At 42.4% G+C, this 288,358-nt stretch overlaps 3 protein-coding genes across 27 annotated transcripts; all 3 read left to right on the top strand.

Moving 5' to 3' along the window:
- Positions 1-68,509: 68,509 nt before the first annotated feature.
- EPB41L3 (erythrocyte membrane protein band 4.1 like 3) lies at positions 68,510-219,036 on the top strand. Of its 24 annotated transcripts, none has more exons than XM_063326595.1 (27): positions 68,510-68,562; positions 149,123-149,319; positions 154,934-155,131; positions 174,907-175,011; positions 177,432-177,474; positions 181,464-181,539; positions 182,998-183,216; positions 183,536-183,623; positions 187,133-187,285; positions 189,298-189,395; positions 190,723-190,898; positions 193,047-193,267; positions 196,890-197,456; positions 201,679-201,732; positions 203,820-203,855; positions 204,017-204,082; positions 204,567-204,758; positions 208,135-208,209; positions 208,613-208,714; positions 209,460-210,188; positions 210,727-210,849; positions 211,379-211,768; positions 212,827-212,958; positions 213,397-213,495; positions 214,705-214,785; positions 215,051-215,167; positions 216,425-219,036. In XM_063326595.1, the coding sequence occupies exons 3-26, from the start codon at positions 155,078-155,080 to the stop codon at positions 215,159-215,161; spliced, it is 3,990 nt and encodes a 1,329-aa protein (XP_063182665.1). In that variant the 5' UTR covers positions 68,510-68,562; positions 149,123-149,319; positions 154,934-155,077; the 3' UTR covers positions 215,162-215,167; positions 216,425-219,036. The 24 variants fall into 24 exon arrangements, with proteins under 24 accessions (XP_063182665.1, XP_063182659.1, XP_063182664.1 ...); XM_063326589.1 differs by lacking the exon at positions 68,510-68,562 and adding an exon at positions 117,326-117,466 and having other exon boundaries at positions 149,102-149,319; XM_063326594.1 differs by lacking the exon at positions 68,510-68,562 and adding an exon at positions 117,739-117,895 and having other exon boundaries at positions 149,102-149,319; positions 211,379-211,462.
- Positions 219,037-245,629: 26,593 nt separating this feature from the next.
- ZBTB14 (zinc finger and BTB domain containing 14) lies at positions 245,630-253,005 on the top strand. Its single transcript, XM_063326614.1, has 3 exons — positions 245,630-245,743; positions 248,097-248,180; positions 248,457-253,005. Exons 2-3 carry the CDS (start codon positions 248,178-248,180, stop codon positions 249,798-249,800), a joined length of 1,347 nt encoding a protein of 448 aa, XP_063182684.1. The 5' UTR covers positions 245,630-245,743; positions 248,097-248,177; the 3' UTR covers positions 249,801-253,005.
- Positions 253,006-265,394: 12,389 nt separating this feature from the next.
- AKAIN1 (A-kinase anchor inhibitor 1) lies at positions 265,395-283,201 on the top strand. 2 transcript variants are annotated; one of them, XM_063326616.1, is made up of 2 exons: positions 265,395-265,626; positions 280,267-283,201. In XM_063326616.1, the coding sequence occupies exons 1-2, from the start codon at positions 265,611-265,613 to the stop codon at positions 280,455-280,457; spliced, it is 207 nt and encodes a 68-aa protein (XP_063182686.1). In that variant the 5' UTR covers positions 265,395-265,610; the 3' UTR covers positions 280,458-283,201. The 2 variants fall into 2 exon arrangements, with proteins under 2 accessions (XP_063182686.1, XP_063182685.1); XM_063326615.1 differs by lacking the exon at positions 265,395-265,626 and adding an exon at positions 278,470-278,569.
- The last annotated feature ends 5,157 nt before the right edge of the window (positions 283,202-288,358 follow it).

Consider the following 288,358-nt stretch of genomic DNA (forward strand, 5'->3'; position numbering starts at 1 on the left):
GAAGTAAGAAATACTTGGTCTAACACCTTAAGGCAGTCTTCCCTGTGACAGCACAGAGCAGCAGCCACTGAAATACAGCCTCTTTTAGTAGAGCTCTGGAGGTAGGTAGAAAGTAAAAGATGAAAAGCATTTGGCAAGAAAGATCCACACATCCACTCTTAAGTTCATTAACATCACTTAGCTCCACTCACCTCCCTAACCAATTGATTCCCATTTTGAATGCTGCTCACCACTAGCTTCCTATCCTCTTGGATGCCAGTCTGCCCAGTCAGCAGCCCTAGCACAGGTTTTTATTACTGAATTATTGTACATCCAGGCTCCTTAGCCCATATAATGTTCCTCTTGTTTTTTTTCCCCCGCCCTCAGGCTCTCTGAAAAAGCCTCTGGAATGTACAGTAAAGCAGGTAATTTTAAAATAAGGCACATACAAACCTGCCATGTGCATCTTGATCCTGTTTAACTGTTGCTGCCTGTATGGGCAGAAGGGTGTTTGTTTTTTTTTTTTTTTTTTAACTTCTATGGGTTCTTTTGACATCTTTCCAGCTAGGCATTCTGCTTTATGCACAAGCAGATCCTGTGTCACACTCATATGGTGTTGAGGTTTTACTGTTTTTCATTCCCTTCCTGTTGTGCACCAAGACCTCCAGACAAAGGGCTGGTCTCACCAGGTTCCCACCTCTACCACGCGATGCCTTCCCAGACACCTAAAGGCCTTCCCTCCCTGACCCCTCATGCCAAGAGGTCTCAAGTTTCCCTGTGTGGTACACTAGGACAAGGCTTAGAGACAAACCCTGCAGCATACTGGCTCTATTTGCTGGACCTTTCCAGCACTCCAGCCTTCCTGACCACAAGGTTGCTTTCCTTAGCCACCTTTCAATATCCCCATCTTAATTCACAGGGCCCCAGTGACAGCCCACAGCTTGACTTAGACAAGAGAGCAGCTTGGAAAGGAGCTAGGCAGATGTTTTGTTTTGTTTTCTTCTTAATAAGATGTCCTACCAGCTAACATTTTCCAGCTGATACAAACACAGCTGATCTGAAAAGCTGTGGTTTCTCAAAAGGCAGCAGCTCAGGGAACTTTACATCCGTTGAGTTAGTTTGTGGTAGTAATACAGTAACACAGTAGTAATACTATTTGCAGCCATGCTGCTTTTTCTCTTCACCCCATGGCAGACACACAAAATTTCAGCCTCTGCAGCATCACATCTAGCTTTTGCAAAGATCTTTCCTCACAGGTATTGAGAACAAGCCAGAAAACGATCAAAAAAATTCTAAGAGATTATGTGTAGGCTCTACTAAAACATAATTATTCACAGCAGCAGCAGTAAGGCTAGCACATTTACAGAAAAAATTAACTGTACTTGAATTTAGGAGGATTCTTACTTTTTTACTTCTTCTTCTGTTCCCAGGTGAGCTACTATTATAGTAAGGTGCATAGTTTGAACGGGAAGAAGAGCTCTCAACAGGTCAGGTTCTTTAGCAAATATGAGCTCTTGGACATCTTCAATTCTGTCCAAAATCTACAGTGCAGTAAACAGGAGACAGGAAAATAAGTTTTCATTTTAGAGTGCTCAGGTATTACTGGAAGAATTCAGAATGCTGAAGCCTTACACACACAAAAATGCAACTCAAGTTTAAGTTAGGAATCTGCAAAACAAAATCGCCCAGATCTATCGTATAACAACTTTCAGTTTTGATTTCAAAGTTAATTTTTCAGGAATTGATTGATCTGTTTTCCTTTTTAAAGCCTACAAGTTAAACTCATAGCTCTCATGTGAACGAGCACCCCTAGATCTTTAAGTAGGTCTGAATCCGACCCTAAGCATGTTAGAATAAAGCTCAGAGCACTGTGTAAATATTAATGGGATCTTCATGCAGTTGTCAGTTGTTAATAGACTGTGGAAATTGAAAAGCATTTCCATAATTAATCTTATGCCATTTTCTGATTACAAGTTTGATCACAGACTAAACTGATGTCTTTTCCCAAAAGGAAACTGTAACAGCAAACAAAGTAGATCAACTGGGTAAACGTGCTGTTTCCCGAATTGGTATTTTCTAGAACTGCATGGCCAGTTTCTGGCTCTTCTGGGTCTATTTGTGCCTTTACACACTGACTCCAAAGAAAGATTTTTTTTTTTTCAAAATGATCTGTTAAGGTTTATAAGCTAGTCACGGGAACAAGGCAGGAGGGAGAAGAATTCAATCACACAGAGACTAAGCACCTGGTGGAAGCCTTTGTTACAGCCAAGTCATTTATAGATTTTCAGATTATTTCACTGAGCAAATTCTGGCTTACATGCCTAGGTGCTCACACATGTTAGAGCTCCACTTTATTTTTACATAGGTTGAAACAGCTGGGTCAATATGTTTTTGTTTTGCAATCTTTCTACATAAAGCCTTGGCAGTCTTTGTGCAGTCCAGTAAATAGTCCTACAACCTGCACAGCAGAAGAGATTAGTATAACAAGTTTTGATAAATGTCAGGATAAAGCCACACACAATTAAGAGAATCCATTTGAAGACACAAACAGTAAGCTCCCTGAATTCAGATTCTTATGGTACATTTGTCACAGTGGAAAAAGAAATGACTATTACATTAAGGTAATTCCCACTGCAACTGAGGTACAATTTATTATGGCCTGGTATTTACAGCGCACTTGCTTAGATCATGAAAACATGGAGCAGGAGTCAAGCCATCAAGTTGTCTGACCACATGAACTAAAATCTTTGCTTCGATAGACTAAGTATTGACAGCAATTCCACAGAACAGCCTCATGTTCTCCCTTGCCCAATCTTTCTAAGAATACTCTTGGAATAAGAAAGATCCTTTTGCCTCCTCAATTGGAGGATCAGACAGCTGGGAAGTCAGGTTTGAGTGAAATTCCTTCATGTAGATATCTAACTATTGCAGAGCAATTTTAATGTCTTTTCTTACAGTTTTTTTTGGTCAGATTCACAAATGCACCTTCAGAACTTTCTGCTGCTTCTGCCATGGGAACAGTCTACCTTATCTCTACACCTTTTTTTTTGTGCATGAGTCTGTAGCACTTTTCTATAAGTGCTACGTTTTTGGTAGAATGGCTACTTTTTTTGGGTGGGGGACAGGAAAGAAGCACTTGTCATGGAGTATTGAAAGCTTGAGACCACAACATTCCCAGATCCACCCCAGGCCAAGCTCATTGCTGGAGGCTGGACATCAGCCTCCTGGAGCCCTCTTAGACACAGAGGGAGAAGGGCTGCTGCACCCATCAAGACTGCAAGAGGGTTTTTCCTTTGCCCTGTTGAAAGGGAGGAAAATGGAGACAGCCTTAGGTCCCATCATCTGGAGAGCTCTCTTAAATTTTAAGGGAAATTAATTCTACCCAAAAGACTAACAGCATCTTTAAAACCCTTCTGTAAGGGACTACAAGGCCTACAGTATAACAGGCAACCATGTTGTATATTCAGGGGGGGTCATGAACCTCTGCTTTAGACATAAAAGCACCTGAAATTGTTGACAAATTATAAGTATATGTGCACATATTTATTTACTCACCCTTCACATATACCAGGCCTACAGTACTGTACCCTTCAGTGTTTCCTTCAGAGGCTCACCCAGGGACCCAGGGCTGTCTCGGGTCACTCTCACCCCTAAAGGTAGCACTTAAGAGAAGCATAAACTGGGAACATCTTGGGCAGAGCATCCAGACTGAGACATCAGAGCTGCCAGATTACCCGAGCTGGTGTGAGAGCAGGGAAATCTGGAAGAGCGGAATTGAGAGAGAAGGAAAGGAGAAAGAAGAGAAGAACATTCATAGAGCTGCACAAGATGTGATCACAAGCCATATATTAGGACACTCCAGTCTCATTAAAATAGCAGAATAAGCTAGGCATTCATGTCCCCTCAAGCTGTTCCATGATCTCATTCCTTAGATGGCTGGAAACTTTCTACTTTCCAGCCTAGATTTATTCTTTGCCCACTTTATACCCATTTGTTCCTCTGCCAACATTGTCTTGCAGCTTACACAGTTATTTTCCCTTCCTGGCATTTATCTTCCTGATGTGCTCTGCACTTCTGTTCACCCCTCAAAAGCCAGTCATATGTAGGAATCACTGAAAGTTATATCGGGCCATCCTCCAGATAACCTTCAGAGATTATTCCACCCAAGACAAAGCCAGAGCAAATAATTGCCTACCAAGAGGAAGGCACCTTTGACATCTCCCTTTAACGCATACGTAGGAGTTTCTACACTTAACTAAGGTAAAAACAAAAACTCAAAAGCCTGCCAAAGTAAGCTACTGTACTGCAGTTCCTTATCATGCTGGAAAAAAAAAAAAAGGAGAGATGTACAACAGATAGAGTCATCCTACTTAATTATTGCTTTTCAGCAGTGTAAATACAGTCATGTCAGATAGTGCATGGAAACCTAAGCTAGAAAAAAAGGAATCAAGTTATATATTGCAATGAACAATATCTATTTGGTTCATTGGTAAAAGCACCATAAACTAATCACAGAAGCTTGTAGCCAAGGGTTACATTTTCACTACGTTCATGCAAGCTAACATTCAGGTTTTGCCTTGTGCATTTGCTTTGTAATAAGAGATCCCAGGAGGAATATATATCATTAATAATTCACACAATTTATGCTGTTTCTCAGTTCTGCCCATGCTAGCTGGGACACAGCAGTTACCGATTCAAGTTAAGACTTTCCTCCTGCCTGCCTCTGCTGGATGGAACAGTCACTTTCTTGTCTTTGCACCCCAAAGCTTTTCTCTCTCTTTTCTCCATAGTCCACTTGAGCACAGAATCACCTGTTGCCCCTACGTCGAGGTCCACTGCGTGGGGCATGTTCCACCTCACGATGCTGCTATTCAGCAACAAGAAGAGAGCCCCAGACAAGAGGGGTGCAGCATGTGCTGGAACAAAGCATCAGGGCTCTGTCTGCTTTTGCATACCCTGAGAAGCCACTAATGAAACATTGCCATTAACAAGTCAGTTATCTGTAGGGGAAGCTGAAGGGCAAAAAACCTGTTCCTGGTAAATGTACTGACAGCACAGCTTTGGGAACCGGACACTGTCACTGTGTCCCCTTCTTTTAGGAAATTTAGTGTGGGCTTCAAAACTCATGCCAGCAGAATGGGAAAAAGCAGCTCAAGGTGAGCCAATATTTTCCCTCCTTCCCCCTGCCCTATACAAAGGGACATAGGGTTATGCGGAAGTTAGGGGGTTTCAAACTAGTCATGCATAACTAGTTAAAGAAAATAGTGTGAAATCTGTCTTTTGTATCATCTTTGGAATTTATTTCCATGGATTATAAAACAGTGCCTGCAATATCCAAGCCCTGCAAGCCTATCTTGACATATTTCAGAAGAAACATTTACTGTGGTAATTGGAATGCTTTAGGACCTCTAGAAGAAAATATTTCTATTTGAACTTCTGCTGTTTGCTGTGTTTTGATTTAACAGTATGGAGGTGAAAGATTCTGATGCTTTTTCAACACTGCTGCAAGTGTGGAAATCACAGAGAATATAACACCTGGATGAAGTATGAGCATGCAGACTCCACTCAGGGCTTCTAGGGATTAATTGCCTACCTAAGACACAAGGAATGAGTTTGTTGGGTAAGAGATGGAGTAGAGAGAATAAATCTATTCCCATTTTCTCTTCTGTGGAAGAGAAGGAAATTCTAATCCTCAATTGTGAACTTCAATGGGGAAGACGACAAACAAATCAATACTAGTTTCTGTTACACTAAATGTGACTGTAAAACAATGTAGGATAGGACAATGCAAGATGGTGAAAGCCACGGCTTTCTCCTGGGAGAAGATTACAGAACATAAGATATTACTGAGGAGAGACACATACACTCAGACCTTATAGAAAGGACAAAGTCAATCCTCACAGTGACCTTTTTTCCCGGCAGTAGTCAAAACACTGGTGTGTTATCTACAGTGTTCGAGCTACAAATCCAAAGCACAGCACTGTGACGACTGCTATGGGGAAGTTAACTCCATCCCAGCCAGACCCAATACACACACTTCAGGTAAGGGACCAGAATTTGATCACTCCGGGCTTCTTAACAAGCTTTGAAACCAAGGTAACTTTAAACTTATCCCTAGCTTCTTATTTAAGGGTTTTTTTCAGTTTTGATTGAACAGCTACTTCAAAATACCTGATCATCTGTTATCGGAATAGAGACAAAATAATTTGGAGTCTCTCGTGGGCGTTTCTTAGGCACTTCTTGCCCCAGGTCTTCCTTCTGGTCTTCCACCATCTCCTTGAGTGCTTCTTGGACATCACCTTGCTCCTGCCTCATCTCTGTAGCTCTCTGAGCTTCTTTTTGTGGGGGCAGGTCTGATTTTAGCTGTGCCTGCTCTTGGCTTTGGTCCTGCAGCTGCTCCTTTGTCACCATCCCATCCAGGTCTGCTTTGTCTTTAACCTGCATTTCCTGTAGCTCCATCACTTCCACTCTTTCCTCTTCTTGGCTCTGGTCCTTCTGGGGTTTTGTCACTTCTTGATCCTGCTTTTGGCTCGGAGCCTCCTGTGGCACCAGCTCCACCACAGCCAGTTCTCTCTCACCTTCAGATCTTGCCATTGGCTCTCCCCAATTTTGTTTTGGGCTCAGCTGCTCTCCATTCCCTAACACTTCCTCACTTTGGTCCTGGAAGCAGGTTACCTCCTCTGGGTCATGACCCAGCTGTAACTGAACAGTGACCTTGACACCAGCCATTGCTTGTCCCCGCTCCTGCGGCTGGACTTGCACAGTTACTTGTGGGAGAGCTGGCCCTCGGCCATGCTGCTGTATCTGCACCTGCACGGTCACTGCTGGGGCCTCCCATCTGGGGTTTGGCTTCAGAGGCCGTACCTGCACAGTCACCTCCGGGGACTCCCACCCCTGGCTCAGCTTCTGAGGCCGCACCTGCACAGTCACCTCTGGGGCCTCCCACCCCTGCTCCATTTGTTGTGGTCCCATACTTGGGGCCATGTGTCCTCGTGCTGTCTGCCTCTGCAGCTGCACATGGGCATTGTCCCCTCCCTGGGGCTGCTGAGCAGAGGGCATTGGCTGCGCAGCTGAGAGATGGTCTCCTCCTTGTTCCAGCTGTACCGGTGACAACAGTTGCTGAGCTGCCTCTGGAGTTTCATCGGTCTGAATCTGCTCCTGGACCATGTCTTCCTGCCTACTCCTACCCAACTCTCGTTTTACCACCTTCATCCTATGACACCAAAGCTTTCTTCTCCCACGATGGGGATTCTCCAAGATCCTTCTCCTCTTTCTTCGGGGCTTGAAGTCATTTTTTAAAGGAACTGGAAAACAAGGAAAAAAGTCCAACAGCTATCAAAAAAAGAACTGCTTACAATAGTTCACTCTGGGCTCATCTCTGAGGTTTGACTCACTACAGGGACTTCCAACCAGGTCAAACAACTCCATCTAAAATTTGCTGGAGACGCCACCTCAGGATTAAACCACTGCCTCTAGAGCACTGTGTGCTTGACTTCTGCCCTTGCCCTGTCTCACATACTTTAAAGTATGAGTATGCCATTTCATAGCACACAGCAATATGGAGACATAGGCCTTATCAAGGGACTGCAGGTACATTACCTAAAGGTAGTTAGAGAACCGGATTGAGACAATAACCTGAGCCAAAGACTCAGGAGTTGAATACATTCAGAATCATGTTTGCCAGGGAAGCTTTGATTTCCTGTAACAGCAACACGTTCCTATCTGATCAGACCAGCACACACTAACTTTTTTCCTCCCAAGTACACATTACTGTTTTTTCTACCCCAAACCCCTGCCATGTCCACCTTTACCTTAACATCTCACATTGATCCCATCTCATTTCTGACTCCTCTGCAGTAAAGTTACAGAAGAGATGCTTTTCTCATCCATACTGTCTACATACAAGCAGAAAAGGCACTGGAAGACCAAAGAGATTTTTGTACTTCTTTCAGAGGCAAAATACACAGAATCCCAAAGAACCATGAACATTTCTTCATCAGTCAGTGCAGGTCTTCTGATGCAATAGATCCAGCTGTACTGAAGTGCCACTTTTTAAGGAAGACATACAAGCAAATAGATTCTAGAGACCAATTGAAATTCATCTGTATGGGGAAAAATCCTTCAATCCTCAGATTACAACCTGTCTTAACTTCAAGTTCTTCTAAGACATGGCAACAATGAGTTTTTCCCCTATAGCTATAAAATTGTAGGCAGCTATATTTTTCATAAATCTGCTCTCCAAGACAACCAAAATGTTTGTTCAAAATTCGCAGGAAAACCAGACCCCTTTCCACCCCCACAAAACCTACATCCATGATAAAGTAAAAATTAAATAGGCAAAGCCTAAAAAATTCATACACACTCTAAATATTTTAATATTTGGCAATTCAAGACATAGGTAGTACAGCTGTCTCCCTATATGAAAAAAACCCCACATTTTTGCAGCAGAATAAAGATTAGAAGCTTAAGAAACTCACCCTGAATACATATGAAGACTATTATACTTTCTTTCAAGAATCCAGATGTGGAGGAGTTGTTCCACAGAAAAGGCTAGTTTTAAAAAGGAGATTTAAATGCTTGCATATATTTCATATGCAATTTCACTAATCAGATATCTCCATTTTTTTGTATTCAGTTACACTCTAAGAATTTTGTTGACTGTATGTCAAATCCAATGCCTTAAAAAGAGACTAATGAAGGTTTTTTTTAAAATGCAAGAGACCAAATGCTTATGGAAATAGACGGATCCTACCTCTGGAGATGAAGCACTGTGGGCATAAACTAATTATAAAATCAGCTATTACCCATGATATTTGTGCCTGGGCTCCAATGGAAGATTTTTGTCCTTCTGGAAGAGCATTTAATCAGGGATATGCCGAGTCCCTGATCAGCCACTGGATGATCCTTAATGAAAGGCAGAATCTAGCCTAGTACTTCATCCCGAAACAGCATGAAACTTACTTTCAAATATCTCTCTGACATCAGCTTTGAGAAAAGGAAGCTCTGCCATTGCTGTCATGTCTTCTCTGTCCAAACGGGTAACTGGAAGAAAAGAACAGTATTGAGGTCTCCCAGAGAGTCCCTTCCAACCACGTAACTGCTGTAGAACACGTGCATTAAAGTACCTGTAATGGGATAGGAGCTGCTGAAACACTATTATACTCCTCTGCCTTCCTCACAGTCAAGCTACTTGAGAGAGCAAAACCCTTTTCCTCTTTCAGAAGTCATCACATAAGCAAAGCCTCAAGGCTATACAAAACCTTAGTAAGTACATATGAAAATAGTTCAATCAGATTCAGAGAATGCAGCATCTAATTCCTCCATAAACAAGTATTTAGATGCACATAGATCAATCAGAAATAACATTTAATGCACTTGGAGTGACAGCAGGATTCATGCCAGTAAAACTTCATAAACCCCGCCGAGGTATTTGTCTCACTAGCGACACACAGCTGAGGCGTAGTGCAGGGATTTAGACAAACCCTTTTTTGCACTCAGCCTAAGTTGCTGTGTGAAGATTTGTCAAAACCTGTAACAACTTGTTAAAACAGGTAACAAGCTGCCATAGCGGTGGACATTTGTTGTTGTTTTTTCCCCTACGCTAACACAAGCATGTCAGCTCTCTTGCATTTGCGCCTGCACAGTAGCCTTCTGTGGGGATTTTGCAGACTGTCTCCAATGTAGCAAAGAGAAACATGACAGCTCAGGCAGAGTATAGGAGCGTATAGAAAGAAGCTTCAGCATCCTTTACAAGGTGATGGGCGTTACTATGTTTTTCAATACACAACATCAGCCTTGCCAATATTACCGAGTTCTTTCCCTACGCTGTTTTCCTCTTAAACCTTGCTTCACGTGTGCACATCTAGTGCAAACCTTTCTGTTGCCATCCCCTAAAAAGAATTAGAGCTGCAACTGTTGCCCAGCCATCCCTACGCTATTTGCAAGTCCACAGAATCTTTACAACCGTTCCATGGCTGTCATCACATCAAGAATTAAGGGCTCAGGATTTTTCTGCTTTTACTTAGTACAACCTGAACCCCTTGGAGACTGATGAAGTGGTAGCATCCTGGTCCTTCAAGCACTTCAGCACCTGTGTAAAAAGAAAAAATGGCACAGGTGGAAATCCTGAGTGCTAGCAGCATCCCAGAGGGCTCTGAGCTTCCCCCAGACTCCCTCTCCCACTGTTGCTAAGCCCTGCCAACCCATTTAGCCCAGGTGATAACAACAAATACTTGTCCACCTGCAACAAGCCACAGCACAAGGCAGGCAGCTAAGAGCTGAAGACTGCAATTTATGCAAAGAAGAAAGGTCCCTGCCACTGTAGCATTTAAAGAACCCCAAAATGTGCTTTTAAAAGCCCCACAAAAATTCTGGAAGACCACCCAAGCACATCCAAAACATTTAAGAAGAGGACAGTGCTTTCTTCAAATAAGTCGTTAATTCCATTTTCAGCCTTTTGACAGAACTTGTGCAGACACCTGCATCCCAACCAGCGGCTCTGAAACAGCAAATGCATAAGTTCCTCCCACCCTCAGTCCCATGCCAAAGTCTGGCAACAACTACTAACTGTGCCTAACTAGCATCACCCTTGATCAAAATAGGGAGGGACTCTTTATCAGGGAGTGGAGTGATAGGATGAGGGATAACGGTTTCAAACTGAAAGAGGGTAGATTTAGATTAGATATTAGGAAGAAATTCTTTACTGTGAGGGTGGTGAGGCACTGGAACTGGTTGCCCAGGGAGGCTGTGGATGCCCCATCCCTGGAGGGGTTCAAGGCCAGGCTGGATGAGGCTTTGAGCAACCTGATCTAGCAGGAGGTGTCCCTGCCCATGGCAGGGGGGTTGGAACTAGGTGATCCTTAAGGTCCCTTCCAACCCAAACCATTCTATGATTCTGTGAAACAAGGAAACTTGACCTGTCCCATGCAGATGTAGACAGCATTTAGCCAAAGAGCTCAGTCTACCCCTCTGCTGTTTCTCACCTCCTCAATCTTACAGGAATCAAATGCTCAGTGTGGATGACAACACATAATTAAACTCTGCTGCTCTAAGCTTTAATTTTTTAGTGTGAAACAACTCCCCTTTGCCCAACTGATTACTTTGCCAGTGTTAAACTACAATACCATACAGAAACCCTGGAAGGCAGGCAATGTTTGCCTCTACCCAGAAACAGTTTTTGCCCTCCAGGGAAGTGCCACAGGAAACTGCTGACTGGGTAACACTGCCTCAGTACCTCTGAAGGATGGCGTTGAAGTCTGCTATGGCCACCCTGCCTCATGCAAAACAGCCTCCCCGAGCCATGACAACCACTTTTACACAGTTCTGCTTCACCAGGTAGGTCAGAAACTCCTGAGCTGTGTGACAGATCATGGCATGCATTTTTGCTGGCACAGGTCCGGGAAGCCTAAAATAGAAGTCTCTTTATGGGCCTTGCTTTCTGCCCAAAGTCCTTCCCCTCGCTACACAGTCACAGGAGAGCAGGATGCAGATGCAGCTCAACAGGCTGATGGGCAGAGTTTGCATCCCAGTCCAGAGACGCTGCTCGGACTGCTGGGAGACAAAGGGAAGATTTGCCAAGGTCCTGGTCAAGTGTAGATGCTTCAACTAAATGGCTGCCTGGGGCCTCAGTGCTGCCCCCATCACTCTTCCCCATAGAGCTATCAGTTTACTGAAATAATCTGATGTACATGAAGAAAAACACATTTGGAGCAATCAGACCTGGGAGTGGCAGGAAAACAAGTCTTTCTCTAAACAACGTTGCCCTCTGGCAATCTGTGCCTAAAACATACAACTTGTATAACTATAATCTTCTAGAACAGCTGGACAAGTTACTTTCCTCAATCTTATGATATATTTGAGTGGTCATCAGGCCTTATTTCCCCCAGAAATAACCACATGCTTTGCAGAGTGGACATTTCAGGCAGATACTTGGATAATTTTCTTGTTAAGATGCCTTTTCAGCATTCAGCTCCCCCACTATTAAGTAGGAGAAGAGGAAACGGCAGGTCAAGGAACCTGCCATAAATACTCTTAGAAACAATATTTCCATATGAAGTTGCATCATCCTCTAAGTCATCACAGTATGCCACAAAATCTGTTCATTTTATTGCCTATCAATTAAATCTAAATTAAGTTAGATCAGGAGAAAACACATAGAAATTACTGTGCCTAAGTTTCTCCTTCTTACTGGTTTATTGCACCTTCAGAAGTGTGAAATTTTGTTGCAGTTGACACCAAACCATAGCAGGAAGAACTGAGGAACCAAGTTCAACTACAATAAACAAGTCATCTGTAGAATATGACTTTAGCTAGAGAGCTCATTTTACTGAGGCATATTCTATCCCATCTCACCTTACCTTTTGCTAGAGGTTTAGTACAGGGGGAGGAGGAAGGGTGAAGGTGGGAGGGAGTACAGAGCCACAGTTAAATAACAGAGTAGAGACTGAGTGATCAAAACCATCAATGTTCCCAGATCTGTACGTACAGGTTTTTTTAAGAGTCTAAACACAGCCAATTGAGAGCAAAGAAAATTTATCAGTTGCCTTCTGTGTGTGTGTAGCGTTGTCTATTAATCAAGAGGCACTGAGGTTCAAGAGGTTCTTGACATTTTCATTCATTAGCTCTATTTTCCCAGTATGAAATTGGCAAAAAGAGGCAACTTACACCTCTCAAATATGGTGCTGTATTTGATGATATCTATTTTTGTCTGACTAGTAGGCCAAGTAACAAGTGACTAGGGCATTCCAAGCTATTATTTAAGAGAAAGCCACTAATTCCTTACGAAGTCTGTAAATTTGCAGGGTTTGTTTACCTACAGAGGTGAAGCCAAAGGAAAGGTGTAGAGGGTGAAAATAAGAGAAAGGGGAGCTATGGACTGAACAATACTTATGTTTAGTGGAGAGACATTAGAGGCAGATGCACCCACCCTTCATAGAGGCAACACATATTTTACAAAGATACTTTTTCCTTAGTGTCTAATTACGATTCAACATATTGTCAGACCACACTGAATGAATTGTTCCCAGAGTACAGATGAAAGATAAGAAAGGCTTGACTTGTATTTAATGATCCACCATTAACATATCTGTACGTGGGCAGAGTTTCAGCATTTTAGCATGCAGTATGCTTGTAATAGTGAGGACAGTGTCTTACAAAGACCACCACTACCTGGTGGAGAAGGAAAGCCAACACCACTCCTCAAGTGGAATGCAGTTATTAGGTTTTAAACGATAGTGTGTAGCTTGCTTTATTAGCCATTGTTTAAAACACTATAATTAGAAAAAAAAGCGTTAGATATGCAAGATAAACCATCCTCCCTTGAATAATAGTGCTCCCCTGTGAGTTATAGTGATTACACACTGTGTTAAAGAGGTTTTTGTAGAAGTTTCTTTATACTGACTAAAATCATACAGCAATGATTGTGCCAGATTCCCACTGCAGCAAAACCTGATACACCCATAAAACACATCCCAGTCATTGCTTTTCTTTATCAATATCTCTCAGCAGCTATTAAAGAGCTATTATCTTTAATGCTGTACTGATCTTTTAACAAAGGCAGATATTCTGTACCTTCTCAGCTGGTTTAGATTGTAATCCCTGCTGCCCCCACTCCCTGAGTAAAGCAAAACTCAGTTAAGGTGAATTCATTTAGCCACATTAGTCTGCATTTCGAAGTGCATCTATACTCCCTAGAATGAAGCAAGAGTGTTATCAATGATAAGCTTAAGATAATTTGCATAAGATAATCAGTTAGCATACACTTGAGATTACTTTGGTTTTTGGTAGGCATATCATTTATGCAGACAAACATCATTCTTTAAAAAGCTAAGATTCAATCAATTCTGATACATGAGAAACTACAATACCAGGATTGAAGTAATAATTAAAAAGAAAGAGGTTACACACAATCAGCTTGCCAGCATGCTCTGCAGGGACGTCCCAACTTTGTCACTCCTTCACAAAGGTGGCACTTAAAAACCCTCACTAAACAGAGAAGTGGGAAGGCTAAACCCAAAACTGATTTGGGAAACCCCTGTTCTTGTGAGCAAGGTTTCCTCCTCACTCAGGCAGAAGTTTCAGCCTGGCCATCCACACCTGGACACCCCCAGCCATCAGCTCATCCAGACCTGGCACTCCCATGTCCCTTTGGCACCAGCACTTGTGAAGCACCCATGAACTGAGCCAGCACTAGGCAGGATGAAAACCTCCTCCCCAAGTGCTTCTGTCTTTATTTCAAAGCATTTTTTGTGTGCCAAGACAGGGCTTAACACCATCAGCTTTACACCGTGGATTTGACACAGCACAGTCCAGATATTGCCCCCTTACTCTATCACAGAGAATTTCTTGTTGCACTTCTACAGATCCCATTATCTCAGCAATATTTCACAAGTCAGAATACTTTAAGTGTCTGCTTTCCAGCTATCAATTAAGGAGATAATCTTTAATCAGAAATACAGTGCATTACATCACCTCAGCCTCTGCTTATGATGGCCTCCAGTAATATCCAGCCAGAGCGATTGTCTGCTATCTAAAGGATTTACTCAGTAAACTAATGGTTCTTAAGTACCTCATATCCACTTGGAAAAGCAAATATAGATTATTTGCTCCTTCAAAATAAATTATCTGCAAGCACACAGGAATATCTGGAAGTCTCCATCTCAAGTGACTGAGTACCCAACCTTGGAGAGAGAGAATACCATGTCTGAAGAGCTAAGCCTTTATTACAAGTTTTAATCTATGCATATTTCCAGACCCTGCACACGCATCCAAACCACTTACTGTCAGGTCCTTAGCTCATGCCTGCCTAGAGCCTCACTAATCAGCCAATTAAACACAATTTGAGCAAGAAGTGCAAAGGGACTCAGGCTAGCACATTCTTTCAGCTAGCAGTGTCCGTGGCAGAACACAGCGCAGCCAGGGCACCTGTCAGCCATGCAGCAAGTGCTGCAGGAGAACATCGACCACCACGCAGCATCCAGGCTCCCTTCAGCCACAGCAAGGGACGCAAGCCAGGCTGGAAGCAGGCACAGAGCTGCTGAGGGTCAGGACGCTCCTCTCCAGAGGAACATACCTGATGGACCAGAGAAAGCATCTCAAACGCATAAAAAAAATATCACCTCATCTTATTTCTTTTTACTTGTATGGGGACTGAAGATTATTTTAGGGAAACAAAACTGTGCCTATTTTACAAGTACCATTAAAAAAATGCTCTTTATTTAAAGAATAAGAAAATAAGTTTATTTTAACCTTAAACTTAGTTCCTAGACTTCTAACTGTCCAAAAGACATGGCAGGAGTCACTGGTTTTGACACCACACATTATATATAATAAGGTCTGCTTTGTACATATTGTATAGCCAGGAAAAAGTATTAGCTGGAAAAGTATTTTAGTGACACAGAATTCAAGTTATGTGAGAAAATTACATTTTTGGTATTTAAACAAGAGTTTTAAATCAGTAGCTTAAATATTTCTTTGCAAAGCGACTCCTATTAACTATCTTTTGCTTCTTTAATGAAGCAGTTGAAACCACATTTTCCATTCTTCACTTGGAGCAATGTAACAATACATATCTGGCTGCAAACTTGCATACTTTTCAATAATGTTTAAGAATCAGTATTGCACACACCTCCTTGGGAATTTTTTAGCCTTGTCTAATAAACATGATCCTGTGTATTGGTGTATGTAAGCAGAATGAACTGCTTAGTCAACGTGGATGACTTTTCTGCCGTGTAAACAAAGGTTTCTGCAGAGTCCCATTCCTGTTGCAGTTCACCCTGCACTGAGGGACGGCAGATCTATTCAGAGGTGAAAGGTAATGCTTTTTTTTCCTCCCAGCATCTCTACCTGTATGCTCAAAGGAGAGCTCAGCAAAATCAAAGTATATGTATGGTCCAAGAAAATGCTTCTATTTCAATAAGTAGCTCACATTATGCATGCCTTCTGTTAGAGGAACACAGCTCCTTCTTCCAAAGATGATATAAAAGCATCTGAGCAGGGGGATGGAAACTGTGACGTAAGAGGCAGCCAGTGGAAAGACATATGGAGGCAGAGAAATAAGAAAGATATCAGCAGTTGGCAAATCTCCTCTTACATTTCACATTCATATGCTCACCACATTTAGACACAAAGACTGTATCTAACACTGCAGCACCAGCAGAGGGTCTAGGGTTTTTTTTGCATTCTCCAAAGAAGCACATGCTATTATAGACATAGCCCTGTAAAGCACAATAATCCTGCATTGCCAATCTGCATTTTGTGTTAAAGCCAGAAATAGTGACAACTCACTGGACTACAGTGAAATTACACAATACATTACTATTATACCATCGTGCAAGTATGAACTGTCAACTACCATCCAATTTATACATTGTCTTTGTGTCCTGTGAACATATAGCAGAGGGAATTGAACTCAGCAAAAAGCCTTTGTGATTCTTGACTGTTATCAAGAAAGTAATTTTCTTCTCAATTTGAAGAATAGTTATGTGGTCTAAAGAAAACAGAGTTATCCCTGAAGCGCCCTTTTCTATTCACTCTAGCAAGATGATACCCATTAAGGTTTCCAAGTTTCCTTTGTGCTTTTTTCTGGTTAGGTTTTGGATTTTTTTTGTTTGATTGGTTGTTTTTCTTCTTTGGAACATATTTCCACCTGTATTACTGCAATACGACCAATGGAGAGAGTCAAGAACTACTGCTTTTAGGCCAGGGAGTGCATACTGTAACATGCTTCTGTAAAACTCCCCTTGTGGTGCTGATGCCCTTTTGTCTGGGGGACAAAAGAAAAAGAAGACATTTCCTTCAACAACAACAAAAGAACTAAGAGCAAGCTACTCCCAGTTATCACCATGAAAGCTGTACTTGGACTGTAAATCTCAAAAACTGAAGCCTCAGTATTGATTTTTTTTTTTCCTGGTTTCTCTGTTAGCAGGATGTGTTGGGAGGGAAGGATCCCTTGGTGTATACAGCAAAGTAACTACCCGCAGCATCTGCTCCAGCTTTCTTGGGATGCATTAGGAAAGGAGCTCACGGCAGGACAGGGGGGAAGGTTACCTCTGCCTGCCTCCTGGCAAGCTGCCACGAGGCAATTCAAGTTTGCTGCACAAATTTAGTCTGGAACTATGCAATGTTTTACTACAGCACACAACACACCCAGAGTTACGAGTTATAGGATGACACAGCGAAATTACAGGCATGATTTTGGACAAAGCTCAGTTCTGTATTTAGAAATGCAACTTATTGACCTTCAGAAGCAGCAGAAAGCAGTAAATGCAGAGCTTTCCTCCTCTCCATCCCCCAATATTTATTTTTTTTTTAATAAGCATGGGTACTTCCCAGGTGACAATGAATCTTTGACAATGAATTCCCAAATGTGACAGCTAAAAACTGACCTCTCACTGCAGCCTATTAGCTAAACTTGCATGTAATTATCAACCATAAGGTGTTGAGAGCCTTCTGCTTGCTACAGTTTGGGACACAGACACCACTTCTTAAGCATCCTCTAAGAAGCCGTTAAGGCACAGGCTTGCCAACACTTGAGTAAAACATGAGAAAATTAACTGCTTTGATATATTTTGTGATCATTGTTGAGTCTTCAAAGAAAAGACAATCCAGAAAGATAAGATAACTTTTTTCACGAATGAAATCTTAATTTGCTGGGATCCTCTTGGGGATGAATAACAGTTCTGAGTATACATTATGCAAACAGTTCTTACATGCTGTGGTTTGTGCAGCATGTCAGAATTATTGTAGGTACTTACTACCCTCATATTCAAACAAATTAACGTGGCACAAACCTCTTGGAGATATTTTCATTTGCTATGGCCAAAGTTCTCTTGTGCACTTGAAGGCTGGTCAGATACCCAGAGAAGAGGAGGGTTTTTTGTGGGTCAGCCATTTCCACCTCGAATGTGATGCTACATATATGCCCTGCGACACACAAGAGGATGTCAGGAGCAGAGAAGGAAATTTACAGCACTTGCTAGATGAGATACTCTAGGGAACAAAGAAATGGAAACTTTTGAAATGGCAAGACTGTTTCTGTAGAAGTTCCAGCAAGGCTATTATTCAGAAGCGTCCACAGGAAAAGAAAATATTACCTAATGGTACAAGATAAGCAATTGTTATATATTACACATTCAGCATGTGTATAGACTTATGCTTTCTTTAGAAACTGCTTTTAGTTTTGCTCAGTCACTGAAAAGAGAAACAATACTACACTCTTAATTAACTGCTCAAATGAACTATAAAAAAGTTATTTACAGGAGTTATTTTGTCTTTATTATGGATTCTTAGGAAGCAGTAATTCACCTTTCTATAGGAGGAAGGAGGCACAAGAGAGACTACGTAAAGCTATAAACACTATTAATTACAGAGTAAGGCACAATATCATTGAGAGTTATGGAAACTGTCCCATCTCCTTTCTTCCTTTTGCTCCTGACAATCAAGTTTAAGAGAAAGAGTAATCGAACCTTTCCATCAAAATTCTGGTGTGGGTTATATCCTTGCCAAGAATGAACTAGCATTGATTACTTGTAAGAAGTAGCAGTTTTAGAGACACTTTAGAGGCATGGAATAATCCCAGAACCTCAGAAATTGGGCCTTGAATGAACAAGCAGCTGCACCACCAGCATGAAGGAGACAAAAGCATATGATCAGTAGCTTCAGAAGCAATTCACATAGATCAAGAAGAGACATCAACTGTAGTTGATCTATTTAAATTCATGAGATCGTATTTGGAAACATGGAAGAGAGCTGCAAGAATACAAATCTCTTTGAATTAAGTCTTACAGAAAATTTATCTTTCTATAGTCTGTTTAACATCTTAAGGCAGTCTGACGCCATTACGTGCAACATCAGTATGAGGAATAATGAACACCACAAAACTAACAATTAATAAAGAAGCCCTGAAAAGAGGGTTCTGGATTGAGAGACGGCTGTTTTTCAGAATTAAAAATATGGCAGCAAGAGTCTTAAGTTACAGTTTGTATACATATCTACAAATACACATGCTCTGTGTATGTATACACATATATTTATATAACCTAAACATACATTTTACTTATACAGACTGTTGATATGTATCAACATTAGAATATAAATCAGCTCACTCATTCCTTAACTGCAGAAACCTTTTACACTGCACGTCCATATGTTCCTTTCAGCAATAAAAGGATCCCAAAAGAAAGGAAAGACTATCTAAGAGAGCAGCAAGCACTTATCCCTGTTAGCAGTCTGCAGAGGACCCACCAATCCAACTCTGCAGATCAGAGCAAGCAACTTAAGGAACTATTTTTCCCCTCCCAATATCCCCCTTTTGGCTTCTGAGATTAAGACATCTCCCAAGGCCATGCTCTTATTAAAGCAGTTAGAGAGCCTAAGGAAAGTCACAGCAGACTTACTACGTAGCCAAGTGGAAAATAGGCAAATTGGATTTAAGACAGTTGTTACACAGGTGAAAAGGAACAGCAGCCCCAGACAGGCTGTTGGGCAGCAAGACAGAACAGGCAGCCAGAGGCCAGTAAGAGACAAGGACAAAGGAACCTCCTCTTCTCATTACATCTTACCCCAGCAGCTGTCCCCAGTCCCTCAGCCACACTGTAAAACCACAAGACATCTCTCCAGAGGTGATAAAATGCCCTCAGCTCCAGGCTGCCCTCCCTCAGGCACGTTACCCAGTACTCTCAGGGCAAGGTAAACCTGCATTACCAGTGCTCATCTACACCTCTTGGGCCATCAAAACAGGAGATTTACACTTCAAAGCTACTGACTTGGCATTGTTCCAGTAAAAACAGTTCATCTTGAAGTGGTTATCAAAATCAAAAACCTAAAGGACAACCTTAAGGCTGAGAAAAACTTTACTGTCCTGCTTTTTTGAAAAGCATCACAACAGCAAATGCTAAAGCATAAACAAAAACAATACACAAAAGTTACAAGTAAGTGGGACACTTTTGTCATTAACTATTCCCAGTGGCTGTAGTTTATTAGGCCTATAATCAGTTTGTAACAATCTTGGATTTAGGTTATTATTCAAACTGCATGTCTTTGAAGGCCTATTAAAGACAACAACAGGATAGCCCAGCATACTAAATAGCTATATCTTAGAGGGTCAGGTTTCTACAAACATACATTAACCAGTAACTTGGTGTTCAGGACCAATTTTGTCCAAGGACAGACATTAGTTAAATAAAAAAATAAAATAAAAGGGAAAAGAAAGTTATTTTTACGATCCTCTCCCCCCGCTCCCTTTAAGGGAGGGGATACAGATTCAGTTCAAACAGACCTGGGTTCTGCTCCTCTTGAGTTCCCTAATCACTTTAGTGTCACAAGTAGACACAGACAAAAATATTGAGAACAGAGATTTAAAATAGGAAAGATATAAACAATTCATAACCTAGATTCATAGCTGACTGCTACCTCCTGCCATATAAGCCAGTACTAATGGACAGCACTACATTACATTTTATACCTCAGGGAACATATTTCAAAGGGAGATTCCTTTAGAAGTAAAAACAGGGTCATAAGGTACAATACAGAACCATAATAAAAAGCCACAAGACAAACATGCTGAGCAATTAGGTTTTCCGCATACAAAAGCGGCATTTTACCCTCACTAATGTCAAATTAGCTCAGACCACACCATTCTCTGTCTCCTCTCTCCCAACCCACAAAGTCCTATTACCCTTAACCATTTTTCAAACACATTTGCAGGGGATGTAGGTTGCCATTTCTCCATGCACAGCACATTTGCATAGCCAACTACAGCTCTTTAGAGAGCAAGGCTACAGCCAGGAAAACAGTTATGAAGTAAAATTTAACTAGCTACTTATTTACCTACCTGCTAATAACAGTACTAACAGCTTACATAGAAGTCCATCAAGATGAGCACTTCAGGCAGCAACACCTACCAGGCTACACACACTTAGAACTTTCAACCAAAACCTATAGGCTAAGTTGAGTTCCTGGGATGGGTTTTTATAGCAAATCCAATTCACCTGACCGAGCCTTTCTCATGAATGTGATGCACCTGTGGTGAATAAAGTGGTCATTCGGGAGAAAAAGACTGAGGTTGAGCTGATACAAGTTGCTGCTTATCTGATAGATTGGAAAGGCAGCAGGACAAACATTGATACAGTTGAAACACCAAATATTTTCTCAAAAGATTTATTGCTTCAGCCTGTTTTCTTACATAGAGCACCTGAGGCTCTTGGACACTCTCAGGTAAGTGTTAATGAATAAACGCCTAGGGCTGGTTGTGACCTACTTGTATAAAAGCTCCTCCTTCACTATGCTCCCTTTTTTTCTTTTGTCCTGCATGTGCTTTGAAATTCGCTGAGAAGACACTCTTGGTGGCATTTAGAGGTGAATTCAAGCTGAGAAGGTGTGTGATAAAGCTTTGCAGAGAAAGCAGATTCTTTAGTGTGTTGCTTCTAAAGGGAGGGATCCAATTGATTTGAGTTATGGCTTTTTCAGCATTTTGAAATTAGTAAATTGACTAGTATTAAATATGTACCCCTAAGCAAGCAATGTGATTAGGCAGAACAGTGAGTGTTTAGCTAGCAGTTCTTGTAAGATTAGGCTGTGCTTCGAGAAGACAGGGAAGCTAAGGCAGTAAATAATGGCGTTGCACAACTTTCTGGTATTACTACCAAGTATTGTTTTCTCTAATCATGCTTCAAAGGAGGAATGCCAATCACATTGCAGGAGATATCAAGTCTTGTACCGTTATCCCTTTTGATCACTCTCTCTCTAGCATATTAGGGCATCCATATTTTTGTAATCATAAAAAATAGATTACATTGTATTAGGTCACAATAACTAACGCCATCTTTATACGGTGCTGACAAGTATCTTATGAAAAACATTTCATTCAAGCTTTGTTATGCGTCAAATGAAAGACAGATTGACCAATAACACAGGAAGATCCTGAAATCTTCTTACACAGTGAAACCTGAAATCAAAGCTATTTCCTTTTCCAAAGTAAATACAGTTATTGAAGGCATTTATCTGTAGTAGTGGGCCCAGATGGCTTATAGAGGCCAGGGCTGGGTTGTTTTCTCTTTACCCTGACTTCTTAGCCAGCTTTCCCTCTGCTTGCAATATTGGTGCAAAGGACACCTCACGTGCACTGTGCCACCATCCCTTGGCACCCTGCTCCTTGCCAGAGACAAGGGGCAATGACCGGATGAAACACTCAAAAGCAACTGGATGACTCCAGGAGTTTGTGGATGCCCCATCCCTGGAAGTGTTCAAGGCCAGGCTGGATGGGGCTTTGAGCAGCCTGGTCTAGTGGGAGGTGTCCCTGCCCGTGGCAGGGGGGTTGGAACTAGATGATCTTTAATGTCCCTTCCAACCTGGACCATTCTGTGATTCTATGACCCATGTAATGTTCAGCACAGGGACTGGTGATATATACCCAACATGGTGAAGTAAATCTCGTGGTAGATGATCCTCATGGGTGGAAACCCTCATTGCTGAACCTGAGATGAAGTTAGCTGTGCTACTGCCATTTGGACTGTGATTGGCGTGACCTTATCCATACCACTGATCTGAGCCAAACGGGGCATCCTTCCCTGGTTCCCTGTTGGGGCTGTGTGTGGGACCCTGACCTCCCTGGAGCCATACGTGGGCTGTAGCTGTAATGGCTCATTGCGCAAGTGAGGTGCAGCTGTGTGGTGGGCTGTGAGTGCTATCAGCAGTCATTCAAGTAGATGTTTTGTTTAGTATTATTGCTTTGTGAAGTTTGGTTATTATTGTTTTATTAGTTTTGTGGATAAAATGAGTATTTGAACTAAGCAAGGGTTCATCTGTGTCCCTAGAGCAGTCACAGCCCTGCTAATTGGTCTCCTGTCGGAGCACGCTAATGAAATTTGGTGCCTGCTGTGTGGGCAGAAGGCACGCACGGTTTCAAGAAGTGTGAAGGCACAGCCTGGTGGGCAGTCATAGGCCGTCCTGTGACAAGTTTCTGTCTCAGAAACAGTCTACAATTTTCAAATGCTCCCAAGAAAGGAAAAATGTATTTTAAAGGCTTGTATTATTTTTTCTTTACTCTTCTTTTCTCCTATCACACAAACATATTCCTGGATTTGGACTAGATCTGCAATAAAATATTTTTATGGTTATCTAAATGGGTTGCTCCAGAATTTAATCACTCACTGAAGACTCATCCTTTCCCCGTTGCGAATGCTGTCACTTGAACAGCTGACTCAATTACATTTTCAGGAAGGTAGTTTTGGAAAAAAAAAAAAAAGCAACAGTGCTGGAATACAGTGCTTCTACTCCTCTGTGTTTTAGGTTTGAATTAACTATGTAGGGTGTCCTCCAGAAGCCTATAATGATTAGCTGTTCTGTTGTGCTGCCTTTTGAAAATATTATCAGAACAATCCTTGCCTGGAGAGAGTGTTTTCAGAGAAATACCTTCCTTTTGTGTAGAAATTGCATGCCCTTTGCAGATTTGATACCTTTCTCTACCATTTATAGATATTGTGGTGAACATTTAATCTCAAGGATGTTAACCTTTCTAAACTTTGAAGTATAAAAATCTTCTATTTACAGGCTGGTCTCTCCTTAAAGGAAATCTTTAGGTTTTTCCACGTTGAACGCCTGAGCTGCCACTTTTCTGTTCAAATCAGCCTCTGATGGGCCCTGGCTATGAGGAGGTCAGAACTTTTGCTTAAGTGAACCCCAACTACACATCTTGGTCCTCGTGTTGGGCACGCAGAAACACCTAATGGCAGATGGGCAGTTAGCTTGACTCACCAGTCTCTCTTTTTGCTGTGTATCGGTGATAGGTTTGATTGCCTCTCTAATAGCAGACACAGAGCAGGTCTGCACTTACGGATTTCTGTGTGTAGAGCGTGTGTGTTTGGGCATGAGGCTGGACTTAAACCCGCACCAGATGCAGAACACAAACTAGCCTCTGTAAAGTGCCTTATGGAGACACGGAGGAGGGATGGTGATGTTGATGCTGAATCTCCTGCGTAATTTCCCACTAAGCGCTTGTGCAGCATGTGTAAAAGCGAAATCAAATTAGATGTCTCCTACCAGTAGCTGGTCTTGATTTAAGCAGCTGTGCGAGGAATGAAAAAATCTTTTATAATATCTAGCTTCTGGAAGTGGCAAGGGCCTACATAATAGAATACACAGGGGATATATACAATGCTAATGTAATCGCCAAGAAAGAGTTAGGAAAATTTTTTTTCTAGCCGTCATTCCTTCGCTCAAAAGCATGCTCACTTCTTAATTACAGTCTTGTGAGATTATCCTTTAACAAACAGCTGTTCTGAAACTGCCAGTAGTATCTGGTATCTTTTCCTTTCTACTGTGAGTCCATGCTCACAGCACTCTTAACAGCATATTTCTCTTGGAGCGTATTTCTCTGCTTTGGCTAGCTAGAGTGTCACTTTCATGGCCCTATGTGTAGACTGGCCAGCCACCTCTTGCCCCAGTGGAGAATAACGAATGTGTGAGGTTAAACAGAAAAACAGGCAAAATGTTTAGGAACCCTTTTTTATTTAAAAAAAAAAAAAGAAAACAACAACCCCACCATCCAGGTATGAATAGCCAAAAATCACATAGGAGATGTAACAGTTAATTTTTCTTTGATGGTCTGTCTCTAGGGACATCATTCTCTGATTTTCTCCAGTTCCTGAAGAATAATTTGGCTGCCTGTGCAAGCTCGATTTGAGTGTGATTCCACAGCTGCAGAAGCCCATTGATATGTGGTGGTGAGCAAATCACCGCATTTTTTTCAGGGCTCAGCTGTTTAAAATATACTGAATGCAAAATCACTGGTAAGTTACAATGTGTTTAAATTACTCTAATTAAAGCTTCTGTAGTATGGCACAGTTCATGATATTTCATTGCAAATTATAGCTCATGTACCTACCGTGGCAAGCGGGCGTTATCCCTTATCTCTTTATTCAAAAACTAGAAAGAATGGGAAGAAACAAACTTTTCAAGCTAAATTGCAGACTAACTAGCTGAAGTCTTTTGACAAATTTTTTAGCACCTCTACAATGAGGCAAACAGTTAAATTATGGGTCTGAAGAGCTTCATCTGATGGTGGGAGAAAGAGAAATCCTTCCTTAGGAAGGCTTTGGTCTGTTTCTATTTTTAACAATTTGGCTACACCATAGAAAAGGGTGCATTTAATATTACTCATCAAGCTGCATACCATACTTTGCAGATTGTAACTCTTCCTTCTGCAGACAGGAGCAAGTCAAACTCATTAGTGGCAAGTAGATGTTAAACTAGTGGGGATGGATATTTGGGAAGGGTTGGTTTGGGGATTTTGCATTACAATGAAGACCAGCAGGGAGAATCTTAGAAAATGTTTTCCTGGCTTCACTGAAGGTAGATATTACGGAGTTTCTAGAATGCCTTTTTCACGTTTCTTGCTAAAGCTTGAATTGCTTTCCTGTCTCAGCATGGCCAAAGACAGGCCTGTGTAACATAATGATTCATTGCAAAGAAACTTCCAAGCAAGTGTCAACAGTGGTTTCCATCCAGCCAGGTTGCAGTCACCCAGACTGGGTAAGGACTTGCCCATTCCTGCTGGAACAGTTGCCTGGGCTGTAGTAGACATCCACCACAATGTCCGCTCTGTTGCATACAAAGTGGCACAGTTTAGTTGTACATTTAGACTAACTATTTAGATTTAGTGATCTCAGAAGGTTTGGGAACCCTGTACGTGACAAACTGCTAGCTGTGTAGGGTGTAGAGGTGACATAGACATATTGGTACAGCACTTCACCCATGTGGACATGGACTTACAAGCTTAGGGTTTGATGAACACATACTGCATCTAGGCCTGATCTGGCTTGGCATGAGCGTGTAGAAGCTTGTACTTCTACATTTGCCTACTCTGAGACAGCCCCATGTGAAGAGTTTTGGTTCCAAGTCTACACTCGGGGTTTATGAGTATCTTTCCTTTCACATATTGAAATTGAATTATGATGACAGAAGGAGGAAAAATGGGAACGCAAACGTACACAGCATGGGGAAGGAGGTGCTGGGCGCTCACAAGCAGCCCCAGAGCTATGGTGTCATTGGAGGGATGGATTGTTTTTTATGATTGGAGCACTGTAACCGACGACTGCAAGCCCTTTAGGAAGGATAGCCTGGGTGGACAAGGAGGAGACATTGCACACTGTGCAGAAGAATTCATCAAATGCACAGAGGACTGCTATGAAATAGATAACAGGTTTGTCCAGAGCTTATGAGTAGGCAACAGAGGGGACATTGTGGTGGATGTCTACTACAGACCGTGATCAAGAACAGCAATTAAGCAAAGCTGAGTATCTGGAAGAAGTCTCGTGACCGCAGGGAATACTGCCCTGAAAGGCAAAGGAACTCAGAAGAGCTGGTTGATCTTCATAGGCAGCCTTCTCAAAGGGTAAGAAAGGACTGTGTTAGTGATCAAGAAAATGAACACATGGAGGCAGGGACAGTCTACCCAGAGGCAATGCACAACTACCATTCAGAGTTATTCCAGGGAGAAAGTTTGGAAAGCCAAGCACAGCTGGATTTGACACTGGATAGATGTGAAGGGCAAGAAGATGACCTTCTATAGGTACTTTGGCAACAAAAAGAATACCAAGGAATACGTTGGCTTACTCCTGCCTAGGAGCAGGCAACCTTGTGGAAAAGCACTTCGAAGAGACTTTGATTCTCAAGGCCTTCTTCGTTTCAGTTAGCAAGGTTTCATCTCAGACATCTTAGTCTCAGTTCTTAGTAGCAGCATTCAGAAAAGTGAAGTAGCGGAGGACAATGTACATATTCCTTCCATGATAGAGGAGAACTGAATTCAGGGATGGAGCTGAAGGAGAAGGCTAATGTCACACAGAACTTCTCTTGGTGTTCAGGAGAGGTTTCCTGTGACTGGTGAAAGAGGAATCTTATGCCCACTTTCAAAAGAGTAATGAAAGAACAGCTATAGCCTGGTCAGTCTCACATAAGTGAGTGGGAACATTATGGTGGAAGTCCTCACAGAACCCCTTTCCAGGTACATGAAGGACATAAAGTCTTTGGGAACAGCTAGTAGAGATTTACCATGAGCAAATGGAGAATGACCAATGTGATTGCTTTCTGCAACAAAAATTATAGGCTCTGTGGATGAGGGGAGAGCAGTGGATGTTGTATACCTTTACTTTAGCTTTTACCTTGACAGGATCTTCCATAGTAAACTTGTAGGCAAAGTGGTGAAATACAGACTGTGAGGATTTACTGCAAGTTGGATAAAAAACTGGCTGGGCTTTTGGACTAACATAGTAGTGGTCAGTAGCTGGAATTTCTGGCAGCCATATACAAGTAGTAATCCCCAGGGGTCATACTGTTTAATGTCTTTATTGGTCATCTGGAGGAGGGGATGGAGTGTGCTCTTTGCAAACTGGTGGGTGATACAAAATTTGGGGAGAAGCAGCTGAAAGACTGAAAGATGGGACTATTAAACTGAGGACCCTCAGCAAGCTGCAGCCGTGGGCTGGCAGCAACCTTGTGATGCTCAGGAAAGACAACCATGGAGTCCTGCACCTCAGATGGGATAAGTCCGCACACGCATTGGGGCTGACTGGCTGTGGAGCAGCTCTGCAGGATGGGACGTGGGATTCCTGACAGACAAGTTTAACCTGAGTCAGCAACACGCTTTTATGGCAATGGGAACTATTCGCATACCTACATTACAGGACAGAGAAGAGGCTGAGCACAGTGCTTCTTCCTCTCTTTTTGGCACTTGTGAGACCACATCTGCAGAGCTATGTCCAGTTTGGGACTCCCCAGTAAAAGAAATACATGGTGATGCTGGAGCACGTCACAAAGATATCTGGGGGCTGGAGCACAAGACATAGGAGAGGAGAAGTAACTGGCTTGTTCAGCCTTAAAAAGCAAAGGAGATTAAATTCCTGTCTACAACTACCTATGGGGGTGATTACAGAGGGGATGGGGATCGACTTAGCAGCACATAGTGACAGAGCAAGAGGCCGTGCTGCAGCCTGGGTCAATCCCAGTGGTTAAGCTCTGGAACAAGCAGCCCAGAGGGGCTGAGCTGCCTCCATTCTTGGAAAATCTCAAACCCGCACTGACCAAACCCAGACTGTTTCTTAATATCTGCTTCATATCTCTGCTGAACACCAGGGATGAATATTTCTTGTCGTAGTCCTAAAAAGCACGCAGAACATTTGATGATTTTCACCCTTATAGAAAAACTTTTACATGCTTGGATAGTCTTTTCTCTCTCTTCTTTCTCAAAAAGGTCCAGTTCCTTCATCTTTTGCACTTCAGATGTTTGAAACTGATTCTCCCTGGGTTGTTTTTTTTTTTTACTCCTTGTAATTCTGTCTGCACCCTGTGGTATCTAGAACTGGACACTGGGCCCTGGCTGCTGATTGTAGGCACCACATGAGCCGGAAAACAAACCCAAAACCCTGCTTCCTATGTCTTAGGTATGATGCTCAGGTGACAACATACAAAAATTCAGGGTTTTTTTGTTGAAATAGCATCACAACATCGGCATGCATGCAGTTCATGATCAACTATACGAGCTAGTTCAGCTTCCGCAGTAGAGCTATTCTGCTGAATGGTTCCTACTCTGTGGGGTTTTTTCATTTCCCATCTCGCTCCTCTGCAGTTTCATGCGTTGAGATTCATTTCACAGATTTCAGGCAGTACCCCCAGTTTTCAAAGGTGCAGAGTTTGTGATGCTCTTTTTAGAGTGCTCCAAATTGACATTTGTTCCTACTCTGAGGTGGAAGTTATTTACAGAAGTGTTGGATTGTGGCGCTGTATTACCCACTACCCTAAATTTTTATCTAGCATTGAGTTTAGCTGCAATGACAGAATTCTTTGGCACTGAGGGCAGATAACCAAGACCAAAAAACCCCCACCATTTCATGACACTTTTGACTTGTTCTTCCTGGGTATTGAGTTTAAGCTTTCTGTTTTGTTCTCCAAATTTATTTTTTGGAGATACTTTCTGAACTTTTCCTGTTCTCAGACCTTCTCTGTTATCAGTGAATATTCAGAGAGAATTGTTCCAAGATTATTTTGGCTTATTTCCCTAGACTCTTTCCTGGAATTTCAGCCATCCTGACAATTAAAATATCTTTAACTCTTTATGAATATTAAGTATTTTCTTCCAGATTCTGGTCTGTATCTTACTGCTCTGCTGAAAATTGCATTAAATGTCTCGTCACAAATAACCCTAATTGCAGATGAGATACAGATCTAAAATATACACTCACTTAAATCAATGCTTAAAAACCCCAACATCAATAGATGCTGGTTTTGCTGATAATTGGCCTTTGTGTAAACTCTTAAAACTGTCTTGGTTCTCTTGGATCCTTCTCCTTGCCTTTTCTCCCTACAGCTTATATTAAGTATGTAGCTGTGTTTCTTTTTACCGACTTTTGCTTTTTCCATTTTGTCTCAGAAATATCCTTTACTTCACATTGGTCAATGCTTAATCTTCACATTGATATTCAATTCAAACTGGACACTTCCTCACTCTTTCAGTACAACCATTCACTAAACCTTTCTCCAGAAAGTAATCTGACATAACGGACGTTTCACAAGCTCCGTGTGGGCTGACATTACTGAAGCTATGCTTTATGTTGTTAAGGTGGAAACTGTGCACTTGTTTTTCAGAACAAAAGCTTGCTCTTGGTATTGATAGGAATTTTTCAAGACAGGGATTTGGTCTACATATTCATAACAGAGCCAGTTCTGTAAGAACAGTAAGAAAAAATCCACAGACATCCGGAAGACTAAAGTTACATAATTTTTTAATTAAGCATTCTGATTTGGTAGAGAATATGCAAAGGCTATAAAGAGGCATTGTTTAGGAATGTATTACTTAAATACAAATATTCAGAGCCTAGTATTCACATACACTTCTCTCTGTCCACTGAATGGGTGCAGCATAATAGCTAAGGACAAAAAACTGATAGAAGGGAAACAGTCTGTCCTTCATGGCTAGCTTAATATGAAGCAGAAGGAAACGGAGAAATAATCTTCATAGTTCTTATTGATCTGCCTTTATATTGTTGCAAGCTAGAAAGCCAAGCTATTTATTGACTGAACTTTGGATAGCCACCTCTGATTAGCTCAGCTTTCACGAGCATATCTTACAGTTCAGTGAAAATGCAGCATGCTGTCAGAAAGTGTAGGAAGATGTGAGGTTACAAAACAGATGTCATTTTTCTTCTTTACCAAATAAATTCAAAAATATTCAAGGTTAACCTTATCACAGTTGATGACAAAACAGAAGGTGTTGACATGCTTCTGAACTTACACTTCTTTTTTTTTTTTGACAAACGAGCTAAGATATTTGTCAAAGATTGACAAAATACAAATTCACAAGAATGGAAATATTCAAACTACAATAATTTGTCTGTATGAAGTCCTGTTTGCTTGCTGAAGTTCTCAGACCAAATATAATGATGGTCCTACCTTCATCTTTCATTTGCCAAGCATACTTGCAGAGTAATGTCATTTAAATTCCGGCCTGGCATCCTCTGGTCACAGAGGTTTCTCCCTGGAAAAATCTGAATTTACAAAACACGTTAGTTTGGACTCTGCATTGGTAAATTAAATGGGGTTGAGAGACCTGCTCCCAAGCCATCTTAGGCACAGTCTCCAGGTTCACACAGGTGGAACAATGCAGGCCTTGATGTCTCACACTCCGGAACTTCTCATCTGTCTATAGCAAACTCAGGAAGAAAAAACTGCAAATACGGCTGTGCTACCAAGGAAAGCCTGGGGTCATGTACATCTCCTAGACCCATTCCATGTAAGGAAACTTACTATTTTCCTAAGAGCTTTGGTTAGAAATTAGACTGTGCTCCACACTCAGCGAAAATAGATCTACAACACCCCTTTGTTGATGCATACAGAGGAGATGGAAATTTTCTTCAGACTCCAGATCTAGACATAGGTGTAACCGTGAACATTTGAGCAAGACCCATTAACTAGGTACCTGGTGACTTGAATATTACTAGAAGTAAAGACATACTCTCATTTTCAACCTTCTTTCTAGTAGAGAAAGGATTAAAAATAGTAAAGCTCAGTTCTACAGGAAGAAGAATAGAAGAAAATGGAACTTACAAATAAGTGGAGTAAAGCAGAAAAAAATTAAATTAGGAATAAATATATAAATTAAAAACATTAACAGCAGACAGGGGTCAAGTCTTCTTTTAAAATCCCATAATCCAGCACTCAAAATCTCACATACCCAACTTTAATTTTTAACTCCAGGGTCTTTTCTGCCCAGCTAATGAGCAGCTAATGGCAGCTAATCTATCTTAACGCTATTCAGGCTGCTTTTCCCCACAGCTGATCTGAAACACCTAGCTGGCACTGCTGTCTTTGGGTGACAAAGAAACACCGTGGAGTTTCAAATCTAACCTCAATGACCATTTATATTTATCTAATCAGATAAAAATCCAGGGCCCAGAGATTTTCATCCTCCAGTCGATGCAGAGCACCCATTTCCCTCCCCTGGGATGATCAGCCATGGAGGGATCCAAAAAGGCAGAATCACAACCTTTTTCCCTCTTCCTTTGGAGCCCCAATGAGAGTTACAATTTCCCATGCAAGCCCTCTCTTCTGAAAGAAATTTGTTTCCAATTTATATCGCATCAGTTGCGGTGCTAGAAACTTGGTGGACTTTTGCTGGCATTTTCCTAAGCTCCTTAAATTCATCAAGTCTTAAATCCAGTAGATAAATATTCACAGGATTTTCGGTTTAAAACTGGTCCTTTTGGGGTGCTTTTTATGAGCAAACTTATAAAAGTGCTGGCTGGAATGAAATGCAAAGTAACAGCATCTTGGATTAACAAACATCAGTTTTAAAAATAGCTGCTTTTAATTACTAAGCTCTAAATCAGAAAGTCAGTGCAACATCAAGGGGCTGCTCTTCTCTATTGAATGTGAATAATATTTAAAAGTGAGATGTCTTCTAACCCTTTAATTTACACCTTCTAGGGACGTTTCTGACTCACAGTTTTAATTTCTCCCTATTTTTTCCTCCATGGGTTGCAAAACACATTTCAAAGACTAGAATAAGTGTAGAGACCTGATCCAAAATTCCTTGGCAAACCTCCCTCCTATTGTGAGGAATATTGGCTGCCAAGAGTCCAAGACTGCACTCTGTAAGGACAGAGTTTTTTCAACACTCCTTGATCACTTCAAATATCTCTTGAAAATCTGGTCTCTGTATATCAGGTGGCTGAAACTTTCCTGTTTGTATTGTCCCACAGAAACATTGTTTTATCCTTAACTTGTACATTTCAGAAAATGAGAGAAACGCTCAGCTTCTGTATGGTTCTTGTACCCAAAACATCGATCCTCCGTGTGCCCCAAACTCACATATATGAAAAAGTTTGCATTAAACATTACCACTATCGAGTTCTGGTATTCCTCCCAAAGATATAGGGGAAGGCAATTATAATTATGTAAAATCAGTTAACGTAAAGGTACTTTTTGCAAGACTCATAGTCTCAGTGTTACTGCCACAGAGCTTTCTGAGATGAATGAGATGATTTTCATTCACAACTGAGACAAGCATCATTCACTTATTTGTTACATCCTGCTGATGACTTGTAACTTCTAGTAGGTGAGGTTTTTTTCATAACTAATGGAAAAAACATTTCTCAACTATGATTTTATCTGAAGCCAATTGATTCCAGAGGTGGAAAAGGCAGTCGGTGTGGTGGGCGATCACTAACCTTTTGACAGTACATGGTTTGGTATGGGGGAACGTTTATTAAACAATGTTAACTTGACCTAAGACTGACTTTGAAGTTTGATCTCTAGCAGGAAGACCTATCTAATGATTAAACCATGGAATTAGGCTCTTAGAATCATAGCTAATAAAAGCCTTGGATACTTATAACTGGGATGCTGCAATTCTTCATTCTAGACACATGCTGACCACAATGAAATCCAAGGGCTGAGGGAGATGATTTAAAGCCATTCACTGAGCAAAAAGCTGCTTCCAGCCAGCCCAAAGAAAGGGCTAGTCCGGGAGCGAAGGCTGGACTCTGACCTCTTTAGAAGCTAGGTGCCTGAGGGAGGCATATGAGGTGACTTGCAGCAGGGCAAGATTCATTGAACCAGAAGGGGAGGTCTTAAGGAAGCTGACTCCACTTCTCTCAGCTACGGTATGCAGCTGAGAGCAGGCAGCTTTTGGAGAGCTGTTTTCGCCTGGGCAGTCACAGAAGAGAAGAGTGGGAATGACCCTGAGATCAGAGATCAAGACCTGGGGATCCCCACCCCACCAGGGCTGTGATTTAGAAAGTGGGGTGCTGCGCAGGGAGGGCAGGCTCTGCCGGGAGGAGAAGGGAAAAGGAGGGTCATCGTTTGCCCCTTCACACAGCAGACTGAGTTGGCTGAACGGATGGGAGCACATATTGATGGCTCTTTTCTCTCCCCTACCTGTAAAACAAGTCTGGAAGCCTCAGAGAAACCGTCCTCCTGCAGTGGCGTGCTAGCACTCCCAAAAATGCTTAGCACTTTGCTAGCCCAAGAGAAAGGAAGCATTGTTAGAGCACGTTAGTGTTTAATGTGTTCTAATGAATCTTTTTTTTTTTTTTTCTGTATGTACAGCCTTTAACATAAGCTAAAATGGTGACAGTAAAGCCAAGAAGAGAGCTTTAGAGTTTAACAAAACTAGCTTAAGAATATGCAAATTTGGTGAGACTTTTTTTACAATGGATTTAAAAATAGCTGTCAGAATACCCTTACCATTCACGGTACGGTGCCGCATAATGATTTTAGTGCCACCACCAGATTTTAGACATCGAGACCTAGATATTTGAAGACATTTAAATACTCACTCCTATGTAGGCAGTGGGGTCTTGGGACCCCACTTGGACCTCAGGTTCAGCTGCCTAAGCTGCAAGAGCCTGTTCAGGTGCCCGACGGTACTGAAATTATCTGCACAGAATAGCCAGACATGATGTGGTACCTCCAGGAACCCTGTACTCTGCTGGAGAGGCAGCTCAGGAGGACACCCTATGGGCAATAGGATAGATAGCTCCAGGCATTCACGGCGAGGCACCTGAACCACTTTTTAGGTTTTTTGGGGAGCAGCCTTTGCTGCAGGTGCAGAGATGCCCATGCCAACTCTACCTGGATGCTGCAGCGAGCAGCCTGCCTCAGCCCTGGCTGGGGACTTCCCTACCACACTGGGTTCTGCGGAGGAAGATGGTCACAGTAGGGAGGATCCGTGTCCAAATTCACAGCTTTCCAAGGGAGAAATATTTTTCTTCTGATCTGTGAAACCTAAGTGAAAATTCAGGTCCTAAAGATTATATTTTATTATGTGTTGATAAAGCACCACAAAGATTTTCAGTGCTTTATTAAAGGTTTTTAATATGGATGATTGCATATATCCCAGCCAAAATCTTCTCCATCCTACATAGGTATTTATCTCAGCTAGCAGATTTTGTTTGCTCAGATCCAAATTAGAAAGTATTTAAAGCAGATAGCACATCTCTAAAAATACACTGAATTTACAATGAAGCCTTAACATTCTCTTGCTAAATTTCACACATCTCATTTGATTTCTGAAGAGAAAAGATAAACACAGAAATTTCCTTCAACAGTTCTCATGCGCTGCTTGCAACAATAAAAGAGGACTATTTCTTATATTACTACCATGTATTTTAAGTAGAGGACAAATGGCCATTCCCTTTACAGGCAAGGAAGTCAAGTTCCTGACTGCAGTTTGTGCCAATCTTTTTTTCCCCTTTATTGGTAATGTGAGCTCCTATGCAAATTGAACGGCGGCTGTTCAGACCGAGTTGAATACAACAGAGGAGGATGGGACGAAATTACTTCTGTCTGTCTTAACAGGACTTTTTAATAAGATTTACTTTATATGGCCTCAAATCTTGCCAGGTTAAATTATCACTTTAGCCGTGTTCACATTCTTGTTAATGTATTTTAACTGCAGTGCAAAAGGTTAGGGTAATGGGAAGAGCTGAAAGCGGAATGGTTACAGTGAAACCCAATTGCTGCCTGTATTTAGATAATTTTCCTTCCAAGTGACAGTCCATTAAATCTCTAAATTGTTTTATTTGCTACTTAAGAAAGTCTTTGCTTAGTCTTTGGGTGTCAAGAACTAATGAAAGAAGCCTTAGAAGAAAATCTGCAAATTCTGTAAAAGTAGAACTAATATTACATGCAGAGTTTGTACAATGTTATAATTTTTGACTTTGCAGAAAAGTGAGACGTGGTATCATAAAAGGTATTTTTTACAGATATTATAAATATTTATTTCTCCCTTAATTTTTTTAAAAAATAATCGTTTCAAAATTCAGGTTTAGCAAAATGTCCTAGCCGTTACTTTAAAAAATCATTCTCTACATTAAATATATTTGGTATCTTGGTACAATTCCATTATTTTTGCTACTGAACAACAGAATATAAAAAGGGTTTCAATTTTATTGTCACACAGGTCTACCTTGATTTCTATCACAGAATCCAATATAAATAATGTTTTGAAACACTCAGTTATCCAAAACTTGCAAGGACTTCTGTAAATCAATTTATATGATACCTCCTCTTCCCCACTCCTCTTCCCCTCTGCTTGATACAGCCTTGGAGGTGCTAGCTCTTTACCTCTTCTCCATCTCATGGTTCTTCCAGCCACAGTGGCTTACTGCAAATACTCTTCACCTAATTGGAAAGATAACAGGAATTACCGCAACCGTCTGATATGCATCTCCTGAGTTATGTGCTCATAACCAAATGTTATCAACACTCATCAGCTGAAGAGTTAAAACTGTCATTATGCTTTCATGTTTGAGTACATTATGCTCTCATATTTGTGTATGTTTTTCTGTATGTTTGCAGTGCTGTCCCACTTGGGAAGAAATACAATTTTGTCTAGTGTTTAGAAAGCTACTTCTATGGAGCGTTACAGTTTGGTGAGAAAGCCCAAGATGTCCAAGTGCATTGGGATTTTGAAATTTCATGCACGGGTCTGGCCTTCAGAGAGTGCTAAGAAGATACTCTTGGGGAAAGAATGGAGCCCTGAGCTATCCACAACAGGTTTAAACTAATGAAAGAAGAAAGGATGAGTGTGTGGTCTAATGTCTGTGCTTGGGAGTATGAGAGATTTTAAATAAGGAAAATGCAGGGTGCCAATATGATATCAGAAATTATGTGCAGCAAGTTTTGAACAGAATTCTTAATTACTTGCAGAAAGAAACAATATGCAAAATACCTGTCAAAGGCTGCAGAATAAACTTTCAGTTATCATGTTAAAAACATAAATTAAAAACTTGCTTTTTATGACAGAGTGGGAAAGTTTAACTTTGTTTACAGTTCCAGAAATATCTCATATCAAATTTATAGGATAGTTTTAGTTAAACCAATTCTTTTTAAAAGAGCCTGGCCCTAAAAATGTAACAAGTCAGTAAAGCAGTAGTTAGAAAATTCTATTTTCCTCATATTTAACGCAGCATTCAATTCGATGTATGTCCTATAGATAGGGCCTCATTTCTCTCCTAGGATGTGTGGTGTTTCCTACCAGCCATCAAGACAGATCTTGTGGATGGTGTGTACTGGCTTGACAAGACATTAACAAGGAAGTCTATTTCATGTAACATTTAGCATTATGAAATATATACTTTACGTGATCTTCTTTCATGACACTTGAAGCTATGGATTTTAATGAAGCACCACAAATCAACAGAGTAGCTAGATGTAAAAAATGGGCTCTTGCTTTTTTTTTTTTACCTTTTCCCTTTTTTTTTTTTTTCATCATGAGTCAAAGCTAGGCTGACTGAAATACACAAATTTCCCTAGTTTTAGACCTAAGTTGAATGCTGATCTGGATTATGGTTCTTACAACTGGTACCTCAGTAGTCACCGGCTGCATTTTAATATAAAATTCAAGCAGCTTGTAAAAATTTGCAGAGAAGCAAAAGACAACACCAGTCTAGAAACTTTGAGTATGACCTGTGGAGATCTTCTGGGCCAACCTGCCTGTTCAAGCAAGGCCACCTAGACCCATCTGCCCAGCACCATGTTCAGATGGCTTTTGAGTATCTCCAAGGGTGGAGACTCCACAATCTCCCCAGGCATCCTGTGCCAGGGCTTGGTCACCCTCCCAGCAGAAAAGCATTTCCTGAAGTTCTCTGAGGCCATTGCCTCTGGTCCTGCCACTGGGCACCACTGAAAAGAGTCTGGTTCCATCCTCTTTGCATCCTGCCTTCAGGTATTTATAGACATTGATGAGATCCCCCTGAGCCTTCCCTTCTCCGGGCTGATCAGTCCCAGCTCTCTCCGCTTGTCCTCACAGGAGAGATGCTCCAGTCCCTTCATCTTCTCCGTGGCCCTTTACTGGGCTGTCTCCACTATGTTCGTGTGTCTCTTGTACTGGGAAGCCCAGAACTAGACCCGGCACTCCAGCTGTGGCCTCACCAGTGCTGATCACTTTGACAGAGATTCCGTAGCAGAAACCTTTGATAGGCAGCTACCCTGGGACAGTCTTTCCACTTGCCATAAAGATCATTTGCTGCTGTCAGTTTGAGGATTAGTAATGCCCAAATGCTCAATCCGAAGGGTGGGAGGAAAAAACAAAGGGGCTGCAGGTTTCAGTATTGACAGAATTGTTCTGTCAAGAAGAAAATCCTTGTTGCCTTACTTGTACTTAGAAGGCTGACGTTATTATTCTGGTCAGTCTGACCAGCCTGATGTTCAAGCGAATTTTCAACACATTTTTACAAGTTGGATTCTCTATAGGCTCACAGCAGAGCAATCTTAACTGCTGATTTTTTTTTCCTTTTAAGTACCAGGTATCAGCTAGCTAATGCCGTCTGCCATTATTTTCCGAATCTATGTAGCCTGTATAATCTGTATGAGTTCCTTAATATTTTGCTATGTGAAGTAATTTCATGAACTATGAAACTCAAGAGCCTGCAGACATAGTCAAATCCACTTCCACAGAGCAAAGAAGTGTTACTTAAACACATGCTCAAATACGTTACTGAATTTGGAAGCAGTGTTTGTGGTGTGTTATCCCCTCACCAGGAAAATACAGCGTGGAATCATCAGTAGAGACAAGTTGCTCTCAGCAGGATCACAACGATCCACACTTCTGCATTATTTTTATTGTTTCAGAATTTGGAGTATTTAATAGGAGCATCTTGGTCCCGAACGGTGCCCCACATATTTGTGGTCTCCCATGGGAGGAGAACCCATCGACTGCTCTGGTTTGGTGCAAGAATGGCCACTGTGAGGTAGCATTGGGTAGATGTCCCGGTCCCCTGAGAGAAAACAGCCTTTGGGGAACCACCTCATGGGACCTACAGCAGCTGCTGAACGCGGGAGGCTGCTGTGCAGCCACCTCTCAGCCCCAGTCCACCGTCTGGCTCGTTCAGCTGGAGACACTGCTCACAATGATACCGCAGTGAGACTTCTGCAGTTAGGCCCACAGAGATGCTCAGGTGTGTCAGGACCCTTTACTTCCCCTCTAAGCACAGGATGGAAAAATGGTTCTGGAAACTATATGGCAAAGCGAAGTGAGCAAATGCCTGCCTACGCTTTCCTTTTATGTAGCACCAGGCTGGAGGCTACAACACTCGCCACCACCCCAGTGAGCAGCCAGCCCTGCTAGGTGCTCCATGAAAAGCGGAGTGGGCAAAGTAAATGCAGTACATTTGGGAAAAGAATTTTGTGCTGAGATGAAATCATCCTTTCAGAATTTTCTTTTCCTTTATTTTAATTGTGGGGTTTTTTTCCTAAGAAAAAGTAACGAAAAAATATAACCTTACTATTCGCAATCCAAGTAGCATGGAGCATTTCCTGCATGAAAGCTTGCCACAGTCTCTAGGCATACCTTGGAATAAAAAAAAAAATAAACCTAATATCAGCCCAGTAAATATAACTGTATTTATCTTAACAATAACCTCTTCTTTGTGACACACCATTTTCCTTTCCCTCCTTGCAACTTCAAGAAAGAGCTTGGGAAAACACAGTTTTGAAATACCTCTGTGTGCGGAGCTTATTGAATTAGTCTGTTCCTTTCAGTATAAAAAAAAAAATAGATTAAAACTCAAGTCATTTCATGGTCTGAAAAGAGCGTCAATAAAAGTGAAATAATGTTTGTACAGTTTAGTAAGGTGGGTTAACCTTTCAAAGAACACAGCAAATGCTTTGTGGAAAACAAAATTACATTCACGTGTCCTTTTGGCTTCGCAGAGGTAGTTTTGTAATATATCGTGAAAGAGCTGCAAATACACGTACTGAATGGCAAGTATGCTGACCGTTGCCCCGTGGCAGGTCTACGGAAGGCAGAGTACACAGCAGAACTGTCTACGAGACTGGTTGCCGCGTCAGTTTTGACATGTGTTTTGGAAGAATTTGGTCTGTCTCTAAAGCAGTGTGATCCTCAGTGTACAGTCGCTTTGGAAGTGTTAGCTAGTCCGCGTTGTGCCGAGCACACTGATGCTTTGAAGTGTCAGAAGCTGCTTGACATATTTTAGCAATACATAAGCCCATTTCCTTTGACGGAAGATTCAAGACAAGGCTGTGGGAGAGTGACATTTCTTCTGGAAGATTACACCCATTGCTATATTAAGTGGCGGAAAATCTTCCAGTCACTCCCGCCTTTGAAAATGATGATCTAAAGACTGAGTCAATGTGCTCGCGTTCTTCCCCGGACTGGGTGGCTGAGGCTCAGGAAGTGTCTCCGTCGAAACAGACTGACTGTGGCCATAGGAAGGGAAAGCTCTGGGCTTGAAAGAGCCCACAAGTGTGTCTATCCAAAATGGGGAAGGCAGGACAACATGGTACAGCGTGGAGAACTCCGCACAGTTTAATCATTTTCCTGCACTCATTTGTTCTGTTCCCTGTAATAGCTTATTGTAATCTAAAAAAAATAAATTCCTTCATTATGACTGTATTTTTTTCCATTCTGTTAATTTGAGAGACTTTTACAATTAGAATTCTTAAACCAAACTCATTTACTGTTCAAAAAGACAGAATTGCTGCTAATTAAAGATAACAGTAAATCAAACGCATAAAACAATCACATTCTGTACTGAATATGATTACAACAGCCGATGTATTGAATACTGTGAGATATATCCTCTATTGCTGATGAGAAAATATGCTGTGTCTTCTCCGATATTGCAGTTTTGCCCCCCTGCTCAGGTAGCATTTATTCATTTTTTAAAATACTGTCATCCTGCAGATTAGTCGCGGCCAACGAGGCTGTTCATAGTTTGGCTCTAATTCCCCATTATGATACAGCACTTTGTCTTAGGCGTCGCACTGCAAGCAATAGTGAAGATGTACTTTCTACCAGAAAATGATGCACAGGCACCAGAGCCAATCCTTCTATTGACACTGTCTGTTTAAACAGCTACGGATGGTCCATCAACCCCCTGTGCTAACAGAGAACGGCACACAGCTCTCATCGTGTCTCTTCAAAGTTTTCTTCATCCTCCAAGTTTGTTTCCCTTACTGATGATTATAGCAGGCCACAACGGAGCAGAGCTGGTTAATAAGCAAGGCATAAAACAAATTAATTATTTAAATTTGGAAACACGCTAACTCAAACAATTCGAGTGGCATTTTTAGGTACTGAATTAACTGATTAACATCCAAACTTTTCACGCCTCTGAAGAGTCAGTTCAGTGGTACCCAGCTCCCTGTCTCGATGATAAACAGAGACACATATTATCTTGGCATCGAGTTAGATGCCAATTTAAGTCTGCTAGCTGAATTCAAACTCCCCTTCAAGAAAATCTCAGAATATATGAATAGTTGCTCAATAAAACAAAGCCTTGAAGTCTGTTGTTGTAACGGTGAGGACACTGATAGTGACTGGACTGAACTTACTCCGGGGAATACACCATTAACCTCAAAGCCTGAACATAAGCTCACTTTACTCCATGTAAATTAAACGAGAATCTAGAGAGTCATATAAGAAGTAGTCAAGAGGGTACAATTTGGTCTGAAGAGTAACCCTCATTTATGAGGCTCTGTGGATATACGCTTGAACCAGCTTAACGTGAATAGTCACACTGAAGTGTGAATTTCTGGAGAGTCAGTGACCTTCATATTTCAGACCATTGCTACTAGCACAGAAATAAAATAATAGAACAAGCATACAGCTCCTCTCTTGGGGGACTTAGAAATGTTTTAGGACACTTTGGCTGCTGGCAGATGTGAACTAAGCTAGAATGATAAACAGTCTTAGAATCATAGAATGGTTTGGGTTGGGAGGGACCTTAAAGATCATCTTGTTCCAACCCCCCTGCCATGGTTCTCTTTGTAAACACCTTTTATCTGCCCAGCTTGCTGTAGCTAAACCAATGCAAAAGCCAAAGCTGTGCAAAAGACATATAAGTTCTCCTGTGAAAGGAATACTTCTGTTCCCTTCTAAGAAGCAAAACTACTTTTATTCTCACTTATAATAGACTCGGCCTTGCTCTGAAGGCATAGAAGGAGCATGAAAAAGGTGCGTAACTTTCTGTTGCCAGTTTTGCTCACTTTCAGGGCTCCTTGAGCTATCAGAAGGGGACAAGCATATTGTTCATGAGAATCAGGCCCACTATATTTAATAGCACAGAGGAATATTAGAAATCTGTTCAAGAATGAATAAATCAAGCAAAAAAAAAAAAAAGCTAAGCATTAATTAGATTTGGAATGTATCACACATCTCCCAGATCAAGCACCTTATAATTAAAAATGAGTTTACATATTTCAGTTTTCCCTGTATGAAAGAGTCATCCACTCTATTTTTATCTCCAATTGTTCTTGGCAATCCATGCCAATCTGGGAATGCTCTGGATTTTGGTCCAAAACCCTCCAGTAAATGACCTCATTAAAAATATAGCACTATAGCATAAATTGGCAGAAAATGGTTGCAGCTTCCAAAAGGCTAAATCTCCTAATATATCCAAATACTTTGGCAACTGGAGCCAAATGTAGGTATAGATGGAGGGTGTCTGCTACTTATGGACATAGAAGTGTTGTGATTTAAGCCCTGTTTGTTTCTGCATTTTTTTTTCTGGTTTATACTGTCACTCGATTGCAATGAAGCTCCTGCTAGGGCTGCTTTTACAAAATGGATGTTTAAAATCCACGAGAATAAGTTGGGACGGCTATGTGCTTTACACACATAGTCTTGTTTCTGTAGCTACTTTTAATCATCATGATACAAAAGCCATGGATTCAGAAACATGCACAGCACCATTTGTATGAGAGGTCCCAGGTCACTTTTGTTTACATAAAACAAAAAAAAACCCGGTGCCGATCTCATTCACATTTCTCAGCATGTGTGACTCAGAACTAGAAACATTGCTATAAATAACATGGAAAAATGTAGATTGTTACTAAAAGCTAAAGGCTAATTTTTCCTTAGAAAATGATCACTCACGTACCAGCATCCCTGGTCTTCTGTTGCTCAGAGCACCAACGTATTACATCTTCAGCCTAAACGGCTCAGAAATCGTGATGTTGAGACAGCGTTTAAAGGTTAAGATTTCCTCTTGCATTTTCTATCAAGTCAAGCAAGAGCAGGACAAATTCTTTTTTTTTTTACTTCTGTGACGTAGTACACCTTCCTATATTTTTATAGATTTAAAGGAAAGGGTTATTTTTGAAAGGAACATAATAAAAGCTTCTTTTGGAAAATGTATGTTTACAAGTTTAAACAGAAATGCCGACAGTTCTGGTTATGTGAAATCATTAAAGGAGTATTTTCCATTTTTTCCTGGAGTATTTATTCTGTGCTCTTGACAGTCCTTTTTGGCATCGTTTCCTTCAGCATTTCCCATTACAGCCAATTATTTTATTATGTCAGAGTAATACCCTGGAGTCCCTTTGAAACGGAGGTTTCCCTGGGCTCAGGGACTGTTCTTGCTGCAAGGAGCTGATTACTTCATTAAGAAAGATGGAGTAAGGGCTCAGTCCTGAAAACCCAATGCAGGCTTGCTGTTGTGTGCCACGGCAACCCCGAGGAAAACACCAGGGAGCCCAGTCGCTCAGGCAGGGGTGCCTTGCTGCCTGCCAGGGAGCGCGTGGTTTCCTCCATGGTCCACCTTGGTGCTCCAAGCTGCAGACTGAAGGGTAGGAAGATGTCAGCCCATGTGCACGTGGCTACCTGCTTGCTCCAGCATCTGACATTGAAGAGACAGCCTGGAGGCTTCCCATGCTTATTACCCAATATGTAATGCATGCCCTTGGGAAACACTGGGCTTGGCATGCAGAAGTGCTGATCATCTGGTTGCAGGGGGTGGTGGGTCGACCTTGGCTGGCTGCCAGCTGCCCACCAAGCCGCTCTCTCCCTCCCCCTCCTTAGCAGGGCAGGGGTTGCATGGATGGATTGGTGCAAAGCGTGATGGATCCAGTGCAGCAGCAGGTTTTCTTCTCAGTTGCATTTCTTTCATTTCCCCCTCAGACCTACCAGTCACTACCTTCACTTAATTTAAATTAAATCGGTTAAAAAGTGATCTTAATGTTACTTCAGCTGAAAACTGAGCTGGGGCCTCAGAGTGCTTCAGTGGAGTTCATTCACAGCCATTTGTCTCTCTTCTTTTTTTTTTTTTTTTTTTTTTTACTGGAACTCCTGTAGTGGTCCTATGTTTCACCCACAAAGAGCAATAATCGTTCTTCATTCAATGCAAGCACTATCCCCATGGGTCTTCTTTCTCCCTGTGAGATCCTACACAGTGTGGACATGTTTTGAAAAGGGGAGTTTAAGCATCAGCTCTTTTTCACTGTGGCTGTGGCTAATCAGGAATGGCAAGATGTGATCCTCATAGGTGCCAGACAGAAAGAGAGAGCATATACATTTGGTGTTTCTAAAACAAGAAAATATGAGTGCATCATTTAGGCTATTTATCCTCTGATCACTTGTATGCCTTCCTATCCCCCCTCCTCCCTTATCTCCCCCATGTTCCTAGTCCACAAGGCAGCTGAATGAATGGGGGGCTTTCAAGGCAGTAAAGAAGGGAAGAAAGAGAGACGACTCAGGCTGCGGTGGGATCGGTGTTACCCCTTCAGCAATGGACTGACAAAAATAATGGTCCGCAAGAGCCCATCCTAATCCCTTAAGATTTGTTGGGGAAAAAAACTCAGTCTCTCCACCTTGCTAAAGCAGAGCGTACCATCGTCTTCAGCATTGACATCCAGGCTCCCCAGTCCCAAGGAGGGAGCCTTGGCTTAGAGATCCATGGGAGAGGACGAACATGCCAGGTGGAGGAAAAGAAAGGCTGGGGTCAGGGCAAGGGAGGTGTACGCTCTCCCTATCCAAGCACACAGACGGTTTTTAGGAAAAAACATGCCTTGGAAGTGTATTGACTTTTTCATGGAGTGTCCCAGGGGAGGTAGAGCCACAGCTGCTGTGTCGGGCCAGTGCCTGTCTGGATTGCATTTGCTCCACCACCTGTTGCAAATGGGAAATTATATTGTCTATTATAGAACCAATGACGGACTTTAACAGCAAGCAAATAAGCACGGGCATGGCTGCAGCTCTGCTGGCTCGATTTTGACCAACTGCAACTCCATGAAGAGAATGCCCAAGGGAGAAGAAAGGACCTAAGCCCTATTAAGAGACTTTTCAGCAAAACGGAAGAGAAAATTTGCTGTTTACCCATCCAGATAAAGAATAAGGAAGTAAATAAATAAATAAAGGCTCTAGTTTCATTCTTTTCTGCTTGCAAAGAGATACATCTGAACTCCGGTTTTAGTTCAGAGGATTGAAGTTTATTTTGAGACACTGAAATTTATACAGAAACCAACAGGTTTTCCTGTCTAAATAAAGTATGGGAGGAAAAGCTGTAAGGCATACGGTAGCCTTAGAAATCTTATATGCATGTTCCAGTGAAGATGGGAGAAAAACAGCTACTAATGCCTAACACGTTGCTGAATAATCCACTCCGTTACCATGATAGCCGCACTGGTACCTTGAAAGAAATCGGTCTTGTGTGAATGTGGCATGATGAATGACAAAAACAACCTTGGATCCTCAAAGAGCTGCAGAAAGAACTAATCAATCATGTTCTGTTTCATTCTTTTTAAACAACTATTGTTGCTGATAACAGGTAAGTAAATAGAATTTATTCTCCCAGAGGAGGAAAGCTGAATTAGTTGCCTGATGATAAGCTCCCATACTGTGAGCAAAGTGACTGTTTGCAGATACTTCAAGCTCGAGGGTATGTGTACGCTGAGAGGTATCCTTTCTGATGAAACAGTGCACGGGGTTTTAAAGGCTGTCCAGCTGATGATGCTCCCTCAGCAGGGATTCACAAGCTGAATTTTGGTGCCTCCCTCCCTTACAGACCTAGTTTGGCAGCGACGGTGCTTTCCATTCGGCCAGGCATTCCCTGCCTGGGAACTCGGGACTACTTCACAAATGTGGGAGTCAAACCCTTCTGTGCAAGTCTAATGCTGTAGACACTGGAAAAAAAAGTCTTCTGCAAGCTTCCATATGTGGAGTGAATCTGTTTGGCCCGGGGAAACAGGGCTCGGGTGCTCACACTCAGGTGAGTGGTTGCCTGAGTAACTGTGAGTGAGTGTGAGTGCAAGTGCGCGTGTGGGCAGGGGGAATTTGTCTCTTGGCCTGTGTACTTGCCACTGGCCAGATTTGACAGCAGTTCCAAAGTTATGCAGTATTCAGGTCCTGAAAGTTTCATGAAACTAGACAGTAATATAGGTCAAAAGACCATCTTAGTGCTTCCTCCGAGGGGAAGGCTGTTATGTAAGTTCAACCCTTACTATATGTACGGGCCAAATAAAATAAACAATGACTGATTTGCACTGTAAAAAACAACAAAAAAAAAATAAAAAAAACCCCAGAGATAAGGCAGCTTGCAAATTCAGAAATCCCTGTAGGAACTGTCGCTGTAAGAATTTTATGAACGATTAGTTACTCGTCAAGTCATTCCTCCCTTCTGCTCCTCCTCAGATAGTTCCCCTGTTAACCTACTACAGCTCAATAGATGCATTTAATTACTGTGGAGCAAAATAAAATGCCTGCTATAGCAATGTGCTTTACAAGAGCTGCAAAAATTGTGAAGACTCATTGCCCTGTGTGTGTGGAATCAGGCAAAGGTCTTCTGGGTGAAATATTACATGATCACTTAATTAAAGACTGTCTAACAGCAAGCACACACATGGGGGTATATTGAGTCCCTGTTAATTCTGGATGCTTTCCTTAAATTCTGAGTGCTTTGTTCTGCAGCCTTTTCTTTTCTTTTTAATAAAAAGGCTCATTTGGAGTTGTTCTGGAAGGCTTAATGATTTCTTCAAAAACCAGGCATGCACCATTTGAACTTTAGTATTAAGCCAGCAGTATTGTTTATCCCCGCAAGTACAGCATAAATCTTTGCTTCCTGATCGCTTTTGCTAGTGGAGCAGTGGGGGGTTGTGCTAGGCTGTAAGCCAGCCGTTTGGAAATGAGGGAAGGTGAGATTCACACATTATTATTGGATTTCTTAGATATTGACTGACACGGCAGAAGGGTGGAGATGCTCCTGGGATCAGCTTGGTTTCTTGGAGGGCAGAAGACCCCAGTGGATACAGACTGTCTGTCCCCATGCTCTCCCTTTTCTCTTCCCTTTGCTCTTCCCCTTATTATTTAGTGTTTTATGTCCATCCATCTCCACCACGCCTCCCTGCATCCCACCCTTTATCCCTTATGTGCTTCTTCTGCTTCTCCAGTCCTACTCTAGCCTTCTTTTCCCATGAACAGGTCATCCCTCAGCAATGCCACCTCCTCAGATGCACCTCCTTTCAGGTTCCTTCCCACCTTCAATCCTAGGCAGGGGCTCCTGCCCCTTCAGCTGGCAGGAGCCCCCACCCCAGGGTGATGGGCTCCCTCCTTCCAGGGCTTGCACTCGTGCAGAGCCACACCTGGCTGAGGAGCAAGCTGGCCACAGGTAGCACCTCAGAATACAAGCTGCCTTCCCCAAAGCTCTGACAAGAACATCCAAACTGAAATAATTCATTTGTCATGTGGGCCAAAGGAACAGTTAATGGTGAGGCCAGTCCCCTGCCTAAAGGAGAAAAAGAAGAGAATGATCATAGTATTTCTTAAAATGGGCAAGACAGTAGATTCTTTCCTCAGCCCATCCACCAAAGCCGTTCTGTTGCAAAAACACTGACAGGGAAAAAAGTCAGCTGGCAGGAGATGTTTTTTCACATGGATCGCTTCCCCAAAGTCACTGGAAAAGGCCACAAAACTGGCCATCAGATGGAGACTGTCATCTGCGTCACAGTGGGTGCTGCTCTCCGTTCTGCCTGGCGTAGCAAACCTCTTAAGGCAAGGGGGCAAATATCTTGGAGAAGTAATAATGTCAAGCGTTTACTTTGTTCCTCCTGCAATCTTTTTGCCAGGAAAATGTTTTCTGCTCAAATGTCCAGTGTATCTTCTAAGACGTTTTGATAACCTCCCTTCCCTCAAAACCTATGGTAGGTGTCATGGCCATATTTGCAGGCCAGTATTTGCAGAAGCAATGAGTTGCGGGGCTATCTCACTAGAGGAGCTCTGAGCTTGGCTGAAAGGAAGTCTTTTGTGATTCCCACCCTCACAGAGCCACATAATGGTAGAGAACTGCGATCCAGAAGCTAAGCTTTCATTAAAGCCAAAATAAAACTCATATATAAATAGAATATGAACCAGGTCATTCTTGCCAATCAGAGTTTGCAGACAGTCTGAAATAATAGCTCTGAGCAATATATAAACTGTTCCCATTCTTCTCAATGTGGTGCTAACTAGGAAATCTAATTATCACAATTTAAATGTCAGCATCATTAAATATTTTGCTACTGAATACTCTAGCAGAAACATCCAGCTAATGTGCTCTTATTACATTCCCAAACCACCTCCCACATTCTTCACTGTGTGCCAGATGCACCACCTGTCCTCTGCCCAGCCACCAAAACCTCCAGATTCCTCCTCAAAATTCCTAGGCTACAAGGTAATTCAGCATTGTCAGTCTGACAGCCTGGGACACATCTTGGAAAGGAACAGTTTGGGAGAAGATAAATAAAATTCAGTGCTGAAATGAAGAACACAAGGAGTACTTTGCAGGCAGTAAAGCTCATTTAATTCAATACAATGCTGAATTTAATATTCATTTTTATATTCAGTGTGACACAATAAGATGTTCCTGATTGCATTTATCTGGAGCTGCCATGGCATTTCAGACAGTTTCATTCCAGTTTGTGGAAGAGCTGGTTACAAAGATGTTGGCTAGAAAAATAATGCAACACATAAAGGTAAATATTTGTCGTAAAAACAGTAGATGGTAGCTGCCGCTTCCCCAGTACAGGCACTTTTCACTGATTGTCGCATATGCTGTGCCAGAGGCCATATTCCACCTTGAGCAAATGGCCTGTTAAAAACTAGAAAATAAACTCTTGATTTATTTCACCATCCACCCAAAGTCTTTTTTTCAGTTGAAGCTACGAAGCTTTGCTTGAAACACTTGAATCAATTGGTCGTTTCAAATAAAAATCGGACTTTCAGACTTACTCTTGATCGGTGGCAATAATAAACTACATCGTTTCAGTTACAGATATACAAATTGAAAATTACGTTGAATGATCTCCCAGATGGCAATCTGACATGGAGGACTGTAGCCAGCAAAGGCTTACTACATCTTTTTATCCTTGATGACAGTTGTTGTCCATAGGCTAAAGGAAAGCTATGAAGGCCTGAAGAACAAGAAGTTACGTTACTGTGCCTATGCAACTGCAGTAAAGGCAAGCTTGAGAGCACAAGAAATGGGCAGCTAGAGAATAGACTAACAAGTGGGAGGCCTGAGGTCCATCAAAAGACGAGCAGAAGTTCACAGATGACTGGAAATGCCACCAGAAGCGTGTGGGTAGGGAGATAGGAAGAGTAGGAATATATGGTAAAGGTACATGGCACAAACAGAGCTCATGCGGCTGGTAATGACCTAGAGAGTGTGTGCTTGATGTGTGGACAAAAATAATGATCACAAAAAAACATTCTATGCATGGAAAAATGGAGACGTGAAGTGTAAGAGACAGTAAAGGTGCCACAGTATGGCTCGGAGCTGCTGAGTAGCTGGATTCCCCTGCAAACTCTGTGGCCTGCAATGCACAGCACTGGGCTTTCTGTCTGCTGCAGTGCCCGAAGGGTGGTCCGTGCACCACAGTTCCTTTGCCAAAGCACCTCCTGCGGCTGGGGCAGGCTGACCTCCCAAACACCTCCTGAACATGCCTGTGGCCAGTGGGTGAACAGTTCTAATGGACCTCAATGCCAGGCAGCTCTGTACTCGGCACTGGTGAGGCCTTACCTCGAGTACTGTGTCCAGTTCTGGGCCCCTCTGTACAAGAGGAACATTGAAGCACTGGAGCGTGTCCAGAGGAGAGCTACCAGGCTGGTGAGGGGTCTGGAGACCAGGTCATATGAGGAGAGGCTGAGGGAGCTGGGCATGTTTAGCTTGGAGAAGAGGAGGCGGAGGGGAGACCTCATTGCCCTCTACAACTGCCTGAAAGGAGGTTGTAGAGAGGTGGGTGTTGGCCTCTTCTCCCAGGTGAATAATGACAGGACCAGAGGGAATGGTCTGAAGTTGCGGCAGGGGAGGTTTAGGTTAGATATTAGGAAGAATTACTTTACTGAAAGAGTGGTCAGGCACTGGAACAGCCTGCCCAGGGAGGTGGTTGAGTCACCATCCCTAGAGGTGTTTAAGAAACGTCTAGATGTGGCACTTCAGGGCATGCTCTAGTGACAGAGATTGTAGGTTGTTTGATTGGACTCGATGATCTTAAGGGTCCTTTCCAACCATGAAGATTCTGTGATTCTGTGATTCTGTGATAATATTGGTCAATAGGACAGGCAGACCTAGAAGGAGCAACCAAGGCTATTTGAGGAAGGGCACAGGCACCTAACTTCGGATGCTAGCAGAGGAAGGTGCCCAAATTAAGAGCTGCAACATGAAGAATGTGCAAACAGGGCGCCCACCTCATGGGGCCACCAGCGGCCACCGCAGGGAGCATGCATTGCAAGCCATCGCTTCTCTGAGTGCTTGTAATGTCCATAAAATAAAAGAAATATTTTATAGAACTTATCTTTAAAAATCACGGGTTTAAGATAAGACTAGGAGGTAGAATTACAGTCCTGAAGAGAAAGACTACACCTGAATCCCTGACTGCAAAACACATTTGATGTGAATGTCACCAGGCACGCCGCAGAGATGGGGGCAGTCAGTGACACCTTCAGACTGATTCTCCAGTGTCTCTTGCATCAGTAGAGGTATGAACGTCTGCCCCAGGAACAACACAGGTGCTGCAAACAACAACCAGGTCTCCGAACTATTGCTTTCTTTCCAGATGTTGAGGTGAGACCCATGCTACTGAAAGATGTCTCCCTGCTGATGATGTCATCTTGGACGGGAAGATAAAAGACAGCTTTTTATGTCAAGGCGGGGGTAGTTATCACAATCTGTTTCTCCTTTAGACAATATCACTGCTGTCAAGATCAAATTGAATGCTTTGTACTTTCAAATCAGGAAATGCAAGTTTCTTCTCAAAATCATCGCTAGGTGAGATTAAAATACAAACTGCAGTTCCCTTTAAAACAGAGGCCAGTACAGTCTGTGTAGTTGTGCCAAACTTTTCCAGCTTGCCAATTTGCTTGAAATAGGGGAAGTATAGTTTGGATGAGTACCCACTGTGTGCTCAAAATAGATCCTCGTTGTGCTTTTGGAAGTAACTAATCAATGAGCACTTTAATATAGAGACTTGATTTCCCACCAGTGTCATCCCTCCGTATAACTGGCATACTGCACTTCAAAACTTCCTTCTTTAGGTTCTCCACAGAGGCCTTTATTCACTCAGGCTTATCAGCTCCATATGTCCTGTACTGATCTTAGTGTCTTTTAACCAAAAAGTGTAGCGTGGCCTACTGGTTGTTTTGGACTACCTCCAAGGGCTAATTGGTAGCTCTTCGCATGTAGCTTTGCCATCACTTTTGGAATGATAAACCAGTGGGAAGAAAAAAAAAAAAGATTGATAGCCAGGCCACAGAGACCAAAGATCCTGAAGTTTGCCAGCTTGGTGAGGAACCTTATAAGAACAATTTAAATGAGAACAGCATTGGGTTTCTAATGGTATTTTGTTCTTGCTCTGTTTTCTCATCTCTTTCCAGTCTGCTAGTGCTCAGAGTGGAGACCGTGTGTGGTCCCACCGCAGCCATCCAGAAGGAGAGAATTAGTGGTCTGCTCCATGACATGATTAAAGAAAACAGGCTTATAAAATAAATACCAATTTAGTGGGATATGAACTTTGTCACTGGGAATGAAAAAGAACCTCAAATTCTAAAGTACTATTTAAAAATCTACCGATCCATAGAAGAAAAAATTAGAAAAACAACAAGATATTCTGTAGAGGGTCAGATCTGTTTTGCATCAGTCTCTTAGGGCTCTCCAGGGAAGAAAAGTCTCCGGAGGTGAGGGGAATCTTAGCTCCCGAAGCAAGTTTGCAGCAGAGTCTGGAACTGATCTGTGAGTCTCACAGGATGGTGCTGGCTGGAAGTACAGTATTTCCAAGTGAGCAATGCTTTATTGTGTGCCATGCTGCAAATACTTTTGCTGTTCTGATCTTACCAGACTGTGAACTATTCTCTTTTTTACTCCTGGGGGATCTCACAAAAGAGAATTATAAACAAACAAACAAAACCCTTCTCTTTGTTCCTGTGTCCTCTGACTCTTCAGTGAAGTTCTCCTCCTGTGAAGAGGAGGCCTGAATTGGAGCTGAATGGGTAAGCTGAGCTGAATAAATACATTTTGATGAGTTGGGGTCTCAGAAGTCCTCAGCAGTAGAAAGTGCATTGCTATAGATCCACCAAAGCATTTAAAAACTATGTCCAAGGCTCTCCAAGTACTGGTGATATTTGACCGATAACGAAAGTAATTTATTTGGCATCATCCCTTCCAGGAAGAAAACAAGCTAATGGCTTATTATTTGATAAGTGATTTCAACGGCAACATTTCTCATTCTCGAATAATGTTTTCATCCATAAAGGAGTATCAAATCAATGGTCGAGGTCTTTGCTAAAGCGAAAAAAGGATTTGGAGACTCTGAAAAGTCCTTCGCTTAGCTCAAATAGTTTGCATAAGCAATATGATGATGTTTCCACTTTGAAAACCATTTTCCCTGAAAATATGAAAAGTTCTTAACCAAGAAAGTATCTGTTACCTGGTACAGCTTTTGCTGCAATAAGTATTTCTTCCTGCAAATGGTCTACTAATCAAAACACAGAATGAATATGCTTTTTCTTCCACCTATGTATGTTATTGTAGTCTTACTTTGTTCAGAAACTTTAAAAAGAATTTTTTTTTTGGCAAATTTTCTGTCTTTCCAAGTGAATAAACATATATATATAAAAAATATATAATGCAAAATGCATACTTTTAAAAAATTGCTTAGTTGTAGATATTGGAGGAATTAGGATGGTTACTGCATCATTTATTTTGCAAGGAGCAAAAAATGCTGGCCAGAAAGTAGCTGAGTCATATTTACCTCTCTCAGGTGCCAGCCTGGAAGCTAAAGGCACTCAGAGATAATTGTAGGCAGCTCTAAAGTTATCTCCAGGCCAAGAGGGCTCTGCAGTGCAGTGCAAAGGGGCCATTTCATGGAATCATAGAATAGTTTGGGTTGGAAGGGACCTTTAAAGGTCATCTAGTCCAATTTCCCTGCAATGAGCAGGGACATCTTCAACTACATCAGGTGGCTCAGAGCCCCATCCAACATGACCTTGAAGGTTTCCAGGGATGGGGCATCTACCACCTCTCTGGGCCACCTGTTCCAGTGTTTTACCACCATCGTTGTAAAAAATTTCTTCCTTATGTCTAGTCTAAATCTACCCTCCTTTAGTTTAAAGCCATTACTCCTTGTCCTATCACAACCTATGTCCAGGCCCTGCTAAAAAGTTTGTCCCCATCTTTCCTGTAGGCCACCTTTAAGTACTGAAAGGCCACAATAAGGTCTCCCCGGAGCCTTCTCTTCTCCAGGCTGAACAACCCCAACTCTCCCAGCCTGTCCTCATCGGAGAGGTGCTCCAGCCCTCTGATCATCTTAGTGGCCCTCCTCTGGACCCGTTCCAACAGGTCCATGTATTTCCTTGCACTGAGGACTCCAGAGCTGGACACAGTACTCCAGGTGGGGTCTCACCAGAGCTGAGTAGAGGGGTAGAATCACCTCCCTTGACCTGCTGGCCACGCTTCTTTTAATGCAACCCAGGATATGACTGACTTTCTGGCCCGCGAGCACACGTTGTTGCCTCATGTCCAGCTTTTCAACCATCAGTACCTCCAAGTCCTTCTTGGCAAGGCTGCTCTCAATCCCTTCATGCCCCAGCCTGTACTGATACCAGGGGTGGCCCCAGCCCAGGTGCAAGCTGTGAGTCTCATTTCCATAAGACTCCAAGTGTGCTGCAGTGTAGCCAACACGTCTCAGAGCAACAGGCTGCGGGCCCTCCACTAGCACCCCGTCCCTCTAACCATTGCCTGTCACCCCACAGCTTGTCATGGACAAGCCTGATATTGCCCCCCTCTCACCTCAAGCCTCCTCAAGCCCCCCCTAGCTTCAAGCCTGGAAGTCTGGTGCCATGTAGGCCATCCCATTACTGAAAAACTCAAAACTGTGGTGGTGACACCATCCACAGAGCCACATATTCACAGACTGGGCCTGTCTGTTTCTTACAATGTCGCTGCCTACAACTGGGAGGAGAGAGGAAAGCCCCAAAGCCCTGAAGTCCCAAAGCCCTGAAGTCTCTTTTGATCCCCCTTGGACTATGTGTTGCAGCTTCATTGCCACCCACATGGAAGAGCAGTAATGGGTAATAGTCTGAAGGCTGCACCAGGCCAGGATGTTTCCTAGTGATATCCTAATAATAATGACTGGAAAGATGAGGGATTTCAATGGCTGTTTGTTAGACTATGAAGCAAGTTTGATTCTCAAAACTTGTTTGCGTTTACCAGCAGTACAGAAGTTCACTGGTGGAAATTTTTATGGAAAAAATATGGCAAAATATTAATATAAAGTATTTTTAAAAAATAAACAGTAGCATTTGTAACAGCTAAGGAACAGAAACCTATCAAATACCTCACAGTATTTGACTAAACTGCTACTAACATAAAGGGGGCCTACAGGAAGGATGGGAGGGACTCTTTATCACAGAGTGCAGTGATAGGACAAGGGGTAACGGTTTTAAACTGAAAGAGGGGAGATTTAGATTCGATATTTAGAATTACCCAGATGCGCTGTTTGCTTATTAACCAGAGGAGATAGAGTTTTCCATTTTGCTGGAAGCACACAGTGTTTGGAATCATTCCTTATCTCTTTTTGTCCAAAATGACAATGTAGGAACCTAGAAATGTTCCCTCCCTCCTATTACACCCATGTGGGAGGTGGTCTGAAGTCTGAAATCTGCAGGATGCATTTGGTTGTGCCAAGCAGCTCTCACATCTCTTAAATCCTAAAGAGCTATTGTCCAAACCAAACTGGAGCTTTGTGGAAATAATAGAAAGTGCCCACATTTCACAGCCTGGAGGTTTTAGAGTTCTCCACAGGATTAATTCTTTCTTAGGACCTTGTTTGGGCCTGGGGTACAGTGGGTAAAATTGCATTTGGGTTTGACAGAATGATACCCACCTCTCTCAAGTCTGAGCTGGGCCATTAGTATCTGTATCAGCTGCATCGGCCAGTCACAGGCTGGAACAAAATTTGAAATATGCTTTAGGAGCAATTGCTGATGGCTTCCTGCCTATAAGCAAGATAAAACAGATTATATCTACAGTCCCAAGGCACTTTTTTCATTTTGGTATGGTAATATTTCCTAAACCAAAATACAGTTAAACCGAGGAGTAGATAAAAATGGATAGAAAACTATCCCAGTTCATCACATTGTCTTTTGATACTATTTGCTATAGATATGTTTGTAGGACTGAGGTTATAAATCTAGGATTTTAATTATAGAATTCTGAAGTTAGGAATATTGAGTTTATTCTGTCAAATCTTTAATTCTGAGTTGTTCCTCCCCTGTTAGTAGATGGAATGGTTTTGCCAATGAATGCTATTGATTTTTTTTTTCCATTTTGGAGTTCAGTCAAAAATATTTTCATTTTTCAGAAAAAGCATTTCTGCAACAACTAAATTTGTTTGAGAGTTGAACTTCTACTGTTGCTTCTACTGCAAATCCTTGTTACCTCATGGCAAAATTATTCCATGTGATTTATTATCTCTATAGTGACTCACTTTACAAAAGGTAATGAATAAAAAATTATGCAATTCCTACAAAGTCTGGTATCGATGTAGAATGTTTTAATGCAATATAAATTGAAAGTTTCCACGTAAGACTTGGGAAAAGTTTTGCTGTTTAGGATGGAACAATCCATAGCACCACAAATAATGACTGGAGGGTGGCTAATGTGATGCCCATCTACAAAAAGGGTCAGAAGGAGGATCCGGGGAACTACAGCCCTGTCAGCCTGACCTTGGTACCAGGAAAGATCACGGAGAGGATCATCTTGAGTGAGCTCTCACGGCAAGTGCAGGGCAGCCAAGGGATCAGGGCCAGCCAGCACGGGTTTAGGAAAGGGAGGTCCTGCTTAACCAACCTGATTTCTTTCTATGACCATGTGCCCCGCCTTCTGGATGCAGAGAAGGCTGTGGACTTTGTCTATCTGGACTTCCGTAAGGCCTTTGGCACTGTGCCCCACAGCATTCTCCTGGAGAAGCTGCCGAATCATGGCATAGATAAGTGTACTCTTCACTGGGTTAAAAACTGGCTGGATGGCTGTGCCCAGAGAGTTGTGATTAATGGGGTGAAATCCTCTTGGCAGCCGATCACCAGTGGTGTCCCTCAGGGCTCAGTTTTGTTTAATATCTTTATCAATGATCTGGATGAGGGGATTGAGTGCAGCCTCAGTAAGTTTGCAGATGACACCAAACTAGGTGGGAGTGTTGATCTGCCTGAGGGTCGGAAGGCTCTACAGAGGGACCTGGACAGGCTGGATCGATGGGCCAAGGCCAACTGTATGAGGTTTAATAAGGCCAAGTGCCGGGACCTGCATTTCGGTCACAACAACCCCAAGCAACGCTACAGGCTTGGGGAAGAGTGGCTGGAAAGCTGCCCAGCAGAAAAGGACCTGGGGGTGAAGGTGGACGGCCAGCTTAACATGAGCCAGCAGTGTGCCCAGGTGGCCAAGAAGGCCAACAGCATTCTGGCTTGTATCAGGAATAGCGTGGCCAGCAGGAGTAGGGAAGTGATCGTGCCTCTGTACTTGGCACTGGTGAGGCCTCACCTCGAGTACTGTGTTCAGTTCTGGGCCCCTCTGTACAAGAGGGACATTGAAGTGCTGGAGCATGTCCAGAGGAGAGCTACCAGGCTGGTGAGGGGTCTGGAGACCAGGTCATATGAGGAGAGGCTGAGGGAGCTGGGCATGTTTAGCTTGGAGAAAAGGAGGCTGAGGGGAGACCTCATTGCCCTCTACAACTACCTGAAAGGAGGCTGGAGAGAGGTGGGTGTTGGCCTCTTCTCCCAGGTGAATAATGACAGGACCAGAGGGAATGGTCTGAAGTTGCGGCAGGGGAGGTTTAGATTAGATATTAGGAAGAATTACTTTACTGAAAGAGTGGTCAGGCACTGGAACAGCCTGCCCAGGGAGGTGGTTGAGTCACCATCCCTAGAGGTGTTTAAGAAACGTCTAGATGTGGCACTTCAGGGCATGCTCTAGTGACAGAGATTGTAGGGGGTTTTTTTGTGTGTGTATGGTTGGACTTGATGATCTCAAAGGCCCCTTCCAACCATGAAGATTCTATGATTCTATGAAACTCATCTTCAGTGTGAGGAAAAATTCCTTGGCACCATCGTGCTTTCATCGCAGTAACCTTTGGTAGTCAATATCCATTAGCTATTTTCCTTCTGTCTTATTATAAATCTGAATTAAAATCTCAAATTCTTCTCCAGTAACCTGCTGTATTAGCTTTATTATAGGCATGAAATTTAGTCAATAATGTTCTAATTCAGGTGAGCACTTAATGGTTACGTTTAAAAGTAATTTTGTTCTTTTAGATGTTTTACCGAGCAAGGTAAATTTTATGGAAAGAGTCTAAAACGTATTAAAACCAGTTTTGTAAATAACATAGAGATGTGAAAGTTTCTCTTATCAAGCTAAAAGGTTGCGGAATAAATGCTAAGTGACAAGTCTGACTGTAATATTAATTTTGAAGGCACAGTACGTCCTCTGAACTGGCACAGCCACAGGATTATTGAAGAAATGTTAACACTAAAACACATGGTTGACCTTCTTCCCAAACTGCTGATCACGCTTTTAAGGCTTTATGTTTTCCTGCACAGGTGTCAGGCTCAGCTCTCTGCTGGGGTGGATCACGGGGGCCCCATCAAAATCCGTGCCGTACACCCCTTTACACTACCCACGACTCTGGCATATGGCGTGTATGGCACGGGATGGGCAGGTGTGGTTGAGAGCAGCCGGGAAAGATTTTTAGCACATAAATTCGTCTGTGAAAAACAGACTGACAAAACGAGTCTTAACCACTGCAAGCAAGACAGCCTGCTAGATCAGATGTGTAAGGTGTAGCGTAGTGGGAGACAAATTGCCATAAAGAATTCACAGAAAAAGTTACAGCTTTCACTAAAATAATACATGCATGGAAATGTGTATCAATTTTTATTCTTTAGGGACTTTATATATTCTTTAGTCTTTACAGAAGTAACGCTGAAGTCAGAAGGCCTTCCTGCAGACCCTTCCTGCATTGTTAATATTCCAGGATACAATCCTGCTGCTCTTTACAAGCTCTTTCCTATTGCCTCGCTGGAGTGATGACCGTATGATGACCATCCAGTATTGCTCATAAAAAGCACATTAATAACAGGTAGGGGTTTGCTGTGTAGTTAGATTTTTGTTCTTCACACCTAGTCTCCACTTTAATATTCAGGTTAGAAATCATAAGTAAAGCAGGTGGCTGCCTTCTGTGGGGCCAGCTTTCAAAAGGGGACAAGCCGTATCTTTTCCGTGCAGATTCACTGTCTCTCCAGCAACATTTGAAAAATTATGGCTTTAGTTTTGGAAAGCTTTTATGCTCCACTCATACAACTAAGAAAGATGCTACTGGTGTCAAAGAAGAACTGAACTTAGATATATCCGCTTCACTGCTTTGGCAATTGCATGCATTTGCTTTTACTGTGTGGAGTTAGTAAATCATATAAAAGAGGTCAAATATGTAAACATATTTGTAGTTGTTGAGTCTAATTGACGCTATTCTGCGTTTCTTAATGCATTACCTATTGTTTGCAGGATCTAGTCCATTCTTCAGCTCATTTGAAGTCTTTTGTTTTTTTTAAGTAGGGCCCTCATGAATGTTAATAATCTCTTTCTTTCTATAATAAGTAAGAAGCCTATTTGAGGTCCTGTTTTAATCATTAGTTTTGATCCTTTTATTTAAAAATGAAAATTAACTTTAAAAAAAAAGATTCCACATTGATACTCACCCAAGACAAACATTATCTCTCTAAGGAATTATCGTCTTTCAGTCTCTTTCAGTCTTTCAGTCACTAATGGGAAGGGGCTGGACTAATTTTCTGGATTTTTTTAATGATGCATGTACCGGTTGCTTTTCCGAAAACTTTTGCAGCTGTCAGGAGCTTAAACTCTTCCTCTCCAGAGCTGGAAATCTGTGGTCTAGTCAAGGAGAATAGTATGGTCTGAAAACATGTGTAAGTCCATTAGATACTCCTGCTTCAAGTACATATTTTTTTAATATAACATTTGGTGCAGATTATCGATCATCAGTATGTGCAATGGTCCTTTTGTAACTGATCCATGATCCGTGCTGTAAAATCACATATGGCAACCTAACGGGTTGCAGTAGTAACTGTAGCGGTAACAGTAAATGCCATAGAGAAATGCCATAGTCAAAATATAATGGCTGCCAGGAGGCACTTTTACAAATTTTCTGATCCTCAGAATGTTTTCAGCTCACTTGTCATCTTTATTTTCCCCACTATAAAAGCCTAAGCTTTAATGAAAATAGTAAAATAGCATGCTCTGCTCAATTTCTTAGGTTTGTGGCAGCTCACGTGGAAATAAAACCAGCCTCACCTACAGCTGGACCTGGCCCTCCCTGTCCATCCTTAGCCCACCTGTGTCAGCAGATGCAGCGCAAGCCCCGTAAATCACAGTGCCTGCCTTAGCACCAGCTCTGACTCCCAGCCCATCCAGCCAAACTGGGACAAAGGAGTCCCCAAAATAACCCTGACAGCGGACATTTCCAGCAGCGGTGTGCCCAAACTCTCACAATTCAGAGTGCGTCCTTCACAAGGCAGGGCTAAAAGCAGGCACTGCCCCCGCAGCCCAACTCTTTCATGGGATATCCAGCCCCGGGGCGAGGACCGCTGGAGGTCCTGCACTGTGTTTTGAGCTCCCACTGCTGCACCAGGGCTAAAACACAGGTACAGTTACTATAGCAAAGTGCAATTATAAGTCCTCACTATTTCACATTGTTTAAAAAAAAAAAAAAAAAAAAAACACACAAGGAAAAAAAGAAGGAAAGAAAACCAAGACAGAAGTCAAAAGCTAGGGAATCTGCAATTCACATTTATAAGATTCCGATCTGTCAGCTCATCCCAAACTCAGGGGGATCTGAATCCTTCCCTCCTCCCCTCTCCCTACATATCAAGGCTTTCCTCCCACCTCCCAGGGCTACGCACACTTCCCACCTCAGCTCTTACCACAAGCTTCCCTCCGCTTCCACAAACCGTGTGCGGGAGAAGGCAAAAACGGGGGAGCTGCCATGCCGTGCTTCGGGTATCCGAGTCCTTAGCATTGCAATGGGGTAGTGAGAGGCAGGGGCTGACAGGGGATATGCCAAATAAATACTCCAAATAAACATTCATCTGTCTTTAACTATGAGGCACCTGTTCGCTGAGAGGATTAAGGCATACATTTCTGTCCCCCTGCGTTGCTAGACTTCTTCTGTGAGCGTTGGCACAGAAATGCGGGCTAGAATTTTCACCTTCAAATTGGAGCTATTTTTGTGGTATCAGTGAAAAAGCCCAGATTACAAGCAACCAGCTCAGACTACAGATTCACAATTTCCACCGTCAAATTAAAAAAGGTTCAGTCAGACATGACAAAAAGCATTTTCTACGGGCTTCATGAACACGTTCATAAGGGAGGATGGCTTTTCAACAAACTGAAAAGGGACATATTTAAGGGAAATGTAATAAAACTTTGCTGCTTTGATACCGTATATCATCCTGAAGGGATTTATCATGTCACTGGGGTAGAGAGCGTTGCTTCTCTTGAAGCGTTTCCACAGACAGCCCCAGGAAATCAAGCTGCGACACACATCTGGGTAGCTCCGTACACAAATGGCACCGCACTTAAAGATGAGGAGTTGGCAAGAAAAAAGCAGTAGTCCATGCATGATTACTCATTTCTGCAAACTCTCAGTTCAACAAGAACAGCTAAAGTCAGGTAAGAGGGATTTTTGGCATCAAATGTTGGGGTTTTTTTCATGCCACAGACAGTCCAGACGCAAAACCTTACCCAGAGAACCACCTAAAGGACAGTAAACTAATATTTTACCATTTCAAAAAAGCTGCCAAAACACACATCTTCAAAAAGCATAGAAGGAAATGTGAAACACTAGTAGCATGGCATGATCCAGTGTTTGCACTAAAATAACAGGTGTGGAAGATAAATATGTTCAGAGAAATCAGAACAGCTTAAAAAATTCATCAGGCTGGAAGTATTTAAGCAGCTGAAAGAGTTATTCATACAAATTAGATGTTGCTTTACTGTTTATGCCTAAAGGAAGAAAGGTTTCATAACTTTGTGGGAGAAGCTGTGTAGCTCCAAGGTTGCAATACACATCTTTTTCAGGCTGTTTTTCGAGAAGAGCCCTAATTGATAGTGGGATGGGACTCTAGCTGGCTTTATGGGAGACTGATTTAAGCACTGTAGGTTACATGACGTTGCAGTTAGATAAGGCTGCTCCCTGCAGGAAGCCAAAGTTCGCAGAGTTCTAGGGTCGCTGCAAATCGAAATCGTTTTTACGGGTCAGGTAAGCACTCTCTGTTAAAACACCATATTTCTTTTCTGCCGAAACACAGGAGGACTGTACAGTTAGAAGCAGCCTTCTTGTTTGTGAGATGTTTTTCTGGGTTTTTCAGAGTCGGAAAGAAAAAAAAAAAGTCATTTATTCTTGGCTACCTTTCTGGGGCCACACACACGCACTGCCTGTCCGGCTGCTTGCTCGCTTTGTGCTTCTTTCCACCCACAAGCTAATGCAGAGCTTCAATCAAATCAATGCCCCGTTTCCTGTTTTTGCAACCAGTTTCCAGTGAAAGCCCTCTAGCCACATGGCCGAGCTTCCAATCCAGCCTTCCTATATTGTGTTGCACCTTGGGCGGTGGCTCGTCTTGTTTCAATTACCACTAAACAAATGAGGCTTTAATTTCTCTTTCATTTCGGTTGAAAGAAAGACGATCAGCATGCCCTTCCACTTCAGTGTGGTCTGTGATTGTCCAGACTTCACACTTGCAGGCAGCCACCACTCCTGTCACACAACACAACATGCCTCTTGCATATTCAGGTCAACCAGATCAAGGACAGATGTTTCTCTGGTTTTACTGCGCTTTTGGCCTGGACTGATGAGCCATTATAGGCCAGAATGGCCGACCCACAATACTGCCATCTCCTTCATCTTGACATAGCTTTCTGATTGGAAATTGTCTAATTTGTTCTAATTTGAAACATGGGAGCATACGCATTCCATCCCAAACTTCGAACAGAAATACTTTTATTTCAAACTGAAGAATATACCTACTTTGCATCACTAATTGGGAGATCCGTGTGGATTTATTTAATTTTTCGATTAATGCAGTCATAAATTGGATGGCAATGGATGAAAAAATATTCTTTCTTCTACAAGCATAATATGGTTTTAATACACTGGTATGTTGTTGATGATGTGTAACATATTTTCTTCCATCGAAGTCAGAAAATGGAATTTCAGTGGAGTATTTTGCTGTTTTCTTATTGAGAAGTAGGAAGAGTGCCGCTCTGTGGGGCAACTGAATTAGTCACAGAATCACAGGGTGGCTGAGGTTAGAAGGGACCTCTGGAGGTCACCTGGCCCAACTCTCCTGCTCAAGCAGGGCCACCCGGAGCCACTTGCCCAGGATCATGTTCAGATGGCTTTTCAATATCTCCAAGGAGGGAGACTCCAAAACCTCTCTGGGCAACCTGTGCCATTGTTCGATCACCATCACTGTAAAAAGTGTGGGGAGGGTTGTGTTCAGGTGCAATTTCATGTGTTTCCATTTGTGTCCATTGCCTCTGGTCCTGCCACTGGGCACAACTGAAAAGAGCCTGGTTCCCTCATCCTCATTCAGGTATTTATACACGTGGGAAAGATCCCCCTGAGCCTGCTCTTCTCCAGGCTGGACAGTCCCAGTTCTCAGCCTCCCCTGATGCCTCAGAAGCCAGCATCCCTTAATGATCTTCAGGGGCCTTTGATGCACTCTCTCCAGTGAGTCCATGTCTGGGAGCCCAGAAGGTGACCCAGCACTCCAGCTGTGGCCTCACCAGTGCTGAGCAGAGGGGAAGGATCACCTCCCTCGACCTGCTGGCAACACTCCTCCTAATGCAGCCCGGGATACCATTGGCTTTCTTTGCTATGAGGGCACCGGCTGACCACCAGCTTGTTACCCACTAGGACCTCCAGGTCCTCTTCTGCAGAGCTGCTTTCCAGCTGATCAGCCCCCAGCCTGTACTGGTGCCTGGGGTTGTTGTTCCCCAGGTGGAGGACTTTGCATTTCTCCTTATCGAACTTCACGAGATTCTAATCTCCGTCCTGTCGAGGTGCCTCTGGATGGCAGCACAATCCTCTGTTGTACCAGCCACTTCTCCCAGTTCTGTGTCACCTTCAAACTTGCTGAGGGTGCACTCTGCCCCATCGTCCAGATCATTAATGAAGATGTCACACAGTATTGGTCCCAACATCAAGCCCTTGGGTACACCTCTAGTGATTTGCCCCCAGCTGGACCTTGTGCCATTGATCACAACCCTCTGGGCCTAGGCATTCAGGGAGTTTTCTGTCCACCTCACTGTCCTCTTATCTAACTCATACATCAGCAGCTTACCTATGAGGGTCTTACAGGAAACAATGTCAAAACACCTTACTAAAGCCAAGGTAAACAACATCTACTGCTCTCCCCACATCCACCAAGCCAGTCACCTCATTGTAGAAGGCTGTCAGTCCACTTGAAATGTCGAATAATGTATTTCTTGCTATTCTTTTCGGGGGTCAAGCTATGGAGGCTGCAAAACCAGCATTTCATATGACGGGATCCTAATTCACCGTAATTAATTTAAAGTCTTTCCTGCACAATTTGATAGATATGCACTACAGATTGTTATTATTCTGAAATTCATTGAAATTATTCACTAAATAAGGAGACAATCAATAAGCAAGGAAAACTCAGGTGACATAGCAATGGCTCTGCCATTTTTTGTTAAAAAATTGCAAATGACATTTTCTTATCAACAGTGAAAAACTGCTCTTGTGACGTGGGGAAAGAATGATGCTAAAGTAAATTCCTTTCGCTGAACGAAAACATGGTTCAGGATGAATTTAAAATATTAGACGGCATGATGTGGACACCTAATTACAGTCATAGCTAGCTATAAACGACCAGTTAGATCATCTAGTCAAGTCCCCTGACGATGCTAAATTGAATTTTCATGCATTTTGTATTGTTTTAGGCAGCCTGGGCACTTGGAGTAAATGTGATAAACATATTTTTAAATAAAAGTAATTCTGCGGTGTCTCAGGAGTCTGGAGAGAGAGAGAAAGAATTATTCTATCAAACCACTCTGTGTTGATACTTCAGGTTAGCCTCATTTCAGCTTTACAAGTAAAAGCTGTCAAGCTTTAAAGGAGGCCTCACTGCACAAAGAAATCAATGATAAAGTGCACATTGATTTCAATAAATCTGTTTCAGTCCCAAAACCATATATTTGCTGGGGCAGGGACGCTGCCTCTTTCTGTCTTTTTGTCTTTCAAACATCGTGTGCGCTGATAGTGTAAAAATAAAGCTGTGGGTAGCTCTAATCTCAGATAATAATGACCTCTGATTCGAGAGCAATCCTCAGGGACCGGCAAATTATAACAAACCCTGCCCTGGTCCTTCTAACAAACCCCATCGATTTAAAATGACCCGGCGTGAGCAAAGCTGCTTCTGTGGTGTATAGTTTCATTTGCTGGAAAAGGAGCGTTTAAACAAGTGCTCTTGGGTTTTCCTGTAAGCAGGGAAGTTGTCAGACCAGAAAACTTTTCAGGAACCGATTTGCACGGCACGGGAGCGAGGATCCGTGCCGCAGTGGAAGGTCTGCGCGATGCCCTTGGAGGGCAGAGGATGGCAGGGACCATGCAGAAAGGCCTTTCCTCAGAGAAAGCGCCAACTGCACAGTATATTACTGTAGTATTTATTACTGCAGTATTTATTACTGCTTTTATGTGAACCCAAACTTAATTGTAAATCTGTGCCTCTGGCCTCATCCTCAGAGCACAGAGCTGAAGAAGGGCTGGACTGCTCCTTCAGAGCTTGAAGAACAGCCACCGCCAGGCAACCTTCTCCCACGACTTGGTCTCCCGGCAGCGTGCTAAAAAGCAGTGGCAGATGAAGCATTATTAATTAGGTTCATTTAAAGTAAAAAAAAAAAAAACAAAACAAAAATACACGACTGCCACACAAATAATACGGAGGGCCCATAAAAGTTTGGATATATGAGGCCAGCTCACGCTAGGAAGTACTGATATGTGTGGGAATAATGATGCTCTCTGGTGTAAATGGGTCTTTAGAGTGATCCTGTAAATACTTCCCCTCGTTCATCACCCGGCGCTCACAGGCTCTGCTCTCTCCTGAGCCGCCCCCCTGGGGCTTCCATGTTCGCATCACGGTCAGAGACGTATGTCCTCTCTGTCGCAAGGTTTCAACTTTATGTCACCTATTACCACAGGTTGTCATACCTGTTACCGTAAATCAGATTAACATTCTCCTAATGCCGCTTCTGTGAGGGAACCTTCGCCAAGGAATTTCAGAGAGGGGTGCTTAGGATGGCAATTTTAGTAAGGAGAGATGCCTGTACAACGTGCTGAAAGCATTAACCACAATATAAGCAAAGCAAAAAAATGCCTAGAGCAGTTACAGCCTATTGAGTAAATACGTAACGAATGTATGAAAGCCACCTCCTGAAACGTGGCTTTGGAAATATGAGCAGAGAGTACCGGAGGAGGGTCAGCGTGATTTATTTCTGTTTTACCTGCCCCAGAACACTCTCATTTCCTGATGAACACAATGACTTGGCACAACTTGAAGCCCGGCAAGTCAGATTTCTCTCAGCAGACATCCTGATCACTCTGATGGATATTTTAGGAAGTTGCCATTAGTTCCTTTAATTAATGCCTCCCCGACAGGGACTGGCGCGGCCTTTTCCCACATCAGCGGAACAAAATATGCTTTGGCCATTTTGTCCAATAAAGACGGGCCGGGCGATTGCTTCCGAATTGCCTGAAGCCAGTTCCCCCAAACCCCCAGGTACCGGCTGCCATCCGTGGCAGAGCACCAGCTTCCCCTGAGAGCCTTCCCACCCCTAGCACTTATTTTATACCATTTTTTCTACACACTTCGTTTCTTCCCAGAGGCCCCTTGACCTTAGAATGGGTAAGAAACCCATTATACCATGGGGTGCATCATCATTCCTTTCTGCAATAGCCAGTGGAAATCTGCATGGCGTGATTCAAACCACTTTCCCGCTCACAGTTTCACTCCTTGCCTCACAGCCCTTCTCCAGCTGGGAAGCCCAGCCTCACAGTCCCCAGCTGGAGCCGTGTCCCCCCAGTGTGACAATGCCAGCTCTCGGCTGGTGGACACCCGCTGATGCATCAGCCAGGGCTGTGTCCCAGCTCCCCGGTTCCCAGTCTCCCCTGCCATAGACCGGGGACTTTAGTTTCTATGAATGCTTTGCCAAACAGCAGAAAAATCAAGTCAGGCCATTTAACTAAATTTTGCCTCTGGCTCTTTGAGCCCATCACGTCTTGCATATCAATTGGCAAAGCTGTAAAAGTCAATAACTGTACATAGCTCCCCAGTTAATAAATAAATAAATAATTAAATAAATGCAGACGTCCAGGAAATTTGCTCGCCACACAACTCCCTTCGATAGCAGGATATTCTCGCTGAGCCAACCTAAGCATAACTTATCGCAGAAAGTTATCTCGCTTGCCGAACAAAAAAAAATTTTCCTCGTTGGAACTTCAACCTTTGCCACTGGCGGCTGGCACCCCCATGCCCCTGTTGTGAGGAGATCCCCCCCACGGGTATCCTTTGAACTCTGAAAACTACGAGTGGTGGATTTCAGCAACAATTTGCACCGCGGGCAAACTTCAGGCCGAGGTGCCAGCAGGCGCTGTTGGCTGAGGGCCAAGGGACGCCGGAGACCTTCTCACCCCAGCCCGGCGCTGCTGCGTTTGGGAGGGAGCCCGCCCGGGAAGACAGCCTTCCCTGCCACCGGGCAGAGGGATTTGCCAGGCCTTAAGCGCCAGTGCAGCGTAGCCGTCAGACTTTCTAATTGCGGCGATTCTGGCTGCCTCCCACGGGGAGATAAGTCAGCCTCGTGGTGACTTACAGACCTCTTTAGGGTCAGGTATAAGCTTGGCGTTAATGACTTAGGCATGACACCCAAAGTGGCTGGCCTGGGGAACACTCTTCCCGTCGCCCGGTGGGACGTCTCACAATCACTTTGCCCAAGACAAGCAATGCCTGAGCTGTTCTGGCTCTTCCTCGGTGTGCTTTTCTCCAGGAAATTTCCCGCTTTTGCGTGGGTATCCCCATCACCTCCAAATGTGGCTGAGGGTTTCCCATCCTGGGAAGCTTTCATTCCCAGAGCTGTGACCTCACTTCTCCAGGGGCGGTCGCTCCCAAATCCAAGGGGGGATTCCCACTATCTGGAAACTGCCTTTTCACACTCCTGCCAGTGCAGCTGTATTATCATTTCTGTCCCACACCTCCTACACACTGTCCTTCCCTGTGTCTAGAGCACTCTCGTGCAAGGGCTACCTATAATTTAAACAAAACAAAAAAGGCAGAAAATTGCTATGGGCCACTGAGGGAAGGAGACCGGTAGGATGGGGATCTCGCGTTTTCTGGCCCGGGAAGCCCCGGGGCTGCTCACCCGGCCCCGTCCCTCCGCTGTTGCGAAGAAGTTGGTGGTTCCCCCGGGTCTGTCCCGCAGCGCTGGCCCGGTGACACGGCGCCCGGGCCACCGCTGCCGCCTCGGGGCATTAACCGCCGGGTTGGGCTCGTTCGGACCGGGCGGCAGAGCCTGCATCGCGCCCTCTCGGCGCCGGCGCCGGGCTCCTCGTACGCCTGATGGCACAAAGTAGCGCCGCGGAACCGAACCACTTTTATAATTTTCCCTTTTTTTTTTTCCCCTAAGAAAGAGGAAAAAAGAAAAAAAAAGGACCGCGGAGAGGGGGTGGCAGGATAAGCCGATACCCTGCACCGCTCCCCGCCTGCTCCCCACCGCCAGCTCCGCGGGCGGAGGGGCTCCGGTCCCCCCGCTTCCCACCGCTCCCCGGCCGCCCCCGCCGGGGCTCCGGGCGGGCGGAGGCGGGGCGGCGGCGGCGGCGCCAATGGGGATCCGGGGGGGGCGGGCCGAGCCGTGCCGTGCGGGCTGCCGGACTCCGCTGGGCGCTGCAGGTGGGAGCCTGGCTCCGCGGCGGCGCGTAACTTCGGCGGGCCGGGGCTGTCGGCGCCAGCCTTCCCCGGCGGAGAGCGGGAGGAGGCGCCTCCCACAAGCGGCGGAAAACACCTCCCGGGGCAGGCTCAGGTGAGGAGCCGCCGTACCTCGCTCCCCCGCCATCGCTTACCCCGGGCCGCTTCTCCCCTCCGCCCGGCCCGGCCCGGCTCGGCGCAACGGGGCCCGCCGGGTCGCGATGCGCAGGGGGACCGCCGAGCTGTCCTTGGCTTGAGGTCAACGGGGAGGGCCGAGGGGCGTGCGCTGCTGCCCCGGCCGCCCCCGCTGCGCACCGCACCGCTCCGCTCCGCAGGGTCTGCGGCGCGGGGTCGCCTCTTCCCTTTCCCCGGGCTCCGCTTTTTCCTTTTAGCTGTTTGGGGTGTCCGCCCTCCCCCCCCCCCAACCCCCCCGCCCCTTCCCCGCCGTGGGTTGTTTCGGGGTGCCCTCGGGCAGGGCTCGCCCCGTCTCCGGCGGCGGAGCGGGCTGCGCGGTGCGGTGCGGTAGTGCCGCAGGCGGGTACGGCTCTGTGCCGGAGCCTGTCCCTCAGCCGCCCTTCCCGCCTCTCCCCCTCTCTTTCCCCTCCGCGGAGGAGCGCGGCATCTCCGGCAGAGGGGTTTTGGGGGGGCGCAGAGGCGGCCGCAAAGTTGCGCGGGGCTTTGCGCGGCGGGGGCGGCTGCGGAAGGAAGGGGGGGGGGGGTGGTGGATGGGGCGGGGGGAGCCGCGCTGCGCTGCGCAGGTTGGAGCGCGGCCGCGGGAGCATCTGCGGGTAAGCTCAGCCGGTGCTAATGGGGGGAGTGTGTAGGGGGCTGAAGCCCGTTTTTGGGGTGGTTTAGTGTGGGCTTGTGGCCAGTCCTGATGAAGCCGCAAGGTTTTGCGGGCGGGCGGCGGGGTCGGTGCGTCTTTAGCGTTAAAAATGTTTAATAGTGGATATTTATGAGGTGTGTACCCCCCCCTTCTCTACCTTTTCGGATGTTGAAAAAAAAAAAAAACAAAAAAAAAATCAACAAAAACTACTCAGCCGGCGACACTTACATTGCTGTAGTAACAGCAGTTCATTAGAAAAGTGATACTGGCAGGAAAATTAAAAGTAGTAGTAATAGAGCGGCGGGAGTGGTTGCGGGAAGCGCCGGGGCATCGGCTGCACCGCGCTCCCCGCCAGCGGTGGGGGGGATGGAAAGGGTTCGGGAGGGGGGAGCGCGGAGGGGCTGCTCGGGAGCGTGTGGGCATGCGGGGGGCCGGGGCTGGGAGCGCAGGGTGCAATGCAGAACTGGAAGGACCGAAACTCTGCATTTTTTGGTGCACAGTTCAGCGCTGGGTGGCCATTTTTCTAATTTTTCCTGACGGGCTGTTGGACCCCCAAAAATGCTCGTTTGGGACTTAAAAAGACACCCCCACCCCCCTTTCCTAGAGCTGTGTAGATGCCAAGCGCTTGCATTTTTGGATCCCAAATTGGTGATCCTTCCTCAAGCTTTAAACCTCATTAAAATGTAGCTAACCATTAGTGAGAAGGATTTCTCCCCCCCCCCCCCCCCCCGCCCCCACTGCTCTCTGTCTCTCTGGAGTTGGTATGGTCGTTCCCCTGTTCTTTCCAGGGAAGGATTTAGTGCCTGGTGTGATGGCTGAAATGGTGACACGCAATTCAGCGTGCTGGCAGACGCTTACCTTTTTTCAGAGTTTGGGATAGGTTCAGGCAATATTAAAAGCTTGCTAAGAGGATACCGTTATATGGTTTCCTCCATTTTTGGGCTATATTAGAAGCAGTCTAAAAATATTGGTTCATAATTCCTCACACTGTGACTATAAGACTTTCAAAGAAACATTCTTAGATAGGCTTTGTGGGTTTATGTCTTTTTTTTTTTCTTTTTTCCTTTTTAACCTTGGAAATTGTTAGTCCTGATACCCACTAGGAATCTGCTCTGGTATCCTTGCTCTTGTAACTTGGAGGCATCACTATTAATTCTGAATTGAACAGTTTTTAACATCAAATTCTCATTATTATGAAGGGTTGGGTATTTTAACAAGAATTCCTGAAGAGATACCCCCTAATGTTCCTAGAACACCCCCAGCCTTTGCCAAGTGCCATAAACGTGTGCAGTTAATGTCAATTTGTCAAGAAAATGGCCTTGTCTTTGACTTTTTTCTTTTTTTAATTGGGAGACAGCAAGAAAACAGATTATCAGTATCTCAGTACTACTCCTGTCCTTCCTGCAGCAGCATTTGTCTCAGCATATGAAGTTTCTTTCAGAGGTAAATGTTATAGAAGTCCCTTGCTCAAATATTGGTTGCACATTACTGCCCAGAACTAGCTGAGGAAGGCACTTTACTATCTCGCGCAACCTTATCTGCCGTTCCACAACTTCATAACAAACCCATTGGAACATGAAATGACCTTGGAAAGGCATCTTTCAATCTGACACGAGGCATTCTCTTACGGGGAACAGCACTGCTCCACGCAAAGCTGATATTTTCAGATTGATGCTTCTAAACTGATTTTTTTTTTTTTTTTAAAGAGGGGAGGGAGATGGGTGGAATATTGAATTTGAAAGGAAAATATTTTTTTAAAAACAAACCCACTCAGCTGAAGTTGAAGCACCACTCAGCTGAAGAAGAGGTATATTAAGAATGTACATACGATAGTGACACTTAAGTCATGGGTGAAAACAAGTCTTCAATTTTAATCAAAGGAAAACAGCATTTCCTCTGCCAGTTCTGATTTGCTCATTCATGAGATCTTCAAAAGCCCAAATTATTAGTGGGACTAATTGAAAGCTAGTTGCGTGTGTTAAATGGAGAAAAGAAGTGATGAAGTCTGAAGGAAGCTTTACATTCATTTGTATTGTTCTTGACATCGTAATGCAATGCTTCTATGTCAAAAATATTCGAGAACCCTTTCAGTCCCCAAAATGCTGTTCCTCTGGAAAGGCTGCAAGAGCACTTGAGAATTAGCAGCGGTGAAGGAAAGTCTTGCAGCTGTCGAGGGAATTAATGGAGGTGGTGTCTGGCCAGTAAGCTTAATGGGGTTTTGTCCCTCATGCTGGACTTGACACTTCAGGTCTTGCGAAAGGGTGGTGGACACTTTCCTGCCCATGGTGGTTTTACCTTTCAGGAAGATGGTGCCTCCTCTAGAGCAGCGCCTGCTCACAGCCACCCACAGTGGCCTCGGGAGCTTGTGGTACGAGTGCCACCTGCTGGGTGATGAGTACACTTTATATAAATTATGTATAATTTATATATATATATTTTATATATGTATACATACATATACTATGTTTATGTGTATGCTTATTTACATATGGGTGTATGGCTTTTTCATGGAGATGTTCTTGGGTGAACCTACAAAACCTTGCTAAGACCTGACGTTTCTCACCTTCTGAGGACTTACCACAGCTTGCGTTCTGTGAAACTCAGATAGTGCTTGGGTTTTATGTTGCGAGAATGGAGGAGAGATTTTGATACTGCTGATGTTTAATGCTGCCTTTGCTTTACTGGAAGCACCTGGGAATCTTCAGTTGTGTGGCTCATTGGTCATGATGTGATAAGCTTTCCCAGTTGTCTCGATGGTCAGATATCAAGTTGTGAAGGTAGGGCTGTTAGACCTGAGGTGGAGACCAGGCAAACCAAACTCAACTTTACGTTATGTATGACCTAAATCTCCATAGCACTGTTGGTTTCATCGTTTCTCATGTCAACTATCTTGTTTCCATTACATTTTATGAGCATCCCATTTTGATACAAAATAGCACTTCTCATTTAGGTTAGCTGAAGATGTGTAGAATTTGCAGGACATTGCTGGATGGTCTTTCCATTTTAAAGAACACTTTTTTTTTCACATGCACACTGTAATAACGTTTGCATAGAAAAGTAAAATGTAAAGGTTTGATTCTGTCCTAGAAGTTCCACTGGCAGGTGATGTCATAAATCCGAATCTGACATCATCCCCAGCAATGGCTTTCCAATTTCCATTAGTTTCCATCTCTCCTAGCCCGCTGGAGCATTGGCTGGGATGTTGTTTAAATACCAGTTTGATCCAACTGGATCCAGAGTGAAATCAGTTGCAGCATCAAGGCTTGTGGCTGTTCTGTGTTGTACTGACAGTATTAGGGAAAGATGCATAGCCCTGTTTTTTGGGTTCTTGTTGGACAGCCGACCTCATTAAGGCTTTATTGTTTATTTCTTTTGTGGTGCACTGGTGCCAGATGAGTCTTTTAGCCTGTCTATGGATTAGGAGTGAATCCAAGCTGAACCATGAAAGTTTTGAGGAAACTTTCAAAAGCTTTCAGCTGGAAAACATATATTGATGTACTTTTGCGATAAATGGATAAAATGCTTTGCGTGGTTTTGGAAGTGTGTTCCTCTACTTGAGAGCTGTACGCTGGAGAGCGCGTAACAGTCAGGAATGAGTTGATGGAGCAAAAAGCATGTAGTGTAATTGCAGAGTTCATCTTAAAGTGTGATTTCAGAAAAAAAAGAAAAGGCACCTGGCATATCAAGAGGGATTACAAGAGAGGCTTTTGAGGAGGGGGACCCACAGTAATAATGCATAACTAAAGTTCACTGTCCCCTAAAACATTCACAGTTAATTTGATGCTTGAAAAATTGTGATTTCAGTGTCTGGTGAAGAAGCAATTGACCCTAAAATTGCTGCCTGAAGCTGAACCAGCGTTTTCAGTTTCATAACCAGTGTCATGCAAAAATAGCACGTGAAGAGGAGCAGGGGGAGTGCAGAATGTCTCTGTGGTCTTGCTCTTATGTGTCTCTCCTCACCCTGACCAAAGCAACTGGCATGTAGTGTAGGCAGTGGATGCTGCTGCGGGTCTCAAGGCAATTTACATCCCATCCATTCATCCATCCCATCGTGGCATTATCATGACTTCCTCGCCCCCCCACCCGCTCCAACCCTTCTGAGCTGCTAATGGAAAGCTGCCCCTTACAACGTGTCAAACTTCAACAACCACCTTTCGTTCTCACTCAGAAATGCATATGCGGTGTTGTCCATGGGGATGCTGCACTACTATCCCTCTCTCCCACCCCCTCCCCATCCTAAACAAACTAGTTCAGCAGCTCTCCTGCTCAGATTCTGCCAGTTTTGAGTCATCCACACTCGTTTGTTTTGTTCCTTCCTCCTCTTTTTGCACACCACGTTTCCACCTACTCAACATCTGCTTTCCTGTGACCTTTTGACCTCTCATCTCCTGATAAATTCATTAATGTTCATCTTGCTCTGTGCCACCATCAAAATCTCACTTGCTTTTAATTTCAAGACCTGTGTTTATCCAGGTCACTCAATGGTCATTTCAGTCCTCAGGAGTATCTTGTCATAGAATGGTTTGGGTTAGAAGGGGCCTTAAAGATCATCTACTTCCATCCCCGCTGCCATGGGCAGGGACACCTCCCACTAGACCAGGTTGCTCTTGGAGTCATGTCTGCTCCAGTAAAAATGTCCTCCCAGTAATCTCAACTTCCCTTGCAGAGGGAAAAGGCATGTGATTTCTTGAGGGCAATCTGTAGCTGCAGTCGCAGTGACAGTGATGGTGCATGGTCACATCTCTGGGGAAGGACTGCGGTTCACAAGACTGACAAGAGAAATCAGAAACGAAGGCAAATCCTTTGCAATCTCTCTTTTCCCTTTCCTCTCTGATATTCTTCACATGAAGGCGTTGGAAAGGCTCCTTCTGTAAAAGCACTCCTACAAAAACAGTAACAAAAAAAGTTGCTCGCCAGCAAAGTGGTAAATACATGAGCAATCGTCATCCTTCTTCTGCAGTCTTTCGTGCTGTCTTATTAATGGGCCGTGGAGGCAGAGGAGGAGGTAACTCATCAGCCATTATCCATAGGGGAGCTGCAAATTACTTGACTGTGCCAGTTATGTTTTCCTTTTTGACACCAACAGATAAATTTTCCTTCACGTGGCATGGTTTCTGCGGGGATCAAAAAGAAACCATACCAGGGTCTCTGCGGGTGGTTTGCTTCCTCGGGATTTCTGGAGGCCAAAATGCTGCTCTGGCCCCAGGTCCCTTTGCTGGGACCCAGCAGAAGATCACTGAGTTTTGAGGATATCAGTATTCCTGAGAACAGTTGGTGTGAAGAATTTGGATGGTCGAAACATATGAAATAGGAAGATGTCCCAATCTGTCACAAGAGACTTTGCAATGACCTTTGGCTTCTTGGCATCTCGTCAGCCTTGGCGCTGTTTGAACAATGGTCAAGCTGATGATGATACAGCTGCTGGGAGAAGATGTCAGCGTTTCCGTCACCACTGCCACCACCTACTCTCCACTTCGGTGCTCCCCTCATCTGGTGTCTCTGCACTTGGGACCTTGTGCTGTCCTTAACTTGCAAATGCGATTGATTTCTCTAGTCAAGAGAAGAGCACGCCTTTCACTGCCGTTACGTGTACATGTGCAATTTGTTTAGGGTAGCCCATAGCAATTGGCATTTTGTACAGATGTCTTCGGAGCATTCCCTCTCCAAAGGAATAATAAGGAAAACCCCCAACCAAACAAAAAAGCAAAAAACCCACATGCTAAATGGGTCGAATGTTTTGGAGCAGTTGCCAAAAGAAATCAACGCTGAGCCTGGGAAAGGTGTAAAATTCGTTCTTTGGCTTTTTATTGGTAGGAGAGAAGTGACACATACTGGGTTTGGTCACCCGGACACTGTTGGATGTCCAAATCCCCAAAAAATTGTTATTTCAGCTTGGGTGTTCTTGACACTTTGTAGATGTATAACCATGCATACATACTTAGCTGTGGGGTAGGCTGCAGGCCCCTTCATTGCAAAGAATAAATTATCAGTCCCCCATCCTGAAAATCTGCAGTCGCTGGGGCCTGTGGCAGTTTTGACTGACTTCCTTGCCAAACGTTACATCTCTTCATCAAGGGTTTAGAAATGTCAGCAGTATGAGAAAATAATACACCTTTTCTGTATGTGGCGTTGCCCGCCTGTTACTGCCTGATGGGGGGAGGTACAGTGAAAGACTTATTTTTTTTTAATAATATTTTTCCTCCTTACAAAAATCTTTCTGGTGAGACCAGCCTTGACAAATCATTATTAGACTGTAATTATTATTCGTTTATCAATATGACATTGTTATTGTGGGGGTTTTGGGGTTTGTTTTTTTTTTTTTTTTTAAGTGCGAGGGGTGTGGGTATATGTTCAGTCCGTTCAGTGAGTTATCTGAACCTATTCTACAGTGCAGACTTTACAGAAAACAGTAGTGTTGTGCTGTTCCTTGAATCTCAAGTGCTCTTTTTTTCTTTCTTCTTTTTCCCTTCATTTTCCTGCTGATTGCTGTGACCACGCTGCAACCATGGACTTCACAAACTGGACAAACGGCTGCCTCCTGGAATACGGATGATTTTGGTGAGTCCGCAAAATGTGTTTCACTTCCTTATGCTTGCTTGGGAGAATGAGGAAGAAAGTTATTTATGGGAAGTTGGGCTTGATGAAAGCTAAATCTGCTTTTGGGATGTTGGTTGTGTAGAAGCAACAGGCAAAGCTTAGTGAATTTCAACTTTTTTTTTTATGGAGTGGTTTGGTTTTTTTTTCTTATTCTATTTTATTTTTGGCAAAGGTGAAGGAATTAACATGCAGTGGATTAATTTGAAAAAGTGCCATTTTATAAGATTGAGTGTTATTGCTTTTGTAATAATTTTTAAATGACTTTTCTGTAAGACATACTGTGAAGCAACGGCTTAGAACATTTTAATTTTTCTTTTCTGGCTTATTCAGTTGTTTCTGCAAATAGTTCAGACAGAAAATGATTAATTCATTGGATGGCTTTTCAGAAAAGCACTGTGCAGTTCTTCCTTACTGTTCCTGGCACCAGTGTTGCCGGTGGTGTGAACTTTAAGAGATGATGCGTCGATGGTCTGTTTGCATTAAATATTGTACCAGAATTTTTTGTGAAAAAAGGATTTCCATCCCAAGTAGTCTCTGGTGAGATCTAGTAGAGGTTTGGTTTTTTTTATTTAAAAAGAGACAAAGCTCAGTCAGGGTCATATTCTTTGCTCGTGTGCAGAGGGCTGACCTGTGGAATACCAGTCTGGGGGGTACCTGCTGCTGCTTCCCAAGGATGAGGCTCTGGCACTTTGGACTTTCAATTAAAGGTGACAGGACAGCTGCAGGGAAAACACTTGCTGCAAACGTATATCAGCCTGGAGATCTGCTCCAGAAGCACGGTTGGAGGTGGCAGTGTTCACCCAGTACGGTCTGTAGGAGTAAAGCTGCCTCTGAGCACTGACTGGAGGTGGTTGGCGGCTTAGGAGCCTCGGGATTTATCTCTGAGCTATTTAGACCTAGCAGGAATGACTCGTTACTACTAATAGGCTCAATTAAGGAAAACAACTTGCTTCACCTCTCACCTGTGTGGTGTGGTGACAGCCTCGCTTATGCACAGCCTTATGTTTTGAGGGAGAAGGGAAATACAATTTGGGTACGGTGCCGGCTGCCCATCCCGTCCCAGGGAGATGTGAATGTCCCCCGGTGCGGCGGTGTCCCTGTCCTGGGGAAGGCGTGGGAGTGAGCGTGGGGCTGGGTGCTGGCTGCTCCCCGACAGATTGCAGCCGGGTTTAGCTGGTGCTCGCTCCTTCGGTGGGGGGTGGGGGGTGACAGCCCCTCTCTCCATCTCCTCCTTCCTCTGCCATCGCCCAGTCTGTGGCACCTGCATCTTGCACTGATACAAAGAGCCTGAGGCCGAAAGATGGGTCTTTAAACTTAAGAGTTTCTGCTCAGGCGCAGCTCTGGAGAAATCTGAGCTAAAACCTGATATTTTACTTTTGAGCATTTCCGAAGTATTGCTGCTTAATCCTTTTTATTGATCCATAGCTTATGCCGGAAAGCCCTTGTCTCAAGGCAATATTCAGAGTCCTGGAGGATAATGGCACTAATCACATTTCATATGACCTTTCAGGCAGGATGAACATATGTTGCACTGCTGCATTTTTCTCCTCTCTTAGTTCCGGTTATATGTCTTTTATTCCTCTGCAGCGTGGCTTAGGAGTGCAGTTAAGAAGCCCTGTACACAGTAATTTCATAACTGAGTAGCAGTAAGGTCTGTAAGTGGACTGGCTGCTTCGGATTGCCGTGCTTTGATGTGCTAAGAAGCCTTGATCAGCCTGAGAGAGTAATAGCTCCTGTGCCCAGGAACAGAAGTAATGCATATTTACTCTGATGGACGCGCTACCCAAAACTCTTTGAGCCTGAAAACTAGCTGAGCGCATTCCTTGTGGCTTTGCTTTTTTTTAAATGTATTTTTTTGGCTATTTTGTAATGTACATGTATAATTGGCTGTTGTGTTGCACCTGTATAAAGAGATGCCGCTTTGATATCAGGAAGTGCAGTACTATGGGCCCTGAAGTGCTGCCGTCACCACGGCACATCAGGAGAAGTTTGACGTGATCACATGGACGCGCTTTTCCACCCAAGTTTTATTCTTAGATTTACTTTTCACTTTAGCTCTGATTGGGTTACATTTGAATTTTTGGCAAATGCAGTCAGTAAAGTTTAAAATCTGAAATGGCAATCTAAATCGAAGAGCAAAGTGTACTTTGCATAAACAGATAAATATCAGAGCTAAAAGTATAAGGATCGATTGCATTTCACTAAAAGAGTAGAACTGATGTCACCTCAGGCTCTTCCCAGCAGTGCATAGTGGAAGGACAAGAGACAGTGGGCACCAGTTGAGACGAGAGAGGTTCACACTGGTTACAGGGAGAAGCTTTTTCACCCCAAGGACGGCCAGCCAGGCGGGGGCGGCGCAGGTTTCCCAGGAAGGCTGTGCAGTCTCCGTCCTTGGGGCTTTTCAAGACCCGACTGGACAAAGCCCTGAGCAACCCAGTTGGATCTCACAGCTGGCCCTGCTTGGAGCAGGAGCCTGGACCACAGAACTCCTGAGGTCCCTCTTAGCCTGAATTGTCCCGTGGTCCATTAAAAACCACTTGAATTTAGAGGGGGCCTTTATGCTTGGAAGATGAGTAAAGCGGCAGGGTCACGGAGGGCATTGCGATAATGGCAAGAGTGGTGGTGGCTGTTGTAACAGGAGGAGGAATGCAGCATCTGGCTGGGCTCATTCTGGAGTGCTGATGTCTGGGGCCCTCTCTGAACATTTGTTGCTTTTGTTTTTTCATTGTGCAAAGCAATTAAAACCTACCACTTGCTGCTTCTGAAGAAGCTGTATGGTTATCGGTTGGAATTGTTCCAGCCTCTGTCTGTTTTACACCAACAGTAGCTGTATTGCTAGTTTGCAAAATTCTGGAGATAATCAGTTGACTTTTTTTTTATATCAGTTAACAAACCTCACTTACCTCGTGGGAGCAGACTTCAGGAGAACTAGATTCTTCATGTAGAAGGCTTCCAGTCTTTGGGGGATTTCTTGTTTAGTTGTTTTTTCTTTTTTAAAGATTGGGCTATGGCTGTTCGCAGTCCTTCAAAAACTATGTGGGAGTGCGAATAGGAGGCAGATTAAAACCTATGGTTGATTGGACTGAAGGGGAGTCAGCTGCCCAACGCGAGGTAGGTGCTTATGGGTAATGATGTGAAGCCAGACAGAGCTCTTGGAGAGCCGGGGGGAAGAGAGAAGTGCTCAAGACACTGAGGCAACCTTGCAGCTTGAAATAGGTGAGCCTGTGAAGAGGAGTGTGGATGGGTCAGAGATGGCCACAGAGGCTTTGGAGGAGCAAAGGGCTGCCAATGGCTTAGGCAATGCCCCAAGTAATCCTTTGTGTTTTCAGGAAGGTGGCCTGCAACATTGAGTTAGTCGGCCAAACGCTTGAGAACAAACATAAAATGTGCAAACCCCCCTATTAGTAGTGTAGGGCTTATGAATGCACCAGTGAATGAATTTAAGTGTTTAATCAGATTTCAGTTCCTCTGCTGTATTTCTGGGTTTGTTAGCTTGATTCTTTTTCCTCTCAGAAGGGAGTTAGTTTAATTTATGGACTGACTTTCCTTCTTTGTGTTTGGAGGCGATACAGGTGAATACGGAAAGCAACAGTTGAAAACTCCAAGTGGGATTTCAAAGCTTTTCACTCATTTTTGCACTTTTTTTTAACCGCTATCCTGTCCGCTTCCACCCACGTAGCAAGTGAACTGTCATTATTGCCCGTCCTGCCCCAGCTGTGGTGGGGTGTGGTTGGTGGGTGAGGTCCTAGTGAGGCCCTCAGGATTATTGCTGCAAGAAACTAAAAGCTTTTAGATTTTAACCTTAACTTTACCTTGACGGTCACTGCGCTGCTCCGTGTGCGTGCACAGTGACTATCTTCACAGTTACATTCGTGTAACTATTGTGACTTTATGTCCGTTTTTCCTCCAGTCTGGACTACTACGCTGAGTGATTTGCCTTTTTATTTTGATTTCTTTTATACATATGCAAAGTCTTTGTATTTATTCTTTTCTGTTGTTTTTTTTTTCCCCCCGTAGCTGTTCATTTTCAGTTGTTGCATGGATAATAGTGCTGATGAACAAGTATTTAGTCTGACACATAAAAGCATAGCTGTAAAGAGAATGAAGCAGAGAAAATTACAGTGACAAAGGTTCCTAAATTATAGTTGTACAGGAAGATTGTGATAAGGAAGTAGTTAAACATTACTATTTTGTCAAACCTGCAACTGTGGCTGGTACTTCAATTGTCTCCTCCTTTTGCTGACACTTAATCTGTGCGTTCAGCGAGATACTCTTCCTGCTAATAAAGTCCCTGTTTTATTGAACCGAAAGCCTGTGGAAGTAAATGGGCGTGTTCTCCCAGATGGTTTTAGGTCAAGTGCCAAACAGATGCTAACTATTTTCCGATTTGCTTTTTAAAAGAAATGTTAGGTGCTTGCTGTACCCACTGTTTAAATAAAAAAAATAAACAAAACCGAGACACAAATCAATCCGCCCGTCTGAGAGTGTTCCATTCAGGTATATTGGAGAACATACATAATGTAATAGGACTAAACCAGGATATTCACAAACAGAAGTGTTAATGTTTGATCTGGCCGTATGCGTGCTACAGCTGGAAAAAGCCCCTTGCTTTTATGGCAGCAGCGTGTTTGCTCGCGAGCCTGACAAACAGCCCGGGCAGGCGTGAGCATCGTCCTGTGCGTGCTCCTTGGTGGAGTGGAGCCGTCGCGTCTCAGCATGGTGGTGAGTACCAGCCACCATCTCCTAGCAGCAGATCTTGCCTTTAGAGACCTTTGCTTGGTTTCAAAGCATCTCAGCAGTAATCTACGAAACCCTGCAAGACCGGCTTTCGTCCGCAGGGGTGTAGGACCAAGAAAATGTGCTGTGTGGGCCTTCCGTAGAAATAAGGAATAAGTAGGGCCCTCTAGGGAAAACTTGCACCTTTCTTCGTAGGCGCTGTATTTTTCCTTCTGGAAATTGCAGTTAGGATCCAAGTTGATGAACGTGTAACAGTTTCCTTCGTCTCTCCTCCCAGGCGATTCAGAAAATATCCTAAGGCAAGCTGGATTACTGTGGTTAATGTTGTTTGAGCAGGATGGGTTGCTGTTTGTGAGCAAAAGGTAGTCTTCTGTGCTAAAGCTAGCTGCCTCCGTGCTTATCTTAACCTTGACGAAGCTATTACCATAGGTTTGTTAGGAAAAGAGTTAGGTGAAGGCAGTGGCCCGGACTGAGCAAAGGTTAAAGCAATCAGCGATAGCTCGGCTGTCAGCAGAATTGCGTTGCTGGGAATCGCATCCGAGGCTTTGCACAACTTTATTGTCTGCGCGACTTTTCGCCGTTCCCGCGAGCATGTCCTTCGGCCAGCGAAGGAAAGGCCAAGGGTTGTCTGCCTGTGATTTCTGCCTGCCCTCTGCATTGCGAAGCTGGTCCAGAGTGTGGCCAAAATACTGCAGAGGTGGCAGTTGTTTGTGGTGGAGCCTGAGATAAATGGGTTTATCCAGTAACTGTGAAGCAGCTCAAGTTGGGTCTTGGCAACCTGGCTCACTTCCCCCCCTTGCCCCCCCCATCAGAATAGTTGTACTAAGGTTTGGTGTTGTTGCATCCTATTTTTAATGCCAGAGCTCACTTGCCTCTAGTTAAATGTGTGGTATGTTTCATTTGAGAGTGATGGCGTCTGATCAAGCACCACAAATAAGCTTTGCTGTTAGAACTTATCCAAACCAACTGAAACAGGATTCTTCCTATTTAATATAAATTTATGTGTGCAAAGTGCTCATCTAGTCGGAATCAGTAGAGCGCATTGTCAAAATAAAGAGATGTCAAACTCGGTCATAGTTCTCTCAACCCAGCATTGCGTTTGTCATATGCTACTTTAAAAATCCGTATGCGCCTAGTTTCTACAAGTATTGTGGACCTTTTAACCCAAGCTAAGGTATCTGTAGAGGAATATTAATTCTTTTGCAGTTGCCCAGCATTAAAGCCTGTCTCTTTATGCAGAGATAGAATTGCCGGCCAGTGTATGTTTTTGCGGTAAGGACAGTCACCGCAGCTGTTTGAGTGCTGTCATGTTTATGCATGACCAGATATCGCAATAGGCTGGTAAGAATTTGCTGCGAGGAGAGCTTTCATTTCTCAGTCTTGGGAAGTGGGCTCCATCTAGCGTTTAAATGCAAGATGAGACTCCGGTTCCTTTTCTTGAACGTCCTTGCAGCCTGGATAAAGGACACAGAGGAGGAATTGCGATAGGCATCACTTTCCTTGATGATTATCTCGAATGAGACATTTCTTGATACAGCCTGTATGCGAATGGCAACTTGAAACACCGCGTCTGTCTTGCACGTGCACTTGAAGCTAAAGTCATCCTTTTGTGAAATGGCACACGGCTAAAAAGAAATTAAACCAGTATGGCAATAATGTGATCCTGCGATATTTTGTGGTTGGTTCCTATATATATTTTCACACTACTTGATGTGGCGTGTTAGAAACCAGCGTGCTAGTCTATAGAAATCAGAATTAGAAAGCTAATTGCGGAGCTCTTTTAAGAAGTAATGAATTTTGAAATGTGTACTGGATATTAATATCCAGTCAACAGAATAGTTTCCCAATATGTAATGCTTCTCTAGAGAAGCATGTGGGCTTCTGTCCTTTATTTTTATTGTTTTCTTAATATTACAGTTTTTGTAAAATTTAATTCTCTGGTAAAGGCTACTTAATTATTATTTTATTATTATTATTAAAAAGGATATCACATTTTGACCTAATTTAAACTAAAAAAGTATTTGGTGGTTATTGTCTCATGTCTTCAGTGCCTTGATGATAACTAATCCTGTGAAACAGACAAGATGCATGAAGAAAAATTTTTTTTCATGTGTTCAAGGTGGTGTTAATCATCCAAGCAACTTCTGGGTTTTTTTTGTTGAAACTGGATCAGACTGAGAAAGTTGAAATACTTAAGACTGAACACAGATTTGCCTTCTTCCCTGAGCTTTTACGCTCCAAACTGAAGAAGTGGGGACTTGGAAATGTTTAGCCAGGAGGCAATGGCAGCAAATCTGCAGTGAGGAAAACCTGGGCGATCTGAGGACTGTATTTAATTATCGGTACAGTGGAGTTTTGTCCAGTTGTGTGTTTTCCTCTGGTTAAAGGCAGATTTGAGGCCACTTTAACAAGCTTTTAGCCTGAGCTCTCTGTTACCTTGCAGCCACGCTTTGAGACCGATGAGGGAAGAGGCAGGCGGGCGCTGTGCCCGGGCTGAGCATGGCTGCGTGCCTGAGCCACCGTCCCCTCCCTGCCTGCCTGCGTGGGGATGTCGCAGACCTCTGCTGTGACTCGAAGGCACAGTGGGGTTGTGTGACTTGCCCCCCCCTCCCCTCCCCCTCCCGGCGGTCACTTACCTTGAAGGTTGGGGTGCGGAGAGTTGCAGAGCCACCTGCCCCTTGCAAAGGTGGAGGACATCCCTGACCCAACTCACAAGACGGCTCTTGGCTTGTTTTCCATCCGTTGCCAGAGCGGTGCGGAGCAGGGGCTGGGATGCAGTCCCACATCATTGGCAAAGGGCCCGTTATTGTTTCATCAGTAAAATATTTGGGGTCTGGGCTTTCCAGTTGACACTTGCGAGCTGAGCGCGGACAAAGTTAATGGGAACCATCTGGTGCCAGGAAGGAGCTGTGAGATGGTTCCCTTCGCTGTGTGGAAACAGGGAGCTGTTGTGGCAGGGTGCTGGGGCACCCGTGTGTCTGCAACGTGGAGGGGAAAAGGTCAGGAGTGGTGGCTGAAGAGGGCGCCCATGGAAGTGGGATGCAGGTGGTGAAACCCCCCTGGGTACCGGACAGCGCTGATGAGCCCTGGCACATCATGGGAGCCTCCCGGTTTTGGACTGTGCTTGTTTCACTGGGTGTAGGAAGGCGGTCAGCAATTGTGGAGGGTGTTTATGTGTATGTACGCATGCTTTCTTGAGAACTCTTGTAAGTTTTATGATTATTTTTTTTTCTTTTGAGACACTGATGTAGCTGTCGACCTCTGATCTTCCAGTCCCATATAGGTGTAAACTTGGTCTCAACCCCACAGAGACAGCAGTGTTGGAGTGGACCTGCTGGACGTGAAATACTGTCTTCTGTAGACAAAACCTATTTCTTGATCTGTTTAATTTTTTTTTAATTTAAAATAGCACGTTAGTAAATCCCATTTATTTTTCCTTTTTATTTAGTTTCTATGTTTCTCCTAGAGTGGACAATGAAAGCAAATGTAAATGGCCTCTGGGTCTAACACTGATCTAGTAGATCACTAGATATCTTGTGTTGTTTTTTATTCACATTTTATTACTGATTTAGAATTTGAGAAATGGTTTGACTGCGATTTAAAAAAAAAAAAAACACAAAAAAAACCCAAAAAAAACCAAAAAAAACCCAAAAAAAACAAACCAAAAACCTTGGAAATATTTCTGTTGCCCTTATATTCTGTAAAAAGCCTTTTCTCTCTTTAAACAAAATGAAATTTGGTCCAAATCTGAACTGCTGCTATGCCTTTAAAACCTATCTGTAAAACTCTAGATGGAAAAGACAAGGCAGTATTTTTCTTTTTGGAGTGCCTAATAATACAGTGTTGGCAATTCAAGCACTGTACCACGCACAAACTGGTGTGCATGGTAACCAACACCGTACTTCTAGCTGGGGCTAAAATTGACCACAAAGGCAGTACAGGGGGTTTCTGTTGTCACTCACCAGTTAATGGGATGGGACATCTTGCTCATGTTCTTGCTTTGAGTCTGCAAGAGGTGGGCTTTGAACCCATGCTTGCCATGTCTAACGCTGCTGGTGGTCATGGTGGTGGTGTCCACAGCCAAGGCAGATGGTTGGTTTGGTGCTGGCAGGGGAGGGAGGGTCCCCAAGGAGTTGTCCCCGTCCCCCAGCATGGCCCCATGGCGGAGCTGCCAGTGCCTCCTGATCAGGTGTGAGATTGTTTGTGGTGGTGCAACACTACAGGCTTGGGGAAGAGAGCAGCCCTGAAGAAAAGGATTTGGGGGTGCTGGAAGACAAGAGGCTCAACATGAGCCGTCAGTGTGCACTTGCAGCCCAGAAAGCCAATCGTATCCTGGGCTGCATCAGGATAAGTGTGGCCAGCAGGTCGAGGGAGGTGATTCTCCCCCTCTACTCCACTCTCGTGAGACCCCACCTGGAGTACTGTGTCCAATTCTGGAGCCCCTACTACAAGAACGATATAGACGTGCTGAAATGTGTCCAGAGAAGGGCCACGAGGATGATCAGAGGGCTGGAGCACCTCTCCTATGAGGACAGACTGAGAGAGTTGGGGTTGTTCAGTCTGGAGAAAAGAAGGTTCCGAGGAGACCTTGTAGTGGCCTACCAGTATCTTAAGGGGGCCTACAAGAAAGCCGGTGAGGGACTTTTTAGGATGTTGGGTAATGGTAGGACTAGAGGGAATGGATTAAAACTAGAGATGGGACGATTCAGACTGGACGTTAAGAAGAAGTTCTTCACCGTGAGGGTGGTGAGACACTGGAACAGGTTGCCCAGAGAGGTGGTGAAAGCCCCATCCCTGGAAGTTTTTAAGGCCAGGCTGGATGGGGCTCTGGGCAACCTGATCTAGTGGGAGGTGTCCCTGCCCACGGCAGGGGGGTTAGAACTAGTTGATCTTTAAGGTCCCTTCCAACCCTAACAATTCTATGATTCTAAGAGTGGCTGGAGAGCTGCCTGGCAGAAAAGGACCTGGGGGTGTTGGTCAACAGCCAGCTGAATATGAGCCAGCAGTGTGCCCAGGTGGCCAAGAAGGCTAACAACATCCGGCTTGTATTAGTAATAGTGTGGCCAGCAGGACTAGGGAAGTGATTGTCCCCCTGTACTCAGCACTGGAGAGGCCCCACTTCGAGTACTGTGTCCAGTTTTGGGCCCCTCACCACAAGAAAAACACTGAGGTGCTGGAGCATGTCCAGAGAAGAGCAACGAAGCTGGTGAGGGGTCTGGAGCACAAGTCTTACAAGGAGCAGCTGAGCGAACTGGTGTTGTTTAGCCTGGAGAAAAGGAGGCTGAGGGGAGACCTTATCGCTCTCTATGACTACCTGAAAGGAGGCTGTAGAGAGGTGGGGGTCAGTCTCTTCTCCCAAGTAACGAGTGATAGGACAAGAGGAAATGGCCTCAAGTTGCACCAGGGAACATTTAGATGGATAGTAGGAAAAATTTCTTCACCAAAAGGGGTGTCAAGCATTGGAACGAGTTGCCCAGGGAAGTGGTTGAGTTGCCATCCCTGAAGGTATTTAAAAGACAGGTAGAGGTAGTGCTTAGGGACATGGTTTAGTGGTGGGCTTCACAGTGTTAGGTTAACGGTTGGACTTGATGATCTTACGAGTCTCCAACCAAAACAATCCTATGAAGCTCAATGGAGGAGGGAGAAACCTCAGAAAGGCTGCGTTTGGTCATGATGCTGAACTACAGACAAGGGGCTCCTGGCACCAGGGGAAGCTCTTAAAGAGCAGGTGCTGCTGCATCCACCAGTTCCCTCTGCTGAGCATAGAAGAGCCTGAAGTGACGAAGCAAATGCTGAATGGTCCCTCTGCACCACAAAATGGCAAAGTTGAGGATAATCTAGAGGGGAGATGCTTTGCTGTACTTGTGAGAGCTATTGCAGGGTTTATGGCACCAGTTAAAACGGAAAGTCTTGAGAACATGAGGTTGGAAAGGTGGTTCTGGCACATGAAAATCAGGTCTGGAGCATTCTGATCACTTCTGTCACCCTGTTAGGTGAGGAAAGTGCTAAAATAGAGAAAAGGAGTGGAAAAGAGCAGAAATGATTGATGGTTTCAAGCAGTGCAGGTCATGAAGAAGATGTAATTAGTCCTGGCCTATTTAACCTGAAAGAAAAAGAAAGCTATAAATAAAAGATGGGAAAAAAAAAAGGAGAGGTAGAGTATTAAGACGACTACTTTGGACTCAGTATCTCCAAGTAAAAGTAATGGTATAAAATAGTTAGCCATCCATGTGTTTTCATTTATGGTGGAGGTAGCAGGTACGCAATGCACTGTGGAAGTAAATAATAAGGGTAGGCAATTGGTGTCAGCTAATTGAAGGGCTAGGCAGTGTGTTTTGAGAGAACAAGAACGGGATGAGAGACTTGGGGCTGTTCAGCCTGGAGAAGAGAAGACTCTGGGGAGACCTTATAGCAGCTTTCCAGTACCTGAAGGGGTCCTTGAGGAGAGATGGGGAGGGACTCTTTATCAGGGAGTGTAATGATAGGACGAGGGGTAACAGTTTTAAACTGAAAGAGGGGAAATTTAGATTAGATATTAGGAAGAAATTCTTTACTGTGAGGGTGGTGAGGCACTGGCACAGGTTGCCCAGGGAAGCTGTAGATGCCCCATCCCTGGAAGTGTTCAAGGCCAGGCTGGATGGGGCTTTGAGCAGCCTGGTCTAGTGGGAGGTGTCCCTGCCCATGGCAGGGGGGTTGGAACTAGATGATCTTTAAGGTCCCTTCCAACCCAAACCATGCTGTGATTCTATAATATGCTAATACATCAACTAACTAGATTAAGGGTGTTAAGATGTCAGGATCCTTAATTTAGATCCTTATTTCTTGCCTGAGGAGGGCAGCCTATGGTGTGGTGTGCTCCTGGCTGTTAACATTCCTCTGCATGGTGGATGCAGCACCTGTGTGGCAGTGGATGTGTGTTCACCTCCCTTGCACTTTCTTCTTTCTTTCCCCCACACAAACATGAGCCAGCCGGTTTGGGAGCTAGACCTAACTGGCACTTAGTTTTGCATTGGTTTTGGTTACCTGACTCGAACTCCTTTCCCCCACTGCCAAGGACTGATGTCTTTCGTAGTTAGGCGTCTTTGAGTGTAGCCTGTTGGGCCTGTGCCAGGGTACCATGTGACACTGGAAATTTATGAACTAGAAACTTGCTGCTAAAAGGACATCCATTTCAACTAGAGGAAGGGAAATCAGGAAGGCAACTTTACTGCCCTGAGATTGGGAGGATTGCTTTCATGGCCTAAACCGTTGCTTTTATCATTAAATTATCTTTTTACTCAGGGAAGAGATGGATCTCCTGACATCCGTCCTTCATAATGTGCCTGTAAGAAACAGTAACGACCATCGTTGTATTTTAGCTCTTCTCGCAAGTTTGACATTGTGAAGTGATTTGCGTTTGGTTTTTTTTCTATGTTTATGGAGGCATTAATGGTTTCTGAAGGAAAGATTGCTCTAATTTGTGGACATTAAATTGGTAAGATTTTGCCTGCTGTTGCTGACATAATTTCTTCTTTGTCTGACCTCATTCACCTGGCATTAAAATCTTATTACTGGATCTCAATTTTAAAATTGCAACAGCTAATAGGGAAAACCTTTGCTTTAAGTGTTTTGTTGGCTTGATCTAATCTGTGTCCTTAATGTCCGCTGTGGGACTGGATCCAGCTCTTCAGTGTCGACAAGTGCTTTTTAGCTTAATTTATTTATTATGGGGAAAACAATTTAAAACCTTCATTATTAAAGCCACTGTTTAAAGGAGAAAGTAATGAAATTGCCCACTCTGAAGACACAAGTTATATAACTTAATATCTAAACTTAAATAGCGTTATTAAAGCCAAATGTCCACCGTTAAACTCACTTGATTCTCATTTTTGTTAACGAAACCCAAGGAGGATGCCTTCTGACATAATGCTTTGTAGTGCAGTGGCCCAAAAATACGGCTCTGCCTGCCGTGCACTTTGCAGGTTAACGCGTAATCCAGGCTTTATTAGTTTGCTTTGCCAGACTGCCCCTGCCCTTGCGGTAAGTGTCCCTCGTGCTTAAAGCCCGAGCACGTTTGCAGCTGTTATCCTTAAAAAAGTAGGCATAAGGTTAGTTGGAGTTATTTGTGATCTGATTGCTTTGTCAATAGCAATATAAAACTAGATCGGACTGGAGTATGCAATAGCATTTATAATGTTGGTGGTTTGTTTTGGTTTTTTTTTTTTCCCCTTCCTCTTAAATTTCTGCTTGGCTCTGAAGTTATAAAGGGGCAACGCTTACCCGAAAGTTTTTGGAAAAAACTGGGATATGATCTTAATTTGACATTAAAGTGCACTTGTTCTCACGTATCAGAAAAAGAGAAAAAGTTTTGTAAGTCTTTTTTTTTTTTTTTTTTTTTATGCACAACACAATGTTGAATTCCTGAAGATTTGTTTTTCTTGGTAATTCTGATTAAGGGAAGAATTGGCAGCTAGTTAATGGTAGGGAAAAAGTGCTGAATTAATGTTGTAAGAGGGGAAGAAGAATTTCATTATTTCCAGAGATGATTTTACTTTTTGTTTGATTTGATTGCTTTTATGCTTTGATTTGCATTAACATGCAAATATTTCTTCCGTGCTGTGCTCAACGTTGAAAGAGATAAAATAAAGCAAATGAAGGCGATGAAGACAAATCTTTCTTCCAAAGGAAAATGTAAATGTTATCAGTACTAGGAAAATTAAAAAAAAAAAAAAATAAATGCAGAAAGGTGCAATAATCAGAGTTTTGAATATTTAAAGATCAAGTTTGTCATTACTTCAAACTAGCTCAATCAGAGCAGGAAAAACACAGTATTGATAAATGGTGATGCCTCCGAGTGAGATATTTGAGATGTTATTGTCACCAAAGTGTATTTATAGAGCTGCCAGCAGCACTTCAATACTAGCGCTGCACAGGAGTGGTGGTATCTTGCTTCCTGGTCTGACTTATTTTAACTGCTGTATTTGAATGTGTTGTTTATTTTTGAATGGGAAATAAACCATCGCTTCTGGGATTTTTAGAAAAGAGGACTTGGAGATAAGTTCTGAAGTACACTGGTATTTCATTCTCTGGAAGAAGATGGGTAAAAAAATGCATAGGAAAACTAAAATATCTGATGATGTTCTCAAAAAAAGACTTCTTGTGTGGGGGAATCGCTTCATTTCTTCCTGCCCTCTATTAAGTCCTAATGTCTGCCATTTTACTGTTGAGAGAAAGTAATCTTTTTATTCTTTTACAAAGGAGATGTTCCTTGTAAAATCTCTGACTGCACTACATCTCAGATCAGCCTGATCGATAACTTTTTACATACGTCGCAGTAAGCATTTGATGGCTTTATGTTTAAAATTTAGTGTGGCTGATGTTATAGTGGTACTACTCTGTATATTATTGAAATGGCTTGCTGCAACACTTCCAGTTTACAAAAAAAAAAAAAAAAAAAAGGAAAACCCTTTTTTCCTGAAGGCTGCTGGCAAGAAAGTGGATGGGAGAAGGGTGTGCACTTAAAGAAGGGTCACAGTCTGGAGGTAAAGCAGAAAATGCAGAGGCCATCATGCAACTAAAGGTTAATTAGACAGTGTTCATACATATACTCTGCACCTGCTTAAGACAGGGTATGGGAGTAGTCTCATTAATGTCAAAAGGCTTGAAGTTAAGCAGATTTATAATTGTTTGTTGGATTATGTCCCAAGCTCGTCTTGCAAAAATATTGCTTCTGATAGATTCCTACTGCTTGATACAAAAAAAGGAAAGAAAAATCTTTGAGCCACCTATTGGACGGCCAGAAAAAGGAAACGAGACAGAAATTGGGAACCCCTTTATTGACAAATGCAGTCTCTCCCCTGAAGCACATCCATAACTCCCCAGAAGGGTGTTCCCCCCTCAAACTCCTGCCGTGGTTTTGCCTCCCATCGCCTTGCCACGTTACTCGTTGTGACACTTGGATGCCTCCTTTGGATCTCCCCCACTTCCTTCTGTCAATGATTAACTGCTCTTGACCTACGCTTGCCCTCGTGCTCGCCACCACATCCAGCGCTTCCCGTGTCCCCCTGCCATGCCATGGGGAGCCCGGATGCCTCTCACGGGGCTCTGCCTGTCACCACCTCCTCATTCAGATCCCGTCTCGCTGACCGCTTCGCCCCTTCAAGTTGCTCGCCCCGGGCAACTGCGTGGGGTGCAGGGCTGACGGGGCGGGTGGCTCTCTTTGCACGGGCATGCAAGCGGCTGGATGGTTTCCCATTTTTCCCATTCTTCCCTCGAATCCCTCTTTTTCTAATTTAAATGCTATGTTTGCATTTACCAGCTCTTTTCATTTTCTTCCTACTCTGATTTTTGTGGCTGTCCCGCATCTGAAGCGGAGGACTGCAGAGCCATTGGGAATTTCTGATTGAGATCGAAAAGGAGTTTGAGATGCTCTGAGAGAAACTGCAGAGAAACACAAGGCCCGGGACCCCAGCGGCAGCACTAGAAAGCTTGTTTCTGTTTGGATGCCTTCCTAGAATGGCTCTTTTGAACTTATTTAAAGTTTAAAAAAAAGGAAAAAGGAAATGAGAACTTCCCTGTGAAACTTCCTGTGAAAACCTTGAAACTTCTTACGATCATAGGCTGAGAATTGACTTTAAAGTAACCTAGAAGGCGAGCTGTCTGGCTTGCTGTTACTATCTGGAGTGGTCACAGCTTTTGCTGTTTAACCTCTACAATGTGTTCCCTGCCCTTAATGAATGTCTGATGCCAACATTAAATATGTAGATGATGCCTCACAGGGAGAAGAAAATCATTGCAATAAGGTTAACATTTTAGCTACTAATTTGTAGTTTCCAAATGTTCATGTTTACGGGGAGAGATTTTAATTATTTCATTTTAACACAGTTAGATTTGTTCTTGTGTCTGGGCATAAAAGAATCCTTAGGTTTCTGGCTCATCACATGTATTCGGTAAATATTTTTTTCATTATATCAGATTTCTCTGAACTCTTGAATAGGAATGCCCTGAAGTTCAGTGGCTTAACTGTTATTTTTCTTTTGCATATGTAACTTGTTAGATAAATGCATTTTTCATCCATGGTAGGGGCACTATGCTTTGCAGTAAGAGTTGTACTTTGGCCCGCAACATGAAGATCTACTCATGTATTGAACAAATGCATCGCAACGACTGATGAAAACCACCTCCCCATGAAGTGCTGCTGCCTTCTCCTATGTCTGTTGCCTTCTGGAAGTATTCTTTTTAAGCACAGTTAAAAGGCAGCATGGCAACAGCCCGGGTTTTATTTCGGTCACGGAGAGGAACGACACTGACACGCTGCAGAATGTGTCTGGCAGAAAGTGCCCAACCATTTTGACTTTTCAGGATGAATTAATTCTCTCCTTCTCCTATGCTATAATGTTTTTAGCTTAGAGCTCTGCTGGTCCAGCATAAGCGCATCCTTCCCTCGATTCTTCTTTCTGCCATCAGGTTCATGGTCCAGCTCCTTCCCTCCCTCTCGTTGATCTGCCCCTGCTCTCACTTGGAGATTTCTTCAAGAATGAGAGCTGAGAAAATACTGGGTAGCCCTCTTGCTTTCTACGTTTTGTTCTTCTTTTTCTCTATTAAACAAAAAAAAGATGATTCTTGCCTGCTGCCCTTTAAGTTCTGCTTTGCCCCGGCTCCTGTACAAAATACAGCCAGGGAAGGACTTTTAATAGCTGTCAAGTTTTCAGACCAGTACCTCAAATTCAAGGAATGGCTCTTGTGAGCTTTTTATTTTCCTTAAAGCTCTCTTTTGTGGTGACACCCAGAGAGAAGTGGCTCTGGTTATGGGCTTGCTGGGTATCCGTGGGCTTCTCCCGCCTGCCCTGCTGTGTCCTGGGAACCCCCTCTGTCTCCGGTCCTGTGCCTGGGTTGCGAGCCCTGCCTTGGAGCAGCGACTGGGAGGGATGCAACTGCTGCTCCTTCATGCAGTGGCATACCTCCTCCTGATACTGAAATTAATAAAAAGTTAAGAGGCGCTTGCATAGGAGAGAATAGCATTTTATAGTTATTAATCAAATCCAAAAAATCCTTACTTCCAACAGCAGGAGATTTGAGCTCTTGGACCCAGGGCAGAGAGAGATCTTTTCTGCACAGTCGTTGCAGCTTCTTCCATATGCTTTCCCCATCTGGGGTGGTGTGCCTTGAGTCCAGTGATTTATGATGATGATTACTATTATTATTATTTATTATTACTAGAGATTTGAGAAGAACATTTCTGTCCCATTGGGGTGCTTGTACTCGGTACTGAGCGGAGGGACATCTCATCTCTTCTTGTGGGTCTGAGAGAAGGTAAGAGGTTCAGCAAAGGCAAGTGGTCAGGGCACCAGTAGTTGATGGGAGGACACTATAGCAGCATGAGACATTTTAAAAAAACAGTCCCAGGTTGCTGTTGATTTTCCCAGGATCCTGTCCCGAGAGATCCATAGGATTCTGGGTGATGTCTGTGGCCTCTAGCCCAGCAGAGCAAGCTCGTCTCGCTTAATAACAACCATCTGGGAGGACCACTGGCAGGGATTCCTGCTGGCTAATTATCAGCCTTCAGCATCTCCTCGGACTTTTTCTGAGCTGAATAGGGGACTAAAAAGTAGCTGAACAAGCAATTTTTGAAAATATTGTATGTGAGAAGTTACTTCTGCTAAATAAGCATTTGGCCTGTTGAAGTCATTTTGTATATTTTTATTTTTTTTTAATTCTTTAGCTTCATGCCATGTGCTAGAATTAACTAGAATTCTACTGAGCTGTTTTGGAAGTTTCCCTGATAAGACTACATCTGTGTATACTAAATAATAAATCAAATTCAGTAGGAATAGTTCTTTATTATATTAGTTAACAAAAGATGCCTTTAGATTCATATGCTTGAAAGTGATTAACACACGATGCAAAAAACAAGTCATTTTCTGATTTGTCCATTTGTTCACAAGCAGATTCTGTAATTCTACGTTGAAATGAGTTTTCCTACCTAGCCTATATTGTAGCAAAACATAAGTTATAACACACCAAGAGGAAATGTAAACAAATCGTCAGCTCATAGAGTAAGATCCGCTGATGTTTAGTTTTTTAGTGTTCCTTGTTTTCCCCCCCCCCTCCTTTTTTTTCTAATTTATTAGAGGTTTATATAAAACAATGCATAGCAGAGAGATTGGAGTCTCATATTCCTCCTGAATCCTTCCTCCTGCCCCAAATTTGTAAAACGCATGCACAGAGTCCACCAGATGATTTGACAATGATGTTCGCAGAGGTATTGCTCAGGTTTCTGCATTCCATTGTCGGATGTCACCTCTGGTGGCTGCTGAGGAGAGGGCGAATAGGGCGGCTGGTGACCGGTGGCCCTGGCCATCATCGCCAAGGGATGGAGGGAGGAATGCGTTAGAAATGCCAAGCGAGTCCCAAGCGCTGGTGGCTTTGCAGGGGAAGGAAACTGCCTTTATTTAACTCTGCAAAGACTGCAGAGAGTCGTCAAAGTCTCTGAAGCTCAGAAAGTTGTTCTAAAAACTGTTTAACTCTTTACTGTGAATATTTGGTATAAATACATCTGTTTAGTTTGAAAAAAAAGGGCAGTGGTCTGTATGCATTTTGTTCCTGAATTTGGCTCCCCCGGATTAGGGTTTTTGCTCTATTTCTTTATTCAGAAATAGTCCCCCACCCTCTTTGCAAGTGTAAATTGCTCTTCTGTAATGAGATCAATGGACCTTCACTGATTTACAGTAGTAGAGAATAATTTGGCTCATTATGCATTTGATGAGATACGATCTGGGAGGCTATCTTTGCATGGACAGATAGTAAAATAAACATTAAGGACTAATAAAAAATGTCATACCCTCCACCGCTGTGCTCTCGCTGTGTATATAGGGATATGTCATTACATGCAAGCGGAGCAGAAGTATCCCCGGGTCAGCTCCACGGGTTGCCCAGGTGAAGGCTTTTCTCTTCTTCCTACTTCTGTTGTGCTAAAGTCTGTTTTGTCAGTCAAGGTGGCAAAAGGCTCAGGTTTAGTCTTGGGTTTAGCACATGTCCTGGCAAGTGCAGCTCTTTTTACACAGGCAAAACTGATTTTTTTTTTTTTTTTTTTTTTTTGTGTCTAGTGGAAACACAAATCCTAATGAAGTCTCTTAAAACAGCACCAGGCTGATGTTAAGGAGGGGTGTTTAGAACCGTAATCAGGCTTCAAAATAAAACCAATCACCTCAAAATTGGTTGTTTCTGCAATTTGGTTGAGTAAGTAATCAATCACCCTGTGACAGCCAGCTGGCTCCAGGCAAGGCTTTCACATTCCTGTGGTTTCGGTGCAGATCCTCAAAACCTCCACCACTGTGACAGCTCTGGCAACTGGCTTGTGCTGCCTGGCACTGATGGTCCTTTGGGAAAAAGGTTAAATGTGCTTGTTTTCTTTATTTTTTTTTTTTCTCCAAAGAAAATATGTTGCAGTGGTATTTTCTGGGATACTGGTAAATTACATGTGTTCCATCCCTGGTGGTGTGACTTCTTGAAAGGGAAGTGAGAGAATTAAGATGAAACCACTTGTGAAATTCAAGGAAGTGGGGAGTATACTTTAAGAGTAGTAACATGTGAAATTATGTGAAAGCCCTTCTCCATAATCTGTTTTAAGAGTTAAATTATTTTTGTTTCTCAAGTTTATATATATGTCAAAATTAGTAACAAAGTAATATAAGAAAGTTAATTTTTCTGAAATTAAAATTTCTGCTATTAAGACTTCTGTGGAAAAGAACGTATGAAGGAGCCCTGCTGCTGGCCACAGTTACTGCATATTCTTTTCCAAGTACTTGAAAAAAATACTTTGTTTTCTTATGTGCAAGTATTTCTCCCCTTTTCGTAACACTTTCTATAATGAATTGGATAATGTTTCTGGTTTATTCACATCTTATGTGTAGACTTTTCTGGACTGACTTCTTGCTCTGTACAATACATGGGATGTTTTTACTAAACACGTTAAGAGGAATGGGCAGAATATATTTAAAGGGACCACCTTGAGCTTGTAATTTTCATCCTTAGAGTGTAAAAATTCAGAGCACTGTGAGTTTTTCATTCCATAGATGCCACTGGTGAGTAGGGTTGGGTTATCTCTGTTCTTAGTAACGGCAGAGCTCTTTGCCCGATTTTTATTTTTGTTTTTTTTTTTTTTTCATGGAGAAGAAATAAATGATGCTTTTAATACTAGAAGGCAATGTATTTTGCACGTTTTGTGGGTTAGGAAGCACTCAGGAAAACTAAGATGGCTTTGAGGAGGTGCAGTAATCCTCCAACCTCCTCCTCAGGAGGCTTGGGTTTAATTTCTAGGCTATGCTACTTCAAAATAACCCTTTTCCTCTCCTCAATTAGTGCTGATGACCAGACCGGAGTGTTTCAGCTGCTCAGTGAGGCCTCCCTGCTGGGAATCGGAGACGTGTTCTCTGATGGCAGTGACTGCGGATGAAACATCTGCAATGGCCGGGCAGTCCCTCCGCGCCTGGGGCCACTCGCTGCCGATACTTCCCTTGTTTATCCACTAGCCGCTTGGAAATGGCTCGTAACGGGGCTGGCATCTGTGCCACAGAGCAGCCCTGTGGGAGAGGTGACGTATGGACCTGCTGTGCTTCAAATCCAAGGGTGACGTCTCCCTAAATCAGAGCCATTAACTTGCTTAAAATATCTACTGTGTTTTGCGTGATAATGTGGCTTCATCTGATGTGGGATTCAGAAGATGCTTCTTGTCCACTGGCACCAAAACTTCCCTCAGACACGTGGCCGGGATGCTTGTGAGAAACGCGTTTTTGCAAAAACAGCAGAGATCCTTCTCGTGTGATGGCCAGTGTGGGGTCAGCTCCAGGCATGGGTTGCCCCAGGACTTCCTAAACTAGGTGGGACCGTTGTGGGCTGTCTGGTGCCTGCAGAGGTGTTTCAGTGACGCCATGGATTTCGGTCGTTGAGCAGGACCTTGTGTTGTTGTGCATTGTACCATTTTCGAGCTAGAGTGGGAAATTAAGGCTTGGGGGGGGGGTTTCACCTAAGGGAGAGGCCATACGCCACTGGGAGGTGGCAACAAAGGCTTTCAGACCTTTTCTTTGTTTTCACAGGAGTTGCAACTGGACTACAATGCACAATCTTTTTTCTTTTATTATTTTTCATTCTACCTGAACGCCTCCTTTTACTGCTGATAGTGATGGGGGAGTACATGCAGATCAGCAAATAAGCCCTTGTGTTTTTTCTTAGAGTACGCTTCACCTCAACACAAATGTCATTCATTTCCTTTGCTGGTACACAAATAGAAAAGCTTGTCCCAAGTTCTGCATGAGGTTCGTAACTAGCGTGAATCAGCATCCTAGTACAGCCCTCATGTCCTTGGCAGCGTACTCAGGTGGCACCCAAGCACAGTGATAGCAGTCTGAAGGTGGAAGGACCTGAGACACCAAAGAGACTGTGCAGCATGTCCTCGGAGCTGCTCTCATGGGGCTGAGCTTCAGTACCTTCTCTGGTGTCACGTGTGATGGCAGGGGAAAAGAGCTCTCGGGGAAGATGCTCCCTAAGTGTGGTGCTTTTGGAGGTTAAACCTATTACCCTGAGTTATTCTCAGAAGCTACCCAACAGCTAGCGCAAATCTTTCTCATCTTTGGTGGTAAGTGGTATGATCTGAAATTCCGTGTGATAATTGGTCAGCTGCATTTCTTCTTGTTCCTGACAACTTCCCTGCGCGTGGAGCATGCTGTAATCCACTAGTCTTGAAGTTCATCAGCCAGTCTGGGCACCTACAGTGAAAAACTATCGTGAGGCTGCTCTTCTCGGGTGCAGCTGAAAACATAAAATGTTTGTGTATGAGAATATGCAGAATAACTTGTGGAAGTGAAAAAGCAGGTTGTTAAACATTTTTAATAAGCTTTGTAGGTCCATGGTCTTTACTTGCCTAAAGATGTTATTTTTCGAAATCTTTTATGAGAATCTGTTTTTTGTTTGATATGTCTTTCATTTTGTGCTGTTTAAAATTTCACAAGTATGCTCTGCTTCTGTGGAAAAAGGTGCTATAAGCTCCAGATGTGATTTTGTTCTCTGCAGAGGTAAGTTTAAACCTAGTTATTCCTTACAAGCTTTGAATCAGCCATTCTTCCTTTTTTTTTTTTTTTTTTCCCTCTTAATACCTAGGCTGATGAATTTCAAAAGTAATTCAAACTTTGTTTTCCAGTTCTTTTCCTCTTCTGCTGGCAGCTGTCAATTCTGTCGCTGTGGTGCATATCAAATCACAACTCACCACAGCACCTCAAAAGTGGGCGTGCAAAGCTCTTGCGATGTGATGTTCCTCAGGATGTACGCCTTTTGGGTTGAGAATATGCCAGTCGAATATGAAGTCATTGAGGACTGTTGACCTGAGAAGCCTTAGAAAACTTTGATTTCATTATTTTTAAAAAAGAAATTACCCACTCCACCACCCTTTACTGATCACTCAGAAAGTCATTACTCTGTTGCTGCTTTTTTATGCCCTTTGCACAACCTTTCAGAATCATTTGCTTTAGAAAATTGAACGATGAAACAGTCTTGACAAAATCAAATTGAAGGCTCAAATAACAAAGGGTGCGATTGTAATGTTCCTGCTGCTAATGAAACGTAATTTAACAAGTCAGTTCAATAATTTACTTCATAACCCCAGAGTAAAGTTTCATTCAGTGGCTGTCAAATTTAAGATACCCCAAGCCTCGCAGATGAAGCAAAGACTGTGTTTATAGCCCATTTACACTGGGAGCCAGACTGTCAATGTGGAGCCCTGCCAGCTTGGGCCAGATGAGAGTCTGGCTCCATATGGAGAGCACGAGATCTGTGTTTTTTCACAACTAGTTTTTGACCCTGACATCCAATCCAGTAACCACAACTGCAGCCGAATTGGTAGCAAACAGCAATTTCTATTTTTTTGCACAGTAGAAACATGTGTCAAGTGTCGATGATGAGGTCCATGTGCTGTTATTAGTGTGCTCTGGGAGGCTGGGCAGCCTTCCTCACATCGCTCTAGCTGAGGGCTAGATATCGCATGCAATCACACAAACCCCCCCCCCGAGGACAGTAGCATGTGGAGCTTTAGTGCTTTGGGAAAGGACAGAGGATGAGGAGGAAGCAAAGCTGGCCAAAGCAGGTACACAGAGAAGGGACATGGTTAAACTATTTTTGTCTGAGGGCATGGCGAAACTGTGATGCCCTTGGCCTGGGCAGGTGATTACATCCCAGCTGAGATCACCAGCAACTGTTTTTGTGTGGGGCCCCACACTAACCTTTCTGAGGAAGAAGCCAGTCACGTCACTTACTGGAACTTAGTGGGAACTTAGATGGCAATTAGCATCCTAGCATCAATACTTTGCTTCAGTGGTGATGCATGAAGTGATTTACCTTCCATGAACTTTTTACTTGACAAACAGTTCTCTCTGTTGTGGGCAAAGAGTCATTAAACAGGAATCTCAAAGGGATGAGTTAGCTAAGTGTTCCTTTCTCCAGCTTCCTGCTTTTTCTTCATCTTTCATGTCTGATATTAATTTGGTTATTTCGGAGACAGCCATTTTAATTGATTAAGTAGACCCGAAATGTTGTTGATGTGTTGCCAACATTTTTAACAAGATGTTCCTTCAAAAAATCATCCATCAGCTTCATGTTCTTTTCAGAGGAGGGGAAAGAAGAAACCTATCAATTCTGCATCCTTCACCTCATTCCCCAAAGGATCAATCATTTCTCTTCGTTCCACGTCTGGTTTAGTACTTCCTACCGTGCGTTGATTTTTGTGTGCCTTCACATGAGGGTAGTTAATGCTCCCAGAAGCAATGCTAGAAGAAGCCTATCTTGTTCCTTCTGCAGGGAGGTGGTTTGGGGACCTTTTTCAATGAAGGCTTCGGGAGCAGAGTTTGCACTGCGTTACTTGGGCTGCTTTTGAGCTCCCCAACTGAGCAGCAGACGGCTCAATCCTAGGCTTGGACATGAGCTGTTAAGAGGCATGCCAGGATTCAGGGCTGGATGGGTGGACCTGACAGGTGACTTATGCTCCAAAATATTTTTTCCCCTGTTAAGTGTAAGTGAATCCCATTCATTGTTACAGTGCCATGCAAAGGACTGAATTTTTGAGGAGTTAGCAAGGAGGAACCAGAAGAAGCTGCATTAGTGGTCTAGGAGGGAACCCTGCGAAGCTCAGCAAAGGAGGAGGGAATAAGCCTAAGCAACAGCACAGGCTGTATGATGGCTCTGCAGGAAAGGACCTGCAAGTTCTTTTGGTGGAACATAAGTCAGCAGTGAAGGCCAACCACAGGCTGAGTTGATTAAAAAGAGCGTGTCAAGAGAAGTCTCCTTTACTCGGCAATGGACAGGCTGCATCTGGAGTCCTATGCTCAGTTTTGGGTCCTGCTCCCATGGAAGAAAGACTTTCAGTCTTAGAATGAGGGCCATCAAGATAGCAAGGAAGCTTAAAGGACAGAATGATGGTCCAAGAGAGGAAGAAGTGTGGCTTTATTTGTCCTGGAGAAGAAAAAAATCAAAGGAGAATCTTGTGAATGGTTTATAGATAAGATGGGTCAGACTTATCTTGAGAGTGCGTCGCAGCAAGGGGAATTCCTGCTAGCTGTAAATAAACAAATTTCACAGTAAGGATGCTCAAATATCAATGCAGGTTGCCCAGAGAATATGTGGACTTTTCATACCTGAAGGTGCTTAAAACTGGACAGAACAAATGCTTAAAACTAATTTTGAAGTTAAGCCTGCTTTCAGCATGAGATGATTTTCAGAGGCCACTTCCAGTCTGAATTATTCAATGATTCAAATAAAATCCTGTGCTTTATAAATTTTGGGGGGGGTTACATTTATTTATTTTTTAAGCAGGAATGACTGCTAGTCTGGTGTTTCTTCAGAGAAGGTGTTTTTCCACCCATAATTATTCCATATTTTAAATACTAACCCATTTATCCAAGAGGAATATGTGCCTCACCTGGAGTGGAAGAGAAGGGATTTACTTTTTCCCAAGCCAAAGTTATCTTAATCTTGTTTTCAGGAATGAAAGGATAATATATTGCTTTACCTGTATTAAAATACTTTGACAGTCCTTTCTCAAAAATTCTATTATTCTCGTGCTTTCAGGCAAAGCCTATTAGCCTGGCAGGGTGCATGGCTTTTTGACAAGGCCGTACAGAGTGGAATAACACATGAAAACTTTGTGCTCAATGAGGATTTGAACAAGTTGATATAACTAGGGTTGGATGGAAGGAAAGCCTCAGAGTGGAGAGTATGACAAGGATCCAAAAGTGGGGGAAAAGAAGGGAGCAGAACAGAAACAAGTCAGAGGAAGGGACCGAAGGGTGGTGTCTTTGCCTTGGCCCGAGCAGGACTCGTTCAGTGGTATGTTTGAAAGCCAGCCAACCTCCCATTTACTTTTTGCAGAAGGCTGTAATAAATGGGACAAGGCAATGCAGGTGATGAAATAGCAGAGTGGGCTGGACTGATCGTTCAGTCCTATCCATCGCCCCAGAGCTCCCTAGTGATGCTGTGTCACTTCATCTGAATTTTCCCTTTTCTGAGGTTTGAGCTGAGATTTGAGAATCACGGTGCAAAAACGATGAGCTGTAGCTGAAACGTATTGGGATTGTGCTAGAAGATACCAAGTGATGTAAACGCTCTTCCCTGGGTGGCGCAAGCTTGGTATCCCAAATTGATGGATGCTTTTGACTTTAATGTGTGTGGCTCAGTCTCCTGTGTAAAATGGTGGCTGGGAAGATGGTGATTATCAGTATTGATGGCTATTCTTGCAGCGCTCATTTATCAGTGTTAAGCACTACAGGAAAGTATGCGAGAAAATTGATAATTCTGTCTTCATAGCTCAATTCCTTAAATACTCTTCACCCTTTACACTGGCTAAGGCAGCAGTTCCTTCCTGGACAAAAAATAAAAGGGAACAGGGTTGGAAATAATGCATCAGTAGAAGGCAACTTAATTCTGGCATTTCTTAAGTGCTGACTTCTGTCATAATAATGTTAATTCAATGTATTCTGGTGGGTAATTTTATCTATAAGATTGTATTCCTTTTTCAGCTTTCTCAATTTTCTGGTTGTAAAGCTTGACCCTAGTGACACGTTCCTCTGCAGCTCGGCAGTCTTTATATCCTCAGCGTTATCGATGTAAAAGGAGAGGGCCAGTTTGTCCAGGCCAGTTTGTCCTGGCCAGTTCACTCAAAAAAAAAAAAAAAAAAAAGAAAAAAAAAAAAAAAAAAGTCTTTCAGAGGCCTGGTGGGCCTTTCTGCAGCGTTGGGCTGCCACCATGCCTTTCACCTCGCTGATAGTGAATGCGTATTTCTTCTGCGTTTTGGCTCCTGCTTATGATACTGTTAGAGCCTTTATTTTTAGAGTTGCTATCTTTTCCCCTGCTGCCATATCTGTCTGCAGAGTATTGCGCTCCTGCCAAGTTACGCTTGCTCTAGACACAACATAAACAGAATTGCATGTAAGAAATGTGAAGTTGCTTGGATTCACTGTGAAAAGTGGTTTTAGTTTCAGAATAATTTCACTTTAGCCCTGTTGCTGATCTTAATCCTGGCTGTCTAAAGCAAGGGTTATCTGTTGTTGGTGGTGCACAGGGTATGGCTGCTTTAGCTCTTGTCACTGCCTGGAGTTCTGAGACGGTACAGGAAAAGAATTAATGATGTTACTTATGTGTATCAATAGGAAAAGCTTTTTCATTTTCATACTGACACATGAAAATGATTGCTACAACTGTTAAATTGGGAGTGGGAAAAGGAAAAAAAAGAAAAGATGGGGAAAAATGTTTACCTTTTTTTTTGTTTTAAAAAAGGTGGCCCAAATAGTAGATGGTAATAAGGACAAAAGATTTTATTCAGTGTCCCCTAAGGTCTGTCTTATCCCAAATCCATTAATTTTCAGATTATTAAGACTATCATGCAAACCACAAGGAAAAAATTTAGGCATGTTCTGAGAAAGTAAAATACTTCTGCTTGCCGAGGCATTTCTTTGATGCTAAGAAAAGAAAAAAGAAAAAAAAAAAACCACCCAAACTGTGTTAGTTCACACAATGACTGTTTTCGGTTAGCTCTGAAGAGTTTGAGGTTGAGCTTCAATAACATGTGTTACTCAGACATTGCTTTGATGACCTTTTTTCTTTTTTTTTTTTTTTTTAACTTGTTTAAGAGTCACAGAAACAGAATTGAATCAGTAGTTTGGATGGTTCCTGATATCTGATCCAGTGCTGGCGCAGAAGGATGTAGCGGCACATTACAGCTATTATGGTAACAGAGTCCCATTGAAAGCCAATTTTTCTTAAGGCTGTTTTCAGAAGAGACATGTAGATGTTATGAAAACACATATACATGTCAGTTTAAAAAAAAAACCTTTCATCGAGAGACATCGAAGTAGTTGAATATAACGAAAATTTTAATTTTATTCCTGTTTCTCTTCTGTGTTGTGTGGGACCACCTGGTACCTGGTGGGACTAAAATGGGTTTGACTCTTCCTTATCTAGATAGCGTTCTGGTGTTGGGAGGTAAACGTGGTGCCACAAGCAATGATGAAGGGAAGAAATTTAATTAATTAATTGCAAAGCAAGGCACAGATGAGCCCTAGTCCAGAGGACCCTGGCTCTTGGGGAGGCGTGGAGCTGCAAGGTTCATGGGTGACGTTCTTCTCTAGGACTCATCAGAGTAAAACAAGCTCTAGAGAAGAGGTCCCCAGCTGCTGATCCTGAGTAAGTGAGCCCAAGAAAATGTTATGTTATCCTTGACGACATGTGGAGCAGTGTCATACAGTGATTCAAAACAAACAAAAAAAGGTTTATGTGGCCATTTGTGTGAATCTGTGAATATTGGCAGTGTTTTTGTTGTCCTGAATGACTTGCAGACTCATTTCTGAAGCTCCTGGTAAGAGCAGCCCTGGAGCCATAGGGGCTGCGCCCTGTTGTCCCCTCTCCTTGGTTTAGGGGCTGGTGGCAGCTCTTACCCTGCCTGCCTCCTTGCCCACACTCCTGCCACCCTGCAGAAAGGATGCTCTGCGCACATTCTCTCTGTGGCAGGGGATAAAAATTAAGCTTGGGAATGAGCAAGTTCTCCTCTACAAGAAAGGGTTGGTGTGGCAGGATTGGTGAAAACTCTGGCTATTCTGTGTCTGCTCGCTGTGTGCTGAGATAAGATAAAGTGTGAAGTGGAGCAACCTATTTAAAAATATTTGTCATAGTTAAAGAGAAAAACACGGGTATAAAAGAGGGAAAGACAAGGTTGTGTTATGGCCTGCTTGTGCTCATGTAACACCCATTTAAATTCCCATTTATATTTTTCCTAATACACTCGTCTCCTTTTTGCCTCAGAGCTATTTTAATTGAATTTGCTTGTTCTGCCTGCCATTTAGCTGCGAGCTGCCCTGACTAAAACCAGTTCCAATGCAATAACAAACCAAGCTGTTTCACTAAATTTCCGGCGTTAAAAGCAGCTGACCTTCATGTGCTGCAAGGGGTGAAGTGGGGCGGGGGGGCAGGGTATGGTGGTGTCTGATGGGTCTAATACTGAGCGCTGCACGCAAAATCAACTTGCGAACATAACTTGGATGAGAAATTATTGTAATTGCACTAACTACCCATATTAAACACAGTTGCTGTCTTTTCCCTGCAAGTGTGTGTGTGTGTAACTTTCAAATATCGACTGCATTTGGAACTGAATTATCAAATGGGCTGTAATCATATGCTAGAATACATTTGGGATGAGTATATATTTTGTAATAATTACTTCATTACTAGGCATAACATAGCTGTTTCTCTTGAATGTGCTTTTTTTTTTTTCATTTATTTGGGAAACAAAAAAAGAAAAATAGAGACACTTTTAAAAAATTCATCAATGAATACACCATTAATACTGTTGGGTAAAACAAAAATAAGGGGATGGCATCAAAATTTTATTTTCCATAGCCCATATTTATACAACAGTACAGCTATTAATTATCTTTGTCTAGTTTGTGAAACAGAACAGTCAGCCAAAGTACTGTTTGACACTGTATTTCTGTTGGATTTGTTGGGCCAGCTGCTTGACCACCAGGACTGTTGGATCGCACAGGGCAGTAACACACCCTTGTGTCATTAAACTGATGAGTTTTCCCATCCATTTTGATGATCCAGGACTTCAACCATTGAGTTGTCAAGACAAGACCTGTTCTGTTGCAGGAGGGAGTATCATATTTGCTTATGCATAACTACTGTAACAGATGATATAGACGTAACTGATTTTTTTTTTTTTTTTTTTAACCTCTGCTGTATTCTCTGGGACTCCTGAGAGTCTGTTTGGTTTAGGCTCTTGTGGAGTGACTGATAAGATTTTTCAAACAGAGGTTTAGAAAGTCGCTGTTGCTTCTCGGGGGTTTGGTTTTTTGAAGTGGAAAAGAAGGTGTCAAGATAAGGCATTTCAGTAGCACCGATGCTACCAAGGATAACCTATGTGCAGAAAGGCAGAGGGTCTGCTTATTTATGTATTTTATAATGATACTTTAATTCCTGGTTTTATAAACAACACAACTGTTCAGGCAGAAAAGTGATCTTGCGAAATCCGATATGATTATCGGATGCTGCCTGAGAGCAGAATATGCATTAGGAAATGGGTATGGAGGAGGGGGGGCTGCTTCTGCCTGGCCCCTCCTTTCCTCCAACCAACGCGCTCAGGTTTCGTGCAGCTTTCAAACCAGACTTTAAACCTGTTTTTTTAAGAAAAATGCTCGGTCTTGCTTGTCATAGCAATAGAAAGATTTCCAATGATAACTTAACCTCCTAAAATCACTTACTAGTGAACATAATAGATGTTCAAGTAGGTTGGCGCATTCTCAGTGTAACGATGGACACTTGGACAAAATGTCTTGATTATGTTTTTTTTCTCATTCTCATGCGCATGATTTAGTTTGAGTTCCTTTTATGCTAGAAAGTAAACTTTACTGAAGTACAAAGAAGACTACAAACAGTAAAGAAAACTGTAGAGATATAAGAAGCCTGGATAAGAGCAAGTCCAAATCGCTTATACTGGTTGTCTACTGGGGAGTCTTGAGTTATACAACACTGGGTTGCTGTTATTAACTACAAATTTTTAGAAAGTTAAATTTTTTGTGAGTTAAGAAATGTCACACAGCTTCGCATGATTCATCCCACCTCTCCTTTCCGTGTTTAGTTTTCTTATTCTAGTAGCAGACGGTTACAACACTCTGCTTCCCTTCCACAAGTTACTTTACTGCTCTTTGGAGCCGTGAGGCTTAAGCAAAACCAGGAGATGTAAAGACGTGGGTGGGAGGAAGAAGGAGAAATTGAAACTCTCAGAAGGACCTGGTGGTTTTTATTTCCCAAAATATCTGTATATAAAGAGAACCTAGTATAGAAACTGGTATAGGAACACTGGAAATTTGGGGAAGAGAATACAAAATGCAGTTGAAAATGCTAGTACTGCTATGTTGCAGTGCCTTCAAAATGCTTTCTCTGTTAAGAATTTAGACTGGTTTTAATCCTTTCCACTAGTAGGTATTTCCAGCTCATCTCTTCCACAGAGCTTGGTTTTCTTGGGTTAATTTGTTAGTGGTTCTTCATAACCTGCCAGGGTTGACCACATCCTAGTACTTAAAATCCACGCTTCCTGCAATGGGATCTCTTTCCTGGTGTATCATCCAGGAGTCGTGTTTGGTCAGGTACCCGTGACGCTGGCTGTGTTCTTCATCTCTCCAGACCTCTTGCTGTTGGGGTTTGCAGTTGTGGAGATGAGTTCCCACTATGGGTCTTCAGCTTGGTGGCCCAGAAGGTGGAGATGCTCCGCGGGCTTGTCCAAGCTTGACGTTGGCTGCGCAGTTGCGAGCAGCTGCTGTTTCTCTCTCACGTTCCACTTCCAATGTGTCATCTCTGTGCGCACAGCTTACTCTCAGGTATTTGGGATTGCCTAAGTATAGCTATAAGACTTTCTGTGGGCTAAGGAAATTGTACCCCAACCATTCCTTATCCTTAATTTAATAAGTTTTACACTTGGTAAATAAAGGCTGTAGATGTTTCAAAAATTTCCTTATTTTTCATCGCTTTCTTTTTCTTTTGTAAAAAAGGAAAACCAAACTACTCTTTTTCTTTTATTCCTGTAAATCTTAATTTTGTTTTCAGATAGTTTATACAACTAAAGTTTTCATGATCTGGAGTGTGGGCCTCCAAGACAAATTCTGAAGGGAGGATCTTTGGTAGTTGTTTCCTTCTTTCAGCTAATGGAGTGCAGGTCAATGTATTTCGAAGCTTTCATTTAACCAAGCAAAGGAATATAAATACATATTTCTTTTAGAGAGAGAGTTACTTCTGGCTTCAGACATTAAAAAAGGTAACAAGAAGTGGTTAAGAGCAGTTGCTGTTCTCCCAGTACAGAAGCTGAGCATATTGAGGATCAAAGAGATAAGAAAATACGATGTAATGTGCTACATAATCTTACCATAATAGCTCAGTTTGCCTGTATATAATGCATGATAACTGCTGGTCTATGGCAAGTTTTCCAGATGTCGGAATTGCCTGGTGAACGTTGCTCTGTTCTGCTAAGTTTATGGACTGATGAATTCTATACAAACTTTAGACACGCCGCATACTGTGATATCTGGGAAGTTGCGAAGTGAAAATTTTATTTGATTAGTCTACATACAACTGATAAATGACAATATGGAACCTAATTTTAGCTTTAGAGAGACTTTGAAGAGGTAAGTGAATAAAATATCCACACTGATGATGCAGCCTTTGCAAGAGACCTCACAATTCGCTTGCATTTCAAGATCCCAGTCAATTACAGAAAAACAAAATTTTGCTGTGCTTTTCTTTGTAAGTTAGTCATTGGGGAGTTTAAGGTTGGAAGTCCTTACTTTAAATGTAGTAGTGGACATACATCAGAGTATTAGATGCCATGGAAATTGTGGAGCAGAGAAAATGTATTTCTCCCAAACAGTAGACTTTTTATCATGTTATTCTAAGATATGTTCATTATAAGTTGTTGTTGTTATTAATTGTTCCTCAAATACAGGGGGGGAAAAAAAAAACAAAACACAATAAAAATCTGCCAGCAAGGAATTTCCTGATGGCATGAAAAGGCTTTTTCTTTGAAGCTCATTTCAGAGTACTGCACAAAAATGGTCTTGCTGTCTGAAGGGTTTTGGCACTCTTGCACCCCCAAAAATATATTACCACAATCATGGTGGAAATTTGAGGCTGATTTCTCCAAGAATAAGCTGCTCTATCTCCTGCCTTTTCGGTGGGGCGGAACATGAGAAACAAGAGTTTGCATTTCCTCGTTCATCTGTATAATCACTTTCAGGATCTTTCTAAAGGGTGCCCGAATCCCCCCCAAAAGGAGAAAATAAAACAGGATTTTGTATGGTGAACGCAAAGCAGAGGTCGTGTGGCACGGGGAAAGACATGGAGGCTCTACATACCATGAGATATTGCTTATAGCATCTTCGATGTTAGGCATTCAAATCCACCCTGTGCAGCAGTAAGAAGACTAAAGAGGGATGGTGGTGGTGTAGCCATGGGGGTCTAGAAGAGTTCAGAGGCAAACCTTTCCTCTCTCAGGGAAACGTTTTGCTTTGGCGTGAGCTCAGCCATTAAATGGCCATAGCCAGGCAGGTAGCCTGTTTGACTAATGGAAACGTATGTTTTGATAGAGGATCAGCATGTGCAGTTGCTGCCTGTCAGCATGCATACAGCTACTGCATATGCTCTCTCTTGCCTGACAGAAAGACCTAGAGGGACGGTCGGAGCGCTGGGCTTGGTGGTGGTAAGGGTGGAATGTAAAGGACAAGGAGCAGTAATAAAACCTTAGGAACAGGATACTTCCCATGGTTAATTTTCCTCTTTCCAACTTTTCTGCCCAAAATGTGAAAGGAATGTAGGAGGGCAACTCATTGAAGTCATCTGAACCCTCTGAAGGCTGTTTTATGAGTTCATTTATTTGGCTTGCTGACATTTCTTTTTAATTTCTTTCTTCCACTTAAAATTTAACTCTTAGACTATGGATTAGCTGCTGTACAAAAAGCAGTAAAATGGCCCGAACATCCCAAAATGGTTTCAGTACCAAAGTCAGAATTGGAGGATATTGGTACAATCTATTCCAAACTAATTAATAATAGAATTATCTTAAAATTGCAGAGGAAACAACTGTGCTGCATATTGTGTAAATGCAATGCTTAGTATCAATGCCACCGTGTTTTTCTGTTGACAAAATGTTTGTGGCTTTCATTATTTCTGCAGTTATGTGTCTTGTCAGGAGAAAACAAAGTTTTTTAAAGTGAAAATACTCCCTTTACAGCCTTATTGCACTTACCCGACGCCTCAGGGGAATTCCAAATACCATGAGCTCTGGTTACTTTTGTTAAGAACACCGATATTTGATGATAACGTGTTAATAGGTGCAATGGCAATTGCAAATTTTTCCTAAGCAGCTTCATGGGTCAAGGTACCAAATTGCAGACTGATGTGATCAATCATGATATCTCATCAGAGAAACTGAGGAGCAGCGCTGTTTGTAAGTCCTGACACTATTAACGTGATTTTTTTTTTTTTTAATCTTGCAATAGAGATTCCAGTCCCATTTTTTCTGTCTGTTACTTTGTTTTGGGAGAGGACCTAGCATTGAAACCTTGCTAAGTGGGTGTTTGACCGATCTGATTGGTACGTTAAAGAGGACCTTGGAAATAATTTGACGCTTGAGGGGAAACGAGTTCAAATGTGGGGGAGAGCACAGCCTGGATCTCTTCACAGGCTTTTTGTAAATACAGTATTTTTATATTTTGTCTGAAACCACTGAGACGTGCTCAGCTTTAGCTGTGACCAGTGGCACTGTGTTGGCCCTCTGATATGCCAAATCAACATTTGCCTGTTCCTTCGTTTGGGTTAAGGGATGGGGAGGCAGTAAACTTTGTCTGTTTTCACACAGAAAATTGATACTTTGTTTTTTCAGCAAAATCTTTGTTTAGGTTTCAATTGCAACCTTAGGAACTCCAGCACACAAATGGCTTTTTTCTTTTTTTTCCCCGTTTCTTTTTTCTTTTTTTTCCCCGTTTCTTTTTTTCTTTTTTTTTCCCCGTTTCTTTTTTTCTTTTTTTCCCCGTTTCTTTTTTCTTTTTTTTCCCCGTTTCTTTTTTCTTTTTTTTCCCCGTTTCTTTTTTCTTTTTTTTCCCCGTTTCTTTTTTTCTTTTTTTTCCCCGTTTCTTTTTTTCTTTTTTTTCCCCGTTTCTTTTTTTCTTTTTTTTCTCCGTTTCTTTTTTTCTTTCTTTCAGTGATGTCAGGAATTACTACATTTATTTTACTACCAAGAACAAATTGTGCACCCAGAAATCTTCTGGGAAAGAGGCAGAGCACCTCTTCTAAATGCAGGGCCCTTACGTAAGCTTGTGCTTTTGCTATCGGCCTTATTTCCAAGTAACTCTCTCTCTTTTTTTTTTTTTTTTTTTTTTTTTTTTTTTTTTTTTTCCGAAGCAGGCGAGTTGGCCCGATGCTTAAGGCATCGAGGATGTTGCTTGGCAACTTCGGGCTGTGCGCGCGTCTCTTCAGGAGAAGCCGGACAGATGTTTGCGCACAGGCTGACTGGGAGCAACCCGGCGGCGACTGAGCAAACCCCCTCCTAAAATTATTGGTTGAGGAGATGTGTGGTAAATTAAACATTTGCACTGTGAGAGGCTGTTCGCGGGGCTCCTTATTTGCAAAGCGTAAAAAGCTTTTCAAAAGGGTGAGAGGCTGAGATGCCTGCCTTGGATATTTTTCAGGGCCCAGGGGACAAATGTATATCACTTGTCATGTGGGTGAGTGAAATTTGTTTAGTTTAAAGCTGTGAGTTGAAGATGATGACTTGGTGGTGTTTGTTTTTTTTTTTTTTTTTTCTTTTCCCTCTCTTTTAATGTAACAGTAGCATTTTCAAGCTCTTAAGAGGATTAGTTTTCACAGATACAAAAGCAGATCCCCCCTCCCTTGGTTGTTTTTGCAGGTCTGTGTCCAGTTAGCAATTAGCTGTATTTCAGGTAGAAAGAAACCAGTGGAGTGTGACTTTCTGCTACTTTTCTATCCCAGGATACCATATGCTGGGTGGGAGCACATAGGGCACCTACCTTTAACGTATGCTAGTATATTAGGTCAAGGGAGGTCATCCTCCCCCTCTACTCTTCCCTGGTGAGGCCACATCTGGAGCACTGTGTCCTGTTCTGGGCTCCCCAGTTCAAGACAGACAGGAGAGAGTCCAGTGGAGGGTGGCAAAGATGACCAAGGGGCCAGAGCACCTCTCTTATGAGGAAAGGCTGAGAGACCTGGGTCTGTTTAGCCTGGAGAAGAGAAGACTGAGAGGGGATCTCATCAATGCTTATAAATATCTAAAGGGCAGGTGTCATGAGGATGGGGCCAGGCTCTTTTCAGTGGTGCCCAGTGGAGAGGACAAGGGGCAATGGGCACAGACTGGAACACAGGAAATTCCATCTCAACATGAGGAGAAACTTCTGTACTTTGAGGGTGGCAGAGCACTGGAACAGGCTGCCCAGAGAGGTGGTAGAGTTTCCTTCTCTGGAGATATTCAAAACCCACCTGCACGCGTTCCTGTCCAGTCTGCTTTAGGTGAACCTGCTTTGGCAGGCAGTTGGACTAGATGATCTCCAGCGGTCCCTTTCAACCCCACCCATTCTGTGATTCTGTGATACCTTGCCAAGGGAAAGACATGAAGAGCCTGGATCGGTATCCCCTGATTTTTTCCCTCCGTAAGGACTGATAGTGAGAGTCAGTTGCAGGGGGAGTAAACTGTCGAAGCAGAGGGAAGGGATGAGCTTCTCCTCTTTTCACTACCTTCAACTCAGCTTTACTGGCACTATCCCATCAACTCAATGTGAGACTTAAACTGTAAACTGAATTAGAGCATGTTTTTAAAAGGTAATGTGTTTTGAAAGCACCTGAGCAGCTATAAACATAGGGTGGAGGATCTCCTGGCTGTCCTCAGAGGCGGTCGGTTGGTCACAGATGGACTGGTCCTTGGGAGCCCTGTCAGGCAGGGGCTGAAGGTTCAGGATATAATTTTGAGCAGTCGCTGACATAAATAAAGGCTGGTGGCCAACACCACAGTCTGACGCCAGCACAGGCTGGCATGTCTGCCAAAAGAGGCGGTAGTGTGACTCGTCCGTCATCCCCACTTCTTGTGTCACACCCACGCACCCCCTCCTTTTCAGTCACATATTGATGAGATCTCATGGGGAATCATAGAATCGTCTAGGTTGAAGGGACCTTTAAGATCGAGTCCAACCATCAACCTACCGCTGCCAAAGCCACCACTAAACCATGTCCCTAAGCATCATGTCTACCCAACTTTTAAATACCTCCAGGGATGGTGATTCCACCGCTTCCCTGGACGGCCTGTTTTAATGCTTAATAACCCTTTTGGTGAAGAAATGTTTCATAATATCCATCCTAAACCTCCCCTGGCACAACTTAAGGAATTGTGGTGAGGAATTGATCAAGTTTATTGTATCTTCCCTTTTTAGTTTTAACTAGGATGGGTTTGCCTACTACTTCCCATGGCCTTGATAAATGCTTTCAGTGGCTTGTAGTGAAAAGGGCAAAAGGAGGTGTGAAGGAACAGCCAGGAAACGGTGGGGAAATATGGAGACTTTGCTCCTGGTGGTAACACAGACCTTCAGCTGGCTGGGAAAGTGTGGGAGATGGTGGGATGGGGACAGGCTGTGTGGAGCAAGGACTACGTTTGGCCAGGTGGGCTTGGAGCAACCAGGCACAACCTGGACACAGACCCATGCCCTTGGTTTGTGAAGAGCAGCCACTTCTGCTGGCTGTTAAAATACTGTGCAAGGAAAGAAGTTAGGAGCAAGAGAGGCAGCGTACTGGGAACAAACATGCACTTTTCTAACTAGAGGTGGAGAAATTGCATTGTATATTTTGAGGGTTTGTTTTCTTGTTTCCTTCAATAATCATATTTGGTAGATTAAAACACCAGCCCTTTCCTTTTCTGTGGGTAAAGTTTACTTGTCAAATATCGGAGCTGGGTTTTCTACTCTTCTGGCACTCTGAGAGGATAAAAATGGAGAGGGATCGTTTGACAGGAAAGATAGCCAAGGCGCCTAAAATTCTCCTGCAGACATGCTGGGTGAGAAATATTTTCATTGTAAGGAATCCATGGAACTAAGGTAATCTTTTTAACCATGAAAGAAAACCTGTGATGTCTTAGTATGTGTAACTTGTAAGACAATACTTGTAAGACGTAGGATAAATGTGTTCATTCTTGAGCAGGACTTGTTACCTTTTCTTAATAACACTTTAGTATTATGATAAGCATAGATATTCATTGTACGTTAAAAAAGAACCTACTAGCACTGCCCTTAATTGCTTTTAACCTTCATTAAGATGAGAGGTGAACTGTGTTGGGTGCTATGCAAACACTCCTTAAAGTGGCTTCCCTCCCTGGTAAATCTTGCAGCTTACAAAGACAAATGATATAAAAGCAGTCGTGGGCTGTGCCTATTAATCCTGGCCACTGAGAGTTGTTTTATTATGGGTGTCATGAGGAACAGGTATCTTAAAAAGAGATTTCTAGAAGGCGGTTATGATTCAGGATGGCTTTTCTGTTTCTGATGGTACTTAATAAATACCAGCATTGATTGATTCTCCTTTGAGGCAGTGAGGCTTTAGCTTATGCTTAAGATAAATTCCTGCTTAAATCTTCCTCTGAGTTAGATGCTTCATGAAAAGAAGACATAGAAGGGGTAAAGATAGTTTTGTAACTAAAATGCAAGACTGAGTTTACTGGTGTGGAAAAGGGGGAAGGAGGGTATCTGCTTTCCTGTTTAACGCCCCACAAGAGGGGAAAACAGCTTGCACTTTGGGAATGAGAACAAAAAGGCAGAGTTTCATGGACTGAAATAGATGGACTCAACAGAAAGCACCCCAGTAAAGGAGGATGGCCTGTGTTGACCTTGGTAGGGGTGGTCGTCGTCTAGGAAGCCCTCAGTCCTAGAGTTGCCAATAGAAAATGAGAGTTGTCCTTGTTGTCTTCATTGTTAGGCTGTTTCAGAACCCTCCGCAGAACAAAAATAAGTTTGTGTTAACTGCATATTGCATATTTTCTGTATTTTCTGTTTGCTGTAGTCAGTGCATATGAAATCAGATGCACCGATTTGCTATTAAAACCATATTAAACCACATTACTGATAATGCATAGACAAAATAAATTTAAGGTGAAAACCTAAGACAAAAAGCTTCAGTTTATTACACTGTCTTAAAACTAATTCTGGTCTGCTTTGGGCACAGCCGCAGGTATGTCTGAAAGCATCTCAGATCCGTAAAAGTTTGGTTAGTTTTGGTTCACGATGGGGGTTGGAGAACTGCAGCAGGAGGTAATCGCTTGATAATCCAGTTAATGCTCTCAGTCAGAAAGTAGCTACAGATATGAAAGTGGCAAAGGGCAGTGCTGAATTAATTGCGGTAAATCTTCTATAGGCAGGATTTCAGTTGCAGAAGCACTGTGGCCAAATTTTACTGATTGTTCCTTCAGTAGTCTTAAAACGAGGTGGATTTGGCACTGACAGGCAGAGCAAGACTTACTTCAAACGACAGGCCAAATAAATCCCTGCACTGAGGTCAATAAACCCGTGTCAAGAATAAATCTGAAGTGCTGTGTCACTGGAGTTGCGCTAAGGGGGTAGCTCACCTGAAGGCTTACTTCCCTTGTATTTGAAGGCAATGGTAACATTGGCTAATTTGAGGTCTGTGGGCATTATGTTTGCAGTGAGGGAGGACAGAAATAGAAGATTTGGTCTGATTTCTAAATCTTACCTTCATCTGCTGTCTCACAGTGATCGCTCTTAATTATGAGAATTTTGTTTCATTGCCATGCAGACAGCTAAGCTGCATGAGTCATGGACAGAACAGTTTGCTTTTAATAAATGGAAGTGGATACGGTAATAATAAAAAAAAAAAAAAAAAATAAAAAAAAATCTGTTTGACTCCAAACCCATCTACCCGTCTAGACAGATAGTGCCAAGCTCCTGTCTGCTAAGAAATATCTTCTTAATAATGCTGTAATAATGCTGGTACTTTTACAGTACTTGCCATTTTTTTTGAAGTGCTGTACCCAGCTAATTCATCGTTGGCTGGGCTTGAGACAGCCTTTTGCTGAGTTTGATAGCATTTTTGTGTCTTGCTTTTCTGTAATGTGCTATTTTGAATGCCATGTCCAATCAATTAGGGAATCACAAGAATGTTTTGGGCAGCCGTTCCCAGGGCTGGGCAATAATCCTTGTCCCTGCTCTTCCAGGGTTGCCTATTCATCCTTTCCTGGCAGAGACCTCGTGTCTCCCCGTTCCCCTCTCCTCTTAACAAAAAAAAAAAAAAAAAAAAGGCCTTGTCATGGCCAAATATTCTTTGCGGGCCCATTTTCCTTATGGCTGCCCTCCTCTGACTGGTAGCCCATGGGGAAAGGGGGTGCTCCTACCTCTAATTTACCTGCGTCATGTCAGAGGCTGTCTTTGCCTTTATTCTTCCCTGGCTTTTCATGCCAGGAACAACTCCTTTCCTTCCTTTTGCAGGGCTTTCCCAAACAAGTTGTGTGTGTTCACCGAAGGGGAGAAATGGGAAAACTAAAAGTGATGGATGTATGGATAGAAAGGAGGGCAGAGCTTGCTGCCTATTTTACCCATTTCCCCAGTTTAGGATCAGTTTCCTGGGTGACTCTGACTGTTGCTGATACGGTTGGGTGCTGATGTCTCAAGAGCTATGAGCCTTCCTCCCCAGAGGATGGGGTGCTGGGAGCAGCCTGGCTTCCAGACCAGCACAGAAGCAATTTGGATGGACATCTAGCTCCTTGCATGGGTAGGAAATGAAGGATCCTGGCCTGGAGAAAGTGTAGGGAAGGTATGTGGCACAAGAAGAAGGAAACTGCTTTAGAGGGGAGGAAGATGAAGAGATACCTCTTGTTAAGGACAAATGAGGAGTAGAGGGTTGGGAAGCCCCTGGCTTGGAGGGTGGTAATGGGGTGGAGAGAGAAGGGGCTGGGTGGGGGTGGAGAATGGGGCACGCTGGATATGGGAAGGGGAAAGGGGATAACATGGCAGGAGCAGGCTGGCAGAGGTTTTCTGCAGGCACCAAAACTGGGAGGAGATGGCAGGTGGGTAGTGGCACGCAGGGACATTGTGTCTGGGGCAGCAGGATGTGAAGGGTTCAAAGGCTGTGTGTTCTGGGCAGCCACGAGCGTGTGCCATCCCGCCCAAGCTGACGCTATTTTTAAATGAGCAGAATGTTGGGGTTAAAAACTTCCCTGCAACAGGCAGCAATAGCCGCCTGTCTGCTTGCGAGGCGCTTTGTGGAGGGGAGAAAGGACTGTCTTGGGCTGCACCAAGCCTGGTGCCTTGGGAGTTGAGACAAACAGAAACTCGAAAAACATTAAACATCCAGGTCTGAAGCACCACCTCCAGAAAGGCCAGAAAATAGCAAAAATAAAACTGCTGTCCCATGGCAAGGCAGATCAGTCTCTTCTAGTGCTGCCTGGACTTGTCATCCGAGCTTTCTGTCATGTAAGTGAGCACAGGGATAACCCCAGTGAAGTGCGGGGGGGATCATTCATGTTTCCCACCTGTGCGAGAAGAGTATGGATTCAGGCTTGCTGTAAATTACTGGAAGAACAGGGGGCTTTTAAGTAACAACTAAAAACTGCTGATTCATGGAACCTGAACTTCCATGGAGCTCCCATCTTACAGAAGGCAAGGCAAGCCGGCCAACTAACCCACTTTGTAATTAGAAAGTAACATCTGAAAATGGAAAAAAATAAATCATTTAAAAATACTGTGAGTGTTGAGAACTCTGAAATTTAGGCCCACACTGGTAACCCACAGGTACCAGCTGCCTCATACCTGTTGCAAAGATTTCCTGCTTGCAGGAACAGCCTGTTAATACCACTTGATGTTTTGAGGTTAAATCCATGTGCTGAAAGCCCTCTAGATCCTTGGATGAAAGATGCTATTATATATGCGGTATATCCACAAAAGGGATCAGAGAGTATATGGTACCTGGGGGGCAAATCCCCCTGCAGTACTGCTCAGGGAGGACATGTGTTGCTGTGAAGCGCTGATGCTCCAGCCGCGTATCTCCGTTTAAAAGCAGCATCAACACCTTCCTCTGTTACAGGCAGTACAAGAGCTGCAAAAGGTTGAGCTGGTAAATCTTGCATTGTTTTTCAAATAATATTTCTTAAGTCTCCTAGCTTGCTTTTGAGACTCGATTTGATTCAAACCATCTCAATCCTTTTCTTACTTTTTTTTTAAAAAAAAAAAAAATCAAACCCTGTTAACTCTAGTGTATGTCTCAGATGTCAAGTTCATTCCCTTGTGATTCATGATGATTTCCAGAGCTCCTGGTGGAGAACAGCGCGCAAGTCTCTTTATTTCAGCTGCATGACTAGAAGTATGCCCTCTCTTAGTTGATGGCATGCATTTTCCTTTTGAAGTCTCTCTCCTTCTTATGCATGTTGCAGCGTGCCAGATCTGCTAAATGGCACTCCTGCATAGCAGGTGAAGGGTGTCTGTGTGCGTGTGTGCTTCTTGCTACGATTCTACATTAAACACAGAGCAGCGCAGTTTTGTAGATCTGAGAAACGGTACGTCTGCTGCCTACTGTCAAACCCTCTTTCCCTTCTTAAATCCCACAGAGATGCTGCTAATCAAAGGAGATTTCCTCCCCCGATTCATATCAGAGGCCTGAATATAATTTGGATCTTATAATTTTTGAGAGCTCTCAAAATACACTATCTAATGAGAGAATAAGCCTAATTTATCCACTGCGTTGCAGCAGGATTGAAGGTGCAGCGTGACAGCGTGTCAGTCTATGGCTCTCCCATAGCCAGCCGTCGCTACCCTTCCCGTGGACAATTCCTCCCCTGGAAAAGAGCAAGTTCAGCCACCTCTGGTCCTCATGAGAAGGGAAGGAGCAGTGCCTCTGAGCGCCGTGGTGCGGCAGAGTCTCGGATCCAGTAGCTGCTCGTATTGCCTGTAGTTAGTGGCGAACTCATTTACGTGCTCTAAGAGGAGCTACGTATTTACCAAAATGAAGTGGTGCAAGTAGGATTATCCCCCTCCCAAAAGGCTTCTGTACGCGCTGGGAATTTTTGATGCTTTCTGACATGTGGTGTGTTGCGGTCTATGTTGTAGTAAGAGCTCCGAAGTCATTTCAGTTTTACGTTACCTTTTTTGGATTGGGAGTCAGTGAGTGGCAGAGACCTCTGTTTATTTCTCTTTCGGTGATGCTGTTTGAGTGAAATAGAGTCCAGATTGTAAGAGCATGTGGTTTGTCACTGGAAGTTAAAAGTGAAAAAGTGGGTACACCCTGCCCTCCCAGCAAAAATCCCCACGGGGAAATCAAAGCCGGAGCTTGCCAGCACCCCAGCTTGCTGCTTTTAAGTTCACAGCCGCGCCTCTCCATCGCTAGGGTCTGCCTGCAAACCGCAGCGGCTAAATTCATCTGCCTGAACAGAAGAATTCATTTAGCCGAGCCAAAAACCGGCCGGATCCCTCCGGACGCAGGTGGGGATCCCGGTGCCGGGGGTGGGGGTGGGGGGTGGGCTCTTTGCTGTGTGCCCGGGCAGCAAGCCCTCGGCGGGGGGGATTGGCTCCAGAAACCTCCCGGCATCCAGCTTTTGCCGTTCTCCGCGAAGTGGGCTCTTTTTTTTTTTTTTTTTATTTTTTATTTTTTTATTTCCCCTCCTTTTTTTTTTTTTTTCTCTCTCTCCTCTTTTTTTTTTTTTTTTTTTTTTTTTTTTCCTCCCTTTCCTTTTTCCCTCCCTCTCTCCGGAGGAGCCTCCGCAGCCCTGATTTGCTGGGAAAGCGGCGGAGGCTCCGGGCAGAGCCGGGCTGCGCTGCCGCTGCTGAGGCCGGGCCGACGCCGCCGGGCGCACCCCGCTCCCCCCCGCCCCGCTCCCGGTACCGCCGCCGGCCGCCCCCGTCGCCTCCAAGGTACCTTCCCGCTGCCTGCAGTGTCCTCCCCGCAAGGGGAAGCCGAGGATATGCCGTTTTGGGTAGCGGGGGGGGGACGCGGGTAGATTACATTCCCCCCCCCCGCTTTTTTTTTTTTTTTTTAATATATACGTGTTTTTATATATATAAACCTCATTCCTAGGAGCCATTTTTAAGTTAGCGGATGCGGGGGGGGGGGGAGCGGCGTGTGCGTGAGGCCGGGATGCCGGGGTGGGGAGGGGGGGGTGGAAGGGGGAGGCGGTAAGCGGTGCCTCCCCCCCCCCCCCCTTAGAGCGAGGACGGTGGGTCACAGGGCTGCTCCCGCCGCAGCTGGAAAGTCGGGGGGGGGGGGGGGGGGGAACGTTGCAATTTGAATTTTTTTTTTTTTTTTTTATTTTTTTAGGGCTGTACGCATTTCTCTTGGAAACTTCGATGGGCGGCAAAGGGACGGGGGTGGGGTTGGGGGTGTATGAGTTGGTAGGGAGCACACACACCCCCCCTCACCACCACCACCCACCCCCCCCCCCCCCCCGGGGGTGCCCGCTGCTGCAATGCGGCGGGTGTGGTTATGTACGGAGCACATCGCAGCCCCGGACCGCTGCGGTAGCAGCGGTCCGGGGCTGCGATGTACTCCGTACATCAGCCACGTAATTCTGGCTTTGCAGTTTCTTGATGTGTTGGTTTTGTTGTGTTTTTTTTTTTTCTTAATTATTATTTATTTAATTTATTTCTGTGCCCGAGGAGGAAGGCGACGATCAGCCCCCCCCCCCCCTCCTCACCCACCGCCGTTTGCCGGCGTGCGCTTGGCTTTTAGGAGGCAGGCAGGGATGGGAAGATGGGAAAAGTCTTTTCCCCCCCCACTCGGAACGTGTTCCCCACACACACACACACCCCCGTCGCTTGTGAAGCGGAAGGGAGGCGGGGGCGGGGGGGGGGGGAAGCGGCTGCGAGGTTCCCGGCTTTTGCTGTCAAAAGGATGGGGAGCCGGAGGCCTTGCTCGACGCGGAAAAAGCTGCGGGTTAGGTGTGTCCCACGTGCCTCTGTCCTTGTGCAGTGTGGCAATCAGAATGACATCTTTATTTTTTTTTTATTTTTATTTTTTTTTTTTTAAATTTTAATATTGTCAGCCTGTTTGCCTGCGTCCACGGAAAGCTGGGAGACGCCTATGAAGAAAACAAGTATAACTAAGTCTCGTAAAAAAAAAAAAAAAAAAAAATAAGCAAAGCATGTAAAGGTTTTGACCAGTAAGGTCTTAGTCGGAGGTGATGGAGTGCGCGCTTTTCCTCTGAATCTATAGAGAACAGTCCTTTTGTAGAGTGTTAAATGGTCAAGATCACCCCGCTGCATCACCGATGTGGTTAAATTGGCGGGTCTCGCTGCACCTGCATGTGTACATGCATAATGTAGCGTAGGCGAATACTGCTGTGCTCGTCTCCTTGGGTTGGAAAGTTTCAGCTCTTAACGTGAGGGATGAGACCTGCATGGCAATAAGGGGAGAAGAGAGCCTGAGAGCACCGCATTAGAGCACGAGCCACTGGAAGTTTATTCCTTGCGGCATAGCTTGAGCAGGAAGGCTCCTCGGGCTCTCGGCAGTGCTGCCGACCTGCTCCCTGCAGCAGAGAACGCGAAACACATCGGGAAGCATTAAAAAATAACATTGCGTTTATTTAATCAAACCGGCACAGCCCGGACCTCTCCCCAAACTAATTGCATGCGGTCGCATCCCTCCGTTAATGATGCAGCTTGGTGGCCTTTCCTCCCCAAAAGGGTGGTCCCGTATGACCGAGGAGCTGGTCAGACGCGCGTCAGGAGCTCATCCGATGGGAGCCTCCTTCTGCGGTGGGCAGGTTGCGCCTTTGGGAGGAGGAGGAGGAAGAGGAGGAGTGGGGGGGACGCAGGGTGTGGCATCACCCCCCACCCTGCACCTCCGCCTTGGCGGCTTCTCGCAGGGCAGGGCTGTGTCTGTCTGCTGGGGAACTGCAGCAAAACTGGAGAGGTCTAATTTTAGTTGGGGTTTTATTCTCCCTTCCGAGAAGGAGCAAGTGAAGGTGAAGCTACAACTTACATAATTTTTGAATTAAACAGGGTGAGGTCTTTTTTTTTTTTTTTTGCGCGTGTCTGTAGCGAAAACCTGCTGAATATTTACCCTCTGATGAAGGTTTTTCTTTGAAGGCTGGGGGGGGTTTATAAGTAATATGGGCAGTGGTGGTAGGTTGGACCCCACAGCAGCATGCTCACACCTACGTTTGTAAGATTTGTTGTTTGGTGCAATGATTGTGAATTCCTTGGGGGCTTATGCATGGTTCTTTTTTAAAAAATATGTAAAATGTCGCTTCTTTGTATTTCAGGCATGCTCTTGAGTTAACAGAAAGTTCTTGAAATGTGTTAAATGTGTTATTCACGGTGGGTGACATTCAGACTTGTTTCATGGAAATCTCATGTACCAGTAAATGACTGCTTGTTGACTCAGAGAAAACATCAAACCATTTAAAAGCGGTTATAAAAGAATACTTGTTTCTCATGAGATGAAGCATCGTCTTTATCTCTCAAGCGACAGCATTCTCAGCATGAAAGTATTAATAACTGTGTGACTTTTTCACATCAAAATGCGTCCTTGGGTGAGAATCTGTGCGCGTTCAATGTATTTTGGGCTTTGAAAACAAAGGGCTGGTCCATGCAGGGAGGGCTGCTGTGAGTCTGCAGGATTGTGCTTTTTCAGTGTGTATAGCACGGCCCTGGGATACTGTGGGTTTAGCATCTTATTTATCATATTCTTAACTGGAAATACGTTGTGACTGCGGAGTTTGAATTTTCAAAGTGTTTTGTTCAGACTTAATTTCTCTCTAATCAAGTGAAAATACATGCGTGCGTATAATTGAAAAATATGATTGCTGTCAACCAAGCTCAAAATTAAGCTGAAAACGTGTTTATTCCGAAGGATCCTGATGGATTGTTCCTATTTGGTACAAAAGTTACAGAGTATGTAAAAGAGTGTTACCCAGAACTAGACTTAAATAAGCATCGCTAAGTAGTTTGAATCAGTACTGTAAAGGAAGCCTTTAAAAGAGATGAACTGCTGAAAAGATGATGGATTAGATTAAGGTTTTATCACGTTTCTCTTAATTTTTAATTTCCAATATTAGCCATTTCTAATGGTTGGGGAAATGCTCCAAGTCTAAATGTGTGTATGGACACACAGCACTTCCTCTCGCTAATGCGAGAGGCTAGAAACACCCACAGAGAAATGCTTGTTTTCTTTGGAAAGATGTCAAATTTCTTAAAATGAACAGCACAGGTAGTGGGGAAAGAAGAGTGTGAGCACTTATCTTGGCTTCAGTAGGAGAAATCCTACGGGCCCTGTGCGCCCGCCCCTGCCAGTCTCAATCGTTGTCACCATAAGCATCGGTGCAGAGGAAACTCGGGAGGATTGCCGAGGACTAAATATCTGTGGAAAAGCAGAAATGGGTCAGTATTTGGGACAACTGAGTTAATCTGAGACAATGTGCTGTATAGACAGCAAACTCCGTATCTCAGACACTGTTCCTCGGTAATTGATATAATGCAATTTGAGTAATTGTCTGCTTTTTTGTCTCTAGAGGAAAATGAAATCTTTACTTTTTACTCGCACTTTGACTGTATCAGCAGGCATAGTTGTTCTTGAATAAAGCAGATAAAAGCAAAAAGGAAATTATAATCTTCTAAATCACGAATCTATTTGCATCCTATGGGATGCAGTGTATGACAGGGTAATACATAGACAAAAGTTTTAAAAGTACACAGAAGTAAAAAAAGGAGGGGAGGGAAAAACCCTTTTTACATAGACCCCTTCAATTTTTACCCTTTCCCTTATAGATCTTGGAAATACTTTGTGTGCCACAGACAGAGGATCCCTTTCAGTGGCTTCACTACCTATCAAAACTGATCTGTTAGCAAGCTGAGAAACAAAAGGAGTACTGAAATCTGCATGAGGATAGCCTACCAGATGTTTGATCCCACTGAGAAAAGTCTTTATAGTTTAGAGGGTTAAAGAAGAATGTGGAAACCGGGGACTCAGAGAGTGCGTGGGGGGTAAAGGGCTAGAATAAATGGAAAGCATATGTGAATATAAAGAAATATTTCGGGAAGGGAGGAGGGAGAGTAAAGAGAAAAAAGCAGGATACAATTTTGGATACACACTCACATGCATGTATTTGTATGAAACGTGTGTTTACTGACAAACGTGACAGAAGGGAAAAGTCATAGCACTGCTCTAATGAGTTCGAGGTGGGAGAAGAAAGCTCCCGTCTGGAATGGAGAATGGTTGATGTTTCTGTTCCCGGGCTATGTTAAAATCTGAACTACCCAAGGTATAGCGTGCGTCTGTCGCTTGGCTTTTGCCGTGGCCTTTTTCCTAAAACAGGGACTGGTTTTTGATCCCAGGTGGGCTGCAGGTAGCAAGCGGTGTAATATATTTGAGGTGGGAAGAGCTGACCCCGGCGGGCTCTTGGTTGGAGCCCTGTTGATGGATGGTGGGATGCTCATGGAAGAGAGGAAGGGCAGACACCCATCTCCAGCCCATGTCAGACCAGAGCGAGCTGCACGCTTATGCCTGTGGTTTTGCTGTTCTCTTTAGTTGTGTCCTGCTCCCTGAGCCAGACTCTTGCCTGTCGCTCCAACCGCACATCCCCTTCTCCCTAGCTGTGGCTGTTGTCTGGGTGCCCCTTCCCTTGGGCTCCCCAGCGGGGAACCTCTGGCACCGTCCATCCTTCCCATCACCCAGGCAGGTGGCTGAGCCTTTGCACCCCTTCCCCTCCTCCTGATTTCAGATTATCCCTCCATGTTCTTCATCCTCAGAGCTTCACCCCTTGCTCAGCCTCAGCCCTCTCCACCTCCCTCCCGCAGGAGGTGAATAAATCTGGGGAGGCAGCCACACGCTGGGGTGCTCCAGCAACCTTTCCCTGGTGGCAGGAGGTGACACCGTTCCCAGCAGCTGAGGAGCATGACATTAGTGGTGGTGGTGGTGGAGGAGCAGAAGGAGTCCCTGGTGGTGGAAGTTACCTTGTTTACTCCTTATGAGTCTGAGGGCAATTATGTGTAACACCTCCCTGGTTTCCTAGGACATGCTGGCTGCAAATAAAGTCTTGTTTAATAAGCTAGCAAACGCAAACAGGCTGTGAAGAGAGGGGGGGGGGAAGCTCTTCCAGACCTAGGAAACATATGTTTATGCTAACTGAGAGACCTGTTCTTGCACCCTGACTCACATCAGGGAGTATCTTTATCTGCTAGTCTTCCCACGGAAATCAGTAAGCCTGTCTGTGAAGCCGGGCTCGATTCGGTTTAGATGGAGGTACCAAAATCCGACCCTACTAAATCGTAGCTTGCTTAGGTCAGGAAGCTGTAATCTCTCTAAGGACCCTGGAGATGATTACTTCACCAGCCCCGCTGAATTCATCGCTGTTTTCTTTCAATTAAATTACCGCTTGTTGCAGAGCAAGGCTTGGAGCAGGCAGCGCTCAGCCCCTCCGCTCCCCAGCACCTTGGGCTTGCTACGCTGGGGTTGGCATATGGGTGTAGACATCTATACAGAGAGAAACATTGCTGCTTGCCTACGAGAATTATTTGCAGCAAGAAACGTAGTACCTCTAGTTTGTTCCCAGTGGGTGTCCTTGACCTCACGTATCAGTAAATATGGGATTTGATAAAGGTAAAGGTGGTGGGTGAGGTATCAAAGTGTGCTCTCAGGAAAGCCGGGTCCTTTTGGCTTAGCTAGATGGTCTTTTCTTTTTTGATATTATTATCTTTTTATTATTTTATTGTTAATGTTTCATTAAAGTAGCTTAGTTTCTTTTAAACCTAAGTCTCCTCTCCCATCCTTCTCTCCCTGAAAGGAGAGGTTGGGAAGAGCATCTCTCGTTTGTTTCAGTGGCCGTTCCGGCCCAAACCACGACAGTGGTGCAGGCACTGGTTGCACAGAACCCTTTGCATGGGGTGTCTGGCGCCGGGGAGGTTTGGGGATGGCGATGGGCAGCTGCCCTGTTGGAGGTCCACACGTTACCTTGTCTCCAAACGCAGGTCTTGCTCCTGCTTGAGGGGCTGGCAGGCGCTAGGCAAAGCTGCCTCTTGTTGTAAGCAGCTTTCCGAATTGATCGCTTTATTATGGCAGTACGTCGCTGGTTTAGCCGTGCGGCTCGCTAGGTGAACGCCGGTGTGAAATCTGGAGAACCACCCTGGGAGGAGAAGCCCAGCTGCCGGGTCGGAAGGTGGAGTGAGATGGTGGGATTTTTTACCTTGGAATTTGTCCTTCCCGTTTCTTCTGTCTCTCTCTTTTGGATCATTCCAGAAGACTGAAAGTTTTGGTTAATTATATGTGCTTAAAGGGAAACACTGTAATGTAGTTTCCACGTACTGGAGCATTATTCTTGTACAGCTGGAGCTGGCAGCCTTTCATTCCCTTACCACCTCCTTTTCCTCCTAAAAATAGCAGCACACTACAGTGGGATTACAGGAGAGGCAGAAGAACGTTTCCTGAGCAACAATTTTTGCCGGATGGTGGTTGTGGCAGCACCAAGAGCAGATTTTGGGGGCAGAGTTGGAGGGAGATATAAATAGGAACAGAACAAAATGGGACAGAGGCAAAACCGGAGTTGGGGGGAGGAGGAGGCTGGTAGGTGGGACGGACGACGAGGCTCGCTGGGCTCTGTAACAGCCTGCCGGGGGAACTGGGGGCAACCTCAGCACTGGAATGGTTTAGGAGCTGCGGAGACAGAGCACTCAGCAGCCCCGTACGGGCAGCAAACTCACGGTGCGGGTAGGAGGCGTGGGCAAGATGACCTAATTTCCATCACTGATTTCTATGATTTATTAAAGAGTTTTGCAGGCTCTCTTGTTGGAGGCTTAGAGCTGGAATTTGAGGCATGGCAATTAGGAGGGTCCTTTAACGCTGTGCCAGCACGCTGTCAGGGTTTGATCACTTACTTGCAGGGGTAGCGAGCTGAGTGTGGGTAATTCTGCTCTCCAGCAAACAGAGGTGGTGGACAGGGTCTGCTCCAGTTTGGATCTGGTACTGACACTGGTTTACATGATGCGTTCCGTCCTGCCCCCAATGCCATTAAAGCTGTATGTAGATTATGCATGTATATATAGTGACAATAAATAATATATTAATGTGCTATAGTAGATATCTTGGGAAAATTAAAAAAAAAACCACACCACCACCCCCAACCACTTCTCACGCCCCCCTTATTTAATGGCAACCTCAAAAACTAGACAATCGTTGATTTGTCTTCGTTTATTCCAATCTTGGGAATTCCCTTTCCACTTGTTGGGTTGGCAAAGCAGAGCCAGCAGACAATGCTTCCGCCCCCAGCAGTTGTCCCAAGTCAAGGAGAAAAGACAGCGCCCACCTCCTTCATCAATATATTTAAATATATTCAACTAGGCTTTCCGTCTGCATAAATCGTGTGCCTACTTGCGTTAGCAACTAAATATGCCACGCAGTTATTGTGGTGGTGAAATACTGATATGGCTAAAGTTACTTGAAAAGAATGCTTTTCTCTTGAAAATGTTGATGTTAAGGTTATTATTTCTAATCTGTACCCTCTGACCACAGTGCTTGCACAGCCAAACGAAACCATCCAGAATTTCACATTTGAAGTTTGAAAGTGTTTTATCCTCGTTTGCCAGTGGTGTGACACAGATTTCTTGACTTGTTCTTCATTGTGCCAAACCCCAAACTATTTTTCTTACACTCACATCATATATAAACCATGAGTATTGTACTTTGCAGCCTCTCTACTAACATGGTAATGCAGAGCAGCAAAGCCCGAGGGGACAGTGGTTGAATTAAAGATGCAGAGCTGAAGAATAAAAAGAAGTTCCTTCTTTTTAAGTTTTTACCAACTTCCCACTGCTGCACTATAGGAACAGGCATAAAATGTCTCTTGCCGGTATAGGGCAAATGGTGTGGGTCTGGGGTTACCCACGGAGTTAAGGCAGATGTAGTTCCTGCGTTACGCTGGCCAGAAGGATGCCAGCAGCTTCTGTAACAGGAGTGTCTGTGATAAAATAAACTCTCCGTCTGGTTTTGGACTCCCTCCCTCTTCAGCTCCAATCTTATTTTTACCTGTCTGCCATGCGGACATGATCATTGTGTTTTCCCTATCCCTTGTTGTTCTGAATCACCTCACCCCAGCAGCAGCTTGGTTATTGCACTTCATTTTGCTGTTTGCCCACGTCCTGCGTTTTCCATCATCCGAAGCGCCGCTTCCTAGCTCTTGTCAGCGTTTCTTCTATCTAAAACCAAGGGAGCTGGTGTGAAAGAAGATGCCCCTGTGACCTTCTGATCCTGTGATGTGGCTTTGAAGAATGCGATCAGTGTAGTTATGCTTCTGTCTTCTAAACAGCTTGTGGAAATTGATACAAGCGTTTAATATCTCCATAGATTTGTAAGAAATCTTGCTGTGCTTTTTTTTTTTTTTTTTTTTAGTAAAAAGAATGCTAGCATGCAATAGACGATGCAGCAACAAGCCATTGTGTTATAAAGATAAAATTTGCACTAAGAAGGCATGTGTCATTCTCTAGCTTCCAAGCAGTTATAAAAGGATAAACCAGATATATTTACTGCATACTACATTACATAGTTTACTGAAAGTGCTTTGCTACCTTCTTTTAAGGCACGCCAGGGTTATCGTTTTTTCCTAACCCGTGGAACTGCCAGTCTGCTTCCTTGATAATGTCCTCTGCTCCTGGGATGTTGTTGTAAGAAGAAAAATCGCTGCAGGATGGGACTTGGCAAACAAATCAAGGTCTCGGCCAAGGAACTGCATTGTCTGTTCATTTTCTAAACAAAAGTAGTTCAGCCAAAGGCAAGTGTTTTGTATCTGGTTTCCACTGGCTGTATTTTGATTTTGTAAAGTAGACGTGATAGGCAATTATTTCTCCTTACATGCCGTTGTTTCAAAAATTCTAGTGGTTAAATATTTCTTAATTAAATGTTGGCTGCTGAGCCTGAAAGAAACTGTCCAGAAATTCAGAAGGGATAGCACAAACATTAACAAGAGTCTGAATAAGTGTTTACATGATGAGCGGGATTATTTCCTACTTAAGAACATACTACTTTGAGCAGTGGGCTGAGCAGAAGTCGCTCTTTGACTAGTGGCACGTTTAAGACCAACATCTTGACATTCTCAAGCAAAGAATCGTGCTTTCTGGTGGCATTTGGCCTTCATTTTAAGACCTTCTATATAACCTACTCTCCTTAAACCTAGTATTCTGAAATTGTGGTGTATGGGAACCCCATTTTAAGTTACCATGTGGAAATTTTTAGAACTTTATTTCTTTCTGAACTCTGGTTAGACACATAATAAGGAAATTATTGATCAGTAATACCAGAGAGATACAAAATTAGTACCTAAGAGTATAGTTTAATGTCACTTAAGATGACAGCTCTGCAAAATGCATGGTATCTTCCAGATACCATGGGCAGGGCATCATGACAAGTGTATTCTGTTAGAAAAAGGCAACTCCTTCAAAACTTAGCAGGAGCTTGGAGTATTTATTGCCTTCCATGGGGAAAAGAAGTAGTGACTGGTAATGGGTAAGGCTTTCATTCAGGCGTGAGTGAAAAGCTCCTCAAGCTCCTTGGTCCTCCCTGCCAGGGCTGCCTGTACAGGACGAACAGCTCTTTCCAGGTGCAGATAAAGCCCTCAACTTTGTTTGTCTGTTGCCTTCCTTGAGAACCGCAGCATTTCTTATCGGTGGGGCTGCCCAAGGTCTTCCCCTGCTTCAGAAAAACTAAAGCTTGGAGGTAGCAGCGGGGACAAGGACAGAGGTCCCGAGCCAGCTTCCCCATCTCAAGGGTGTTCTGAAGTAGCTCCTGGGGCTGGTGACTGACTGACTGACTGCTCTGCTTGATCCTTTGTTGTAGGTGCCGTGAAGATTAATAATTCAATTTGTCAGGTGAAAATTTAAATTGCATCAGTCACACCTCTTGTCGAGTTATCCTGTGATTCAAAATGACAAACAGTTTTCAATGAAACGCAGTTTTTGCGTTCTAACCTCTGAAAGCATACGTATTTGAAGCTTAAGCGTGTCACGTGCACTCTTCAAAATTCACCTTTAAAATGATACGTTTAATGGAAGGAGGGAGGAAAGTTTCACCTATAGTTTAGATAGAGCTGAAAGCAAATTAATTTCTACTTAAAATGTTGACCTTTCTTGCCTTGCCACTAGGAAGAAGCCATAGCTGCCCAAGCTTTGAATTTTTGCACCTGTCTGGTATGATCTCTTTGCTGAGCAGCGGGGCTTTGAGACTTGACAAGGCCCAAATGATTAATCTTCTGGTAGCCTACCAAAATAGCCTTACAGTAGCCGCTGAATCCTGCGCAGTTACTGAAATCTTTTGCAATATTAAAACCTTAATGGGAAATTGTTAACCTCAGCCAGCGGGCTAAAATTGAAAACAAACGCATTCCTTTCCTGAAGGTGCCGCCGCTTTGTATAAGTAGGAGATAACAAGGCTGCAGCCTTCATCCCCTCTGAAACCAGCCAGCAGTTGCCGAAACGCGAGGGCTGCATCTAAGCACTCAATTTATCTCTTGACACGTGAGGCAAAAGGCGAAGCCAAAGCACGCTGCAACTCCTAAACAAGTTAAGAGGAGACATGGGGGTGGCTGACCCCCAACATCCCCGCGTCTTCATCGGCAGGCGATGCGAGTGCGGCGGGCTGATGGGCTGCCAGGGTGGCCGGTGGCCACTGGCCAGGCGTGTTATGAATGGAGCCCGCTCCCTTTTGGCAATGGTAGCACTTTGACGGTCGAGCAGATGTTGCCTTGCTCTGTAACAGGTAATATTTGGAGACGTTGGCTCCTGGTTTTGCAGTGCATGGAGTTGCAGAGCTGTGGGATTGAGGATGCCGTGCGTGGTTATCCAGCCTTCAGGCTTGGAGTGGGGGAGCTTTGTGGACTCAGAGGCTGAGCAGATGTCCCGGACATAGAATCATAGAATTGCCTAGGTTGGAAGGGACCTTTCAGATCATCTAGTCCAACCATCAACCGAACTCTGACAAAAAACATCATGAAACCGTATCTCTAAGCACTGTGTCTACCTGTCTTTTACATACCTCCGGGGATGGTGCCTCAGCCACTTCCCTGGACATCTGGGGCTTGCAAAAGTAAGACAAGTTTCTGGTTGGCTGGTGGGGTTTTCTTGTCCTGGATCTGCAGGGTTTGTCATGTCGTGTCATCCAAAAATACAGTGTTTCCTTCAGACATCTTCTCCCTTCCTTTTTCACCAGCAAAGCTAGTAATTTTCTCATAGAATATCAAGTCCTCTTGAACACTGTAACAATAGCATCAGGCAAAAATGTTGCCAACCATCTCTGCTGTTCAAGTAATCGTTTCCATGAGTGTGAAAACTGGATTTTCAAGATTGAAGTGCTAACCCCAATTTACTGTTGCAATCTGAAGAAAGATATTTGGTCTCTCATTCCGTTTATTCAGAAGGTCTTTCCAAATCTTAATTGTTTCATCTCAGGGCTGCTGTTTAAACTTTGGGCTTGGATTGAACAGCTTTGTCAGTGATGGTGGTGATTATACAGCTCTTTTCCAGTGTATTTTCCATGCAAAACATGGAAGCACTTGCAGCGTTTATCTGTCAGTTTTCAAGCTCTTTGCACTCCACCTGTTGGCACTATAAAAATGCATTAGTTTAATTATTAAGATAATACTATTCGGCCATTTAATTTCCCTAGTGAAAGATGGGACAATTTGTAAGTGAATGGAAGGTTTTTAGCCTAAAACCTGTAAGTGTAAGAGGCTTCGGTCCTAGCCCATGGTCTTGGAAATTGGAAAAAGAGCTTTTTAGTGACTGCTTAGAAACAAATGATGGATATTGGTGCCATCTCTGAGCGCGGCAGCTGGAAAGTTTAATTATAGGCTGGAAAGTCAGTTAGGGATTAAGGAAAGTGTTAGCAGAAGGGGTGAATGTTAATGACAGCTGTTTGCTGTGGGCTTCAGGGAGGCAAAGTACATATAGAACATAAAGAAAGTGTAGGGCCAAACATACGCTGGCTTTGAACATTCAAAAACTCCAGGTCACTTGTTCCTTGACACGTGAACCTGGTTTGTATGAAATCATTTTAACGGCTCGCACGCACAGAGAGGTGTGTGTAGGGAAAGGGGCGGGGGCAAAAATTCCTGCCTTTGTTTCAGAGCCTTCAGCACGGGCGAGCTTGTGTTCGCTGTTGGAAAACGGCACCTGGGCCAGGGATAAATATAAACCGGGAGAGAAGCACGAGCCTGTGTCCGCATTAGGCAGGGGGCATCGGCCTGAGAGAAGGAGATCCCTACAGTGAAATGTTGGGGGCTGACAACCTGACATCCACGTGCTTTGCACTGGCTTTACTCTGGTCCCAAGGCTGCCCGTGTCTGCCGAGACCCGCACATCAAAACGAGTTAGAAAACCCCATGCCACGGGGGCCTGCGGGGCTTGTAAGCACGCTGTAGCTCGTGTTGCAAACCCACACCGGTCGTTTGAGGGAAAATTCCAGGTCCTTTTACCTTTAAAAGTGTGTAGGTTGGGAAATAGTTCTGCATCTGCTTAGAGTACCTATAAATTCTGTTGTACAGATCAGACACCGCTGCTGAGATTAATAATGGTGCAAATTGCTAGGACAGTTATAGTCCTTACAGTGTTAAGGCTGAATCAGTCTTCCCTTTCTGTCACTTTTCTCAGGATTGAGTTTAGGTTTTTTCATTCAAGTACATTCACTGTGGTCCGAAAATAGCTGCTTTTTTTTTTTTTTTTTTTTCTCCCCCTCTTCCATGGTACAGGTTTTTCGCTATATAAATTTTGTTTGAATGAGGAGGAGTTGGAGGGGATGTGTGCCAGACTTAAACTTGCTATGTGCATACGTGACTTAACAAAACTGCTCTCTAACACACTACAGTAACTAGAATTCATCCTCTGAGAGGACTAAGAGTGATAACATGAGCCATCTTTTGGGTAAAAAAAAAACAACAGCAAACCAAAAAACTCCCACAACACCAGAAAAACCCAACTGCAAACCACCAAAAATCCATACCCAAAACAAAGCAAAAAAACCCCCAAACACCCAAAAGCAACCAAAAAAACACACCCTCACCCCACCCCTTGTAAAAACCAAACGAAAAATCCAGCCTTTTTGCTTTGAAGAGTGTTTAAAACAGACATGCAATAGCGACTTGGTGCAGTTTCTATTCTTATGTCAAAGTGTAATAGCATATATGGAGAAGTTTGGGTTTATCCCTGTTGTAAGATTGTCTTTTATTCAGCTGCAGTAATAGATCTGCTGTACCTTACAGACTGCTGTGGCCTGGGCATTAAAGGAAATAAACTAAAGGAATTGTCCTCCCTATAAAATCCAACTAATTTGAACATGTGGCATTATTTATAATACACTTCATAGATTTATAGCTGTACATGATCTTCCTTGACCATTAAAAGCTTGTAGAGCAGAAAAGTGTGCCTTGTTTAATAAGGTACAAAACTGTCCCGTATGAAACTTCTGTATGTTACAATGCCAAGATTGTTGCAAAAAGGTAATAATTCAGTCTTTCTGCAAATAATTCAATATGACTGGCCATAATGAATGTATGGCTGCAGTGTATAGGGTAGTACAGCCAGCGGCTTGAAAAATAACCATGTGATCTTATAGAATCATGGAATGGTTTGGGTTGGAAGGGACCTTAAAGATCACCTAGTTTCAGCCCCCTTGCCATGGACAGGGACACCTCCCACTAGACCAGGCTGCTCAAAGCCCCATCCCACCTGGCCTTGAACACTTCCAGGGATGAGGCATCTTCATGCCAAAAAATTGGTAGCTTTTGGGTACTTGCCAATTTTGGTTACAAGTGGAGCTGGTTGGCGGTGAAGTGAAGTGGCCGGTTATCCAACCGATGGTATTTTCTGTCCCTGTGGGTGGAGGGGGCTGGGGCATCACCCAGTGCCGGGTGGGTGCCGTGGCACCCGCGGGCTGCTGGCTCCATCTGTAGCTCAACTGCTTCCTGCTCGCTGGGGAGGGACAAAGGTATTTCCACCTCTCTTTCTTGGAGGGCATACGGTCCTTGGGAAGCTCTCTGGCAATGGAAAGAAAGCGCTTCCTGCGGTATTTAGTATTTAAAATGCTGGACAGGAATTCACAGCAGGCGTTTCCTTTCCTCTGAAGTGTGAGCGGAGGGGGGGTGGGGTGGGGGGGTGGAAAGAACAAAAAGCCCCAATAAAATACGGCTCACTTTGGGGATGGTGAAACTGCGTACTTGAACCTGTTTTACTTAAGGTTATGTCGGCGTAGGTCAAGCAACACGCTGGACTGCAGATGAAATAATAAGAAATAAAAAGAACCCTCATCTTCCTGAAGGCAGTATGCTTTTACGAGACCATAAAAGATTACAAATGGGGGTGGAACAGGGAAGAGCCTCGAGTATGTGTGTTTTGGGAGTTGTGCCCTTTATTGTATGCTTGCCTGTGAGTGCGTGTGTGTGAGCAAGAGAAGAAATCCTCAGCTTGCTCAGTCCGCAGGCTGCTGGGGTTTTTGGGGTAGTTTTGGTTTAGTTTTTTTTTTCTTTCCCCAGTTGATTCTTTCATCTCCCCAGCTCAGAAGAGCCATTAATTACAGCTGTAATTCTCAGGCTTAGATGCGCTTCTGGGTACAAAGGACGTTGCCATGTTTCTGGTCTTATTTAGTACTAAGGGATTAGACAAAAAAAAAAAAGTCTCAGAACCCCACCCTGAAATATTGCAAGCTGCTTTTCTTCTTAAGAACTCCTAAATATCCAAGTCCACACTTAGATCCACTTAAGCAGGCTTGAACTAGCTTCTCTGCAAGTTTTCAGTCGTCTGACTGCCAGCCATTGTCTAGCGACTGGTTTGAATGAAGTGGTGTCTTATATTGGCCTGTCAGCCCCTTCCTTGACATGGTGTCCCCGTGGCACGTTTACTGTCAGTGCCAGGGACAGGAAGAGTAGATGTTCTCCTCAGTGGTGTAACGTTGGTGGGGGTTTTGTTCCCTCTTAGGAAGCCAGTATTGAAACTGTTCTTCAAATACACGTTAAAGGAATCAACCTCAATCAGTCTTTCGATTTTCTATTTTCCGTGGACATCTAGTTCATTTTGTGAGCGTATTAAGATGCCCAGATTAACCTGAAATTGCAGTCTTTCCCCACCATTTAACTTTTGGTTCGATAAGGGTTGAGGCAAACATTTGCCAGCAGACCGAAAGGGACCTGACACTTCTGCTGCAAATAACTTTTCCCCAAAAGCACTGCTTGTGTTGAAACAGTTTGGGTTCTGGCTTGCAGCCATGGGTTCACCTAAGCATATTACAAGAAGTGACAGGTAGACAGAAGTAATACATATTTTAATGTGCTTGACTCGGCTAGAGACCATAAAATGGGGTAGACTAGACTTTCCTTTCCCAGCAGATGTGAGCTTGCTCCCAATTTATTAATAAGTTACGACGCTGCCAGCACTGCCGCTCGGGTCACCTTACTGGCCCTGAGGCTCTTGAAAGCAGACGACAACGTCGAGTTCCTGCGGTTTTTGGAAGATGTTCTCAGCTCCTCTGAAACGGCTACAGAAAACGTGCTGAGGGGGTCAGCCCAGCCAAATTGCTAATGCCCCTAACCCCTGCCGGGGACTGAGGTGACAGTCTCTGCAGTGGGTGTTTCAGCAGTGGATGGAAGCTACAAGTGAAATTGGAAATGTTTCCAGTTGGTACTCCCTGTTATTTGAATGAATTAGAGAGTATCGTGGCTTGAGTGTACGTCGCATGCAGGGAGACACAGTTGTTCTAATATAAATCACGTGCACTCTGCCACTGAAACTAGATCTCGTACGTTAATAAACGCTTTACTTAGCACAAAAAAAGGAACTGTTTAAATAGAAAATGAAAAAAAATATCAAATAATATCTACCTAGTAGATGGGTTTTTTCCTTACTTTTTATTTGAATATAATGTAGTTAAGAGAGTTTTCTTCCGCTTGGGAGATCTCTAGGCAGGAGTTTGGAGAAAACAGTGTGGGATTATGAACAGATCAAAGGTTAAAACTAAGTTGGTGAGTGTCATAATATGGTGAAAATACTGAACTCGTTGCTACTAGGAGGTATAAAGAGGAGTATTGTTTTCAGACATAAAGCCGTCCTCGCAGCCTGTTCAGCACCAGTGAGCACAGTTGATCTTCTGCTGGGTGGAGGGTTTGGATGCTATTGCTGGGGAACGAGGTGGACTGATGGGAAGGAGAACAGAGGAGAGAGAAAAGAGCCTGAGAGAGGACTAAAAATAGGACTGGCCAGAAGAGGCAGAGGAGAGGGTGGTCGGAGGGGCGAACGGCAGCTGTCTGCAAGCTGCAGAGCCGTGTTACACATCCACCGTCGTCAGGGCGAGGAGGAGTGTGCCTACATTTCAAGTAGGAGGAATTAGGTCAGACATTTGGGAAAACTTTCCTAAACAGTAAGGCTTGGGAATCAACGGAATAAATGGCCTGTGGGGAGCACGGAAACTTCAGCACTGTGGGATTTTAGTAACAGTTGACATAAATATATACCAGGTAGAGTTTAGGCAAGGGGGGCTGGGACGGGGACCATGAAGCACTGATACAAGACACTTTGAAACGATGAGCCCCCTAATTAAAACCCAGCACGTATCTGACGTGCTTGTTTTGCTGGTGGTGCTTTTGGCATGCTTGCGTGGCTGTATCTCTCCAAAAAAGTTTAGTGCCTGCTGCAGTAAGCATAATTAATGCTGTTCTGGAGCTGGGGGAAGGATTAATTGCTTTCTTGCTTCTTTGCAAACCTTAAAAAAAAAAAAAAAAAAGAGAGATTTCTTAAGGGTAAGGTTTCTGTGGCCCCAGCTGTGGTGAAACACATGCCTATAGCGAAGGCGACGGCGGGCAGCGCGGGTTGGACCCCAGCTGCAGGGTACCGCTTCCCCAGGGCATTCAGCGCATCCAGGGAGGGGGTGGATTACTTCATTCATTTTTTAGTTCAGATGTAATGGCCATGTGAATATTGGCATGGAGATTTCTGTCCCCGCAGAGAACAGACTGCAGAGCGAAGAGGGGAAGGAGAGGTGAAATGCAGCTCTTGTTTTTTATCCTAGTATCAGCCATAGCTACTAGAAGAAATTTTTGGTTGTTGAACCGGAATTTATGACGAAGTAGAGGGTAATTCTCTATATTTTCTGCATATTTATTAGCTTCTGAGAAGGACGAGTTGTGCACTAAGATACCAAAATTATTTGATAAGTTAAACTTTGAAATTATAAATGCCTTGTTGGGCAAATATTTCCAGTAAGGAGCGAGACAGTTACCTTTTTTTTTCCCCCCCTACAGTACCACGTAATGTAGACTATAAATAAATCAAACTTTACACACTGTGATCTTAAGGGTACTGAAAGAAATGGATTGGCATAAAATAATCAGTAGATAAAATGCACAACTGTACTTTATCACATGCCCAGAGAGTCTTGCCTTGGTTCCTGTACAATGTCAGGAGGAAGGCTTGGAAAAGCCACTGTTTATGGACCTGTTTTAGTGATTTGGGCTTTTCCTGGATTTTCCTGGTTAGGATTTTCCTGGATAGGATTTTCCTGATTAGCACATGAGACAAGTTTGAAACTCAGCACACCGAACAGAACTCAGCACACCGAACAGGGTCTCATATCGAAGTCTTTAATTTTATTTCTGAATTGTAGGATTCTCCCTTAAATTAAGGGGGATCATTTGGATTATTTATGACCTACCAAATTAGTGGTTTGTAGCCTTAAAAACACACTGTCAAATCTTTACCAGAGCTACGCATAAGAAAAAGTACGTGGGGAAGGAAATAATTTAGCTTGTAAAGTCATTCATCCCTGAGTTTGGAAATAGCGGCATCCAGCTTAATTACCTTCACTTCCGCTTTCAAAGGATCAACTTGGTACGGAATAGATTTTTATTTCTTTTAAATGCTCAGCTCCTGTTGAGTAACCTAGGATGATTTCTGTCACTTTCTTTTTTGAATCCCCAATGATTTAAAAGCTGCAGAGTTTTCTTCCTCCTTCTGCTGCAGGAGTTTATCCGTTCCCTCTCACTTTCACTTTTGTGATTAAGCTAAATCACTGCCACTTTCTTATTCTCTCCCTCCCTCCTTTCCTCCCCCATATTTTTCTGACCACTGTCTTGCAGGGGCACTTCAAGCCCCTTGTCTGTCCCTATTGCCCCAACCCCGTCTGTCCTTTCTGAGCTGCTGTCACTTCTATGTGTCTTAAGTCCAAGATAGTCATACACATTGAGGAGGAGTTGCCAGATTCGGTGACATCCATCTTCAGAGACAGCGTAATCCGCTATGGTACTGGGTCAGGAGTATATAGTGTAATTACTATATAGCTGTATGTATAGCTTTTCAGGGTTTAATAGGTAAAAAGGGTAAGACTGTTTTCTTTGTCAGGCTGTATTGGATGCCCGTCTTCAAATCCTCGTAGTTCAGTGTAGCTGCACAGATGGTGAAAGGTTTTGGCTTTATCGGGATGTTACGTGAAGATACAAAAAGCTTGCTCTTAATTCCTTGTAGAGTTCATTGTGCAAAGGACCCTCGGGACTTAACTAGAATGTGCACGAGCTTCCCCTGCTTTGAAAAGATGTAACTAAAGCACGTAACCAAAGCGTAACCAAAGCTGGTAGAGAATCCCACTTACTCAGTGATTTTTAAGTGAGATCGCTCTACTCCGCACGTGCCTGGATCCACCGTCAGTACTCTGGTCGTCCGTGCGTTTCCACTCTGACCGATTCGTTCCTAGAAGTCCCGGCTCCCACACCATCTGTAGGTCTTGGTTTGCATCCAGCATGTTATTTAACAGCTGGTGGCTTTGAGGCGTCGGGGCCGACTGCTAGTTAATGTGCACTTGAGTTTTGGGGAGGGACGTGCTGAACTGCATTTTTGGAGCTGGCAGTTTCTCCCGGTCAATGGTTCCAGCGCGGCGTCGGCTGCGTAGGGGCGGGAGGGTGGTTTTGGGGTGACGGTAGAACCTGGAGCAGAGGTGTCGCGGGCTGGCTGCTGGTGGCAAATGAACGGTATTTTTGTAATCTGTAGCAGGTAATTAAAGCGCTGGGGAGCATGGGGATCCCAGAAGAGTTTAAGTATAAAAAGCTGTCTGTCTGATGCCACGGGTTTGGTTGTTCAGACTCGCAAGTTTTTAATTTGTTTGGGGAGCCGGTGGTTTCCTGATGCGGTGCTCCAAACTGGCGAGTCTATTACTCGATATTGCAGGGTGTGTTTTACGTTCAAAGCTGACGTGAGTGCCCAGGAGATTAAAATCTAAATGCGAATTGAATAATCCATTTCAGAAAAACAAAAGCTATTATGACTGAACACGCTGTGATGCCTCGTCCTGTAGCCTTACTGCATCAGACCCGTTTAATGCCTTCAAAAGTTGAAAAATGGAATGTAAAATTAGTATGATATTTAGGGGGTTAAAAAAAAAAAAAGAAGGAAAAAAAAAAAAAAGAGGAAGATGAAGTAGGAGCGCTTTCAGCCCCAGGCCTCAGCACTGTCACTCCCCTCACACAGAGCCACCCTTATTTAACTATCTAACTAGGACCCAGTATGGATTCAGGGGTGGTTCCTCTGTTTGTTTGGGGTTTTTTTTGCTACCTGTGACTTCTTCCTTCCATTTGTGTCTGCCTGAGTTGGAAGTTTTCCCAATTATTTTAATCCAGCGTTCAGGAAAACCTGCAGCTCCCTTCCCGGTGATGGAGAGCGGGCACTGGTCTGGGATGCCATGGGGGAAGCCACTGCTCAAGCGCCCTGTCTCGCACGACCCGTGTCGGACACCTGCCTCCAAGAAGAAATGACTGATGACCCTTTTGGAAAAAAAAAATTAAAAAGGCTCCATCCGTGCTGGGCAGGTTTATGGAAAACGCTGTGGTCTTCTGAAGCTGAGCATGCTTCAGGGGAGCAGTTCGTGTGGGCTGGGGACGGGAGCTGGGAGCAGAGCTCTTGGACACAGCTAACCTCCGTCTTGGTGGGACAGAGGAGCAGCGGAGGGTGGAAACGGCAGTGGCTGGCTGGAAGAGGCGTTAGCCGTCTGGCTCTAAAACATCTGTCTTTGTCCGAAATGCCTCCTTTTTTCCATCTCCGAACCATGCTGGATGGAGAAAAGGCTACAAAAATGTAAAAAAGAATCCCCCCAAACCCATAAATATGGGGGAAAAGTATCCATTCACTGCAAAAGCAAAAAAAGGAAATAATTGTAATATTACCTCGCTTTTGCAAATTATAGGCTGGGGAGGGTTTAATTCATCATCATTGAGAAGTCCTGTGTGACTTTTTCAAGCACCACTCAGTAAAATAAAGCAAAACCCAACTGGTTTCTTTGCTGAATTCTACTTAGTTAGATGTCCAGGAAATCAGAAAAGCCGTGCCGATATTTTCAATTGTAGTTCCTCATTGTTTTGTTTTACTTCGTAGGCTTTTACATCACCTGAGCTGGAAAGATAAATGTCTGGTGGAGGGGGAGCAGGAAGCCCTGGGAGGAGAGATGGGCTTGATGCTCTGATCAGTACCTTGCCTCTCCCATCCCCTTCTTTCTGTGAGGTTGGGCAGGTCACCAGCTTGGCAGCGCTGGAGCACAGTCTATTTAGGTAGCGTATGAAATAGAAAATATTGTTCACAGGTGTTACAGTATTTTGGCCTGAGGGTAGTGTGATAATGTAGCACACCTGCCATGTGTCAGCAACTCGTGCAATTCCTTTTTTTTTCTTTTAATTTTGAATCAATTCTATTTTTTGTTCCATATCAGAGAATGCGAACTTAAACGATCTGATGCCTGAAGCACACTCAGGCTCTGTAGCATTAAATACAACTTTTAAATAGCGAATGATGCACAGGGGGCCCCGGCGTGAACGCTTGGCTCCAGAGCAATTCAGAAATGTCAAAACCTCACGTATATGTAACCCAAGTAATCAAAGTCACTTGTCTGCGGAAAATCAGGGTATGCCATTGAGGGCTCTTTCTTGCCTATTTAGTTGCTGAATGAAATATTTATCAATCAGTTGTAATCACAGCACTGCAGGCAGTTTTGTTGTGTTTTCTTTTGGCTGGATTTATATTTTTTTTTTTAAATTGAAATGTCAAAAAGGTGAACTCGGGGGTGTTTCTATGCAATTCTCTCATGACCAGCATCTGTGGGATGCTGCAATAGTCTCCATTACTGGTTCCTTCATTTCCTTCTCCTCCTCCTCACATCTGCCCTGCCCCCCCCCAATTTCCTGGTGCTTCCCAGCATGCTTATTTATTGAGTTATTTGTCTATTATTTCTGCTCCCCCTTACCTTCCTGCAATCGAGTATTTGGGCGGATTAAAGCTTGTCGGTGGGCAGACGCCTTGCTGAAGTCTGTTATGAGTAGCAGTTTCTTATGTTTCTCAGGAGTCCTGCTTTTACCTTTTTTTTTTTTTGGGGGGGGGGGTTGTATTTGGTGTCGGTTTTTCTTTTTTCATGAATGAAATAGCTGTCAGGCTTGGGTTTAATCACTGTGCTTTTCTATAGTTACACCCAGCACTCCCAGGCATGTGTGCGATGGCCAGCTTGTCGGGGGGGGAGGTTTCTCCTAGATGGGAGCCATCTGCAGGAACCGTGTCGTGAACCCACATGGGTGGCAGTGGCCACGATCCCGCTTTTGGAGCTGGGGGATGAATGCTGGCAGTGGGAGATGAGGGGGGGCAGAGCCAAGCCACTGTTTTCTGCAGGGAAAGGTGCGGGGGCAACTGCACCCTGTGCGTGGAGACCTCCAAAGAGCATTTGGTGGAAGAATGCAGTTGCCTTCTTTCTCCAGTAAATCCATGTCTGCCCATGGGGAAAACTGCTTGGATCAGCAGGGTGGGAAAGACCAGCCAAAACAGGTTATGGTGGCCTGATTTTTCTTGTCCTGCTCAGAAATTAGGGTAGCCTTGGGGTGCTCTCAGTGATATGACCTCCAAAAGGTGATGTGGTGTCTTCAGCACGTCAGTCGTGCTCTTTGTAAACCTTGCGTGCAGGAGGGGTAACAGAGATTGCAGTGATTCTGGGGTTTATTGTTGTGGGAAGCCACCCATCAAGAGAGCAAAACAGACCCGGGTAATTTCACTGAATCATAGAAATGAAAGGTAAACAGGAAATAAAAATGCTATCCTGCGCTTCCAGGTGCTCTGAAGCAGAAGCAAATATATGCATTTTGTGAAGTCAGAGTTGCCAACCCAAGTGGAAGGGGTAGCAAAAGCAACAAAATTTTAATTGCTTATGCTTTATAAAGTAGCAAACAGACAATTTTGCTGCTGCTGTTTATCTGTACATAAGTCACCAACGATGACTCCACACAGCTATAGATAGCCTCTTCTTGACTGTGATTATAGTTGATGCACCATCTACTGTAAATCCCACTTGATGCCAATCAATTTCTTGCTCCGCTGTTAGCAAATGCTTGATTACTTTCTGTCTGCAAGAAGCTTGTATGTATTGCAAGGCTCTCAGCAGCTCCCCTCTGTCTGTTCCCTTTCCCAGGATAAACAAATTCAGCTCCTTAAACCTTTTTCCACTGGTCACATTTTCTAAACCTATTATTGTTCTTCCTGCTGTTGTCTTGGCATTCTTTAATGCCTATTTTTCAAAAAATATGAAGCCCAAACTGAAATACGGTATGCCACATACCTTCTCCCTGGTGCCGCGGAAGGCAGAACAGCTCCAGCATCATGTCACAGAATCACAGAATGGCCAGGGTTGGAAGGGACCTCTGGAGATCATCTAGTCCAACCCCCCTGCCAGAGCAGGGTCACCTACAGCAGGTTGCACAGGAACGCGTCCAGGTGGGTTTTGAATGTCTCCAGAGATGGAGACTCCACCACCTCTCTGAGCAGCCTGAAATTTGTCTTGCTTAACGCGTGACTTCAGACCCTCATGCTGCGTCATTCCTGCTGCCTAAGCCATGGGCAGCCCCCTCACTTTTCACTACTGACGTCCCCACTCCTGTTGCTGTTACCCTTACAGGAAGGTAGTAAGATTTGGCATATATATATAGTTTTCTGTCAGACTGCTTTTCTCTTCTTTAAGCCTGGTGAGGATGCCAGGAGCCTGCCCCAGCCTCCCCCGTGTGATGCTGAGCACAGATCGGGCACTCTCCCTTCACTGATGCTCGAAGGGCTGTGATTCCTCAAATCAATAAGTTCTCACAGGTTGTCATCATGCTACTGATAACTGTTCGCAGACTAGGGTTTGGGTTTTTTTGATCACTTGCACGCCTTTTTTTTTTTCCTTTTTTTTTTTTTTCCTTTTAATCATTTAAACTATTTCTGTGGTTCGCTCATGAAAAAGTCATGTGGGGCTGTTTTAAAAGCCTTTCTAAAGATAGGCTCTGTCGTCTGTACTGCTTCCTTTTTATCAGCCTGGACAGATGCCCTGTCAGAGAGTGAGAGAGGCATTACACTAGTTTGATGTGAGTTTTTGATACATTCATGTTGACTGTTTGTTTTGGTTATTTCTAATCTTGCTATTTTTACAGGATTAGAAATCCTTTAGCAGTGTACTCCAGCAACTTCTCTGGTATTAAAAATACGCTGTAATTTCTGGCTTTTCCTTCCCCACCTTCCTTTATAAGATCGGGTGCTGTGTTGGGTCTTTTAATTTTTTTTTAGACCTTACCTGGCCTCTCTGGCATCTGCGAGGAGGTGGTTAATGGCTGAGAGATGATTGCTGGTAGGTCACCAAGCACTGTAGGGACATTTCCAGTGGTTCCTGTTGACTTGAAACCGCCTGGTTTATTGATGTGTTTGCTCTGTTCGTCCCTTACTCCATCCAGCCTGTGCTTGCTCATCCTGCACGTCAGGTGAAAGATGCCCTGAGTATCTGGTCCTAGCTAGCTGCTGTGAAATGAGGCACTGAATAATTCAGCCTTCCCTGTGTTCACTAACAGGCCTGGTTTTCCTTCTAATGTATTTATAGACTCTTTTCTTATTGTTTGCCACGTCTCTTGCTGATTGTAAGTCGCTTTGCATCTTAGTCTTCATTTCTCCTTTTATGTTGATGATGGTCTTTTGTGTTCATCCCTGAGTCGTGTCCTTGGTGCTGCTTTGGTGTACGAACCCTTTTTGATATATATATCTCCCCACCCCCGTTATTTAAAAGTTTTTGAGGGTTCCTGTCTCCACGCATGCTAGGCAGAGGATAATCTCTCCAGAACTACGTTTTCTTTTGGTGGTGATGCCAGAGAGATGCATGCGTACCTGGGGTGGGGGAGTTTTGGGTCTTTACGGGTAATTCAAGTCTGAAATGGCCTTTTTGTCCCTTCTGAATGGGGTGTCTCCTCCATCTCCTCTGGATTACATGATTCCTTCCTCAGACGTTGCCTCCATTTTTCCTCTTTCACCTTCATCAAGAAACTCTAAAGACATCAGTATTGTGCGCCTTGCTAGGAAGCCAAACAGATATTTTAACTCATGCTAAGTTTTTCAATACCTCCAACCAGCCTTTTTTTATTATTGCTTATTAACAAAGAATCACAGAATGGTAGGGGTTGGAAGGGACCTCTGGAGATCATCTAGTCCAACCTCCCCACTAAAGTAGGTTCACCTAGAGCAGGTTGCACAGGAACGCATCCAGGCGGGTTTTGAATATCTCCAGAGAAGGAGACTCCACCACCTCTCTGGGCAGCCTCTTCCAGTGCTCTGCCACCCTCAAAGTACAGAAGTTTTTCCTCATGTTCAGATGGAATTTCCTGTGTTCCAGTTTGTGTCCGTTGCCCCTTGTCCTCTCCACTGGGCACCACTGAAAAGAGCCTGGCCCCATCCTCATGACACCTGCCCTTTAGATATTTAAAAGCATTGATGAGATCCCCTCTCAGTTTTCTCTTCTCCAGCCTAAACAGAGCCAGATCTCTCAGCCTTTCCTCATAAGAGAGGTGCTCCGGCCCCTTGATCATCTTTATAGCCCTCTGCCAGACTCTTTCCAGTAGTTCCCTGTCCTTCTGGAACTGGGAAGCCCAGAACTAGAAACAGTACTCCAGATGTGGCCTCACCAGGGCAGAGTAGAGGGGGAGGATGACCTCCCTCAACCTGCTGGCCATGCTCTTTTTAATGCACTGCAGGAGACCATTGGCCTTCTTGGCCACAAGGGCACATTGCTGGCTCATGGTCAACTTGTTGTCCACCAGGACTCCCAGGTCTCTCTCTACAGAGCTGCTTTGCAGCAGGTCAGCCCCTAATCTGTACTGGTGCATGGGGTTATTCCTCCCCAGGTGCAGGACCCTACACTTGCCTTTGTTGGACTTCATTAGGTTCCCCTCTGCCCAACTCTGTAGCCTGTCCAGGTTTTGCTGAATGGTAGCACAGACTTCTGGTGTGTCAGCCACCCTTCCCAGTTTTGTGACATCAATAAACTTGCTGAGGGTACACTCTGTCCCCTCATCCACATCGTTGTTGAATATGTTGAGTAAGACTGGACCCAGTACTGACCCCTGGGAAACAGTGGTAATTACTGGCCTCCAACTGGACTCTGCGCTGCTGATCACAACCCTCTGAGCTCTGCCATTCAGCCAGTTGTCAGTCCACCTCACTGTCCACTCATCTAACCCACACTTCCTAAGCTTCCCTATGAGGATGTTATGGGAGAGAGTGTCAAAAGCCTTGACTGAAGTTGAGGTAGACAACGTCCACTGCTCTCTCCTCATCTACCCAGCCAGTCATGTCATCATAGGCTATCAAGCATGTTTTCCCCTTGGTGAATCCATGTTGACCACTCCTGATAACCTTTAACACCAATCTGTCCTCCCTGAAGTCTCTCTCCCACACCTATGCTTGGGCCCATGGCTTGTTAAGATCTGTTAAGTCATTTAACTTGGGCCGTGCTGTGCTGGCGTGGTAGCAGCTCATCCTGATGCTTAGCACCTTTCTCCATTGGTTTTTCTCATGTCTCTCTCATCATTCCTTTTTTGACTTTCTTTTAATGTTTTTTTCCATGTGCTGAAGTCTAGTGTGTTTGTGTTTATGTTATATGTATGTGGTTAAGGTGCGATGCTAAACTCTCAGTATAGCCAGTGTATTTGTGAGTGAAAGGATAAGGGTTATGCTTGCGGGGCTGGAGCCTCACAGCCGTGTTCGACAGATGGGGGGGTGAGTCCTCAAGCAGTTTGATGAAAACAGTTTATATTTCAAGCTGAGAAGTCAGTGTTCTGGCATGTATTCTTTTCTTGAAACATATATTGACATTTCTGTTACTGCTCGTAGCGGCAATATTGTTCTCCATATGCTCTTCTCATCAGCATCTCATCGTTATTGGATAAATATGTCTCTCATTATGCAGAACATTACTTTTGAAGTATGGAATCATTATTTTGTTATGTAACTCCCAAATTTGGACCTTTGCAGTGATTTATAACAATCTTCAGAAATTACAGTAATTAAAGGAGAACTTTCCACAAAGAGAATTAATTAGATCAAAGAAGCATTTAAATGTAAATCATTAATCTGTGCATTACAGGAAACAGTTAGTGGCTATGTATAGTTCATTTAATTGTACTTGGTTCAGTTTTGTTTTGTCATTACCTCACAATTTATTCGGAATTAATTTGCAATTTCTTCTGTAATGTGATTTCCGTTTGCTTAATATAGCAGATATTTTCACTAGCATTTATTTATATATAAATAAAGGTTTGTTAATGACTGCTGGGTTAATTAAAGTGCGGACTCTGCTGTCAATTAGCTGTGAATTTTGTTGCTGAGTAGATGCAGCCCAGGCGGTCTGTGCTCTGAGAAAGGGAGGCAAGGAGTCAAATAACTTGTTGGATGTATGGATCTATACAGTAGGTTGTGACTGTCACTTGCTGGAGGGGAGCAGGTGACATACCCTGGGCTTTGCCTGCTCAGAGAGTTATTAGTAGAGGGCAACACGGTTTTGGTTCCCATATGGAGAAACGGAAATGATGTTCCTTAAGTCCATAGCAAGTAATTGGTAACGGAAGGGATAATCTCCCAAGTTGCAAGATGTTGGTAGCTGTAGGTAACGAGGACTTGGGCGTCTTGGAAGGTTTTAGGACGTAGGCTTTGTGCAAGCGGTTTGCAGGGTTTGCAATCCGTATGTAATGTCCTTACTTTGTATAGTGTAAGGGCGTGAAAAGATTTCTCTTCTGTGATTTGACCTCATAAAAACTTAATTTAAAATATGCCATGTAGTTTTTTGAAGGTGAGCTTTAATCCTGGGCACTATATTAATGTTTATCGTCCCTTAATTATTCTTTTGCAGTACTCTCAGTTATATTTTAAAACTTTACACTGGTGAAAGTACAGACATTTTTAATTTAATTTTTAACTCTTCAACACAGATTAAAATAAGCTAGTTCTTGGCATATTTTTTTTTCCTTTAATCAAAACACTTGATTTTTCATTCTGAATGAATTCTGTAGCCAAATAGACCTTAGCCTTAGACTATCCAGTATTAGCAGCATCTGTGTTAGGTTTGGACTCAGCTAATCTTTTTGGAGTCTTTGAATATCGGGTTGTAAGCCAAAATTTAGCTATCCAAGAGCACATCTGGCTCGCATAGTATTACCTCATTTGTATAAGGTAGTGCTCTTGGTTTCTTTTCATTAGTTTGTTTTCTGTTTGCTGGAAAGGGGAATTTGATACAGGGGTTTTGCTGGCAACAGAAAGTTCAAGGAACTTCAGTGATTTCTTTCTTCCTGTACTGAAATTCACATTAGAAGTCATGGTTTTGGTACATAGCGAGGTATAGTAAATAAACTAATAAAATAATAAGAAGAAATTCTTAGCAATTATGTGTGTTTGACAAATGTGTAGACAGTAGTGGCTGTTCTGTCAGGTTTGCTGCATACAAACAAAGGTAGAGTAATATTTATGTTGTTAAATTCTTTAAGATTACTGTTATTTCTTCCAATAAGTGAGTACCTCTTCCTAGAAGGATTGTTGTGCCATTTATAAAAAATGAAATGCTTTTAAATTTCTTTTGGATAAGCAGCTGTTTGCTGAGGAAGGTAAAACAAACCTATTGGTTTGCACTGAGAGGAATGTTGTTTCCTGCCTTGTAATTTAGGTATTTTCAACTTGCACTAGATGGAATGAGATAAATCTTAACAATACAGTCACCGGAGGAGTTTGGAAGAAATTGGACTCAAAGTGTGTTTGCTTTGCTTCTATTTATGTCTCTAAGATAACAGCGTGAAATCAATAGTATTTTGTTCTCAGTATTTGTTATTAAACATATTAGTATGCGTAGGGAAATAAAGAAGACATTTGGAAATGGGTAACCTTGGGTTAATTAAATCCATCTGCTGTCTGACTAATGACAGGAATATTGTATCCAGGGAATCACTTATGCTAAAAGATTTGATAACGCACAAGAAGTTTTCTAACAAAGCACTCTTAGAGCAAGCGAGGACTCATGTGTAACTGGAGAGAAAACCAATCCCAGAGAGTAACTCACAGGATTGTGGGGCTCTGCTTCGTGCGGGAATGCCCCAGAAGAACTTGTGAACTGCATTTGTTGTTCCTTGAGGTGCAAAGTAAAACTTGTTTTCGTCTCATGCGACATGAAGTTGTGTTTTATGGGGCTAATTTAAATGTCTGTGTTTCCATGCTCACCAACAGCCAGGTTACAAACGTTCATTAAGAAAGAAGCTATATAGGGTGCAAAAATGAGCTTCCAGAGATGCAGTGGTGGCAGCCGAAGGAAGATAGGCTTTTGAGATTCAACTAACAATCTGGTCCTACGTAGATTAATGCCACAAGATACTTGGGGTGACTGTTTCCAAACAGCAAGTACGATAGTTGTGTTCTAGTTACACTGCTCTAACGCATATCGATAGGAAAAAAAATTTTAAAAATCCCGAAGACTTTGTACAACTTCCATACGTAACACTTTGTATTGATCATCTATACTGTTTGGAGTTGTTTTATTAATTATTTTATAGCTCTAAGTTAGGTTTTTGTTACTTAGTAATTCTCAGTTTCTGGAAAAGAAAATGAAGCACATATTTTTTAAAATTGAATTAATTATTTGATTAATTTGCATTTCATATCTTCACACACTTGTACAAAACATGGTTTCAGATTGGGTGGAAAAACTTACAAAGCTTGTAGAGACCTGAGTGCTTTCAAAGCAAGGCAACCATAATAGCATCCGATGAAGAATAGTTTATTCCATGTTGATCTGACAGATGGGCAAAACAAAACTCTGAGAGATTACCATTGTTCTGCAATTTAATTTTTAAAGCATACAAAAAAGAGTGGCTTAATAGAATCGAAAATGGAGGATGGGTTTGTTTGATCTACATCGGAGAAACTTGTTTAGGCTTCCTTCGTAGCCAGTCAGACGAAGTCGTGCTAGTATGTGATTTATCTCAGCTTAAAGCAGGCATCTAAAATAGGTCAGATGAATTGCTCTGAAACGTCTGGTTTTCTCCTCTGCGTTTAAAGTGACCATCCCAGCTGTGGACATCTGAAGCTTGATGAGATGAACGCCTTCCTGACGGTCACATTTTAAAAGACATGAGTTAATTATTGCTTTTTGCAGATGCCAAAGACAACTGTTTACGCGATGCATTTTAAAGAGTAATTTTGATATAACTGTGCCAGTCTGAGTGTAGAAATTTATGATGTATTCCTAAACAAGTGTGTCACACTTCACTACTTTGAAAATGTGGCTTGAAGCATAAATCAGCATAAAGGTGCTTTCTAGTTCTGCTTCTGTGTTGTGCTGTTTTGGCGTGCAGGAGGTAGGAACGCGCCCCCCGTCCCCACACATGGTGCCAAAACTGAGTGCTGAGTGCTGGGCACTTTGCTGTGTTCACTCCAGGGCTCAGCCTTGAAAATCCACAATATATAAATGAGCTTGAAAATAGTAATTGGCCTCATTTAAAACGTTTTCTGTCAAGCAATGTCACTTATTAAACATTTAACTAAAAAAAAAAAAATCCTGTCATTTTTTTTGGTGCTGTTTAATAACCCTGTTTCTACTAGTAAACATTGTAGTGTACGCTAGGAGTTGACAGTGACTTCCTAGCAGATAAATTAGCAGATGTATATTCTGTGGAACTACTTACGATTACATAGTAGCTATGGTTACCAGGATAAAGAAATCGTGGCCTGATGATGAGCAGAGATAGATTGCAGCAGAATGTTTTGTTTTCGAGTTGCTTAAAAGCAAAATACTCAAGGATAAGTCCATGAGGACTAAGAGTGTACAAGCAACAAACAGTAAGAGCAGACTCTATTTACTGAACTGGCACAGTCTGCTTTTTCAAATAGTTGTTTTGATACAAAATCACAGTATTTTTTAAAGTTGGGGTTTGCTTCTATATAGTATGAGAATTGGGTGCCAACCACATATTTGCGATGAAACTATTTAATTGAAACAGTTAAGATTTTGATTGAGTATTGCTGATGTTTTCATTTTGATTTAGTATTGGACTAAGTTAAATTCAAAAAGCCTTTTCACATCCAAGGAAAGTCATATTCACTTTATTTTAAATCTAACACTTAGAATGACTTAATAGACATATTTATCTCTTCTTTCGGATGCTCCAGCATTTAGAAAGAAAAGACAGAAATGTGGGTGCATTCAAGCGGGAAGGACAGAACTGTGCTTAAGAACAGTTGTACGTTTGCAGTGGTGTTGGTGGGCCCACTCCAGATGTTTCTAGTGTATATGTTGCCTGGAAACATTAAAAGCGCTTGGGTCCATTTCCAAAAGGGAGTGCAGGTGTTGAGGAGTTGAAGCCCTGTTGAATTCAATGTAAAGAACAAAAGATATAATGTTTCCAAAAGTTTCCACAAGGTTTAGAAACCCAAACTGCGGTGAATTGTGTTGAATTTAGGGCCCTCAATCACACGAGCTTTTCTCGATGTGTTACTCTCGTTTTATGAATTATGGACTATGTAGAACTGTATGTCTGTACGTAACTTCAGCATAATTCCTATGGTGTCTTTATATTATAATGTAGAATAAGATTTTGTAGCAACGCAGTCTTCTTCAGAGTATGGATGGATTTACACCTGGTCTTTTGTACCAGGGAAGCTTTCCAAGGGATCCTCCTTGGGCCAGTAACAGCCACTTGAGTTTTAAAGGCCAGACATACTAAGACTAAAGCTTTGTGCCTGATGTTTCCCCATTTTGTAAGCCTAGCTGACAAATTCATGGCTACAAGACCATACTCAGTAGGTCACCTTGTTTTACAGAATAACCAACCATGACTACAGAATCGGGATCGGACTCTGAGTCCAAGGATAAAGAGCAGGATCAGCAGGAGAGCCCCGCGCAGCAAGGGGCGGCCGAGACCCAGCCGCAGGACCAGCAGCCGCCGGACCAGCAGCAGCAGCCGAGCGACGAGCATCAGAACGCGCTTGAGCAGTTCTCGGCCGTGGCAGCCCACAGCACGCCGGTGAAAAAGGAGCAGGTAAGGGAGCCCATGCCCACTGTATCCAGCTAGCTACATGCCCACGTATTGCCTCTGGGAAATAACGAGCCTGGTGTGTTAGGAGTGGACATAGATTTTCAGATACGCGTGGGAGGCTGTTTGGTGTGATGTGGTAGATCTTTACTGGTTGGTCTTTCGCATTTAAAAAAAAATAATATAAATAGTTCTCACATGTAACATTTTGAAATTCATGCCCTGCTCTGTTCTTTCATAGAATCATGGAATGGTTTGGGTTGGAAGGGACCTTAAAGATCACCTAGTTCCAACCCCCTGCCATGGGCAGGGACACCTCCCACTAGACCAGGCTGCTCAAAGCCCCATCCAGCCTGGCCTTGAACACTTCCAGGGATGGGGCATCCACAACTTCCCTGGGCAACCTGTTCCAGTGTCTCACCACCCTCACAGTAAAGAATTTCTTCCTAATATCCAATCTAAATCTACCCTCAATTGCTTTGTTCAGCCACTGGCCCGATCTGATGCAAAGCATAGCACAAGTATTTTACAGAAAAGCCTTTCTTAAAACCATATACTGTTAGTTAAGCTACTTCCAGTGCTTAAATATAAGGGCAGTCTTATTAACTAAGCAAGAAACATCTTTGATTCCGTGTGTTAGATAGCAAACAGTGCCAATTTTTAAGACGCTGAAAATGTTTTCAGAGTTCATTTCTTCTTTGACACCTGCCGAAAACTGATTTCATGCTTGCTTGTCTGATGTGTGAGCCATGAAAAATCTGTGGTCCCTTAAGCTTCTCATGGTTCTGAAATGACTGCATTAGAATTACTTTAACTTTTCATGTAATAGGTTTCAGAAGAGCTATATCACATGCTTTTCCTTTTGGTTCATTGTTGCACTTATTAAATTTGCGGAAGCTGGCTTTCTTTTTCCCGTTAATAATTTCCAGTCAATAGGATTAACAGGCATTGTTCTTCATGGGTAAGTGACACACAATTAATGAGGTACCTGCAAATTGCATCCCTTAGCTCTGTAAGGCTGTGACCCCCATCTGATCACATTCGCCTTTGAAGAGTGGAATAAGTCGGTCTAACTCCTCCTCTCCTCCATCCGTTAAAAAAATCAGGTTGCTTGAATTGGGGTCCTGTTATTTTACCTAGTTGGGAGACTTTGCTGGTGAAGCAAGCAGATGTCAGGTGTTACTTAAAATCAGTGTGAGTGCTCCCGTAGAAGCTGTTTGGGGCTAGCTGTGGTCTTGGGTTTTAAGCTTTTGCCCACAGAGATACAGCCCAAACTTGCTGTTGGTGGGGAAAAAATGGGCGTGTAAGCAACTTCAGATAAAAACAAAATATCTTTGTGTCTTCCTGGTTTACGGATCCATTACCTAAATGGTTGGGACGACAAATGTTTCTGGGACCAAATTAAAAGAGGTGTCATGTCTGAATTCTAATATCTCAAGAGATAGCATAGCAGGGCAGGATTTCTGATGTTTGTTGCTGTTGAAGATCAACCATTGGAAGAACTGCTTTTTTTTTTTTTTTTGATTGCTAACCATTTTTACCATTGATAAACCCTGATCAGGCTCATTCCGTGCCCACCAAAGACCTCTCTGCTCTTGCTCCCACATCCACCAGGTATGCGTTAGGACAATTTTGGTCTCTGAAATAGATCAGAAATTGCATGTAGTTAGTTTGGGGAAAAGAGGCAGGGCTGTTTCTCCAAAAGAGAAAGGTGCTGCACAAACTGGTCATTAATTTAAAGTACAATCCTAGGCATAAATATTATTAATTTAATTCTTCTTCTGTTAATTTAAATCTTCGGTAATCTTTCCACCCCACGTTTCTTTTCATCTTAAACCAAACAAAACAAACCCCAAAATAACCACAACAGAAAAAAAAAATCCCTTAGGCACCAAACCTGTGCATCTGTGTTTACGGAGCTGTGAGTTTGGAGACCTGAGATTCTCTCGTGTGTTGTGTGATCCCTTCTTTTCCCAAAGAAGATCACCTGTGAGCCGGTGTCTATAGATGCCTTGATAGAAGAACTGGGTTAGTGAAGGGATATGCGAGACCTTTCCGTTGAGATTACTAGATTGAATCCAAAAGTCCCTATTGCAAGATGGCTGCCAGATCCAGCTGCAGTGATCTGCCCAGTATATTTTGTAGTGGCTTGAGTGTCTGTATCACAGGAAAGAACCACTTAATGCAGCACTAAGACAGAGCTGTGGGCAATGGTGTCATTAAGAAAGCCAAACACTGGAGGAGTAATGGGGATCATTCTCTCTCTTGCTGTCTGTAATCACAGTGAGAAAGTTGATGGGTTTTGCTGTTGCTCGTATGAGAGAACCTTGGGAAGAAAGATTTAAGTTACCGATCCATGACAGTGACTTTTTGTTGCCATTCTATACACATAAAAAAGAACATTTTAATGAAGATGAAAAGGCTTCTTCGTGTTGAGATCAGCAGTTACCACAGTCCTTTCTATCAGGTATAATAATGCAATCTTCCTATCTTCCTGCCCTCCTAGCTCGTTGAAAATGAGCACGAAGGCATCGCATGGGTTGGGCGCTGACATTTCTGAGCAACTATTGTAAGTAGATGAGATTCATGAGTTGTGCAAGCTTGGTAATATCACTTCATACCCCAGTGAGCAGCTGTGAAGCGTCAAAGATTGTTACTGCTGAATCCTGTGACTTCAGAGGCTTCCTTTGAGAGGGGGTCCAGCTTCGGAAGGGGTTGAACATACTGTCTCTTAGTAAGGTATAGTAATACAGAGATCGAGATGAGACAGCTTATGTTCAAAAACTACAAACGCTGAAGCACCTTGTGCTCCATTAGAGTTGAGTCCATGACACTGAAAATACTGCAGAAATACAGCACAGAGGTGTCTTGGGGAAGAATTTGGGAGAAAATGGAAGTATGCTTGCAGAGTTCAAAATAATTCACTGAGTACATGGGTTTTTCACTGGACGCTTTTTTTTTTTTTCCCCAAGATACCATGATGTCAGGTTCCTTTAGGAAGAAAAGGCTTAATACAGTCTGAAAGCACCTCAGTGCCTGAACATGTCAGCATAGTTTGGAGGATCTTCTTTAATAGTTCTTGGCATGTTTTGTTCTCCAGACAAATGAGAGAAAATTCTTTGTATGACTTTAACCTAGACACATTCCCCTGATCTTAATGTAGACAGGAACCTTAACAAACAAAATAACCTCAGTACTTTATTTAAAAAAGATGTTTACAAATAAGCAAATGTCTGCTGTAGTCTTGAGATACCAAGTGTCTTCATGAAGGAAAACAGTCACCAGTCCATTAGGATTCACAGAAATTGTTTGCAGGCTGAAGATGGTTCTCAAATGTACGTGGCTGCTGGGTGCCCTTGTTGTTGTGGGGTTTTCTCTCAAGCAGCTTTCTGATTTTCTTGAAAAAGATTAATTCCATGCATTTGGGGTTTTTTGTTGGTTGTTTTTTGTGGGGGTGGAGTGTTAACTCTCACATGAGAGAACTAATGAGCCACTGGGTATGACTATATTTTTTCCAGCCCTGGAATGACTTTTGCACCAACACATGTGCACCTCCCATGGCAGATTTCTTTAACAAAACATATGGAAATCATCAAAGAGCCCCTCTGCCCATCAGCAGCAGTGCAGCTCTTCACAGACGCTCTAACAGGAGACATCTTCAGGCTTGTTTTCCTCTTGGTACAGTAGGTTGGACCACTTGCCAGCTGGCCGGGGTTGCGGTAGAGGGATAGCTGGCCTCAAGCCTTGCTCTGAGCCTGGGAGGACTCTCCCCCTTCCTCACAGCTGCTGTGAGCGTTAAATGCTCAGCGAACAGCTAATCCGCTGCCATACATTGTGCCCTTCATCTCCCGCCAGCCTTCGAGGTATGAGAGGACCTTGACGTCCAGACGCAGAGCTGGTGTCCAAGTGCTGGAAGGAGAAAGTCCTCCAGTGCTGGAGCTAGATGGGGGAAGAGCCGGTTGGCACAGGGCTGCCCCTGGGGAAGAACATCCATGGCTCAGGGAATGAGGTGGATTTTGAAAGCAGCTTTTGTGTTGCTTTTTTATCTCTCTGGTCCCACTTCCTTCTAGTCTCCCCACCCAGGGAAGCCCGGGAGACCTTCGACATGTCCTCTCTCGCAGGGAAAGGAGGAGTGTGGGTCTTACCTCACCTCTTTGCAGTTTGCTGGGGCTTTGATGGGAGCTGGCACTGTTGGTAGAAGAGCCAATTCCAAATTCCTCTTTCCCCCATTCACCTGAAGGTGGAGCGGAAGTTTATGGCTTGTTTGTATGAAATCCCTCAGGGAAAGTTCCCTGTGATTTAGTGCTACGCTGTTGTTGCTGCTTATACGATGCAAGGTTGTCCTGGTCTCAAAGCAGATTAAAGCTTTTGGACGGATTTGCTCCATTCTCATGGAGGTTTATTATATACAGTGAATGGAAGCAGACTTGGAGGATTAATTTACAATATATTTCCAGCAATGCTTGTTGCGTATTACACTGAAATCATTCGGAGCCAAAACAGTTGTTTTTTTTTTTTTTTTTCCTTGTAGTGAGATAACGGAAAGATTTATTATTTTTTTTAATTATTTTTTTTTTTAAATTTCATTTAAGCTTCAGCTTAGGTATTACTGCACTCCTGTTGAGGTTTTGTTTGGAGACTATCAGGGGCATAACTGATGAGAAAGGTAATGACTGCGGCATAGTGCTGTTGCTAGGAAGGGTGAAATGCTGTAGAGTCGTTCTGGCTTTCATCTAGTGCCTTGGAGAGGACCACGGGCTGTGCTGCATCGCGGCAACTCTTCAGATGGTCTGACCCTCAGATAAACCCCAGCCAAAGTAACCACTGTTGTTTCTTCTCTCCCCTTTTCCCTGCAGTATATTTGTCTTTCAAGTAGCACGTACTTCTTGCCAGCTTGAGGGACTTATCGGGCATCTGTGGAGAGCAAAATTCAGCCTCTCATCCTGCAGTTATCATCCATTAGCCGGCCGGCTGCACATAAAAGTCGTTTAACCCCTCACTTCCATCCTGTTTGTTTAACCCTTTGCTCAGGCGCCTGGGGAGGCTTTCGCTCTCCCAGGCACGTCAGCATCCCCCTGTGAATTCACACTGTCATGGGGGGGGAACCATCCCCTCATTCAGGGGACTGTTTTGGCACTGAGAGTGAAATTAGTGCAAACCGGATGGTCTTTTCCTATTCTGTATGACACCGTGGAAGCATCATAGTATTTAATGGGTACAGGACTTAAAAGTAATATCAAGAAACCCTGGGAATATATGTTCACCACAGTGTTTACCAATTATTCAGCATTCCTATCAGACCAAAAGAACAGGTCCAAGAAGTCCAAGTGGGATTTTGTACCTATGGAAAAAGTAGAAGCCTAAAGTATTTTCATGCATGCCACTCCTTCGTGGGGCATTTTGGATGTACATTTTGAGGTGAGAAAGGAGGACTGGGAGGAATATGGGGAATATGGGAAATCTTTTCAATAGAGAAAGAAGACTCTGTCCTGCATCAGGGGCTTTCTCATCCAAGCCCCACACTAGGCTCACTTAAATGCTTGGGTACAGGGTGCATAGTGCACTGCATTGCGTGATTGATTTATCTCACTTCAAAACGTATCCTTCTTTCTCTTTATAGGCCACAGACAAAGAACAGGAGTTTGCTGCTGCGAGTGCAAAACAGCTGGAATACCAGCAGCTAGAGGACGACAAGCTCTCTCAAAAATCATCATCTAGCAAACTTTCCAAGTCTCCTCTAAAGATCGTGAAGAAACCGAAAAATATGCAGTGCAAAGTGACACTCCTGGATGGATCGGAATATGCATGTGAAGTAGAGGTAAATTACCTTTTGTCTTCTTTTTTGTGTCCTGTCTAGAGGAAAATATTTGAAACGAGATTCCTAATTTAAGCAAAAGAATGAATGGCCTGATATTTTGCCGGTGCCAAGCACAGATATGCTTCCGTTGTTTTCTCTGGTGGTTGAAGACGTTGCACAGATTTGAGCTGGAGGAGAGATCGTGAGCAGGCCCTGGAACAGCCAGAGACTTTGGATTAATTTCATATTGGCGCATGCCACAACAGAATGCAGAAAATGAATTATGGGCAGCAAAGCCCATAAACAAAGAAGGATTTGGTTCCATAGGGCTTCTCTTTTCCTTGGTACTCTGCTGAGTCCAGACTCATGTTGAATCACTGTCCAAACAGTAATTCTGACCATCGTGAGATTAGCGGGGGCATGAGAGACACCCAGGGGAGGCATGGGTGCAAATAGCGATGAGAGTGGTGAGTTTTATGTGCTTCTCCATCATGTCTGTGAATCATAACTGTGTCTGAATGTTACTGGCAGAAAGTTGCTGGTGGTTTTCTGTAAGGAAACTTGCCTTCCCGGCTGGGATTTTGCCAGAAGCCTACTTTTGGGAGGGATGTTTTTTGCTGCACTGTCACTTAGGAACCAGGCTGTGCCTGTGAGCAAACCTGTGCTGAGAGGATGCCTTGCCTTCAACTCCAGAAGGCCATGGAGAAGCAGAGCGTGAGCGAATTCAGCATCTCATAGTGGACATGAGCAAATTCAGCAGCTCAGAGTGGACCCATTTCTCCATTCACCCTCACCTGTCACTGAAGTGGTCTTTGGGCAGTGGACCAGCCCACCCTGAGCCTGCTGTAGGTCAGGAGGCCACAAGGAGCGTCTGGGAGGGGGAAGGATGTGTGTTTGAGGGCTCAGCAAAGCCAATCCTCCTCCAGGCAACCACAGGGTATGGCAGAGAAGAAAAGCCAGCTGGGGAGGATGGAAGAGCTTAAAGGTAGAGACAGGATAGTCTACAGGCTTGAAAGGGGAACCCGCAGGAACACGAAGAAGAAGAGAGGGTGGAGGAAAGGAGTATCTGACTGAGAGCCAAATCCTGATAGCTTTACAATCAGATTGCGCAGCCCTTGCATCCTCCAGCTGCTCTTCTTTTAAGCGCTTTGGAGGGTGGCAGGTGAGGAGGAACTTTTTATTTAACCGCATCTTTACGGTTTGTGCCAAATTTTTCTGTACTAACACAGGAGCTGTGATTTTATTGCTCTTACAGCACCTTAACAGTCGTGCTGTCGAGTATCATTTAGTTTCACTGGCCAAGTCCCATGTTGTTTCCTTCAGACTAGCAATAGCTGTCTGGCCACATACGTTGTGACTATTAAATTGCCATTTCTTGACCCGCGGTCCCAGTTTTGTCTGTCAAGAGTAGCGTGCGAACCATTAAGCTGTAAGAACGACTGTACTGGCTTTGATGGAAAGAGTCAAACTTGTTTCAGCTTTTGCCATTTGATTGTAAAATGTGACTCACTTTTTGGAATACAGTCCAATCAAGAAAATTTTACCAAGTAGGATTTCTATGGAAATCTTGTCTAACAGGCTGAGCTTTATGAGAATATGAGATGGAACAGAAAGGGGGATTTGTTGTGTTAGACTTCCACTTATGCAAAAAAAATGCTGTGAATAATACTTTCTTTTAGGAAGTTTTACTTTTACACTCAACTTGGACTCAATGTTTGAGTTGAAGTGTCAAAATGCTAGCGTATAGAAGCCATCACGTTTTATTCCTTGTCAGATTTCTCTGCTTTGCAAGTTCTGGATAGCTCTTGAATAATGTCCAATATAAATTTTGTATGTGTTTTTTGTACTTACACTGCTGAAATATTTTGAAGTTGTATTGGCTGTCATCAATAATCACTTTATCTATTTCTAAGATGGTTAGACTTCCTAGGCAGAATGTAATATCAATGAGAATAGAGCTTCTAAAAGCTTGAATCCTCAAATGACAAAGCTACGATGATGAGCAGACCATTGGGTGCATTGAAACAGAAGTTTGGAGGCACAAATATTTCAGGGAATAGTTTAGAAGGCACAAATATTTCAGGAAAGAAGTGCAACTGGAGTGTTGCATGTGTTTACATACCTTCAGTGGACAATCCAGACTTTGAATCCTTCCTAGGTGGTATTGTCAGCCTATTGTGTGTATTGAGGATGCAACTGCAGGTACCTCTCAGGCACAGCCCACTCTGGCCACTGGGAATGCTTGTTAGATCCCCAGGGGATTCCACTTTCCATGTGCCTAAAGTTCAGCTACAGCAAAGGATGCTGTGTCCAGCCAAACGAAATGATGTGACTTTCACTGTGCTTTTTCTCCCAGGGAGAAAAAGTGTGTATAAAGGGAGTTAGTAGGGCAGGGAGACGGAGGTTCTGTCTCAAGAGACATCTCGGTCTCTTGTAGGAGGCTGAAGGTGAAGTTCTCCTACAGGAATTTTGCTTAATAACAAAAATTCTGTGGCTGTTTCACAGAAACTCAGTGCTGCAGTGTGAGAAATAATCTCACATTTCAGGAAAATGCTACTATATTTTAAGGATCACCTACAAGTGAATTTACTGTATCCCTTTAAACTGGGGGGGAGGGGGAAGTATAATGAAAGACCTAACAAATTATGGAGGTCATTAAATTCCCTGAGATGAATTCCTTAAAAGAAAGAGAATAGGGACAGGCAACGCACGGCAATCAAATATTTAATATTTCCTTGTGTTTAACCCATTTAACTACATCTTTCGATGTGGATGATGGCCCAGGGTAGGGATGTGACAATCGGTGGATGTGAGTCAGAAATGTCAGCCCATGCTGCCAGCTCCGTCTTCCATCTCTGTCTATGTGTCATGCCTCTGCCCACGGAAGGCTACAAAGCAGTGTAATCTAGAAGGAAGAGACACTTGGAAACCTAATTTTGAGCTAGAATAGTAGCTCTGTCAGTGAATCTTGCTTGATTTGGATGTGGGCCAGATATTTATCCCTCCAGAATTGCATTCCCTAGTCTGGGAGTTGGGGATCATTATAGAATCCATCAGTTACTCTATAGAGTGTTTTGCGAATGACAAATGCTTTTATATACATTAAATATTAATATCATTTAAAGGAGCTTATTGCTCTCAAGTAGAGCGCAACCTACAGCTTATCAATTATGTGTTCATCCAGTTAATGACCTGACAGCCGAAATCGCATGTACTCACAGATTGAGATGCTTCTGAGGCAGGTTTGGTTAATCCATTATCCCCTTGGTGTCCTGTGTTTCAGAAGCCCCTCTTCCTTATTCCATATTTGATGCTGAGCATCTTTACTGCCTTCTGCTGTATTTTTCAGTCTCTCTCACGTCCAGTACTTTGCATTTGTGACACCAAGACTTTTTCATATTGTATGAGATACATCTACAGGGGAAAATGTCGCAGAGGTAACTTCAAAGATGAGGTTAACAGTGGTTCATCTAATGTAGTATCCTTTCGGTGAAAGGATCTTAAGCAAACGCCAGATAAAAGCTTTCTCTTAGGCCCTGCAGTGTTACTGCCTGCATGCTGTATCTGTCCTGACCCAGAAAGTCTTTCATGCAGTAAGACATTACAAGCCAAAACCAGGTTAAGTAGGTAACCCAACCTGTTCATTCATCCTCCTCCAAAACCATAAACCAGAAGCGTTACCACCTGTACCCTCACTGCCACTCTTGTCTGGGAGCCTACAGATGGTAGCGGTGGCCTTATTTAAGAAGGGTGCTTCCTTTCAGAGGTGGGATGACCACCTAATGGTGTTTTGCCTGTCTGGGGACAGCTGTTGGCTTTTGGAGCAGAAGTATTTGCTGTACGCTGACATTGTCCCTGGTGCTCTATCAAAGAAAAACAGCCTCAGGGTCACCAAGTGGTTCTCCCACGTCGTGAAGAAGCTGGAGGTTTATAATGGGCTCTCAGTCACAGAAGTCAACGCAGTCTGCTCAGAGGGAGGCCAAGCGGTGATTTCCACCCCTGCTGGAAGCGGTTCTCCTTCGGCTCGTTGTTGGCCCTCTCCCAGCCAGCATCACGATCAGAAGGGCTCTTTGTCAAAAGGGACAAGTCCACAGCTGGGGCTAAAATTGCACTGCAAGGAGGATGCTGAAGACTTCTCTGTTAAGCAAGCTAGATCCGTACTTTGCATTTGTTGGTTTGAAGAACCAAAGATAAAACCAGATGCAAGATTTCAAATCGATTTGTTAAAAAAGATATCATTAAAAAAGACAATAAATGCTCTAGTTCAGGTTTTTCCTGATACAAGAAAACAAGCAGAAATAACTTATTTCTGGGCTCTTCCCACTTTAAGTACGGGTTTTCAAGTGATGTAGTACAATTATGCTGTTTCTAGGATTTATTTCCCTCCTCTTTTCTCTCTGCCCCAACTCAATTTTCTATTATCTAGACTACTGCATTTTAATTAAAAGATGCAAGTGGAACCAGCTGTCATCCTCTCCCTTACATGTAGCCTAATTTGAAGTGTCTTCCTAAAACAGGTTGGAATTTGCCTTCATCATTTCTGCTCTAAACATATACAAGTTATTAATCGCAAAGTGAGATCAGAAAGCTATAACATAATCTGTCTGAATAAGTGGTAAAATAATTAGATTTCATTTTCAAAGGCTCAGCTGTCTGAGGCCATTGGTAATTTATGCTCTTTCTTCGTTCCTCTACCGCTCAGACTTTCTTATCGTGCAGGACACCAGTAAATGAAAACAAATGTTTCCATGGCAGCCTGTCTGTGGCATCTCTGCAGCCCTACATCAAACGGAGTGAGTTGCCGAAGGATTCAGATGGGCTGCAGAGCACATGGAAAGCCGACGTCTCAGAAAGCATCACTGGTATCCCCTCTTCTTGGTGGGTGGGGGTCAGCTGAGGTAGGAGGGGAGCGGTGAAAAAGCACTGTGTTTGGTGGTTTTTTTCATCCAGTTTTCTCAGTCGTGCTGCCGCCGGGACCTGGGCAGTAGTTGTGTGTCCTGTAGCCGCTGCTGTGCCTTTGTGATGAACCTCTGGTGGCTTCCTCCCTGATGGAAGACCCCATTTTCCGGATGGGTTTCCCTGCGTCCTCAGGTGGCATGGTTGAGTTGAAATGGTGGGAAGTTTTATTTCCACACATTTGAAACCAGGGTTTATAATATGGACAGAGGCAGGCTGGAGTGAACAGGTCCCTTTCAGCCCTGCACAAGTATGTGCTGAAACTCCTTTTTGGAGATCAAATGGAAATGAAATATATGGATTCTCAAATAGGATGGAGTATTCCATTTTGCAGGGGAATGCCTGGCCCCCTTGCCCCCTCCCCACGCAGTGTCCCAGCTAGCCCTTCCCCAGGAGCTGTCTCGGCATGGACCTGCCCGCTGCTTTTGCACGGGAAGTTTAATAATGTTGAATTTCTCATCCATTTTGAGGTAGGCTTTAAGGTCAGGAAGGAAACCTCTGTAATAAGATGCACTCTGCGTTCTGAAGGATACAGTTTCAGTTACCCCCTGCGCGTTTTAATTGTTTAATGGATTCCACACAGTCTCTTGCAAATGGCTTTACATGTGAAACTGATTACGGAATGCAAGAGGGAATTTTTTTTTAATAAGTCTTTTCCTTTTGACCTACTCGTTGCTTACATTTCAGTTAATTTAATATGAAGAGCTTTGGTTTAGGTTTTTGTTCCTTCCCCAGGACGTGTTTCAGTAAATGCGACTGGGTTGAGATGCATCGTCGTCATTACACAGAATGCTTTCTGTCCCCAGACCCGCTAATTAGGGATGACTTAGATTAGCCAGGGGATTCAGTTAAGATCTATGTTACCTGACACATGTCAGTAGGAGTCTCAGTATTGCCTGAATGTGTTCCAGCTGAATAGAGTTAATACACAACTCTTCTGGCTTTCTCTTTCCGAACACCGCGTGCAGCTTTTTATGAGTTAAAATACTTGTCAATTCAGGAACCATAATGTTCTGGAAATCGATACCGATGCTGTCAGCTCGTAATAATCAACTGAGAGGCTGAGCAGAAAAAGGCTTTTTGCTTCAGTTTGGTAATTGAAACAAAATAAACGTGTTAGGGCTACCTTTTTAGTGTTTTTTATTTTCTTTTTTTAAAGGTTTTTCACTGAAGGTAAAGAAATCTAAAGTTAAAAAAAAAAAAAAAAAAGTCACTTCAGGTTGAGCCAAGCATTTTGGAAGTGCCACAAGGCAGAGGGAGGATGCTGGTGTGGCACTAGTGGGGCTGGAGCATTTCCTCCTCGCCAGGAGAGGCTCAGCCCCTCCCCTGCCCCCCCCGCAGCTCCTCACAGCTGGGAACATCTGGGCTGCCTGGTAATCAGGGAAAAGGTCTCTTGTAACCTTGGAAGGAAAACACACCTAAGCAATTAGACAGCTGGGGTCTCTTGTATTTCCTCCAGTTAATATGCAGGTATTTTACAGAGACTGGAGGAGAACCGCGAATTAAACCCAAGTCACTCCTTCAGACGTCGCACCAAGTAAGCAGCGGGTTGGGCTTTAAATTCCACCTTTTGGCACGGCAGAGGACATGGTCGCAATGAAAATAAAGGCCAAAAGTTCAAAATAACAACCAAAAAAGTGATTTGTACGTGTCCTCTCCACATCTGTTTTCTGCGTCTAGTCATCTTATCTCTTGCCTTTTGTTAATAGTTTCTGAAAATGTTTTGGGCAGTGAAATGATGGGTTTAGCGAACAAATATCTTCATTTTGATACTTTGGAGGCATGAGCTGTTTTTCATAATGGTGAAAACTATTGAGAGAGGTCGACCTACATTGACAAATACTTTCAGCTGCCCTGAAACCGCATTTTCTAGGGAATAAATGATTAGCTGAAAACTCCCTCATGAAATGTTGCCTCCGGTTCCCTCCCCTTGGTGCACCAGTTGGACACAAGCCAGGCAACAGGAGCTTGTTCTCCATCTGGCGAAGTTTTTAAAAATTTTTTGGTCATGCACACTGAAACCCAGGTTCTGGAAGGCTCATTGCTGGTTAACTTGTTTGCAGGAGCCCACGAGAGGGTGATGTTTTACCCACATTTTACCCTGGGCAGACAGAGGTCTGTTGGCTCCAGGGGTCCTGTCCTTGTCACTGTCCTTGCTGACAGCCTCACCAGGGCGAGACTGCGTCAGTCCCTCCATGTTTGTCTTCTCCAGGTCCTCACCCCAGAGCGCCTGCTGCTTCTTACTGGGGTGCCTGGTGCAGCCGGCACCCAACCTGCGCAAGCATTTTAAAGCGCTACTGGAATATCAGTCACAAACAGTGGATGAAGGGCTTTGCTTACCCTTTTCCCTTCTCCGAACGGATGGTCAGATTTTAAAACCTCCTGCTATTTCTGGACCATGCGTCCATTCCCCGCTCTGCCCCCTGCCCATCCTCCCAGAGAAGTTGCTGATCTTCATGTCGCTGCCCGGTCACTCATCTGCCAAGCCTCCCTCCTCCTTTCATTCCCCGTTTCTGTGTTACTCGAGCACCTGTTACCTGCACCAGCCATTTAAATTCACCTCCAACTCTGTTGCTAGTTGTTCCAATTTTATAGGTGCTGTCCCTACATTAACATTCAGAGTTGCTGTTTCCAGACCAAAACTAAATAAGTCATAGAGTCATAGAATGTGTTGGGTTGGAAGGGACCTCTAAAGGTCATCTAGTCCAACCCCCCTGCAGTAAGCAGGGACATCTTCAACTAGATCAGGTTGCTCAGAGCCTCATCAAGCCTGGCCTTGAATGCCTCCAGGGATGGGGCCTCCACCACCTCTCTGGGCAACCTGTGCCAGTGTCTCACCACCCTCATGGTAAAGAACTTCTTGCTAATGTCTAATCTAAACTTCTCCTGCTCTAGTTTTAAACCATGGCCCCTTGTCCTATCGCTACATGGCCTTGCAAACAGCCCCTCCCCAGCTTTCCTGTAGGCCCCCAGTTCACTTTATTATCATCTCTTAAAAATATCAGCTGTCGTATAAAATCCTAACACCTCGTATGGGTGATTTTATCGAGCTGAGCCCCATGCGGTGTTTGCTGAGCTGCTTTTATGTTTTCTTATCCTAGTCTGTTGATACAGTAAACAAAATATCAGAGATGGGACTGGGTGGTGAGGAAATACCTGCTTGTAAAGCAAAGCTTTGATAGGCAGCGAGGTCTGTCTCTCATGGTTTATCTTGCTCTGGCAGAAATGGTTTTGCTCTGAAGTGGATAAAGCTTGGATGTAACTTGAGAATAGGGTGCGTTGTTTTTCTTGAGAACCCCAGCGTTGATGGTGTGATTCTGTCTAAAGTACCCCAGATCTAAAAGCCTGATCATCGTGCTGCCTCTCCTGTCTCTAGAGCATCTTTCTCTGCTCTGGTTTCTGTGTGATGTTTTGGGTTGTTTTTTTTTTTTTTTCCACTCCAGCCTGGCAATGTAGGTCAGGGAGAGCTCTGTGGCTTTTAAATTCATATGGCAAGATTACTCTGTAAATCGGACTGTGTTATCAGTAGAGCTTTTTTCAGCTGCAAATAAACAAAAAGTTTATGGTTGGATTTTGCTGATATATGCCAGTAACTATTTATGGTACACGTAGCGTTAGTTCCCCTTGCTGTGTTGGTGCTAGGCTTGGGCATAGTTAGCAGTTAACAGAGGAGAGATGAGTGTTTGCTGAGCTCATCCAAGTATAGACAGAATAAGGAAAAATATTTATATTTATAACCCCCACTGGAAAGCTTCAACTGCTGTACTGAATCCCAGGAGACCCGCTTGAGTTACCGCAGAGCATCTTGCAGGAGGCGGTCGGGCAGTCAGGAGGCATTAAGCCAGCGGATCAGCCGTACGTCTAGTGAGATCCAAGCCCAGACAATCTCCATTCTCAAGAAAGCTGAGCAAAGGGGGTGCTTTCTCTGTTGAAAAGCCTCCAAAAACACGGAATACGGTTGTTTATCTTATGTCAGGATTTAGCAAATATGTGAGACCAATCAATATGTTGAGATTGAGATTCTCTGCTATTTGAGAAATAGTATCCACTCTTTTTTTACCTTTATCAGAGAGTAGTACTTGTAAGATCTCAATTTTTACAGTATGAATTCCGTTGATGCACTTGGGATGCCCGAGCATTGGATAATCATCACGTTTGACAGGTATTTCTGTAGCCATTGCACACGTGCAGCCGTGACACGTATAAAGACGTGCTCCAGAGTATTTATTATTTCTCAGGTGCCTCCTCTTGCTGCTTTGCATTGCCGTGTGCGAAGTGCCCGCTTTATTCCCGGGCGTGCAAACTGGGTAGCTTTTGTGTGCAAGCTCGTGTGATGTCCGTGCTGGTCTGATCTCTCTGCTGCTGAGGTAGAAGGCAAAAACCCTAATTTGGTTGGATGCTGGCATCGGCACTAAGTCACCAATCTTCTTACTGGGATTTAGCAGTCCCTGGGGTGTTTTTAGATTAGTGCTGGCTTTTTAGGATTGCAAGCTCAAACAGCATTAAAGAAGGTTGCCCCTGATAAAAACTGTGTCATGTTATACAATGTCATTGACGTTCGGTGTAGGTGTGTAACTATAGCATAGACAGTGTTACACGTTTATCTAAATGTTTGTATTAAATACTTGGGAGATAGGGGTCAGAAAAGGTTATTTTCAGGAATGGTAATACGTTTCAATACCTTACAATAAGCTGATAAATTATAGTACTGCCCTGATGGAGGGAAAAAAGAAAACAATCAGTCATCACTGTATGTCAAAATACTTTCTAGTCTACGGTAAGTTTTATTGTGTGATGTTTGTTTACATGTGCAGAGCAGTATGGGATAGAGTTCTAAATTAACAAGCAGAGATAGGCCAAATAGTATTGCAGGTTTTATTTCAGAGTATTAGAATACGTTGGTCACCTACTGGGATGTATATGCAGGTTCACACATAAAAATGTCAATAAGGAAATGGAACATTTGGAGAGCTTGTATCAGCATGCAGCTTTCAGGAAAAGGATCTCTTTATATGAAGTATATTCATATGGGGGGAAGAAAGTCTTTTTAATGCAGATTTTATTCAACTATAGCTTTCTGAAATTGCCTAGCTCTTAGTTCTTCTCACGTCTGGCTAAATTGTTTACTCAGTAGATTGTATTTGGAACTGTGACCTGGGACTTTTCCAAATGAAGTTTCATTAGTAGCTACAATTAAGTTCGTAAAAGATTAAATGGCATTTCCTTTTGACAACCAAAAAATGAATGTGTTTTACTTCGAAACTTTTATTTCCTTGCCCTTGTTTTCTTTGCCACCTGAAAGCCTGGCAGAAAGATCTTGTTCAGTATCTCCTACCCGTGCTGGCGAACTGCTTACAAACTGCTTGAGAGTATTATGTCCATCCAAGGGATACATGTGTCCTTATAAATGTTGATTTACAGTACTCTGCATGTGCCAAACCCAAGATTTTTCCCTAAGAAACATAAAATAGTTGGAGTAAAAAGACCGGATGACTCCAGTTCTTCTATCTTTAAGCTTTTTTCTGTCTCTGTGGGAGAGGGGAGTAGGGTATTTGGTTTTTGCTTTGTCATTTTGTATATCTTACCACTGTCTTTTGTGTACAACGTTGTACCGTAATTTCAGCAAAGCTTTTGTTCAGTAGCAGAAGTGACTTTCTTGAAAATGTTTTGTGTAATGCCTAGAACATCACTCTCAGTGCTCTGAACTTTCAGATAAACAAAATGTTGATTTTTCTGGATCTGCCAGTGCCATTTTCAGCAAGCACAGCAAAGGATGGAGGGGCCTAAATGCCAGCGGTTAAGTCATGTTATGCTTTTAAAAGCTCTCGTCCTGCAAGTTATACATGTCGTCTGTAAGATGTACTTCAATAAACCAGAGAAAAACTTGCTGATTCTCTGCCAGTTGATGCTCCAGGAAAGATTCTCCATCCTATTCTTCTTCCTGGATGCCCCCCGCTTAGCTTTCTGCTGGGAACTTCAGTTGAGAAACGGTAGATTTGAAGAAATTTGGGGTTTCTTTTCTCCTCTGTCACCTTTCTCCCTCATCTTCTTTTCCCTGTGGAGAGAAACTGTGGAGAAATGTAAACAACACAAAAGCAAATCCTCTGAAAATGTGAAATACAAATGTGTAGAAGTGAAATGAAGTTAAAGTCCTTTGGAATGGCTTCGTCCATTTATCTTCCTTGGGAAAAATAAACCTTCTGCTGTTTTTTTCATCCTCTAATCAAGATTTGGTCAAAAAATATGTTCTTCCTATTTGGAAACTTTCTGGCCTGAAATGCAATTATTAGCTTCTAGAATTATTCAGCCCTTTGTATCTTGACCAGCTCAAACTCTTTGAGAAAAGATGTGGGAAGTGTCATAGTATGTAGATTTTTATTTCATTTGCAGATAAAAATGTGCTCCTTACCAGAATGACTGTGTGAGTTCAGGACCTCTGACTGATTCTTGGTAGATGGCGAAGCGCCGTGGTGTGTGGTCGCCAGCTGCTCTGCACTTGCAACCACACGGAATGTTTGCTTCCTCATGAATTTGTATATGTTTGCGTATGCACATATTACGGGCGTTAAATTATGCACATATTTGCTTATGCATTTTAAATTATGACATATTTGTGACGGTCAAATCCCTCCCCCAGAAATGGGGTTCTCAGTACAAAAGTGAATCTTGGAAGCTTGCATACACTCGAACTTACAAGTAATGACTATCGGTGCAAGTAATGTTGTTTGGTTTTTTTCTGGGATTGGGCATATTTTTGTGTAAACTGGGTAATTCATGAGGAAAGAATGAGAAAGTGTGTTGTCAGTAGGCTGGAATTCAGCAATTCAGAGACTGAGCTGGGGGAATTTGTGGGAAGAGAGTGCTCACTGCGGCGAGTAAAGTATTCCTGACAACCAGTTAATCATTTACACTTGTTTGTGTTGCAAGAATAATTGCAGAAGCTGCAACATGGTGGGGGAGAAACTTCCCCTTGTGTGTGCTAGTTACTTGTTGCCATATACCTTTTAACTTTTACGGGTGTTTTCCTTGTTCGCACAGAGGAGGTCACCACGTGGCCCGTGCAGTGTAGAAATCCAAGTGTCTACCAAAATAACTTGCAAAATGCAGTTTAAATTGAAACAGTAAAATGAACTAAAATCAGTGGTCTGGAAATGATTGGAATCTTTTTCCTCATGCACATCGCAAATGAAAAAATTAGCTAATACTTCTCCACCGGAAAGAACGGGGAAAAAGGAAGAGGTTAGTACAGCCACATGCCAAAATACATTACAGCATGCAAGGCTAGAGCCAGCCCACACATTTATACGCTACATTGTTAAGATCCATTGGAAAGTGCAAACGCTAATTAGGAATGTGAACCAGATAACCTCAACCTCAGTTAAAGTCCAATTATTCCTACCGGGATTTTGTGATACTAATCTGTTTGTCCTTCTCCCAGCGATGGTGCCCAACTGGAGTTATTACAGTAATTGTGCAGAGTTTAACGCCAGGCTGGTGGTAGTGTCGTGTTGTTCGCTGGCTGCTTGACAGCTTTGCCGAGGAAAGTGGCGATGCACAACGTTTGCGTATGTGTTCGCGCAGAAAGATACGTGCCAACCCTTTCCATTAGAAATCCGGGTCTGCAGCTGCGATACTTGTTCGTCTCGCTGTGCTCCTTGACTCAACAGAAAGGGAGGGGGCAAAGTTTCAGTGCATTGGGCTGCCCTGACTTTCTAGGGGCTGTGCAGTGGAGATGGTGGTTATTGGTGGCGAAAATGCATCCCTATTACCTCCCAGCATCCCAGCTATAATAATAAAATATATGATAAAAAAAAAATTGTAATAAAATGCATCGCAGCTATAACTGTTTGGCTGTGGGACTCGTTCTATCTGTGGGTTTTCCCTTGTCTGTAGAACTTGGTCTGAATGTGATTTTCTTGTAATTGCTTTCAAAGAGGAGGGGCATTCCTGCATGCTGCAGGCACCTTCCTCCCCCAGCCCTTGCTCAGCGTTTTGCATCCACATGAGACTGCAGCATCGGATGCAGAAATAGAACCGCTCCAAAATGCGACACTTCGGAGGTTGCAAGAGCTTTTGTTTCTGGGAAGCTGAGAGGGCTGTTTTCTGCCCTTCAGCTCCTCACCCGAGTTCCCTGCCAGTGAGAGGAAGGTAATCTGCTCGTAAGTAAAAATAGAGTATGAGAGTAGACTAACACTCTACGCTTTAATCAGGTACACAATGATTAACCCCTTGGCACCTGTGGAGGTGCACGGGGAGCCCAGTATCACAGCCGCGGTGGTTGGAAGGGACTGGGGAGGGCCCTGATTTGAGCAGGGCGACGGCTGGCGCTGGGTCAGGCCAGCTGTGGCATTGCCTGGCCAGTGCCTTGAAACTCACTGAGAATGGATGCTCCTCAGCCTTGCTGAGATACCAGTCCCAGTGCGGCATTGCCCCTCCAGGGAGAAATTTGTCAGACGGAGGGTTGCATTCGGGCTGGAAGAAGCCGGAGTGGTGACAGGTCCTCAGCATGGATGCTGCTCTGCTGGAATAAAGCTAGGAAAGGTGGCCAATCCAGTCGGGTGGAGGTTACCCGGCAAGCGAAGGTGTATTGTTCAGGGAGAGGAGGGTGCATCAGAAGAGCGGCTCAGGCTGTACCCACGAAGTGGGTGCCAAAATGCCCCACAGACAGTTGCAAATGGTCATGTTTCAGGGACAGCACAGGACTGCCAAATGAGGAGCTACAGCAGCTTGAAGGACACGTTTCTGAGAGACGGTGCCTCGCGGTGTGGGGCAGCCATGGCTAGGCTCTTGCAAAGCAGCAAAATTTGCCTCTTGGAGGAGGCAGTTCTGGATCCTGACAGATTTCCCTTTGCCCCAACTAGCTTCCAGCCTGGGAAGCACCATCCAGCACATAACATTTGATATCTCTTCCCTGTATCTCACTAAATAGAAGAGCGTTCCTGGGGTCTTATTAGCATGACAAGGAAGTTGGTGTCACGTCTTTGTATTAAATTGTTGGTTGTTTATTTCATGTGTAATTCTCCTCATTGCTTATCACAGTACAGTAACATATGGTTTTGGTAGCTTGATTGCTACAATAAAGGGTTTATTATTACCTGAGGGTCCTGATGGACAACAAGGTGAACAGGAGTCAACAATGTGCACTGGCAGCAAAGAAGGCCAGGAGTGTCCTAGGCCACATTAGGTAGTGCTGCCAGCAGGTCAAGCGAGGTGATCCTTCCGCTCTACTCAGCACTGGTGAGACACTCCTGCGGCGCTGGGTCCCGTTCTGGGCTCCCCCGTACAAGACAGACAAGGACATAATAGAAAGAGTCTAACAAAGGGCCACAAGGATCATAAAGGTACTGGAGCATCTCTCCTATGAGGAAAGGCTGAGAGAGCTGGGACTTAGCCCACAGGAGAGAAGGCTTAGGGGGATCTCATTGATGTATACAAATACCTGATGGGAGGAGTAAAGACAGACGCAGACTCTGCTCAGCAATACCCAGTACAAGGACGAAAGGCAGTGTATGCAAAATGAAATATAGGAAATTCCATTTAAACATAAGAAAAAAACCTTTTTTACTATGAACGTGGTCAAATGCTGGCACAGGTTGCCCAGGCAGGCTATGGAGTCTCCATCCCTGGAGATATTCAAAACCCAAGTAGATATGATCCTGAGCAACCTGCTGTAGGTGGCCCTGCTTGAGCAGGGGGATTGGACTAGGCAATCTCCAGAGGTGCCCGCCAGCCTCAGCCAGTCTGTGATTCTGTGATTATATTAATGTGCAGTACATATATGTCTGGAAAAAAAGAAGACTGAGGGGGGATCTTATCATGCTTATAAATACTTAAAGTGTGGGTGTCAGGAGGATGGGGCCAGTCTTTTTTCAGTGGTGCCCAGTGACAGGACAAGAGGTAATGGGCACAAACTTGAACATAGGAAATTCCATCTCAACATGAGGAAAAACTTCCGTACTTTGAGGGTGGCAGAGCACTAGAACAGGCTGCCCAGAGAGGTGGTGGAGTCTCCTTCTCTGGAGATATTCAAAACCTGCCTGGACGCGTTCCTGTCCAGCCTGCTCTAGGTGACCCTGCTCTGGCACAGGGGTTGGACTAGATGATCTCCAGAGGTCCCTTCCAACCCCAGCCATTCTGTGATTCTGTGACTGAAGTGACAATGTATCTATAACAAAGGCTTGCGTTTATTCACTTTAATAATGTTCGTTTATCATAAGTACATTACAGCTTAGGAGCTTAATCACAGTAAAGGAAAACTCTCTCATTATTTTTCTGCATTAAGAAATACCAGACGTTGTACCCAAATGTTAGTCAATGAGAATAATTGACTTTATAATAGTCTTGTTATCCACCCAAGATAGAAGTACTTCATTTTTGAGCTCCTCGCTCTCAGTGATGTACAACGTGTTTTCTTGGTCTGGTGGTCTTGTAAGGGAATGGGGGTGGGATGGAGAGTTATGGGCTAAAGAAGACGATGTGGAGGGGCTTGGGCGTGGACTGTTTCTGGGGAAGCCACTTAGGGGATGGGAGAGCCTTTTGTGTCCTTCGGCCTCCCAACGAGGGAAAGGCTCAGCTCCAAAACAGAGGAGAAGCTGGTGAGGAGAGAGGCTGCTTCTCCTCTCCCTTGTGTGTGGGAATTGCTGGCGGGCACAGGCTTGCCAAGTTGGCTGCTGCTGGGTCCTTTCACTGGGAGCTTGACCAGGAGGCTGTTTATTTCCATTCCAGCTTTCAGCGAGAGCCCTGGCCTTTATAGAGCTGCAGGGAGCAGGCTGTGAAAAGTGTAAAGTTTTTGCTCCCGGACTTCCATACTCATTTACACCGTTCAGTCTATGTTTTGCATTCTTTCTGTTGTCTTGATTACCCAAAGCTTAAGCGAAGTGTCACTCTTTCCACATCTGCACATTTAATTTCATCCTGTTCATGCCTGATAAATGGCTAAGAATATTTCTGGAGGAGAATCTTACCATATTTACTTTTTGGAAGAACTGTTCATTTACAGGGCCAGTATTCTATAGCATGAAGTCTGATTTTTTTTTTATTTATTTTTTTAATCCACATTTTTTGGACTGCTGAGAGTTGGTTGTCATCTTTGGCATTAAGCTGCGATCCACAGTAACTAGCAGAGCGTCAGTCTTTCATGGCCTTAGACTTGTCACCCCAAAATGGTGGAAAGCAAAGGTTTAGGTTGGGTTGAGGACCTGTATGAATTTGTAACTTGACCTTTCTCTCCTCCTCCTCCCATTCTCTCCCTGCCAAAGCAATTATACCCATGACTTGTCTGGCATGCTTATTTGGCCACACAGTAAAATAAAAGCAATTAGCAAGAGCACAGGAGGTCTGCTCAGTTCCTTTAATTATATATTCCTTAACTAAACCTCATAATTTCCCATGGATTAATGCAGTAGCCTCCCCTCACCGTGTTTTTGTGCAACGTTGTTTTAGAGAGAGGGTGTGCATGCTAATGCTGCCTGGGTACGAAGCAGCAGTGCTGCTTATGCACAGGTACACGAGGATTTGGAGGGTGTCAGTGGTGGCTACACTGCCAGGCAGCCCCCACCCCACAAAATCCTGCTCCTTGGGTCAGCTCTGACCTGGGAAGAGGCGGTCAGGGGCAGCGGCGAGGCTGCATGAGGCGCATCTGTCTGGATACTGATGGAGATACTGGTTTCTGCGGAGAGTGAGAAGGAAAGTGGTCCTCCACCACCACCAGTTCACAGCTGGCGTCTGGTGAAGAGAGGACCCTGTCTGGGAAAGGCTGTCAGCTATATGCGGTATTTCTGACATCTTCTCGCAGCACCGGTTGGGCTTTCCCGTATCCTGATGCAGCAGAAATTTTGTGGAAAGTGGCTGAGTACAACTTCCATCTCCATGTAGGAGGAGGATCCATTTTGTCATGGACAAGAACTGAGCTATGCAAGTTCTTCCAGGGTTGCTGTACTTACTCTCGCTTGCCCGCAATGTGTAGCCCAACAAGAAATCCTGAGCATTGGGGGTCTTTTTGGTTGGTTGGTTTTTATTACAGCACAGCCCCACACAACTGTTTCCTGCAATTCCCTGTTAAAGCACCGTACCTTGCAGCTGCTAGCTACTATTTCTCAAAGCTGACATCTGTGTAGCTGCACGGAACGGCCACATAAAACAGCTCCCGTGTTGGCCTTGTGAGACTCTTAAAATTAAGAGGACATTGAAGTGTCACAATTCAAATACGTGTAAGTGGTGCATTGGTGCAGACATGGTGTTTCTCAAAGCCGGTATCCTATAGAGCTGACCTGCATATTTCTCCCCATTCAGTATAACCACTTGGTTTTTTATCACGTGGAAAGGCCAGAAATTTGGCAAAATGCTTATAGCAGAAACGTGGCTATTTTGGCTTGAAGGCTCTGACTTGGTTCCTCTCTGCACATCAACAGTCAAACCTTTTTTATCTGCCTGATCATCTCAGTGGAGCATCAAGTATAAAACCGGCAACATCTAATTATCTACTTCCAAGTTCGGGGTGTGAAGAATTAACTAAACATTTGTTTGAAATTATAAAGGAGCTGGGCTATAGTCATGCTTCCTACTGCAGGGTGGAAAGCACTTGACAAGCAGAACAAGGCCCTAGAGCCATTTGCTCAAATGATGCTGGAAGACACAATAAATGAAGTTGCAGCAATATGCTTGCAATGCGCTTCTGTGCCTGTTTTTTTGCTCAGCTGGAGGACACTTGTTAAGCTCTATCAGCCACACTCTTCAGTTTCCCCATTGATAAAAATGTAGAGGATACTTTCCTTCTTCCTTTTTAATGTACCATCAGAGCCTCAGTAGAAATACCGAAGTTAGCAGAAATGAGGTTATGCTGCACAACTCCCTCCATCATCTCTCGTAATGTTTTCGCAGGGTGTTAGGCAGCAACCCTCAATTATTTTTTCTTTTTTTTTTTTTTTTCTTTTCTCTTGGCTTGCTTACCACTTCTAAAATAGTTTGAGGCCAGCGTTGGGCTCCACGGGTTTGTTGGCATAGCTGTGTCAGCTTGGATTGCGAACTATCCATCCCCCGGCCAAGGCTGCTGGGCTGGCAGCACGGTCCAGGCGCAGTGCTGTCGGTGGAGGCACCAAAATTCAGAGGTGTTATGGTTTCAGAAAACCCATAGCAATTTATTGTCGTTTAGACAATTATTCTATCACCCGACGACCCCTCCCCACCTGGAAAGGGGAGTCGAGGAAAGCAAGGAAACACAAGGGTTGAAATATAAATAGATTTAATAGGATAAGACTAAATAATTACAATAGTACTAAAGAACCAGTATTAATCCTGATACTAATATAAGATATACAAGAATTATACTGAGCCCATTCCATCAGCAGAAGCCGTGCACTCCCAGCCGTGGGCAGCAAATGTCGGACACTGCGAGCGCAACGGCTTTGCGGGGAAGGGAAGGGCTCAGGGGTCCGGCACCGGGACAAGGAGTTTCTCTGGACCGCCGCCATCAAGGGAGGGAGAAACTATGCAGCAAACTTTCTAACTGATAGTGAACGTGACATTCATGGTATGAAACAATCCTGTTGGCCAGCCTGGGTCAAATGCCCAGTCCTCGCTCCTCCTCGTGCCTGCACCTGGCAAGGCTTGGAAACATTGAGATCTTGAATCCCACATGACCTAGGTGGCTATAAAGTAAATATTTTCACGGATTCAGACACTAGAGTCTTCCAAAGGTGGAGTTTTCCCCAGCATTAGAAGAGAAACTAGTCCCGTGTTGCTCAACCCAGGACAGGAGGTGACGTTCTCTCCTCTCCCGTGTCAGCCTCCTGTGCTGCCTTGGAAGCAAGTAGTGTATTTCCAGTCTGCTTCAAGTCACGTGTGTGCTACAGACAAAGAAACAGCAGCACTGACATCAACTGAAATATTTATGTATGTGTGCGTTTGATATAAAGTGGGGAGATTTTTTTTTCCTTTAGCTGAGTTGCACTTCGGGAAGCGGGAAGCGATGAAACGGTGGCCCAAATAATTTTGAATTGTTTATCGTAATGAATGCATGTCAAAGTTGGCACACGTAGCTTACAAAGAGGACGTTTCCCTGTGTGTTTGTCTTTTTTGGAGAATTTTTTCCAGTGTCAAATATAACGCTGGGAACTCAGATAACCTGAATTTTTACTGTCCAATATGAGAGATACTACAAAGCTTCTGCTAAAGGGCTCTGGCTGTTGACAGTGAGAGATCTTCTCATCTAACGCGTTAGCAGTAAAGAAGGTTAGTGGGACACTGGAAAGCTGCTTGCTTAACCAGCTGCCTTCCCAGTGAGATACCAGGCTCTGGCAGTGATTTCAGTAGATGATGTAGTGTGTCACATTTCCTCACATGTTACACAAAAAAGGATCCTGGAATCAGTCCGCATTGTTACTGGAGCAAGAAATATCCCCACGTATGGTTTTTCCTCCAGTGGATCGCCCCCGAGTCGCAGCTCTCGTAGTCCATGAGCGGGAATGTTTTGTGCCGTTGTTTGTTGCTACTGTTGCACACAAAGAATGCTCCGGTTTGCTGAGGTACCACCTCAGCATGCATTTGAAGTTGGAACTTCTGAAAGACGGAAAGGATCTTCTCATTGAAACTTGAAACATGACGTGTATTGGTGTTATTTTTAACTCCGCAAGAAGACTTGAACTTTTATGAAAAGCAGATTTGCCCCATTCAGCATATTCTTATGAAGCTCCAGATCAATAGGTTTGAAAGACAGATGAATTGAATTAAATCATTTGGGGGATATTGCTTTGAGGATTAAACAGAAAAGGTGCTATTTTAAGGCTTATATTACTTTATTTTGCAAACTTGATTATTTTTTTTTCCCTGTTCATTTCCCACAGAAACGTTCCAGAGGTCAAGTGCTATTCGACAAAGTATGCGAGCATCTGAACCTTTTGGAAAAAGACTACTTTGGACTAACGTACAGAGACACGGAAAACCAAAAGGTAACCCACAAAACTGCAGCTGGTCTTTGGCACGTGGACTTCAGAGCTCCCCTGAGACACCGCCCCCCCGCCCCCAGACAGTTGCAAACAGTCCAGAAGTTGTTTTTATCTTCCTTGCCAAGTTCCATAGGCACAGCTTGAGTACTGGTTTTTGTAACTCTCTACCTCTTGAGAGCATCCCCTGTGTTTCCCTGACTTTCCTCCATGTTGGCTATTTATGACATGAAATAAGTTAATCACATTCTCTTTCTAGTATGATTTATTTCATCACTGCCATTGAGGAAAGTCGGATTTACGTTCATAGATACACTATTAAACACGCAATGCTAAAATAAGTCGTAATACTGCCGTGGTTGGGATACAGATAGGCAGGAGCTGATTGACTCCTCCTGCTAACTGCTGAGATAAAGTAAGGTTGTGAGTCTTGACCTGCTTTATCTGAGTGTTATTGTTGATTTGGCTAAAGACTTAAGCCTTCGGAAGCAGTTGGCAGCAGTAGTGAATCACATTCTGCTTGTCTGCATCTCAACTTCAGTCCTGAATAACCTCTGTATTAACAGTGTCCAAGAAGATCTGATGTGCAAACGATATATATATTGTTTTAGAGACGTTACGGTGAAAGAGAGTTGCAAAGGATAATCTAAAATATGCTGTGTGTTTTTGGCATTTTAAGAGAAATATTTTGAAAGAAAAATAGTAACAGAACTTTGTAGTAGTATGTGCCGTAGCCCAGCAGAGCTCACCAGGTGAAGGTATTTTGTGCTTGGCATGGCCTGAAAGGTCTTCCCTGATGAAGCTGGAGCTTCTTCAGCTGTTTATGTCTAGTGAGGACAGCCTTATTTTCTAGGCTTCCCTTTGTTTTGGTTATATGTGATACGAAAGAAATCAGTCTTTTTGCCTGTCTTTTCCCCTTTCTTTACGGACTTCTAAATATAAGGATTTTGTTTCTTGAGTCAGAAAACCACTTAAGCAGACGCTTGGTCCTTGTCAGCGCAAGATAACACTTTAGCATGTGCTTAGTTTTGAGTTGTGGTAAAAGTTAGGCAGATGTTTAAGTGCATTTCCAGATAGGTGTGCTTTCCTGTACTGGAAAGAGAAGAATGTATTCATTATTAACAGGTGGTTTAGAAGCACTAAACATTTATAGATCGCCAGTTACTTTACAGAGCTAAACAGCTAAAAGAATACTGTCTGCCACCACATTTATTGATCACTAATGTGCATGTTTTTAACGCCCAAGTACTTAGCAATTTACCTCCATCCTCTGCCAGATAACTTCCAGCCAGACAATATACGTGCCCACATCACATGTCATCTTTGAAAACAGAAATCCTGATGCATCTTTTAATTTCTTGGTGCATAGTGTGCTTTTGTGCTCAGCGATAGCTGGAGCTCTTCAGGCTCATGTTTTGCACCACAGACTGGGTTTGGACAGCTGCAAACTGGTTGTTTTTGTTGGGGGGGCGGGATTGTTGTGTTCTACTTGTTTGATATTTCTTTAGTTTGTTGTTGTTTTTTTTTCTCTGATACGTTTGTTTATCTTTCTGTGGTGAAAGTGGAACTTTCCGAGGGGAAGCGAACTTTTTGTTCTGGGCTCTGCTGATGCATTTTAAATATTAATTTGATTCTGTTAGAGGACAAGGCAGAAGCGCAGGGTCTTTACCTGCCGGTGCCCGAGAGGCAGGTACAGAGCAGGCTGCTCTTTTAATTGCAAGCTCTGGCTGTGGCAGTGACCCTGAGAGACCCCAAGCTGCTCTGCGCCTCCTCCAGGGGAGTCTCATCTGCTCCTTGGCATCCTTGGAGTAGTAGCACATCGCCGTGATACTTGCCCACCTCCTCGGCAGGGTTTTTTTCTTGTGTGTGATCGCTGGGCTCTGCGCAGCATGGGTGGGGGGGCAGCCCCAGTGCTGCAGTTCTGCCTCGCATTTTCCCCCCCGCCTCGGGCTCCTTCTGCCCCTGGGGAGCCCCTCGTGTCCACGCCGGGTGGCAAATGGGGTCGTACCCCACACCACACTTGCTTATCCTCTAGCAAGGCTTTTCAGACCTTCCAGGATTAGAGCAAAAAAACCAACCAAACAAACAAAAAAAACCCCAACCCCTTCTTAACAGGCTCGTAGAAATTTAATTTTCCCAGAAGATACTCTGGAAAAATGGTTGCTGTGGATTTATTTTACTAATTTCTGTTCTGTTTTTTATTTCAAACCATTCAGCCCCTCGATGTCTGGGAAGGTTAATAAAAATCCTGCTTCTACCCAGGGCCACATCTTGAAAGTTAGTGTTATGCCTGCCTACTGCTGCTCCAAGGAGAAAGGGGTGGCAGACCTTTACATGTTCTAGCTTTGACTCATAGCACTGTTGTAAAAATAATGTTTATTGTGTTTTCTAATTCAAATTGAAACAAGGAAACATTTTCTTTGCAGAATTGGTTGGACCCTGCCAAGGAAATCAAGAAGCAGATCCGAAGTAAGTTTGTTATCGTTTGCGTGTTTGTTTCAGGGCGTCTGGCAAACTTTCAGTCTGGGGTATCCGGACCCCAAAAATCTGCGCAAAAAAAAGTCTCTTCCTTTAAACTGCCAGCAGTATTTGTGCAGGTGTTGAGGTGTTGGATCCCTGTGGTGCCGAGCGGGGATGCGAGAGGCAGAGGGGGCTCCCGGCACGCAAGAGGCATGTTGTGGGCACCACATGCCCATCACTGCCCGTCCCCTCCAATCCTCTGGGCTTGTTCCTAAATGTCTGGGGTAACTCGCCGCTCTTGGCTCCAAGGGCTCGTCCCACCCGGGTGCCCCCAGCACCTGGGGGGTTTTGGCAGCCCCCTCTTCCCAGCCCCTCGCCCCGGCCCCGCTGCCCACAGGGTGAGGGGACAGGTGGGATGGGACCACAGCCCCCTTCTCGATGCCTGCCCCCAGGAGAGCGTGCTCCCCCCAGGGCGATAAAGCAAATTTCACAATCGTTTGCATCCTGTCCCGAGTCTCTGGCACAGGAATTACCTGCATCTTTTAGGCATTGTACCTCATAGTGAGTGCAGGCGGTTACTGAGGCTCGTAACACGTGAACTTGCATTGCTGAAAACAACTTGACATTTGCAGAGATGCAGAAACCTGAAGTTTGACATTAAGCAGTGTAACCTTAGGAACTAGGCCACGTATATAAATTATTTCTTTGTGTTACTGATATTTATATCATGTCCAGGAACGCTGCTCATGCCCCATATTGAAATACTTCACTGATGCAAAGGTAGCACTCTGTCTAAAATATCTTTCCTTCTTGCGTTTCAAAAGCTTGAACTTTGCTCCTAAAATGACCATTCAGTTCACAGAGAACCAGTCAATTTTCTGTTTCACATGAATATTTTAAAAAGCTCGGTTGTTAAATTTAGCCGTCTGCGACATTAGAAATTCAAAAACCTCTCGAAGGAAAACCTTGTCAAGACTGCCAGGCTCAAAATTTGACCTGCCTTTTTTTTTTTCCTCCCCCTCACTTTTTAAAATTGATGAAATATTTGCGTGTGTGATTTCTTAGGGCAGGAAAGCCTCCACAGTTGTTTTTTTATCTTTGCATGTTTTGTAAATGATCTCTTCTAGAACTTGTGCTTTCGCAAGCAAATACATCTGGTAGTTCACATTTGTTGGGTCAGGCCTGGCAAATGAATCACTTCCCTCTCCAAGATTCAAAGGGTTAATTTACACTAACTGGAAAACTTCCCCACTTACTATGAGCAGCCACACCTTTCCGCCAGTATCATTTTCATTAAAAGTAAGTGATCTTAAATAAAAAGTAACGAAAAATCTGCCTTTCTTTAGTCTCTTGAGAAGGTGGATCTGGAGAGGAAGGTGCTGATGGTCAATGCAAGTAAAGCAGTTCAGCTCCACACCACTGATTTGAAATTTAATATGTGCCTGAGCTGTGAGATAGACGATGAAAGGTTCTGACAGCGAGAGATTAACCGGGGCAGAAGAGTCTCGTCCTGGACTTGACATGGGGGACGGTTGTATTTGCAGAAGATGACAGCAATAATTTGCTTGCTCTGTACAATTCACCCCAGAAGTTTGGAAAAGGACAACGGTGGAAAAGTAGGGCTGTTACCTATGACGCTTTCCAAAACACGTATATATAATCTGCTAAATGCTGGTTGAGTTGTACAACACTCAGATATCTGTGATTCCACTGCAAACCACAGGGATTTCATGCCAGCGGTTGAGAAATGAGGCTGTCACCGTGCGTGCGGCCCCTGGTTAGCACCGCATTAGTTATAACCCACAAACTCGCACAGAGTTAGGGTAAGTGAGGGGTGGAGGTCTCCTACTCTGGTATCTTAACTGTCCATGTTATCTGATAGGCTGTATCATAGAGTTTCATTTATTTTGTGTGTGTGCCACTGGAATAGATCTTTGGGCCATGGCCCCTTCCCTCTGTGGTGGGTCCAGGTGTCACCCACAGGCTCTGCTCCCACCTTGGGGCCAGTCCACTCCCCGGTGGGACCATGCCCCATCCTCGCTGCCAGCCAGGTCTTCCTCCCGCCAGCTCCTATGGCCCAAGAGAGTGGAAAAGGTCCTAAAATCAAGGAGCCCAGAAGTCTCACCAAGAGCTGAAGTCCTCATGGTAAATGTCAAAAGTCTTCTTGCACATTGAGCCTGTTTTCTTGGGTATATGGATGACCAGAGTGGATGGGGCTTTGTGTGGGATGAAATTTCCCTGTCATCTCTAAATAAATACTCCCAAACACCCAATTAGGACAACCATATAGTATTGCCAGGCAAACAGACTTATCCAGCATATAAGCTATCTGACCGAAGAGCGTACCAGATACAGCTTCAAACCCCGTACTCTTTAGGAGGTACCTAGGCAGAAGGTGCCCCTCCATTGAAGATCATGGGAAAGCCCAACCCTGTCAGCTTTATAAGGAAAAGTCATGTTTTTCACAGTGTTCATGAGAATTTTCTAATTACCCAGCCAATATGGGACTTTTCAAGAGAGAGATTTATTTATAGTTACATTTGTGATTTGACATCAATGCATTTCAGAAAACAGGAGTGTCATTACTTTGGCTTTGGTTTCTTGACTACAGGAATACTGTAATTTCGCAGAATCACAGAATCACAGAAACTTCAGAGTTGGAAGGGACCTCTAGAGATCATCTAGTCCAACTCCCCTGCTAGAGCAGGACTGCCTAGAGCACATCACTCAGGACTGCATCCAGGCGGGTGTTGAAAATCTCCAGAGAAGGGGACTCCACAACCTCCCTGGGCAGCCTGTTCCAGTGCTCTGTCACCCTCACTGTAAAGAAGTTTTTCCGTGTATTTGAATGGAACGTCCTATGTTCCAACTTGTGCCCGTTGCCCCTCGTCCTGTCGCTGGGAACCATTGAAAAGAGTCTGGCACCATCCTCCTTCAACCCACCCTTTAGATACTTGTATGCCATAATAAGGTCTCCCCTCAGCCTTCTCTTCTCCATGTAATTTATGTGGTAGAAGTCCGTATAAGAGGTTTATCCCACAACAAAGGCCTCAGTGAAAAGTCTTGTTACTGAAAAACCACTCTGTTGCTTGTAAGAACACTGTGGTTTGGGGTTTTGTTATTGCTTTTTATATGTATTTGAGACATGCGCTAGTATAACCTGTCCCTTTTTTCAGAATTTATACTATTTTTAATATAAATTTTATATTTTTATATAAATAAATTTTATATATACCTGCTTTTATATTTATATTTGCGTACTATGCTCAACTCTTTATTAGTCTTGATATTCTTTCTTTACAATATTTAAAGCTAACACTCAAAAAAAAAAAAAAATCACAAACTGTGGTGACGCAAACCAGTATCCGTCCCACGGGTCACCTAAACGTACTGAAATAACTAAACGAGAATTCCTCGGTGCTGTGTACTGGTTTTCAGTCCTGCTCTCTGTGTTTGCCCTTGCAGTATTTGTCTGCAGGATGATTTATGTCTGCCAGCGACAGGAGCTATGTGCTGAGGCAGCACTCTGCGAGGATGCTGTGAGCTGCTTTGGGCAGCCGGACCTCGGCACATCACCCTGCTCCACAGCCCGTTTGGACTCCGGCTTGCGGTGCTCCCAGTGCCTCTGTCTTTTGGGTTATTGGTTTTTAAAGCTTGCATAGGCTGTGTTTTCAGATGATTAATTCCAGTAAACATTGTTTTCAGACTGAGGGGTTTTTTTTAGTGTTCGTAATAAATTACTGCTCCCTTAGGGTCCTCGCTTCAGTGCAAATCTTACTAAATAAGAAAAGAGTTGTAAACTCTGATCTAATGCTGTAATTGTGAGAGGGAAAAGTAGTTTCTTCAGAACAATGTATGGGAAAAAGATACCATGTCCTGTTCGTGTGAATTGCTTGGCTGGGGTATTTTTAAGTCTGCTGGTAACCAAACGGCGTGAGCATCTCACATCTCCATTTGTACTTACAGCGTACTTTCAGTCAACCTGTGTTCTTTTGCAGGTGGTGCTTGGCAGTTTGCATTTAATGTGAAATTCTACCCTCCAGACCCTGCCCAGCTATCTGAAGATATTACCAGGTGCTTAAAACGTTAAATACCTTTCCAGAGGGGGCTTAAAAGCTGTTCGTAGTAGGCTTGCACTCTAATTATCCAAGAAAAGGAATGTTTTGTATTCCCATTGGCTTCCTTTCTCTATGAGCTTATGGAAAATATGCGATGCTTTGGCAGAAAAGATGCTGTGAACAGTGTTTGTCCTCTGAGCTAAGACTTTTTCTTTTCTATAATTTAACCCTAAACCCAAGCTTTTCCGGTATACATATTCCTGAGAGTTGATTTTAATTTTCACAAAGATGCCTGCTGCCCAGTTTTGCTAGTGGAGACAAGTTATTATTGTCAGTAAAATCATAGCTATGAAAGGAAAGAAGTGGGATGGGAATAAGCACGCGTGTAAATTTGGTATGTCATTGGACGAGGTGAGCAGCTGATGCACCTGATACAGGGAACGTGGTGGTAACGAATGGCTGCTCCCTGCTATCCAAGTCAGTCAGCTCTGCAATCTGCACCTCTGCTCTCTGGTTTTCTACAGAGATTGCAAGCACAACCCCCCCCAAAAAAAAAAAAAAACAAAACAAACCCAAAACACTTCACCTGATTTCCTCCTTGGAATAAGGCAGGAAAACCTTGAAGCCGTGACGAGTTTTATGCCATTGGCAAGCCGTTGCTGAGCCTGTTCTAACATTTTGCCACCTGTGGGTATTTTTAACCTTTGTTGCTTTGTGGACTACTTGTTGCTTTTAAGGTAGCATGAAGCCTTTTGGCTTAGATCAGACTTCCATGTGCTGGGCTTTGTGCAGGAAGACAGGGTGCCAAGAGTTCACGCTCCAACAGAGGTCTTCCAAAAGAAAGGATTGCTTTTTATCTCTTGTCGCCCTCAAATCGCCCCTGGGAACTCTGTGCCTTCACCACCAAGCCAATGCTCTTCACTTTTTTTCTGTTTTCTTCTATCTGGTGACCCCTTGCACTCCTTATCACTGGGGTTTTAATGGCTTTTACTGTTTAAATGTATTTTTGAGAAAGCTCAACAGTTTGCTAAAGAGACACCTTACAGTTTTTGAAGAGCTTGGAGTTCAGCTACCTTTAGTGAACAGTATTTGGGGGTTTTAATTACTTTTTTCTCCTAAAAGAAAAGAATTATCAGGTAGCTATATATCTTAGTGATTTATGATAGAAACCTGGGAGGTTTAATGGGTAATTCTCCATCTAGGTCCCTAGACAAAGTAATAACTGATTTTATTGAGAAATCTCCATGGTACTTTATAAAGATAAATTAGATGTTGCTACTCATAAGTTAGGCAAGGTGAGGTTTTTTTTTTCAAAATTATTATTATGCTTGTTAACGCCTGAAAAACCTTGGGCTTGGGAGTTGTCTGTAAATTAGTTGGGGAGTTAAGGCCTCTTGCGGGTCCTTTGGGGGGCACTCCCTTGGGGACGGCGGTGGAGGAGCGCTTTCTGAACCCCCTTGGTGCTCGGTTGCAGGTACTACCTCTGCTTGCAGCTGAGAGATGACATCGTGTCGGGTCGGCTGCCCTGCTCGTTTGTAACGCTGGCCCTGCTGGGCTCCTACACCGTGCAGTCGGAGCTCGGCGACTATGACCCCGACGAGTACGGCAGCGACTACGTCAGTGAGTTTCGCTTCGCGCCGAATCACACGAAAGAGCTGGAGGATAAAGTGATTGAGCTGCACAAGAGCCACAGGTAGGCGGAGGGCATCGGTGGGGGCTGTAGCCTGCCTTCAGGTACCATCCTGGTGCATCAGAAAACATTAAAACCTGCTGCAGTATACCTAATAGGAAAATTTTTCGGACAAGACTCTTCGCCGTGTCTTTGGTTAGAGAAGAGGTTTGCAGATCTGAAAGATAACACTGTCTGCACCAGAGCTTTGGCTCTGGTAGGCACCCAGCCATCTAAGGGGTACGGCTGAAGTTCTCACAGGCTGAAAGTGTTTTCCAAGTGCTGGATTTTATTTCGGTCTGTTTCCTTAACATTGATGCTAGAATTGGTTGCTTTTCCTCAGGGGAATGACACCTGCAGAGGCTGAGATGCATTTCCTGGAGAACGCCAAAAAACTGTCAATGTATGGAGTAGATCTCCACCATGCCAAGGTATGGATTATAGTTCTTTCACGGGTCGTCTTTCTCCTCTGGCACAGTACTTGAATCTGCATGGATTCCCTGATTTATTCTTTCTTGTTGTTTTGAGACAGACATTTTGTGGGATAAATCATGTGTCAACATGAGGAAAGATGACTCATGGGATAAGCATAAATATATCTTGTAACTGTAACATAAACTAGCCTATAGATTCCAAGATGTTGCACATCAACCTTTCACGTTGATTAAATAACCAAATCCTTTGGGAAAACATTGAATGGACAGAGTAATGAGGAAGGATATTAGAAGCTGTCCAGAGAGTGATCAATTGTCATTTCATTCGGCTACATTTTCCAATTTAATAAAGCCAACTGTGGTATCTTAACTAGATAAGCGGATCATTTCTAACACCGCAGAGAACTTTCAAGCAAGTATTGAGCCTTGCTGGAAGCCTAACCAGATTGATAGTAATGGGGAGACAGTGGCTTGTCTCTCTTCAGAAGTGTGGTCATTGCAGTTGACTGGAAGGGCAGCAGTTCTGCTGGAAACACTCTCCCATGATGAAGTAGTTTCTCTAATCATCGTCAGGTTAAGTTATGAATAAAACATGGTCGTTCTTATTGTGGCTTGGGAGAGCCTTGCGTTGGTTGTCTGGTTTTTGGTTTTTTTTCCCAAAATAAATAATTACTTTTTTTTTCGTCACTCTTCAAAGTAAGGCTAATGGATTTTAACATCTTTGAGGTTAGCAAGCATCCTTGGCAAATGAGCACTGAACAAAGAATCCTGAGCTGTGGAGAGTGCTGCATTTTCTGTAAAGGTTAAGTTATTGTGAGCCTGTTTTTATGCTGCAGCAGCTCCTTTCAAGAACCGAGATAAATTTGCAGCTCGGATCTTGAAAAGGCCTGCAACCATGTCCCTGGGGCATTTTGTAGGAGCTGTGCATGTGTGTTACTGAATTCAAGGCAATCTTTTGTGTTCTGTTAATTGCCTTCACTGAAAATGAAAAATCTGGGTATGGCTCAACGGGCAGCGCTCTACCAGGAGGCATGCCGCTGCTTTCCCTGCGTCTTGCAGATAGGCACAAAATCTTGAGGCACATTTGGAGCAGAGATAGAAACGGATTGCCGAATGTCTCTCAGTAGCTTTTTTTCCAGCATTCTTTGTCCAAGACAAAGAAATCTGCAAAGCAGCAGCAAAGTGAGTTCCTGTTCTAAATACCTTACAGGCTTTGTTACTGAAAATTTAACATAGCGTAGCATTAAGGCCCAAGTATTTTTTTCAGAGTATTGGAGAAAGGCGGTGAAATTTCAGACAGGATATCCGGAGGTAACCATTTTATTTTTTTTCTGAAAAATGTTAGAATCCAGTTTTACTCTTCTGTTTTTCATATGGAAAGACTCAGAGCAAGAGAAGTTGGTAGACAAGCCGATCTCTCTGTAGAGTGATGTTCTTAATTAAAAAAGCTGCAGTGCTCACCAAATTAGGTCTGCCTGTGGGTTAAGAAACCCAACAGTAATCTTGAAAACTGAGGTGCAGGTGGGAAAAGTAGAGTCTGCATGAGAAGTAATGCTTCGTTTTAATTAGGTCTGCCAGGGAGATCTGATGGTATCAAGCTAGGGGACAAGTATCTCTGTGGATGCCTTTTTGAAGTCGCGTTGTGGCAGATGTCTCTATGCAGATGTCAATTCATTAAGGCTGTGCCAGTATCTTAGGTATTCAACAGATGCTGGACTCGCCAGCTGCTGTTAAAATTAATTCTCAATTATCCAACACAAGGCTACGATAAAAAAATGTGTTCAAATAGACAGGTTTGTCCTCTGGGCTGTCACCACTCTGATAAAGCCCTCCATTCGTATGCAGAGCTGCAGGGATGCTAGCAGTCTTCTGTTCCATGCAACCACACCACACCTGAAGAAAGCCAAATTCTTTCATTCGCGTTTAATTTTACACCAGTAGTGTCGCATTGAGAAGCAGTTTCTGACCCCCACAAGTAACAGAAGCCATGAATGCACTTAGATCTGCTGCACAGGTGGGGCTGAGAGAAGGCAGCATTTCTCAACAAGTTTTTGAGAAGGTTTACCAGAAGAAGGAGCCCCTTGCACCTGCAGCTCTGTGCCGTATGTGAGTGCGCCTGCATTGCAGGCATTTGCCAGGCAGAGGAGTTACTGGCAATGAGACTTTCTTTTTCAGAATGTATTCACTGTACTTAGACGTGACGCTTTGCTTAGGAAACTGTGAAATTGAAGTCCGCTGAAAAAAATCAGCTTGGTCTCTGCTGTAGTACCTGACAATGATCTCACTTGAGAGCTTTATTTAGAAAAAAGTCTACCTTTAAGTGGTGATACCATCATTGTTACAACATACGTCCGCTATTGCTGTGTTTTCTAACACTGAAGTGACTTTGTGGCACTAATTCTATGTTCTGTCTCGGATTTTAAACATGGGGTTTTTTTGTATTTCAAGCTGCGCTGTAGCCTTTTCATCATGACTGACCATGCATGCCTTTGTGTTCATCTTAAAATGTAATCAGATTTTCACTGTGAGTCTAAAAGATGGCTTGTCAGGAAAACCAGAGGAAAGTGATGAATTCATTTCGTGATTATCATAGGGTGACATCTTCATAGCTTCTGTTGTCAGACTTCTGTAACTTTAAGTTATTTTAAAATAATTAACGAAGAACTCTGTGCTTTTTTCTTTTCTCCGGCAGTGTTATTACTTAGCTAAATGAAAAAACAGAATTATACAGCCTAGTGCTGATAGCAAACAGTGAAGACTGGATTTAGACTGTTTGAAGGCTGCTAAAGGAAAGAGAAGTGTATAATTCTTACTTAAAAATACGTATTTATGGGTACATTCTGACAAGATTGTGGCCAAATCTTTTATAGTGCTAATGTGTCCAACCTACAGCTTCCCTGTCAAAAATGGGTTATAGCACAGGCACAGTCGCACACTTTTAAAGACTCTTCTTGGTACAGATGCCCAACTTTCTGCCCACTGGTCATTTTAAAGTGAAAATACTGAGCATAGGCACAACGGCGTTAAAGAAACTAGCAAACCAACTGAAGCCATGACGAGCAAACCACAGAAGAAATATCTATGTAAGGATTCACAAGGCTTAGTCATGGAGATGAGTGGTGCCGGGAGAAGTAAATTTGTATGCTGTCCTACTTACTTTCAACCTGGTATTTATGCTAATAACACCTTTTTTTATTATGCTAATAAAATTTTGCTATATGGTAAGCGTCATTCTTTTCATAACATCTACAATGTTCCCCCTTCTTTTGGAATCTTTCTAAAATATAAGGAAACGTTCACAACGCTCAGTTTTTCTCACCCTGCCCAACCTTACTATTACTTGCATGAATGCAGTCAATGAGCAGGGTAGCTCTCAGAAATCAGGTCACTACAGCTGGTGCATTAAAAAGACGTAGCTCAGACAGAAACACAATATACAAGAATCTGTAGTACTGTGGGGCATAAGGAGAGAAATACTCAACAAAGTGCACTGCTTGCTTTTCCAGGATTCTGAAGGAGTGGAAATCATGCTAGGAGTTTGTGCAAGTGGTCTCTTAATATATCGAGACAGACTCAGAATAAATAGGTTTGCCTGGCCAAAGGTTCTGAAAATTTCCTACAAGAGGAACAACTTCTACATCAAAATCCGACCAGGGGAGGTAAGGGCATCCTGACGCTCTCTAGTGAATTAACATTTTCAAAAAAAACACATGTTCTCTTTGATTTGTCACGTCTTACAAGCCTTTAACATTCACCTCCATTTCTATTTTTTTTAATTTGTGCTGATTTTCTTAGGAAAGATTAGGTAAATACTTTATTTAAAATACAGGTAAAATCATCTTTTGGTGTTTTTCTGTTTACACCCATGAACTAGCATAAAGAATAAATATGGACATCTGCAGGTAAAAAGCTCATCCGTACTATGAATAGTTGGGGAATTTAAGTAACATATTGCTTATTCATGGAGTGCTCATCACCCACCATCATGTTGCATATTAAATGAATGTCTATTCATCTTCCCACCAAGAGATGTAGACAGGGCGTATGAAATTTTGTAAGTGTATCAGCCTAGTAAATTGGGAGTCTGAATAGAAATCCGGAGACTGATAAAAATGGAGTCAAGCATCCACCATTCAGCAGTTTTGGTAGCTCGGGGCGCGAGCCCTCCCAGGCCTGCAGGAGCACACGTTCTGGCTCTGGAGAAGGTGATGTGAAATCTCGTACAGTGAGTGCCCTCTTGTGGCTCAGCCGGACGCACAGCAAATACCTACCTCATGGGCTGAGCGGGCACCAACGCAGAAGATGATAAATCTTAGCAAAACTCCAGGAGGAGTTCAGGAGCATCAGAGGCAAAGGAGCATCTCCATTTTAAGTGCTGTGGTACATGAAAACCCCATATCTATTTTAGAGGGTGGAGCTGTATAGCAGGGCAGAAATCATCTGGATGAGGACTGGTGTTTCTCCCTTAGTGCAATATGTCATTTGGGAGTCCCGAGCCAATGTCTCCAGTGCTGGCTTCATAAATGACATGGGAAATCTGCTGGGCCCCACCCCGCTACCGGCCCCCAGGGCTTGAGCCTTTTTTTAGAGTCCTAAACTAAAATCCACAAACCTACATCTCCTGCCTCTCAGCAGACACAGTTTTAGTGACCAACTTCCCAGTCTTGAGTTTGATTTTTAAAATAAATGAATAGCCACTGATGTTCCCAATGCCTGTACTCAAGCTCTCCATCACTGAAGTCCTACTGGGCTCTGCTGGTCTTGGTATGTAGTCATCCTGTGACCAGGTCATAGTTCCTTATGCAAAATAATCAATGCAGTCTCTTTCCAAATCACATTCAATGATGATGTGAGTCACCATCCCATGTGTCGCTTATATCATCTTTATTGTTTTGCTGTTTCCTGCCTTATTTCTCTCTGTCAGCTCTCCATAGGGACCTAGGCTTCCTTACAAGTGCCCTTCTGCGTACCTTTCCCTTGTCACAGCAACGCTATTCCACCTACTCAGCTATCTGCATGTGGCCTTCAACACGTTACAGCAGTTGTAGGTGGCACAGCTTTTGCATCTGGAATATGAATCTGCAGCACAACCTGGAAAGGTCTCTTAGTATCCCCAGATGACTTTTTCAATTACCTGTCTTTTCCCCGTCCCCCCCAGGAGATAAATTAGCTAAAAACACTGTCATTTACAAACTCTAGTTCTTTCACTGTAAATCTCCTTAATCTAAGGCTGTGTGAGACCAGATCAGTCCCGGGGGACTATTGCTCCCCTCCAGGCTGTTACCAGGCTTCCCGCTGCTTAAACTGGTGAAGTTAAACCGACAGGGTTAAAACACTTAAATGATGTTTTTCTCAGAAGTCTCCCAAGTCTTAACTGATCTCTTTGTTGCTATACGCCATAAAACATCCCTGTCACCATCAAAAAACCTCGTGCTCGTTGTCTGGGTTTCCCCCGAAAAACAGTCCTCAGAGGTTGCCTTTGATTATCACTCACAGCTCCCTTCCCAGACAGCAGTCTGTAGAATATGTATATATGTGGTTATACACGTGAGCACATATGTTCACCCTTGCAATGAGATGATACAGACGGAGGAAATTAAGATGAACCTGTGTACACTGTAAAAATAGACGCACAGCATCAAATACGTACTTTTTCTTTTTTCCTACCCAGTTTGAGCAGTTTGAAAGTACTATTGGGTTTAAGTTGCCAAATCATCGTGCTGCAAAGCGCTTATGGAAAGTGTGTGTTGAGCACCATACATTTTTCAGGTATGTGGTTTTCTTTTCCTAAAGTTGTGATATAAAACGCAACAGAAAAGACCAATTCTGTCAGCAGAGACGAAGCCCCTCAGATCAAATTGTCTTTTTGATTACAAGGTATCTCTGAGCAGACAAGGGAAGGTTATTGCTTCTTCAAAATTTGAAATGTTTCACCCAAATTATTCATACTCTTTCGGATAGATGCTGAATATTTAAAATCACTATATGGTCTCAATTAATCATTTTGCTTTATCTGTGCCATGATATTATTGGCCACTATAATTAGAGAGACGGAAGACTCTGCTGCACTTCTGCACATAAGCTTGTATAGGGAGAACGGCTTATATGCAAAGTTGCTGGAGGATGTGGGTAAGAGTTTAAAAAAAAAAGGAGATTTTTATTTATTTACATATGAAAATACAGACAGTAGTCGGTGAATACCAATCCATAGCTGTAATTTTTGTGTTACTGAGGAATTTTGCAGGTATGTTTTTGACATCTAAGAAGACCCGAGAAAAGCTTGGGATGGTGGAATAAATGCTGTAATTAATTTGTGCTGAGATAGTCAGCACGGAGAGGCTTATTAATGGGAACCCAAAAGGATGAGATTTTCAATGGCGTGAAAGGGCATCCAGCGCTTAAAAACTCCTGTCAAAATGTTTGTGGGGACTGAAGAATTTTTCTCCTTTCTTAAAACTATTGGTTCAGGCTGTCTGTATGTTCATATGAAATGCAGTCTCAGTAGCACAAGATCTAACAAGAAATTGAATTTGCATTTTTTGGGTGTTTTCTGATTTTTAATGGAAAACCAATGTCTAAAGCATAAACTCTATAGCAGGAGAATGGCTTCTTCAGCAAACTCCCATAGCCAAAATACAGAGGGTGGGAAGGCTCTAACCTGAAAAATGTCTGCGTCCCTGTGAATGAATCTGTCCCGCATCCACTGGAAATCTGTTCTGGCCCTGTCCTCAGCTATATAGCACTGTCATAAATTTCAAGTATAAGAAATATGTGTGTATTTCAGCCCAGATCAGTGTCCCTGATACAAGGAATGCCTTATTTTTAGTTTTAGTGGTTAGAAAATAATAAATCTGATTTTCAAGCACGAAGGAGCTGGGTGATTCTTGCCTGTTAGGAAGAACTCAGCTTTTCAAATGGATTAGCTAAGCGGTTTTGTCATGCTCTGTGAGGGACATCCTTTGATTACCTTTTAGCCGCAGAGACACAAGTTATGATGGAGAGGGATACCCAACAGTCATCATCTTTCCTCTGCAGACATAGTGGACTGGTTTTTGGAGGAGGGGGAGTAACGGGTGCGCCGCTTGGTGTGTTTTAGGCTCCTGCTGCCAGAAGCGCCTCCAAAGAAGTTCCTCACACTGGGCTCCAAGTTTCGCTACAGCGGCCGGACGCAGGCCCAGACGAGAAGAGCCAGCGCCCTCATAGACCGTCCCGCACCTTACTTTGAGCGGTCTTCTAGTAAACGTTACACTATGTCTCGCAGTCTAGATGGGGGTAAGGTCCTCTTAATTGACTTTGTCAAAAGTTATCACAGTGGTCACTGCTTTAGGTGAGGTATAATCCTCTTGTCCTCTCATCTCCTTGAGCTTCAGCAGAGCGGAGGCTGTGAGTACCTGCGCGTTCACTGCAGGGCGAGGGGAGGATGCAGAGAAATACTGTGCTAAATGTACTGCTGCAGTCCTTACAAAGTGTTTGCCTGGAGGAGGTCCTTGGGAGCCCCCTCTTCATGGAGCCCCGCTCCTTGTCCTCACGCCTGTAAAGGACTTAACCCCTTTTGGGGAAGGACACGGCTCCTGGACCTGCCAACCTGCCCAAGCAACTCAGGCTTCAACGCTTTTTCAGGGTTTGCATGAGTAACTCTTTGGGTTTTGGTTTAACTTGGCTTTTTTTCCTATGTAATTTTTCCTTTTCCTTTGAGTGTATGTTACAATTCATAAATGAATTATTTCCCTTTATTGAGTAACCACACTTGCTTCCCATTACTTCGTGTCCCAGTTGGATGAGCGTTTACAGACTTTTTCCATACATTGCTTTGGAAGGTGTGAGATGGAGAGTGACATATGCAGGTTTATAGTACGTCCTTCCTCCTCCTCTCTTTCTTTGCAGTTCATGGAGGTCATGGTTCTGCTGCTCTCTTAGGTTAAACCAGCGTGTGGTTCAGTCTCAGCAACTTCATCAGCTGTTACTGTTGTCAGCTATTGAGTGAAAAGAGGTTGTAGTTTATTTTTGTAGAAAAAAAAGACTGAGGCTAAATTCGGAATTGCTACAATTTAAAAAAGAAAAAAAAAAAAAGAAAAGGTGAATTCTCCCACAGAATATCACAAACAAATTGCAACAAATATAGCTGATGATGGGGAGGGGCAGAAGCTTTGATTTAAAAGTACTAGTGACAAGCCTTCTTTTCTCCCCCTAAAGGTGCTGCTTGTCATTAATTATTTTGGAATCTTCTAATTCTGATGTGCTTCTTGCTCGTTACCAAGCAACTGGTGACCTGATTGCTGTGCATGTGTCTCAAAGCAGAAATTATCCTTCTGCGTTATTTTGTTTGTAACATCTAAACAAGATGTCTCCCTCTACTCCCTTCGCTTTCTCCTGCCTCCTAAGCCCATTCCCAAGAGACGAGATATCTGAAACGCTTTTCCCCCAGCATTTCTTAGGCTCTGCAAGGTTTTTATGATGTTAATTTGCCTAAGTGCAAATGGGGGAAAGAGGTTTGTTTTTTTTTAATCAATGCTTATGATTTCTTCACTGATGTTGTTACTATAACACAAATGTGTCTGTCACATTCTGCATTGTGATTACACTGTGATCCCAGCCCTGTCATTTGTTACAGATGCAAGTAACTTTCTAAATTTGAATAGTCCTATTGACTTAGAAATTAGTTATGCAATTGTCAAGAGCAGGGTCTGGGAATACATTAATCTTTTGATCACATTCCATCTGTAAATTTACTATTTATTTCAAAATCACTTATGTATATTTAAGTTTGCTGAATTATCGAACGTTCACATCCTGAAATATTCTGGTTCGATCCACTGAATCGAATGCCATCACTTCCCAGAATTTTTTAGGATAATGAGCTCACTTAACTGGCAGACTTTAAAACTCAATAATACAAAGATCCCATTTCTTGATTCTCAGATATTTTGCTTGTGTTACATCAATATTGTAATTTCCTGCAATGCAGCGTGCTACTTACCGTGTATTTGATCTGCATTGTTATATTCTGACAGATTTTAAAAAAAAAATCTCTTCCACCCCCATGGCTGATGTCATAGCTGGTTTTCCTTATGTTTCCTGCCTGATAACTGTGGCAATGCATTGATTTTTTTTCTGATGTTTTACTACAGTAGCTCTTTTAATGGCTTGCTAACATTTAACAACTGTGTAATGCGCACATTAGCTACAGCAATGTGTGTATACACACCCATGATATGTGTTTATGCATATAAAAGCTACAAGCTTTATTTCAAGTAAACAGTTTGTTTAAATGTATGCACACGCTTCTGGTTTCCTGAAACATGACACACAGTTGTGTTTTCAGCAATATCTCAAATGTTTTACTAACCCAGCTTTTTAAATTTACGCAGCTTCTTAGCAAAAGCTATTTCAGACTTTCCCTCTTTAAATATTTGCTTTTAGCATCAGTGAATGAAAACCATGAAATGTACATGAAGGATTCTGTGTCTGCTGCAGAGGTTGGTACTGGCCAGTACGCCACAACAAAGGGCATCTCTCAGACCAACTTGATAACCACTGTGACTCCGGAGAAAAAGGCAGAAGAAGAGAAAGATGACGAAGAGGGCAAAAAGAAAAGAGCAGAAGAAGTCACTCCAGTCTTGGCAATACGCCATGACACCAAGGTAGAGTTTTGGGGGGGTATTGTATTAAACTGACCTGCCTGGAGAGCGCTCGGAGAGACGCAGTATTGTTAAGGAGAGAGAAGATACCTAATTCAGTGAAAGGAAACTGGAATGTACACGGTTGTATGTACGTGTATATACGTGTCTTGAATCAGTATTTTTATAGTCCTGTCACATTTTGCATGATGTCGTAAAAGTCAATTCCTGCCTCAGACTGTTTTTTGAAAAGTAAATCCATTTAACAGTCAGCACAGTGGTTTTTATATAGCATACAAGATCTCTTTAGGAAGTACCCAAAAGTAGCCCAGCAGTGCATGTTTTGTTCCTTTGGTCTTCAGTCGTATTTTGGCTTCAGTATAGGCATCATTTTTGTTATTTTTTGACAAGGCAACGAAATAGTTCTGTGTTCTTATATGTAGCTCTGTGCTTTAAACAATTGTATTTTTCTCATTTACTTCTCATAATGCTCTGGTTCCTCACATGTATTTCAACAGGCATTTTTTCTCTATTGACTCTTGGGTATTAATATACTTTATAAGCTTTTTTTTTTCCTGGCTTACAAAAGCATTTGCTTCCCTCATGTGAAGTTTTGCACTGAAGAAAAGTGTTTTTGTTGATGATTCTCTGCTCAGTTGTTAAATTTGATTCATCTGTCACCGTCTCCAATCCCACCACTACCGTATACATGTACACACATGGCTGTGCATTATATCTACTGACTTATTAAGAAGGGGCAAATCAGAGAGACAGAGAAGATACGGAATTTCAGAGACTGACAGTGAAGGGAAATAAGGTAGAATAAGAAAAGATTGAGTGTAACATGTCCTCTGTTTCTTTTACATTAAGGAGAAGAAAGCAGAATATGAAATACTGAATCTAGGATATCATTCAAAAAGGGTACTATGGAATGCACTCGCTAAACAAGTAGGATTTACCTTCTTCGTTTATGAGGAAAAACCTTGATGTATACCTTTACACCCACAAAACTGTCAGGCATGCAAATGTTAGAACCTGAACTTCTAGCCTTATCATATAAGGCCACAATGAGCTACATAGCTAAAGGATTAAGTCCTCAAAAAGAGTTGCAATTAAGGTACCAAAAACCAGAAAAAAAATTAATTACTGGGAATTGCAGATGAGAAAATATTTTGTTTTGAAACTGTGCACTGTAATTGTAGCATTAAAAGATAATCTTTGTAAAATTTCACTGAGGTGTTCTTGAAACGCCATTGGTTTCTGCATGGAGAAACATTGACGAAAATCAAATACGTAGTAAATATCCAATAGAAACTAATTCTGTTCCAAGTGTTTGTTAATTTAGGTAAATGGAGACATCATCTGCGTTTTGAAGATCATCTGTTCCTTACATATGGCCAGAAATAGTCAAAGATACTTTTAGGAGAATATTTTGGTACTTAAACATGCACAAATGAATTATTTTTGCACGCCTTCCCCCAAGAGGGGCGTTCTGTTTAAAGCACCCACTAATAGAGCTTCAGTTCTGTAAGCCTGTAGAGATCTCAGTCCTGCTTCCACTGGATCTGGTAACACTTTCATCGATCATTATAAAGACAATAGGGTCTCAAGAAACACAGGACAAATTTGAAATAAAATTCCTTTTTAAGGGTATATAAATTTTATTAGGTAGGTTTTCAGCTTTTTCACTAAGACATTTTCCTTTTTTTTGTCCATATATATTTAAGTACCAGAAGTTGTTCTAAATATTAACACTGCAAAGATGTCAGTAAGTGAATAGTCTGTATTAGCAAAGAATAAATTTACTTTGGCTTTTTTGCCTTTACAATATAAAGAGAAGTTCTGTGTGTTCAGCTCACATAAAGTTCTGTCAGTCCGTCAGCATTAAATTTTGACCTGAGCTTACTACATTAAGCCCATAACGAAGACACTTGTAAGCGGTTTGAAGTTAGGCTTGGTTTTGGTTGCTTTATTTGGGAATGCAGATTGCCTGAACTGATAGACTGGGTTTTTAGCTGTTCTGGTTAGAGAAGACAGAGAAGCAAAATATTAAGGGGAGGAGAAGGAGCTCTTCCATGTAAATACTGGGCTTAAATCCCATTCCTACTGTTAATTTATCTGGTAAAGATTGGGCTTCGTAGCTAGCATTGCTGCAACCTGTTCCTAAATTCTGCTTGTTGGCTCAGATTTGGCGCCAGCTTGTGCAGGCAAATGCTGTTTTGGCTTTGAAGCCATTCTGCTCTGGGGAGTTGGGGGTGGCAGTGGGAGTGAAATGCCTTTTATAGCTCCTCGGGGAGATTGCATGGTGGATGGAGGACTTAGGGTTTGGTCATGGAGCCAGCGTGCCACTTTAGCTAAGTGCACCTAGTTGACTTTGGCCAAAACATCTCCGATCCATCAGGATGTTGTACTGGGGTGTTTTGTTGGCAGTGGCTGTTGTTGTCCTTCCAAAGAGCAGTCGTGGCAGCCTGCAGGGAGCGTGTTAGGTGACAGTCAGCTAGTTGTGAGCACCCCTCCTGCTGAATCACCTCCCTGCTCCTACCAAGTTTTTGCCCTTGAGTGACCTTAAAGACATGTTGAATGCCCTACAAATGGTGTATCAAAGAAAATCCTGCTAGTTGGTAGCCAATATTCTTTGCATGGCGGTAAAATTTGCAGCAATAGTGTTGGGTACATTTTTGCCTCTTCGCTATGGGTAAAGAGTCACTTTTTGGCTATGGGGAGATGTGCCTGTGTGTGGCATGGACCTCTCGCTGGTCAGGCCCCCCTTCATGTCCCCAGCGAGAGAGCAGGGGGTCTGCCTAACCAAAACCCTCAGCTCTCTTCTTTCAATGTGCTGCCGAAGCAGTGGGGGGGCAGCAGGGTGGGTGGCCAGGAGCCCGCTGTGGCTCATGGTGGGCAGAGGTGAGGGCAGGGCTGTGTGGAGACCAGCCTAGGTGGCCATGGGAGCCGTGCTGAGGAGCTGGCTGTTGGGGTGGGTATTGAGCTAGTACGGTTTTTTCCATCGGAAATGGCTAGCGTAGAGATTTATGCCCCCACCCAAACCAAAAAGTGTTTTACTTAGGTTTAGGACCTAGAATTTTTTTTTTTTTTTTGTGGTGTTGTAATGAAAGGATTTGGGCATATAGAGTTTTAATTATTACTGCTGAGACTGTCCAAGGCATAGATGGGAAGCATTTGGCCCCCGCTGGGTCTCCTCCTGACCGCAGGAGTGCTGTCACAAGCAGTGTTGGTATTAGAAATACGTTCCCTCATTTCTTTGTTGCTCTCCATGTACTTCATGTTTGAACGCTCCGTATGATCTGAAGCCAGTCTTAGAATAAGTGGAAGCTGGTGGCACCTGAAACTCCGCATACGGCCGGGAAGGTTTTTGTGTAAATCCTGTGCTGCAGATGGCTAGACAAATGCTGAACCAAGAAGTTGCCTTTTGTAAGCTGTAACCCCGATTCCCTAATACCTGTGGTGTGTGGCATGGGAACACGCACCATTTAACCAAGTGGAAAGCTGTGGTGTTAAAATACTGTTTATAATTTTTTTATATATATATATATATAATTTATCATCACGGAAGAAAATTAACTAATTACAGTTTTCTTTTTGTCCTTTTGCTTTTGCGCCTTGTTTGCTGCTCTTCCTCTGTCACCAGCCATCTTTGCTTGGCACTGACTCCCGCCACCCCTCGCCATCCTCGCAGCCTGGCCCCCATGCATCTTCAGCAAAGCTTCGCAGGAGATGCAAGGAGAGCGCTCGAACAAAATCCTTAGGCTGTGAGGCGCCCAAAGAGAGCCCTCCAAAGCACGGCGAGCCGGAGCCGGACTCCGACAGAAAGGGGCGAGTTTGCTCCGCCGAGCAAGACGTGGCTTTCGGCTATAAGCAAAAAGCCGGCAAAGGCGGAACGCTGTTTTCCTTCTCCTTGCAACTTCCAGAGTCATTTCCTTCCCTCCTGGATGACGACGGCTACCTGTCGCTCCCTAACCTCTCCGAAACCAACCTCCTGCCTGCCAGCGTGCAGCACTACCTTCCCATCCGCTCCCCCTCCCTGGTGCCTTGCTTCCTCTTCATTTTTTTCTTTCTGCTCTCTGCCTCTTTCTCAGTGCCATACGCCCTCACTCTCTCCTTTCCTCTGGCTATGTGCCTCTGCTACCTGGAGCCCAAGGCGGCCTCCTTGAGTGCCTCACTTGCCAATGACCTGAGTGACAGTTCAGAGGAAGAGGTGTGTACCTCGGCATCGAACACACTCTTTTTTTCGTGTTCAGTGCTTCAGTCCTAACCAGTGTTAGATTGCTGCAATAGTGGTCCTACTTTCAGAGCCTCATTTCTGTCTGTGCTGATATGTTAGAAGGGGCGGGTTTGGTTTGGTTTGATTTTGATTTTTTTTTTTTTTTTTTTTTTTTGGTTTGGGGCTTGGGTGTTGGTTGGGGTTTTTTTCTCCTTTTTTTAATCATTTTTTCTCGTGTTGGGAGTGCAGCGTGGGGCCCAGGGTTAGGCACAACACTGTGTGGAAGTGGCTTGGTTTCAACTGTGTCGGCTGATGCAAAGTGACTCGCCCTAAACAAATTGCCACTCATCAGCCCTGAAGTATTGTATCTGAACCCACCGAGACCTTTTTCTTCCCCCTGTCAGTTTATACTAGGCTTAGAATAGTTATCTAAATAGTGGGAATTAAGTACAATTTCCTGCATAATTATATATACATGCATTTATATGTGTATGTATATACATTATATTTATATAAATAGCTAGCCAATAATTATAGGCACCCTCACAGACTTCAGGATGTTCAAAATAGAGGTGGACTCAGCTGTTTGCAAGAGGCTGTGAGCTGTAGCCCGAGCCTAGAAGAGGCTTTCTGGTCCAGCGAAACCTGGATCTGGATTTTCAGCCTTAATACCGTCTCTGCTGCAGATTAAATTGTTTTCCCGTGATTAAATCCAACGTATCAGCGAGAGGTCAGATTGGGACAGCTGTTCTGCAGCTGTTGGGGGGAACATGCCATGTGGGCCGTCTTGCCATTTGCAGTGTTATATTAGCACTGCCAAAAACGATGCCTCAAGCCACCAGGGTTCTCACAGGCAGATAAACCAACTGCAGGAGAAGAGGAGTCCACAGTGGTTCTGGGAACTGTGGAGAGGATAATATATATCCAGGAATCTGCTTGTTTAAGTAACAGGGTGACTGGCATCGCAGTTTCTACTGGTGCCTAGCTATTCTTTGTTAGCAGAATAAAATAATGAGTTTGGGTTTTCCTCATTTTTCCTTTTTCCCTTTCATCTTCAAATGCAGAAATACAGTTTTGTGTTGTATGTAAAAAAAACCAACAAAAACAAACCCAGATCAGGTAATCGCAGACCAGTTGGCCATTTGTAAAAAGCCGTTTTGGCCACTTGTCAATGCCGTTGCAGTAGCTGTCTTGAATAAACCAGCTTGTGCATCTAAACATTTGTGCCGCTGTTGGTTTTATAAGACTTGGTGCGAGATTTCATTTCCTTTTTATGGAAAGCCAAAAGTCGCATTAATTTATCTTGTAAAAACATTGTCTTTAGATGCTTTTGGCTCTGTGACGCCTAACAACTGAATAATAATGTGCAATTTCTGATAAAAGGCATCCAAAATGTTGCGGTCTCATTTCATGTCCTCATTTTGAGATAGCATTTACGTCTCAATTTGCATTAGCTCTGCACTTGGATTAATCTAATAGCAATAACAGCATTAATACAGTGCCAGCTCCAGAGGCAATAATGAGGCAGTGTTTATGTAATACATTGGTCTGTTCCTCTTTCAGAAATGAGCACTTCTTTTCGTTAGTAAAGTTAGGAAGTATTGAGCATAAAAACGTATAAAATAGGCTTTTTAGTGTCGCTCTGTTACGAGGGTGATTACTCTGGCGGTGCTTCCTGGCAGACAACACAGACTTGTGCCTAATCCAGGGGGTATTTCTTGTTCAAAATATTGCATGAAAGTGAGTATGTTTTTAAACTCGGGCATGTCTGCATTACATTGGCAAAACAAATCACAGCAATTACAATCGCAAGTTAGAGGAGGTGCAGCCGCAGCATCTCGGGAGGTTGCTGCCTTCCCTTCCTGCTCCGTCCCTCGCCCCGCCATGAGCCCCACCAGCAGCTGCCTGTCCCTGTCCTTCAGTGCCCCACAGCCCATCTCCGAGCTGAGCCCGACCTTTCTTGCCCTCCACTCCGCAGGAGACCTGCCTTCCTGAGCCTTAATTCGCCATTCCCTGCTCTGCCACAACCCCAGGTCTTTACTTCAAGTAACTCAGTAATGCTGACTTTGACTCCGTGGCTCTTGATTGGCTTATTAGCAGACACGTGTGTTGCAATGAAGTGAATTTTACGCCTTATTCGGGATTTCAGTGCTGTTGTGGTGAAAGAAATAGAAAACCTTATTTTCCCCCCAGTCACAAAAGATGGCACACACAGTGATGCAGAAGGCGGCAGCCAGCATCCTGAACCAATCTCACACCTTGCTGAGCTCCGTTCTCCCTTCAGCAGTGCATCTGGAGGCAGCCTGTGCAGTCAGAAGCAGAATTTCTCCCCTTAGATTTAATTAGTTTCTGTGTTCGTACCTTAGCAGCTAATATTTCTATTGATTTTTTTCCTCTAATGTTCCCAATTTCAAGTTCTTAAATGAACACTATGTGCCAGACTCAAGTGTTACAATGCCTTGATACAAATATTGTAATTCCTTTTAAATGCCTAGATTCATTAATTCCTCTCTCTTTTTTTTTTTAATAGGAATGACAATGCATAGGGTTTTTTTCTAATATTGCTATACCTTTACAATTGCCTATAATGTTATGTGAGATTCTTCCTTAATAAAGAAACCATTTTCTAACACTTTATTGAAAGCAATTTGACCAGCTAGGTAGACTGTTTGGCATGACAGTTTCATTTTAAAAATTAAAGCACTCTGTCTAGCGAGTGGTTGTTGCTTGAAAAATTGCATATAACTTGCATTCATGCACTTACCGAATAGTCCAAAATACCTGCTTATTCTCCTGCCTGTCATACAAGCAATACAAATTATTCAAAGAAAGGAATGATAGAGAGAAAAGCAACGAAAAAATATCCCAAAAGCAGTTTTATGGAACACTGCAGTTGTCAGAAAATGACAGAAGATAGGAAATTCAAAGTTAAGACTGATAACTCCATCCACCAGTAGGCTGCTTTTTTCTCTTGTTTCGTACTGCTGTGATTTGAGGATGAGATGTATTGTTCCTAGCTTTCAATTACCTGCCTGGCTTACTTTAGATTATCTAAGGACCACAGAAAATCTCTAATCAAAACCAGAGCTTTCACTGATGTTAAAATGACTTGGATATGCCAATCTGGGGCAGTAGGGAGCACTTTCTTTACTTACTAGTTTTCCATAAGCTTGCATAACATCAAAAATAGTCATTTGAACTCTCTTCTCGGCCTGTAGTAAGCTACGCTCGACTCTCCATTTATTAAATCTCAACACTTGCATTCTCCACTAAAATGTTCTTCACGGTGCCAAGCAAAACAGGGATAGATCAGTCTGTGCAATGCTGTGCTTTGTTTCATTTCTATCACTTGTACCTAGTAAGTGTTTTGGGTGTGTGGGGGGGGTACTTTTATTTTTCTCCTGCTTTCATCCATATTCTTAAATGGAATGAGAAAGTATTTTTGATTCTTTTAATGGTAGTTTTCTTTTTTTTTTTTTTTTTTTTTTTTTTTTACTATCGTTAACAATAACAGCTGCTCTTTATTGGAACCGAATGGGATCTGAGCCTTACCATTACTCCACAGATAGACAGTAGATGGGCTGGGGGTACGGTTATTTGAACTCCTTGGTAATGCAGACAGCCTCATGGTGTATAAATGTGGAGACAAGAACAACTTCTGTACAAATGAGGGGCTGAAAGTCAGGTGACTGTTAAAGTAGCCTTTTTTTTTTTTTTTTTTTTTTTTTTTAATTATCTTTTCCCCCTCTGGAGAAAAAGTCAAATACCACATTAATCTATATTGGCTAGAACAAAAATTTGATCAATAATTTTCTTTAAAAAAAAAGATTATAGGAGGAAAAGTTTGTTTAGAAAAATATTAGATTTTTTTTTCCCCATTTTTTTTAAAGCCACCTGGCTTTCTTAAGAAAAAAAATCTGCTATTCAAATAACACTTTTCCAGTAATGTTTTGTTTGGCTTATAAATTTGTTCCAGTAAAGCCATATACTGTGTACAGTACGCCTCGAGTCTTCCTCTGAGTCTGTTCTGTTTACTAATATAGCATTTTTATTTTGCTTCTTTGACTTGTGCGTGGTTTGAAAAGCAATGCTAATGCAGTTCGCAGGGATGTTGAATTTAACAGCTCCCCCGTGTGAGCCGTGTGTACTGATGAGCTGGGTTTATTCTTTATTCCTGCCTTCCTCTTGGGACCCGGTTACTTGTCTAACCCAATAGACTGACAGTGAGCAGACGGATACTGCGGCTGATGGTGAGACCACTGCCACCGAGGTTTGTACAGTCGCCGGCACCCAGTTCTGGCAGGGGGAGAGCGTTTTGCCTCGTCTCTCCCTGACCCTGAGTGCCAAACCGCATGTCTCCCGCGGCAGCTCAGGACCCCTCTCTGCGCGCGTCTGCATGTGCGAGAGCTTTGCTCGGGGAGTTTTCGGTGCTCCCTGCAGGTTCCTCTAGATTAGACATTCGGAAGAAGGTCTTTACGATGAGGGTGGTGAGACACTGGAACAGGTTGCCCGGAGAGGCGGTGGAGGCCCCATCCCTGGAGACATTCAAGGCCAGGCTTGATGAGGCTCTGAGCAACCTGATCTAGTTAAAGATGTCCCTGCTTACTGCAGGGGGGTTGGACTAGATGACCTTTAGAGGTCCCTTCCAACCGAACACATTCTATGATTCCTCTTATTTCTTCCTTTGGTTTGGAAATTGGCAGGCCTCTGTGCTGTGCAGGAGGTGGGGTGGTGGCAGCGTCACCCACTCCAACTGGGAACAGTCATGCTGGACAGGTTGTGCCCCGGGTTGTTCAGTTTGCTTGTTTGCTCTTATCATCTGCAGCCTGTATGAGATGGAGGGAAAGAGAGGGGGAAAAGACAGTATAAAGCAGTTTTCAAATTTTCTGAATAAAGGTATTTCCAGATTATAAACACCAAAGTGTTTCCGTGAATGTAATTTCACGTGTCATCTTCACATATTGCCACCAGTAGTCCAGGTATTGCCTTCGTAGGAGGCACTGTTATATTTTCTCCACACTGAGAAGCCTCATCTCCACAACACGGTGTCCAGACTGAGCAGGCAAATTCAACCCTCTGTGACTCCAGTGAAGTGCATATAATGCTTTCATAATTAATATGGTTGCAGCTGCAAACATGAGCTGAATTTGATCTGACATCTGGTAGAAGATAGAGTCTTACCACAGTCACTACTGTAGGTTTTCAGTAGGATCTCATTAATATTTCAGACTGTTAAAAGTACCGTCAAGGAAGAATTCTCTCTGTGACGCGTCAGGGCAATTCGGCCTCAGCTGTAAATAGAATGGATTTGAGCTGAGTTATAAAGTAATCAACAGATAAAGATTTTCCCATGGGTCATTTGACTAATTAGGACTATGTGAAAAATTAACAATGAAATAGTGGCACGAGCATTAGAAGAAGCCAAATGGAGTCACAACAGAAAGTCTGTTGAGATGAGCCTGGAGTACAAAATGCTTCGAAGTGCCTCTTGCGCTGTATGGCTTCAGGCCTTGAGCCATACAGAAAGTAAAACATAATCCTAAACCCACGGCATTTAAAAGGCATGATAATCTCCCTGTCCTCCGTCTTTATTTTAGGGGAGAAGATTTTGTGGTCCTCAGTTTTCCTTCTGGATACTTGATTTTCAAAACGTGTGGTATACTTGCCATCTGAAAACTCAGCCCTCGGAAAGGGGGCTGCTTTGGCAGTCCATATTGCATTGCTTTTGAAAATGTGAGCTGAAGTGAATTTTGAGCTGAAATGTGTGCAATTCCAGAACACCACCGCTGCAGATAGATCCTGAAAGAGTAGATACAGACTAAATATGAAATAAAACTATATAAATATGGAAAGAGACCGAGGTTAAGGAAATAATATTTTTAGCAAATAAAATGTGCTTCATTCTGTAGGAAGTGTTGTGGGTCGTTTACCTGTGGTGAGTTAATATGAAGCTTTGCCTGTGGCCCAGCAGATGCCATATGTTTAAATTCTGGGATTATGGGCTTACAAAGAATTTGCTGTTGCCATGTGGTCCAAAACCAGCCGCAGTCTCAGTGAGAAGGTCCAACAGCTGCTCTCTAAATAGAGATTTATGAATATGGGGCACACCAATGATATTTATCAAAGGAAAATGTTTAATACTCCCCCATTCACAATTAACAAGTTTGCTAAGAGGGGCCTTGCTCTGCGTCAGGAGAACCGTGCAAAGTCAACCAGTGTGTCTACGCCTTCTCCTGAAGACCTTAACGTAGAGAAAATGTGATTTTAACCTAGCGCGTTCCTCTCACTGGTTTTTGTAAAGCCTTTGGTCATACAAGTGGGTAAGGTGTTGTTTTCCGATCTTTCTCATGCTGGCAGTCGGATCAAGAGGAGGACGGAGATCTAAAGGCACAGGTACAGAAACCAAAGGCCCAGATGTTGCCCAAGTATTGGAGGTGTTCACCTCTCTCAGCATGGTATTGTTGGTTCTCTGTGAAGAAATGTGTAGAAACAGCATTTTGTATCCTTTCAATACTGTGTCCCTTACCTTTCCCTTTCTTTTTCACTTCTTTCAGAATAGTCTGATTAAGCGAATACAGGGTGAAAATGTGTATGTCAAACATAGTAATCTTATGTTAGAGGTTGGTATTGGTATATACCAGTGCATGTACGTACATGTGTGTTAGTTTTAGTGGTAAACTGTGAATCTGCACTATGATGCATGAACTGTGTATTCCCACCTGCTAATAAATTAAATAGATTTTTTTTTCTCAGATTATGATGACTCCTCTAACTTGTACTATAAATATATATATATGCGTGCACGTATGTGTGTGTGCGTCCACGCGCATATATGTATGTTGGTTTGAAGCCTCTTTATCAGGTGTAAACGATAACGATACGATTAAGCTCTTTCCGAGTATATTTATACTCACTTGTACGAGATATGCTATGCTGTTATCTCTCAAAATGCCACATTTTCACAGAGTGTTGTGTTAGTGCTGTGCTCCCCGGCTCCCTGAGATGTTACCTCCCTCTTTACTAACCAAGTTGTGTGTTTTGGCTCTAAGATTTGGTTGGCTTAGGATGTATTACAAACTGCTCTATTCTTTTAAAACTGTCCAGGACCTAGACAAAACCCAGGAAGATCTGATGAAACATCAGACCAATATAAGCGAGCTGAAACGCACCTTCTTGGAAACCTCCACAGAAACGGCTGTGTCTAATGAGTGGGAGAAGAGGCTTTCCACATCTCCCGTTCGGCTTGCAGCGAGGCAGGAGGAAGCTCCTATGATTGAACCACTAGTGCCTGAAGAGGTCAGCGTGAGCTGAAAGGCTTCATTACATATTTGTCTATTCGTTTTTACTTATAGTAGCTCTCAGTAGATTTAGAGGCTGTAGTTAGAGGCCATTCCCCACTTGCAGGTCCTCCCTTTTTCTCAGGACTTGGCCTCTAGCAGTAAACATACAAGGAGGAACAGATACCTTTTATATATATATATATATATATACACATATAATATATATAGTTAGCGTATGAATTTCATCGTAAGCCACATGGCAGAATTGGGTCTCTCTGAGGGTGCAAAAATGCAGGCTTCCTTACAGGTTGGGTGAGCTTGAGGAGGTCCAGCCATGCGTGAAAGGAACCATGGAGGTGATGGAGAGAAAATTTAAATAATGGTGACTGGTTGGGAGCAGCGGTGTAGCAGGATGGATCGGGGGTGCGGTACCAAGCTTGACAAGAAAATACCAAGCAAAGGGCAGCACTGTCTCAGTCTTTGAAGACGGGGAAGAAATGATGATGATAATTAGACCTGCTTGGCCAGTTCCATAAGGGAACTGATAGTTGCTGCAGTCTGCAGGATATCGTTTTGTTGAAGACCCAATGCAGATTGCTAAGCATGTGCATTTTCATGCAGTGTGCATGCGTGAAAAAATCTTGCTCGCTGTGCAGTCTTGCAGTGCGTGCAAGAAACTTGCCAATTAAAAAACTGCCTTTTATTTAGTTTGTGGCTAGATAATGAGACGTAGAGTAACAATGTAACATTCATGTTGCGCTAAAACACACAGATCTTCAAAAAAGCAGACGGCCTTGGTTTAAATCCAGTGAAGCAAAAAGAAATATGCTGTGTGGTCTGCATGAAGATTAATCTTTTTATTCTGTTGCGGATGGATGTCTGGTTTCTGCCTTGCAGGAATCATCTTTATGGTTACTTGTTTGTAGCATTACAGACCAATAAGTGGTCATAAAATCTGCTTCTGTCCCCCCAGCACTGATGTAATGTTGTAAGGAACTCAGCAAAAACTGGCCTGAGAGTATAATTCGGAAGAGTCTTATGCTTTCCCACCTTGGAGGTTGGCATTGCAGACACACAGCTCTCAGGGGAAGGGAATCCCTGGAGGCGCACAGACACCACGTGTCAACTTCTCTTAGGGAAAGGGATGTTGCCAAGAAAAAAAGCCCCAGCTCCTCTTTTCCCACATTATACCCATCTAACCAGTGGCTGATAACTGGCATCAGACATGCATTAGAATGGCCACCAAGTTGGATTAAAATACCTAAAAAGCAGACTCGGTTACCTTTTGGAGGAGTCTTAATGTTGCTCCTACTGCCCTTTTCAGGAATCGTAATAGACCCTAAAACCATGTTTGATTGTAGTTGAAAATACGGGTTTTCTTTCTTAGAAGTAAAATTGTAAGTGTAATAAACTGAATGCATTTAACATATTAAAGATGTAAGGTGCTGTTGAAAAGGGGGCAGCTGGCTAGCTGAGCCTCAATCAGAAGAATCTGGGTGAAGCAAACTTATAACTACCTCACTTCGTTCCATGTCTTTATGGCTTTAGAAATTAATAACAATTTTTAATTAAAATGCCCAAGCAACAGCAAAGCATTATACAGTTATGTAGGCTTCACCCTGAGGAAACACATCTGAATTTAACCATTCATTTGGAAAGGAAAAGGGCAGGAGTTATCTTTATCTGATACCACTTCTCCTCCTGGAAGAGGACTTGCTCAAAGGCAGTGTCCAGTTACTGTATCTTATATACACCTAAGTAAATTACAGCGGTCCCACAGAATCTCATCCAAAGGAAGGTGTTTTTGTGGAAAAATGTGAGTGGATTTGAGCTATCAGAGCCTAACTCTGGGGTGACTTCTGGCACTAAAGGACCCCTGCTGTAGATAACATCTGACCATCCTTTTTGGTCCTGCTGAGCGGGGTGGTTTCAGTTCATGGGTCCTGCTGAGAGAGGAGTCTGTTAGGGAAAAAATGAAGTTGTGTATAGGTCAAAATCAGCACCTTGATGTCTACTGAGAAACGTGGAGGCAGTCAGGATAGAGAGCACTGCGTTATGTAGTAGCTTCTTCTAGTCAAAGAAGTTACATGTTTAACTTAAAATATACACTTTAAAAATTTATTCAGTGCTGTTACCTGTAGCTCTTTAATATAATAAAACAAGAGCAGAAGGGAACATACGGCTTTTCAAAATGTATGCTTTGAGCATTTGGCACCTGTGTGTGTTCAGTCAGTTGGACTTTAAGCCTGTTTAGTCACCAGTTGGTTTCTTACAATAATAGGGGAAATACTTAGGTTTTCTTCAGTTATGAAAAATACAGTTTTAAATATCTGCCATAATGGTGGGCCAGATAGCTGCAGAAAATGACCCATCAAATTGACAGACTTCTTGACAGTGTGTAGTCTGACCTGTATTGGATTAAACCAGCATTTTAGAAATAAAGAAGTTATGCGTCTCATTGCAGTCAGGTAGATGAGTCATTTCTCCCTCTCTGTTTCTAGTTTTGTATCTTTCTGTAAATGTCTACCTTTCTTCTTGAGTACATGGAGTATGTGTATTTAAAACAGTACCCTTTTATCATGCCGGTCAGAGTACTTCCATTGGCATGTCTAATGAGTACACTAGCCATTGAAGTGGGTAGAAAGGGTTTGGCAAAGAACCTGCTTTGCTCTGCAGGGGCTTACTTGCTCCGGTCAAAGGCAAAAGGTGGCCAAGCCCAGAGGCTTGGTTCAAAAGGCTTAGGAAATTGAGTCTTATCAACATTTAAAATTTTCCCGGTTGGTCAAGTTGTGGAGATACTCTTAGCATTGTCACGGCATTGGGAAGGCATGGATGGGATAGAAGTGAGGAGGATTTTGGTGTCACACTATATTTGTAACATACAGTAACATACAGTAACAGTTAGCTTCCTGCATCAGAAAAGGACTCTGAGACCTCTTGTAAGGGTCAAAGCAGAGCTGAAATCTTTGGAGGACACACCTTCTGCCTGCTCCCTGCAGGGAAGGCTGCAAACTCAGGAAAGAGCTAAAGCCAGGGTGAAGGTGGAGGGGCCTGTTCTAGGATATTGATGGAAGCCCTGGAAGTTGGCACCAGACACAGTTAAGTGAATAATATAAGGTGAAATGAACACAGTGCGTCCACGCCTGGGTGTTATTCAATTTACTGTTTTTCCTGCTACACAAACAATATACTCATGTCGGCATTCATCACAGAGACACTGATTTCACTTCTTATTGGAAACCTCTTTGCTGTAAAATTATTCTATTTAATTCTGTTTCCTAGTTTACCATGCAATTAATAATTTGTAGAGCAGAGAAATATGATGAGCTATTGTAAAGTAAGTGGACTTTGTACCCTCCGTTTACTAAAACCATTTATTCCCCTGACATTAGACCAAAGAAGAAAGAGAAAAATCAGAAAAACTCATATTTTTGCAGAAGGGAGGTACTACATTCGTTGAATTTCAGGTAAAAGCAAATAATACTTTCTTGAAATGCAGTCAGATAGGCTGGCAATTATTTATTATTTTATTATGGTTTTTCCTTTCCAAACCACTTTTTTTTTATTTATTTTCTTAAGTTCCAGAGAGAGATGTAATCTCGGGGCCAAATTCTGAGGAATGAGTCCCCTCCAGAGCTTATGGCTTCCTAATAGAGACTGATTTCTCTGCTAGTTAGAAATCTACTTGCACGGTGCTGTTTGTGGATGTTGTTTGCAGTTGTGCATGCATTTCCAGCATAAGCTTCACTGAGAACGTTATGGTGAATGGGGCACTTCTGTCATTAGAATGAATTTCCTTTATACTGTCAAGTGAATTCAGATTGTGCTGAGTGATGGTGAACTTTGTATTCTTATTGGTTTTTCTATTAGCCAAGTGTGATAGAGAAGAAGCTGCAGGAAGGAGAATCTGCTGGCACTTTGGTTACTTCTCATCAAATCATTATCCAGAAAAGTATCCCATCATCCCTAGAGGTTATTTTTAATTCCTTCGATTTTAAACTACCACCTTTGCTTAGTTAAATGCAGAAGTTACAGTCTTAAGGTCAACTAAGTGGATGCTGATTGCATAGTCAAAGCGAATCACATAGCATATTCGCATAAGGAGGAAAAAAGATGCTGCATTAAGTTCGGTTCAGTATCTTTAGCAGTATGGTGTTTACTGTGTTGTACTACTCAATTTAAACAACGCTGAAGGGGGTTGATGTTACTCTAATGAGAACAAGGAAATTCAGTACAGGCCACATCTACGTATAAATGCATACTGTTCTAAAACCGCATCAACAGTGTGTTTGTGCCAAATGGGGAACCGTTGAATGGGCTTATTTGCCCTATTTTTGTAATTTGTTTTTGACTGTAACGTTATGAACCATTGCAATATATGATTTTTAACCTCAGAATTATTCCAATTATCGTTTTAAATGGTGCACTAAAACGCTACCCTGCTTCAAATTACTACGGAAATAGTGTGGCAAAAGTAATATTTGTGTCCACATTATTTGGGCCTCTGTGGGGAGGGAATCTACAACGGAACTATGCTTTGCCTGAGGTGATGCTGTTTATTTGTTTGATAACTGCTCTAAGAGGTACAAGGGTAAAAGTTATTATATGATTTCAGAAGTGGCAGCATTGGTTTCTTAAAAGTCTTCATACTTTAGTGCTCCTGAAGTACAGCTAAACCTTCAGTTATTCTAATTTAGCTTTTATATCTCAAATATAGGGCACTGAGGATTGGGTTATTATAGACAAAATACCCTCTGAGGTAGTTGATGGTGAATCGAAAAAAAATCTGGCATACAAAGTAGTGACTGTGAGCAGTAAAACTGCCTTTCCACCTGAGATATTAAAATCCAGTACCATTCTAATGCAGAGCTTTGAGGACTTGGAAAGTGAAATACAATCCAAAGAGGAGAATAAGCAGAAAATGTTCACCCTAGGAAGGTCCTATGATACCGTATCTGGGAAAATTGTAACCATGGCAAGCAAAGCTAAAGAGGGCGAGAAAACAGTACAGCCTTCAGTAGAAGCTTTGCAAAAAATGGAAAGGGAAGTGCAAGAATCTGTGAAAACCATTCCGGTAGTGGCTGAGTATGAAATCCTCGAGCCTGTCACTGATGAGAAAGCCAGGCGGGGATCCGACGTGCAGAGCACGAAAAGAAAGCTGTCCGACTCTCTGACACCCATAAAGGAAGCAGAATCTCAGTTGCAAAGTCCGGAAGAAGCGAGTTTGAAAAAGACCCTAAAGATGGACCAGGATTTGCAGTTACATGGTACACTGGGAAGCTTGCAGCTTGGCAAAGCAGAAAAACACCTTGGCAGTGAAGCTCTAAAAGCAGGGGCATTTGCCCGGAGAGATAAGAGCCTGTCTGAGTGGAGATATTCCAGAGAACAGCCATTTACCATTGCTACTGCTCACTATGTTACCGAGTCGTCTGCATCAAAAGTAGTGGTAACAAGTGGCTTTGACTTCGTGCCACGGTTTAAAGATTAAAGCATGACTTCTTTTAGGCAATCCCCTCACGCCACCCTACCTTTCGGTTCTCCTGCTGCCTGGCTTTATGTTGACAGCAGCCGACCCAGCTTATTTTTTTTCCCCTCATACTTTGAATCCGTCCCACGGTCTGAAGCAGACATTATATAAGGCTTTCAACCTTTCCGGTTTATTTAAAGATCCGTGTTACCGAAGTGTAGTATTGCTGCTGTGGCTTGTTAATGAAAGGAAAAAAAAAAAAAAAAAAAAAAAGGTTTGCTTGAACCAGCAAAACGCCAACGCTAACAACTATGCTTTGTAACTCTTGCTTACTACAGCCATTATGAATTTGCACTGATTTATTTTCCCATTCTTTTCCTGTTTCCAACCTCTCCATGCCCCCGCAACCTTCTCTCCCGTTCCTCTGTCCCTGCCTCCGGTTTTGGTAACTAATATGTCTGTGCGTGTGGGTCTGCCTTTCTTCCGTGTATGACTCTGCATTTCTTTGTCTACTTAGACTAAACAGTCCACCGGTGAAAAAACCTTGGACGGTTCAGACATCTTCAGTTTAATAGAGTCCGCCAGAAAACCGACTGAGTTCATAGGAGGGGTTACTTCTACTTCGCATAGCTGGGCTCAGGTGGCCGTTTGATTCCCTCCATCAGCCTTACGATTGCACACCAATTACTTTTGCTTTTCTTTTGTTTCCTGGTTTTGTGCATTAACTCGGGACCTGTATAACTAATGCATGTATTCGTGTGCCTTTTCCTTTGTTACAATACACTGCAACAGAAACCTCACTGGAAAAAAAAAAACAAACAAACCCAGGTTTTCCCTCATTTCACTTTGTTTTGGTCATTTTGCAGGGTGCTGTATTTTGCCTTTATACAACTCACGCAAAAATACCAACGAGAAACACACTGTGACATTTCTCTTCACTTTTAGAAGTTGTGAATCTTGCTTTGTTTTTCATTTCTACTATTCTGATAACGTCCTGAGGATGCAAATCCCATGCAGCGTGAGAGAAATAAGTTGGCAAAATGTAATACCCATTTTTTTTATCTTTATGTTCACAGTACATTAAGCTGGGGAGCTGTTGCAGGCAGTCTTGTCTTTGATGAGGGGGGCTGTGATGCTGAGCGGGGGGGGTTTATTCTCTTTCCCTGCAGAGAATAGACACGACGACATCTCAGGAGGTAACTTCCAGTGAAACGAAGCAAGCCGCTCAGCCGCATCAGGATACGGTGAAGAAGGTTGTACAGGAGACTGTGGTTGTCGAGGAGAAACGCGGGATGAATGTGCATGTGAGCGGGGATCCTGCTAAAGCAGCTGGACTTGCGCTGGATGCCCAGGCTGAGGCGGCGTCGGCGGTGGCTGCTGGCGCCAAAGGGAAGGAGGGATCTGCTGGGACTGAGGGGGCGAAGGAGGAAAAAAGGGAGGAGGCTGGGAAAGCCCTAACCAAACTGGAAGGAGTGGCTGCTGCTTCGTGTGAGCAGGCGGAGGAGCACGGTACAACAGTCCACCTTTCAGAGTCTTTGGAAACAAAACCTCATTTTGAGGTAACTCGTTCTTAAATCGGTCGTGTCTGTGCTGAACTGTAAACGTAGGCAGTAGTGGACTAAGTTAATTCCTCTCGTGGAAAGCCAAGTGTACCAAGCTTGTATGATTGCATCTTTGCAGCAGGCAGTTTGTTTCTCCTCTTATTTCCTCCTTGCATGGCACCTTCAAGGCTTGTTGCTGGTTTCCATTATTGGCAAAATGCTGTGCCTATTTTACCTAAAAGCGCTTTTCATGCTACAGAGAAATACCTAATTTGGTGACATTTTATGCAATGGATTAAAAGGATTCAGCTGGCCTTCTCTTTGGGAAAGTCCATCAAGATTGGCAAAGTTCATGTGTCCTCAATGACAGAAAATATATTGGTTTTTCTATGCCTGGTACAATTGTCAATAAGTTTCCTGTGTCTTAAACAACCCAGGTTGCTTATCTTAACCCCATTAGCAGATTTTCAAGAACTGTAATGCAGAGGGGTTAAAAAAAAAACCTTGTTCTTGCTCTTTTTTCTGAGAGCTGAATGGAAGACTAAGCCTGAATAGGATGATTCATTCTCTTGTCATTTTAAGAAAATGTAGAATCACAGAATAGTTGAGATTAGGAGAGACCTCCAGAGGTCATCTCCAACCCCCCTGCTCAAGCAGGGGCACCCAGAGCCAGTTGCCCAGGACCACGTCCAGACGGCATTTGAATATCTCCAAGGACAGAGACTCCATAACCTCCCTGGGCAACCTGTGCCAGTGCTCGGTCACCCTCACAGGGAAAGAATGTTCCCCAATGTTCAGAGGGAGCCTCCTGTGTTTCAGGTTGTGCCCATTGTCTCTTGTAGTGTTTAGATCTTTTTTGAAGTTTGTTTTACTGAAATCCAGGATAGTGGTAAATGTTGATAGCATTATATACATGTAGGTACCACTATAACAAAGTGAATTTTCTCTTTTGGTTTTTTATAAACACAGCACTTTTTCGTTGTTCCCCTGCCTTTTCCCAAGAAAAAAAAAAAAAAATCCTGAGAAATCCATGAGCTTTGCTAAATCTTCCAATTCCTTTTTTTTTGTTCATGCAGTCACCAGTTGTGAAGACTGAGACTATCAGTTTCAGTAGTGTTTCTGCTGGTGGGGAAAACCTTGAAATTTCAACAAAGGAAGTGCCAGTAGTCCATACAGAAACAAAAACCATTACGTATGAGTCTTCTCAGGTAAGAAATTCTGCAAAAGCTAGGGTCTAATTTAAGATGCCCTTAAGGAACCCATGTTTCTTCACCCATCTTTAAGTGTATGCCTTAATGTCAACTGTTCTAAGCTGTTCAAGTATTAAATATTAGCCTGAGGAGGATGTACGTAAGTATAGCTTACCTGAGGGTGACTCTCATGTCCTGGTCTAGGGCCTTTTGAGAACATTGATGAAAGTACAGATTTGAAAGTCCAGCTTCTCATCTGCCCTTCCAGAAGCGAAGGGGAGTCTCCAGATGCAGAGAAAAATACAGACACATGGTCTCACCCTTATCGCAGTTATTTCCCTGCCATTAGGTACTCACTCTATCAAAAACTGAAGAAATAGGGAAGTTCAGCCAGTCCAGTTCTTGCCTCCCTGTGCTCAGGAGCATGTTTTTGATGACTGGTTTTCTCTTTCCCAGGTGGATTGTGGTGCTGACTCAGAACCGGGTGTGTTGATGAGTGCACAAACTATCACATCTGAAACCACCAGCACTACAACCACTACACATATCACCAAAGTGAGTCCTCAGAAAACAGAGAGCTTTTTTTTCACAAGGGTGTATGTTTTCTTAACTTCAGTTCTACTATTTATTTTTAAAAGTGGACACTTGCTTATACTCTCAACAAGATCTTGTCTGTTTTGGGTACCTGTCTTCATTCCCATGTCTTTGGCTATACTGGCTTCATTAGGGCATCATCCAGGGACTTGACAAGAGTCCTGAGAGTCATAAACCCTTAGGGTATGTCTGTGCAAGCACAAAACGTTGCTGTGCAGAGACACTTGTGTTAGCTACAAATACTGTCTGGACCTGGAAGCAGAGTAGCCACGTTGGCATCATATGGTAGCCAGGAAGGAATAATTTGGCTGAGCATAAGGCTCCATTGACATGACTATACTGCCTTTGAGTCCTGAGCTATTATCCCTGCATGGTGTTGAAAGCACATAGTAAATCTGTATCATGTAGTCATAACAGGACAAGCAGCCAGCTCAGACACTGCGGCTGCATTGCTGGGTGGTACCCTAAGGCACCTGCCCACAGCCAGACAAAAAGCTTATGGCTACACAGAAAAATGATGTTGGGTCTTCTAAGTTCCAAGATAGCATCTAAATAACAGTTCCTCCCTAAGCAGAAACCCTCTGCTCTCCCACCAGTACTCCCTGAGGACAGGATTTCATTTTTCTGTAGCCAAATTCACCCTTCAGTAGATGAGCTGCAGTTGGACTTAACTAGGTCTTAATATGAGCTGTCTGTATGTCCATTCTTTTCTTCATGGGGTGAGTGGGATGAACCCATTAAAAGATGGGTTGACGTGATGCTTAGTGACGTGGTTTACTGGTGGTTTTGGCAGTGTTAAGTTGATGGTTGGACTCAGTGATCTTAAAGGTCTCTTCCAACGTAGACAATTCTATGATTCTATGAATTTACCATAAATACCTGCCATACATACAAACATCCCTCCTGACACATGTGCAGATTGATTAGAATCATAAAATTATCTGTGTTGGAAGGACCTCTGTAGGTCATTTAGTCCATTCAGAGCGGGCCAACTTCAGAGCTGCTCAGGTTGCAGTTCAGGGTTGTCCCCTCCGCGCACGCTGTTCGAGATAGTTCAGTCCAGTCACATCTGGGTTCCTGCACTGATCAAGCTCTGGGCGATCATTCCCTGGATGAGTAGTAGCACTCTTTAAAGTAAGTTACTGACATGCATTTGTCCCTCCCATCTAGACTGTGAAAGGAGGCATCTCAGAGACAAGAATTGAAAAACGAATAGTCATCACAGGAGATGCAGATATTGATCATGATCAGGTAAAATCTCTAAGCTGCTAAAGGCTATTCTGAAGACTGCCAAAGAGAACGTTTCTAAACATTGCTTTAAAAGATACTATATCATGCTGGCATGCCTTAAATTAAACTGGATTAGTAGTTAAATCAGTGATGGTATATTTCATATTTTAATCATTTTCCTCATTTGTAAATTGTGTAATATCTCATGAATCTCTCCACCTTGCTACTGATCATGCATGTTCCACCTCCTTTTTGTTTTTGCCCTTCTGTGGTTTCCTTGGGATAGGCGCTGGCTCAGGCAATTAAAGAAGCCAAAGAGCAGCACCCTGACATGTCAGTGACCAAAGTAGTGGTACATAAAGAGACAGAAATCACACCAGAAGATGGGGAGGATTGACCACAGGTAAGAGGACTAGATGATTTTCCTAGGCATTGATTGGGCTGGCATGCTGCAACGGTTGTTTTCCTACCATAATTCACCTCTAACTCTTCGCTTTCTCTCCCTGGCATTTGCAAGTTGCATTTGTGCTGGTTATCAGTTCTGGTGTTTGAATGTAAACCGCATTCAGCCCTAAACGTCTTTCTTCATTTAGTGGTGCCAGCTGGAGAAAGAGAAACTGCTCATTTGCTTTTGTTGGTTCTCTGGAAAGTCCTCATTGTCCATGCTTTGATAGAGTCTAATTTTCTAATTCTAAAGTCAAAAAAAAGTCTGTTGTCTGCTTTTATATCATTTAAGAACAAAGATAATTTGTTCTTAAAGGTATGCGTTTTGTTTAAAAATGCCAAGGGAAAAACCTACAGCCGCTTTTTAAGTGTCACGTGCGGATATGTTACAAGTTAAGCTTTAATTCCGAACTTGCAACGATGTGATCCAACTTGCTTTTGATTTTTCTTTTAAATCCAGTGAATTAGCGTGTCGGAATTTGGGTGTCTTGGCTTTCTTGTATTTGGAAGAACATTTTATGTTTTAAAGCAGCATTGTTTATCAGGATGAGATGATAATGCAGCTTTTCCCGTGTCAAGCTTTTTTTCAGTAAAGGCATGCTCTCCAATTGTGGCTGGCTAAACAGACGTCTTAATATTACTATATTTATTCTGTGTGCAAAAACATGTCATGCATACTAACCTGCTATGCAAAAGCCGTTAATGCCAGCAGCATTGCACCAATTGCTTTGAATGCTGTATGCAGAAGGGGAAAAAAAAAGCTGCTTGTCTGGTTTGTTTAAATCGATAGCAGCATTTTATTCTTAAAACAATAGATATTCCCTGGCATTCGGTGTAAGTAACAGAGTATGATGCACAGCACCTTCTGAAGCTGTTTTGCTCTCCTGCCTTTGGATATGCAGAACCTAAAGAAAACTGAATTGCAGTGTCTGTTATTTATTAGGGAGATGGAACCAGTCACTGAGGAGTGAGTAGCTGTGATTCTTGTGGTATTCTGCTAATTGCTTCAGAGACAACGCAATGTGGCTTGCTTAAAAGTCTATTGATGTCACGAATTCTTTCCATTCGCGTCAGTGGACTTTGGATTTGCGCCAAGTTGCTTATACTGGGGTGATGCTGTTTTCAAATAGCTTTTGTTAAACGAACAAATTGACAAAAACCTCTTTGGCAAGAGAGTAGTTGCTTCAGATAATTAACTCGGTTCTCTCTCCTGCAGGAATAACCTAAATTGCATATGAATCCAGACATACACACCAGTAGGAATACGAGAACCTATACGGAGTCTCAGTTCCAACCTGACTGACTTGTATCTGTCTATGGAAAATTTCAGTACAGAAGAATCGATCTTGACTGTTAATAAAGAAACTGGCAGAGATACCTTCCCATAGAAAGCAATCTGAATCAGCAGCAGTTAAACAATATTGCATGAAGCAACGATAAAATTACAGAAAAGCAGCATTTTTAATTTTCTTAAAATGTCTAAGTTTTCAGCTATACCTGCACGTTCATAAACAATATAAACAGTGATCTCATGTAACACATAAACAGTTCATGCCTTTCACAGTTTATGAAAGTCTAAACAAATTAAGATTTGTTAGGTGGCAAGCCTTTTGTTTACAGATATTGTAAATGAAGATTACCCCCCAAATGCTAGAAGCTGTATAGGTACTGTGTATAATGTTTTACCACACATTAGATGTGCCAATAACACAGTTTATTCAGTAAACAACTTGAATCTTATATTTGTTTCAGCTGGTTTTATTACTGCCCGATAAACAATGACGAATCTTTACTCTTATCAAAATATTTAAATGCTTACAAAGTGTGCTTTGTATACCTGACTGAATACCTTATGAGGTAGTAATGATTTTAGTATATTAACTTTAACGATTTTTGTCAGCGTTGTTCAGAGTCAGCTTCCAGTCACCCTTCACAGATCCTAACCTTGTAAATTATATGTAGTTATTTTGGAGAAGAAAAAAAAAAATCTGTATTTTACTTAGTTTGCAGCATTAGAAAATTATTAATCTGAAATAACCGTGATGGTTTTCTATTGATTTCCCTTTTGTTCTCAGAGGAAAAAATGAAAAAAAAAAAAATCTGTTTGAGAATCCGGTCAGCATTTACTATCTAGTTCAGAGTCAAGCCTTAACCTGTACAGAACGTCCACTGAAAACTCGTTAGTGTCCAGCTATAATACCCACTGAAGGGATAGCGTCCATTACACTGTCAGCTGCATCACAACACATGGTGAATGTATGTTTCTGCATAGTGAAATAAAAGTGGTAAATGCATCCAAAATCGTATTGTTCTGTGTCTAAAAAGCACCTAGTGTTTTTTAATGCTCAAAACCGTAAGTTACTTTCGTAAGACACCACAGGTTTTCCTCATCTGCACAGTAGACACGTTTTGTCTTCAGCGGCTGACACTGCACTGTGCAGACAGTTGGAGTTAGCGCAGCGTCCGAAGGGATGACAGTGTTCACACCTTCGGGCAAGTGATGTTTGCAGAGGAAAAGGAGCATTTGGTTCCTTCTGTTTTCTCTAGTTGTGTTACTGTTTCACCGAGTCTAAATGAAGGATTTTGTGGTTGCTTAGAAAGTAAAGGCCAGTAGCGCTTGATTCAGATCCACTCTCTTTTTGTACTTTTGCTCTGAAACATGGATAAAATTCTCTTTAAAACTGTACTTACTGTACAGTTCCTTTTTCTTGCTCTTTTGCCACATCCCGTTGACGCTCCCCTGGTAGTTCGAAAGAAATTCGTAACAATTAATTAATCCTTCTATCTGTATTTCCTTGCAGGATTGAAAGGAATGGGTACAAGCAGACTTTTCAGGACATAAAGGGCCAAATTTGCCCATCATTGTTTACACAGGGCTCCCTCACATTGAAGTCAATGGATTTGGCTTCAGTGGAGAGCAGGATTTGACCCAGTGACTTATTAATAAATGTTTATTTTCTTAATTTAGAAATAAAAAATAGTATATATAGAGAGAATAACCTGTAGATAATAACTAAAAGTAATATCCCAATGCTTTTAGAGCTTTGCCCTTAGTCTCTAAAACGTGTTCCTTCCACCAGCCATTCTTCATGCCTTTAATCCAGAGTGCTAACTATGTAACTCCCCCTACCGCCATCATTGCTCACCTCTCGCCTAAAGACCAACGCAAAGATTACGGTCTGCTGTGATCTTTGATTGACCTCTCCTCCTCCTGGTCCTTCAGATGTGTAGAAGAGCATCTATGTTCTCAGCCCCCTCGGTGACGGTAGGCTCAGCTCTCTGGTGCTGCCAGCGCCCGGCAGCAGCCGGGGGTGGAGGAGGTATTCGCCCTGTGTCTCAGCAGACGACATGCCAGGTTCTCGCTACTGCATCAGGAGTTTAAAAATAGACTCTGAAGCCATATTGATCTTCCCTCAGGTGCCCCTCATGTTGTCAGCTAAGAAACAGCATTGTATTACCTCAGAGAGACCGAGGCGATTGCACAGCCTTCTCTCCAGAGTTAGCGTTATATTTTAGCATGGCTTGAGGAGATTGTACTTTGGTGATACTGCACAGTATGTACACTGTCTAAAGATATTGTATCGTAAGAAGTTAGTCTCCTTGGAAAGGACACTCACAGCTAAGGTACGGCCTAAGCGTATGCAAACTATGAGGAGATGAGAGTGGACAGGCAAGGACATCTCAGTGCCACTGTTGGCAGTAGACCCTTGTTTGGGGGATGGTTCCTGGAAGTGATAGCTTTGGTTTTTGTTAGAAACTGTTTCTTGGGTTGTCTGCCTAATGCTGTGCCACATGAAATAAAGAACACCTGCCTGTTTCTACCAACCATCTTTTGTCTCCGTCTCTTCTCATTTATTGTTGGTCTTTGTCTGGCTTCTCGACGTTAAACAGCTTAAAAAACAAACCATCAAACATTGTGTTACTTCAAAGCACCATTACCAACGCAGACACCAGTACTGGGGACAGCCTTACTTGTTACGACTGGAGTCACAGCTTCCGCCCTGTGAGACCTGGGTGCCCTGCACCATTGCGGGGAGGGACCAGGATGGCCAGGCAGGGCTTTGCACGCCAGGGAGGTTGGGCGTAGCAAGCAATCACAGCAATTGTGACCATTACAGATACAGAAAGAATGAATACATTGATTTGGCATTGTTAAGGCAGTTTGGAATCACTTAATATTTATCCCTCTGAAGGTTTTTAAGGCTGTCTCATCACAAATGGCAAGTAATGCTGTTCTCTGCCCAAGCATGTAAAAAAAAATTTAATGGGCCTCTAAATCCAGATATTAGATCAAAATGAGGGTTTAACAGCTTAGTCTTATTTCTTCCCAGAGCAGATGTAGGCAGCTGGTGAGGTGATGTGGCTCACCTGTACAACAATTTGTATCTGCCGAACTTATTGTTCCTTACAAATAGTTCTCCATGGCAAATAAATTGGACATCGAGTCCAGGCTTCACCCTGGCAAATCTTGCTGCAAATTTCTTACCTTAACCCAAAATAGTTCCATCAGTTAGGACCACAAGGTCCATTTACAGGCTTCACCTTTAAATCTTCCCTCTTCACAGGTAATAAGAATGAGGTAAAGAAACGTGTTCCCCTTTTTTGTAAAGGAGCAATAATGGCCAGGTTCTGCAGAGCTAGGAACCAACTTTAATTTTTAATCATTTTTCCTAGTCTAGTCCATTAAAAGTTTGTGACCTGCCTGAGGCAATGCTGAGATAATGTTGCATGAATAATTTTTTTTAATGTTTGTTGAACACACCAGCAGCACATAGTATATACTCTTAACTGTATTGCCCAAACAAAATCCTGCTCAGACAACCACGTGTTTGATCAAACTGGCTGGCATCATTTTTATATTGTTAGTTACCATACAGTCAGAGACCCTACACAAAAGACTATCTCAAATGAACAAAGTTCAAACTAATACCAAGAGAAACACTATTTTCATTTGACTTAGCTATTACAAAGCATTAAGAAGAAAAGTGGTGTTTTTCAAGGTAAATACGTCCCAAACTACAGTTCACTTTTTGAAAATTGGTCTGAGCTCTTTTATATTGTTAACTTTAAGGAAAATCCTTAATTGGGCAATTTCCCATTCCCAAGTCTTAGATCCATATTCTTCTGAAGTACATAAAAGAGTAACACTTGTCTAATGAGAGGAGATTAAAAACAATTACTAGATTCTCTTCTTTCCCCTCCCCTCCATTGCAGGAAGAAGCAGATACTTGTTTTCAGGTATTTTTTGATGGTACTGAGCCTCCTTCAGTTGGCTCCACTGATCTAATCTCTGGAGATGCCTTTGCAATTTCTTTTGCTCCTGAAACCCACTCTCTCTAGTTACAGACTTTCAGTGTTGATGTTTTTTATGGCTATGTGCTAATGAAATGACACCAAACAAACTCCCCATCAAGTGGAATAAGACCAAAGTCCTCTCAAACAGGATCTGGGAATGGATGAACATGAAGAAATGCTTCCTGTGACAACAGGAGCTGAACTGGACCTCCTGAAGTCCTGTGTAGATCCCAAGGTATAGTGGTGGTTTCAGGTACTATGGATGGACTATGAGATGACTAGGGGTGGACTAATGGATGACTGTGAGAAATGCTTACTCATTGCATGTATTTTTTTTTAAAGAAAGAGGAAATGAAGCACTTTTCATGAATCTACAGATTCCAAAGGCTCTACCATTGTTTCATTGCAAGTGATGATTTGCTGTGTCTTTTGTCATTAGTGTTATGCCGTATCAGCAAAGAGGTTGTCTGCGGTTGCTCTGGGTTCCCTCAGAGTAACACGAAATACTAACCTTCCTAATAAAACCTTGGTCATACACTTAAAAAGATAGTTATGCATCTTCTAGTTCTGTCTCAAATAGGGATTTAGGTTTAAATAAACAATGAGGAATATTGCTAATAGTTTTTATATAAAAATATTTTCCACAAATTCCTGTATTCATTAACTGAAACCAGATTATTCTGTTATCTTGGAAGTACTATTAGTCCTTGTGCATACTGTAAATTTCTCTGGCTTATGCCATTTCATTCCTCCTCCACCCTTTTTTGTGTCTCCCATTCAACATCGGTCCTGCTTCTCAGCCAGAACTAATGGCTGCTGTAAAGACTGTTAGGAACAGAATTTCAAAAATCCTTGTTTAAAGGAAAACCAATATGCTCAAATTATGCAAAGATCTCAGTCAACTCTCTTCCTTCATCTCATGCCCCCAAATGCAGCTATAACCTCCATAAATCAATGACCTCACTCTTGCAGCTGAAATGACCATCACTCACCGTAAGGAGGATTAATGGCCTGTCTTTGAGAATGACTACAGTGACATAGAGGAGAAAACTAAAAAAAAAAAAAAAAAAGAAAAGAGAGTTCTGACACTAGAAATTATTTTCATTTTAAACACATTAGACTTTTATCTGTACAGTCTACCAGCTCTGTTTTCTCCAGTGCAGAACTTTTAAATAAGAACCTTTTATTCTCGTTTCTTGTTGCCCAGAGTTTACTAAGAATTTCTTTTTCATTTTCTAGAACTATCTTTGCTGTCTGTGTCTGTGGTGAGGTGCACTGCGGCTCTTAACTTCTGCACACAACCAAAGCTCAGGCAACAGTGCCAACTAATCTGAACTGCAAAACACAGATCCTGGAACGTGTGGAGCTTTTTGCCTGAACTGCAACCCAGAGTGCTGTTTCTCCAAACCAGTCCTGCCTCACAGTGCACATGTTGCTTTTAAGTACCGGGCGTGTGTTCTTTGGTGGATAATCCTGAGTGACAATAGTGTAAAAGATACAACAGTAGACAAAACACATTAAAGGTCTCAGGGAAGGGCACATCATAAATCATACAACAGAGCAAGGAAAAAAATGAAAGCAATATATCTGAAGGTACAAAAGCAAATCATTAAGAAACCTTCAAAGCTTCTGCCACTAGGAAGAGTCCAGCTAATAAGATGCTCGCTCTTTCTTTAGATCAAGAGTGCTACTAGCACAGATGTCCTTCCTTGATGGATTTACGAGGTTCTTTCTCAGACACACTGGTTTTCTGGCCAAACTCGGTGATGGATTTGGCGTATGAAGGCTTCTAAAGGCATTTATATTCCTTCAGTCGTTTCTCTAATCCATATACAATTTAGAGAAACGTGAATCTTGTTATATGCTCACAAAAGAGTTGACAGTTTCACCACTAATCCTTAGACCTCCTAAATCCCAAGCTACTGGACAAATACACACACACATATGTTCCCACAGAACAGTATTTGTTCTAACAGTATTTCTATGAAATCATCCTTGAATATACATTAAACAACGGATTTGGTTTTACATTCAAAATGCCATCTGGTGATTGACATGTCACAAGATTATTTTTTTCCTATAATCAGATGCAATGTGTCAATACAAATACGTTTTGTCATATCAATCTATGAAAGTGAATATGTAACATGAAAACACTGCAACATGTGGCCTACCATCACAGATATAAAGGACTGTCTTGAACATCTGCATGAGGTGGTTCTGTGACAAGGAGGCTTCTGCAAACTCTGGGAAGACAGCCTGTAATAGTGGCTTATCCCACCACTTCACAGTTATATTAAATTCTCTTTGTCCCTTCTTGCTTTCTTTCATAATCTCCAATTTAACCCATCTGTGTTTGATCTATCAGGCTCCCCTTTTCTGCATCTTCTCTCCTGGAACTTTTCCTGGCTTTTGAGCAGACCGCATCTGCTGCTTCTTTTTCCATTCATTCTGCTGTTACATCCTATCCTACCTATCAACCTTCTTTAAAGTCTTGCTAATTCTCTCTGTCCTGCAGTCTTCCCCACTCATCCTTAACAACTTCAACTCATACAATGATGATACATCCAACCCTTAAGTGCATATTTCTTTGCTTTCATATCTCTTTTCAAATTTCAGTCTTGGTTCATTCTTCTCTTCTTGTCACTGGTGTCTTTCCCATGATTGTTTTTATCGAGCAGTACTCTCTCTGATTATTTTTTTTTTATATAGACCGTTTCCCTCTTCAGCCATCATCTGATCTCTTTCAGCATCAGCCCACTCTCTCTCACACTGACATTTGGCTCTTTCATGTTTTCCGGTCCATTAGCTTTGATGGGCTGTCATCTGCTTTCAGACCTTTCAAACCCCAGCCCTAGTTTCTCTGCTCCTCTTTCTGACCCATCACTAAACAGCACGCATGAGGGAAATCCCGTAGATAGTTTTTCTTCAGTACAATAAATATTCTTTTCTCTAACAATGTTAAACAACACTCTTCTATTTAAATACACCTCCCCAGCCCCCAGCAGATAATATATGTGCTGCCTTGTTGCTGCTTCTATTTTCTGCATGGGGTCCTGCCCATACCTTCCAGTGAGAGCATATTTAAAAGCAGAATGATTTCTATCACCCTCTCAACTTCTGTCCTTTTCATCCTCAGCTTCCACTTGACACTTTCACAGATGTAGAAGTTTTATGTCTGCTTCAACTTCTGACAGCCTTAACACATCCTCATGATTGCATCCCAAGGGATCTTTCTCCTCACAATATCAGGTTTATTTCCTAAATCTTTAGTTCCTCTCATTCTAAAAATGTCCTCTGGTCCTCGCCAACTCTGAATTTCACATCCAGGGCCATGTTGTTGGCTATAGCTGCTCTCTCCCACTCTGCAGGTGAGCATGTTTTCCCTCACAACAGCTACCACAGCATGTCTGGTTGTCTTCTCCAGGCTCAGGACCAGTATTCTACTGTCATTCTCCATGACTGTTCTCTCCATTCTCTCTCTGTAGACACATACTTGACTTTTCTATCTGAATCCTATCCTCCTCTCTGTGCTCAGTTAAGTCCTCCTGACCCTCCAACTGCTCTTTTAGCAACAGGCTCCCCTTCTTTTACTCACCTTTCTGTAGGAATCTTCGGAGCTCATGGTGTGCGTCCAGTCTCCCTTTACACTGCCTCACTGTGATCTTCCCCATGAATGTGAATTCAGCCAGCCCATATTTCTGTCTCATTTGTTGAAAGTAAGGTTAATATTGCTTCTCTTTAACCAATTTGTGTGTATTTACAGCTGCAGCACTATTTAGCAGGAACTGCTCTGCCACTCGCATCATTACCCCATTACAACTCCTGTGTGAAGGCAGAATGGAAACACTGCCAGGAAATTTGATATGTATTAGTGTATGAGAATAAAGAGGTAACATCATCTGTATGTTGACACCTAAACTGTTCTGGAATAAACAGCCAGTTTTATTTCAGACAATAAAGAAGCCCCATGACCAAAAGGGCATCTTCACTGGGGCCCAGCATTGTGCAGCCTTTGAACTGGAGCTGGTTTCTATCTGATCTGCTCTGAGCAAGGGCTGAGGAACGGGACTGTCTTCTCCCATTCTTGTACACATGACCCTTACATAAACCCTAGGAATGCAGCAAAATTATGTTATCCGTGTGAGGCCGGCTGCTGTGACACAGGCATAACAAGTCAGGTATCAACTCACTGATTATATACGTTGGTGCATTTGTACTGAAATGGTGCATCAGCATTATTTATTCAGTCATGCCACTAAGTTCTCCTTCAGGGCATTTAATGCTGCATTCACATATAAGTCCAAGTGGTTTTAGGAGGAGGAAGAGACAGCTGAAGAGAGACAGGAAGAGCAAAAGCCCTGCCATAGCCCCGTGGATGACAGAAACCTTGGCTGACACCCTGCATATTCCATCTGTGTTGTCAAGTACATCAACCACTCCAGCAATTAAAGCTAATGACTGTTGGGACAACAGCAACACCAGTTGGCTCCCTATCCAAATTTTATCATTACACGTCCTTGTTTGGCCAGAAGTGTAAGTACATCACGGAGAGCTGATTCCAGTTTCTCCAGTGAAGTAGGTTAATCTCCTATTGACAACTAACCCTGCAATGTTAGAAAAGCCACCTGGTGCTGTGGCAGGCCAAACCCCATTGCTCTACTGATTTGGAACAAGGTTTTTTGTTATAGGAAACCTAATTTGGCCAAAACAGAAAAAATTCTGCTGATGGGGAAAAAAAAAACCTACCAGCTGCATTAACAAGACTCCTCCAGCAGCAGCAGTACTGTTATGGTGGGATACATGTTATGGTGGGAAAATCAGTTCCTTCACTATGAATGACGGAACTTATTTGTGAGCCTGGGTAAGATGATATGACTGAAAGATAATGTAGGTGGTAACAGTTCAGGATCAAGAAAGCTGCTTCTTACCACTGAGTCTCAGTAAAAAGACTTCGCAATAATGTCAAATGTTGTGCTTTACATACAGCACTATTTTTGTGCTTCTTTAAGACAAAAAACCACGGTGGCAGAGGATTAGAAAAATCTTGTGGCTGTTCATAACAGAACTGTCATGTGGAAAAAAGAAAACCTGCAGACATGTGCAATTAATATAAGGGAATAGCGTTGCAGTACAGAGTACTTCAAGGTGGTACACAACAATCAATAGATAGGTGGGTTTTGTAAAATTCTTAGGTTTTTTTAATGGAAAATGAGGTAGGGTGTACAGTGCTAATTCAGGACTTCTGTAGAGAAAACACAACCTATTTGTCTAAGTGACATTTGGTCAAAATGTTGTACAGCAGGAGTAATAAAATATTCATATACACAGTACAGCATATCTCTTCTGTTAGCATGTATCCTGTAAAAACAGCTTGATGTGCTCCTAGTGTTCATTGCAATCATAAATTACAAGTTGCTGTCTCAAAAAAGAGTAAAAATATTGATGGACTAATAACCATTCACCATCTGAAACAGGCAGATTTCACCTTTGCAGGCTGTTACTTTAAAATCTTGATGGATAGAGATGGAATAGAAAAGGCCATCCCCATAACGTTGCTAACTTCCAAAACATGTTTTCAGTGTATATAGTACTAAAGCATAACTCCAATCTTGTCTTTATATACTGACAGTTGTCTTATTATTAGATGATATTTTTAACATACACCAGGGAGATACTAGGGGAAAGACCGTCTGTATCCAATGCCTGCACAGCTCCGGTTGCTATCATAGTGAAGCTACTGTTGCTGACTCAGTCATGGGCACAAATGTCAAGTGGCGGCTAGATTCATGATGCAGTACTATGCCCATTTGCATTTGCCCCTACGTAAGCAGGCATGAAACTACAAATTAGTGTGAGCAAGCTCAAAGTGTTTCTACACTAAACTCATAATATCTCCGCACCTACATGCAATTATGCAAAGCAGCTATTGCTGAGACTACAAAGTGATCTGATTCCAGCTCTACATCCTTGGCTAATGACGTCCACCTTAAAATCTTTGCTTGGTCAAAGAAGACCTCTGTGTGCTCAGCTACGCTGGCAAGTAGATTTGTTACATATCGATCGGCAAAGCAAATCTTAAATAATCTGTCTGTCAAAATTGATGTGCACTGTGTTGGCACCAACAATTAAAACTCATCCATATCCTTCCTGCCTCCAGCAATGTTTTGCTGCTGGAGAGAGAAATAGTGATCTTCAGAAACAATAGTTACGCCTAAGAATTTCTAATATAGATGCCTCATCCTCTGCATCCATTTCTCCCCCAGGGGAGGAAAAATTAGACAAAGACAGCAGGATCTCTCTCTTGAACATACTGATGGATAGAAGTCATAATCCCATGCAGGCTTTGCTTCTGATAGGGCAAGCCTTTGTCCTCAGAAGATGTGGTATTTCAGAGCATTGGACCTGTTGGTGTCTTATCTATCTATTTTGCAGCAGAGTGACTTCCCTGCTCAGTTAGTTACACTTTAACTGATCTAGAACTGCAGTGAGGAGAAACCCGCCTCTCTTCATTCTGCTTCCGCTTTCTATATTCCCCCCAACCATTCTGCAGTGTTTCTCATTGTATGCATTATGGGCCTCTGGCATTCATCACCCACCATCACCTTCTAACAAAGCTTTCAGCTTCATCTATGTCTTTCCTCTCTGGAATGGAGTCATGGCCACACTTCAAGCTCAGCTTTACTGTCATTTTCCTGGTAAAAGAAAACAGTGACACAAATCACAAGACCTGAAGATTTAACTTTACTAGTCTTCTGGATTCAACCTACAAATACAATATTCCTATTACCTCAATGACAGAAATTTTCATAGGCAACCATATCCATGCAAGCTGACAGGGAAAATTTTCTCATGCCTACTTACTTGTTAGTCAATACCTGTGGCCTGTTCAGAGCCTGCCATGATGGCAAACAGGGCTAGGATCTTACCACATCATAAATACCTAGGTATTGGGTTTTAGTTCCCAATGGATCTGACTGAGCATTAATCTTTGTGTGAGCTGAACAGAAATGCATACTTCGCTACCAAAAGAGAAGTTCAAACCTAAATAATGTATCCCTCTCCTCCACACTTTTCTATTTTTGTTGTTGGTTTTTAGGGTTTTTTTTTTCAATGATAGGCGCAACTTGTCTATATCCATTTATCAACAACTATTCCCTATGAATGCCAACCACCATTGATACCACTTCATACCCTGCTGCTACGGCTGATGAGCAGAAGTTCACAAATGTAGGGTGTGTTACTATTATTGCCAGACAGAGCCAATTGGAAAACTAATGTCAGCCTGAATTCAACATATTCCATTGCAAATATTAAGGTATAAATGATTAATCTCATTGCTGATGGAGAACAAGCTTAATATATCCTTCAATATATTTAATAGGAACTTCTTTTAGACTAAGCTCAGTCATTTGGTGTACAGAAACATCCAGCTCTTTCAAATTCACATATAGGTGACATCAACAGTAAGAAGAATATCCACAGCTCAACAAAGCAAAGGTGAAAAGGAAGTTAGTATCTTTCCCCAGAAAATCGTAGCAACTCATGAAAAGCCTAAAATTATCAGGATCAATGAAAAAGGGCACTTCCTACTATTCAGCAAGTAAGAGAGACATCAACCTCACAAATGGTTACAAATACATTGGTTTTGTCTCAATGTATTTTTGCTTCACTTGCAAGAGATGCCCATCCAGTTCACAACAGCTATCTGCTGTCATTCAAGGGTAGATTCCTCCACATGCCCATGTTGTATGTTATGCTCTTCAACAGCACAGCTTGACAAGATCTTGCTTTTGCAGGTCCTAGGACTACCAGAACATTAAGAGCAACTCCTTTACTTCTCCTTTCTCTTTACTGTTATACTTCATGTTTTAAATAAAATTATGGGATAGTCCAATAATAGTATTGCACTATTAATTATTGGATAGTCCAATAATACTATTGGACTAGTAATAATAGTAAATAATAGTATTGGATAATCAGATTAGACTTAACAAAATCTTATTCTAGGTCTAAAATATATTTGAGAGGCAACTGACAGCTCTCAGGTCTTCCAGAAGACTGCGTCTGAAGTAATTTCTCTTTCTAGATCTCGTCCTTGGTGACTTTCTCTGTCTTCATTGCTCTGCAGCGCTCAAATGGCTGCTAATAATCAACACAGTGGATCACTGCTGGAAGCTCAGCCATATAAAATTGGCAATTTTCTTGGTTAATTACCATTTTCATCTGATATGCAAGCAAAACAGAATGAGAACTTAGTTGATGACATTTGCACTTTGAATGATAACAGTGTCACTATCCTGCAGAAGGTCGGCGGGTTCAGCTGCTAGGGTGGATTTGGTATTTGAAACAGATGTGGTGAAGTTTGGGGGCACAGCTCTAAATGTGCTTCAGCCAGAGGAAGTTATCTGTGACGGGCAAGGGTAAATACAGATTAAAGTGCGGATATGGCCTTACAGGCCATACAACAGGCAGCCATCATAGGCATCATCATCATCATCATACATCATAGGCAGCCAGAAGGATCCTGTGACAAAGACATATCAGCTCGGTGGAAAGCCTGTTATTTTGATTTGATATTATTTTCTGTGTCTTTGTCCCACTGCAAGTGCAAATGAATTGGGCATGTCAGAGGGTGTTGGGGGAACAGCTTCAAACATGTGGGGGGAAATCTTGCTAGATTTCCATCTCACAACATGGAAATTCGTCATGTGGGTATTAAAGAATGCATATTCCTTTCTTCAATGCCAGACTGGGAAAGAGTTATGATAGATCTAGAAGAAAATATAGCATCTGCCTATATCACCCAGATAAACAGAAATATTTGTCTCTAAAAAGAGGTTTAGTTTTGAAAAGAAAGTCTGTAGACCCTGAGGTCTGAGATTCGAACTAGCCCAAACAAACAGGTCTGAAGGATATAACCCTAAAAGAAGGTTATAGCTTACAGGAGATGTATAGCAGATGTGGCAGGTTGTACTGAAAGCAGGAAAAGTCATTTGTAACTGAAGTTTTACTATGTGTTTGTGCTGTGAAAACCAAACTTGTGAACAGAACTTGCAGGATACATTATTTGTGTTATTAATGAAAAACAGTTAGAGCATGACTCAAAACTGAATGAGAAAAGAAGAAAGGAATTCTGCTATGGCAAGTTTTGTTTGGGCAGCAAACTGAATTCTCCAAGGTCTTCCTAATTCTAGATACAATGTTTTGGGTATTTGATAAACTGTACACAGAATGTATACATTCCACTATTATTAGGAACTACAATTCAATCTTTTGAAGCCTTCTTGCCCTTTAAAATCATAGTTCTCCAAATGTTTCATGAAACTGTATAGCATTTCTCTGAAATATGATCTTGTCTCAGAATTTTCCTTCGGAAGACCAATATTCCTATAAAAGGGATTTTTCCACCCGCTATCTGGCAGTAACCCAAAACAAATCACTAGAACTTCAATATCAGAGCAACCTTATAATTACAGCACAGATTTCAAATGAAAACCAAGCCAGGCATGGTCTGAAGACCATAGATATTTGAGAGCCTGAATAGGTGAAGTTGAATTTACCATGTGAATGTGATTCATAAGGCAAGTATGCTTATGCTTTGAACTGCATTAGTATTTTTTTCTCCCACAGGGAACAGCACAAATACACAATCTAGAACCTCCTAATCATGCCACTAGGTTTAAGGCAACGTATTGAGCACAAGTTGTACATCTGGCATGACGTTTGCCAACTTATTTCATAACGAAACACAGTAAAAAGAGAGGAACTAATAACAAATTATGTTCATCATAATTATAGTATATGGTTTGTTTTACCATTCTGTCTTGGAGCCCCAGTCATGGACCAGGACTGCATTTTGCGAGATATAACACATATGCAGAGCAAGAATGTGGATTCTTCCACCAAAAAACAGTAATGCAGGGCACGACTGGATAAAGACACACAGATGACTATAAAGTGATATTAGTAATAAAGGATCCCAGCGCACATGGCTTATCTATTATGAAGAGCTTTGAAAGGGGAATTTCTAAGCAGGGCTCTAGGAATACTTTATGCATGTTTATAGCGAATTCCCAGAACAAACCCAAAATAGTCCCACAATGGACTGCCTGGGAGAAAAACCAAGGTAAACTAAGAGAAATTAAGACGTGGATTTTGATGGCTGGACTAGTGACAGGACATGATGATAGGGGCCAAGAGCAATGATGCAAGAAACTGAACTGTGCCAAGGGAGAACATAGCCAAAGATCACAGAGGGTTTTATTCAGTGAAGACCCTAATTGGATAATTAACCTTGTGGGGAGTTTTGAGGCAGGCTTATAAATTGAGCAGAGGTGAGGATGAGAAAACAAGCAGCTAAATCTTGTCATCAATGAGGTCACTGATGTCTGAGCATGAGGGGCCTTAAGACGAGCAGAAAGACGTTCAACAGAGGACTGTAAGTCAAAATTAGAGATAGTGGCCTATATGGTCCAGGTACCCAGGAGAAAATAAGAGAAAAGTCAGGTGAGACCAAATGCTTTAAAAGTCAGAGGAGGCGAGATTATCTGAAAATATGAAGAATGAAAAGGGAAAGCTCTCACATCCTCACTCTGGTCTGTTCTGCATCAGTGATCTTATGAGGGGGAAATGGCACCCAAGTCTTACTTGAGTTATTGCTTATGTGGAACTCCTGTGAGCGACATATTGTGTATTTCAGGCAAAGCAAAATATTTGCCTGAGCAGAATTCATGGTTAAATTGCTCCTGCAAAACAAGCAAGCAAAAGTTTTAAAAGCATGTTAGAGGACTGCAAGAGAATATTGCTGAACCAAAGCAGCCTGCAATGCCTAAGGCTGTTATGATATATTTAGCCTCTGAGTTGATCATACATAATCCTGTTATCTTGTAACTATTACAGCAAAACATGCAAACGTACATAATAATGTTAACACTTAGTGTGGTAAGTTAATAAACAGCGTACTGATCCAAAGTTCTAACAGGTGTTCCTTTTCTTTTTTTTTAATTAAATACAGCTGCACCTGAGCTTTTAAAGCTAGTGAGTCAATAAGGGCTGTCTCAGGTTCTCCAGAAACAAGATGACAATTATGTTAGCAAATGACAATCTTGGAGAATGCACGCTTACATATGGTGATCTTCAAACAAACAAACAAAAAAACCCCTGCTAAGTTTCTCTAAATTTGGCTTTGGAGTAGGTTACTACAGAGCTAAACGTGGATTGTATGTGGTACATCACCTTACAAGCATTTGCCCTCCTAACTGCCAAAGGCTATGACACAGGATAAAAAGGAAATTATGATGTTACTGAAATGCTTTGTGGACATCGCACACCTAAACAGAGGGGCTTCTCCTACTGAAATGAATGACATCTTCAGAACCTATATCAATATAAGAGGTGTTGTTTATAGCTGCTGTCATTTCACTCTTGCTTCTGCCAAGTTTCAGTCTGTTTGAAAGATTTCTCTGAAATCAGGGCTTTTATTGTTAAGGTACCAATCATATGGCCTAAGCTGCTTCCAGCACATGTGGCATAGGCACTCCCATAGGCACTGGTGGGAGAAATTAACAGGATGGTCTAGCAGAAACAACAGCCACATTCCCTCATATGAATATATTTTAAGCAAGAATTATCCTAGCACTTGGATTTGTTTAAATGTTCACGGAAATTTCCTTGTCATTTTTTCAGCTATGACAGCATGTAATTGTGCACACATAAGGCTGACACAAAGAAATTTGGTTTACTTCCATTACTAACCATATACCTTATTAATATGAGAGCAAATCTGGAAATTGCTGCAATCAGAAAATACTTCTAACTAAAAAAAGTGCATAAATAACCCTGATTATAATTTCAGTGAATGCCACCATTATGGACAGCACTGGCCAGCATATGGAAAACTCTGGTTTGATGATGGTAATCTCAGAGAATGATAGTCCAAATGCAATAGCAGCATACCACACACCTGCTTTATTTGCCCACATCTCCACCTAACGGGTATGAACATCAGCAATGCTTAGTTGCATTTGATTTAGGGAGAGATGATAGTTGAGATGGAAAAGCCTATGAAGTGGCAGAACCTCTCTAGACTTCCCATTGATTTCACTTGCGTGAGACCCATCACCCAAGGATGAGCCAGACCGGAAGTATTACTTTCTGTAAATTGTACTACTCGACAGACAGTAGCCAGAGCTATTATGCTGATACTATGAAAGTTGTTCTCCTTTATCCTCCCCATCCCTTCCTCCTCTGACTTACGTTACATACAGATACTGGGACTGAGAAGGGCTGTCATAATCATTCCTGGACTGTGTATGTATATTGTGCTATTTATGCAAGGTCTTTGCAGCTGCTGTATCTTTTCCAGTATCACAGTCAGATGACTGGTATCTTGATTGGGAAGCTCCTCTAGGGTTTTCCAAAAAGAGTTTCTTTTTTTAGCATGTGTTTCTCTTCCCACATTTCTGATATCATCTCTCTGCATTCACGTCAAAATAAAATGGGAAGGAAAACTGCAGAAGCTAGAAAGCAGAGAATGATGCTTAGCCATCCACCTTGAATTCCATGAATAAGAAGTTGGGATTGAACAGTAAATACAGATTAGTTTAGTTGCCAATGCATAAAATAATCCATCTGTAAACTTGCTGTAAAATCCTGCTGCAGATGTACCATAAATCATTAATAGAACCCTACCTTATTTTGAAACTAGCACATATCAAGCAAAAAGTCTTGTTATATTCCCATCACAGGCTGAAGTTATACCACTAGCAGCTTTGGCTGAGGTGTTGGTGGGCATTTAAATCCAAAGTATGCATTAGGTAAAGCAGAATGAGTAATGTTTGGGATGACCATAAGGCATGATTGTTATTAAGTCTCTTTGTACTTACAAAGACTGAGCAATGTTCACTTGCTCCAAGTAATTTGGCAGTCACAGCTGCTGGAAATATTTATATGTGGAAAAGACTGTAACGGACTGTGGTTATAAAACATAAATTGTTCAAACCAAGCAAATGTAACTTCTACTTATTCCCATCGGACTAATAATCCACATAAGCCTACGTAATTTATTGCAAGTTATGTTTCCTGTATTTCATGCAACTTGAACAGTAAAAAAGCACACAACCTGATTGTGATTGCAAAGCCCATCTGCATTCAACATCGTGTATCAGTTTGAAAAATACATACACTTATACTGGGGACACAAGCAGCTGAAAGAACTTTGGTCAACCAAGCTGGTAAGAAAGGTCTGTTTTGACAGAAATTTTGACAGTCCTTTGGCTGAACAAGCAACACTGTTCTCAGACCAAGTCCAACAGTACGACACCATCACAGAAGAAGTGGCACACCACAGCCAATTATCATTCTAGCGTGCAGCAGCTGCATCCCATGGGTCTTTTCCAATCTTCTCCTTTTATGCAAGCTCTTCAAATTTGTAAAATTCATAGGTTTCCTGCCTCAGCAAAAAGCACTCGGCAGTGCTATAACTTCTTGCTGCAGCAGACCAATTGCAAATTGAATTGTCTGCTGTACCTGTTGCACTATACCTTTTTTATGCTGTAGTCCTTGCATTTCTAATTTTGGTAACCGAGTTTACCAGTATACATAACGACATATGTTATCCCTGGGGATCTTTGTATGTCAGTCGAATGCATCTAAACAGTTCTTTTAGAGGTCAAAGTCAGATTATTTTGCCATAGGTTAAACAGCTACAGGGCATTGGGATCTTTTCAAGCTTCTCCAATGGTAGCAAAGCCAACCTACAGCTATTAGGGTGCCCTGAAACCCTGTTGGAGAGTGCTGTATTTAAAGACAAGAGTAAAACACAGGCAGACCTGAGCTTCAGAAAGCCATAGTATTAGGTTTTTTGACATTGGACTCCACAGGAAACTAGTTCAAAAAAAAGGAATTGGTGGTGTGTGCTCTGGATCTAGCTCTGGTAAGAGTAGGTTAAAAAACAAAACAAAACAAATAAAAAAAAAAAACCCAACACCAAACCCTAGTCTCTTCACTAGGAATATTCTACTCTGTTAATTCCTTGAGGGAATTGACACAAATGACGCAGTCATACAAAGGCAAAATGAATAGGTCATTACAAAGTGAGGAGAATTTAAACTATTGAATAATATGATCCCTTGAAATCACTTGTGGCCACCACAGTACTTGTCACTATGGTCCACACTGATAGTGGAGGAAAGTATTTTGTTGACTACTACCTATTGTTTGCTGCATTTTTTTTGCAGTCCAGCAAATATTGAAGACTCTTTAACAAGCCTGTGGAAGATGCTGATCAGCGAAGAAACAACTGAAGGGGGAGAAAAGGGAAGAGCTGCTTAAGTTGTGTTATCTTAAGTTTGTATTTTCTGCACATCTTCACTTTGATATACTTATCTTTGGATCTCTTAACAATTTAGAAAACTGCGGCAAAGCAATTTGTTGAAGATTGCACAAAAAAAGGACTATTGATCATGGTTCAAATCTATTATTCCTATCAGACAGCCCTTTTCCTTCCGGATATGTTTTTGCATTAAAAGTCAGAACTATTAATTTGGATGTATTCGAGAGATTACTCAACGCGTTTACAGAGGGGAATGGCTGGTGTACACAAAGTGAGTGATAGCCAACTATTTTCCCTTAGCTATCCTACCTACAGTTTTCACTTAATATGACATTAAATTCTGATCTTCTGTAAAGCTTTTTTGGGTGTATCTGAGATGATGAAAATCATTCTTATCTACAGTATATAAACTTATATATACAGTAAGGGTTTCTGTGTACCCACCAAATCCCATAACCAACAGTTAATCTCTCTTTATATTAAAATATCATGACAAGGTCCAAAAATGATCACAGGAATATTGTTTTTCAATGTGGAAGGCAATGTAGTTGGAGCCAATGCCTATTCTGGTAACCTTTATAACCTAAGCATCAAAATGGGCACAGCTTAAGGGAAGAAAGAGGAGGAAACAGACGTGAGTGACCAAGGTCATGACCTCTTAGAGAAGAATCAAGGACAAAATGCAGCTTTACGATTCCCAGCCAAGTTCCCAATCCATCACCAAAGCGAATACTTTTCCTTTTGTCTTACTCTTTAATGCCTATTAATAATTTACTATTTTAATTTGACCTAAGAAGCTAATGGTATTATTGTTTTTATTTCTCTTTAGAAAAGCAAAGAAATATAAACTTGTATAAACTATGTAATCCTACACTATTAAAGGGAAGCTCCAATATTCTGACATGGTAGTGATTTAAAAATAAAAGTATTTGGGGATTCTTGAGGCCTGTAAATTTTAATAGAGGGATGGAGCCAAAACCACCAAGCAGTTAATGCATTGTTTCTTTTGGGGAAGACAAGTAGCCATATGATACAGAGATGAAGCATATACTAATAATGAACACTGGAGGATATCCAGACTAGTTCACAGGGGACTGCTTCAGTTTTAAACAGTACATCTAATAGGATTCAGCATAGTCATCGTATCATTCCACAAACTTTATTCATACTGAGTAACACAGAAGGATGTAAGTAGCTTCAACATTTATTAGAAGTAATCACTTAATTAAATACAATTTTTGCAAAGTCCAGTCCTGAGAAAGGGAAATGCAGTAATAATACTTATATTGACTCTAAGAGGATTTTTATCTTTCCAAACTCTCATCAAACTAAAAGGAGACATAGTCTTTTTCATCTTATAAGAAATGAGACCGATAGTTTATAGTAATAGCTATAGATTTATCAGAATAAAACTCCACTGCATCCAAAGAGAGCTAGAACATGCTCAATCCTATCATTAACACAGCTTGACACTGTCTCCCATGGAAAACAGTGGGAGCCATTCTAGTTACTTTAGTGGATGTTGGATGAGATCTCTGAACAGTAAGACATTTGGGAAGGGCCTAAAAATTCGAGGGGCACACTAGAAATAAACAAAATGTAGGTTTAGGGGATTTTTTCATACTCATTATTAGTTGTACTAATTTACTCATGTACTAATGTACTCATTTAGTTGTACTAAAAAGTGCAACTTTTTAATGTAATGTTGAGACTGACAACATTTGAGCAGTTCTCAGCAGTTCTCAACAGCAGTCGAGACTGCCTGCTAACTGCAGGCAACATTACAAACTAAAACCCTCTTTCCTCTCTCCCCTAAACATGTATTTAACACCATTATTTTACTTTAAATTAGTAGATCTATTTGCTAAATACTCTGTTATTACAGAGACATAGAAAGGAATATCTTTATAATGGGTTTAAAAGATAATTACATAGTTTTATACATTTTTCTCAATCAAAATTTGGTATTACTTTCTAAATATGAAGTGTTCAAAAATTCATGTTAGTTGATAAACCAGTTTTATCTGTACACTGGATTATAAATTATGGATTAACATCTACTTCCCTTATGATTGGCAACATTCGCACTGCCTGTAAGGAGAAGGGGTTCAAGCAAAATGCTAGGCAGCAAATTCTCCTAACCTCATTCCTTTTCCTAACTGACATATGGTAGTCTCATGATGTTTGTCTGCTTCTGACGTAACACACATAAATATGAGAAAGAAAATCCTCCCTGCAAAAATACATTGCATTCTGCAACTGGGCTGTAAACAGTATCCTGTGTCTGCATTTATGAACAGAATATTTGGTCTTAATATGACAGGACGATGCCCTCTCCATACCCTTGTTGCCTTTCAGAATAGGCAGGACAAGTTTGATGGCCTAATGGGGTATCCCCTCCTTAAAGATACAGAGTACCCATACTTTCATTAACTTGACATTGATATAAATAAAGTGCCTTTCATTTTGCCAGTCCTTTATACAATTATTTGTTCATTGCACCCCTCACTAAGGGCTGACCCCCATAAAAGAAAAGAGGTAGGAGCTATTTCTTTAGACCAAGCAATAAAAGAGTCTGATTTCTAAGGATTTAGGATTATAACTTTGGTAATGGTCTATGTTGAGAAGAAAATCTGAGTGACTGAGCAGTTAAGAGTGCATCATAATGGAAATGCACAGAGGATCATAGTGAAGATTACTAGAGTAACCCTTATTCTGCCTTCTTTACTCTTGGACTGCTTAACTTCAAAGCATTATTTTTCTTTTAATGTAAGGCTTTGGCAGTTGCAGTATTTCATAGACTGGCAAGCCAAAGAGAACTATTATAGCCATCTAGTTTGACCTCCTATATAAAACAGGACACAATGTCACTTGCTGCTTTTACTCTGAGCCAATTAACTAGCGTGTGACTAAGCATAACTTTCAAAGGCATTCATTTTTCTCACTTGAGGATTTCAAGAGATGGAGAATCCATTAGTTTTCTTGCTGTTTTTTTCCAACAGTTAATCACTCCCTCTGTTTAAAAAATGTATGCTTCATTGCCTATCTGAATGGTTTCATGGTCTCAGCTTCCAGCTATGGGCAATTCAGGTCTTTTTTCTTTGGACTAAGGATCCCTTTATTCGCTCAGTATTTTCTCTCCATTAAGTTAAGTAAGTGTCTAAGTCGCTGTAATCAAATCATCCTAATGCATTCTTGTTGAAGAAGCTAAATAGCTTGTACTTTTCAAGTCTCTTACTGTAAAACACTTCCTGCAGACCTCCAAATAATTTTGAAGCTCTTCTGCTCCTTTTTTTTCCCTTGCATCCTTTTCAGAGCATGGGAACCGGAACTGTGTGCTGTGTTTCAACAGCGAGAGACTGATATCCATCACGAGTCCACCAGCCAAAACCATGCACATGACCTCCCTATCTCAGCTTACCCTTTTTTTATATATATATTTATATATATATATATATGCACATATATTTATGTATTCTTGGGCAAATATTATGCAGCCTCTTTGGGACATGTACAGACCTATCATGAGTTTCATTTTATATTATGATATCTGCAAAACATTAAATACAGAAAACCAAATTCATCCAACAACAAGGCCTGCTGCCACCAATAGTAGAAGTACAAGCAGATGGTAAGGGGAACGCTTTACCACGGGACCTGCAACTGCTCCAAGGCCAGGATCCATCATAGAAACACTGGTCCTTGCTCCAAGGATGCTCTGACCAGCCCAAGCTGGGGGGGACACCACTGGTACCGCTGCCTTTACCAGACCTGTGCCAGCCCTACCTTAGATTTCACCTTCCCACTTCTGTATTATTTGTCCTTCTGTACCTTAGCTTTTCTCTTTTTGTTTCTCTTCTTGTTTCTCCTCTGCCTGTGAACCAATTGGGGTTGGCAGATAAGACACCATCTTCTGCAGCATTCCTTTAACCATGTCGCCAAAAACATCAGCAAAAAGTGGTATCTTAAACGTGCTTATTGCTGGTGCAAATGACTTGCATCCCAGAGTTGCCTGAAGGCAATGTGTGAGGCTGTTTCTTCTGAAAGCAAAAGGTTGTAAGCAAGAGTAAGCACCAGATGAATTTAAAATTCTATTTCTATGTTTGCTATTATTTTATGTATGCCTGTCTTTAGAAGGTAATTAAAAGGAAGTTAGTTTGAATAAATTATGTTACAGACTACTAGAATTAGTTCTTTCTCCAGGATAGTTAATGCCACCTTCAATACAACAAAAGAGACTGTCAATCCAGGGAACAGAAGCGGATACAGAAGGTTTTCCTTCTTTTTCTATACTTGTAATGACTGGTTTAAAAGGTTGTGTGGTTGTCCATGGGACTGAGAAAGTTGAAAAGCCAAATCTCGACTCCTTAGTGTTGTATGACAGCAAGATAACTATTTCAGCTTTCTAGGCCCATTTATTCCCTCAAAATGAATCAAACACTTCTCCTATTATCTAAGTCTTTCTTATTCTTGAACAGGTTACAATCAATGACATTTAACTGTTCTGACAGAGCAGTAAAGTTTTTTTGCCTGTAGCCTGAATCCAGCTCAGGTCAAATGTTTTTCTGTGGTTATGGTTTTTTTCAGTGATGTGTTTTCCAGTGATGTTTAACGATTTCACTGTTAGATGAGATCAGTTCTGAATTCTACTTGCATTATCATAAAATTATTTCCATGCTTTCTACAAATATTCAGATTAAATAATGAGTATTAACAGGTATTAACAGGCTAAAATCTTTATCATAAAATTATTACCATGCTTTCTACAAATATTCAGATAAATAATGAGTATTAACAGGCATTAACAGGCTAAAATCTTTCCAATCTCCTTGGGGGAAAGTGCTGACAAAGGCTTGAAATGTGCAAACTAGAATAGTCAGTGAAAGTGCTCTCCATTCTGAAATTTACACTTTTAAAAAAGTGAAAGTTCACAATTATTAGCAAATGTACAGAAAACCCAATTACCTTTAAATAAAATGTCACGCATAAAGCCGCACAACTTATTTGTTGTGTGAAACTTTCCACCTCCCTTTGAGCATATGAATGCCAAAATACGCTCTACTGGTTAGAAAAATGTCCACAAATCAGTGTCTGCAACCAACTAGTGAAGATCGCAGCTGTATTACCTAGAAGCAGGCAAGCTGTCGACTGTGGGGGCTTGATTCCTCCCTGTTGACGGCATTTTGTGAGAGGTTTATGAATGCAGGAATTCTGGTCATTCAGTCTCAGCTACAGAATTTCAAGTATTTTGTGTAGCATGGACAAGGCTCCATTTCCTTCTGTTGTTGTATAGCTGACTGAAGTGAAACTATCAAATTAGATATTGCTTTTAGTTTATTTATAGAGCATTAAATAACAAAAATAGCAATGGAGAATTTAACGAGTTATCCTTGCTGTAAAAAATAAACATCTAACTTTCAGGAATAACAAAACATGAGGTTGACAAAGATGAGGGTGAAGGGGCACTGGGGCTATGAGATGACTGATTTTTCAATTATAGCCTATCTGTCTTTGTGAGGGACAGTTTCCAATAAACAAATACAAGTAAAAGGCTAGTTTTTTTGACAAAACAAATACATCATAGTGAACAGTACTTATTTACATTTGGCAAGCTTGGCTTCTTTCAGAAAATGCCACGTCCAAAAATTCACATTTGGATAAAAATTAGCTTCGCATAGCCATGACAAGATCCACGATAACTTGGTAACCACAACTCCACCCCAAAGAAGGGTTAAATTGTTCCGCTCTGCCCTTCCTCACACCAGCAGAGCATCCATCCAAAAAAATTTGTTTGCCCTACTTATGCAAACAAACTGGCCATCACATAAATAATTCACGGAATAGCAGTCTCTTCTATTAACTGAATATATATGAAAGACACTGCCTCGAACATGAAACATGGCTGAAACCGAGATCACCGTGCTAGTGTTTCAGGACCCAATGGTATGTGTGTGCCGTATATCAAAAATATACCTGACCTGTGAATGAGAAATCTATTCTTTTTTGATAGACCAGGCACAAGGAAGCTGTTAGACCCTTGTGGACCGGTTGTTTCTTAGCCGTGTGTTCGTAACGTTGGCAGATCTGCAATACAAACAGGAACCGAGCACAGAAACAGCTCTTGACTAGTGAATATTAACCAAGTCACCAATATGCCTTCTATTCCTCTTACATATTACAACTTAAAAGTCAATAAATATGTGGCTTAAGATTGAATATGTAATTTTAGGCTTTTGTTCATTTGATACCATCTTTCCTTAGAGTGAAGGATCCCAATACATGTAGCGCTCTTTCTTTCTCCCTTCGGACATCTCACCTCTGCTCAGTGTCCGCTTCCCACTGGGTGCTGTGGATGACAGTACATGTTGCTGCTCCCTAAAGCCTCGCCTCTACCCGTAGCAGATGCTGGCTTCAGCACCAGGGCACAGGATCACAACTGACCACGGCAGGAAGAAGATGACCCAGAGAGAACACCGAGGGAGAGGCAGAGGAAGTGATATTTCATAAAATTCCTCTGGCACTTGGTGCCAGAAAGTGGCATCCATCCCTCTTCACTCACTGTTCACATGGTTCCAGTCAAATAAAGATGTCAGACAAAGTCAAGAATTGGGTCTAGAGCAAGGAAATTGACAGTGAGAAATGAAAGAAAAGGAAAAATGAGAGGACGGTGGGGATATAGGGAAGAAACAGAGAAAATTAGTAAAGGAATGGAGTGCAAACCCTAAACCATGAAGAAATATACCCCCAAAAAGGTGCTGGTAGGGACATATAGAGACAGAGAGACAGTCCAACAGGGACAGTAATAAGATGTGTAAAATTACACAAGTTACAGCTAGACCTGACTATTTTGCTTAGAAACAAAAAGAACATGGACTGCCTTGTGCATGCACAGAGCGTGAAGTGCTGTGCTCACGTGGCCACATCTCTTACCTACCGCAACTTTTGCAAACGTGTATCATCATGCATTACTATGCATGACTGTAGATAAACACATCACAAGGTATACTAGAATTAATTGATAAGAAAAGTATGTAATTAAGATGCTCTTCTACTTAGAATACAATACTAGTAAATAAGATTTTAGAGATCAGGGTCTCTAGAGAGGACTCGTGTCCCTCCTGGCACAGGTGCCAACGACGAGTGCAAGTTCAACCATTCGGGTGGTGAGGTGGCCTCTCACCACCTCTTCCCGTTCGTACAGCTCAGCCAGGGGTTGTGCCACCAACCTCCGTTGTCTGTGCTCTGCTCCTACTCATTTGCCCCGGCTATTCCCTCTTCTGTGGGGATACTTGAAAATACAGAAGTGAGTAAGTGATGCAAAAACATGACTAACTCACGCGCAAATTTCTGCTGGGAAATTTGCCAGGTTGCTATGGGAAACACACACTGCAAGAGGCATCTGCTCCCTGACTGTCCTCCTCTGTCCTAGCGCATTCACTTGCGCTCTTGGGAGGCTTCCATAGACGGCCCTTGCTGATGGGTGGGAATATACTAACAGGCTCTGCGATTCCTTTTCACAAATATTGGATGTTTTGTATCTTCACCTTCTTTTCCCCGCTTGGCCTAACAAGAAATCCAACCCATGAACAGTGAACACAGAAAATCTATGTCTTTGTATGATGACCATTTCTGCGTGACCAAGAGACAATTCGAATACATGAAAACTGGCCATAATATTGCGATGTTTGTATCATCGCTTGTAACTCACATAGACTTTATAAACCTCACCATCACAAACACACAAAAACCCACTGATGCTCCATATACATTTTAAAACCAGTCGCCACTTGGAACATGCTAGATGCAAACCTTCAACCCTTCCTGCACGCCACCTCCCACACCACACGTATGGTTGCAGAAAGTGGCACTTGTCACTCTTCACTCCCGTTACACAACTTTCTAAACAAACAAGCGCATCCTACAAAGGGCTCTTTCCCCCCCACAGATATCACTGCAATCCAAACAGTCTGGAAACAGCCTGTTGGTTCAACAGTTCCACAGTGTCTACATTTCGGCTCATCCGATAGGAAAACATGAAAATTGCTTCAAAGCCCCAATGTTAATCTGTTTGGCTGGGTACAGGGTAATTTCACAGGAAGAGTGCTTCAGTCAGACACATGATCAGGACAATTTTTTCCTCCTGGTTACACTTTTTATGCAGAAGGGTATTTTCCAGTAGGCTGAAAAAATACTTGCTGTTGGCAACTGACACATTAGCCTGCAGACATGCCCGTGGAGATGTGTTTTCTTATGCTTCACCTTCAGTAATACATAATTTCAATCCCAGGTCTTTTCAGTGGAAATTTCTGTGGCCTTTACCTTTTATTTCCAAAACCCAGTGCAAGTCGCCCAGATTCAGACCTGTTATCATGATTCACTTATATACATGCAGCTATTCTGCCTGTTTTTTCCACATACCAACCAGCACTTGAGGCGACTTGTAGGCTCCTCTGCTACTTTCCAGCACACGGTGTGCATGGGGTGTATAGGGTACGTGTTCACAGGTGCGCTTTAGACAAGCAGGTTTCACCAGAAACTTGGATTCTCATGTGACGGTGGCTTCTATTTCTTGCCCACTTCAATCACTCAGCAAAAGTAGTTCCGTGGAAATGCGTAATTGTCTCACTTGCAGTAGCTTAAATAAGCCACTTACTAGCAGCTCCTTGAACTGCACTTGCAGTTTTATTATTATTACTTGGTACTGCTAGATTTTAACAGCCTTTACTCCTGCTGCTCACTGTACGCACTTTATAATATTATCTATAGCATTTATAATCTGTCAGTGTCCCAGCACTTCCACATAGAAACAAGGAAGTCTTTCTCCGTTTGCAAGCTCACCAAAGAGCACTGCCACATTCAGACCACACGTCAAATACCTGGGACATCGCACGTAATGAAAAATATGACACAGTCAGGCAGTAACAATGCTTTATTTTTCATTCTCCGCAATTCACAGTTAACACATCTGGATGTTGGAACATACACTTCCTCTATTTTAGTATCTCAGTGAGAGCTACGAACGATACAATTCAAACCATGCAGAAGTAGCCTGTGACACAGGAAAGCAGAGAGAAAAACGAATAGCCGTACCTTTCCTATGGTACCCTGCCTTTCTCCACCCGGAGTCTAATTCTGATTATTTGCATTACAGCAGAACCCGGCCCTAAATATTAAGTGTATCCATACTGTGCCAGGTGCTGTACAGATAGAGCAGAACCAGACAGCATAACAAAAGGAAGAGGTGTAATTTGCTGGTCGGCGTGGTAAACTCAGCAGTTACATGTTTCTCAAGAATAATAAGGTTATCGCAAGAGTGTCTGAGGCACTGTCAAAGAAAGAAACAGCATGTCACAAAACTGCAAAAGGGAAGCTCCCTCCACACTGGAGGGAATTCTTGTATAGGATTCAAAAATACTTAAAAGATTGAAGACGATTAGTTCTGCCTTCTGAATGCAAATCACTGCTGTTACTACAAAAACAAGGCTGGCAGTTTTGACTACCCAGGCAAAGTATGAACTTTATTTCATTCTACCTAAAGGTGGGTGGGAAAAAAAAAAAAAAGAAAAATCTTTCAATTAATAATTCAAAAAAGAAAGACAGAGTGATCCAGTTGGAGAGCGCCTCACTACATATATGAGTGCATCACACAAAAACATCACAGAGATGACTCAGGAAGAGGCAGGAGTTATCAACCTGGTGAAAAAAGTCACTATGTTGCTCCCAGAGGATGCTTCCACTACTCCAGTAACTTGTTTATACTGCTGTAATTTTCAACAGAAGTGGTTATTTCACCTTTTTTTTTTTTTTTTTTTAATAGCAGAACTGCTGGTCTTTACACTGACAGAAACATGTCGAAGTTCTATTTATCCCCAAATTATCTCACTGAAAGCTGTGCCACCACGCACTGGTTTTGAAAAGGAAAATCGGAGGTGGAAGATGAGCAGCGCAAGTAATAGCTTCCATTTCTTTCTAGTGGCCCTGTTATTTCTCTAAAACTCAACCCCCCGGACGTTTGAACAACGGAAAGTGAGGGATCGCGGATTTTGGTAGGCAGCCGTGTCCCCCCATCCTCTGTGACAGGCAGAGGACAGCGCAGCCTGCCACCGCACACCCGGCGACAGCACGGCGGCTGCCCCGCAGCCGTAACATGCCTGTGGCCGCCCGCGGCTCCAGCACCGGGGGGTGTTATGTCCGCCCGCCAACCCCCACCCGCCAGATCGCCCATTTTTAAAAATCCCGCCTAAATTCAACCCCGAAATTAACCCCGCGCGCACCGCCTCACGCTCCCGCGCCGCCGCCGGGCGCGAGCTTCCCCTTCCCGCCCCGCCGCGCGGCCCCGCCCCGCCGCGCGCCGCTCAACGGCCGCGTCGCCTCTCGTCCCCCCCTCCCCGCGCCGGGCTCGCCCACGCGGACGCAGGCGCGGCGGCGGGTCGGGTGCCCGCGGCGCGGCGGGAGCGGCTCCCCGCCACCCCCCCGCCCCCGGGGAAGCCGCGGTGCGCGCCACCGCTCCCCTCCTCTCCGAGGGGGACCCCCCGAAAAGCGAGATGGAGCCGACGCGCTCCCCTCCCCACCTCCACGCTCCCCGCCACGCTCGCCGCCACCGGCGCGCCCCGCTCGCACCGCGCATGCACGTACCCCTCGCCCGCCCCCGGCGCGCGCGCGCGCACTGAGTGCTCGTGCCGGAGGCGGCGGTGACGGCCGGAGAGACGCGCGCAGACACCCCCCCCTTCCCCCCCCGGCCCCCCCCTCCTCCCCAAATTCCCCCCCCTTCTCCCTCCCACCCGCCCACCCTCCCTCCCTTCTGCCCCCCCCCCGGCCCCCTCCCGCGCGGCGGCAGCGGTGGCGGCGGTGGCCCCCCCCTCCCGCGCTCCCGGGGAAGTGCGGTTCCGCGTGCGCGCGCGGCAGGTAAGCGCGAGCCCTCTCCCCATTCCGTACCCCATCCCCCCCCCCCCCGCCCCAACGGCAGGGCCGCCGTTGCGCTGCGCGCGCTCGACCTCGCGCGCCCCCCCCCTCCGCCCCCCCCCGCCGCCGCTCACTGCCGCCGCCTCCCTCCCGCTGCTGACGGCCGCAGCCGTTAAAGCCCCGGCAGCTCGCGCTGGGTGAGATGGAGGTGCCGCGGGCGCGCCCGCTGCCGCCGTCAGCACCAGCAGCTCGCGGCCGTCGCGCGCCCTGCCCTCCCTCCCTCCCTCCCTCCCGCGCGCGCGGCGGGCGGGCGGGGGGAGGGCGGCGAGGAGGAGGAGGACGCGTCCAGCGGCGGATGCGCACGTTGGGGCGCGCGGGCCCCGCGCGGCGGCCGCAACAAAGAGGGCGCGCGGCCGCGGCCTGGCGGCGCTTCGGCCGGCGGCAGCGGCGGGGCGGGCGTCGCGCGAGAGCCGTTGGGGCGAGGAGGGGAGCGGGGCGCGGGGGGGAGGGGGACGCCGCCGATGCCGCTGCCGCCGCTGTTGTCGACCCCGCGCAGCCCCGTGAGGCGTCGCCGTGCGGGGAGAAGCGCCGGGCTCGCTCCGGAGACGGGCCGCCTGCTGCTCGCGGGCGCCCCCGACGACGGGCCGGGAGCGCGGGCGGCGTCTCCCCGCTGCAGGGCCGCGCCGGCAACCCGCGGGTTCCCGTGGCGGCGGCGAGCGGGGCCGCGGCGGCTCGGCAGGGCCGGTCCCCGCCGGGAACCCGCCCGCGCCGCGTCCTCGCCGGCGGGTGCGTGGAGCAGGCGTGCGCCTGGGCCGCCTCGGCGGTGGCGGGCACGGCGGTCGGCGCCGCGCCGGTGCGCCCTCGGAGCCGCGGCGAGGCACCGAGCGTGTCTGGGACGGCGGCGGCAGGAGCTGTACCAACAAGTTACAACCCCAGACATACTCCCCTCGCCCCGACCTCCGTTCCTGTGGTGGTAACGGCAGTGTAAAAAGCGCGTATGCGTGTAGGAATAATGAGAATGGCCCTGCGGAGTAAGTAGCTCAGTGGCGACGGGAGTTTCCCCTTGCCTCGGCCCGTCAACTGCCTGCCCTGCTCCACTGGCAGAGAAGTAACTGTTTCACCAGTTGCACACCCCTGTGTACTCAGCAACACTGTTTTCAGCCAGTCACTTCTCCTGTAATTGGTTCTCGTTTACCAAGTCTCAGCAGTATTGCAGCAAAACTGCATATTGTTTAACAAAACAGGGTGGGATTGCTGCTAGATTACTCGTGGTGACATTTTGCTGTTTGCTTAAAAAGAAAACAGCATTTTTGCCAGCTTGCAAAGAACTCTTAAGGGGTCCTGTTGAAGTAGTCGGTCCTGCCCTTTTCAGTGCTGGATTGATACATTTTCCTGGGATGGTAGATCCAGACAGCCTAGAAAAACGCACACAGTGTTTCTTGGCTTTGTTTTCTTTTGTCTATTTCAAATATTTATGCACTTCCTATCTGGCTATCTTAACATCTCATTATTGAGGACTAAGAAAATGATTTTGGCTTTCCTCAGTTCTTTTGTGTCTCTATATGCTGAGGTGACAGACCTGCAAAGGTATTTGTAGGGAGCCAAGTGTTCCCATAGCACGTGAAACGCCTAGCACCAAGAGTGGAAGCTGCATACCTGTCAGCTGCTTACATTTCATATATGGTCAAGGTTAAATTAGAATTTAGGAAAGGAGTTCCCAGTAGCTCTGTACCAGGTGATGGAGAGAAGTGTCTGAACCAAATACTGAATTTCCCTCCTTTCCACACCACCACATTTACAGCTTCTGTCATAATTGGATGCCTATGGGAGATTGAATAATTTAACTTACTTGTTTTGCCTTAGCCTGCTGCTGTTCAAGTATCTCCATTTTTGGAGATCTGGTATCCTCGGTGACTCTTTCCTTGGTCCTGGATGCACATCCATCCACAGACCAGTCTGCTGTCCTTTGCGATGTTTGCTCTGCTTGCAGACCCTCCGCTAGGCTTGCTCAGCTCACTGATTCAGCAGAAGATGAATCACCTTTTTGATGGGTTGGTTATGGGATTTAAGCTGTTGATTCTTGTAGAGGTTTTTCAGACTTTTAGATGCAGTGCAAAGTAAGTAGCAGGGAAGTGGAGTCAGGGAAGTGAAGTAGCCAGAGGAAAGTAAACACGTGGTTTATGACAACAGCACTATCAGATCAATTTATGCAGTCATCTGTAGAACTCGTCAAAACTTTAACAGTGCATTTTGTGTAATTTTAAATAATTGAAAATACTGTGTTTCACAAATTTAAAACAATTTTTGGAATAGATTTTATCATTTCTTAAAATGTTATTATCTTCCTGTCTTTCAGGCTGAAGTTGGACGATTGTAAGGATTAATCATCTGTCAAATATTTAATAATCATTTGTACAGAAAATTTCCCGCATTGTTCATGGTAAGGCTTATATTTGATATTTCACATTTAGTTTGGTATGCTCACACCTTTAGAGTATTTCCTGTGTACATTTTTGTTAGTATTAACATTTTAGAAGAAGTTTAAGAGTAATGCTTTTATAATCTGAAAGGCTTTTTCTGGTCATATTAAGAAAAAAAATATCATTCGGCAATTCTTTTAGTGTGTAGATGACATCGGCTGTTGGGATTTTATGACTTAGACTACTGTATACTATTTATACTAAAAATTAAAAAACTTTCCCTTGTCATTTTACAGGAGTTTTTCATCAGTATGTCTGAAACCATTAAATATAATGACGACGATCACAAAACTGTGTTCCTGAAAACATTAAATGAACAACGTTTGGAAGGAGAATTTTGTGACATAGCTATCGTGGTTGAAGATGTTAAATTCAGAGCACATAGATGTGTCCTTGCTGCCTGCAGTACCTACTTCAAAAAGCTTTTCAAAAAACTAGAAGTTGATAGTTCATCAGTAATAGAAATAGATTTTCTTCGTTCTGATATTTTTGAGGAAGTTCTCAATTATATGTACACTGCAAAGATTTCTGTTAAGAAAGAGGATGTAAATTTGATGATGTCTTCAGGCCAGATTCTTGGTATTCGATTTTTGGATAAACTTTGCTCTCAAAAACGTGATGTATCTAGTCCTGAAGAAAACACACAGTCCAAGAGCAAGTATTGTCTAAAAATAAACCGTCCTATGGGGGAACCTAATGATACCCAAGATGATGAGGTGGAAGAAATTGGAGATCATGATGATAGTCCATCAGATGTGACAGTGGAAGGAACTCCCCCAAGTCAGGAAGATGGAAAATCACCTACCACTACCCTGAGAGTGCAGGAGGCAATTCTGAAAGAGCTGGGAAGCGAAGAGGTTCGAAAAGTAAACTGCTATGGCCAAGAAGTAGAGCCTATGGAAACAACCGAATCGAAAGACTTAGGATCTCAGACCCCTCAGGCTTTAACATTTAATGATGGCATAAGTGAAGTGAAAGATGAACAGACACCAGGCTGGACCACAGCAGCTGGGGATATGAAGTTTGAGTATTTGCTTTACGGTCACAGGGAACACATTGTATGTCAGGCTTGCGGTAAGACCTTTTCTGATGAAGCGCGATTGAGAAAACATGAAAAATTACACACTGCTGATAGACCATTTGTTTGTGAAATGTGTACTAAGGGCTTCACCACGCAAGCTCATTTGAAAGAGCACCTGAAAATACACACAGGTTACAAGCCTTACAGTTGTGAGGTATGTGGAAAGTCTTTTATTCGTGCACCAGATCTAAAAAAGCATGAGAGAGTTCACAGTAATGAGAGGCCGTTTGCATGCCATATGTGTGATAAAGCCTTCAAGCACAAGTCCCACCTCAAAGACCATGAAAGAAGACACCGAGGAGAGAAACCTTTTGTCTGCAGTTCGTGCACTAAAGCATTTGCTAAAGCGTCGGATCTAAAAAGGCATGAGAACAATATGCACAGTGAAAGAAAACAAGTTACTACAGCCAATTCCATCCAGAGTGAAACAGAACAGTTACAGGCAGCAGCTATGGCTGCTGAAGCAGAGCAGCAATTAGAAACTATAGCTTGTAGTTAAAAACTAAAGCAGAAACTTTATCAGAAATAATATAAGAAATTAAATTGAACAAAATCTATTGTTGGTATATGTTTAGACTGAGAATTATCTTTTCAAGAAAACATATTTTTAGAGGATTTGAATGCTACATAGGAACACATAGCATTGCTTGTTTAGGTATTTTAAAACATTTCAGAGATGGGTATTCTTAGAATATGAAATCATTTTGTTGTCGTTAGCAGTATAATGCACTAGTACCTGATTTAATTTGAGAATATGATCAAGTTCCCTATAAAACAGGGATCGTCACTGGCTGACGTTTCATCCAGTATGGAATACTGCATACGATGTAGACATCGAAATCAGTGAGTTACGTTTAAAAATGCTGAGATCTCATAAAATAACAACCATGGAAAGGAAATACTTGTTTTACATAAGTTTGAAAATGTTATACCTGCAACTTTTGAGAAACAGATGTTGATGCCCTAGGGTTTTTAGTTCGTGCTTTTTCACGTAATGCAGGTGCTAGAGGTTGGTACAACAGAGTGTAAGGGAGGATGGTGATCAAAATCAAATTGCTTCTTTCTCCATTCCCTCAGACATCCTCTTATTTTAATCAAGGTGGCAAGTTTAATGAAATACTTGCTTTCCTGAAAAAAATGCATTATTTGCAGTGGTCCTGTCTGGCAAAGCAGAAGGGTCGTGGCATTCACAAATCCTGTCTGTGGGGAAAAGAGTCTGCCTCATTTGTTTCTACGTTCACTCTTAGGCAGGCCCCTGGAGATGGGACAGAGCCACGAAGAACAAAGGGTGCAGCATGGAGAAGGAGATATTTTCCTTACTCAGACCCAGTGGAAATTAGTTAAAGCCAATACAGCCTGAGGCTGTAGTTTTTATTATGCATCTTTCAGTTCACCTAAGCTAGCAGAACTGAGGCAAAGGAGTGTTTCTGGCAGCGCGGGAGGATTAGCTGCATTGGTGAGTGACCAAGCGTCACTGCCAGACCTCCGCAGCTGCAGAGCACAGCCATGGGCTATCGCATACCTGCCCACAGCTTTCAGGCTGAGTTTTGTGTCATGGCTGGTCATACCAGCTAATAGGTCCTGCTCAAGTTTAAAAGCTTCTGCGTTCTGGCACACCTCAGCAAGAGGGAGACTTCAGAGAGAGATTTCAGTCATAATTGATCCAGAATCAGTGTTCGCTAATAGTCTGTTACTTAGAGTTGCCTATTTTTTTTTCAGACAAGCTGGGGTAGATGCTGCTTATTTAACTGCTAACTCACAGAGTCGGCAAAATAAATGGTCTTTGGATTGCAGTCTGCTACGTGTAGTCAAGGAGAGAAGACACAGTAACAGCGGTAATGTAATCCAAAGGGATATCGAGCCTTTATTTTAAATTTGTAAATACTATAACTGTTGTCAAAACTTCATTTGAAGTTGTAATGGGAAAAAAAAATGCACTCTTTGGCATGTGGTTGGATAACATTGATCACTTGCGATACCTAGTGTTAGACCAGTTTCTGGTAAGTTACTGTGTGGTAGATCACATCTTGCTTTTCTAAATAGAAATTGAAAATAGCATTTTTGGAACTGTTATATGGAACTTTGATTATTGTTTTTTTGTTTGGTTGGGTTTTTTTTACAGCTTCATTTTATTCATGTACTCATCAGGTTAAGCAGTTATCTTAAAATGCCAATAATTGTTTGAAAGCTGGTCTGTAAATAAAACATGAACTTAATACTTTAGAAAATGTAAACTTTGGACCTTTACCAATATATTTTTTTAAACTGTTGCTTCATTTTACATTCAGTAATATTAGTTTGTAAACAAACTATACATTTTGTATCTGTGCAACATCAGAGGATGTGTATTCATTGCATTTTATTGGTTCTCTTGAGGAACATGATAAATGACCATTGTTAAAATGTTTTACTGTATATGATCATAGATATAAAGATAGTAGGTCCAAAAAGGGATCTACTTTTTTTTTCTAAATGTACTAGCCTTGCTACGTTTTCTTATCTAAAATTGTCTTCAGTTTTTCTTAAACGATAAAATTGGTGCTGATAAGTCCATACAAAACATATCTGTTGTGATAAGAGTTCAAAATTGTAAAAGATGAAGAAAGTGAATTTTCTCTAGGTCTTCTATGAAGAATACAGGAAGTAATGAGCTTAAATTACAGCAGTGAACATTTATATTAGACATTAGAAGAAACTTTTAAAGGGTTGAATAATGAGTTATTAGAACAGAATGCCCGGGGAGGCACTGCAGTCTTCACTAGTGGTGATATTTAAGAACAGGTTAGACAAACATTTGTTAGGAATGGTTTAAATGTAGTTAATTCTGTCTTGAAGCTGAGGGATAAGTTAAATAACCTCTCAACAAGAGCATCATTTTTTTTTTGGAAAAAAAATGTAGTAAATGAAAATGGAGATCCTTGGGACAGCAGATGCTTGAATGGAAAGACAGAGCTCAAAGCTTATGGTTGAAGAAAATCATCCTCTGACATTTGAGCACAGGCAGTCAGGCTGTGAATTTGAAATTGTTATAGAAAAACAGGCTTGCATTAAAAGATACACAACTGAAAGTGTGATGATGTTGTGTTTTACATCAGAGTAAATTTTGCTATTGTTAAAGCTTACAGCTCTAAGAATTATACGAGGTTACATCTGTAAGGTTTACATGATGTTTGTAGCTTTTTAAAACTGGGACTGATTGATATTATACATACCGTAATACAAAAGTGTGCAGAGGCAGGAACAAATGTTACTGTCTCACATTGCTTGGACAGGCATAAACACCTTACATGAGACTTGGTCTTAACAGTCTGTCACAGGAAAAGTTCAGTGAAACCAGTGGAATTGTTCCCATGTCAAAGATTTTGAAAGGGGCCTTGACCTCTTACTGGCTTTTAGCTGCTTAGAGCCGGAAAACTGCTTAATGTTCCTGGGACCAATGATGACAATAATCATCAGGAAGGGAAAGGCTTAGTTGTTTTTATGAAGTTGAGAATTTTATTGGTGATTTCTACTACTGCTGTCTGTTTGAAGTATGTGAATTTTATTTTTTTTTTTGAAAGCCAATAGATAATTTTTTCTTCCCTTCTCAATTGTTTTTATTCAAGACAGGGAGAAGGCCTAGAATACTTAAGCTTAAACTTTTGGAAAAGGTTTCAGAGAGCAAGTGTGGAGGTAAACTTGGCTGTACATTATTGTTAATGTGTTTTAAATTAATCCTGTTCATTGTGTACATTCTGAAAGGATGTTAGCTTATATGTTATGAGGGTCTGTCTGTGACGTTCAGGTAAATCTGTGCATCTTAAGACCCTACTGCTCCCTGCTCTCTCCTGTCTGTGCCGGAAGACACCATGTACAGAAGCAGATGTACGTCAGCTCCAAGCCACAGTTTTCCAGCATGATAAACCGTAAGCTATGAGCTGTTGATGGAGGAATGGGCAAGGTTTTATTTTTGCTTTTACAAGGATGGCAACTTCTTTCAGACCTTATGAGACAGTGGATGAGATTCTGTCCAATTAGTGGGAATTTTGCTGTTGACTTTATTCAGGCCAGACGAAGAAGGTTTCCAACAGCAGGCAGATTAGCTAATTGGTGTGTGTGCAGGAATGACAGAATGCTATGGAAACATAGATGGCTAAAATAACATTAGATATTAATTGTTTTTCTCAGCATTGAGTAGCAAAAATATCATGTATGGAATCAGTACTAAACACACACTTCTCCAGCTATGCTTTGTGAAGTCAGAGTTAGTTATGTCTAATATACATAGGATAGCAAAAACTCGGTTACTTTTTTGGCTTGTACTGAACATCTGTCTCAGTTATGATGTTAGGTGACCAAGTGGCTTCAATGGAACTCTCCGTGTATTGGAATGAAGTATACAAATAGGTGTTTGCATGACCAGGGCTTACCTATGCAGCAGCATGTCAGCTGATGTGAAACGAGGTTCTTCTGGTGACCCAAATGGGTCTATAAGGTCAACACCAGTTGAGATGCTAAACCAAAGTCTTCTCAGTTGCAAGTAAGGAAGTATAACCATTTAATTAAAAGGTTTTGTGCCTTAGAAGACTAAATAACTTAGAGTGAAAAGAAATACTTGAAATAAGAACTTTGCTATTCTGCGAACTGTGTGTTCTTAAAAATAGTGCATTTTTTTCTGTAAAGAGAAAAGGAACAAAGAGAATGCATTTAGAACTCCGGCATCTGATTAATTTCTGATCCAAATTGTGTTATCCATGGGTATGCTGCTTGTTATTTGGCACAGCTCCGTTTGGAAACTGTAAAAGTTCAGGAAAGAATAACTTGTAGCCCTTCTCAACTCCCCACCCCCTCTTCTACACACCCTTCCTATCAATATTTTAAACAAACATTAGAAAATGAAGCCATTCACAATTGAGTACTTGTGGTTTTCATTTTTCTGCTTTGATCTTTTTAAAAGGTTTAGGCCTGGAGATCAGAGTTTTAAAGGTTGTTGTGTGAAAGAAAATGCCTCATGCTGACTTTGGTAGCGAAAGTTTGAGGAGTTCAGCTTCTGTTTCTTACATATAATCTACAGAATACTAAATTCTCATTGCCATAAATCTTGCCATTTAGTTACCCAAACTAGAGTTCTTTTGAAGATCAGGCACCAATTTTCTAATCTAGAGTTATTCTTCATGATTCTGGTGAATAAGAATATTTAAGTTAATAGAGTTGGGTGAGATACAGAATAAAATATCAGATGGTATCAGAAAGTATCCCCTAAGCTTAGAGTATATTTTTAGAGATGGATTATCTATTATTAAGTCTTTCATCAATTTAGACACCTCTCTGTCTTACAGAAGAGACAAAGCATTTCTGAAACGAAGTACATCTACTGCCAACAACATACAACTGTTCTGAATGTAAACATTTACAGATCAGTACAGAATAGGATAATGCTAGCTAGAAGATTAAGACAGATCTAAGGAATTTTCATCTTTTTCAAACAGTCAGTCCGTAGATCACAGTAGTGTGCCCAATCAGCCAGAAACGTGCATGTTCCATTAAAAATTCCATTAGAGCAGTTGCTCTGTCATTTGTCTCCATATAGATCTAAAACAATTATAATAACATTCATTTCAGAACAGATGGAGGATTTCCACGAATAGATTTTGTTAGATATGTGTCATAAGAGTCGAGACATCTCTTCTCAGGAGTGATTTTTTAGATGTTATACAAGAAATCTGAAATAATAGAATAGCTAAAAATAGTGATTTATACAATATTGATATGCTTTTCAATATATTTTTCTCCACTGTTACTTTATATTTTTTTACTTGCAAGCCTTGCTCCTTTAGATATTTATGGAACTCTGAAAATTTATGAACTTCAGCAGTTCTAATATGAACAGCACTAGAGCTCTTTAAAATGGAAATAGCCTTTTGAAGTCTTACTGTTTTTTTTTTTTAATAATCTGTAGCTAAGCATCTACTTTTTTACAGATAAACTTGAAAAACACGTAGACTGTATGAATAAAGTTGTACCATGTCTGACCTGTTCAGTATATGGATATCAAAAAGCGTGGCCAAAGCAGAACTTCTGGATGCCTGTATCCTAGATTCTTTCCAAGATATACATACATTTTTATTTTACTTTTTTACATCCATAGTCCTTGAAAGAGCACAAGTTTGTAAAATGAGTGGTACTAACAAGAAATGGAAATTCTTACTGAATATAAATTCCAAATGTATTTTCTTTTTAATAATACTGAGCCATTTTGAAGAAGTATTTAAGACAGTAACTACATATTACATATTATGCATATAAATAGATTTAAAGCTGTATTTTAATGCAGAAGTAAAATAAATTAATGGATATAATGTGTTGAATATAGGCCATCTTTATGGAATCATAAAATCATGAGAGTTAAAAAAATTGGTCTTTTCAACTTTTTCCACCCAAGTATAAAAGCACTCTCCTGTTTTAGAAAAACTTGTTTTCTGATGCAAACCCATTCTGTTAAAAACAATAACCAAACCCCCCAAAATCCTACAGTGCTTACATTTGTATTTTTCTGACCCTCTCCCAGTGGCCTATTTATATATTTGAGTAATCTGTGTATGCAAGCAACTTAAATGCAGGGAAGCTCAATCTTTAGAAGATATTAAAAGACAAAAATACTCCAAGTTTTCATGCTTCACTAATAAAGATCCATTTTTTTCAGGGTCAACGGTACCACAAGCAGTGCTTATAGGAACAAACTGTTGTAGTGACGTTGCAGGTGGCTCAGACAAGAGAATGTAGTATGGTAGAACTCCAGTCTGAGATCAAAAACTCATTTCTGCTCTAGAATTGGAAATGGCACTAACTGGAGACCCTGTGTGACTTCAGGCAGGAGTTCTTTAAGGGAAGTTATCAGTTGCCTGTGGATGATTTCTGTCTCTTTTGTACTTGCCATCAGCATAACTGGGGTTTACCGAGTAGAGTTTTCAGGACTGTGTCTTTAAAGATATTTGTTGGTTCTATCTTGCATACTGTTAAAGTTTGTTTACAGGCTTCTGTTGTGCTTAAGGTTGCACGGGCAAAGTTTGGGAGAAGAGTTGGAGTAAAAGCAAGAATATGCTATGGAAAATGTTCTAAACATTGCATTTATCAAACTCCAATGCAGATTTTTATTTAATATATTTAGGGTACATTATATTTAAGAACAGATTTTCACTTGCTTAAGAAGTCAGTAGCTTCAGATGATAATTTGTTGATTTGTTTTCATTACCTTACCCTGCAACATTTAGAATCAGTGTATAGATTTATTTTTCCTTCATGAAAGCCATGGAGTATGTGTTCATACAGTTTTATTACACTAGGAATATCTAGTTATACTGACTGGCTATATCTAAGCAACATTTAACCCTTTTTGTCTTTACACTAGAGGATTGATCTTTGTATCCCAAATAAGACCACTATCATTCCCCCGTTTCCCGTTACAAAATAATGGAAGTTTTCGTGTGATGTGCTTAGGACATTAAGGAATTTTTTCTCAGATGGCAGTAGGATTTGATCTGATTACTTTGCAAAGAGGTAAAGTGAATAGAAAGTGCCTTCTTCTGTATGGAAAAAATAGTTTACAATGGAATGTTTCTCTATAATTATTTCAAAACTTAATTGTTTTTTATTTGTTTCTGTTATGCTATAAAGCTTCTTTTCTGAGAATACAGTCTTCTAAAGGCACAGCGAAGTAGCCTTTGTATGGTAAAGCTTAATTCTGCTGAAAGAGTGAGTCTTGTTCTGTCTCCCTTCCTTTCTGGCTCACAAAAGGTGTCTGGTGAACTTCTGTATCAATGCAAGGTAAGTGATGACGGTCTTCAGGCAGAAGCAGGGATAAGGGTAAACAGGGAAGAAGGAGGAGCAGGACCTTCTCATTTCAACTGTAGTGAAATGAGTGACACCTTGCTCTGTCTTATATAGTCACTTCCTTAAAGTTTATCTTGTCCGGACAAATCTCATTCCTAATTTATGTTCTTCTATTCTTGTTGAATTCTCTCTTTTTGAAGACTTTTCAGGGTGGAGAGGTTCAAGTGAAGCTGAAAAGAATTTCGCCTATGTCTCCAGGTAGAATTTACTACGCATAGAACTATGGTAGAGCTAATGTTCTGATTACTTGTTAATATGCTGGATAGTATGTGCTATTTTGTTAACAAACTAATGGCTGTCGGCTTTGATCCAAAGATGATCTGCTCTCAGTGTTCTTAGAACACAGGAACAGGCTTAGCACTCCTTTTAGCTCAAACCTACTTGTCTATCCTAGGTGACAGAAAAAGAGAGAAGTAATGCACTAAGGCAGTAGGCTTCATGTCCAGGGCACAGCTAAATCATGAGATGTTTCCCTGTTTGCAAGTTAAGGGAAAAGCTAAACAAGGTCAAGGCATCAGATCCATGGTGATTTCAAACAACTAAAGTTGCGGTTGCTGCAATTTATTGTCGTTCTTTTGCCTGCAGTAGCACTCATGCAATGTGTCAGTGAAGCACTTCAGGGAGAGCCACAGCACCTGAATAATAACCATTTTGGGGCATTTTTTTCTTAACCTTCTTAGCAGCCCCACATGATTGCCTCAGTGCTAGGGTCAGCAGAAGAGCAGCCCCAGTTTAGATCGGCTTTGGCTGTTGTAGAACTGCCTCCTAAGACAGCAGTTTTCTGTTTTGCCTGCCATAGTAAAACTGCAAATTGTTGCTGAAAGGGGTAATCCTCTTCTCTCCTTTCCTCTCTTGCTGTTACCTTTTGCACCTCTTTCCTCCATCTTGTTTGCCTCAGATTTAATGGCTTTTGTGGCTTTAGGATAAGCCAGTCAAGTGAGTTTCTGTAACAAAGCAATTCAGTGCTTCAGTGAGTTAGTTTTACATTGACCTACCTTGTCGAACCAATTCATTAGATCTGGTCCAAGGCAAGTGTCAGGAGCACATAGCTGGAGTTAGGGGAACGAATGGAGCAGGACTCGCCCAACTTTGGCATCACATTAAATACAAGGTGATGAATCACAGCACTTGCTGCAAAGTGTTTGTGAGAAGCAGCCAGGAAACAGAAAGGAACAGAGAGATAACTCCTTTGCAATAACCGCTGGTGGTAGACTTGTGGGATTTTGAAGAGGTAGATGTGTGTGCTTCATTTCTGCTTTTTCAGGTGAACAGCATTTGGGATTTAGAGTAGTGGGAAGTTTTGTTTTCTTTCTTTCTTATTATTTAAATTAATTTCACCCTTTTTGCCTCATCCAACAATCCTGTGAAGCCTTGAATTGTGAAAAATTGCTCAGGTTAAAGATAAAAGAATAGCTGTAAAAGACAATGAGTATTTAATTCACTGAAGGACAAGACTGACCCCAAAAGGATGAAAAATTATATTATTGCAACATATGGTAATGCTTATGAGGGTTAGCAGTAGACAATGTTCACTTCATACTTATTTAGGTCTATTTTAGATCACTTACTGTGTAAAAATTATCAAACAATCCTTTAGTTATTGCAAATAATATAAATCCAAAGTGTAGGGATAGATTCTGTATTTCATTAGGTGACATCAGATAGACTGATTTCATGCTAAGATTTTTTTTTTTTTTCTGTCTTTCTAGTTTAGGCTTCTATGGCAAACTTGAAGTTTTTAGAACGATTGATTTTGATTTCTTTCCAGGTATAAATATGAATCCATTTGAAGGCCTGAATATAAAAATCATGATATTCTTACATTTCCATTTGGTACTTCAGATTAAGGAGTTTTAAATGTAGTTCTTTAGTTGTGTAGCTGAGGCCATGGAAGGCATTCTTTGTTGAGAGTTGCCTTCTTTCAGTGAAAAGTTCTTCCCTGGAAATCAGTTCAGTTCTCTGATATTTCTGATAGTTTTCTGTGCCTTACTTTTAACAAGGCCTTTTCCCCCATCTGAAGTAACAACAATTGAATATTTTCTTTTTGCAAGATGCCTTATTTTATATTAGAGCTATTATTGGTTTTGTTATTGTACCCAGTAATACTTTACTAATTCATTCAGATTTTCCAGTATGATTTATAACAATCATGGTCACTGTATTCTTGCACTTGAAGTGTAAAACAGAACTTAAACCAGGATTTTGAGACTTAAACTTTGTAATGCTGGTATAAGGTTTCAATCTTTAACTTTTCAGCAATGTACGTGAAACCTTACACCCCTGAAAAGATCTCATTGAATGATTTTATTGGAGAGACTTGATTATTTTCTTTTAAATGTATTCTAACTTTGTTTCTGGAATTCTTGATCTTAAAGCAAATAAAGGAAAAGAGTTCAACCGTCTACTTGGCATGAAGGAAGGAGCTGCTATACCCTTTTATATTTCAGATGAATTAGAGGTCTGAAGATAACTGACCTTGTTTAGTGGAGTAACAGTTATGTACAGCTATACACATAGTAACAAAACCTAAAGTTTTTAAAGTGTGTGACAGGCAATTTTGCTTATGCTAGTTTTGCCATTCAGTCTGAAAAAAACCCTGAAATACATCAGAAGCTCTTGCTTGAAAATGTCATGACTGCCATCGTAAACAGAGGTATGTTAGACAGAAGTGTTTTCATTAAAGTTAACAATTACACATTTTATAAGGTTAGTAAATGTTTTCAATATGAAACATAGGTTTTATTTTCCACTTCAGTAACTAACTTCTCTTTTATCCAGTTGTATGACTTTCTTGTAGATCTCTCGTTGTTTCAAGGGTGGATTAAATGCAGAGGGGAGCCCCGATTTGATGGATGTGGTAAATTCTGCTAGAGTAGGGATGTCCTATTATAGATACTTTTCAATTGGACATGGATTATTCTCTGTGAATCTTGCTAACCTAATTTAAAGTTTTGATACTCCACTGTTTTAAATCCTTTCTTCTGTAACAAGGTTGATATTTTCAAACATAGTTTAAAACTCATATATTTGTCTTATTTGGCCAAATTGTTTAATTTTTAGCCGTGCATGATGAAATTCTCATCATTTTGACTCTACAGGATAAGTTAGGAAACCACATTGTTTATTTACTGTTTGTATTTTGTATTGGTGTGTTTCAGTATAGTTTCCTATTCTCAGTTCTTGAACAATCTAAGCTGTTTAGTAGCATATTAAAATGATGATTTTGATAATTACATTTTACGTATCTTTGTTCTTTTCTTTGAGCATTAACTTAAGCATGTAGTTAGTTTAATATTTAGGTTGTTTACGTTTATCAAAATATATCTGATTTTATTGAGGACTTTAATGAAACAGTATTTTCTTGCATGTTTGAAAATTTCTTCATTTATTTTAAAGCTGACTTTTCTTCTCCTTTGCTCACTGGCTAGGGGTTTTGACATGAGTCATAAATGCTTCTTGCTTCTTTCAAGTTCTTTGAAGACTAGAGCATATGCCTGATTTTATGACTTGTGTCAAGTTACACACCCCAATAAGCTGTAGTATAATCAGGGTCTTAAAACTCTTTTTATAGAAAAGAGGAAGTCACATGCCAAAAGTACTCATTTTTAGTCTAACAAATGTGTTGTCATGGTAGTAGAACAGAAAAGGTTTGAAGATGAGAATTTTACTTGTGGCAGACTCCCAACGTACCCTGTGAGTCTTTAGCATGGTTCAGAATGGTATGGCCTTGTCCGTGTTGTGAGTCAGTGGTTGTGTGTGAGGTCCTTAAATTCTCTTCCTGCGTTTCACAGTGTCTCTGCTAGATCCAGAGTCATTAGCCAAGGACTTGCCTGGACTGAATTCCTTGCTGTATAAAAGAATTCCTGTGTGATCTAAAGGCTCTGAAATTTGGACTGTGACTCATTCATCAGTCTCGGTGAAGGGACTGGCTGTCTACAGAGGTGTGGCAGGTGGGAGCAGCAATTACTTTGGCTCCACTGATTTTTGCAGAGTTCTATGTGTAGTAAGGTTTTAGGTGAATCATTCAGTCTTGTATTTAGACCTAAATTTATCTAGGTCTTTGTTTCTTACTGGTTGTTTTTTGCTTTGGGTTCAGCTTCTCTGTAATTTCGACTCCCATCTGTAACATAAAGATACCAATTTACTTTTTATGGGACTGTTGGAAGATAATAATTAACGAGTGCGAGGCATTCAGATATTGTGAGGGTGGTGATGTAACCAGCATGAGAGATTCCCTAGATAGAACTGGGGCTTTTGGGATCTTTTTACATTCTGTGAGAAGTCCTGGGGTGGACTCGTCTTTGTGATATTTAAAGAACAAAACAAAAAGAACCCAAACCAGCTGTTTCTCTTAGGTTCTATCTAAAAATTTATACACGTTTGTAAATCTCAGCCCTGGACTACTACACGATTTATCAGGTTAATTATGAAAAATACATAGGCTAATGTATTGGAACTCTAATGGCCACATTTATCTTTGATTGAATAGAATTCACTTTTTCCTGTGTCTGGAAATGTTGCATGTTCTTGCTGCGGGCTTTCAAGGTTTTTGGCTACTGAAAATCTGTGTGTTGCTGTTCTTCTGGAGTATTCATGGAAAGGTAGCTGCCTTTGACTTACTTCCTTTTTCAGGAGAATGGCACTTCTACCAGTTTGGATTTTTCCCTTTTCCCTTCTGTTTTTATTCCCTACATCTGTCTGTTAGAGGTATATTAATCACAGAGACATTAATTGTTCTAGTCTAGATCTAGGACACTGAATATTATGATCCCTGTAATACAAATTGCCATTTGACACTTCAAATATTCGTCTAAATAATTTTAGATATTTTTTGCTGATATTCTGTCACAATTATTTCCTCTAAACAGTTTCCTTGCAGTTTCAGATGTAATGTGTGCATCTTGGCTAGTAAAGATTTTTATTGTTAAACTTAATCATAAGAAGACTGTAATTGCTTTTTGAAGGCCATTATGATAGTACCCTGTTTAGCAAAAGACATCAAGTAGTTCAGACAGTTTACTGATCATGTTAATCTTCCCTCCCAAAGAGCTAGGTTTGATTATTAATGTTGATGTGTGTGAGGAAATAAAAAAATGGCTCAGAGCTAGTTCATTCTCAAAGTTGAGGAGAAAGCTTTTTTATAAGATACAGAATTGGCATTTGATAGAGACATAACAAAATCTTCCTGATTATCTCTTTTTATATTTATATTATTTTATTATAAAATGTTTTCATTTATATTTAGGTGATTGCTTCCAAATGATTCTTCCAGAGACACTCAGATGCCTGCCTGTAAAATGTTAGCTGTATGGTCTTGTTAACAAAACATTGAAACATTGAACGTCTTCAGGTAAAAATGGCTTCTTCCTTAAAACATGTTTACTAAGCTTCTGAATCTATGTGGCCAAGTAATTGTTTTCAGCTCCATTAGAATAAAGGGTTTACTTAAGATGTAAAACCACAGAATTACGAATAGCAATGAATGATTTAAAGTGACATCAGTCAACTTGATTTTTGTAACTGTCTAAAAATGTTAAAGTTAACTGTTTAAAATGTTAAAGTTCTTAACAGCAAAGTACTCTCTAAGTAAGTCAAGGCTTACTTAAAAAGACATCTTAAAAAAAATCTTTGTAGATATATACCCAAGAATTTTTAAGTCTTCTGATCTTATACAGAAACCAGTAATTCCTCACTCAAACAGTAAGAACTTAAATGATACACAAGGCGGGGACTGTATAATTACTGATAAAAATATATACAGATGTTTTTGTAAGTGCTTTTGTATTTTCTGTTTCATACAAGTTGATGGTACATTTTTAAATGAACAAGGCCATGTATTGTATTTTAATGTTATAATCTTTTTTTAGCACTGTACTTCATTCTTAAGGGCTTTTTTTGAATAACTGGACATAACTGATGTTGTTTTCCACTCATCTGAAGTTGAATGAGAATAATTATTAGCACACTGTTTGTTTTGGTTGTTGTACTGCATTAACTGCAGTTTTTTTGAGATGACAATTCACTACAAAACTCTGTCCTGTGCATTTATTTCAGTGATTTTTGTACATTTGAACTTGTGACCAAATCTGAAGTTCAAAAATCAATTAAATGAAAAAAAATAATTCCAAGATGCTTTTTGATAACATTTTTTTTTCCCCTGTCAGAAACCATTAATTGCTGGTAGCTTTTAATTTCAGCAAGAAAACTAAAGACTCAAATAAAATGTGCCTGATTGGGTAATTTATTAGATTAAATACAGATATCAGTTAAAGAAAGACGTGTGTAGAATATTATTGTTAATGACCTGTATTCTATCACCAAAATTGTGTAGGTTCTGTTACCAAGTTGAATAATTTTGGAAAATTTTAGAGGTTAGTTACAGACCTTCTCATCACTGAATCATATTTACTGTTTTGAAAATCTTTTAACAAGCTGCTCCACCATCTCAAAAGCTACTCCCTTAGAAACGTACATCTAATTTCTTTTGAGGATATATGTAATAGAAATATATCCAATAATTTATTTTTTTTGAGAAAAGTGTATTAACATCTTTTTTTTTTCATGATGTCTGAATCTCCATTGAACACAGGAATCAAGTATGTAGGGGCCACATAACATATGCATCATAAAAAATACCAGTGAAAGTTTTCCTACAGTCTTTCCAAAACCTATATCAGTCCTGATTTTGTAAAGATTATAGGGTGTCCTTGGTCTATCTGTGAAGAATGCTGAATATTGCTGACTGTAGTCTTTTCTGTATTTTATGTGGGATACTTGTACTAAAAATTATTCTAATTCAGTTTGCAGGTATCCTGTTAGTTCTGACATAAGGTGGATGAGGACGATGAAAAATGAAAAAAGGATAGATTAAAGATATTTGAAGTAACATTCTTAGAGGGAGCACTATTTCTCAGTAATCAGAGGTATAAGGTTCAGGTTAGTTAATTCAGTTGCCATCTGAGAGAATTGAAATTGAATCTCTGAAATAGAAGACAGGAGACAAACAAATGGCAATAAAGAAGCTGAAATTGCTAAGGGGAAGATAAAAGGTATATCTAGAAATTAGATAGTAGAAATGATATGTGATAACGAATCTGGAAGGCATTCCCAAGGAGAAATTATCTTGTACAGTGTTCCAAAAACAGAAAAAACTGTCACCAGATGATTAGTTTGACTGTGATGGTGGTGCTATTCTTGAGTTCATACCAAAGTATATAGGCAGAATAATTTAAGCAGGTCAGTGCTTTTTGGTATCCGTACTTTAAGAATAAGGCCTTATTTGGAGACTTAAAATGTTCCAGATTTAATTGGAGAATTCTATGTGTATAAAATGCTTGATTATGAAAATAACGAAATAGGCTTGTAGGAATATCTGTTATGATCATGTGATTGGAAAATGGATTTCATATTGCAAAAATTTACTTGCAAACATTCATGCTAAAAATGTTGTTGGGGTTTTTTTGTGTTTTGTTGTGTTTTTTTTTAATGCTTTCTCTAATTTGCACTGATTAATCAGTGTTTTTTAAAATACCCCTTGCGCATGTAGGCTTAAACAGGACAGTTAGTTTCTTTGAGTTGTGTCCCATCTGGCTGTTGCACTTCTCACTTCTGTTGCAGAAGTTCAGGGTCCACAGGAACTCTGAGCGTGGGTTTTAGAAATAAAAGCAAATTAAATGTGAAATATAAAAGTTGGTGGAAGAATCTAAGTTTTGTCTTCTCTCTGTGGTTACCCTCCTCTTCTTTATTTTACTACTTATTCATTAATTTATTTACCTTTTGGCCCTGAGGTCATGTTTTATATGCTGAAACATTCATGTTCCCTCTTAAATCAAAGCGCTTCTGTTCAGCAGAGCTGGGTTAACAGGCCTGTGAAATCAGAGTATAAATTCCTCAGCATTTGAACCTTTGAAAACTAAAATCTTGTGACAAAGTCCAGTGCTGCCAGAGCCTATTAGCAGGGCTGTTAGCTCGTGGTGAAAGCAGCGCACCCCGAAATGTCAGGCAGCGGGGCTGTCGCCGAGAGGTAATTGGGAGCAATTAGCCGGTCTCCCTGCTGGGCAGATCGCTATTACCTTTCTCCTCTTTGCCCTTCCCCCTTGCTCCCGCTGCGGGGAGGGCAACGAGTTGTGGCAGTGATGATTCCCTGAGAAGCGTGTGTGTGTGTCTGTGGGGGGGTGTGCATATGTGTCCGTGCGGGCGGTGGAGGCGCCCCGGCCCCCTCCCCGCCCCGCCGCATTGTGGAGGGAGGGACCGCGGCCCGCAGCCGCCTCCGCCGCCGTGCGGGGCCGGGCGCTGTCCGAGGTGCTGAGCCGTGCGGTGACCGGGAAGCTGTCCGAGGTGCTGAGCCTTGCGGGGACTGGGTTGCTGTCCGAGGTGTGGAGCCGAGCGGGAACCGCGGAGCTGTCCGAGGTGCTGATCTGCGCCGCGCTCGGGCGGCACCATGGTGTTCGCTCCAGGTAAGGGCAGCCGCTTCCCGTGCCCAGCCGGGGGAGCTCAGCGGGAAGGCCCCGGCCGTGCCGGAGAGCTGCTCCGGGGGCTGCGGGGGAGGGGGTAACAGCTGAACCAGAGCTGCCGCCGAGCAGAGACATGAGGTTTCAAAGCAGGTGGCTTAGCTTAGGAGGTGTTTAGCTGTGGAGCCAGAGGTCATGAGGGTCACCCCGGTCATTCCCATCAGGGACAGGAGCCTCCTATAGAAGAGTGCAGGGGACTGTGTTTGTCAGACTGCACAAAAGGGTCAGGAATGGGACGTGGCCTTGTAGTTACTGGAGAATGTGTCTCCCCTGGCACCCACACTGGCGGCTGCCAGTGAGACAATCTCTGAAACTCACGGAGATATTTTACAAATTCCATCCCCTCCTCCCCAAGTATTTAAATGGAAGAGAACAGAAAGTTTGTTCAGGCTGTTTTTTACTGAAACAAAATTGAAGACTTCAGCAGGAGCTCATGTCTAATGTGAGACCTTGCTTTATAAGGTTGCAGAATATCTGCTGTGTAGTGTATATGTGCTACACCATAGAAGAAGGGAAGATACAGAGGATCTGAATTGGACTTGGTACACTGGGAAATAAACAGTTTGTTGTTCAGAAAGGGATGAGAGGCCTGGGAGCTCCAGGATATGAATGTAAGCCATGCATAATGCCTTCTGTAGTGAAATGACTTGCAATTAACTTCTTCAAAGATGTATAATTGCCAGTAAAAATAGTAGCTCAATAGAAAAGAGAAAGTAAAGTCTGCAACTTGACAATGAGTAACTATTAATACCTTTGTTTTGCAAAGCTAATAAAAATTTTGTCTTGCTTTGAAATTCTATATCCAGTTTTGAAGGGATAAGAATCCAAAAGCTTTATACCTTCATTTAAAAAAATGATCTTGGTGTTGACTTTGCTAACTCAACAAAGTCTATTTTTTTTGAGAAATTAATGTTCTTTTTCAACAACCAGAAGTTCATTTTGTCTCTTTAATGGCACAGTTGTCTAATTTGATATTTTCTCATACAGCCTGTTCTGAAATTGGAACGAAGTTATTTATCTTAGTAGAACCAGCCACTGTTTTTCGTATTACACCTTTCAGTATTAGTGTCTCTTTTCTGAACTCCTTTTATCTGGCAGTCTGTCACCATTAACTGAACTCATTTTTGAAATGCACCACGGGATGGAATACTGCAGAAAGAGATTAAAATAATGGAAACATGCTTATTTTCCCCAAAGGCTGACAATGAACAAACCCCAAATCTCATTAATAACTACATGAATTGTTCATTTCACAACTCTAATCCATAAAGAAAAAAAAAATCTGTCTTGTATAGTCATTCTTCTTCAGTCTGCTTTTACACAAAGAAAAGCCTGTGGTTTCCTTGCAAATGTTGTCATAATATATGTAGGGTAACTAAGTAGGAATTTGCAGAAGAGATGATAAAGCAGTCAGAGGGGCTTGACAGTCTCTTGTATTCAGACAGAGCAAGTCTGAGTAGACTGCACTTTTTTATCACTTTTCTTCACTGTAAATCAGCCCTGCCCTGGCGTTATCTCTTCTCCAGATATTTAAAAAAAATAATCAGGATTTTGTACATCTTTAGCATCTTCATAGTACTTAAGGCTATATGATATAGGAATTCTCTAAGTTTACTAAGAAATTGAGTTTCATTTCTTGAGTCAACTTTCTGATTTTATCTCACTGTGATAAATGACCTTATTTTCTGTTTCTTTATTTGTTGCGGGGGGAGGCAGGAGGAAGAAAAAGATATGTCTAACTATAAATGGTTAGGCTTGGAATGGTAACATCCTTCCAGAAGGGGTGTGGAAAAAAAGAGAAGAAAACAACAACAACCAAAAGGAAACTCTTTTCCAGAAAAAATAACAGAACTTGTTACCTGAAGACAAAGATAAGATTTTGCATATGAATAAGATGATGCTCACTTCCTTCAGCTAGCGGCTACATTGTTGCAGAGTACTGAATTGGCGTGCTATGTTTATAAACTGTCAAGTAGAAGAAGCTTACCCAGTTTAAATATACTTTTTAAAAGGTGAAGCCAACTGACTATTGACTGAATAGATACTTTCCTGTTAAGCTTCAGCTCTTTTGCCTAAATCTTACAACCAGCTAATATGTAAAAAAAACCAAAAACAAACCCAACAACCCAACACCTCCCACCAAAACCCCACAAAACAAACAAACCAAGAAAAAACCACCCACCACCCCCCTCCCTCCAAAACAGGCCTGAATATTACTGAGATAGATAGGTCAAAATTTTTACAAGAAGGCCACTGTTTCATGTTCAAAATTGGACTTTCTGGCTCATTGTAGACAGTATGTTGCTATTTACAGGTATGCAAAAAGCTACTATTCATATGTGACCTTTCTTCATACCCGGTGTTAATTAACTTTAATCTGTTCCAGAAAAAGTAACTGAGAAAAGTACATTTTTCCTTAGTTTAATCTGAATGGGGCTTTGTTGCACTTTGTTGTGCTGTTTGACTGATGATAGGTTGGTGTATAGGAAATGCACTTTATGAGATGTCTGTGAGTTCATTACACCTGGAGGATTCCCAGATGATGTGCTGCCTTTACAACAAGGGATGATCCATGTAATGGAAATGCGAACGAAGTACACATTGCAAAGTTTAGCTTCTTTACTTTTCTTGGACTGAACCGCTTTAGGTAGCCTGACAAATAGACAAAAAAGTGTCACTGATTGTCAGATGTAATGATGGATGTATGCATGGGACTGTGGTAGAGAAGCATGAAACTTCAAAGTTTTGGGTTAGGTCAAAAAGCAAAGAGAAGTCATCATTTTTGAATTAGCAGATATTCTTAAAAGACTTCAGAAGAAAGTGTATTACAGAACTTAAAAAAAATACCAATGCTGAACTAGCTTATAAAAGATTGATAAATATAAATAATTCCACAGATTAAATATCTGTCATTTTAAGGTAAGGAAAGAATCATTATTAAAACATTATTTGTTCTAAAGCATCAGCAAAAAATATAGAAAGCAGTAAGCCTCCTGTTACCATGTCATTAGTTACAAAGGAATGATCACTTCCAATATCAAGCTAACTGATCATTAATAATCTTATTTTTGTTTTTAAATGAACCCATAAGATTTAACAATAATTTTAAATATTGCTAATCTATATCATACAACCTCTTTGCAAATTGCTTTCAGTTACTTTCCCCAGAAATGACTATGGGCATATCCTATGCTTATTTTCAGCCCTAAAACTTTTTAAAGTGAAAAGCTAAAATAAAATTTAAAATAATACTGTTTACTGCCAATTTAGCCTGATACAAACATGTTTTTCATGCTCCAAGGATCTTTTTTCTGATGCTATTTTGCACAAGTCACTCAAATGCTTATGTCTTAGACCTTTGCCCTTATGTGTGTGTATTAATATAGCACAAAAATGGCCTGCATTTTTAAAACTAGCTTGGGAATAAAGTTATAAACATGTAAGGATGTTTGAGCTACCTAATGGCTTTTCTAAGCAACTCTTGCTACATTACAATTTCAGTGACTATTTTAGTATATTTTGAGAATTTTACTTTATAATGTGAGACTGTAACAAATTACCAAATTACAGAGCCTAATTGCAGGCCATCACTCTTTCACCCAGTCGGTACTGTACAGAGCTATGTTGGCTTGAATAGGAATTTGTATTTTTGGCTAAATAATGTCTTTTAGAAAGGAATCAGTTTTGATCTTGAATACATCAAGAAAGATTGTAACATTTACATTGTCAGCTTTTTCCAGTGTCCGAATGCTCCCACCCTTTAAGCTTGTATCTACTTTGAATTGTGTGATTTCATCTTTCAGGTGAATCTTGTTATTTTTCAGTGTAATTTGAAGAATTCATTCTTACCTGACATTTTCTCTGTAACTAGGAACACACAGGACTTACTTATGAGCCTGCAATCCCAAAAGGAGGAGGAGGAGGTAGAACTCACTTTTTGCATCAATATTTTTATTTAAAAAAAAGATGTGTGAGCACACTTTAAGTTTAAAGATAAACATTAGAGAGGTCAGAATATTCACTGCTCAGCACCTTTTTCTTACAATAGCAACGCCAATAGCTTTTCAACTAGCTTTTCAGCAGCACAGCTGTTCTTAACATTTTTAAGCTAGGAACAGTATAGCAGACTTGCATAATGACACTGAAGATCAGAAGCACATCCTGTACCAAACATTTTAGGAATCTCATTAAGCTGCAATTGATGACATAGCAGCTGCACGCTGAAACAGATGTGCTTACTTGTCTGAATAGTCCCAATCTTATCTAGCGGAAAAGCTGGGAAAGCAACAAACCTGTTGTGCTGCTGGGTGTGAAGACATGAAATTTCTTGATAGCCTTTTTCTTTTTTGATTATAGAGTTACAGGTACTGTGGAGAACCTTGTCTGCAATGCACAGATCAAGACACTATGGAGGGACTTTAATGAATGGCAAAATTGCTACCAATAACTTTACTTTTTTGAATATAACCTGTTGTGAGATATCGCCAGTGTTTGCACTGAATGTTGTACTCTGTGATTCTCCGTTCTGAAGTGCTTTTCACCCATGGTAACAATTGTAGTAAGGCAGGGCACAATCCTTGTCTGTGTTAACTGCTGTGCTACATTCTGCTAATGCTCTAAGTTCTGCAGTACCAACCAACCCCCTTCCCCAGCCTCCCCCTTCCCCTATATAAGATGTAATAGTATATACATGTAGAATTCTTTCTCATGAGCTTAGTGTTGACAAAGACCATGTCATGGACATAATTCAGAGGCTACAGGCAAGACTGTTTGGCAGAACACATGAAATCTGATGTAATGGTTTTCTTGTCCAGAATTTGTGATGAGTATGAGTATGCAGGCCAGTTGCCCCCCAAAAGTATCTAACTGAGTGTAGTTGCAGCTGAGAGATCTCAAAAATACATCAAAGTGTTTGTCATCTGGTAGGAAGAAATCATATAGGAGGAAATTTCTTGTTCTTTTTTACTGAGGAAAAACTGTTTCTTGTGCTGACCTCTCCCTAACGATGCATTGATCTTTCCCCTGCTGTGAAACTCCACTAGCAGATCTCATTAACGAGGTGAAAGAAAGTTAGTTCACGGATATTCAGAAATGTGATGAAATTAGCAAGCTTAAAAAGTAGTCAACAGTCATAGGTACAATATTTCTTTAAACTATGAATCAACACAGTGTTAAAAACTGACACGGAATTTACTTTTTCAAATTATTTTTAACAGAACTGAAGGCTTAAAGAAACAAGGCTGGCGCTTTTCACTTCCATATCACTGTTGAATCCCATTCAGGTTAGCAGTGAAAAGAATTCTGTCTTCTCGGTGGCTGTATAGTGGCCTGTAGTGAAGGAGCTGTTCATAGTCGGGGGATGGTGGTAATAAGTGATACAGTCATTGTTAACATCCTTACTGGGACGGTGTATGGACCTCATGTATTGAGCAGGAAAGTCAAATGATGAATGTACAAAAGGAATGAGTTACACTGACCTCTAAAATTTGTCCCTCCAAATCATTATTCTTCTAGATGAATTGCTCTGTTGTACTTGTTATAGACATAAATAATATAATTCCAACTTTGTAAGCTTTATCATGATAATGGAAATTAAATGCACTTACTGTAAAATGCAGCGAGGGGTAGATTTATTCCTGTACCTACAATCTTGTCTATTAAGGATTTTATTGAGGACATAATCTGTTGTATTAAGTTTACAAATACTAAGTTAAGCAAAAATTCTTTGCAAGCAATGTACTAATAATTTCTTTATAAGCTTTCTTAAGTTATCTGAGTACTGGTTACCCGTTTGTAGTGTGTTCTTTCCATAAAGATTTGCAAGCGCCTACACAAGATTTATTTTATTTAAGGGATTGCAATTGGAGCAGAATCTTTATTGATGTTAGCAGAAATGAAAAGCTGACCTGAATAGCCATAAAATGCTTCAGGTTCTCTTAGAATGCTTTGCCGGGGAAGTCAAGGCAGGTGAGCCCTGTGCTGCTGTCTTCTGACCCTGCGAATGACTGTAGTCATGTTATCAGAAGATGCTGTTTTTCTTCGTCAAGAGAGTCTGAAATTTTCAGCCTGAAGAGCCATATTCTGCTCAAATATTTCTCTAATGGTAAGGCAAATATAATCTCCTGTGGGTTACTTACATTTGCTTCGCTTTGTGGTATGCATATTTGATATAATGACACTGTATTTTCTTACTTTGATCAGTGAATCTGCTCACCATTTGTCAGTATGGACGGTGTGCATATCCGTTACTGCTTCTGTTAGATACTTGTAGATTTTCATTACATTTTGTCTTAAAGTAAGTTTTCTTAATAGAGCTGAAAATATTTCTCTGTGAAGTTAAAGAATTAGCTCCAAGAGGGGAAAACAGCATGTCATGGCATCCTGTTGCAAACAGGGATGCCATCAAGATTACAGCTATGAAAAAACCATGGTTTTTATTCTTTCAGGGTACACTTTAAATTTATATAATCTTTGATTTACTTTCTGTTGTGAGTTTGTGTATATACATACATACATATATATATACAAAAAAATCTCAGCCTCGATTAGTAGTAGCCTTATGTACAGCTTTCAAACTCTGCTCACATTTTAAAATAAGCAGGAAAGTTTTTCTAGACTGTTTTTTTCATGTGCAAATTTAGGGTTTTGGGGTTTTTTTCTAGAGATAAGGAAGGGCTCTGCTTCAGCTGAGGTTTAACTAGACAACATCTGAAATTGGACTCTGAATAATCGGATATAAATGAAACACATCTAAAATGTAGCAGGATGTTTTCACTGACTTGCTGGCTTTTGACAGGTTGCATAACCTCTTCCCTATTTTCTTCACTTAAAAAAAGCCAAACAGTCAGGTTCAGATTTTTAATTAACCCGTGCAGAGTCCTTCAAGACCAAAACCCACAAGAGTTGCAGAAATATAAACACAACAGCTACCAAAATAAAACTTAAGTAGTGGAATATGCCTTCATTGAAAACATTTTCCTTTCACTTATGCTATGCAGTGGTAGATAGCAAAAATCTTCTAACACCTGGCAAAGTTAGGTACTTCAATGGGAATTTGTGCAAGTTCACCAATAAGCTTCTTGGTACAGATTCAGAAGCCTAAATGTTATCTTGCTTTTTGTGCTTAATGTTTCCTTTTTGGCTAGGAATCTCTGAGCACCTAAACAGTAGAAATAGAAGGCAGGGGGAGTTAGATGACATATGGGTTACCTCTATCTGTGCCATTGGACCTCTCCCTCCATGGGAGAAGCACAGCAGGTGATGCAGAGAGATTTCTTGTTTCAGTATTTGAAGCACGTTCCCTAAAAGAAATAGGAACATTTTACAGATGAAGAGAATTTAAGTTTTGCATTAACTTTGGAGCACCTAGTCCCAGATGCTCTTTAGGATGTATCTGATTTTTAATACACTGAACCTGAGCCTAGGAGTTAAAAATCTTCCTAAGTTAAGGTTAGTTTGCAGTATTAGATCCAGATATTTTCCTTCTAGGACCAAAATCTGAGTATCACACTTATGGGTTTGGGTGTGGCAGAATTTGCAGTGACTACTACTTTGAACTTCATCCAGTCTTCAAAGCTGAAAAGACGTAGTCCTTAGGGAGCGAATTTATTGCTATATGTGAAAATATCTAGAAAACATATAGATTGAAGTGTATAATCTGTTTTTAGTTAGTCTTATTAAAATAGGCAAGAAATCTTACTAAAATGTGTTGAGAAAATGCTTAAGAATAGACAATGTATCTGTAGATCCCAACAACCTCTTAATCTAAAAAACTTTGGAAGCTTCATTTTGGCTTGTGTATTTCAAATAGTATGAAATAACTCACTGGAGTCTTCAAAAAGATGGCTTTTATACAGCAAACAAACCAAAGAGACTTCCTGATATGCTTTTTTCTTAAGAATGAGCAGAACTCAGTAGAAAAAAAAAAATTACGAAAACTCAGTTCAGATATAGCTAATGTCTGGATCAAAAAGATACAATTAAGTATTACTATGGAGATATTATTATGTCCTTTGAGACAGTTTATCTGCATTTCTGCTCTTCTGTTTTGCCCTTCCATTCCTCCTGGATTTGTGTTTGGAGCAGGGGTGTTCCTGCGTCATTCTTACAATTTGTTTTGAAGAGCAAAGTAGTCTGCGCTGGCCCCCTTCCTAATACAGTTCCTCTTCCTTGCTGGTTGTACAGCAGGAGTTAAGGAGTGAGGTTTGGCCAGAAAATATAACTGAACTGAGCCGTGACTTTTCTAGTGGAAGTGAGTGTTAAAATTCCCAGCACACCACAGGTTAGGGAATTGGAAAAACACAACAATCTTATATGAAAGTACTTTTAGTATTTCTGATACAGTTCAATGTCCTCCCTTCTTCCTCAAGGAATTAAGGCAACTGAGGATTGCCCTCGGATACATGACAGCTATCAGTCAGGATAGCTCCATTTTAGAGCATGAGAAGCAGTACTGGATAGAATTAATTCTAATACAGTTAAGAATACATTTCTTATTTAATTGTTTTAAGATTAGATTTACAACTTCATTGCAGGACCTCTTCATGAGGTCTCTGAACTGGCATCGTTACTGACATTGAGACAAATCGGGTTTCTAATCTTGTAAATAGTTTGATGATACTTATGCATAAAGTTGGGTTTGTGCACATGTGTTGGAAAGCCTTCAACCCTGGCTGACTGCCGTGTTCATTCATTCTGTATGTAATTAACATGACTCATTAACACTTCCTGATTATGGATGCTGTGCAGCCTCATTTTTTATGTGTTCTTCAAATCAGGCTTCTAGTGGTGAAATCCTAGCACCAACCTATAAGGCAAATCAAAGAAGATTTTTTTTAAACATTTCAATTCACAGGTTACAAAATATTCGCCAGAAGCAGCTCACCTGAAACTTCCATGCTGTGGCCGGCAAGATGGAGAGATAGGTCACTGCCTAGTGCCAATGGGAGGTTAAAGAACTGAACTTCATTTCTTGTAGTAGAAGAATTACAATATTGATGCAAAGAATATTATTGTTAGTTACTACAACATATACACATACGTTATGTCATTACAAACTTGCCAGGTTCTTTAATTTTTCAAAATATCTACAGTTTGTAAACACAATTTAGGTAATAATCTGCAACTTTTTTCCATAAATACAGCTCCCATGCATCCATACTGGACCTTGTGATGAAGTCTCATCAACACAGTCTTGCTTACTTATGCTTCAATTCCATTTAAAATGTCATTAGTACTGACAGTTGGATTATAAAAATCACAGTAGTAATTTTCAATAGAATTTAAATAGATTTACCAGAAAGCAGTATTTTCATAGGTTTATTATTAATTTTTATTAATAATGGAAAAAAAATTCTAATGTTGCAATGCTTCAGAAAATAGTATAGTGGTTAACTATTGGAATCCAAAGCAATATATTGATAAAAAACCAGTAAATTTTCTGGTTAAAGGATATACCTGCATAATCCCATGTAAAAATGAAGAAAGAATATTTGCTTCATGGCTCTTTCAGCTTCAGAAATTTTGCATAATTTAAAATTGTAGCTAAGAGGGGAATATTTTGGTTAATTGTGAGTTCTAAATTGCTCAGAAGTTTGCTTAGAGGAATGTGATTTTTATTGTTAGCTTTGAATATGGTTAAGCTCAAAGTTTTTTACACAAACAAAAATTTCTTTTTTCCAGAAGAACAGCTTTAATGGTATTCATTTGCTGGAATTAAACTGCATTTGTTATTCCTGTGAAGAACAACATAAACTTTTGTCCTCTGTTGCATGGCCCTTGGGATTCATGGAACCTGTCATATAAGCAAAGCTGTTCTTTTAAAATGCAATGTTTGTATTGTGCCTCAAGACAGAATGAGACCCAACCTGCAGGAAGACATGATGAGCTGCATAAATGTCACGTGCTTTGAGGAAAGGTGAATTAAAATTAAAGGCATTCCTTTTCTCCTGGGAAAAGCAATAACCTCATACAGGTGAAGAAGCAAAAGGGATAATTGAAGGACAGTAGAAGTTCCCTGAGAGTGGATGTACGTTCATGGTCATGCGCACTCATGCATAACTAATGTCTTCTCAAAAAGTATGGGATAAATTATTTCTAGTCCATGTTCTTCAAGAGTCCAAATTTCCTTCCTATCACAACTCATTCACCATTTAGCCCCTGCTCTCTTTCCACCTGAGAAATGTTGCTTCTGTTACCTTCTAAATCACTGATTCTGCATATACTGAAAGGTGTCTCGTTCCCCCACAGTTCACTGCCAGCATTAGTGGATCTGGAACGGTCTTGCATCTTTGCAAGAGCAAGGTCATGCCTTTGGTAGTTTAGCTTCATAATAGTATTCCCAGCAATCCTATGAAAAGATATGGTGGAGAACTTAACTGCTGATTCAAACAAATGAACTGTGGTTGAGTGTTACTTAGTAGCAGTGTTTATTTATAAGAATAAGTGTTATTTATAAGAATATTAAATTTAACTTGTAGCAAGCTGAAAGGGAAAAGGCACAGGGAATATCAACAGGAAGTGCAGGAGACTGATTGCAGGCTGGAAGTGAAGTGTGTAAATGAGAAAAGGTCCATATGCAACCAGAGTGAAGTTCTTCAAGATTTGATCTGTGCTAAATGCTCTTTCTCTGTAGCTATTATTTTCCATGCATACTTTTCTAGGCATATTCCATAGTCCAGAAACATCACAGAGAATGTCTCCCACACAAGGTGCTCTTGGACTTAAACTAGTATTAGTTCTAGTAATTGTAATGAATTAACTTCAAATGCTTTTAGCCTTTTTCCAAACTGCGAGCATATTTTCCTTCACAGGGAACATCTTCAAGCAAGCCAAGAGAATTTTGAGGTACTGATATATGGCACTAGCTTTAGATGAAAGTGGAATATGTGACTGATTCCTGCAGTCAGTCCAAGATTTTGAGCTTTTTTAATCTCTCAAACTATACTTTAGATTGAAGAACCAGGCTGGTGTTTGCAAATTGCTTTTAATCTGCTATGTTAGTTGGCACAAAACTTACCAAGTGAAAGATAAGGTAATAAAAACATGCTAAAGAGTTGACTTTGTCACGTCTTAACGATAAAATTGCTACCTTGCGTTTAACATCACTTAACCTGGATTTTTCAGTTCCCTATTTACAGAATTAAGGTGCTGGGTTCCTGTATAAATCAGGTGAGCATTAAAGTTAGAGAATAAGTAGAAAAGATTTTCTGACATCAAGAGAAAAAAAAAAGTAGTCGTTAGACAAGAAGAACTAGTAGGCAGAATGCTGTTTCTGCTATCCTGCAAGTTTTTCCCAGCAATTCCTTCCAGTGACCTTTTGTCATGGAATTTTAATTAAGCTAGTTATTCTTCAAATCTTAAAAAAAATATCATAGATAAAGATTAATTGTATCTTATCACCCTAGTAACTCTTATTTTGATTAGCTAAACACTTAGACAACAGGGGCGATGTCTCTGTTTTACCTAATTGAAAATATGCAGTTCTTAAAATGCCTGATTAATTCTATAGGCACTCAAATTTCTGCCTTTGTTTATGTCCACAGCAGTCTGTGTTTCAGCAGGGTGGAGCAGTTTGATAGATACGTTCCAGCCTAGCACCTTTGGGATCCTTGCATGAGTCATTTCTGCTTTCCTTGTCAATCCCTCTCTTCTTGCTCAGAGTAGGTCCAGCATATCAATAAATAAATGAGCTTCTCAGAAAACAGATTTGTGCTAACGGATTTCCTTGAAATCAATAATTGAAAGAAGAGGAGGTAGTCAGGATACTCTTCCAGAGACTGCTGTTTACTCCTTCAGGAACTGGAAAAGCTGGGTTTATGGCATCCTCACCAACTAGAATCATAGGATCACAGAAGGCTTGGGGTTGGAAGGGACCTCTGGAGATCATCTTGTACAAATCACTGCTCAAGCAGGGTCACCTAGCCCAGGATCTTGTCCAGATGGGCCAGCACACACCCAGGTGAACTGGACATTTGTGTCTGACTACTTGATGTGTCTGGATCCTGTCTGGCTGGATCCAGCTCCTACAAGTAATGGTCCCAATGCAGGGTAAGATGTCTATGCAGTGTCAGATATCTCCCTCAAAAAAGGCTAGTATTTTCACTATTGCTTTCTAATGTAGATGGTCAGCATAAATTGCCAATGGTCTCGTTGGTGACATCACCCCAGGCCAAGGTCTTGACTCTCTCCGTGTCCAAAGCCGATTAGCTGTTGTTACCTGGGTTACTGCTACCCTAACCGTGTTATATAGATGTAAAATTGTTACGAGTTAGTTTGAACTGCCTTATTTCCTTTCGGTTCATATCTATACCTAAGTCATCACAGGCAGGGCAGAAGTACTCCAGAGGTTTGGGGCTCTCTGTTTTTGGTTTGTTTTCCCAGCAAATAAAAGAATCACCTAACGAGTTAGAGCTGTTCAGAGGTAATCTAGGTCTTAGCTGAGTGGTGCTTTCAGGCAGGCTTTGTTCCATGATAAACAACGGAAAACTCCAGTAGAAATTAACTGGAAAACTGTCCTTTTTTTCAACTGGGTGTTGCTCTGGATGACCCTCCTAACGTAAAAACATTTCAAGTTCAGATTTTGTAGATTAAGTGTCAAGAACCAAATAAATAATGAAGTGCCCCTAAGGAAAGAAAACTGAGTAATTTTCAACAGCAATGTGCTTAACGACAGTATGTTTTTAACAATAAATTCGAGGGGGGTGTTATGGCTGTAGGGGTTGTCAAATTTTTCACATTTCATATAGCCTCATAGCCTATTCCAGCATACTAACTTGTATTTACAATTCCATGTTCATCCACACTTTTGTTAACATATTATCTTCGGAACACTACCTGAGTTGGCTGATCTTCAGCCCAGCAAGAAGACTAATTCATTGTGTGATACAAAGTGAGTTCATATTTTATTAACAGAGAAATATCTGTACTTTACTGTTAAGTAACATTGAATTTTATCCAAAAAATACTGTTTCAAGTGCTGAGGAGTGGAACAAACTGAATCAGGGAAGCTGACTGTGCCAAGAATTCAGGTGATTCCATTCAGTCAGCTTTTCTAGCATAAAATACGTTTTCTAAGTTTTTGTGATTTTAACCTCTTAGTTGTAGACAAAGTGTCATCTCAGTAGAATTGCAGGTTTGGGGTTTTTTTGATTTTTCAATTTCAGTAGAGTTAAACCATCTTTGTATTTTACTTTTAGCCAGAACATGTATATTATGGACATGATAGAAATAAGTATATTTTGAAGTCCTTTCAAAGAAACATTAGACATAATGAATAATTTCTTTCTCACACAGTAAGACTATTTTGCTGGTGGTTGGTTTGGACTCACAGATTGTAGGATCACAGAACCATAGAATGGTTTGGGTTGGAAAGGACCTTTGCAGATCATCTAGTCCAACCCCCCTGCCATGGACAGGGACATCTTTTGCTAGATGAGGTTGCTCAAAGCCCCATCCAACCTGACCTTGAATGTCTCCAAGGGTGGCTCATCTGTCACCTCACTGGGCAACCTGTTCTGGTGTTTCACCACCTTCATGGTAAAAGAAATTATTCCTTATACCTAGTCTCAGTCTGCCCTCTTTCAGTTTAAAACCATTACCTTTTGTCCTATCGCAATAGGCCCTGCTAAAAAGTTTGTCCCCATCTTTCTTATAAGCCTCTTTAAGTACTGAAAGGCCGCAATAAGGCCCCCCCAGAGCCTTTTCTCCAGGCTGAACAACCCCAACTCTCTCAGCCTGTCCTCATAGCAGAGGTGCTCCAGCCCTCTGATCATCTTAGTGGCCCTCTTCTGGACATGCTCCGAGAGGTCTCGGTCTCTGTCTTTACTGTGCTGGGGGCCCCAGAGCTGGATGCAGCACTCCAGGTGGAGTCTCACCAGAGTGGAGTAGAGGGGCAGAATCACTTCCCTTGACAGGCTGCTCATGCTTCTTTTGATGCAGCCCAGGATATGGTTGGCTTTCTGGGCTGTAAGCCCACATTGCCAGCTTATGTCCAATTTTTCATCCACCAGTATCCCCAAATCCCTCTCCACAAACCTGTTTTCAGTACATTCACCACCCAGTCTGCATTGATATTGGGAATTGCCTCCACCCAGATGCAGGACCTTGTCCCTTCGCTCAAGTATATCACTAAGGTAAACAGGTGATTCTACTTTTAATCTCTATCTTAAATTTCCTTGCAAAAAAGGAATGTTCTTAAAGAACGTTGGGACTTTCTCACAATTTTAGATGTGGACCTCTCATAAAAGCAGTTCACCTTTAATTCATTCTGGTTTGTTTCTCTCAGGACGTAAGTCTTAATACATGGCTTCAAACCAGACAGTAAAATACAAATCCTGTTTAATGAAATACTTGAGCACAACAGTCAATTAAGAATAAACTCAGATTAGTATCTTAAAAACCTTTAAAATCAAATGTAGTGATGTAAATAAGCAAGCACCTAGCCTAAGCATTTCAATTAGAAACTGAGTCTACGTTTTCCTAAATGCCTCAGTGGGGTTTTTTTCCCCTCCTCTTTTTCATCCTTCAGGTGTTCAAGGAGTAGCCACAAATGCTTAGTTCCCTTTCTTTGTTGTTTTGTTCCGACAGGTGAGAAGCCAGGGACAGAGCAAGACGAAGTTAAGCTGCAGAACGCCAGCAAGCAGATTGTGCAGACTGCTATCCTCCGAGCAGTGCAGCAAGTTTCCCAGGAGAGCCAGCAAAAGGAGAAGCGAACAAACAGCAGTACAAGCCTCCAGATAGAAAGAGGAAAATTAACCAAGAAGCATGAAAAGAAGTAAAGGAGCGGATTGGTTTTTTCAGTCCTCCAGTCTGCAGCGTTTTCAGCCTTCTCTTTAGTATCAGCTGTATTGCTAGTGCAATGTTACTGTTGAAAAGCAAACCAAAGTATAATCACACCTAGAAGTAGGGTAAAGCTGCGATAGTCCTCAGCTGAGAAATATTAAGTGCATTAGATTACTAACTCCATGTTTATGCAGTGCCTCTTAACAGAAACAATAACCATAGCTATAAAAGTAGTTCCAAGCACAAGCTGTTATGGTATGGACTTACTCTCAAAAGCTTGTTGTCAGTGCACTTTCGTGTAAGTTCTGCGTGCAACGTTTATGTCAGTTCAGCTGGACAGACTCTTCTTTGAGTTACTGGGTTCACTGAAGAAATAATTTCCTGTTGAGTGTAGCAGAATACTTTCAGGCTGCCTTGAAGCGTGAATTTGTACTTTGCTTTGATTAAACACGGACTATGTGAAATGGTAGTATAAAGTGGATTTGCTAAGTTCCATGAACCAATTTCTTTTTTCATCTTGGGGAAAAAAAAAAAGTAATCCGGTAAGACTGCAGTAACTGTGATCCATGACTGGGATTATAGACCTATGATCTATGTCTTTTTTTAAGGAAGTTAAAAGAAGTACTGAAGTTTTAGTCTACTTGTTTGAAATACTTCTATACTTCTGCATAAGAATCACTTGTGCCTCGACTATTCCTTTTACTTTTCTTGTTACTGAAAGAAGAGCAACTGATGTGTTGACATGGAGTTCACCAGCTTTTCCTTCAGTTTTGCAAGTTTGCTGGGGATCGATTTACAGAAAGTGAAGGCTGGAGTGTCTTAAAAAGAAAGTGTTTGAAATTATTAATATCTTGAAGGGTGGAAATATACTGTGTCTGAATGCTGTCATGGTAGATATTTCTCACCTGCTGGGCATAAAGTGACTTTAGATATTTGCAGTTGTTACATAGATTCACCTTAAATAGCACTGCTTTAAGCTGGTAATACAGAATTTATCCTTCAACTGCTCTATATAGCTGAAGAAATCCATGATGTTTCTGAAAATACTAATTAAATAAATGTAGCTTTCACTTTTATGCTCCCTTACAATAATAATGATTGCACTGTTATACATCTGAAATTAATAACAGTATATTTAATTCTAGAAATGGCTTGTAGCTCTGATTCAGCTGAATTCTTGTAGTAATACACCTAGAAATATAGAGAATCAGATGCACAGGATCTGCAAAGGAGACAAACTTCTGTAATTGCTTTTCGACTCAGTTAGATGATTCTCAAAAAAACCTTTTGGTTTAAGTAATTGGTTATTACTTACTGTGTCCTACTGCTTGTGTTAAACAATTTCAGCATTCTTTCTCATGGCCAGAGGCTTAGTCATGAATAGCCACATACTGTAAATATTAAGCCCGTGAACCCTGCTTGGTTCCTTTTCTTTTTTTTTTTTTTTAATTTAACAGCACTGACTCATACCAGATAACGATTTAGCTCAATTTTCTTTCACTTAAAAATGCAAAGAAGAATTTGACACGATTAAAGTTGTTCTAAATCCTCTAATAATGAAAACTGACTTGGACTGCAAGTACACAGTTTGTTCACTTCTATAGACACTGGGTGAATTTTCCCAGCCCAGCAAACTTTGAAAGTTGGAAGTAGTTGAGTCCTGACACATGTGCGTGTTTGTCGTAAGAGTCATTTTTTTAACATTAGTGTTTTCATAAATTGACCTTTGGTTGAGAGGTAGCTCTTTTCTAAGCACTGTTTGGATCTTTGCTTTCTGAGAGCCTAAGAAAACTGATAATGAGTAAAGGTTCAATTCTGAGGCTGATGGACAGGCAAGTCTAGTGGATGAGGCAGAGGAAGCCTGTGGGAGAGACTCTGTGTTGCAAAATGGTGTTTGCCATGGACTTACATATGGTGCTGTAGGAAGGAGAGCTATAGGACAGCAAAATCCCCATTTCTTTGGGATTATTCTACTTTTTTTACTTTTACTTTTTACTTTAAAAGACGTATTTGTGATATGTCTTTTTTTTTCTATGTTCCTGGTAATTATTTTAATAATCTTCCTGTAATTTGGAAACTTGTTTACATGTCCATTTTTTTAAAAATCACTGTGTTAGAAAAATAGGAATTTCAAAAGCCAGTGGATCCAGGCATTTGCCACTGCTTCACATGAGCCTGTTCCACTCCTCCTCCCACTGTGCTCTTCTCCAATATTCCTTTACTGCCCTAGCCCTTTTAGACACACTGTTACTCAACCATTAAACCATGCCCATCTTTTTCTGTGCTGTCTGAAGTCTAATGTCTTGGAAAGATAAAAATGGTAGGAAGCCTAACAGAGCCTTAAGGAAGTCTTCTTTGGTCTCCTATTGAGGAAAAACAAATACTGTAGCATCAAAAGCGTAGTTTTCCCTGAAAGCCAAATAACACGTCTCCTGTCTATAGCATATATCCCTAAATTAAGGCATGCATTTAGTGTCTCCTATTGACAAAGGGTGTTCTGCACACCACTTGCATACGGGATATGTAGTTGAGATCCGTACCGCGTGTGAGAGAACTGCACAAAAGAGAACTTTACCCTTGGCTTGTTATATGCTTACTACATGGTGAAAGCGGGTATTTTTGGTATCTTCACTGACAGATTATATTTTCTGGAGAAAATACAGACTATAGAAATTATTACAGATGTGATGCAGGTCTGATTACAAATAAAGAAACTCCTAAAGAAAGTCTTAATACCTTACATGTCTCTGGTTTCTCTTGTCAAAAGAAGGGAAGCAGTTTTCAGATTCACTAGACAATTGTATGAAGCAAGCAATGTGCTCAAGAGGTTTGTAGTAATTAATGCATTATTCAGCACAATAATTCATGTCTTCAAAAGACAATCAAAATGGTATCAATACGTATTTAAAACAAACTCACCACCTTTTAGCACTGGTCAGTAGTGAATAGCAGGATGCACAAACATTTGAAAGTACATTTATCACAACTCCTTTCATGAAGAAGAATCAGGTGTCCGTGGCTGTCCTGCACTGGGCTTGCTATAGTTTCATTCAGGTTGATTATGGCAATTTAATTACCATACTTGTGCTATTCTTTGTAGTGCAAGCAAGCAGCAACACCTAAATGGAAATTCATGTAGACACAGCAGGATGTTGTTAAGAGATTGCTGAATACCACTGTTCATAAAGTTTTTGGTTCTGTGTGGTTACATTGGAAATCTCTGCCCTAAAATTAAAAAAAAAAAAACAAAAAAAAAAACCCTGTGACTTGGAAACAGCCATCTTAATTCTATCATTTCAGAAAAATAAAAGCATTCTCTGATAGTATTAGAGTTAAGAGTTGAAAATTCTTGAATATTTATTCAATAACAAACAACACACCAAAAATCTTACAATCTCTACTTAGGTCATGTCTATATTTTTTTGTGGGGGATATTTTTAAAGGATCTTGGAATCTACCTACAATGGCACGTATATAAAAATAGCTATGTAACTATTCTCAATATGACTGCCACAAAATATGCTGCAGTTGTGCTTTAAATGTGTGCTAATGTCAAATACAGGGGTTAACGTGTCATTTCTGAAGCTTTTCTAAAAAAGTTTAATCTAAATTAGGGGAAAAAATAAGAGGAAGTAGAATAAATTCTTGAAAGGATGTGGGATTCACTCTAAGTCTCTTGGTTACCCACTCAGGTCTGAGAAGAAATTAAATTAATGAAACCCTGAATATTAGCATAGCCTAATTTCTCTCAATCAGTTCCTGCAACACATGGATCAACTTGTTAAAAGAGTTTGTGTGAGTGATGGGGGAAAAAAAGAGCTGTTGATAATGTCTTCCTTGCCTGACGTTCAGTAAGGAGTAAGCAGCAGTACTGATGGAGCCTGCGTTCTAAAGGATGGGTTTTCTTGTTGTTGGCTTTTGGTGCCTCATGATAAACTCTGGCAGAACCTTTTTCCCTATTTTGGGTTTTCCAGAAGACAAGGATTCTCTGAGGCCTCATAAGTTTTTAATTTGTGCTGTATCCTGCCTTTCAAAGGGAGCAGAATTAGGGTCTCTTCTTTCTACTTCCAGAGCTGCATTCACAAAACCTGGTGGATGTGCATGGGCTTTTGTTTCTAAAGACCACTGTATCTTCACTGGATTTAGTCAACATGACCAACAATTTCTTTAATTGTTAAGACTGAATGGATGAGTACACATACTAGCTGTGTTTGAGAACTCTGGGGAACACCAAGAAATAGATACATATTTTAAATGCATTTGCTTCTAAGCTGTTTGTGTCTGCCAGGCAGATTTTCTTTGTTTAATTAACATAAGCAGCTTTTCTTTTTTAATAACTTTTCCTCCAGTGACTTGCTACTTGGATTTTGTTATATGAGCTTGCTAGTTTTAACACTAAACCAACAATAATTCATGTTTAGTTTGGATTTGATTAGAAACCCTGTGGAATCACACATTCCATTGTGGTATGGCTTTTGCCTTTTCTTTCGCTAAAGTTGAGTAGCAACAATAAATAATGTCCTAAAGCAAAGAAAGGGGTGGAGGGGGAGGGTGGTTGTTGTGGTTGGGGTGTTTTGTGTTGTGGGGGTGTTTTTCCCTCTCAGTTGCCTATAGCAGGAGGACACACGGGGCAGATCATCATGAATCATTCACATGTGTTGTGGCAGTAGCTGAGTGTAGAACTTGTACAGAAAGAGAGAAAATTAACTCTTGTGCAAGCTGGAGACTGAACCCACCTGAGCTGATTCTAAAGCACGGGAGCAAGACACTCCTGGTAGCTTTAAGGAAAATGTTCTCCATGTCCTTTCAGAGTTGAAACCCATTTAGAAACACCAGCTAGTGAAGACTGTAATTGTTTGCTTTGTGACATGAAGTGGAAGATGAACATTACTGCATTGTTCTGAAGACTTAAATGCTGTCTTCTTCTGTCTACAGAAGACTTTGAATTTGGCAGGGGGACGACTTTGCTACTGCCCTAGGGAGTGAATAGCTGCTATTCTTTGCACACATGCATTCATGTGTATACACACATCCTAGAAGATTAAGCCCCTGTCTCCAGTTGCTATAGTGGATGCACTTGCTCTGTATTTGCTTGGTAAACATACCTCCTGCTAATGCTGTTTCCCCTCATTTCTTTCACGAGACAGGTCATTCTGAAAATCCTCAGCTACAAGATGAACTATGAAAGCCATCTGCTTCCAGATCAGGGAGAGTGAATATAATAAATCTTCTTTGCCTCATTGGTGGGATATTGACCCTTTCCCACAGCTCACTGCATGTGTTTATTTCTAAGGAGGACAACTGTGTTAGCCCTTCCTTGCCCTCTCTTGCCAAGGGATTACCCATAAAGCAGTGATCTTTAATATTCGCTTCCAAGGAAAAAACTGTTCCCGGGATACAGTTTGCCCTGACTTGTGACACTTTACTAGGTCCATCTGACTTCAGGTTTCCCATAGACTGCATACCTGGTTTGTGGTGCTTTTTCCCCACTACAGAAGAGCAGACTTTCAGATCTGAGTATCTACAGTGGTGAGGATCTAATAGTTTGCTTGGTAGTCCGCCAGCTGAAGACGTTTATATGTGTGCAGTCCAGCAATCTTAAGGAAAACAAGTTGTCAGATCTTGTAACTCCTCCCATCGCATTTCCCAGAATTCTAGTTCCTTTAATCAGCCACTTTGTTTTACTGAGCATTAGACTTCCTAGATCCATAGGCAGGAAGAGGGAGTTTGTTGTCCTCTTCTGTTTAGATCACTGAAACCTGCAGTGAGCAACAGAAGCTGCACTGTTTGGGAGAATGACCCTCTCAGCGCTGAGCTGCTTTTGTGGCTCTTCTCTTGACTTCATAGGTTTCTTTATTTTCATGTATACACTTCCAGACAGCAGTCAAATTGAGAGATCCACAAAACAGAGATACCTGAGACACTAGAGGTGCAAGGACCCAGTGTGTCCTTGCATCAGCCTCAAGTTTAAAAAAATCAGCCTCATGCCATGCTTGTCTCTGGTAACTGGGTGAAAGGACACGAGGCTGCAAATTTCTGTTATTTCCTCAGCACTTGAAACACTGGGATGCCACCAAGTCAAGAGCTCTGTTTCATACAGAAACTCTTCCTTCTGACTGCTAAAGCTGGCTGCAAGGATCAGTGCCTGAGACAGGTGACAGCTTGCTCATCACTGCTCAGAGGAGGTGGAGGGATGAGATCAGGCATGTCTCAAGCCAGGCGCCAAGTGAAACTTTGCAGAAGGCACTGGGCTTCTACCTGACCAGGAATGTTCCTCCACCAGGTGGAGCAGCTAAACAAGTCCCTCCTTGCCCGGGGTTGTGTCGATTTTTTTTGTTTTAATTTAATTTAAATAATAAAAAAGAAACTCTTGGGTGCTTCACGTTCACTACCAGGCAGGTACTCTAACAAACGTGCTTGGAATTCAAGGTACATGACCTCAGAAAAAAACATTTTCTTCAAGGCCAAATTGGCACATCTGCTTCTGTAACTTGACTTGTGCCTTCAGCCTTTTCTCCTCTTCTATATAATGCAAAGAAACCCTGAAGTCTGCAAGTTAAATTTAACCTCCTCTGCTGTTTGTGGGGTTTTTTTTGCCTGCTCTTCTTTACACCACTTACTTATACTGTTGTCTCTCAAGGTCACCTTTTTCCTCAATCTGAAAAAAGTGCTTGAGAAAAAAATACTGGATCAGTTCTGTAGTCCCTGTTTTCATCTCTGTGTTCCAGAATTTATGAGGTAACATGCTTTTCCTTGATTTAGGTAAAAAACCCTGATATTGTCGCATCATTCTTTCTTTAAACAGTTGTCCCTGTACCTGCATTGTGTGTAGGATTGTAGAAACTACTGCTACGTTATGATTCTGAAGCTGCAAAAACTGTTGTACATCATATATACTAAATCCTTACTTCCTTGAAAAATCCCTTATTCTTAGAAATCAGATTATATAACTCTATCTGCCCTGGTAAGAACTAGGTTAACATCTATTTGGTCTGCTGGCAGGCTAGAGGATTCCCCCACACACACCCCGCCCTTTTAAATATCTACATCTTAGGCTACTGCCTTGATTATTTGGAAAGTTAAACATTAAACTAGGGAGCACAGTGAGAGACTGAGAATTAGGATCTTCGCCGAGGTAAGGGGACTGCATACAAAGCTGATGACATATAACTCCAGGATCTGCGTGACCTGTGATTTGGAGGTACAATAATAAGCAGTCCTTAACAGATTATGATGTCCGGATGCTAGCAGCTTTCAGTGTGCAGATGGTGATGCTGTCAGGAAATGTCAGCCTTCGGTCTCTAAATGCCTGTCACATTTCATTAGGGCGCACAGATGACTCTGTTCCCTCCACCGCTGAGGCTCGACAGCAGATAAAAAATGAGTTCTCCTGGTAATCGCCCCACTCCTTATTATTTTGTGATCCATTCATTTCACCCGAGTGTCGATATCTACAGAAGCAAAACGTGCTTTCGTGTATGAATTTTCACATTGTTGGTGACAACAAATGTGTCATCACTCAGGGAGATGCCAAATGTCCTGCAGAAGGGCAAAGAAACACGATTTCTTGTTCTCTAGAGGAACAATGCATCAGCCTAAGAATTCAGTGTATGTTTGCGGACACCTACGGGAGACAGACAACTGCTCTTTGTTTTGCAACTGTCACTTTGGGTATTAGACTGTACTATGTCTCTCCTGCTGTCATTTTGCCTCCACCTTGGACTGAAACTCCGACAGTGCAGACACAAGGAGAATAACAGGTGGTATAAAGGGACATGGGCAAGCCATGGTTTTGCCCTAGCAATGCAAGAGCATAGCTAAAACACCTAGTCCCTCCCCAGTCTTTCTGGCATGCAGTAATGGAGCAACAGCTGCAGTGATGGGTTCTGGGGACCAT

This window comes from Chroicocephalus ridibundus, chromosome 2 (assembly GCF_963924245.1).
Source record: "Chroicocephalus ridibundus chromosome 2, bChrRid1.1, whole genome shotgun sequence".
Classification (NCBI taxonomy): Eukaryota; Metazoa; Chordata; class Aves; order Charadriiformes; family Laridae; genus Chroicocephalus; species Chroicocephalus ridibundus.

What these genes read in the sequence shown, in the direction of transcription:
- EPB41L3 (XM_063326589.1), top strand. Translation starts at nt 149,113, where the DNA reads ATGACTACAGAATCGGGATCGGACTCTGAGTCCAAGGATAAAGAGCAG. An exon ending in CAATACGCCATGACACCAAG is followed by an intron (nt 193,268 to 196,889) that starts GTAGAGTTTTGG and finishes CTCTGTCACCAG; the next exon opens with CCATCTTTGCTTGGCACTGA. An exon ending in GTATCCCATCATCCCTAGAG is followed by an intron (nt 208,715 to 209,459) that starts GTTATTTTTAAT and finishes TCTCAAATATAG; the next exon opens with GGCACTGAGGATTGGGTTAT.
- AKAIN1 (XM_063326615.1), top strand. Translation starts at nt 278,470, where the DNA reads ATGTTCATCCACACTTTTGTTAACATATTATCTTCGGAACACTACCTG. An exon ending in AATTCATTGTGTGATACAAA is followed by an intron (nt 278,570 to 280,266) that starts GTGAGTTCATAT and finishes TTGTTCCGACAG; the next exon opens with GTGAGAAGCCAGGGACAGAG.